The 254,478-nt window shown below is 48.3% G+C and overlaps 2 protein-coding genes, 1 long non-coding RNA gene and 3 other non-coding genes across 25 annotated transcripts; all 6 read left to right on the top strand.

Annotated features, from left to right (window-relative positions):
- Positions 1–11,046: 11,046 nt before the first annotated feature.
- On the top strand, positions 11,047–135,277 carry PUM1 (pumilio RNA binding family member 1). 20 transcript variants are annotated; one of them, XM_036025654.1, is made up of 22 exons: positions 11,047–11,167; positions 15,464–15,837; positions 42,053–42,121; positions 59,588–59,693; positions 60,664–60,842; positions 70,998–71,164; positions 73,186–73,456; positions 84,880–84,973; positions 86,291–86,407; positions 93,027–93,178; positions 98,123–98,261; positions 99,548–99,691; positions 100,567–100,863; positions 101,945–102,181; positions 115,302–115,569; positions 117,159–117,288; positions 118,700–118,834; positions 121,462–121,599; positions 124,306–124,431; positions 125,989–126,110; positions 130,004–130,196; positions 133,435–135,277. In XM_036025654.1, the coding sequence occupies exons 2-22, from the start codon at positions 15,475–15,477 to the stop codon at positions 133,564–133,566; spliced, it is 3,579 nt and encodes a 1,192-aa protein (XP_035881547.1). In that variant the 5' UTR covers positions 11,047–11,167; positions 15,464–15,474; the 3' UTR covers positions 133,567–135,277. The 20 variants fall into 20 exon arrangements, with proteins under 20 accessions (XP_035881547.1, XP_035881549.1, XP_028368595.1 ...); XM_036025656.1 differs by having other exon boundaries at positions 59,585–59,693; positions 86,306–86,407; positions 118,700–118,828; XM_028512794.2 differs by having other exon boundaries at positions 59,585–59,693; positions 86,306–86,407.
- LOC118500554 lies at positions 37,718–41,487 on the top strand. Its single transcript, XR_004903120.1, has 2 exons — positions 37,718–37,760; positions 40,956–41,487. It is a non-coding gene; the product is annotated as an uncharacterized LOC118500554 (long non-coding RNA).
- Positions 98,373–98,450, top strand: LOC114498290. The gene has a single exon (XR_003684726.1). It is a non-coding gene; the product is annotated as a small nucleolar RNA SNORD103/SNORD85 (small nucleolar RNA).
- Positions 119,664–119,734, top strand: LOC114498289. Its single transcript, XR_003684725.1, has one exon. It is a non-coding gene; the product is annotated as a small nucleolar RNA SNORD103/SNORD85 (small nucleolar RNA).
- On the top strand, positions 131,034–131,104 carry LOC114498288. The gene has a single exon (XR_003684724.1). It is a non-coding gene; the product is annotated as a small nucleolar RNA SNORD103/SNORD85 (small nucleolar RNA).
- Positions 135,278–145,855: 10,578 nt separating the features above from the next.
- Positions 145,856–182,264, top strand: SDC3 (syndecan 3). The gene is made up of 5 exons (XM_028513291.2): positions 145,856–146,102; positions 173,295–173,412; positions 174,867–175,480; positions 177,470–177,761; positions 178,555–182,264. The coding sequence occupies exons 1-5, from the start codon at positions 145,965–145,967 to the stop codon at positions 178,719–178,721; spliced, it is 1,329 nt and encodes a 442-aa protein (XP_028369092.1). The 5' UTR covers positions 145,856–145,964; the 3' UTR covers positions 178,722–182,264.
- The last annotated feature ends 72,214 nt before the right edge of the window (positions 182,265–254,478 follow it).

Below are 254,478 nucleotides of genomic sequence, written 5' to 3'. Positions count from 1 at the left end.
TCCAGGAAGCTCAGAGAGTCCCAAAGAATTTGGACCCAAGGAAGTACACACCAAAGCACATCATAATTACATTACCCAAGATTAAATATTAGGGGAGAATCTTAAAAGCAGCAAGAGAAAAGGAGACACTTACCTACAAAGGGGTTCCCATAAGACTATCAGCTGATTTCTCAAAAGAAACCTTGCAGGCAAGAAGGGGTTGGAAAGAAGTGCTAAGTCATGAAAGGCAAGGACCTACAACCTAGATTACTCTCTCCAACAAAACTGTCATTTAGAATAGAAGGACAGATAAAGTACTTCCCAGATAAGGTCAAGTTAAAGGAGTTCATCATCACCAAGCCCTTATTATATGATATGTTAAAGGGACTTATCTAAGAAAAAGAAATGATCAAAAATATGAATGGCAAAATGACAACAAACTCAAAACTATCAACAACCGAACCTAAAAAAACACAAACATACAAACTAAGGAAACAACTAGAACAGGAACAGAATCACAGAAATGGAGATCACATAGAGGGTTATCAGCAGGGAAAGGGAGCAGGGAGAATGGGGGGAAAAGTACAGGGAATAAGAAGCATAAGTGGTAGGTACAGAATAGACAGGTGAAGGTTAAGAATAGTACAGGAAATGGAGAAGACAAAGAACTTATATGTATGACCCATGGACATGAAATAAGGGAATAGGGGGAATGCTGGTGGGAGGGGAGAGTGTAGAGTGGAAGGGAATATAGGGGAGAAAAAATGGGACAACTGTAATAGCATAATCAATAAAATATATTTTAAAAATTTTTAAAAAGATAAAAACATCATTGGGGATAAAAAAGATCACCATATAATGATAAATGTTTCAGTTCACCAAGAAGATACAATAATTCTAAACATACACGTTCCTAATAAAATAACACAAACAAGCCCTGGCTGGCATAGCTCAGTGGATTGAGCGCAGGCTGTGAACCAAAGCATCACAGGATCAATTCCCAGCCAGGGCACATGCCCGGATTACAGGCCACGGTCCCCAGCAACTGCACATTGATGTTCTCTCTCTCTCTCTCTCTCTCCCTTCCCTCTCTAAAAATAAATAAATAAAAATCTTAAAAAGAAAAAATAAAATAAGGTGATGTGAATTCAAAAAAAAACACAAACAAAATCAACATTAATAGAATTATATGGACAAGTTGTTAAATACACTTTTATATGAGAGTATTTCTTTTTTTTTAGATTTTATTTATTTATTTTCAGAGAGAGGGGAAGGGAGGGAGAAAGTGAGGGCAATGAACATCAACTGGTTGCCTCTTGCACGCCCTGAACTGGGGACCTGCACATGTGCTCTGACTAGGAATCAAACCGGTGAACTTTTGGTTTGCAGGACAATGCTCAATCCACTGAGCTCCACCAGCCAGGGTAGATTCAATAGATTTTTTAATCAAAATCAGACTATATTGGATTGACAAATTGATTCTGAAAAATATATGTAAGAATAGAAAAACAAAAATAGCCACAACTAAATTTTCGTTTTAAAATGATCAATGTGAACTTTCTGCATTGAAAAGATTTTAAGAATCTTACCTGTTCTTGGTCTTTTATTCTTACTATTGCACTCGATATTATAAAACTACCATATACTTGTCACTCGGCTTCGACAGTTATCAATTCCTGTAGCATCTTGTTTCATTTACACCCTCTGCTGCTTCCCCCAGTCCCGATTATTTTGAATCAGATCCCAGACATTACCTCATTTTATCCTAAATAGGGAACTCACTCTAAATGTTTTGACAACATAGCTACAAGAGGAATCTTTTAGCTCTCCAGTTAGGTTGTTCATATGTTCCAACAAAATCAAAAAGTGGAAGTTAGATTGTGTTTCCCTTAAATCTATTTTCAAATAGGCTTCCAATCTCGCCAGTTAAATAATTCAATTAAAACTTAGAAATAAATGCAAAAAACCCCTCATGGAGTTAGTTATCCTTTCTTTTTAAACTTTCCAGAAAAAAAGGGTTAACTCAGATAAATACATCAGGCAAATGGACTGTAGGACTGATACATCTCAGACATGATGTGTTGAATTTCAGCCTCGGATTTTGCTAAATGCTTATCATCATCATGGGAAGTTTTGGTCCATGATGAATTTAAACTTCTGTATATGTTCAATTTTGTTACATGCTGATTATTATTTTTTAGAAAGATAACACATTTCATACTCCAGATGTAATTTGTCACACAAAGTGAGGCTTTCCCCAGGACCTGTCTATAGGAGGTAGTCAGGGATGTGCCAGTAACATGGTGCTAGGCGCTCCGTTGAATTAAAGGGAGAAAGTTTCACCCACTTCTGTCACAGCAACTTTATGCCTGCAGTGCCTACAACGATAGCAGTGATCAGACACTCTGAAAACAGGAGCCACATTTTAATGGTGACGTCAGTTATATTCTTCCAAGATGATGAAATTAGCAGTGGGACCACTGATGAGGTTGAAGTTTAGAGAAAGGTTTCATCCAAACCTGTGATCACATGGAGAAATAATCCACTTTAATTTTATCAACTGAATAGACTTATAAAAGCCTACATATTAGCAAAGAGATTCCTAAATCATTCCTAAACATTTCGATTCCCATATGTTATTATGTTAATTTTTAAAAGACTTTATTTATTTATTTTTAGAGAGAGGGGGAGGGAGAGAGAGAGGGAGAGAAACATCAGTGTGTGATTGCCTGTCACACACTGCATTCGGGGACCCAGCCTGCCACCCAGGCCTGTGCCCTGCCTGGGAATGGAACCAGCAACCCTTTGGTTTGCAGACTGGAGCTCAATCCACTGAGCCACACTAGCCAGGACCTTATTACATTCATTTGAAAAGGCAAATATCATTTTAAAAGGCAAATACTTGAGTAATTTTTCATTTTTCATTGTTTCCTCATAGTATTGTAATGCGTTCTAGAAAATATACCTTCCATGTCACAAGTGGAGTCACTGCGTGTGTCCACTGAATAATAGTATTTATCTACATATTTATTTGGCTATGAGAAGATATTTTGTCTAGTGACCTTCCATAATTTTTAAAATTTTTTATTTATTTATTTTCTGAGAGAGAGGAAGGGAAGGAGAAAGAGAGGGAGGCAAACACCAACGTGTGAAAGAAACATCAGTCGACTACCTCTTGCACATCCCCCGTGGGGGACCTGGCGGCACCCCAGGCCTGTGTCCTGACTGGGAATCGAGCCACTGACCTATCAGTGTGCAGGATGATACCCAACCCCCTGACCCACACCAATCAGGGCTCCATAATTTTTAAAAACGTTCTGCAAGATCATGTAATTGACCATGGGCATCTCCACAGAGTGTAAGAACTGACAAATTTTTTGCAGTTTTGACTTCTATTATTAATTCCTTATTATTAATTTTATTATTATTTTTATCTTATTTCCTTAGCTTCCATAGGAGCCATATAGTTTTCCTTTGGACTTGCTCTGGAAGTTTTTCTAGCTTCTTGAGTTGGATGCTTGGCCTGTTCATTTTGAACAATTTTATCTTCTAAGAAATATTAAAAATAAAGTATATTTTAAATGATATGTTTCACAAAAAAACAAAAAAGAAAATAATAAAATGATATGTTTCCCTCTAAATACTGTTTTTGGTTTTACCCCACAAATTTTGACACATAGTGTTTTCCTTATTATTCATTTACAAGTATTTCCTGTATACTTTTTATTGCGGTGGTTACTTAAAAATGTAATTTTGTTTCCAAGTGTATAAAATTTGTAGTTTTCAACAACAAAAAGCAAAGTTTTTAATTTCTTATCTCATGGTTAAGGAGCATGGTCTATATCAGAGGTGGCAAACTCAAGACCCACAGGTCACTCCGGCCCTCCACCTTGTTTTATCCGGCCCGGCACCTTGCTTCTACCCGGTGGCAGTGCCCAGCTCTCACTTAACTGTTTAGGAGTAATTACATTTATACAGTCCTAAAGTTGAATACGGTCCTTTGAAGGCAACTGCAATGGCTGATGTGGCCCCTGATGAAAATGAGTTTGACATCTCTGGTCTATATGATTTTGATATTTTGGAACTTGTTGAGACTTTTTATAGTATTATGTTATGTCCTATTTTTGAAAATACCCTACCCTTGTTTAAAAAGTCTATGTTGTTTGGGAATAGAATTCTACATATAGCCAGTATGTTTAGCTCATTAATTGTCTCATTCAGATTTTTGATATTTCTACTTATCTTTTGTTTACTTGATCTGGGTATTTTGAAATAAGTTATGTTAAAAATCTCCCATCTTGATTTACTATTTCTTCCTGCAGTTTTAGTTACACTAGTATATTTTAAAGATTTTTATTTATTTATTTTTAGAGAGGGAAGGGAGGGAGAAAGAGAGAGAGATAGAGAAACATCAATGTGCAGTTGCTGGGGGCCGTGGCCTGCAACCCAGGCATGTGCCCTGGCTGGGAATCGAACCTGCGACACTTTGGTTCGCAGCCCGAGCTCAATCCACTGAGCTACGCCAGCCAGGGCTATAAATGCTTTTTAAAAAATTTTTTTGTTGGGCCCTAGCTGGTGTAACTCAGTGGATTGAGCATGGTCTGCAAAGCAAAAGATTGCTGGTTCGATTCCCAGTTAGGGCACATGCCTACACTGCAGGCCAGGTCCCCAGTGCATGGATTATTGGAGGCAACCATATATTGATGTTTCTCTCCCTCTCTTTCTCCTTCTCTTCCCCTCTCTCTAAAAATAAATAAATAAAATCTTAAAAAAATTTTTTGAGGGTAATTGCCTTCACCTTAAACCCATATTCATGTTTATTTAATTCCTATCAATTTCTAAAATCTTGCTGTACTTTGTACCAGTACCCCCAAGAAGCTAGTACTTTTGCATCTTTCCCACATGCCCTTGGATTCCTCTACCATGAAATCATTTATGGTCATGTTGTCTAGAATTTTAGTTCTGAGATTTTATTAGTAAACTTTCTAATTCTCTTTAGCATTAGCTTTTCTTCTTCTCCCTTCCTTCTTTCCTTTCTCTTACCAATACCGTACTTTATTTCCTCCGTTTCTTGGCATGAGTTGAATTTGCTCCAGCTCTGTTTTCATTGCGGCTTTTGCAATGCCCCGATTTGACCCCATGTTTCTTTCTTTTTTATTTAGATTTTATTTATTTCTTTAGAGGGAGAGGAAGAAGAAAGAAAGGGAGAGAAACACCAATGTGTGGTTGCCTCTCACATGTCCCTCACTGTGGGACCTAGCCTGTAACCCAGGCATGAGCCCTGATTGGGAATCAAACCGGCAACCCCTTGGTTAGCAGGCCGGCAACTCAATCCCCTGAGCCACACTGGCAGAGGCCCCATGTTTCTTGAGAATAGTGAAAAACAGTTACTGCCTCCTCCACCCTCACCTATACACCAGCCTTAATTTTCCTGAGGTTTTTCGTTTATACTGCATAGTATTTTCTTGAATCTGTGGTTTTATTTTTTCATCAGTTTTGGTAAATTAGCCCTTTCATGTCAAGCATTTCTTCCGCCCCACTCTTTCGTCTTGTCATCCCGTTTTCCAGCTCTGTACCAGTAGTTAAACTGTGTTATTCTGTCCTCTGTAACTCTTACCTTTTTTCTCTTTTCTGTTATTTTTGTCTTTTTATATTTCATTCATTTATATTTACTCCCAGCTTCTAAGTTTACTAATTCTATCTTCAGCAGCATTTAAGCTGCTGTTAAACCCAATCCACTGGGTTGTTAATTTCTATTCTATTTTTCAGTTATAGAATTTCCACCTGGTATACTTTCCATTTTGTATACTTCTTACTTTTCTGCCAAAACTATCAATCTTCTATTCAGCTTCTTGAACATAACAAATGGTTTATTATCAAGATAACTCGTCTTCTAGTATGTATGATTACTTTTGCGGGCTGAATATTGTGTTTGGATAATTGCTCACAGTAATAATTTGAAGTCTAGGGTGAGGATATCATTAACCAGAGCAAAGTCACTTTGTTTTTTTGATAGGTACCTGGGGCCAATAACATTCTGAGGTCACCTTAATACAATTTTAGGCTTTGAGATAGTTTGAAGCTGAATTTTGAATAACCTTTTTTATTTACGTTTATTTTTAGAGCGAGGGAGTGGGAGGGAGAAAGAGAGGGAGAGAAACATCGATGTGAGAGAGAAACATCAATGCATTGCCTCCCTTAGGCATCCCAGCCAGGGGCCAAACCTGCAACCTAGGCACGTGCCCTGACTGACCAGCAATCAAACCAGAGATCTCTTGGTCTGTGGGGACAACACCAAACCAAGCCACACAGGCTGGGGCTGAATAACCTTTATTTTTTATTTCTTTTAGTCTTACTCAAAGATATGTTTTATTGATTCTAGAGAGTAAGGACAAGAGTGAGGGAGGTGGGGAGAGAGAGAGAGGGAAGGAGAGAGAGAATGAGAGAGAGATATATAAATTTCTGCACCCCCTCCCCACCCCGGAATGGGGATGGGGATGTGTCCTAACTGGGATGGAACCTATAACGTTTTTGGTGCAGGAGATGACCAGCCACTCGCCCAGGGTGCACTGCGCCTCAGGAAATGCCCCCTCTGGAAGAGTAGTCCTAAGTGAGGGGCTAACCCCTCAATTGCTTTCCTTCCCCAGATTCTAGCTCAGTCATTCTTCACTAATTTGTCAACTTTCCAATGATGTTTCTAGTTTTACCAGCTTTCCTCAGTGGGCAAATGGTCACAATTACCTAGCGACCAACTCTGGAGGCCCGAATGCTCCCTCACTCCCACCTTGCTATGGGAAACAAAACGAAACACTCTACTAAACAAGACTCGCTAAGAAACAAAACGACAATGAAAATGTTAACAATGTAAGCATTACCGAAAAACAAAAACAGTAAAGGAAAGTGCCACCCAGGAGAGATTCTATAAATGTGCAAAAACAGTGTAACACAGTTGAAAAAGCAATACAAACGCACACTGATAACAGAGTATCTTTCCAGATAGTTGGGAGTATTCCAACTTTGAGAATGTTTATATCCATTCTGCCACATTATGAGCAACTACTAGCCAGTAGCAGTTGACTGTAAGAAAGAATGTAGGACTGTGGAATGGAACAGCATCTATTCACTCTGGGATTGGTTCTCAGCTGTCGGTATGGCCAGGTTGGTGGCTCACCAGTGAGACCACAGTTTGAGAACTACTACTGAAGGAAGTGGTAACATTTGAAATTCTCAAAATAAGGCTTTCTTGAAGGTCCTTCACTAAATTTTTCTGTCTTGAGATCTCTGTCTTTCTCTGATTAGGTTACAGCGGGATGAACTGGTTTTCTATTTACAGTGAAAACACCCATCTCATATCCACCCTAATTCCCACTCCCGTTTGTATGGCTATGGGTTTAAGCAGGTGAATTGTGAAGATTCCCAAGTTTTAGGGGTGATTTCAATCTCAGCAAATAGCCTTAGATAACATTTTTTGATAAATGCTGCTAATTCTGTTCCTCAGTTTATGTTCCTCAACTTCCCTAAGCCTCAGTTTTTTCTCTTTTGTTTTCTTTTCTCACACAAGAACTTTTTTTAAAATAAGATTTTATTTGGAGAAAGGGAGGGAGAAGGAGAGGGAGAGAAACATCAGTCTGTGGTTGCCTCTCATGTGCCCCCAGTTGGGGACCTGGCCTGCAACCCAGGCTTGTGCTCTGACTGGGGTACAGAACCAGCGACCCTTTGATTTATAGGCTGGTGCTCAATTCACTGAGCCACACCAGCCAGGGCCAGAACTCCACCCCCAACCCCCGGTTGCTTTTAGAGAGAGAGAAAGGGAGAGAGGAAGGGAGAGAGAGAGAAATATCATTGATGTGAGAGAAAAGTATTAACTGGTTGCATTCCCACATGTGCCTGTGACTGGACCAGGGATCAAACACTCAATCTAGGTTTGTGCCCTGACAGGGAATGGAACCCTCAACTGAGTCACTCGGCTGAGTCACACTGGCCAGGGCAGTTTTCTCATTTTTAAACTAGACTAATGATGTCCATGTCACAGGTATTTGGGGAGGACACACTTATTGATTTTAGAGAGAGGGGAAGGGAGGAAGAAAGAGGGAGAGAAACATCAATAAGAACCTGTAACCCAGGCTTATGTCCTTACCAGGAATTGAACCCGTGACCTTCCAATTTATGGGACAACACTCCAACCAGGTGAGCCACACTGGCCAGGGGTGGAAGTGATGCTCTTATAGGGTTATTTTGGGAGACCAGGGATGGATAATTAGTATTCCATTGGGATTACAGCATTTGACTGGGGAGGGGCCTGATTAGGGAGTGGTACTACACAGCTGTGACTAAACTGATATTAGACCCTTTACACCCTAGTAATGAAAGTTAAAGCTTAAGACTAAGGACTTGGTCATGGATCTCAGAATGAAATCATGGAGTGCAGCTCCTGGTAAGACTCTGGAAATGTAATTTTCTCATATCTGCTATGTTTCCTCTGCTTACATGTTACCCCATTACAGCTACTCAGCACTTTCCAGGGTTCTCACTGCATGTGGCTAAATGCTTTATCTGCATTATTTCATTTAGTGCTATTATATTATTAATCTCATGTTACATGGTGAAAAATGGAGGTTTATGTTATTTCTGGTCTGGTTTAAGAGATGGATCTATGAATACAACATATTTCTTATAGGGCTGTTAAATTTGAGAGTTGACACTCTAAATGGCTGTTGAATTCATTCATTTAACAAATATTTAATAAGCAATGACTGTATGTCCTGCACTATGTTGGTATTTGGGTTTTCAGAAATGAATATTAAGACTGTAACTACAATAAAACATCTACATTTCCTGAGAGCTAATTTTGTGTCAAGCACTTTATATCTGTTAGTTCGTTTAACCATTTGTAACCACCCTGTAAGAAGAGTGTTAATATCCTCATTATGCAGATGAGGAGTTGACATTCTGGGACTTGCCCACGGGCACACCACCAGGGAGTAGCAGAGCTCAGGATCTTTGTTCCAAGTCTTGTTTTTGTTTTCACCCAGAAATAAAAATCTCACTATTTGCCTTGGCAGGTGTGGCTCAGTGGATTGAGCCCCTGCCTGTAAACCAAGAGCTGCTGGTTCAATTCCCAGTCAGGGCACATGCCTGGGTCGCGGGCCAGGTCCCCAGGAAATGGTGCCTGAGAGGCAACCACATATTAATGTTTCTCTGCCTCTTTCTCCCTCCCTCCCCCTCTTTGTAAAAAAATAAATAAAATGTTTTAAAAAAATCTCACTATTTGATTTTTTAATAAAAACTATTAAAAATAAATATATATGTAAACAATTTAATCAATATGAGTGCTAATTTTCTTGTGAAACTTGCTAAAACAGGGTGTTAATAATCACTTAAATTTTTACCAGTGTATTTAATAGATGAAAATATTCTATTTCAAAGTTGCATTTCTTTTATTATTGCATTTCTGTTTTATATTTTTATGAGATATATTGCATGTATCAAAAACTTCACTCATTTAAAGTGCACGGTTCAGTAGTTTTTAGTATATTCACAGAGTTGTATAACCAGCATTACAATCTAATTTTAAGATTTTTTCCAACACCCAACCCTCCCCCCCCCAAAAAAACCCACCTTTTTCCCACTAGCAGTCCTCCTCCATCTCACCTGTCAGCCCCAGGTTAGTTATTACTTGTGTTTATTGGCCACTAGTGATTTTTATGTCTCTTTAGGATCACTCTTTTTTAATTGATTAGGAAGTTCTGTACTTATCATGAAGATTCACTATTTGTCTACCATGTATTGAAATATTTTAAAGCTATTTTCTCATTTGCTCTTTGCCACTGGTATTTCTTACTGTAAAGATGTTTACATTTCTTTTAATTTTTAAAAAATATTTTATTTGTTTTTAGACAGAGGTTGGAGGGGAGAGAGGAAGAGAGGGAGAGAAACATCAATGTGTGATTGCTTCTCCCAAGCACCCTACTGGGGACCTGTCCCATTACCCAGGCATGTGCCCTGATTGGGAATTGAACCAGAGACCCTTTGGTTTGTAGGCCGATGCTTAATCCATTGAGCTACACCAGCCAGGGCTAAATTTCTTTTAATTTTTAAAACGACTTAATTGATTTTGATTTATTGTAAACATTTTTCCTCCTCCAATTATAAAGCTTTCTCCCATACATCTTTTTTTTTTTTTTTTCTGGTCTATTAGAGTATTGTGGTTTGCCTAAGCTTTTAATCCAGCATGGATTTAGTTTGCCAGAGAATAACTATATTTAATCAAATAATACTGATTGGAAAAATCACTTTTATCAAATGGCCAAATTTCTATTCATTTTTGAAACTGGGCAGAATGACATCACTGATTGAATCCTCACAAACAGGGTCAGCCTTAGGTTTTTGGTTTAAGGTTCTGCTATTGTCTTGAAATTCTTAACTGTTTTGGGTAAGGGACCCCGCACTTTCATTTTGCCCTAGACCCTGCAAATTATGCAGAGAGGATCTGCTTACAAGTCCCAGGCACTGTACTGAGCTCTTTACGTATATTATTTCACTTAATCCTCATGGCAATTTTAGGTAGCTGTTTTCATTTTACTCTTCATTTTGCAAATGGGGCCATGGAGACAGGAAGATTAAAAAAGCAACAGAACCAAAAAGCTGCAGCGAAGGGTTTTGATCCCAGCACCTGTCACGCCAGAACCTCGCGAATAAGCGTCCATTTACGCTGCAGCCTGTTGCAATGTGGAGGTAAAAGGGAGGGCGAGGGAGCAGGAGGTGCCGTGTCTAGACTCCCTTAGTTCACTGTGTGGATCATTTCTGTCCTGACCCCGCGTGCCCAGCTCCGTGTGGTGCGCTCCGGTGCGGGCCCCCGGGATTTTGCCTTCTATCCGCGGCTGCGCGCTCGCCTAGCAGGCGGGCACTCGCGTGAGCTGCGGTCGTATTGCCTGCGAGTTCCCCAAGTTCACACAGGCCTCGGGTTGGCATGGCAACCAGGCAACCTGTTCCAGAGCCGCCTGCCTGCTCCGCACATGCCGCCGCCACCACCGCCGGAGCCGGGGCCAGAGCATATCCCATGATGCTCCGCGCCAGCCCAGTCCCCAGTGGGCCGCCATGTTGTTGGAGTGAAAGGTAAGGGGGAGCGAGAGCGCTGGAGAGAGAAGATCGGGGGGCTGAAATCCATCCGCATCCTACCGCTCCGCCCGTGAGTATCCGCACCCCGCCGGCCCCAAACGTTGCTCCGGACCCCCAGCGAGCGGAATGTCCCATTGTATTGGTGTTTGAGAGCGGTTGGGGGGTGAGAAGGGCTTTAGAAAAGCCGCCGGGGCCCTGGCTGAGGCTTCTCACTCGATATTCCTTGTACATGTTTTGGAGTCAGCAGCAAGGCCCCTATTGTTATCAAAGGAGGGATGGGGTGGGGAGCGGGATCGAAACCAGGAAAATGCCGGGGGTTTACGTCCGGGCCCAGGGCACAGGGTTCCCTCTACATTTCTGCTCGGCCTCTTTGGAACCCCCAAAGATTGATGTTGCCATTGCGGTTGCTTTTTTGACGGGTTTGTGAAGCCCCGAGTCTTCTGTGTGGCCATGAAGTGTAATTTCGTGCCACCCTGGGTTTCTTCGACTTCTTGAGCTTCCGTGGCAGCGCCGAAGCAGGAGGAACAATAAATAGCTTTAGAAGCAGCCATGGTCCTTGTATACGGGCGAGACCCACCATGGGGGAACTTTTCGAGCCGTGAATGTGGAGAAGTGGCGATTAGGAAGTTTCAGATCGTTTTTTTAGGCTCCTGGGTGCTTGTGGCCTTTTGTTTTCGCGAGAGCTGGTGTTTTTGGTGGGTTCTTCCTCTTTGAGCCTCCCTGTGTTGGTGCGTGCCTGTCTTAACTCAAAGAGGGGTCCACCCCTCGGTAGTAGGAAAACAGATACACAGTCCGAGATAGTTTTAGTCCTCACAAACGTTCTTGGTAAACAGAGATCATTTATTGTACTTGTCACTACCACTCCCACGTCGAACGAGGAATCTGCTCCTGTAACTTTTTTCTCCCGTCTATAACCCCCCCCCCCAACCCCCCCCCCCCCACACACACCCATTATCAGGGAAGGTTTATCTTCATCGTAACTTGAAGAATTGTTACTTTTAATTGTTCAGTTACGAAGGCACTGTTTTTAGTTGTCGATAGCTATTCGTTCACTTCATACTCGTTCTGGGATTAAGAAGGGTAGTTTGTGAGACTTTTGGGGGGTTCTTTTTAAAAATCATTTACTTTGGAAGCAATAGGTTTGTGCCTTTAGCTCTTTGTTTATTTTGTGAAAGCACAAAAACTCGCCAAGACAAACCTCCGAGATATGTGGCTCTTGATGCAGTTTTAGTAAGCAAAATATTAAACATTTGATCCATTGCTAATTTTATCTTTATAAAACACACTTGGGGGCTGTTGATTGTGGATCTTTGGGAAATCCTGGAATCTGAACTTTGAGTTAGTATTTTGCCTTAGTCACAATTGAATTCATTTTGTCCAAGGCCACACAGTTGTTTGAAGTTTAATTTGGATTTGAAGTGAACTGTTTTAAAATAAATTTATGACCATAGTTTTTTTTTTTCTCAGTGTGGTAAAAATAAGCACTACTAGATTTCAAAATACTAAGCATTTTTGTAGGAAAAAGGTGAGCCGTGGAGAGAGATTAAATTGTGTTCCTTTGTTTGAAATAAAATCGAGGAGTGTTATTAAAACCTTTGATGTAAACAGTTTGGAACTGTGGAAGAGCAACTAGAACCAGCCCTTAATTCTAGTTGTTTAAAATACTTATTTTTATAATGTTCCCCTTTGTAAAAACATTTCAAATGCTACACACAACTTTTTAGTAGGCTTTGAGGGTTTTCTAAAAGGTATCAGCAGTGTAAACGTTTTCTAATATTTAAGTGGCTGATTTAAAGTTTTGTGCTGTAGTTGCCAAGATATTAATTACAAAACTACCCAAGGCATATGTTAATTGCTTAGGTATTTGCTACTCTTACACTGTCCCTTCTGCCAGGTTTTCTCTTGTTTGGGAAACTGCCTTGCCTTGGTAGGTAAAGCAGGAAGTCTCGGGGGCATACAGATAGCTCTACAAAAGCCAATTGTTTTGTTTGAACATTTTTATAGGAATCTCTCCTGCCATTCCTTGTGGTAATGGAGTTGTGTTCAGTGTGTTTCAGTGGTAAACACCCTTTTCATATGGAAATGCTTGGTTAGATGAGTGTGATGGCAAATCTTTTATTTCAGAAAAGCTTGCATTTGATGTTTTAGGAATCCTCTCAGGGACTGGAGTGCCATTGCCTTCACTGATGGTAACTGAATTCTGGGGTCTCAGCATAGTGACTTTAGCTTACCGAAACTTTTACATCTACTTTATTTTGATTAAAAAACAAACTTGTGGGGCATAGAGGAAGGATCCCCGCCCCCCCCCCCCCCCCCCCATTTTCTAGATGAGGAACCAGGCTCAAAGAGGTTGCTGGTTTAATGGCAAAACTTGGGATTTGGGATTCTTTGCTTGCTCTGGACAAAGACTGTTAGATTGATACTTCTTTGTGGAAGAAAACAGAACTGGCTACTGTGGGTAATAAGAGTGCAGTTGAATTCTTTTGAAAAATCAAACTGAAGGCATTATAGGATGGTTAGCACTTTGCAAAGACCTATGGTAAACACAGCAGTGACTTAATGATTTTGGCACTTAACCATGAATATAGTTCAATTCATGAAAGCAGAAGCTGAAGTCTAGAAAACTAAAGCCCCCTGGTAAGGTTCTGATGGATTGGAATTGCTAACCAATCAGGCATTTCCAAGTTAGGCTTTGAACAAATTACAAATTTCATTTTGTCTTTTTACTTCTGACTTCAAAACATGAATTAGTTGTGAGAAGCAGATGCATCTTTATCAGGTGGTTTCGTTATTCAATGAAGAAATAAATTTCTCATAAATCTTGTGAGTCTTTTTGAAATGTCACAGTTTGGCTAGAGAGAAGGCATTTGTAGCAGGTTGATTAGCCTTGAAACTAAACTGGCGTCTGTGGACACATGCATTCCAGTTGGTCACTGATTAATTACTTTGTAGCAATTTTTTAGCACCTACAGGGTGACAAGTGTTACATCTTATATATACATGTAGTTTTTGATTTTAAGAAACTTAAGTAGTAAAGTTTCATAATAACATTTTGGAAATTCTTTGTTGAACCTTCTAGAGAAGAAAGTAGCAGATGTAGGTTAGAGAATCGTATTTATGTTGACTTACTGGACTGTAGCATAGGGTTGATAGAGGTAGACTTGGTGCAAACAGGTTTAGGTTTGAATCCCTTCTCTGCAACTCACTAGCTGAATGGTCTTGGGCATATCACATAACTTTTCTGTTCCTTTGTGTTTTCATCTGTAAAGTAGGGACGGTTAGATAATGTCTGCTATATATTTGCTGCACAATTATTGTGTTGAGGTTTCTTTTTTAACAGTGAGACTCTCTTCCCTAGCAAAGTGTTTGTATCTTACTTGGTCTCATCCTCTTAGCTTCGCAAGCCAGCGCTCAATCCACTGAGTCACGCCAGCCAGGATGAGATTTTATTTATTTATTTTTAGAGGGAGGGGAGGTGAGGAAGGAGGAGAGAGAAACATCAGTGTGTGGTTGCTTCTTGTGCGCCCCCTACTGGGGACCTGGCCAGCAACCCAGGCATGTGCCCTGACTGGGAATCAAACCTGCGATCCTTTGGTTTGAAGGCAGGCACTCAGGCCACTGAGCCACACCAGCCAGGGCTCATCCTCTTAATAGGAGGCAAAGTACTGATGGAATAATGATGTGATTGCAATTATAATTGTAAATTATTGGTAAAAATTTCGAATCTTTGCCCCCCGCCCCAATCAGGAGCAGCTGAAGACAAGTTTCAGGCTAAGAACATTCTGTTGCTCTTGTTTGTCATGGGGCCTTACTGTTTCTTCGAGGAGCACCCTATGAATGTGTTGAATATTTTAAAGGGTCCTGTCAAGTTTTACACAATCTGAGTTGTTGCTAATTATGTGTGGGGTTTGGATTTTTGTTTGGTTTATTGCCTTATGTCTGCTTCGGCTATAGCAATAAAGTGATATTTTGTAAAGCTCTTGTTCATTTTAAAAGTATTTGCCACATTTAGCTTAAGGTGTAAATAACTTGGGTAGAGCCACTGATTGAAGTCTAATCCTGTGCTATTACCTTTGATAACAACATGTTTCTCTGAAGTTGCTGTACTGAGGCCTGATCTCCATACATTGTCTGGTACCTGCCACCAACTACGTTTGTTTCCACACACACCCTCAACTACTTAAAAATGGAGGTTTTAGTTTAGAAAGTTGTGTTATATATGAGTATTTAAAAATATGTAGCTGCTTGGTATAAGCTAGTTGTAGATAGCAGTACAAAAGATATGGAACTCACTTTTATCTTGGTGTCTGTCAAGTAATGTTTAAAAAATGCAAATTTTAACCATTTGTAACCTGTTTGTCCTTAGGTGTTGGTGGAATGAGCGTTGCATGTGTCTTGAAGAGAAAAGCAGTGCTTTGGCAGGACTCTTTCAGCCCCCACCTGAAACATCACCCTCAAGAACCAGCTAATCCCAACATGCCTGTTGTTTTGACATCTGGAACAGGGTCGCAAGCGCAGCCACAACCAGCTGCAAATCAGGCTCTTGCAGCTGGGACACACTCCAGCCCTGTCCCAGGATCCATAGGAGTTGCAGGCCGTTCCCAGGACGACGCTATGGTGGACTACTTCTTTCAGAGGCAGCATGGTGAGCAGCTTGGGGGAGGAGGAAGTGGTGGAGGCGGCTATAATAATAGCAAACATCGATGGCCAACTGGGGATAACATTCATGCAGAACATCAGGTAAAAAAAAGTTCACTCTTTCAGCTTTGAAACTCTTTTTTAATCGCTGTCCATATAGGATGTCTGCTTTTTTAGTGAATGTCTTCAAAAGCTTAAATTGCTAATTTCAATTAGTCTAAATTAAATTGTCATTTGTTTTAAAGGGTGATTGTTTTAACATTGTCAGCATTTTGGGGCTAAATAGTAAATGACCAGTTCATTTTAAAAAGGACTTGAGATTGTTTTAATGTGCGCATTGCATTTCTGGGCATGCTTTTTTAAACAAAGAATACTTTTGTCTTGACATATTCTTTTAGGAAGTCTTTGGGTTGTTTAAAGGCCAAATACATATTTTAGAGCCTTTCCTGTTGGGTGTGGGTGACTTTTATTTTTAAGATGTTAATAGTTGAAAGTAGTAGGAAATTGATAACAAATCAGCTGTTCAAGTGAAATTTATTTGAAATGGAACTGATACATATCTAAAGTTTTGTGTCAGAGGAGTGGATGTGGCTTTTAGGTTTTAACCATCTTATCCTCTTGTTCTACAGACTTTTTTCATTCGATTGATTTTAACATGCTTTTACTAATCTAGAACCATAGCTGGGAATATGGCATATTTTACTGAGAAGAGTTGAGCCTGATCTTGTGTTTCCTAATTTCCTGACAGTGATGAAAAAATTAGAATGTTTTAACCAGGCTATTCTTTGAAATTGGGCATAGGTTGAATTTGCAAAGGTTCATTTTAATTGCCACTACCTGACTACTGACTAGCAAAAGAACCGACATCTCTAGTGCTTCTGCTCTGCTTCTGAAACAAGTTAGGCATGAGCATACTTGCGGATCTGAGTTCTCAGTTGTGCTTCCCTTGTCCTGTCAACAGAAATTTATTGAGCACATTGATCATAGGTCTTGGTTACCGGAATAGTCATCAATATCAGTGCTGCTTCATAAGTACCTACTATGTGTAGGTGAGGGATACTGACAAGTATGAGGTATAGGGGAGTTCTTGTGAAGCTTAGGGCACTTTTTATCTATTATGTGCCTACTAAGGCATTTGTTTCTGATTTGCTTGGAGTGTTGTAGGAGGGGATCAGATGTTATTTATGTTAGTATCCCAGTTCCTAGAATTTGGCATGTAATAGAGCCTCAGAAGAAATTTATTGAACGTATGAGTCCTTAATCCTTTGGCTTTAAAATAAAGTTGGGGTAAAAGGACATTGTCATGAAGATATAGGCCTTGAATGCCAGGCTAAGATTTATTTCAGTAGGCAGTAGGGTTTTTGAGTGAGTATGTACAGGGTGGCTTTTAGTGGTGTTTTGGGAAGACTGAGTTGGCAGTAAGGGATTAGAGTGCATAAGGGCTGAGATTAATTGGATGACAACTCTAATAGTTTGGTGTGACCACTGGAAAAGGAGGTATGGACAGGACTCTAAGGTCCTTGGGAAAGTGAAGTAATACAGGAAGATGAATACAGAGGGAGATATGGTTTGGGGACAAGGTAATTAAATTTAGTAGTATACATATTGAGCTTGAGATTTAGGCAGCTGTACAGGTAGAGACAGACAGACCCCCCCCCCCCACCCCATAGGAGGTGCTAAATTAGGGTCATCACAACACAGTTCTGTAGGGTGGACACATGGCATAATGAACAACACTTTAGGGAACTGAGGGTAGCCGCTATGCTGCAGATGTTGGTCACCCACAAATTATCTCTCCTGCAGTCATTATAGTGTATTATAATTTATTGGTTTTTTAAAAAAAGATTTTATGTATTAATTTTTAGAGAGAGGGGAAAGGAGGGAGGAAGGGGGAGAAACACCCATGTGCAGGAGATACATCTCATCTTACCTTTCGTACACCCCCAGCTGGGGACCTGTCCTGCAACACAGGCCTGCACCCTGACTGGGAATTGAACCAGTGACCTTTCAGTTTGCAGACCAGTCAGTGCTCAGTCCACTGAGCCACACCAGCCAGGGCTGTAATTTATTGGCTTTGGTATTGATCTCAGCTCCTGAGTATTAAAACTGAACTGTTCTAGGGCACAGACTCTTATATTTTTCATGCCTCCTTCCCAGGAGGTGTCTGACATTTTTGTATTGATTGAATGAGGGAAGACCACACAAGTTCTTGAGATTTGCACCAGGTAAAGGTATTGGAACTTAGAGCTCAGCTGTCCTGCTGGGAAACACATGGCAACAGGTAGGGGCTGCTTAGACAAACAGCAGTGCTGAGTGTAGTGTAGTTGAAGAGTGGAGGGGCATATCTGTAGTGTCTCTAGGTGGAGATACTGATTGGAGTAAGAGGGTTTCTCTGTCCCGTGGGAGTACAAAAGAGATTGAGAATCACTGATGATAGATAAATTTACTGAGCACTTATGTCCTAGGCACTGGCTATATATTTTCTATACTTAATCCTCAGTCCCATGAGGGGGGAATAATACCCTTTTTTGAGAGATGAGAAAATGGAAACATAGTTACTAGGTAAACCTGGTTTTGAAATGAGGTCTCTGATTCCAGTGCCCATGCTTTCTGTATGCTTTTGCCTCCCTAGGAGTATTTCTAGCCTTAACAACTAAACCAAACAAAACCGTTTCAACAAAGGAACACATTCTAAGTAACATATTCAAATAATTATTTTCCTTGAATTTTAGAGTAACAAACTTGATAATAAGTTCTGTAATTGCAAGGGCCCTCCCTTTTTTTCCCCACAAGAGCAGTAATGCTGAAGTCTATTTTTTCCCAGTTTTATTTTTATTACATGTGTATTCTAAGTAGTAATTGTGAGACACTTATCTTCTATCTCTATTGAGACAAAATGACTCAACGTAAAGTGATTTTACTGCCACCACATTCTGCAATACCCCTGGGCCATTCCTGTTTGGTGTACCTGTTTCCCTTGTCTCTTTAAAAAAGCCTTTTGGCCCTGGCTGGTATGGCACAGTGGGTTGAGTGCTGGCCTGGTAACCAAAAGGTTGCTGGTTTGATTCCCCAGTCAGGGCACATGCTTGGGTTGTGGGCCAGGCTTCTGGTTGGGGGTGTGCGAAAGGCAACTGATTGATTTTTTTCTCTCACACATTGATGTTTTTTTTTTCTTTCCTTCTCTTTCTCCCTTCCTCTCTCTCTAAAAATAAATAAATAAACTCTTAAAAACAATAAAATTAAAAAAGCCTTTTGGCATAATCAAACAGAATTTAAGATCAGATTGTCAGAATACTTTTACCAGTGAGCTGGCAAAGTAAAGAATGTCATAGGCTGTGATGCCAACCAGCAGTGTTGGGGGAAGTGCACTATTATGCCAGGTTATGTACTTTCATTTCTCTCAGTATAACTCTGATTTATTAGCATTCAGTTTTTTACCCTAAAGCATTTTTAACCTTTTGGAGTTAGGATTTTCCTGCTTGATGTAGAAATCCCTTAGTGTCTCAGTTTTCCCCTCCTTTATTAGTGAGCTCTTTAAGCTGTGCCAAAATATATATATGACTGAATTCTTAATATTTAAGTTTTTTTTCTAAGTTTGAAACTTGACAGATGAGTAGCATAGGGGCCATTAAATGAATTTAACATTAACAGCTTGAGAACATGTGTTGAGGTAATATGCAGTACACTGAAATATTTAAAATTAGATGAAATTTAGAAACGATAAAGTAATATTTTGAGGCGAGGAAGGATGTTTAAATTTGTTTATTTTAAAAAGTTGTAACATTCACAAACTCGACTTTCTGTATTTGTTTTTTTCCCCACATTAAGATTACAAACATTAAGTATCATATTTTTATATATTCACTTTTTTTCATTGATTGCTTTGTAGAGACAGAACATTGCTTTGTTGTTCCACCCATCCATGCATTCATTGGTTGTTTCTTGTAGGTGCCCTGAACGGGGATTGAACCATCAACCTTGGTATATTGGGATGATGCTCTGAACAACTGAGCTGACTGCCCAGGACTATCACTTGTTTTAATACAAAAAAGTGTTTGTAGTTGGTATACTTGAAAACTTAAAAACCCCCATTTTGGGGCCAAATTGAGGTCTTTGGAGTTGAGGGAAAGAAGTCCCATTGGAAAAATAATGTATTTATTTTTGTCTTTAAATTTACCCACAGTAACTAAATAAGACTATGCAGATCAAGATATAGAACACTAGCCCTGACTGGTGTGGCTCAGTTGTTTGGGCATTGTCTTGCAAAGTGAACCTGCTCTATGCCCTGTAAGGGCACACCCCTGGTTTGCTGGCAGGCCCACTGTTGGGCAGGTATGAAAGGCAACCGATCTGTGTTTCTCTCCCTCTCGTTCTCCCTTCTTTACCCTCTTTGCAAAAATAAATAAAATCTTTTAAAAAGTTATAGAATACTAGATAATACACCTTCTTAACTAAGTGAATAGTTACAATGTTATATACAAATAATTTACGAATTGCCCTGGCTGGGTAGCTCAGTTGGTTGGAGCATCATCCCAATACTTCAAGGTTGTGGATTTGATCCCTAGTCGAGACACAAAAATCAACCAAGGAATGCATAAATAAGTGGAGCAACAAATTGAGGTTTCTCTCTCTCTCTTTCCTTTCTTCTCCTTATTTCTCCCCTAACTCTTCTCTGCCCTCTTCCCTTCTCTCTCTAAAATCAATACATAAAATATTTTAAAAATTACATATTTATTTACCAGATTTTTTATAACTTTTTTCCCTGAATAGTATTAAAGTTTGCAAGGTCAAGCCTTTGACTTGTTATGATAGTTTTATTCTCTTATTGTGAAATCTGTTTTCTCTGTAAACTTATATGAGATAAAGTGGGTGATGAAATTGGGAAAACATTTTAAGATTGATCAGATCAGTTGAACTATGATCTCTGCTGGATTTTAAGGGCCAGAAATAGGTAGAAACTTAACTTTGGGAGAAAGAAAATTTATAGGATGACTCTACAGAGCTTTCTCACTTCTGCTTGTAGTGTGGGTGCTATAGGACGTATTAGTATCCACAGTGAATTGGCAGCTGGTGGGAGACAATTCTTTATAGCCAGGCAAAATTCTCTGGATGAATCTTTCCTTTGGTTCCATTTGTATCCCCTTTTTCTTCCACTTGGTGTTGCCATCTTCAAGTGGTATTATGAACCCATCTTTGACATGTCCATCCTTCTTACTCTCCAATGACTGTGAGAGAACCCTTACACTTGTAATTCATAAATACTGTGTAAACTGGGAGGGAGCTCGAGTGTTCTCCATACTGGGAGTTTTGGCATTCCCTGGAGATCCTTTTATGTTCTTCCTGATGAATGACTGTTAGACCAGGAGTCTCTTGGCTTTCTGGGCAGATTGCTAAAAACCCCCAGTACTGGGCCAGTGGCATTGTTTTAGTTAACATCATGTGATAAGGCTGAGTGATTCATGCTCTCATATTTTGTTTTCTTTTACATCTGTACTCTTAGAGCCTTTAAACAAATTGTATATGGTGTCAACAGACTTAACACCAAATGCTCCAAGCACCAAGAGCATAATGGTGTCATGGGACCATCCGTAGGCCTTCTTGAACTGCAGCTTTTCCTGTGTTAAGATTTTGGTTCCAGTGTTGAAAGTATTCACTCGGATGCTGTATGGTACTTGATTGTATGTGCCTACTAGATGATAACTTGCAGAGGTTTAGGATATATTTTTGTTTGTTTCAAAGGTTTTTGGTGTGGAATTAGGGGAAAAATTATGGGATTGGTAGTACTGAGATGTAACAGTGGGAAAATAAGGGTATGTCAGGAAAATAATGGGGGTAAATATAGAATTTAGAAATATAACTAGAGTGGTAGTTTACAGAATTTTCTCTGGGTATCCGTGTGGCCAAAGAAAAGAGGGAACTGGGATGAATCATGAGATTTTTAGTAAGAAAAACAGTAGTTACTTAGGAAAAGCTATGTTTCAGATTTCAGTTATGGATATGGTCAAAGTGCTTTGTAAACTGTAAAGTCACATGGTAGTGTTTTCCATCACACCTCTCTCTACTGGCAGAAGAGATACATCATCTGTGCATGTGTCCATTTTCTCAGAGGCAACAACATTTACCAAATACTTTCTACAGGGCGAGCCTGGTACAGAATTATGCTTCTGGGTATTGTAGAAAGAACACTTAACGTTTAGAAGCTGTCTGTTCACTCTTGGGACGTGGGTTAACACCCTCAAAGGAATGTGGGACTGAGAACACAATGCCTAGGGAGTTGGGGGTAGTGTTGGTAATAGTATTTTTTGCTGCTGTTGTTGAGGGATTCCTTACCCCCTCTTCCCTAGTTTTACACTTAGTTTCTTTATCTTCTGGGTATAGTAAGGAGCCAATATGGGAGTGTGGCTTCAGCCTAGAGGAATGCTGGCATTTTGCTCCCTGCTTTGAATATTGGGAGATGTGGTGGTCAGTGATTGGCAGTAGAAGAGTTAAACATTTTGTGAATTTGATTTAAGAACTTGCGCTTGAAGGGTGTACGGTGGTGATAAAGCCTGCAGTTGAAGAGTTATTGGACCTTCTCCAGAGAAATGTTATTCATATTTTTTCATGTAATATTTTTGAGAACTGTTGATTTTAAAGTGTCTTATTAATGGTTCCAGAAGACTTAGCAGACATGGGTTAGTGTATTTATTACCTTTAATAAGTGCTCTTTTATGGTTAAAGTACCTTTTAAAAATTATTTATTTATTTTTAGACAAGAGGACAAGGGAGAGAGAGAGGGAAAGAAACATCAATGTGTGGTTGCTTCTCGATTGCCCCCCACTGGGGACCTGGCCTGCAACCCAGCCATGTGCCCCAACAGGGAATTGAACCAGCGACCCTTTGGTTCGAAGACGGGCACTCAATCCACTGACCCACACCAGCCAGCGTTCTTTTCTTTTCATTTTTAATTTTTTTAGAGAGAAGGTAAGTGGGACAGAAAGAGAGGGAGAGAAACATCCATGGGAAAGAGAAACATCGACTGGTTGTCTTCCATATGCACCCTGACTGGGGACCAAACCTGCAACCCAGACATGTGCCCTGACCGGGAATCAAACCAGGGTCATTTCAGTTCGCGGGACAACACTCATCTGAGTCACGTGAGAAGAGCTAAAATGCCTTTCTTAATGTATTTACAAATCTTATCAGGAAAACTTTTAAGTTTGTGGAAATTGGGGGCCCTAAAGATTTTTAGAATAACTACATTATTGATATATAATTCCCACATTTAAGATATATAATTCAATGGTTTTTAGTAAATTACAAAAGTTGTGCAGTCATCACCACAGTCAGTATAGAACATTTTCCTTATTCCTCAAACCTGTACCTAGTAGCAGTTGCTCTTCAGCCCTAGGCAACCACCAGTCTGTTTTCTGTGTCTATGGGTATGTCTTCTTCTGGACATGTTATACAAATGAAAACATACAATATGTGGCTCTTTTGGCTGGCTTCTTTCACTTAGTAAGTTTTAAATGTTCGTTCATGTTTTAGTATGTATCAGTACCTCATTTCTTTTTATTGCTGAATAACAGTTCATTATATAGATATACACCACATTTTATTTATCCATTTATCAGTGGATGGACCTTTGGGTGGTTTCAACTTTTTTTTGGCTGTTACAAGCATGTGAACATTTGTGGACAAGTGTTTGTTTACCTAAAGATTTTAAAGATTTAGAGAGAGGGTGAGGGAGGGAGAAAGGAGAGAAACATCAATGTGTGGTTGCCTCTTGTGTGCCCGTAGTTGGGGACCTGGCCTGCAACCCAGGCATGTGCCCTGACTGGGAATTGAACTGGTGACCCATTGGTTTGCAGGCTGGCACTCAATCCACTGAGCAGTACCAGCCAGGGCAGCGCACCTAAAGATTTTTAAAGGTGCTTATGCCTCTAATGTAGAGATACAAAAATAACAGATCTCTTCAGTGGTGCTAGTGCTTTTTAGAAATAGAGGTAGGGAGGGTTACTTTATCTACAACTTTACACCATGAATTTGGGTTTTTAAAAGTGACAAGTTTTACTGGGCTAATGTACCTTTCTTCTCCATCTATGATGAAAGAGGTTTTGTTTTTTGTTTTTTTTCCTTTTCAGATTAATAGCATAAATGTTTACAGCCATGGAAAGAGGAATGTTTAAATTATAGAGAACAGGTGTTTTCAGGGAGCTGTATGTTTAGATATCATAAATGTACAGTCAGTTGATCTGATAATGACAAATAATTTTTCTGTATTAAAGAATGTTCTCTAAGGACTTTAACAAGGGAACAGTTCATTAACCTAATTCTAGTTATTGTATGTATTTAAAAGCACCATACCTGCTGTTAATTAAAAAAAAGTCCTTTAATTTGTGAAGAATTATTGAATCAAATTGTTCTTTTTCCCCCAATTGTTAAAATTAGGAAGACACTACTTATATGGGTCAGAAGCCTAGCAAAATGCAAAATGATGAAATTATATATTGTTCTTTCTCTGGAGAAACTTAGTTTCATGAAGAGGGGAAGAAATTGTAAAGTTAGTTGTTTTAAAATGAGAATTTCAGTGAGGGTCTATATTGAAATGGGTGCTGAGATGGAGCTGTTGAGAGGAATTTTATATTGCAGTTCCTTCATTTATTAATATTCTTTATAAAATAGCTTTAAGCTCTATGTATTTATTAAGAGTGATGATGTACCTGAAAAAGGGACTAGGAGGAAATATAACAAAATACTCCTTTTGTTTATGTGGATATGAAGATTACAGTTAATTTGGTTTCTTGTACATTTTGAATTTTCCAAATTTCAAACTCTGACTTTTTTTTTTTGGTTAAAAAAGAAAAAAAAAAGACCTTACACCTCCTATTAAGAGCTGGTTGACTACATTGAATGAAAGTGAATAGACTGATACATTTTCAGTGAAATTTTGGTGTTGGAAAAGATCTTGGAAATCATTTAACTTTTTTTCCAGTGCCATGATCTCCTTTACACTAATGATCTGTTTTACTAAAAAAATTTTTTGCCCTGGCTGGTGTGGTTCAAGTAGATTGAGTGCCCACCTGCTCGATTCCCAGTCAGGGCACATGCCTGGGTTGTGGGCCAGGTCCCCAGTTTGGGGAGGATGAGAGGCAGCTGATCGATGTCTCTCTCACACATTGTTTCTCTCCCTCTCTTCCCCTCTCTCTAAAAGTAAATAAATCTTAAAATTAATAGTAATAAAAGTAATTTAGCCCTGACCTGTGTGGCCCAGTTGGTTGGATGTCACCCCACAAGAGGAAAGGTCTCTGGTTCCAGCCCTGGTTAGGACACATCCAGGCAGCCTGTTTCTCTCACACATGCTTCTCTCCTGCTCTTTCCTTGTCTCTAAGGAGAAGGAAATCTTTGAAAAAATTTTTAGTGTTGAACAGAAGTTTCTGGGATAGGTTGAGTATTTCTGTGAGATCTAGGTGTAATTTTATTTTAGTATTGAATACTTCCTTAATGTATCTAGAAGTAATAATGACACGTACTCTGTAAGTTGTGTGCTAGAACTGTTCTAGTCTTTTTACATAGGATTTGGACCCCCAGTAACTCTGTGTTGATTTAAACTTTTTTTTTTTTTAGGTTTATTTGTTTTTAGAGAGGGGAAGGGCAGGAGAAAGAGAGGGAGAGAAACATCAGTGTGTGTGGTTGCCTCTCACATGCCTTCCACTGGGGACCTGGCCTGCAACCCAGGCATGTGCCCTGACTGGGAATGGAACCGGTTACCCTTTGGTTCACAGGCTGGTGCTCCATCCACTGAGCCACGCCAGCCAGGGCTGTGTTGATTTTTTTTCATTTCCATTTTATGGGTGAGGAACTGTAGGGTCAGAAAAATGAGGTACTGTGTTTTAAGCTCTCATAGATGATATATGCTGAAGGTGATCAGCTCATGATCTTTCTACCAGACCTGTTTGGAGACATGTAGTCGACTTTTCCCAAAATACACACATAGGCTTCTTTTATACATCACACATTTTAAGCCCTACCTGCTGCTCATATATTATGATTTAGGGACACCAGTAGAATTGAGTTTGCATGTGTAATTATAGGAGCCCAGTACTTGATTCATATAGGTGCTCAGTGAATGGCATGATGCTTTCTGAAATGGAACTCATTGCTTTCCTGCATTCCCTATATTCTGTTTCTGTGTATGGCATCTCCATTACAGGCATCCTAGGGATCTTAGATTCCTACCTCCTGCCTTCAGTAGTTCCAGGGTTATATTCATTTTGCCTTATTTGATAGGCTCATATTTCTTGGTGGAACATTTACAGTTGTCTTCTGACTGGTTTTCTGTAACCTCCCCCACCCCACCTTTTCCTCCTCCTGCCTATTCTATGCTGCTGCCAATTTGATATTTTTGAAGATAAATCTGTTTATGTCTCACCCTTGCCTAAATTTCGTTTTTTGCTTTTTAATTGCTTTTAGCAATTAACTTCTGAGCTCCTCAGCATGGCATGTTGGCCCTTTGTGTTTTGAAGTAGCTTACCTTTCCAGTCTGTACTAGCACTTCACTTCAGCTGTACTGAAGTATTTGTAACTTTCTGAACACATGTGCTACTTTTATAATTTGTTCAGTTCCTCAAATAGTGGCTGTACTGTTTTTATTTATGTAGTTTTCTCTTCTTGGAAACTCCTTCCCTCCTCATCCACCTAGCCACTCCCTCATCTTTTAAACTTCAACTAAAAATATCTTCATCTCTGATAAACATTCCCCTTAAACTCCCCCTTTTCATGATGGTTGGGTGTCCTCTTTTGGTGCCACCATCATGTTTAGTACACATCTAATTGTGTTCAGCTCTGTGTATTGGAGTTGAATGTTTACTTTTCCTTTCACCATTGGGTGGTAGGAAGCTGTTTCAGTAATGAGATTCTTGGACTTAAGTCCAGACTTACTGAATGAAAATCTCCAGTGATGAGATGCAGTTCATGTATTTTTTAGAAAGCACTCCCTGTGTACCTTGGTTAAGACCCACTGTGATGGTTTCAGTCTTGTGTCTCTAGCACCTGGCAAATGTACCTCATAAATGATGGATGAATACATTATGCCATCAGGACATATTGAAGAGACTTATTGAGTGGAGTGTTTTATTTTGAAGACTTATTAAGATGTCATTTTGAATTGATAAGGTATAAGGTGGATCAGAATGTAGGGTTTTAGAATACTGAGAGGCTTTTGGGCCTGAAAGGAAGGAGGAGCCCAGTAAGCATTTTTGAAGGGGTGCATAAAAATTTAAAAATTTTTTTAAAGATTTTATTTACTTTTAGAGAAAGGGGGAGGGAGGGGGAAAGAGAGGGAGCAAAATATCAATATGTGAGAGATGCATGGATCTGTTGTCTCTTGCATGGCCCCAGCTGGGGGCCTGGCCCACAACCCAAACCTGTGCCCTGACTGGGAATTGAACCTGTGACCTTTCAGTTCACAAGCCAGTGCTCTATCCACTGAGCCACACCAGCCAGGGCTGCATTAACTTTTTAAAGTAATTGCCATCCCCTGGCCTGTAAACTAAAGTAATTGCTATTAGCCTCCCCCTGCCCCCACTTTTTTTTTTTTTTGGTTTCATGAAACCCTATCAGAGATAGGCAAACAAGGGCTGTAGGAACAAGGTTTACTTTCTTGAATTTGTAAAACATTGAAACTTTGTTTGTGTTCCCAGTCACATCATATATTGGGAAACAGTGCCATATCTGTTTCAACTTCTCAAGGTTCATTCCTGTTCTCAAGTAAATTTTTTGAATTTATTGGGGTTAATAAAATTATAGGTTTCAGGTGTACAGTTCTATAATACATTTTTTTGTATATTGCATTGTGTGTTTACCACCCTAAGTCCAGTCTCCTTCCATTACTATTTACCCCCCATATTCTGTTCTGCCTCCCCCCACCTAGCAGTGAGGTTTATCAACGAGAATAGTTCAAGAAGGTAGCATTCTTATGAAGATAGAATGAAAGGCGTAGTTTACCTCTATTGTCAGTGGTTAACCACTGTTCAGACTAGTGACTTATTTTTCTCATTAGAAGCTTTTAAGAGATTATATTTGGGTTTAAGGTTTCTACGCTCACTATTAAAATGCAACATTTTTGTTCTATATTATTATTGTGGATTTTGTTCTATAGTGGAATTTTAAAAACATCTCTATTGAGATATATAATTCACATACCATACAGCTCACCCATTTAAAATGTACTGTTCATTGTTTTTTTTTTTTTTTAGTATATTCACAGAATTACGCAACCATCACAACATATCAAATTTTAGAATGTTTTCATCACTCCCAGAAGAAGCCCTGTACTCATTACCAGCCATTCACTACTTTGCCCATTCCCCCAGGCCTTGGCAACCACTGATCTACTTTCTGTCTACAATGGAAAAACAATTTTTGATAGTACATGATCTAAAAAATTTCAGTAATCTTGTTTTTCAGAGTTAACTACTTTAAACAGTTTCATGTATTTCCTTCCAGATTTTCTGTGTATATATAATTTTTTAATTTTAATTTCTTTCTTTTTTTTTTTTTAAAGATTTTATTTATTTATTTTTAGGGAGGGAAGGGAGGGAGAGAGAGAGAGAGACAGACAGAGAGAGAGAGAGACAGACAGAGAGAGAAACATCAATGTGCGGTTGCTGGGGGTTATGGCCTGCAACCCAGGAATGTACCCTGGCTGGGAATCGAACCTGGGACACTTTGGTTCCCAGCCCGCGCTCCATCCACTGAGCTACGCCAGCCAGGCATTAATTTTAATTTCTTAATTTATTCATTGTAGAGAGAGGAAGGGAGAGAGTAACATCAATTTGTTGTTCTACTTAAGCATTCATTGATTGATTATTGTACGTCCCTGATGGATGGAATTGAACCCACAATATTGGCATATTAGGACCACACTCTAACCAACTGAGCTACCCAGTCAGGCTGTGCATGTATATACAATAAATACAGATTCGTGAATGTGTTGTAGTTTCAAACTAAGTGGGTTCATCCTCCCTCTGTGCACTGTATGGTAGTCTCTTCCCTCATTGTGGCCACCCTTTCAGGTCAGTAAATACCTCTGTATCCTTCTTAAGGGCCATTGTGCATTAGGAATACAATAATTTATTTTGAGTGATTTATCCCAAAGTGATGGGCTTTTAGGTTGTTTTTGTCAGCTTTTGACATTCAACAGTCCTGTAGTAAACAATATTATAGTTATATTTTTGTACCCTAGAATAATTCTTTAGAAGTAAAATATTTACAAGGTGAAATTGACAGATCAAACAAAGAATTTATTTAAAAATTTGATACATATTTCCACATTGTTCTGCAGCTAGATTGGACCTATTTAAAGTTCCACCATTTTCTGAGTATTCTTTATCCATTTTTTTCTGTTGGTGTATACCAGGTCTGCCCAGAAGGTATCCAGCCATTTATTGAAGACAGAGACCGATTGAAAAATACATTTATTGAAGAAGATTTAAGATAGAAACATTGTATGTAGGACAGTGATGACTTAATCCCCTTAAAAGTAGGGTCCTTGGGACCTTACACAGTTCTCCCAGTTGCCATCAGCTGCCCTGTCTTGTTTTCCTTAATCTCATTGATGGTCTGGAATCTCTTTCCTTTCAAAGGCAATATTAGTTTTGGGTAAAGTCAGAAGTCTCAGGGTGCCAAATCTGGGTTGTAGGGCAGCTGAATCACCTGAGTGATTTGATGTTTCACCAAAAAACTGCACAAGATGTGAGCAGGCGCATTGTCATGATGAAGCTGCCAATCACCAGTTGCCCATAGCTGCAGCCTTCTGAATCATCAAATAATTTCCATGGATAAATGTTCAAGCTTACCGTAAAATTTGATGCAGATTTGTTGCTGCACTCATTTAGTCATTTTGAATACAACAGCCACACAGTACACATACTTAGTCAAGGGTGTCTACTGCCCCCACTGACTAGTACAGTGAAGTCATTATTGCTCATGCATGTGCATTTCCAGTTTACTTGCCTTGGCTGCCAGGTTACATGAAGTTGTACAAACTGTTCTTCGTTATATTAGTGGTGGTTGGACTTTTTCTGGGCAGACCTCATATATTATTTTCCTAGGTTAATATAATTGATTTTAAATGTCTTTTAACTTTGTTTACTCCGTCTTTTGCAGTTCAGAGTTTAAAATGTATGTAATTGTGTTGGTTTTTTGCTTTTGACTTCTTTATGTTCAGAAGTCATCCTTCACCCAAGCTCCTGTTTCTTGTAATATTTTTATAGTTCTATTTTTATATTTTCATTTTTAATTCATTTGGAGTATATTTCTATGTATCATATATGTAAGAAGTTATAATGTAATTTTACTTTTCTCAAGTGGGTAACTAGTGATCCTAGTACCATTTATTGATTTGAAAAGACATCCTTTATAATAAATTAAGCCTTATGTATGTGGATCTGTTTTGACTCATTTGTTTTATTGTTGTGCTTATTCTTACTGTAGGGCTAGAATTTTAAAAAGTATCTTTATTAAAGTGTAATTGACTTAATGCATGCATTTTGACATTAAAATATTCTTTTGTGGTAACATTGCTAAAATCAAGATAATAATCCCCATTTCTCCAAAAGTTTAATCGGCTCCCCCCCACCCCTGTTTTTTTAAGAGAGAGGAAGGGAGAAAGAGAGGGAGAGGAACATCAATGTGTTGTTGCCTCTGGAGCGCCCCCTACTGGGGACCTGGCCTGCAACTCAGGCATGTGCCCTGACTGGGAATCGAACCAGCGACCCTTTTGTTCAAGGGCCGGGGCACTCAATCCACTGAGCCACACCAGGCAGGGCTCTTTTTAATTTCCCCCAGCAGCAAGTGCTGGTCTGCTTCCCTCCTAGGTCTAGACTTTTAATTATTGTATTTTAATGGCATTTGGAATATTAAAAGAATTGTTAGAGGAAAACAAGCATGCCCTACTGCCCAAGGTTTCGACTTGCAGTTGCATTTGCTTGAATGTTCCTCTTTCAGGTAAGTGTAAAAGTTGCTCCCTCACCTTGCATTTTTAAAATGTTACCTTCTCAGTGAGGCCTTCCATGAACATTATTTAAATTGAAGTTTTGGCTCTGGCTGGTGTGGCTGAGTGGATTGAGTGCTGTCCTGTGAACTGAGAGTTTACTGCTTTGATTCCTGGTCAGGGCACATGCCTGGGTTGTGAGCCAGGTCCCTAGTTGGTGGTGTGTGAGAGGCAACCAATCTATGTTATCTCTTGCACATAGATATTTCTCTTTCTCCCTTCTCTCTAAAATAAGTAAATAAAATCTTAAGAGAAGCTGCAGTTTTGTCCCGATTCCCTGCTTAATTTTCTCAATAGCTTTTATCAACATTTTGTACTATTCTCTACTTTCCAAAATGTTTGCAGTGAGAATTTATTGTTTTTAGAATTCAAAATTACTTAAAAGCCATTGTTTATTATTTCCAAAAATTTTATTGATTGATTGATTGACTGATTGATTGAGAGGGGAAGGGAGGGAGAAAAAGAGGGAGAGAACCTGCAACCCAGACGTGTGCCCGGACTGGGAATAGAACTCATGACCTTTTTTTTTTTTTTTTTTTTTTTCAAAAGAGAACGATACAGCCAACTGAACCACTTGGTCCAGGGCTGGCTTACAACTCTGTACTGCCTTGTGGGTTTTAATTTCTCCATGAATTTTGTGTATATATATATCTGTATTTATTCTCTCCTTCAATAGGTAAATCAGTTTCAGAAATCTCTCTTACGTTTCCAGGGTGAAATTTCCGTTCCCTGGTTAAGTGGTTTTCTCCCTCTAGTTTCATGATTTATTTTCTTCAATCATCCTTGAATTAATAGAGAAGAATCCTAGCGTTTTGGCCACAGATGGGCTATGTGGGTTGTTGGTTTAGCTTCAGATAATACAGCTGGCTGGCAGGGTAATATGCATGGCTCCTCCACTTCAGGGTTTCTAGCAGGTTTTTATCTAGTGCAGGTTTGTTTGATCTAGAAGAATCTTTAGTCTTTTTTGCCTGCGCAGTTGGAGTACCCAAACATTTTGATTCTGACATTGGTTAACAGTCAGACTCTGGAGTTAGTCTGTCTGCCTGTGTAACTTTGGATAAGTTATTTAATCTTTCTCTGCTTTAGTTTCCTCCACTATAAAAATGGGATGGAGAGGAGAAAGAGGATAATTTGGAATTTTTTCATAGTTTGAGAAGTAAGTAATGCACATTGCTATCCAGGACGTAGTCATTAAGTACTTGTTAGATGTAACAATTATAATGTATGGCATAGAAGGCTCATTCTATTTCTCCTCTTTTTCACAGTGCTGTCCTTATGGAAACCGCTTCTAGATATACCATAACTAGCCTTTTTATTTACTGTTGGATATCTTACCCTACCCCCACTTCTTATTGTTAAAAATGATTATGCAGTGAGCACCTTTGCTTATAAAGCTTATTTTTATTTTGATATTTAAGATGTTTCTAGAAGAGGATTATTGGTTTGAAAGGTATTAATATTTTGAAACTTAATATATGTCGAATTTATTTTCAGCTGATTTTTATTGTAGGCATTATAGATAATGTAGAAACTAAAAACTTTTTAAGTTAACATTTTAGTATATTACCTTCCAGTCTTATTTTGTGTATGTCACTATGTGGAAATATATACATATGTTTTTATATATACAGGTTTGTAGTCTTCTTTAGAATCCTTAAACATATATATTTTCCTCTGTTTAGAAATTGAAAAAAGTTTTAAATAGCTGCATAAAATTTTATAAATGAATATATGCTGTATTTAATAATTTCTGTTACATTTAAACTTTTTCCACCTTGTCCTTTATAATGACAAGTTGAAGATCTTTTGTTAACAAATCTTTGACAATATTTCTGATTATTTGCTTAGGCTAAATTCGTAGAAGTGGAATTAACTGGGTCAAAGGGCATGAACACTTATAAAACTTGGTGCATGTTGACATTCCTTATTGAAAAGATTGGAAAAGGATGACTAAGTGTTATTCTAAGCAGGATAAGAACCATTTCAAAGAAGCTGTCTCTAGAAGTTCCATTTCTGCTATTTTATCATTCCTAAGACTAAGGGTAATTTTTTTTTACATTATGAATATTTATATGTAATGCCTGTCATGCTTTTAATACTATGGGGATTACTTTTATGGAGATAAAGACAAAAACCATGCCACTATTGATAAAAGTACATTTTTACTATATGAGGAGAGAGCAGTAAGGCATGTATACATCGTCTTTGAACTTTAACCTGCATTTCTCCAACTTCTGGTCTGTCAAAAAGGGAGAGCAAATTAGTCTTTTTGTATCTGCCACCTCCCCTTGCCTTGCCCCAGTCCACACCCCAATCCACAGATACCACACTGTAGACATGCCTTGTGGCTGATAGTTTTTCCTCCGAACTTATTTTTCAGAATTGTCATCTTCACTTGTGGTCTGAGTTGTACATCTATTAAAAAATATTCACTGTCTTATTTGTAGAAAATTTATATCCGTGGCTGTGGAGGCACATGATTTGTTTTCTTTCACAAACTATTCTTGTGGTAGAAAGTCTTATAAAGCTGTTCTGCCTACTATTACATGTGAACACAAGATGACAAGTGAATCTCAACAAATTTAATATTAGCAAAACTGTGGAAAAGCCCGTTCTGTGCTTTTATTTGTGGACGAATATTTGTTACTTTCACATTACTTACATAGATTCTTACACTGCTGATTTGTTCCTGGTTCCATTGATGACAAATAACATTAAATTTCATTTCATTTTTTGAAAATAGCCTGATATTTTCAGATTTACCATACCAGATTTAAGAACTTTTGGATGACCATTTTTTATTTCCCCCCTTTTTCTATAGGTCATCTGTTGAGATTGGTATTTCAGAATGATACTTTTTCCTACTAATGAAGACTGTTTGATGTGTTCTTCATGTGCAAATAACCATTTTTAAAAATATAAATATGATCTTCTATATAGTTGTATAGGAGTCTCATGTTTTTGGAATTAGTGCTTTTGGAAGTCAAGTCAAGAACATTCAGCTAGATGGCTATTATGTAGTAGTTTTGAGGCAAGCAGAGATAAGATTTATCATTAGCTTGAGTTTCACACCATATATTTGGTTCTTTCCTGTCAATTAAAAGTTTCTCTTTCTAGTTAAAATGGCCTTGTTCTCATTATTGATTTTAGTTTGACCTTGATTGGTGAAATTAAGGGGAAAAAACTGTCAGAACCAGCAATGGTGAGATTTTTGTATTTAAAGGTCACTAGGTTTAGGTTACATAGGTTTATTAACTTATTTTGAAAATATGTTCGACTTTCTAAATTGTTTCTTTTATGTTTCAGAAGTGCTGAGATTTTTACATGAAGTGTATATATTCTGCTAGTCTGGTAGCAAAATTGATGATTTAATTATGGTTTATTACTTGGGTTTGTTAGCCATCCTAGCAGAATGCCATCCACACATTAGATAATCTGTAACTTTCATATTTACATATTTAATTGCTAAGTGCAGTAGCAGTTATTTTTTAAATAAGGGAATTTATTTAGAAAGTCACAGAGGTAGAAGTGAGCTGTAGAACAAAATGACTCAGGAGACAAATGACAGAAGCAAAAGAAGAGCCCTTGGAGGTTAGGAGAGAGAAGGTAAAAGGTAAAGGTAACGGACCTGGGGTGGAGGGGAAAGGAGGGACACCCCCCCACCTCTCCCCCACCGGGGGAAATGCACATGGCAGCAGCAATTCTAATGGTTAAGTAAAAAATTGGAAGCGTAGCCTGATTCTGACTGCTGTGGTGACTTCATCCCTCCCTGCCCCTTTCATGGAGTAGGGTATGAGGATAGCCTAGTGATCTGGAATGACAGCTGTTTAACCCAGGTGTGGTGGTGGAGGTTTTATGCTTGCCTGTGATGAGAACAGAGAAGTAGTAAAGGGTATATATATAGACCTGAATTTGAATTCCACTTCTGGTCTTTATCAGCTATATATATATGAATTTGGACAAATCACTTCTTTGAACCTTGGTTTTCCCATTATAAAATGGAATAATGACAGTTTTATAGGAAAATGCCTTGAAACTCAGCAAATGCTGGTATTTAGTGTTGTTATTAACAGAGAATGGAAGAGTCATAGATTAGATGATGTAGTAGAGTTTGTAGCCACTTAAGCCAGAAGAGAAGCTTTTTGTTCTTTTCCTTCCAGTAGTCAAGAAGAATGATGATTTATTTACGTTTTAATTGAGCTGTGTAATAACTTTTCCCTTTTCTTACAAAAGGGGATAAGAACCATCTGCATTTTCAGATCCTTAAGACTATGAAAGAGGCCATGATAAAGCATATAAAGAATTAATAGGGCCCTGGCTGGTGTAGCTCAGTGGATTGAGCACAGGCCTTTGAACCAAAACATTGATAGTTCGATTCCCAGTCAGGGCACATGCCTGCCTGGGCTGTGGGCCAGGTCCCCAGTATGGGGGTGTACAAGAAGCAACCACTCATTGATGTTTTTCTCCCTCTCTTTCTCCTTCCCTTCCCGACTCTCTAAAAAGTAAATAAAATCTAAAAAAAATGGACTTAATAAAAAAAAGACTTTAATAGGATGGGGCCTGGCATGAAGTAAGTCTCAGTGATTTTTGTTGTTATTGTTTATATTACAAATGTAGTGAAGCAGAAGATGCAGTGGTACAGGCTTATTAGGTCTTTTCCCCCTTAATGATTAAATTCAAATTAGGTTAATTGTCATATTGCATTTCATCTTCTCATTGCTCATGTTTCTTTTACTTTTGCCTGGCTTTTTCTCAGTGGTATCTCCTTCCCGTAATGGTTCTTGGCACCAACGCTTCTGCTTATATTGTTCTGAATCTATGTTTGTGAAATGGAGCCGTCATGATCTAGGCTTGCCTGTGCACAAAATCCCCTGGAGAACAAAGAAAGGTAGTTGTGAAGGAGAAAAGCACCTGACAACTTAGATTCAGTGGTTGAGGAAATAAATACTCTAGTAAAGGCAGCTTTAGTCTCAAGGTATAGAAATTTACTCTAGTTAGCAAAAATTCAGGGCATTAAATTGAAGACCAGGGATTCTGTCTGCAGCCCAGCGCACTGGGAGGCTTTCTGTTTCTATAGTCTCTTGTCTGCTTTTTTCAGTGTGTTCTTTCTCTTCTCTGTGTCCATCGTCGTCTTTCACGGGGGGTCATACTTGACCCAAAATGACAGCCGCAACTGCCAAGTCTTTGGGAAGTTTCACTTTATTTTTCCATTGCTATCTGGCTCAAATAAGAGAGAAATCTGATTTGGTCAGTTTATCTTTTTTTTTTTTTTACCACATAGTAGGGGAATACTTTTGGTATAGTTGTTTGTATCCAGAGGCTGTGGGAATCACGAAGTTTCCCTTTTTTTAAGGCAGGGGTCTTGAAACTTGTCTGTTATAGAAAATACTTTTTAAAATGTTGAGTTGTTGAATTTTATGTTTTCAAGTGTAGTATATAGCTCTGAGTTAATTCTTTTAAAATATAAACTTTCAGTGTTATTTAATAAGTACCAGTTCAGTGACACCCTTGAGTCCGAGTTTGGTTCTTCTGCATAAGCAACAGAGAACTGGTTTAACTGGCTCACCCAAGGGAACATTCATTGTAAAGACACAGTGAGCAGTTCCAGGACAGGAATCCAAGGACAGGGATGCTCACAAAGAAAGACCGAGCAGGAACTGAACTGGAGTGCTGCTCAAACTTTGTCTTTTTTAGATCTTTTATCCCAGGACGGTCTACCATGGTATCTGCTTAATTTTGTTGAGGTTTAATGTTCAATAATATCTGCTTGAAAAACCGATAAATTATAATTCAGTAAAGTATTTGGATCGTTAACTTCTTTACATTTTTTAAAGATTTTATTTATTTATTTTTAGAGAGAAGGGGAGGGAGAGAGAAAGAGAAGGTTCCCTGTAACACACCCAATTGGGAACAGGGCCCACAACCCCAGGCATGTGCTCTGATCGAGAATCAAACTGATAACCTTTAGCTTTGCAGCATGATGCTCATCCAATTGAGCCACACCAGTCAGGGCTGAATTATTAACTTCTTACATTTGGATTCCTTTGTGCCTAACTCTGAGTTTCAGTTCTTTTTCTTTGACTGTAATGTTGGCTGACAAAAAGAGAAACACAAATCTAAATACAGAGGTAGGAGGAGAATCAGGAGACCATAATGGTATGGAAGTCACAGAATGAAGGGATTTTAGGTGACATTACTGAGATTCTTTTTAGCAAAATGAGAACTGAAAGAACATAGGCTTGAGCTACTGATGATTTTTTTAAGTTTCGGAATGGATGAGAATAAACAATGGAGGTTTCTCTGAATTGATTATTTAGCTGGGAATTGAGAAAAATGGATGTACTTTGAAATGCTAACTCGTAGTAAATAAGTTAGATATTCACACATCTAGGTACTTCTAATATATTGATTACGAAAATGCCAAAATAGAGCCTCCTGCTGCCCCCAATCCTCTCCCCGCCAGGAGTAAGCAAAGCACGCCCTGTACTAATTGGGGGTAGGGAAATAAGGGATGAATGTGTGGGGGAGGCATTTCGGTAGCCTAAAGAGAATCATCTCTGGGGTGGATACAGTTGAGTAAGTGCCTACTAAATTGGACATTTTGTTTCATGTAATCATTATATCAAACTCATAAAAGTAGCCCGATATCTCAACTTTACATATGTGAAAACTGAAGTATGTATCATTCATTGATGATTTTTAAAATATTTAATTTATTTATTTTTAGAGAGGTGAAGGGAGGGAGAGAGAAAGGGAGAGAAGCAGCAATGTGTGGTTGCCTCTTGCATATCCCATACTGGGGACCTGGCCCGCAACCCAGGCATGTGCCCTGACTGGGAATTGAACCTGCCACCCTTTGGTTCACAGGCCAGCACTCTATCTACTGAGCCACACAAGTCAGGGCTTTTTGGTGATTTTTTTTTTTTTAAGATTTTATTTATTTATTTTTAGAGAGGGGAAGGGAGGGAGAAAGAGAGAGAGAGAAACATCAGTGTGTGGTTGACTGTCGCGTGAACTCCACTGGGACGTGGCCTGCAACCCAGGCATGTGCCCCGACTGGGAATCGAACCTGTGATGCTTTGGTTCGCAGCCCGTGCTCAATCCACTGAGCTACGCCAGCGAGGGCTGGTGATTCTTTTTTTAAAAAAATATTTTATTTACCACATTTTGCCATGTATAATGTACACTTTTTTGCCCAAATTTTTGAGGGAAAAATACAGATGTGCATTATTTGTGGTTCATACCTGAAATACCTTATATCTGTTCTTGTGTTTTGTAATTATTTGCTACATAAAATTTCTTGTACCATAATAATTTCAAAAATAAATGCTAAAATTCCTTTGTAATACAAAAAGAAGTATCTGAACATAATTAATAAAAATTGAATTAAAAAGTTAAAATGAAAGATTTTTATCCTTAAAGTTTGGGCTAAAAACATGGGTGCACATTATACATGAGGGCACATCATACACAGCAAAATACAGTATTTTTAGAGAGAGGGAAAGGGAAGGAGATAGAAAAGGAGAGAAACACGGATGTGTGAGAAATAATTCAACTCGTTGCCTCTTGCATGCCCCCAGCTGGGGATCTGGCCCACAACCCAGGTATATGCCTTGACTGAGAATCAAACTGGTGACCCTTTGGATGGGTGTTCAATCCACTGAGCCACACCAGCCAGGGCTCATAGGTGATTCTGATAAGTGTATATGGGACATTGGGTATGGTAGGTAAGTAGGACTTCTCTAGGTATAATGGGTAGGGTAGGCACTTTAGAATATGATTCTTAAAATAAAGGTTTGTGATGTTTTCGCCTAATGTTTTCTTTTCCAAACGTGATGTATTGTTCTGGGCTTATCTTTCAATTTTATAATTTCCTATATGGTAAAGCACCAACCTAATTTGCCGAATTATGGTTCTCATTAGGAAGAATCCCTGTTACAAGGCTAACAAAAGAGATTTCTGGGATCTGGGAAATGGAAGGGAAACTCAGAAGCACAGGTCATGTCTGTGGAGGGTATTATTGGGTGGGACGAAGAGAAGAATATTGAGGTAGGCCAGGCACTGAAGTGGTAATCTTGCTCTGACTCTTTAAGAAAAGGAGTGCGGGTGCCTTTGTGGGGAGGGGCAGCAGCAGAGAAAGTCCTAGATGGGCATGAGAAAGTTACATTCCTGGCAAGTAGCTCAAAGAGAAAAATAAGTAATTTTGTGAAACTGAGAGAGATAAGATTAGTTAGTGCAAGGGAATCTAAGAGACATTTAGCAAAATTGATAGAAATAGTAAGTAGTACTAGAAATTAACATTGACTGGCCACTCAAATTGAATTTTAGAGAAAGGGGAGTTTAAGTACAAGAACTTGAAAATATTATTGTCTTGATGGGAGCATTTACTCTGATTATAATTTACAGCCAGCTTTTCTCCTTTATAATAGAAAAGGCTTTGTATTACCTGCCTGTAATATTTCTTACATTTTTATGTCTTCATTCTTTGATTTCTCTTGATGTCCGAGCATCTTCTGATGATTGTTTTTATTTTTTAGGAAGAACTTTGTCTGGAGAGTCTGCCTGGTATTGATGACCATGCCAGGTGTATCTCTCATTTTAAATAATAACTTCCTTACTAGTTAAAAGCAGTTTTGTGGGAATGATTTGTGTGTGTGTGTGTGTGTGTGTGTGTGTGTGTGTGTGTGTGTAGTCAGCTATGGATAAAATGGCTTAAAATAGAGTTTCTGGACTAGCAAAAACTTCAGAAAGCGAGGCTGCTTTCTCAAAAGTCCTCTACAGCAGGTAGGAGGGTAGCACAAAAGGTAGGTGAGGCAGAGAGGGAGATACTGTGAACAGAGGGAGGGCTGGAGGTGGAGAGAGAGCTGAAGAGAGTGAGAGGAGACCTGAGAGTGAGCTAGTGAGCAAGTAAGTGATGAGAGAGAATGGTGGGTGGGAAGATAGAACAGTGGAAATTGCTACAAGGGGAGGATGGACATATTTTGAAGGTAGAGGGAAGATACAGTGGAAAGCAAAGACAGGGCCGAAGGAGCATGCTCATCTGAGCTTGCAGCAGAAACGGGCAGTTTTATCTGGGGGTGGAAACTTGCTCTGGCCACCCAGGCAGCTTGGTGATGTAGAAAGGATCTTGCTCTTTAAATTGGAAGACCTGGATTTAGATCCTAGCAATGCCATTTAAGTCCTAATTCCTGCTTAACAGTGGTTAGGTAAATCATTTCTCTGAGGCTGTTTTCTAATCTTTTAAATGGGTAATGTCACTTAAGTTTTGATGATTACGTATAAAAATACATATTGCCTTCTCTGTCTTTGCTTACTCCTCCTACATTTTCCTTGGGAGATATTACATAGAATTGCCAATGTTCTTGGTTAAAACTATTTGTAGATTTTTTGGAAGAAATACCTAGCTTTAGTTAAATTTATGATTAGGTTCCACAGAAAGAGGCAAGATACAGTGCTTTATGCATTTGATTTACATATTTGTAAATATTACTTCTGACCCGAAGGCTCAGAATGATTTCATCTAACACATGTGGAGTTTCCAGCTAGCACCCTGTCCTCATCCTCACACACCCCTTTTTTTTGCTGCATATCGTTTAGGAACTTACTCAGTGTGTTTACCTAAATAAACACTTTACATTGTGGTCATAACTTATTTTTCAAGGTGTTTTCAAACTTTTACCACAATAACAAGCTTTGTCTCTGTTCTCATGGCTGAATTTTAGAGTCATTTTGAATTTTATAAACTTATACTTTTAGCAAGCATCCTGAAGCTGTTTTATGTTAGTGACACAATGTGTCATTTGTAGCGTAGTATGAGCTCTGAGTTTTTAAAATAATGTGATTTAAAACAGTGCAACTGTATTTTTGTATCATGTCAGTTCAGTTACATTAAGATTATTGAGTTATATACAAGTAGTATATTAATAAACCCTTAAATTGGTTCCCCGAGCTGCACTGTGGTTCATGCTTTCTATACTCTTTCCTCTCCCTGCCTGGCCCTAGCTTGACCTTCTTTGCATTTGCCCATTGCTAATAGTTGTATACCTGTGTTGGGGGGTAGTACTGATCAGATGAGAGGGTTCAAGAGAGTCCTGCTTCAGGCAATCAGCAGTCTTTCTCAGGAGGCGTAATAGCCTTCCCGTTTTTTAAAATTGATTTTTAGAGAGATAAGGACAGAGATAGATAGATTTGTTGTTTCACTTATTTATGCATTTATTGGTTGTTTCTTGTATGTGTCCTGACCGGGGATCGGACCTGCAAACTTGGTGTATTGAGATGTCGCTCTAACCAACTGAGCTACTCAGACAGGCTGAGAATAACCTTCCTCTTTAATAAACAAGGGACCGTACTCTAACCTAAGGCAGCAGAGGTGGCTTGCTGCTCATATCTGAGAGGAGCAGCAGACCACTGGACCACAAAGTGTTTTTGAATTTTGTTTGTTTTGAATAATATATTTCATATTTCAGCCCTGATCTGAATATTACCTTGTAGTAGTGATGGTGGGATGAGTTAATTTGAAGTCTGGAAAGATTGTTATGACGTGGGTAATAATTTAATGACAGGTAAAATTTGAAGGAATTGTGATAATGTGCTATTTTTGTCGTCCCCCCCCCATTTTGAAATTCTAGCAGTCTCCCCAAGATCTTCCAATATGGAGAAATGTTGGGGCATTCTATTATAAAATTTGCAGCACCTTTCCTTTCCCTGAGGTTTAAAAAAAAAATAGTGGATTGGCCCTGGCCAGGTAGCTCAGTTGGTTAGAACATCATCCTAGTATGCTAAAGTTGTGAGTTCAACCCCCAGTCAGTGCACATACAAGAATTAACCAGTGAATGCATAAATAAGTTGAACAAAAAATCAATGTTTCTCTCTCTTTCTCTCACCCCCACCCTGCCTCTGACTCAGCAACCAGGTTTAGGTTACATAGTCATTTTCATGTGAAATTGCCATTCAATATGTTGGTTTTTACTTATTAAATTAAAATGTATGAAAAATAGCTAACATAATTTTCATATGGTGTAATTTGATTTTTCTTTTTTTTGGATTATGTGCTTTTCATGTTTTGAAAAAAAATAAGGGAATGGGAGGGGAGAAGGCAGGGGTGTTTGCTGAACCCTGATGGTTAAAGGTAAGTGAACATTTAATCTCAATCACTTGAAAATTGTTAATGTGTTTGTCAATATCTGAAAGTCAACGTAGAAAAGCTTCTCAATTGTGTTTAATATGTATATAAAATTCGAGATGCTAACTTGAAACTTTCCCCTCCTCTATTCTGAACAATAGGTACGTTCTATGGATGAACTGAATCATGATTTTCAAGCACTTGCTCTGGAGGGAAGAGCGATGGGAGAGGTAAGTGAACTGGTGTGTCAGAACAGTAGGCTTGTTTTTAAGGGAAGGTTGGAGCTGTCTTTCATCAGATGTGTCTGAATCTAGTCTCCAGAAGTATGTGCTTGCTTTTTTCCTTGTTGCCATTCCTCATGATAGGAATAAAATGTTGCAGAATTTTGTCAAAACGATCTCATTATAAGAATGGTAACCTTAGCTTAAAGTCTTGAAAACAAAGCAATCAAAATATGAGCACAAATTATTGAATGTTAACCAGTCAGTTGTAAATTGAGGTGTTACAGTTTTACAAAATAGTTTAATTTTATATGCATCAATGTCCTTACCTTTGCTTCATATTCTAGTTGCTTGTGGAAAGGAGACTTAGATTGGTTGCTAATCAGAATATGTTGATAACCTGTTTATAGAGTAGTGCTATTTTTGAGGAAGTTGTTTGTGAAGAGGACGTTGTTAGGTTTCTGATAAAATAATTCTGGAAGTAGAGGCCTGAGCCAGTCATCCCTTATTTACATAGAATTCAGACCCAAGAATTTTGGTTTGTAGTGTTTAAAATTTGGAAAAAAGTTTGCTCTCATCCATTACACTTGAATAGGGAAGATTGCTATAATTCTAAAAGAAAGGGGAATATAGATAAAATACAGTTAACTTCTGGTGACTCGAGTTGTTGACAATAAGAATGTATTGGTGATAAGGTAGAACATACAATTTGAATTGCTAAAGATGTTACAGATTCATAAACCGGGGGCATTGACTTGTGATTCTGTTATTCTAGAGAGTTACCTTAGGTTTTTTTCTTTTATTTTTTTGTTTATCTAATATTTAAAATTTCCCACATCTATTTTAATGTTTTCAATGAAGGGATAATAGCTATATTCTGGATTCTTTTAGTACCAGTCATTAAATATGTTTGTTCCTTGATTTAGCCAGTATTCTGTGATCCAGGCACTGTGCTAGGTTCTGAGGATTCAAAATTACCATAATCTCTTCCCTGATTTATAAGAAATATTCGTAGACTTACCTCGAGGCTAGATATTAAATAGTTAAACTCTTTTGGTCCTGAGATTCTTGCTTCCTTTGTTATAAGATTTGTTTCCAACTTTTCTGAATCCTTTTGTGGTCAGAGTTCAGTGTCCTGTTATCTTAGGTTCATGGGTTTTTGGTCTATTCCTATTTTTTCCCCTAGAGCTTTAAGAGAAGAGAAACAAGTTACTGTGTTTCCTGTGCCTGCCTAATCACTGAAACAGTGCACATCAATAAACCTGTGTGGTTACTAGGTACAAGGTTTTATAAAGTAACTTCAGAGCAATGTTTGAATAGAAAGTTAACAGATGTGTCTAATACATATAGCTGGAGAAACCCCATTTATTTTCCACTTCTGTGATTCTAACCTGGTCCACTCTACCAAAAATATAACCCCAGGTTTTTAAAATTAATGACACAAAATAAAAACAGTGCCTTGTTACTGTTTTGTAATCAGGACTTCATAGTCTGTAACAGATTGTGAACAGAATTGACTACAAAGTGAGTTTTATTTAAATGTCAGTAAACTATTTAAAAAAAATTTTTTTTGCTCCCAAAATGTTTTTTTCTTCAAGGTCTCCAAAGTTCATCTTCACTTTTGTTAGAGTTGCCATTTTTTTTTTAAGATTTTATTTATTTGTTTTTAGAGAGAGGGGAAAGGAGGGAGGAGAAGAAGAGAAACAGCAATGTGTGGTTGCCTCTTGCACGCCCCCTACTGGGGACCTGGCAGGCAACCCAGGCATGTGCCCTGAGTGGGAATTGAATCAGTGATCCTTTGGTTCGCAGGCCAGCACTCAATCCACTGAGCCATACCAGCCAGGGCTAGAAATGCCATTTTTTGATAATATATAAAGAACTCCTCAGACCTGTATGTAAACATAGTAAGTAACTAAACAAAGTACTTTCTATCCAAAAGTACAACAGTAATACAGTATCATGCTTCCTTTCATAATTATTTATTCACCAAGTAATTAAAACTACTATTTGTTGACCATTTATGAGGCAGATGCTAAGGGGTTTGCATGCATTATTTCATCAGTAACCCTATCAGGACAGTGCTATTATGCAGAAAAGTAAGGCGGCCAATAGAAATGAATTAATTTGCAGAGGATCACATACCTAGTAAATGGTATAGCAGGGATTCTGACCCGGCTTCCTCTCTAAACCATGTGCCCATAGAATACACTAAGCCAGTACTTTAAAACTGACAGTAAAAATCTCTTTGTAGTAAGCTTTATGAAAATTGATTTTGGGGAGGATTAAAAAATGCTTAACACATCTATCATAATACAAATACTTAACTGGAGTTATGTTTTTGAAAGCATAACCATTTTCCGTGCACAAAGGGGACAAAATGTATGGGGGGAAGTTTCCGTACTCAAGGAACTTTCTTCCCTTAGCTGAGGAAGCAGATGCAGAAACAGCGCACCATTTTTTGTGTGTGTGGTCTGAGTTTAGGAAAGGGAGTGATCAGTAGCCACAGGACTAGTTTGTGATTACTTGAATGGAGGGAGGTGCAAGGCTTGGGAGTCATCTAGTGTAGTTAGGGTTTGTATAGGTGCACTTTGGGGGAGTGTTGGTTCGTTTGTTTTTTCCTAGTGATAAAAGGGAGATTGGCATATAAGAGAAATGAAAATAAACTTTTATAGTAAAAATTTAAAAATGCACAACTTCTAGTTAAACTTCATTAAATTTCCCTTCCTTGAAGCAGTAACAGATTTCTGGGAGGGATGTGTATAAACATAGCCTTCACCCATATAAACACTAGGGGTTCAGGTAAACTGTGTGGGCTTTTAAGCCAGGCATAGTATATTTTTGCTGCAGTTATTTTATTTGTATTTGTATGTTGGGGCGAAGAAGGAAGGGACACCTCATTAGAGTAAACAATACCTATGTTTGAGAATGTATGGATCTTTAGAATTCAAAGAGAATTGGCCACACTAAAAGTAATTGATCTCTAGTAACACTCAGGCTGCCTGGCTCTTACTACACTTTCTCATCGCCACTACTAAACTGCTGGTGTTACTTTGCAAGATTTATTGACTGTCTTAGTAGAAATCTTGCAAAAGAAATGGCTTCTTAAAAACATCACCTTCAAACCTCGCTTGTTGTCTGAAGTACAATTCTTAGCTGAGGACTCAAGAGTATAAGTGCTTTACTTGTCCCCTTTTCTAGAAAGTCAACATAAGAAGGAAGATAGGAAAATGCCTCAGAGTTTGGGCCACAAATTATTTTCAAGTATTTCATCCACTGCTTTCATTCAACTTAGAGTTCAAGTTCTGGAAAATTTAAAGGCACATATTTGAGCAGCTTCTTTATTTACATATGAAAAGATTAGTCTGGTAGTTGAGTATTCAAGAATGTATCTTCGTGGTACTGAGGAAGGCTCACTGACCTTGGGTTTCTGAGCTCTGTTTCTACATTGATTTGGTGTGTGATCTTGCACGACTTAATTGCTCCCCCTGTAGGAGGGCCACTTTGTTATTGTTCACATCCTAAAACGGGTGGGTTTCCAAAAGAGGAGAGGGGTGCTAATTGGAAAGTACTTTGAGAGCCTTTGACAGAAAAGGCACTTTATTCTTCATAATTGGTTTTCTAACTTTTAAAAGACAAACTTTTTTTTTCTTTTCAAAATTATGTAATGTTTTACATGTGGCAAATTCGACAACTTTCAGGAAAATTAAGATAGTAGTAATTATTCCTGGAGTAAATTAATGCATTTAGATGTGTTCCTTCATCTTTGCCTTAGACAACTGAAGCACAGAGAAACTTACCCTTGGTAATAGATTAGTTTGTATACCTGAGGAAGGAAATATGGAAAGTGCTTCTTTCTGTATGTGGAGTAATGGTGAATCCTAACATGCTCCCAGAAAGTGGAATATGGTGAGATACATTTAAAATATAGCTTCATGCTCTCACCAGACATTTCATGGGAATTCTATCCATAAATGTGAGACAGCAGAATGGCTTGTAGAGGGAGGAATGTGATAGTGGTTTGGAGAGCTGGTAACCCTAAGGAAGGTGTAACGGGGTGAGAGAGAGAGCTCTCACTGGACCAGAACTTTGAAGCCACAGCTTCCAGTCTGGGCTCAGACATTCATCTTGTTTTGACCATGCTTTTTCCATTTGTAAGACAAAGCAGGACTAGATAGTTTGCTAGGATCCTTTCAAGTCAAAGATTCTTAGATTTTTGCCCATAATTTTATCTTTAGAAATATAGAAAGTGGAGGTAGTTCTGCTTTTGCTAGGACATTGCATTGGGTATCTAAAAGATGCCTTTTTAGGTGACTTTGCCCTCAGGTTCCATAACTTTCCATTGGGTTCTCTAATGAAAAGTTCTGCAGTGCCTAAGACATTGAAGAGTCTATCCGTTAGGGCTTATGCGTTGGTAATTCTGAAATCAAGGCAAGGGGGAGCCTAATGTGGATGTCAAGTCTGTTAAAATTTTCTCCCCCACATCTTTCCATCATAGAATTGGAGGCTTCAGGGTAGCTGAAAGTAATTCTAAGGATCCACAGCCCTGTCTCACACTGACAATTCCTTGCAATTACAGTCTCATGAGAGGAACTAAGTTGACTCCAAAATGGAATTTTGGGAAGGAGATATATTGTCTGCCAGCAAGATCATGCAACATTTGTTGCAGAAGGAAGGAAAGATGAATAATTGCCTTGAAGTATATTAATATGAAAATATCTGACCAAGCAGTGTAACAAATTCCTTTTGTTCCAGTATGTAGCTTTTGAGTACTAATAGGAATGGTAAAAGCCGCCTAGTGCCATGACTTTGTATTAATACCATTTGGTTGTTGGGCATTTTTTACCTCATGCTATTAAAATGAAATGTTTACTTTAGAGAAAACATAGTAAGGCAGGCCAAGTGACCTGGAGGAATTTGATCCTAGTTAATAACTTTCCTGTATTAGATTAATGACTGTGTGTTAGGATTGAAGTGATCTCTTTATGAGTCTTATTTGGGAAAGTTCTTGGGATCTCGTAACAGTTTTGGGATTGGGATTGGGTACTTTGAAGAACAAGATAAAATGAAGTTGTGGATGCAAATGACATTTGGAACCTGCTTCCCAATTCTGTCCTGTCACTTTGAGACCTGTGTGGAACCCCACTCATTCCAATATCTGTCTCTGCTCTACTGAGTAGACTAGACAGCCCTACCACCGTATATGTTGAGCTGTCTTGGAATGTTTGGATGCAGTAAAACATGCTCCTTTGAAGCAGGATATAACTGATCCACATACTGCTTACTCTGTCTTCATTTAATTTCTCCCTTTTGATCCTCCTTTGGCTAAAATGTTTTCATTCTTTTCATCCCCATAACTATGCTTTATGTGAAGGCAATCCAATTAAATAAACTACAATAAAACATTAACACTTACTTTCAAGACACTTTGGCATTGAATCCATTTACCTATGTGAATCTCCCAACAAGTTTTTATGAGATATTAGTACCATTTTTTAAAAGATTTTATACAGAGGGGAAGGAGGGAGAAAGAGAGGGAGAGAAACATCTACGTGTGGTTGCCTCTCATGTGCCTTGCACCAGGATACTTGGCCGCAGTCCAGGTATGTGCCCTGACTGGGAACTGAACCTGCAACTCTTTGGTTTGCAGGCTGGTGCTCAATTCACACCAGCCAGGTCTAGTACCATTGTTTTTTTCACATGAGGAAAATGAGTCCAAAGGTCAAGTGACTCCAGCTAAGGACAAGTGTCAAGATGTTGGATTGACTTTAAATTTTATTTGATTAGGCTCAAAAATGTTGTGTTGGCCAAAAAGTTTGTTTTTTCCCCGTAAGATGGCTCCAGTAGCACTTAGTTGTCTGTAACTTCATTTGAGACAGTTTTGTTAGATTTGTTAGACAGTTGTCACATCAGCGTGCATTTAAAAAAAAAATCAAAATTGGTGAATTTTCGTGTAGCCATTTTAATATTAAAGATGGAAGATATGCATCATTTTCTGGCATATTATGCTTTATTATTACAAGAAAGGTTAAAACATGACTGAAACATGAGAAAGATTTGTGCAGTGTATGGAGAAGGGGCTGTGACTGAGAGAACATGTCAAAAGTGATTTGTCAAGTTTTGTGGAGGTTTCATGCTTGATGATACTCCATGGTCAGACCAGCTGAAGTTTATAGTGATCAAATCAAAACATATTGAGAACAATCACCGTTATCCCACATGGTAGATAGCCAACATACTTAAAATATCCCAATCAATAAAATCATTGATGAAAATGAAAAATGTGTCTTTTATTTTATGGGAAAAAAATATGGACTTTTTGGCCAACCCAATAATAAGAGCTGCAGTATATTGAGCATATGTAGTTTCCAGGTATTGTGCTAATGACTTTATATACATTGCAACCTTCACAGTGGTCCTTCAATATTACGATGCCTTTTATAGATGAGGCAGAAAGGAATTAGAAGGGTTAACATAATCAGGAGCCTGATGTCTGAACCCAGATCTCTGTCTAAATCCCAAATTGTTTTGTTCATGTATGCATGTCTAGAGTCTACCCATTATTCAGAATCCAGCCTTAATTATCACCTCTAGTATAAAAGCTCTCGATCTCACCAGTCAGAAGCTATGGAGGCAAATTCAAGTAGCAAGTTTTTTGTATCATTCTGATAGCCCTAATTTATTTTGTATATGGTGATTTGTGTAAATGCTTTCTATTTGTTTGTACTTAAATTTGTTGAGGTCAGGGGCTGTAGCTTATAATGTACTTTGTAAACAGTGGCTGCCTAATATTATTTTTTTTGAATGAACCTTATACCAGTAAATAACTTTTTCTAAGCATGGATTCCTCTTTATCTTCTCTTTTACTTTAGAATTACTTTGATGTCAAATTTGATTTAATATCAAATATACTTTGATATCAAAGTATATAAAATTACTTTGATATAGAATCAAATTACTTTGATATTGTCTCCCCTCAAGGGACCACAGTTCAAGTCAGTAAATATTTATTGTCTATATTCCCTGTTCAGAATACTTTCTTGCCCTCAAGGTTATGGGGGTGTGGAGGGGAGGATGAAGAGGAACAGGCAAAACTGAAAAGCATTTATTCAGCCTTCTTGGCAACTTTTTATAGTTCTGAATTATTAGATAATTACTTTTGTTTATATAATTGTAACCATATCAGTAGGACAATTTCTCTGGGTCGTTTGCTGAAGCATGGAAATGTCCAAATACACACACACAACCAGACATAATGGTATTTAGAAAACCAAAATTACTTTTGTTACATTTCTTATTGAATCATGTATTAAACTATGTTGTATATAATTCTTACATGCTGATTTTTACTGATGAGAAATCAGAACACCAAAGTTTAATTCATAGTCTCTTGGTTAATTAATGCATTCTGTGGTTCTCATAACAAAGCACATAGAAGAAGTAGATTATTTTCTCTATTGCTCTTCCCTGTATAGAGTAGCCATGTCTATGACCTATTCATCTGCTGGAATGCATGAGGAGGGGGAGTTGTCCGTATCTGGCATACTGAGATTCTTGTCAATTTAATAATTAAAAATATTCGGAGGCTGACTGGGTTTGTGGATGGGTTTGAATATTTGGTCCTATTTTGAGGCAAAGGACCTTTTTCTCCTCTCAGTTGAGCTGTTTGCTTCTTTGGGGATATATCATGAAGCAATCTAGATGTTTTCATAGTTTTATTGCTGACCTTTACAGATCCCTAAGTAATCTGTAGGGTTATCTATAGTACCTGAGGGGCTCTCAGGTACTATAACAAGAATCATTTATATAATTGTTAAAGTCTAGATGTAGTATAGCATCTAGATAACAAGTCTAGATGTGTTTTTTTAAAATAGATTAAACCATATAGTCTGCACATGTATGAAAACAAATGACCTCATTTATTTATAGGTAACTTGCAGAGGTGATATAGTCCTCTGTTTCTTTACATGCTTTTACCTGTACCCTGTAGAAAAAGCCTGGGCCACTCTAGGCATTTCTTCATGTTTTTGAATATGTTTTCCTAATAGTCTATTGAGTTTTATGAAGACAGTATAAGAAGGTTTCTTTTGGCTCTGTCCAGTAACTTGAAGGGGGAAGGTATAAAGAAAACTTTAAGTGGATTCAGTAGAGAAGAAAGGATTACTGTGGAGCTTGCCCCAGGTTAATTTATCACAAAATCACATGGAGATTTACGTCCTAACAGTAACTTTGAATTTTTTTTGAAGAGCATGCTCTATGAAAGTAATGGCCTGTGTCTTTTGTGTGTTTCTTTTCAAGGACGAAGTTGTTAACAATGATTGTGTTTTTGGTGAGGTACAGAATGGTGGGAAACCCCTGTGCTTCTTTGAAGAGATTGCATTTTCACAGTAATCATCAATTGAAGAACTGTATGCAGTTCTATCTAATTTGTGGTTGTCCTAAAATTTGAGAGCTACCAAATTTTTCTTACCTCTGCCTTTTTTTTTTTTTTTGGTCTTTTACTGTTTCCCAGCAACCCACAGTGGATGTTCAAGAAAACCTTAAAACTTTACTGTTGGACTTGTAAACTTAAACTTGCAACATCATATTCTTATATATTTGTGTCCTGTTTCCATCTAGCCTTTTCGCTCAGTTCACTCTACAGAATAGATTCCTGATTAAAAGAAATTCAGTGGTAGAGTGGCTTATGTATACTTAGTGACTTCATTCTTGATCGTCTTAATGGGCTATGAATCTTCACTTTTGAAATTCCATAGCTTTATTTTTTAATGCTTTGAAAACAGAGAGGCATCTAAGGTATGGTTTGCACCTTCCTTGCCCCTATTTTTATAGGTTCCTTCTCTTACTGTTGTTTGCCTGGGTTATTGTAGAGATCTGTGCTTAGCTTCTCAGCATCCATGTGCTTCCCTTTGCCCCATTTTATGGAAGACTGTCAGATAAAATTTTTAAAGTTAGTTTTTATGATGTTATTCTTGGTATTACAGCCCAACTCCTTAAAGCCTCACTGGCGACTGAACTAGTTGTGCTTTTACACCCTTTCCTTTCTTATTCCTCTCCTCTGTCAATAATAAGCTTTTTTTTTTTTTTTTTTTTTTTTATTGGCAGACACCTGCCCCACTTGCTTTTCATCTCTAACATTGCTCTTTGTGGAAAGGCCTTTTCACTGTGTTCTTCCTCCCCACCTGCCTTGTAAGGCGCTCTTTGACCAGTCCTGTCCAGGTTATTGTTTCTTCATTTGTAGTGGTTGTGAAGTTTAATAGCTGTACCACACTGTTAGTGTGTTTATCTTAAAATGCTTCCTGAATATATCAGTTTGATTCTTGGGAGGTTTTTGTTTGCCATCTTTTCTTTCAGGGCAAAGAAATCTTTTACCCCTTTTATTATTCCAGTAGTGGCTAAATGCAGGTTGTTCAAGTAATAACTTCTTACATCAGTAAGTACTTGAGATGTTGAAACTTCCAGATTTGTTCAGTAGACAGAAAAGTGGTATTGGTCTTCCATATGTGGGAGAGGTGGTCAGTCAGATTGCTGCATATTGTCCAGGCTTAAATGATTCCCGTGACTTCACCCTTATTGGTGGGAATGTTATTAAAGGACCATAGATACAATGATTAACAGTGCTTCTGGAAAGTAGTTAATAACTTTGCAAAATATTTTAAAAATCTGTTAATTTTATATACTGCATATTTATAATTATACAAAAGTGAAACTTTTTTTAGAATACATTAGATTTCAACCAAAAGAGATATTTAGTTAAGAGCCTGCTAATATGGCCATTGGTTTTCAGTAGTAACCATCTTGCTACATAAGCTAAAGATTTTAAGAAGAAATTACTAGATGTCAGGTTGTGGTGCTGCCTCATAGAGAAATGGGGATAAACTGTAGCAAATATGTATTCCTAGAAGTTTTTTTGTGATTTGAATGAAATGAATAGCACAAAAATGTTCTAATATTTAAAAATCATCTTGCCCTGACCTGCGTCGCTCAGTTGGGTTGGGTGTTGTCCTGCAAAGCAAAAGGTCACCCTTTTGATTCCTGGTCAGGGCACTGCCTGGGTTGCAGGCCAGTCCCCAGTTGGGGGCGTGTGTGAGAGGCAGCTGATCAATGTTTCTTTCACACATTAATATTTCTCTTCCTTTCTTTCTCCATCCCTTCCCCTCTCTCTAAAATATAAATAAATAAAATCTTAAAATAAAAATAATCTTTACATGTGTGTATTGAGTAACTGATTTTAAAAAAAGGCAGGATAGATCCTTAATTAGTAGATACTATATAAATGGAAGTGAGAATTTAGATCATACTCCTAACACACCATCTTTATGATTAAATTATTGACATTTTTGAACATTCCTTATTTAAGCTATAGTTTTCAAAGTGGATTGGAAGTTACCTGCTTGCTTTAAAATGTTTGAACCATGTTATGAGCTCTTTCCTTAATATTGCCACAGACTTTTGTTACTTTAAACTTAACGATGAAGTGAAATGTCTCTGCTTAAGAGAAGATGCCTTATTTATTTGTAGTGAATTTTGTACCACCATAGTATCAATTTTTACTTATTAGAAAATCAATTCTAAATCATAATAAAAGTATATTTGGTAGCCCTGGCTGATGGCCCAGTTGGTTGATGGGTCGTCTGGTTAGACGAAGGCTTGCAGGTTTGGTCTCTGGTCTGGCCATCCATGGCAGCCAGTTGATGTCTCTCTCTTGCATCGATGTTTCTCTCTCTTTCCCTTCGTCTCTCTTTAAAAATGTACATTTTAATTTTACTTGAACTCTACTTGAATACTTTTTTAAAGATTGCATTTATTTCTTTTTAGAGAACGGGGAAGGGAAGGAGAAAGAGAGGGAGAGAAACATCAGTGTGTGGTTGCTTCTCACATGTCCCCCACTGGGGACCTGGTCCGCAACCCAGGCATGTGCCCTGACTGGAATAGAACCTGTGACCTTTTGGTTTGCAGGTCAGCACTCGATCCACTGAGCCACACCAGCCAGGGCCCTTCCTCTCTCTTTAAAAGCAACATATGTCCTCAGGCGTGGATTTAAAAAAAAGTATAGTTGTAACAAGTCACCCATAATCCCCCAACACCAACAAGTACCTATTTCAGTTTATATTTTTCTTTCCAATCTTGATCCAAAAGGGAAGAGGAGAAGCAGTCTTTACATGAACATTTTACTTTTAAAGTTTACTGTTATTTAATAAATATTACGTATAGCCATGGCGGGTATTTTGGGTGAGCTTACATTGTTGGTAGTACTCAATAGCTACCTTATTGAACATTTAATTTGCTCCCAATGTTTTCATTCTTATATGTTGAATATAGAATTTTTCTTTAGATTTCTTTTTTTAATCATTGAGATAAATTCTTGGGAATGAACATGACTTGATGTATACATACTTTCTGATATAAAAAGAATTGTCTAAAAGAATTGTAACAGTGAATGGATATACCTTTTCTTTAAGCCTTGTAAAAGATACTGATTTACACTTTTATATTTAAAGTGTCTCCTGTTAAAAGCATTAGCAATAATTTACATGAGTGTAGTTCATAGTCTTTGTGAAAGCACCTCACACCCTGTCTCAATTGACTTCATGACAACCGTCTGGTGTGGAGGGCTAGGTAAATCCTAAGGGCATTGAGATTTTGAGAAGGGATTTTTGAAAATTTTTGCACATCAGAGCTCTGACTAGAACATGTGACTATCAGCACTAACTGGTAATACTATTTGTTTCAGTTAGGCCTGAGTGTCCTTTTTCTGAGTTAATGTCAGATTCTTTTAATGTAATGAGATACTTATTACTAAGCTGTTTAAAAAATGGGGGAGGGGGCTATATCTTACCACCTAGTTAAAATATCAGGTATTTGATTTGAGCATTGGCTACATGGCAATGAAACAAAGTTTGTGTCGGGAGTTTGCATCACCAGATAACATGATCAAACCTGATCATACCTGCAAGACTGTAGCATTCCTGCGAATAGTACTCCTTAAGAAGCCACATGCCTGCTCTGAGAGACAGCTCTATGCAGGCTATGTTCAGTATATAAGCAGCGATCTAATACTTGATTCCTGGGCAGTACAGAGAACTGGTTGGAGTGTGCGTCTAGTGTCGAGACCATCAGAAAACTTCACTGATATTTCCCTATGCAATATTAGTGCTGATGTGGTCAAACAAGCCCAGCCCTTAATAAAACATCCTGCCTCCTAGTTTTTGCAAAACTGTGGTCATGGTTCTTCTTATGGAGCTTTGTTAGGGCTCTTAATTTTATGGGATTTGCCCTGAAGAGGGCTGGGTGATGCTGTGCTCACATCTGCTAGCTGGGCACTCGGGAGTATTTCATTGATTAGTCAATAGTTTTGTTAGTGTTATTTAACAACAAAGAATTAGCAGCTAATTCTTTGAGTGGTGAATGTTCCTGTAACAGTTTGGTTTGTAGGTGAAAAAACGGAGGCAAAGAAGGGTTAAATCCACACAGTTGGTATTTAAAAACAGTTTTTTTAAATGATTTCACAGTGCTTGTGTGCTTTACCACTATACTATATCTGTAAATAAGCCTAGAGGTTCTTGACATTTTCAGCCCTTTGTTTACTATTTCCACCTCTGTTTAAAGGGCTCTTGGGGAGGGGTTAATGTAATGATTGATTGTGCAAGTGTGGCTTTGTGCATTGTCTGTTTGTTGGATGATAAAATAAAAAAGATGTTTCCAGGCAAAATTTAGAGGTTTCCCAAGTGGATAACAGTATTCATAAACCAGAGCTTGATTTGTTTTGTTCTCCAGAAGCCTCATAAATAGCTTACTTGATTTTTTTCTTTAAGTGTTCTCTTTTACAAACCTATAATTCAAGCTGGTGTGTGTGTGTGTGTGTGTGTGTGTTTCTCTCAAAGATTTGTGCATAGACACCATTAGAGGGGTAATCAGGAATCCCATTTAATGAGGTACTGCAAGGAAGAGTACAGGTCTGTTGTGTTGCTGGGGAGGATGTGGGAGGATGTAGGTTCTCTCAGGTCCTGGTTCTTAGTTTCATAGGTCTTGAAACAGGGACTTTGATCATGGATTCAGAGATGATTGGATTATGAAATTAACCCACACTAACCAGAACCACAAGAGACTAATGTAAAAAAAATCATAATGCATTTTACTAATTTATAAGGAGAAATAATAACTCTCAAGTGGACAGGATAATTGCATCCAGTGATCAGCATGCTTGGCTAGAGGAGGAAGCCAAGTTCTTACTCAAAGGTTGCTTGGTAAGCAGAACCTGAGCCAGGGAAGTTACTTGGATGTTTTTAGGCTAATGTAGTCAAGCTTCTCTCTAGCCTGGTGCATTGCTTTTTGTAAGGATAGACTTGTTTGTGCATCATATGCACGAACATGCCAACTGGATAATACTGCCTACATCTGGCTCCCTGGGTCTCCTTTGCTTTTGTTGGACCAATTCCTAGTTCCTGTTATCTTCCTTCAGGATTGTCAAATATTTTAATCCTCTCATTGCCTAGTTTTTTTTTTGTTTTGTTTTTAAAGTGAATTCTGTAAACCTCTGCTGCAATCGGTTCTCTTTGGTCCTATCAAAGAACAGCATTTATTTCCAAGTTCTTGATCGGGTAAGCGTGCTGCAACTATCTTTTCATTCAGTAGGTGCACTTCAGTTTTTGTGACTGAATTTAGATGTGGTGTAAGTGAAGGTTTGGCAACTGCTGGCATGTATGCCAGTGGGCTGGTGAACCCCAGGGTGTTTTAGCCAGTGCTGCAGAGGACATTACCTCCAGGTCAGTTGGTGTTGGATTTGAAGCAACAGTTGGGTACTCAACATCACTTTGTTTTATAATTCAGTAGATTTTATACTGTAACTTATTTTAATATGATCAGATTAGAACAGTAATGTATTTCAGTTGTCTCTCGAATATGTGATTGCTACTAATTCTCAGTAATCCTAACATGTCTGAGTTGATTTGATACAGAATTTTAAAAAACAAGTCATCTTTAAATACGAGCTATAAGACAGAGTAGGGGATAACATAAAATGAAGTGGACATAATTTTTTCCAAATTCAAAAGTGCTTGCATTTTAGATATTAGAAATGAAACAAGAAGTGCTTCTTGAACTCAAACTCAAAAAAGTTTTTTGAATCTAAGAAAACTCCCCCATATATTCACAACTATATCAGTTACTTGTTGCTATATAACAAGTTACCCCAACATTTAGTGGCTTAAAACAACACAGTTTAAGCCCCACAGTTTCTAGAGGTCAAGAACCCAGTCATGGCTTTGCAGTAACCTGTATTTTTCAGGGTCCTTCGAAAGCTGCAGTTGAGATTTCAGCTGGGGCTGCAGCCTTTTCAGAGTTCAGCAGGGGAAGGGTCTGTCTGCCTCCAAGTGTACTCAAAGTGGTTGGTTGATGTCAGGATTAAGTTCCTCACAAGCTGTTGAACTGAGGGCCTCTATTCCTAATGAATTGATGTCCGGTGACTTCTCATGGTTTCACAACACAGCGGCTAGCTCTATCCAAAGAAAGCAGACGAGAGATGAGAGCAAGAGGCTGAGAGAGAGAGGAGTAGAAGACGAAAGTCCTTTTTTAAAAAAACATAATCTTGAGAGTGCTCACTGTTGCCTTATGTTATTCCTTAGAAGGAAGTCACTAGGTCTAGCCCACAATCAGGGAAGGGATTACTAAGGGCATGAGTACCAGAGGAGCCATTTCACATGCTTCTCACCACACAGCTGAGGAGTGGAGATGGGTATGTTTTAGAGAGAAGAAAGGAATACTAGGTTCTGTGTAAGATCCAGAGACTCTGAAGAAGTCTACTAAGTTTGCTTCTGTCTTTGCTCAAGTACTTGGGTGCAATGCTTTCCTTTCCTCCCCATTTGCAGGGCACCCGTGCAACCCATGGTTTCTACCTGTTTTCTCCCAGAATCCGCATGCTGCCACCGCTCTCTCCTACCACCTTTTTCTTTATCTCTTACAGACTTGCCTTTCAGCCCCTGCTGTTTTCATTGATAATAGTTAATTGGTCTTCTTGCTGCTACTTTGCCAAAGCATATTGAGTTCTAGTGCTTTTGGGGCTGTTCCTAGCATCTGTTTAGGATTTATATGTATACCGATTGTTGATGGTGGGAGATAAGGCCTCTCTTGGTATCTGACCGGGGTCTGGAGGTTTTTGGCATGTGTTCATTTCCTTTGAGACTAGTTGCATTTATTACTACTTTGAAATAGAATCTTCAGTTTTTACCACCTTTCCACATGTTGTATTTTTGTTTACTTTTGAGAGAATTTGTCCTATGTACAGCCTTGCTTATATGTTCAGCTGCTTTTGCTGGCTTTGTGTGTTATGATAGCCTGGCAAGCTATAGGGAAAGACAGCAGGATTTCAAGAAATCATTTTGGAAGCCTTGAATTCAGGGACTGTGCCTTCACTTAGCAACTTGACTAATTATGGACAGATTATATGTATTTTTTGCACATGGAGGCTGGTACTTATAGATGCTTTTCCTTAAGCTTGAAGTTTGTGTGGAGATTGATGCACACTATAATGAATATTTTTGATTACCTTAGCTCTCTTTCCACTGTTGCATGGAGAATAAAATTAACCAACAAGTGAGACGTCCTTTTGCTGCCATTCTTTCTTCTGGTACACTGAAGAGAAGCAGACGCAGACTCGTGTTTGCTCACACTCCCTACAAAATGTAGGAGAAAAAAATCGAAATATTAGCTGAAAAGGGGACAACTGGTAGGGAAATAAATTGTTTGTAATCTTGTGAGAAGGCATTTTGAAACTGAAAGGAGAAGTTGTTTAAAAACAAGAATTCTTGAATTGTGCTCAAGTAGCTCACATTAATTTTCAGTATCCCTTCTGTGATGCACAGCAATTTTGCCTGCCGTGATGCCATTGAATACATATTTTGAGAAACTACTATGTGGCAGGCATTGTGCTAGGCACTTGTAATCACCACACCAGCTTGAAAAATATTTCCTTCATTAGTACAAAGAGAACGCGGCCCAGGACAGTTCAGTGATTATTGCTAGGACACATGGCAGTTGTCTGGCCCAGGGTTTCCTTACCCCGCTACTTAGCTGTGGGCTGGGCTCTTCTTCCTGATTGTTTCTTCCCGGCCTTCTCAAATCTTCTCAAGTTAGCAGACCGGTTATCTCCTTGTTTCCCTCAGAGAAGGAACTAGGAATTGACTGCTTATAACAACTCATCTTCAAGTAAACCTATGCCCCTGTGTAACTAAGTGCTAGACCGTGATCTGCGTTCTGTCATGGTCTTGTTGGATTAGAAAATAGGGCCTGAAGAGGAAGGGGTGTGGGAAGCTGCTTCGATCCAGGGAGCAGCCCATGTCTGTCAGATAGATTTATAGAGCTGGAGTAAAATTATGCTGAGAAACCTAAAATTTAGGTTTGGAAAGTTGAAACTCATTTTGGTGAGGGCAGTGTTGCATTATTCCTCCATTATCATTGGGTGATGGGTTTTATATTGGGAAAGGTAAACAGCGTTGTCGAGGAGAGCAGATGGTCTGTGCTTCCTCTGAGAAAGCCAGCTCTCCAGGTGTGCTCTTTTATGTTCAAAAGCAGTGATTAAGTACTGTCTCAGACACCTGAGTTTCTTGTCTGACTAGTAGCAGCTGAAATGAAAACATAATTAGAGGAAATAAAGAGGGACATTTCAGTAAGTAAAGCTGATGACAAGAGAATGAAGAGTGATGGCCTTCTAATGGAATTTTATTTTGTAACTCCGGTCACGAATGCTTTGATCTTGTACAAAACTATACTGTGTTTTGCTTGAAGGGTATTTTGCACTTCTTTGGGTGAACCTAGTTTAAAGTTCTCATATTGGTTTAGGGCCATGATGCCTGCATTGCTATGAAGCATAGAATGTTTTGTGAAGTCACTTTAATGGCATTACTAAGCACTGTTAAAATTAATTGAGGTTAGAAGATTTTATTTCTTTTTTTTTTCCTGGTGATGAAAGTGTTTTGGTTAACAGAATCTCTGTATATAAAGGAGGTAGATTTTGCCTTCAGCATTCCGGAGGTGGGGTCTGAGTTCATGCTCAAGCTTGAGTAACTTTGTATGGTCATTACACATGTAGGCAGAAAGGTTTTAGTAGTTGTAAGTACTTTTTTCAGTAAGAGACTTCTTAATAAGCAGTTAGCTAATAGATCTACTGTTAGCACCCCCCCACCCACCCCAATCTTGGCATAGGTTAAGTGAATAATTCTAGAAATTTCAGCAGCGCCTCTGTTGTGATGGGTTGATCTGTGCAGGCACCACCACCCCCTTGCCTTAGGTTTCTGTGACTTTTTGCCAAATGTACAATAATGCTCTGACCACAACCTGTGTAGGCAGAACACTCTGGTTAAAGATTTTCAGGGCACGTGAGCTCACATCTTCAGTACCCTTGTCTAAAAGAAAGTGTTGACTGCTGTACTTTCATCCTTTATGAATTCTTTAAAAGCATCTATTATTTTTAATTTGCAGCAGCTCTTGCCAGGTAAAAAGTTTTGGGAAACAGATGAATCCAGCAAAGATGGACCAAAAGGAATATTCCTGGGTGATCAATGGCGAGACAGTGCCTGGGGAACATCAGGTAATCTAGATCTAGCATCTGTACTGTGATTTATGCCTGTCTTAGAGCTCCTTTCCTCAGCAGTTGGCAAGCCATGAATTTTATATCAGTGACATAAGCATGTCAAGCAATGTCCTGTCCTGTAATGTAATTGCCATGAAGGAGCTATATGCTGTAATTTATTAAAAAATAATTAACACAAAATCAAATCTTCAGTATTTTATTGAAGTGCTAGTCTCAGGGGAATGGTCTTATTTGAAATGACCATAATTTCAGCTATAACTTCTTGTTCTGTACTGCTGTCAGCATACTGGGAAGTAGAAAATCCATGCCTGCCATTTGAAGTCATGTTTCTTTTTCCTCCCCTTGCACCTGTGTAATGTGTATGAGATGATCTATCTATGAATGTGTTTGGGGCCAAATTAAGACACTGGGCACGGATGTTCTTCTGACAGACTAGCCTTGAAAAGGGATGGGGAGAACTGGTAGAAGCAGACACACTGACAACAGGAGGAAGTGACAGATCATAGGTAGGAAGGAGACGGAAAACCCAGAAGCTGATGTGCTGTTACAGCACAATGTAAGAATGGACCTAAAATAACAGCAAGTCATCAGAAAAGATCGAATTATGTTGTTTTTAAAAAGGGCAGTAAAACCATATTTTGTTTTAGTAGTAACACCAATAAAATATATTAAAAAGAAATTCTGCTACTTGAAAAAGGGGTAAACATTAATTTATCACTTTAGCTAGATAAACCAGTTATGTGAACTGCTGAATTGCTCTGCTGTCCTGGATATATGAGGGGTGTGTTCTGTTTTCTTTAGCTATTTAGAATATTATACTTAGGGAAAAGCCCAATAGGAGGTTTTGGTTCAACCAACCATGGCAGGTTTCCTGATTCCCCGCCATTGGTTTATCCATGAGACATCACTCACAATTTGTTTTGAGCCTCTGGCTGCACTGTATCATGCTTGTGTATCTTTTTTGTAGATCATTCAGTTTCCCAGCCAATCATGGTGCAGAGAAGACCTGGTCAGAGTTTCCATGTGAACAGTGAGGTCAATTCTGTGCTGTCCCCGCGGTCGGAGAGCGGGGGCCTAGGCGTTAGCATGGTGGAGTATGTGTTGAGCTCATCCCCGGGCGACTCCTGTCTGAGGAAAGGAGGATTTGTAAGTCGGCTCGAGGAGCTTGTTCCTGTCTCTCTCTCTCTCTCTCTAATCCCCTGAAACAAAACACACCTGTTCAGCTTCCTCAGACACTCACAGTGCTGATAACAGAGTATTGTGAAACGCTTACTGAAATTAGTGGATGTAAACCGAACTTTTAAAAATAGAGAAATTTTGGGGGGACATATTGATAGTAATGTGAGGTAAGAACTGAAATCTGGGTCTCAGTCCATTGGTCTACGAGAAAACACCATTTTTAGTTTAAAACAAGAGGTAAACATTGTAGGAATTAAAAATAAAGCTGAAACTGGGGTGTTAGTGAACAGATTGGAGAACAGTGATTTGTACGCACCCAGGAATCCTTACAAGGGATCAGCCATACAGGGTCACTCTTGTTTTGCTAGCTAGGCTTACATTATGGAATGACCTCGGACCTGTTTTGAACAGCTTTGTTTCTCACATGCAGCATGTCAGAAAATTAGAAATTCTGTGCCTGTACTTTTTTTCAAATTCATTACCATTGATTTCTCTGATGCCATATTTTAGCCAAAGCAGTTTCTATCTATGTCTGCAGCCTCTTCCCTTTTCAGTCTAAGCAGTCCTCCTCAAGCATCTTTGATAGCCTTTCTCAAAACCAGTCCTTTCTCATGTCCTTGACTTTCTAGATCTTAATACATAAATATTTGAGTCTTTTTCATTTAGTACTCTGACTGGTTTTATATTCAAGTCACAGGTAGGAAGGCCATGAGGGGCACCCTGAATCTCTCTTCCCTTTTTTTTCCTTCCCCAACTCAGTTTGTTTTGTACCTTTTCAAAGCTCTTCCTCCCCTAAGTCTTTTTGGGCTAATACTACTTGTTGGCAGTCATTTAAGAGACCCCCTTCCCCATCTTACTAATTTTTCCTCCATAACTTTCTTTATCTTAGAGCATTTGTTGTTAGTATTTTTATTGGCATATATCTGTTGCTAGGTGTCAGAGTCTTGGTCCTATTTTCCCCATTCTACTTGAAACTTCTTTAAAGTAATGGTAGTTCATTTTTGATGCAGCTTCAATATGTCAGTGGATATTAAGTGAAAGATTTGTTGGCTTGAAGAGAATAGGCCCACGTGGAGTTAGCTTTATTTTAGGCATGTCTTTAAATTGATGCTTCCACTGACATAGACTCTTGACATACGTGGAGCTTTTAATCATACAGAAAAAAAAAACAACAGAAAAAATGAAGTGAAATGAATTTATTTAAGAGGCTGGTTTGGATTTCTCCCTGTTCCACACCTAGAAATTTGGTGTGAGGAGTTTAGTCAGAAGAGGATCTTTTATAACAACCCAAAGGAAGATCAAGGAATTAAACTGAGGCTTTTGTCTTAGTCTTAAATACTAGCCATTTCATCACTGACCTGATTGTTTTGGATCTTTTGACCCTGTAAAGTCTAAGTCAGGTTTGTGGCTGGTGGATTCAGGTAGGAAAAAACACTTTATTTGAACCTTCCAAAGAGGCTGCTTGGGAAAAACAAGGTCTGTGCTTTGGATGTGGAGAATGGGATCAGGCAAAAATGATCATTTGCCCATTGTCCTATAGGAAGAATGGTGTTACTGCATCTCCAGCTTACCTCTTTTTGGTTTTCGTACTATCTCATGAGCATGGATTCCTCATAGGAAGTGTTGCCTTCAGATTTCTGTCAATAACCTTTAGTTATTTACTATAGGAGAAAAGTTAGTATCATATATAGGTAAGCGGTTAGTGTGGTGAACTGGAATCTGTATGACTCCTGCCATGAATTCTCTGTTATGTGTCAGTTTCTAACTCTTGTGTATTACCTAAGGGTTGTGTGCCTGGGTTACTGTGAAATTTACAGGAGGCAGAAAAATAATTGAAATAAGGAGAAAGATAAAATGCTGGGATTGAATTATTATTTTTGTTTTTCTCTTTTTAAAATATATTTTAATTCAAGCTTTTTATTTATTGATTTGAGAGAGAGAGATACCATTTTTTTGGTCTCACTTATTTATGCATTCATTGGTTGATTCTTGTGTGTGTGCCCTGACTGGGGATTGAACCCACAACTTTGGCATATTGACACAATGCTCCAACCACTACACTACCCTGCCAGGGCCATTTTTCTCTTTTTGAACAATTGTTTAATTAATCTTATGACAAAGCTATATCTTTTGCATTGTGTCTTGTATTTGTATTTATAAAGACAACGTCCATCCTTAGTTGTTTTGGGAGACTGGTGAATTTTAGCTGTTTACAGTATTGTCACCAGAGGTTAAGACCTCAGGACAGAGGTCGGGAAATTGAACACTGACAATCAAAATTTACTGAGCTTCTGAGGTTTGCATTAAGATAAATGAAAATTCTGCACAGCTGTGTTCCAGCTTCTCAGAAGGATGGTTGTGGGTAATGAAATATTCCATATTTTGACGTGGATGCCATCTTAAGGGTGATATGGGGAAGGACTGATCAATGACATCACTCTGTCACATTAGCATATTCGATATTGGTGGATGGATGCTTGAGGATCAGTGAACTACTTTGTCGCTTTGTGGTTCTATCGTGCTGATCTTACACCTAACCTGGCTTTGCTGTGTCTGTTGGTTAGGATGACATCTGACCAAAGCTCTGGTCATGGAAACCTGAACCACTTTTTCTTGTCATGATATGCATGCATCTTATTGGGAAAGGTGGTCTTTAAAAAAAAATCTAGTCTGGTCTTTCTTTCAAAGTGTTGTGTTTGAAGGCCAATGAGCTTCTTGGTACTAAAGGGTGGGTGATTGGTGATTTTTGGGTCAGAGCACTCAGATGGTTTTACTTTTTGGGTGGCTGTACCAGCGTTACCTCCAGTAAGCCATGGAAAAGCCTTGTCTTAATCCCCTGAGAGCACAAACCATCATTTCTGATGACATAATGAATGTGGACCTCAAAACAAGTACTAAGGGATCATTCTCAGATACTGACAACAGATAATCCAGACTCTGATTAACTTTTCAGTTAAAGAAGGTTCGGTTTAAAATCAAAGTAATCTCATTATAAAGTGGTTTTCCACTTTCAGTAAGGTTTTTTTCTGGCTATAGTGGAATGAAAGTATTTAACTCTGTCTAGCTTACTAAAGTTCATTTTGATTGTAGAAATGGATTCAATTTAGTAATTTTGGCTTCTGTGATTAGAGTACTTTCAGGCTGACAATTTAGAATTCAACAGCAGTATTTTGTTCTTAGCATGCACTGTAAATTTTTTGGTAGTATTTCACATAGGAAACAAAAGGTTCAAGATAGCAATTTTCAGAATAGGAAACGTCAGAATACCAGTTAAGTCGGGGCTGTCTTTTATTTTCATTTGATTTTATTTATTTTTGTATCTTTTATTCCTAGAATAAGACACCCACCCACCCCCCAAAAAGCATGGCTCAGAATGCTTACAAAATCACATGTAACTGTGGTATTTTGAAGCCACTGGGTGGAATTGCTATAAGGACCCTGTTATTGAAAAAAAAGTATTTTTGAGTGCCAGTTGATCTTCAAATAGATTGAAGCCTAAGCCAGTCAGAACTTTCTGTCTTTCATAATTTCTACCTTTCTGGTTCATGGTACGCCCTGAAATGAGAAAGACCACTGTAAACTTCAATTAGGGTGAAGACCACTCTAATCTCAGAAGAAAGACTTAGAAAAAACATTGTGGAAGGGCCTCTCTGCTTGTTTGTGCAGACTGACTGCTGTCCGCCCTAGAGAATGCACGTGTACTCACAGCAGCTCGTTTGGGTCATAAAACTTGATGACTTGCTTTTCTGGTCTTTACTGCATGTATGTATGTATTTATCTAAGAGATTTTATTTATTTTTAAAGAGGGGGAAGAGAGGGAGAGAGACATCGGTGTGTGGTTGCTTCTCGCATGTTCCCTGCAGGGGGCCTGGCCCACAACCTAGGCATGTGCCCCGACTGTGAATTGAACCTGGGATCCTTTGGTTCGCAGGCCTGTGCTCAGTCCACTGAGCTATACCAGCTGGGCTTTACTGCATTTATTTTAAGTAACCAGTGCTACTTTAATTTATTTTGTTTAAAAACCTTATGTAGTATAATGCAAATAAAAACTGGGTTTAAGTCTCAACTGGATCTTAATTTCCTCATCTGCAAAATGGGGATAATTAAAATACCAAAGTCTTAAAAGTAGATAATTATATGAAAATGCTTAGTAAACCTTATAAAAATCTTGTTCCTCAAAGTCTATGGGCCAATAGCATCATCATCACCTGGAAACTTACTAGAAATACAGAATCTTAGGCCCTGTTCCAGACCTATTGAATCAAGCCTGCATTTTGACAAGACCCTTAGGTGATTTTGCATGCATATGAAGGTCTGTTAAATATTACTATAAGACATATTTTCCTTGGAAGTTTAAATTACCAGGAAGCTGTGGATCAAATACAGACATTTTTTTTTTTTTACAGGGTGGAGTTCTTTTAGAATTGAGCTTCTATTGAACAAGAAGTCTACATGCTATACTTTGCAGTGTCAAGTTTTTAGACACTGACTAGATAAAAAGTAAAAATAAAAACTTTCAGAAAACCTATTTTTGGTTTTGATTTCTGTAATAATGAATACCATACTACACATTTAAGATTTTTTTTTTTCTTCTGGATCTGGTGGTTACACAACAGATGGAAATACTCTTAGCTTTCTGCACACCAGCAATTTGATCATACATGCAGTATGCAGTGCCCAGTATATTTTGTGTTCCACTCTTTCTGAAGTGCATACCTCCTTGCTTTGTTCATTTTAAAGTTGGGATGCATCTTTCAGATGACAGCGTGTCATAGTTTAATTGCCAGTGTTTCATTTTTAGCAGCACATAAAATGATTGTGTGCCTTACAAATTGATGGTGTCTCGGGTTTGATGAAGTATAGTTGGCGGTGGCTTGATTCTCTACACATATCTCAGAAAAAATCAGTGGGACAAAGAATCTAATGATTAGAGCCATAGCAGTTCCTTTTCAGCAGGGAAACATGAGATGTCTAGCAATTTTGAAGCTTTGGGGGTGTAGAGGTGAGGGTGGGTGTGTCTTTAAAAAGGCAGTGGTAAAAAATTGAAATTGGGTAGAGTACTGCTAAGAATTTTTTTAAAAAAGAATGGCTCTTTTATAAGTTGCCTTATTTAATCATTGAAATAACGCTTTGAGGTAACTGTTAAATTTATAGATGAGAAAAATGAGGCTTGGAAGGGAAGTGATGGTGCCTGGATTCAACTTTGTTACAATTTCAGTTCTTAACTATATTGCTTTCTATTATGTCAGACTGGCTTGTTTATTAGTTGACTTCCTCACATTAGATTATATGTCAACTGAAAAGAGTAATTCATGTGGCTAGTAATTTCAAACTTTTACTCCTTTTAAATTTTTTAAAAGTATTGTATTTATTTACTTTTAGAGAGAAGGGAAAGGAGGAAGAGAGGGAGAGACATCGATGTGTAAGAGAAACATTGATTGGGTGCTTCTCACACTCCCGTCTACGAACCTGGCCTGTAAGCCAGGCATGTGCTTTGACTGGGAATCGAACTGGCAACCTTTTGGTTTGCAGGTTGGTGCCAGATTCACTGAGCCACACCAGCCAGGGCCATTTTTTAATAATGCAAAAAGTATATATATTTTTTATTACCAGTGGAGCTATAAACTGCTGAGCTTTAAAGGAAATTGATGTTTCAGTTTTTTTGGCATTTTGTAAAAAACAATATATGCAGGAGAAACCACTTGTTTAGTTAATGTTAGGGTTTCTGGACTCAGTATGTCAAGCAGGTATGTTAAATAGTCCTTTTTAAAACAGAGGAGAGGAGCCCTCGCTGGTGTGGCTCAGTGGATTAAGTGCCGACCTAGAAACCAAGGGATCACCAGTGGTTCAATTCCTGATCTCAGGGTACCTGCCTGGGTTGTAGGCTGGGTCTACAGTGGGGGGTGTGCGAGAGGCAACCACACGTTGATGTTTCTCTCCCTCTTTTTCTCCCTCCCTTCCTGTGTCTCTAAAATAAATAGATAAAATCTTAAAAAAAAAGTTACTAATTTCATTAAATGTAAGTTGTGCCATATGGAGCTTTATGATAAAATCACTTGCAACTTATTGCAAGTTAAATTCTCATTTCTCTGACTTCACTCAGAAATAATAGATATTCCCTGAAATTTTCCTCCTGGTAATATGAGTCTTTTGAGAAAGCTGAGTCATAAGTGGTTGTTCTGTGATCTCTGCAATATATGGTTCTTCTATCTGTCTGCTTTTCTCTCAGTTCCTTAATATCTAGCAATGGGACATGCCTCTGCCTCTGTAGATCTGGGGTCTCACAGAACCCTTCCTGGCCCCACTCTTGAGATTTTGATTGGGCTTGGCCACTTAGGTTTTGAGCACGCACTGAAGCCTGTATTTGAGTACTACAGGTTTGGGTGAACGTTGAAATCCACAATAAAAAGATGCTATTAATCCTTTTTTGTTTTTTCTTTCATTTAGCTAATAGACTTTTCCAGTACTATTATGTACTAGGTAGTGTATGACAGAAAAGCAAAATGTAAACTCTGCTTTTATGATGTTTATATTGGACTTAATTACAGTGGTTTACAATTGTGACTGCTTATTGGAGTTAACGGAGAACTCTTTATAACATTTGTGGGGAGTTGTACAGGCCAATTAAGTCAGAATCTCTGGGAGTGAGCCCAGATACACTCATAAATTTTAAAAAGATTGTGATATCCAAACTAATCATAGAGCCATTGCATTGTGAAAATGACAGTGTCCCTGGTAGGGTCAGATCGACAGTGTACAGTTATGTTAAAGTTAAACCACGTAATTGGGGCATTTCAGATTTTAATCTTAATATCACAGATAACGTCACATAAGAAATTCTCTCCTAGCGTATAGCTTTTACTAACATATTACTTTTGTATAAAATGATTTATACTTTACAAAGCTTTTTTGCACATGTATTATTTCATAGATGTTTGTAAGTACTGTGTTTTAAACAGAATTACTGTTTTAGAGATGAGAACACGATAAGGCTCAGGTTTACTAACCTGTTCAAAGTCCTGGGACCAGTGAGTGTAGGTAATTAAAAAAGAATGTAGATTCTGTGCAGCCTGAGTTAGTACTTTCTTAAATACCAGGTAGTTATGAATATCTTATCTTAAATATTAAAACAATTTTTAAAATTCCATAAAATGTAGCAGTCTATTTATATCCCCTATTCTCTTTCTAGGGCCTTTACATTTCTGAGAGATCATTTTTATGATTTTGAATCCTGTGTTCTTTTAATAATTTAGACTTTTTATTCTTGGTACCATTCAGAAATCAGACTTTATGTCAACTGTTTTTATTTCGGGCTGTTGTTGATATACTGAACTTTTTTCTTTAAGCTTATGTTGAACCCATGTATAGGAAAGTGTGTAACTCATAAGTGTTCATGAATTTTTACAAAATGAATACACCCATACATCTACAATCAAGAAATAGAAGACTCCCTGGGGATTCCTCCCCTTTCAAATAGAAAGAACCTGCTATTCTGGTGAGCCATTAATAACCTACTCATAGTAAACCAGGTAGCTGTATTTTATTTGAATGGACTATATAGGTGAAAAACAGCCCAACCCCAGGGCTACCTCTGAAAACCTAGCCTTTAGCTATATAATTGAGAATGTAAATATCATGGCCAAGATTTCAGGCTACAGCAGTCTGCTTCCAGACTGGTGGAGTAGCTTCTGCTTCTCAGCAAGCCCTTGCTAAGGGTCACTGAGGAAAGAAAACATAGAGCATTGACTTGGTGAGTGAGCCTCCCTGTGGCCGGATTTCTTGCTTGCTGCTAAAACTTCCTACTCCTTCCTTATCCCCTTGTCTTCCCATTTTGGCCCAGAGACCTTGTGAACTCCTTGTGAGAAGTTGAAGCCAAGCTGATGCTCCTAAGCCAGTTTCTTGATTTGTAGATTTGTGGAAGGTGACTTAGGTATGTTAGTTGGGTGATCCTTTTAATGCTGTATTGCTGACAGCGATCATGTCTAACTCATGTGGTTATTTGTATGTGGTTCTTTGTTATCTAGACCATATCTCCACCTCTGGGATTCTTATCTAAAGACAGTGGGAGGACCCTTCTTTTAGCAGTTAAGTTTTGTAGGAAATTTTTTTGGTCATACAATTTTCTTTGTCATAGTTTTTAAACTTCTGCCAGGCACTGTATCGAGTGCTGGGGATATGAAAATGAAACAGCTTTTGTCAGTTTTATCTTTGCAGGAAGAGGGAGCTATTGTCTTTGGACATTTTGAAATAACTTTCTGTCTCCAGAAACCTGTCTCATTTTCATCTCTGCTTTGAGATCTCACTGTAGTGCTTAATTAGCTGTCACTCACTCCTTTTGAACCACCAACAATCTTATATTTTGAAGATTCTGCTGTGAAAGTCACATCTCAGTGGCCGCCAAGACTGATTTATCATCTTGATGCCACATCAAATTAAGTTCTATATCCTAAGTTCCTTCTTGTATATATCCCTTGGTTCATATTAGCCACAACATCTTCCTTTTTGTGTGTTGCATTTGAACAGAGAATGATTTTGAAAGTACAACAATCTCTGAACTGAGTTGGAAGGTCTACTGATATGCTTAGGCATATCAAGCTACATGAGCCCCCTTTTCTAGCCAGAGACCTTTGAGAACTACTCCGAGGGCATCTGTTTATTCTGCATTTGTAGGCCTACCCGTTCACAACCGTCTGCTGCTCCAGCCTCCATCATCGATTCCTCCCCAGGGGAATTGGGTTGTGGTGACTGGAAATGCTGTGCAGCAGCTCTCCTCTTCCTCTGATTTGATTTCGCCTTTGACTAGGAACTTTAATTTGGTCTAGGTGTATTTGTTTCTGCCTTGAGCCACAAGTCAGAGGTGGGGGACAAATGAGGTTGCCTTTGTCTCCTTTTGCAAAAACGGTAGTTACCCTTTGGTAAGATTGTGCCAAGCTCTCTGTACCGTGCCAAGCACGTCAAGTCACCACAGTAAATCTTCTTTTCCTTTTGGAAATCAGGGTCTTAACTTAGGATGCTGGTAAGAGGAGACAGATTTAATTTCCTCAGAAAACAGGACATCAGCATGCTTGGTATCATATCAGTTCTTTTTTTTTTTTTTTTTTAAAGATTTTATTTATTTATTTTTAGACAGAGGAAGGGGAAGAGGAAGAGAGTTAGAAAAACATCAATGTGTGATTGCCTATTGTGTGCCTCCTACTGGGGACCTGGCTCGCAGGCATGTGCTCTGACTGGGAATTGAACCGGCAACCCTTTGGTTCAGGCTGGCACTCAGTCCACTGAACCACACCAGCCAGGGCCACATCAGTTCTTTGACCTCCAGTCTTTAATTATTCACAGTTTGAACCTCTTCAGAAATAAATTCTGCTGCATTAGTGATTCAGTGTAACATGTTCCATATAGTCTTAAGATAATCTAATATGGAACAAGCAGATAGATAAACACTGGTAAAAAAATTTCATAGCTAGATTTAACATGTTTTGAGGGATTAAAAATTAAAGTTAAGGATTATTGGTGAAGATGCTATAGGCTGTGAGATGGGGTAGAGCTGGTGGCAGGGGTGGTAGTGCAAATTGGCAAGGCATTTATCTCAGGATGAGAGTAATTGAATTGGAATGATGTCGAACCACACTTAGCTTGATATTTGGAAGTAAGGGAGGAGTTTACATAGGCAATGGTGACACAGGAGGGCTTGTTTGTTTGTTTGTGGGGTTTTTTTATAGACTTAACATTTTTCTAGTTATACTTTTAGCTACCATATCTGGAGCTTCTTAGGAGTTGCACCATTACATAGAGTTAGACTTAGAGTAGAGAAGTGGGACCAAGAGACACAAAGTTTTGGCTGGGCTTTGGGTAGAAAGAAAGAAAAAAAATGGGATGGTGGGGCATTGGGCATGGTAAGACTGTCCTAAACCCTATAACTTAAATGTATGTCTGTCTCCCTCATTTGGCAAGACTTTCTGCAGTGTTCCTGCCGCTGTGTTGTCTGTTAATTAGATTGTAATGTCTTAAAAGGGCACAGACACTATCCTTTTCTAATTAGAATCTAGTATAGTCTGGTGTCCACAGTGGTTGCCCACTATCATTAGTTGATGATTAGTGAAGCTGAAGCTATTTTTTAAACAGGGCCCAAGGGATGCAGACAGTGATGAAAACGACAAAAGTGAAAAGAAGAACAAGGGTACGTTTGATGGAGATAAGCTAGGAGATTTGAAGGAGGAGGGTGATGTGATGGACAAGACCAATGGTTTACCAGTGCAGAATGGGATTGACGCAGACGTCAAAGATTTTAGGTTTGTATGTTTTACACTTCTGGTTTTTGAATGGGGGCTATGGGTTTTTGTTTTGATTCAGTTTTATTTTGATTTCAATTTTCTTTTTCCCTCCTTATGTGTCCTTTTTAAGAATTGAGCCTAGAGTAGGCCATACCACAAAGATTATAAATTAACTGGTAAGGCTGAATTTTCTAAGAACTGTCGATGCCTGGTGCTTTGCCAAAACAACAGATTTTTGTACAGGGTTGTCTAATTTGCAGATTGATTCCATAAAGAGCATTTCATGATTCTCAAATATCACAAACACCTGGAATGGGTGCCTTGGGACTTTTCCCAAGTTTCTCCCAAATCACTGTCTTGGGAGAAACCATGGTTACTAATGGCAGTTTGTCATGTGTCTGTGGCATGTTAGAATAAATGGGAAAACAGTTGAGAACTAATTTGAGACTCATAAACTCCCTGAGACTCAAGCTCCCTTTGAGGTAGGTGGGCCAGGTATCATTTTCCTTATTTTTAAAAGCCAGAGATGCAGCTTAAATGACTTTTCTTAAACATATCCTTTCCATGGTTGCACCTCATTCCATTTCTGGTCATGTTTAATTTGCCGGTTTTAACCTGTAATTTAACATACACTGTATAAACTGGTATTGTATATTTGTCTTCCACATTTGGCAAATAGCCTTCATTTAAGTAGGTAACCTTTAGCAATGATCTATAATTTAAAAAAATCTAAAAATCCTGTCAGTGATGTACAGATAGAGATTTAATTTTGAATCATTTTAATTTAGTCTAAAGCTAATATGTGTACATCTGACCACACAGATATATCTTACCCTAATATCTACCAATATCAAAATATGATACATTTTGGATCATTGTTTGTAGAACAATGTTCAGTTGCTTAATATTTCTAATCTAGTTTTTGTATTTTGTTAGTGTAAAGGATTAAAGTCTTTCAAAGAAATTTGAGGCACAGAGATACAGAGAGTTACCTAAGGCCTTTCAGGGGAGTTTGGGCAGCCTCTCGAGCCTGTGTGTCAGGCAGCCTGTAGCGGCATTCTGTGGCATTTGACTTCGGGGCCGGTGGTGGTGGTGGTGGTGGTGGTGGTGGTGGTGGTGGTGGTGGTGGCGGTAGGGCTGGTGTGTGTCCAGAAACACAACATTAGCTTAAATTTGTATCAGCTGTAGGATTTCTTTTAGAGATGAAATGTATATAATGTAGTCACAGGTTATACTCCTCTGACTAGATTATAATACTGTTCTGTATCAGTCTGATTTGGACTCAGTCCTGCAATCCTTTCGCAGAGGGTGGCAGTGCTCATGTATACCCGTGTCCCAGGACATGTACCGATAGTGCCCCTTTTTGCTCGTAGGAGTGTCCTGGCTTGGATGATAAATTATATCCTCATATTATTTTTAATTCTTAGAGTTATCTCCTTAGCAGGGATATATCCTAGATAATGAATTTATTTTGTAGTATTCTGTAATGGTCTACTTCTTCTGATTTCTTAGAAGGGGAGAAGGGGAGACAGTTTTAGCATTGCCTAATATATCTAGATAACAGAAGAAATTTTTTTACCTGTATAAAAATTTTTTTTTTTTTAAATAGAATTATTCTCAGATGTGGAACTTCCCCCTTAGAAACTACTTTCCATTGTTTCTATGTTTAACAAGGTGTTGATTTTGAGGGCATATTTTATTATCTGCATTTTGGGGTCTCTGTTTTCATGGATGTCATAGATAGTGATTTTGGTAGTTTCATCCAGTGTTCCTCAGATCTGAGTCCCTTGGTTAAAGGGACTGTAAATTAATAGCAGTACATGTAAATTTAAGGGGTGGGTTGTGGGAAGGCAAATAATAGAAGAGTCATTTTATAGGATATAACATGGAAACACCTTAAATGGTCTTGGTTGTTTTGCAGAAAATAGTTTTAAGTATTATTGATAATAACCTGTGTCACGGACGTTGTCCTTAAACTTGGCTTGCTATAGTGTCCCCGCTCAAAATAAGGTTTAATGCCCTTTACTTTCTCTGTTTAGCCGTACCCCTGGTAATTGCCAGAACTCTGCTAATGAAGTGGATCTTCTGGGTTCAAACCAGAATGGTTCTGAGGGCTTAGCCCAGCTGACCAGCACCAATGGTGCCAAGCCTGTGGAGGATTTCTCCAACATGGAGTCCCAGAGTGTCCCCTTGGACCCCATGGAACATGTGGGCATGGAGCCTCTTCAGTTTGATTATTCAGGCACGCAGGTACCTGTGGACTCAGCAGCAGCAACTGTGGGACTTTTTGACTACAATTCTCAACAACAGGTACTGTGTGTGTCTCTGTCGCTCTCTCTGCTCTCCCTCTAGCCAGCACATTCTTTAAGTAACTAAGAATGGTGGGAGTGGGAGGAGGGTGGCTTATATTAGGCTATTGAAGCCATCCTTCCTTAGCTCAGCAATGATGGGGGTTTACAAAGCCTCTGTATCTTCCCCTCAAGAAGCTGATTCTCACGCTGAAGTTGTTGGCAAGAGAACCACCTTCCTTTACAAGTATTTCCTTTGGCTCCTATCTCGCCCCAGGGCCTGGAGAGTGGGTGAAGTGATGTTACCTCTTGTGACACAATCCTCTAGGATGCTAACTTAATCTCTCTGAAGAGTAATGTGATTGTGATGCTATTGGTTTGTTTTGCTTTCAAAATAGTAAAAACTCTGTTATTTACCATTCTCAGGAGTCCAGTGCGAGGTCGTCTTATTAGTAATGTCTTTTAATTGAGTTACTACCTTTTGAAAACTAGTACCTTTCAGAAGAGTTAGAATTTAATTAGGGGAAAACTACACACAAATCAACAGAAAATCTGCAGTGAAATTACTTGGCTGTTTTATTCATAAAACCCTGGAAAATACTGCATGTGTGCCTTCTGGTTTTGAAGGCATTGTGTCACTAACTCTAGGGTTTACTGATTCTTCGTTTTTATTTTTTTAAATGAAAATTAGTTGTCTGAATTATTAAAAGGGGGGTGGTAACTTCCCAGTCTTGTTAAGTATGACAGGTTCTCCCTTGTGGCTGGAAGGTGTGTGATGGGCCTTGAATTTCTGGTACACCTTAATTTTGGACTGGAACATAAATATAAATGTCTAGGTTTTAAAGGTTAACATCGTATGTTGAAGTTCACAAATTCTTTATCAATGGGGAAATTGGCTTTGGGTCTTTGGAGATCAGTTATACCGTACTATTCCTTTAGTTGTCATAAATAGTTGATTTTTAATGAGTTTTGATTGATAGATGATTGGAAATAGGTTAACCATATAAAGTCTACAAAATGAGATCACTTTAAGGGATTTTCTGATGTGCATTTGCTCTTTGTTCATATCAGATGAATACATTAGTTTTAACTTCAAACATTTTTTTAAAAGGGTAAAATGAATGTATACATTATTTTTTCTGTAGTTCTCTATAGATATGCCCTCTTCTTTGTAAGAATCGACTTTCTGTGTTTTTTCTTGTCTTTATAAGAAATAGTGTTTCATGATTTTGCCCTTTATCACAGTGAATCTTCAAAACAGCAGTTTTGCATGAAGCCAGAAATTATTTCAGGTGCTGAAGACATACTAGACTTCAAAATACCGTGTGCCACACCAGTGCACATAGGTACATGATATTTTTGTGTAGAATTCACCTTGTACAGCTTAGGGAATTAATTTGGCAATTTCTTTATCTAAATTGAGGTTCATGAGTATAGGTTAGTCAGATCCTTTAAACTAGTTAATATCAAGAAGTTTTATCTGGACATCTGCAATAATGTTAACAATAAAAATTAAAAATAATAAAACATTTTTTTCTGCCAAAATTTTTTTGTATGTATTCTTTTACTCTGTTTTTTGGTCCGAATTTCTGCAGCAACCATTAGAACTATGGATGATTTTCGTTCTTAGCTTCCATTCTGAATGGAACCTTTTGCTTGTTATTTAAGGAAGTATTTGTGTCCAATTTCTTATGAATGAAAATCTGATTCTCTTTAATTTAGTTGTTCTTTACTTCATACTCAGAGTTGGGATTCTCTTTTGATTTGTCGATCTCTGGTTTCAAAATTTAACTGTTTTTTGGGAGGCTGGATAATTATTGATCTTGAACAACAGAAACCCACTTTTGCACACCCACACATAGTTTAGCGCAATCACATTAAACACAACACCTACTCACATTTATAAAATCCAGGGTGCCTTCACCAAGAGTCCCATGTCAACAATTTTTGAAAGTGAATATTCATTATTTTGAAAGTTAATTGTTGTTGGGTTCTGGCTTTCCATCCATGTCTTGGTTGCTACAACATAGGGGTGTTGGTGGACAGAGATACCACCAAGGTGTGACATGGTCCTTGTTGTTTATCCCATGGGCTCCTAGTTCTTGCTTTTCTTAGTCGATTGCTTTACACGTTCTTATACTAGGCACCCTAATAGCACACATGGGAACCATTGGCTCAAAATTCCTGAGTACCTTCAAGACCTTTTAACCTCTTATAGGCTACTACATAAAAGCCAGTAGTGTTAAGAAGGAAGGATCATTTTTCTATTGTAAATTGATGTATGTTCTTATATTTTATCCCTCCAGTCTTTACCCTTTTGCTTTTCACCACATTTTATTTCCCTTTCCATTTCTACTAATTTACATTGTTCTCATTCTTCAAGCTCCAGTGCTGTTACCTTTCTTGGTCTCCAAATCAATAAGTTGTCACGTCTGTTTCCTTTGAATTCTGTAGTGCTTTGTATTTTGCTTAAGAAAAAATGTCACCATGTTCTGCCTTGTGTTTTGATTGCTTGTCTAATAGCCCTTCCTAGATGGTAAGCTCCTTGAAGGTAAGGCTGGAGTCTCGTCCTCTCTGTGTCCTCTGCTTTGCTTTAGCAGACCGAGTTTTCAGGGAACCTTTTCTCTCATAATATCTCAGAACTGCCCCCTCGTGATTAATAAGCTTCCCAGAACTAAAATTTGAAACTAACCTTCTATGAGGGCTGGAGGCCACTCTTTGAGGCCCAGCATATATTCTAATACATGAGTCCTTTAAACCTGGCCCACTGGCTTGTGCCTCAGATATAGATAACTAGCCTGTATAATATCCAGGAAATCTACCACTTGGATATTACCTCCCTATTGCTATGTGATCAAAAGCCATGGTTCTCTCATCAGAAAAATGAACATAATTCTTTTGATACCAAACTTTGTGGGTAACTGCAGGGAAATCCCAGATCTTTGGACTGTAGATTATAAACTTCTATTCACATTTTTTGTTCTCAGTTCTAGCCAAGTCTATCTTTCATGAGTGGAATGGGCTCCCCTTATTCCACAGCTCTCAGTTTAGTTACTTTGACCCATTTGGTCATTTAGATACTGCAAGGAAGTACTCGATGACAAGTAATAAGATCATTCATGCCCATGTCCTAGGAACCTTAGACAAGGGAGTACATACTCTGTTCTCTGGGGAAGGAAGGACTTAAGAAAGAGGTGAATCTTGAGCTGTACCTTGCAAGACCTGTTTATATCAGGAAAAGAATAAAATTCAGGTGGAGGAAATGGTAAAACTAAAGGCTTCAAATTAGAAATTAGCAGGTACATGTTCAGTAGATATTTAGAGCAGTCACCCTATGTGGTATTTGAGGTTGAAAAAAAGTGAGGTTGCAGAGATAGTGTTGCGTATCTTACTGACTTTGTTGTGCTGCTTTATAGGCAGTGATGGGACAATTCAAAGAAGGAACAACTTAATTACTGTGGTTTAGTTCTTTTGTGCTGTTAGTTTACTAGCAGTTTTAGACATTCTTTTACCCGTATTAATCAGTTAACGGCTGAGTGTTGTGTCCTTCCAGGAACCTTAGGTTCTGCCCACAGTGAACAGAGCTGGTTGTTCATTGTAAGGCTACTGTACATGAAACAGTTGAGGGACTAAGTGTTAAATTGGTGGGTCGGGAATGCTATCAGACCAGGGGAGGGCTTGATGAGGACCTAGGTTGCATAGATGTAGCTTGAAAGACAGGTGGAGTATATATTGCTGCAGTTAAGAGAGCAGATGTGTGGAGATGGAAATGACCATGGCATGGATATGGGCTGACAAGAGTGGAAGGTGTTGGGTTGGCCAAAGAGTTTGTTTAGTTTTTTCTGTACAGTGGCTCTAGTAGTGCTTAGTTGTCTTTAACATCATTCGAAACAACTTTGTTAGATTGTATTATGATAGCTGTTACACCAGCGTGCATTTTTTAAAAAGCATCAAAATTGGTGAATTTTTGTGCAGCCATTTTAATATTGAAGATGGAAGAAGATACACCACATTTTTGGCATATTATACTTTATTATTTCAAGAAAGGTAACTCACTGAAAAATTTGTGCAGTGTATGGAGAAGGTGCTGTGACTGATTGAATGTGTCACAAATAGTTTGCAAAGTTTCTTGGTACTGTTGACATTCTGGCCAAGTAATTCTTTGCTCTGGGGCTGTCTTATGCACTGGGAGATGTTTAGTAGCATTCCTGGCTTCTACCCATTAGAAGCCAATATGCAGGAGTTAGCCAACATACTCAAAATATCCAAATCAATCAAGTTATGGGTGAAAAGGAAAACTGTGTCTTTTATGTTGTGGAAACTACTGAACAGACTAGTATAGTGAAGTGCATGCATGGGCTTTGAGTCAGAGCTGGTTCAAACTCCCAACTCTGCATTTAAACTGTGTGATCTCAGACAAGACAGCTCGCTGAGCCCCAAATTCCTAACCTGTAAAATCATCACTCAGTAACTCACAAAACAGAAGCACTCAGTATAAGGTCTGGCAAATAGTTAATAAGGGTTCAGTAAATATTAATGTTAGTTAGCAAAGATCATTCTGTTACAGAAAAAACTACACAGGCTTTCTGGCCAGCACAATATGTGTGGAAGGGGAAAAGGAGACACAGGTACCTATCTGGTCACAGAGGCCTTCCGAGCCAGCCCTACGTCCCAGACAGTGTTAATGATTGTGAGCTTTGGACCAGATACCTAGTGTGACACACATCTTTTTGAACATTCTGTCCTTTTACCGTGGCTTTCTTAAATGGGTATCTAAACCTATTTGTTTTTAGTCTTGAGCTATTTGCTACAGTTTGTATGGAGCTTTATTTGTGATTTTTTTGAGGGGGTCTGTCTTATTTACTTTAAATCAGTGTTTTGATTTAGTGGGGTAAGTTGGTTTCAAAACTGTTAATAGTAGCTTATATTGAGATATATAAGTAATATAGAACAGTCTCAAAATACAGAAAAGGTGATTTTCATGTAGTTCATTACAAACTTAATGGTACTTGTCTAGTCACTGTTAATCTTAAACTTAACTTGTCTATGTTTATTTAGAGTAGGGATTCCTTTTTTGTACTGTGAACCCCTTGGCAGTTATGTGAGATCTGTGGACTGGATTCTCAGAATAATGTTTTAAAATGTAGAGTGTAAGTAGGGTTACAGAGGAAATCTTTAATGAAAAATTTAATGATGTATGTGCCTTATCATATGATTCATGAAATAGAGTTAGGTGGACTCGCTATCTTAAGGAGCATAAACAAGATTTTCAGATGTCTTAACAGTTACAAGTAACATGAACGTGATTTATCACAGATGACAATGTGGTTTGTTGCTTATAATCATAATTGAAGGACACACTAAATTTTGTTAAAATAAAGATAATTTTACCTATCTCAAGTACCAAGATTTGGGGTTAAAAGCCTTAATTCAGGGTAGTTTGAAATGCTTATTTATATTTCTGGAACATTCTCCCTTTTTGCTCACATTTCCCCCCATATTTTCTTCTCCTCAATTCTGGAAAACATAGTGAACAGTTCGTAGTGTTTAGCACCATTTTGTGTTATGGTGCTTGAGCAATGCGTTTTTTACTTTCTTATTTTTTAAAAGTGTTTATTGATGAGAGAGGAGAGAGAGAGAGAGAAACATTACTTTGTTGTTTCACTTATTTATGCATTCGTTGGTTGATTCTTGTATATGCTCTGACCAGGGATCGAACCTGCAACCTTGGTGTAACAGGATGACATTCTAACCAACTGAGTTACCTGGCCAGGGCCTTTTTTTTTTTTTTTTTTTTTTTTTACGTTGATAAAAAGCTATATACCTATTATATTTCCAAAATATATTTTCAAAAATTATTACTAGGTTTCATTAAATTATAATCCTGGATAGCAGAAACCAAAGCCAGGATTATGTCATTATAGAGTAATCACATTAATTGTTGATATTCTTTATTTAGAATTCAGTTAATCTAAAAATAGCCTAATATAGCATGTTTTACAAAATTGCATACTAATGTACTAAAACTCTTACCTGTTAAGCATGAATTTTAACAGACAAAAATACTCTGAAAGTCATAATTGAAATATACTGTATTTATTTCTTCACGACCCTAGTCAGATGGGAGAAGAAATTGGCATGCACTGCTTTTAAAACTGTGGTAATGATTAAATTCTCATTCTTATGAGGCCAATTGTGTGCATAGTTTTAATATAGGAATTTAATATTCTTGGCTTGTTTTTCAGTTTACAAGCGAGAGAATTACTCTATTAGTGTTGTGTATAATCACTGTTAAAATGCTCACATTAGCTACCAGTTTGGTTGATTGAAGCTTACCTTTACTGTTATTTGACTTCGTTGAAATTTTATGTGATCTTTCTCAAAAGATATACTAATTTACTTGAAAGAAGGATATGGCTTCCTCCCCCCTTATTTAGACATTGTTTATTATGGAATGAAATTCTTCTTCATCTGTTAAAGAAATATAAAGAAGTTTCTTTTTAAAAAATTCAGCAGCATGGTTTGTATGTACCTGTTAAACCAGAAATCATTATAATCACTAGTTGGTCATTTAACCCGGTTAAGTGCTAAACAGGTCAAATAACCTGGTCAAGAGTGGGTTTTGACCCAGAAGCTTTTAAAGCAGACTTCTACAGATTTCATGTTCTGAGGACAGGCTCCAATATATCCTTTCATTAAAAACTTATGGTCCCACCATTGATGTAATACTGTATTTTGTCACGTATTAATGTGCACCTTTTTGCCCAAATTTTTGAGGGAAAAATGAGGGTGCACATTATACATGGGTAGTACCTGAATTACCTTGTATCTGTTCTTATGTTTTGTAATTGTTACGTAAAATTTCTTGTACCATAACACGCTCGGAAATAAATGCTGAAACTCTTTTATAATACAAAAAAACTAAGTATCTAAAATAAACAAACAAATAAATAATTGAATTAAAACAAAAGATACTTTTCTGAAAGTTTGGGCCAAAAACATGGGTGCGTATTATACATGGGAGTGCATGTATACATGTGCACAGTGAAATACGGTACTTCGGTGTTTCAAAGGGCTTTTCTCTATGAATCCTGACAACAGCTCCATGAAATAGGGCAGCTATTTTATTTTCATAGGTAAGAAAATTAAGACATCGTGAAGCTAAAAGACTTATTGAAGGTCATGTAGTGTAAGTTATGCAAGTGTATGTTTTGGTTTCTAGCTCCAGGCTGTTTCTTTCGGACCTGGTACTAGAAACACAAAGACTTTCGATATGTGGAGTCGTTTCACCTTCAAATTCAGCTGCATTCATAGTCTTTTTTCTGCATGGAGATACTGTAAAACAGTACTTTTCAACAACAACAAAAAATGTTTTTCCTCCATGTTATCTTTGTGACCTGCGGAGAACAATTGGTGCTCATGACCTCAGTGGGATTTTGACTTTGACATTGGCTCTGAGAGTCTTACCCTCTGTTTTCCCCATTCCTGGGCTTCCTTTGTTGGGGGAGAAGCTGTAAGAGGTAATCACAGAATCATTGTGTCTGTGTGGGGGTGCTCATCACACACAAAAGACTATTGTATGTTCTTCACATGCGTTAATGTTAATACAACAACTTTATGAGTTATTCATATTTTTATTGTCTCTATTAGAGGAGGAGAGCAAGGCTGAGAGAGATTAGTTTGCACAAAGTCACATAGAAAGTTAGTGGTGGAGCTGAGATATGAATCTAGGCTTTCTGGCCCCAGGCTCTGCTCCTATGCCTTATCTATTGTGGATGTAGCCTTAAACTGGTGAAAAAGCCAGGGCTGGCAGTATATTTTATTGATGGCAGGGGCCTAGGGAGATAGTCTTTTACATTTGCCAACTCCATATGTAAATACTATTCCATATTCTGAAAACTCAACAATTATTGATAATAGTAGTAATAGCTATATTTTATACGATGCCAGCTATATGTCGGTCACTATGTTGTGTGTTTTCGAGTGCTCAGATTTTTTTTTCCTGGAATAAAACCCTGACAAGGGTCTCTTGTAAGGTCATACAGTGGTAGAGAAGGAAGTCAAACCAGCTTGCTTGTGTAGTTCCCAAATCTTGAAATAGCTGATGTATTTTTCTCTGCATTCTCTTGAACAGCGTATGAATTCTACCCAAATAAATTATAATCAATAGTGGCACATTTATCATTATACCAACCTTAAATTAAACATTTTCTCCAAATCTCACGGTATTGTGTTTCTCAGTTATGACTAGCACACTTTGTGAAAATCATGAAAATGTTTACAGAGTTCTGTGCTTTGCCCAGCAGATGGCATTTGTGTGAGTTTTTCAGGAAGCTTTGGAATCCATCGCTTGCCAATTACCTAATTTTGTTTTGATTACCCTGTATTTCCAGTTAATATTAGACAATTTACATAAAGAGAACACCAGAATTACTGTAATCTGTAATCAGATCTGCCTGCTGTAGATGCATAATTTACTTTTGTTAATTGTTTACTACGAAACACACTAAAAAAATAATTCCTTCTCTGGTCACCATAATCATCTGAAATATATTAATCAACCCTCAAATACAGGATATATGGGAATTCTTGTAGGGCCTGTGTTTTTTAAGTGAAAAGTAATGCTTCCTTACTCTCAAAGTATGGTAACATGGTGGGTAGAACCACTAACTCATGTTATGTGGAATTATTACTTTCATGGTATTCACACACTGTATTTACAGATACAGTACACACATACATATGTGTGTGTGCATATGAGTTACATGTAATGTTAAAAACATATGAATTGAGAAGTCATATGAAATGGCATTGGGGTATGGTTTTTGGCTAATAAATCAAGAAAACCGCCCCAGCTGGGTGTTCAGTGGATTGAGCGCCAGCCTGCGAATCAAAGGGTTGCTGGTTCTATTCCTAGTTAATGGAATATGCCTGGGTTGTGGGGCCAGGTCCCCAGTAAGGGGTGCGTGAGAGGCAACCACACACTGATGTTTCTCTTTCTCCCTCCCCTCCCTGCTGTCTAAAAAAATAAGTAAAATCTTTTTTACAAAAGAGATGTCCTCAAGATATATATTCTGCATGGACCATTTCTATTTCCTATGTCACAGTGTCTAGCTAATAATGTGCTCAAAAAAATGTTTGCTGAATGAATCGAATTACTTTGTTTACAGCAGGGTGGAGGAAAGAGGTTAGCCATGAACAATGTCTCAGATGGTAAATATTTCAAAATGTTTTAGGCTAGGAAAATTCCGGAGTCCCACTGAATAGACAGTATTTAGTGGAACTATGAGGTATTTTTATAGCCTTCAAAAAATTAAAAAATCAACTTCCCACAATTTTACTTTCTGCCTCCTGGCTGCCCCTCTTGGGTAGACTGCTTCCTGTTGGTGGGAGTTCTATGAGACTGTCCTTCAGATAAAACAGAAATATGACACCAACCTGGCAAAAATCCAAGATCACAGTGACCGCATGGTACTGACTGGCTCCATTCCTGGGGACGAACAATTGTTTTAGTATGTTTGTTGATACACTCCAGTATTTCTTCTGAAGACTCAGGATTTAATCAATGTCTGTAAAGTAGTGTTATCTTTTTACCAGCATCATAAATGAAATATTTCTTCTTTAACCTTTGAAAAACAGCCAAAGTATTTTTGAAATCTCTACATGGTCATTATTATTACTATATTTTGAGACCCTCACTAGAAGATATGTTCGTAGATTTTAAGGGGGGTGGGGAGAAAGAGACATTGATGTGAGAGGGAAACATCAGTCCGCTGTCACGGTAGTGTATGCCCCAACTGGGGATCGAACCTGTAACCTTTTTTTCTTTTTAAATGTTGCCTCATTGCTTTACTTTTAGAAGCCTTTTTAAAGATTTTATTTATTTATTTTTAGAGAGAGGGGAGAAGAGGGAGAAAGAGAAGGAGAGAAACTATGATCTATTGCCTCTTGCATGTGCCCCAACTGGGGCCCAGGCCTGCAACCCAGGCATGTGCCCTGACCCGCAGTCGAACTGTTGACCTCATGCTTTGCAGGATGACACCCAAACAAATGAGCCACAAAACTGTCAGGACTAACCTGCAGCCTTTTGGTGTATAGGGTGACTTTCCTACCAACTGAGCACCTGACCATGGCTCTGCATGGCTATTTTTGACATTCGTATTATAAAAGCAAAGACTAACTTTTACTCTGGGATTTAGAAAGATAAATATAGAGAAAGAGAGGTAAGAGGGGAAGTTGGTGAGTATGTTCAAAATTCACCCTTGTTTTTATTTAAAATCAGGCTACTCATATATTTGAGGCATAAAAGATAGCTAAATCATAGGATCAGGTCTTTCCATTGAAAGTTAAGTTGGTGGAATGTCATTATCTCCTAATGTCTGAAATAATCAGATCTCTACGAGAACTTCTGTGATTCATGCTCCATGGGGTCTCATATATCATCCTGATGTCTGCTGAGCTGTTGAAAAACACTTTATAAAAAGCAGGTAGATTGAACGTGCTTTCTAGGGAGGTCCCTTCAGTAAGTGCTCTCACTCCAATCCCAGCAAACAAAGGTGTCTTCAGAATGGCTGCAAAGGAGGCTTGTTAGGCACTCGAATCAGATCACCGGCATCCCCTGTCTTTGTACCAGTACTATTCATGCTGAAGTGTGTGAACATTTGATTTATTGTTATATCCCTAGTTCCTTCCACAGTGCCTAGTAGTCTATAAATATTTTTGGAATGAATGAGTAAATGATTGACTTTGTATTAAGACTCTTTGAATTCCTTTCCTTTTTGTGGGAACTAAGAAGTGTGTTAGGTCTGAGCTCATAATCCACGTTTTGTTAGTAGCAGCTGTTCCTACATATAAAGAATAGGTATCCCGGAAATTCAGGAGCTCCCAAAAGTGGGGCAGTTGTTCAGTTTACTCATTATTGTAAGCCATTAGTTGAAGAAGGTATCCAATATCAGTTCCCTGGGAAGAGGCAGCCAGAGGACAAAATAAATAGTTTTCATTTTGCTTTCCAAAATATGAGTAGGTGACGTTTAACTCTGAGTTTGTGTGGGGGTCTGAAAAGAACTGAAGGGAGACGACAGCACTAAGGGCAGTGTGGGAGTTACGTCGCAGTGTCCCTGTTTTATTTTTGTGTGCCTTGGCTCGGGCAGCCCCTCAGACCTGTTGACAAGCAGTAGGGCACTTGCGTGCGTGCATGTGGTTCAGGGACATATGATCTGTAATGTCAGCACGTGGGGACTGGACACATCAAACTGAGGTAAAGAAGGAGGGAACAGAAATACAAAGCATTGCAATACCATGTGAAAGGAGGAGAGCGTGAGAACATTTTTGTTTCAAGTATCATGCCTTAATGGGGCGTATAGAAATTTTTATTCAGAGAGATTTTTAAACAATTCATGAAATAGTCACCTTGTCTAACGTCACCTTGTCTTTTTCTGACCTCAGCTGTTCCAAAGACCCAATGCGCTTGCTGTCCAGCAGTTGACAGCTGCCCAGCAGCAGCAGTACGCGCTGGCAGCTGCCCATCAGCCTCACATCGGTAAGTCCTTACGCCTGCTGCTCCTTCTTTTTCAGTGTGGCCACCATTTTAGGGTCCAGGGTTCAGACAAATCCCTCAGAGTGAATGGCTTAGTCCTCTCGTCCAGCTGTCTCGAGCTGCATTCTTTATTTTTGGCACACCTTTCAGACCTCAGCTGATGAGATTTCTTAATGTTTAGCTATTCGTGGCCTACCTCGGCTCTTTTGAATTTAAAGTGTTTACTGTTGTGGTGACTAGCATCAACTCTGTTGGTAAGATTGGATGAAATCTATTCAATAACAATAGTTTTGTCCATATTGGGGCTGTATAGACTGTGAATAGTATCAACCTCTTATTAAGCAGTAGTACTTACAAATCCATTTTCCTAGTGGCATTTATTTTAAAAGCATTCCATGTAATTACTTGTTTTTAAAGTAGCTTTGCCTTTTTTCTATAGCAGTTGATTTGCCGTGCATATTTTTGTCTAACTGCCTAGGCCAGGGGCGTCAAACTCATTTTCACTGGGGGCCATGCCAGCCTCACGGTTGCCTTCAAAGGGCCAAATGTAATTTCAGCTCCTTAACAGTTAAGCAGTAGTTACATTTATACAGTCCTAAAATTATTTTGGCCTTTGAAGGCAACCAGGAGGCTGATAGGGCCCCCGGTGGAAATGAGTTTGACACTCCTGGCCTAGATGCTCTCCACCCACGACCTTTTTAAGGTCTCTGAAACTAAGTGCTATGTTACAAGAACAAGTAGAAGTTTTGTTTTTTTTCTAATGTGTTAAAATGATATGATTGAGTAGAAAGGAGATTGCCAATCACGGATTGTGGTGTGCTGCGGGAGGAAAGACTGGCTTCCAACCCAGATGTGTGAAGGCCAGGCACAGAGAGGCTTCTGTCTGGGTTTGGGATTTTATACTTGTAGATAGTTTTCTTTACAAATACTCATATATTTTATTTCAGAAAAACTGGAAAATTGTTATAAATGGAAATAAGTCCTTCCTTTCATCCTATTATAGTGTCTTTTTAATTCCTTGTTTTAGCTTGTTATAATTTTAATTCTCTTTTAGAAATTGTGCTGAATTTAAAACTGCAAACAGTTTTAATTGTAATGTTTTAGCAAAGGTAAAAAATAGACAGAAGATAATTGTCATCATAATCTTTAGTATACAGCTTATTTATTTTAAAATGTTTTTCTTTAGTTTCAACCTACCCTATCTTCTTTTTTTTTTTCTCTTTCTCTTTTTTCCCCTCACTTACAGCCTGGAATGAATAGTCAAACTGAGTAGGTATTTGGTAGGGCTGCAGTTTTAGTCAAGTTTGTTTTTACTGACAGGTATGTTTTCAGCAGGTTTAGCTCCTGCGGCATTTGTCCCCAATCCATACATCATCAGCGCTGCTCCCCCAGGGACGGATCCCTACACAGCTGGATTGGCTGCGGCAGCGACGCTAGGTGAGACGCTCTGCTGCATGCTGGGTGTTCTCACCCGCTCAGTGTCGTTTGTACGGGGCCTGTGTTCTTTGTACTCTTTCACAAATCTATGTCTCCAATGGGGATTTTTCCTGACTTCTGGTGCCATCTACCTGCCAGCTGGGTAGCTCTGCTCAGCTGTAATTTTGGACTTGAATATGTCTAAAGGCAAACTGAAGGCAAAGTAAATCAGCCACCCCCTATACAGGTGTTTTTGATCCATGAAGCCACCACCACCAGTTGCTTATATAAATTTTGGGAATTTCTCCACTCGCCCATGTCTTTCTATTATCTGTAGTCTATCAAAGTTCAGGTCCTTATATGCTTTACCTAGACATTTGCAGTTGTTCTACATATTCCAAAGTTCCTTATATCTTCCCCCTCCTCTGCCTCCAAAAATTGTTCACGAAAACTATCTGAAGCACAAACCTTATTATCCCTTTGCTCTTCTGTTTAAACCCTTCATTGCTTTCTGTCTTACGTACCCTAATGTTGCATACAGTGGTTATCAAACATGGCTGATCATTGTAACCTACTTGGGTGGTGGTGATGGATGGTTCTTTGGAATCCATATTGTTAATGAGGTGACCAAGTTGGGCTAGTATTAGCTCACAACATACATTCTAGCAGTGCTACACTGATTTGAGCTTATTGTAAATACCATGGTGGGTTAGGTCTCTGTGTCTTTGGATACTGAGGTCTCCCGAGTAAACTCTTCCTACTCTGTACCTGGAAGCTCCTTTAGCTGGCATTGCCACTTCTAAAAAACCTTCCACTGCTAACCCTTTCCTATTTTTTTCTCTCTTACTTACTATTTTGTATATATTTGCTTGTGGATATATACATGGGTGTTTTCTCTGCCTTGACACTAAACTCTTTCAAAGGCAGGCACTTGGATTATTTTACTCTGGCATAGTTGCTGCTGTCATAGCGGGGTCATAAACGTGTGGTAGATTGGATTCAGCATTCGGCTAAACGAAATGTCTTCCAGAGTATTCTTTGGGAACATATCCAAATCATACTATTAATCATGACTAAATATTATTTTAAGATTTCACTTATTGTAGAGCATGTGATTTGTCATTATGACCTCAAATGCAGTATAGAAGTTCACATTATTTAGAATTGTTCACATTTTAGCATGAGATGTAGTGGAAACGTGTAGTGTAGTTCCCCTGCTGACCCTCGGCCTTTGGGGGAGAAATAGAAACCTCTTCCTAAAGAATGATCTTTGCAAACTACCATCAATATTTATTGAACCCTTATTAACTATTTGCCAGGCCTTATGCTTAGTGATTTTGTTGTGTGAATTGCTACGTGATAATTATGTAGGTTAGGGATTTGCGGCTCAGAGAGTTGTCTTGTTTGAGATCACATAATTTAAATGTAGAGTTGGGGGTTTGAACCACCTCTGACTCAAAGCTCATGTACGCACTTCACCATACTATTGGGTTGGCCAAAAAAGTCTGTTGAGTGTGTTCCGTAAAATAAAAGACACAGTTTTCCTTTTCACCCATAACTTGATTGATTTGGAAGTTTTGAGTATGTCGGCTATCCCCCTCTATCTACTTCTAATTGATACAGGCCAGGGGTGCTGCTAAACATCTCCCCGTGCACAAGACAGCCTCACAGCAAAGAATTACTTGGCCAGAATGTTAGTCATACCAAGCAACTTCTCAAGCCACTTCTTTCACATTCAGTCAGTCACAGCACCTTCTCCATACACTACACAAACCTTTTTTTGTGTTTCAGTTGTGTTTTCATCTTTCTGGAAATAACAAAGCATTATACTTGGAAAATGTGGCATATCTTCTTCCTCTTCAGTATTAAAATGGCTGTACAAAAATTCTCCAATTCTGATGTTTTTGTTTTTTTTTAATGCATGCTGATATGACAGCTGTCGTAATACAATCTAACAAAATTGCTTCGAATGAAGTTAAAGACAACTAAACACTACTAGAGCCACAGTACGGAAAAAGTCTAAACGAACTTTTTGGCCAACCTAAAATATATCTGTTATCTTAAATTCTCTTTCCTGTACTTTCCTCTACTAACTTACTATATGTTATTTGAAACAGAGAAATTGTCTAAGTTTCTTAGACAATTAGACATGCTGTTCTCAAGATCACAGTTTGGTGTTAAGAATCTTGCTTTTTGTGCTCATTAGCTGAACCAAACTGAGAATGACTCAAGTGCTTTCATACAGAGCTGGACTGTTAAATACCTAAACTGTGAAACTGCATATTCTTATGGAGTGTTAATCATGCAGGAATTGAAACAAGCACCCTGATGAGTCAATCTCAAGTAATGATGTACCTGGGATATTTTCCTAAATGCATTCATGGGCCATAAGAGCAGGGCAAGTAGGAGGAATGTCAGTTAAAGAAAACATAGAGGATAGTTTAAATGCTTATGCTTATGCTTAAATGCTTATGGTAACAACAATCTGTGCCCAATAGCAGTTTGCTTTGTTGGCTTTTGGGGGGCCCTTGGGAATATCATTGCAGGTTGCAACCTCACCTTTCAAGGTAGATGTGGCAACACCCTAACACCTGTTACACCCATTTTGCATGTGAGGAAACTAAGGCACAGGTAGGGTCTTTATAGTGTTTCTTCTTTCATTCTTTTCTTCAAGTGCCCAAAACCACTTTTCTTTATAAACCAGATGAGTTTGGGAGCCAGTCACTCTCTTTATCTTGGAGGTATAGCTTTTGATAAAAACCGTTTTGACCCATTTGTTTTTTATAATAATATAACTCAGCTATAACATAGCTTTTGTAGGCAGATGTGGTATTTCACAGTGGGGCACCATTATAAACAGTGCTTTATAAACAGTGCTTCTTGTTCTTGGCCAAGCCCACCAACCAGTACAGAAAATGCCGAATTAGAAATGTCAGGACAACATAATTTGACTTGCGTCATATGTTTTGGAAGCTTAACGTGAAACAGAAAACATGTACCAATTTATTATGCTTATTAATGAAGTATGTATTGCTATAGGGTTAATGTCAGAATAGCTATCTTTGACACAGCTCTTTGGAACTCTGTTGTAAGGTGTGGTTATTAATCAAGTTGTAAATATTTTAAACTCTGTTCTTTAAGAAAGTTCTAATTGGAGATGTGTTTCAGCAGATTTGAGGATCTGGCTTTGAGTCTTTGTCTTGGTTGGCCAGGTAGGCAGCCTTGATATTTCTTGCTACCTGCTTTAGAAAATTCTGTGGTTTAGCCCTGGCTGGTGTGGCTCAGTGGATTCAGTGCTGGCTTGTGAACCAAAGGGCCGTCGGTTCCATTCCCAGTCTAGGGCACATGGGTTGCTAGTCTGGGTTGCAGCCAGGTCCTCAGTAGGGGGCATGCGAGGGGCGACCACACATTGATATTTCTCTCCCTCTCTTTCTCCCTCCCTTCTCCTCTCTAAAAATAAATAAATATTTTTTTAAAAAGAAGAAAATTCAGTGGTTTAGATTTTTCCCACATCCAGGTTGCTGCCTGCATAGCTCACTTAGACAACAGAGTAGTCTATTGCCTACTCTGGGGCAAAGACTGCGGCTGCAGCAGTTGTGAAAGAAGGTGGACTGATCATTTAGTTTAAAGCAGAAAGCCTAGTTGTATCTAGGATACTGAGCAGGTCTGTAAGAAGTTAAGGTGTTTTATATATATATATATTTTTTAAATATATTTTATTGATTATACTATTACAGTTGTCCCATTTTCCCCCCTTCACTCCCCTCCCACCTGCACATTCCCTCCCTTTAGTGCATGTCCATGGGTCATACACATAAGTTCTTTGGCTTCTACATTTCCTATACTATTCTTACTCTCCTCCATTCTATTTTTCTACCTACCACCTATGCTACTTATTCTCTGTACCTTTTCCCCCTCTCTCTTCCTCCCCTGTTGATAGCCCTCCATGTGATCTCCATTTCTGTGTTTCTGTTACTGCTCTAGTTATTTGCTTAGATTGTTTTTGTTTTTGTTTTAGGTATGGTTGTTAATAACCATGAGTTTCCTGTCATTTTACTGTTCATATTTTTATCTTCTTTTTCTTAGATTAAATCCCTTTAATATTTCAGATAATAAGGACTTGGTGATGATGAACTCCTTTAACTTGACCTTATCTGAGAAGCACTTTACCTGCCTTTCCAATCTAAATGAAAGCTTTGCTGGATAGAGCCATCTTGGATGTAGGTCCTTGCCTTTCATGACTTGGAATACTTCTTTCCAGCCCCTTCTTAGCTGTAAGGTTTCTTTTGAGAAATCAGTTAATAGTCTTATGGGAACTCCTTTGTAGGTAACTGTCTCCTTCTCTTGCTGCTTCTAGGATTCTCTCCTTGGCTAATGTAATTATGATGTGCCTTGGCGTGTTCCTCCTTGGGTTCAACTTCTTTGGAACTCTGAGCTTCTTGGACTTCCTGGAAGTCTGTTTCCTTTGCCAGAATGGGGAAGTTCTCCTTTATTATTTGTTCAAAAAGTTTTCCATTTGTTGCTCTTCCTCTTCTCCTATTGGTACCCCTATAATTTGGATGTTGGAACACTTAAAGTTGTGGAGGTTCCTAAGCCTCTCCTCATTTTTTTGAATTCTTGTTTCTGCATTCTTTTCTGGTTGGATGCTTCTTTCTTCCTTCTGGTCCACTCTATTGTTATGAGTCCCAGTTTCCTTCCCATCACTATTGGTTCCCTGTACATTTTCCTTTATTTCACTTAGTGTAGCCTTCATTTTTCTTCATCTAATTTGTGACCAAATTCAGCCAATTCTGTGAGCATCCTGATTATACCAGTGTTTTGAACTATGCATCTGGTAGGTTGGCTATCTCTTCATCGCTTAGTTGTATTTGTTCTGGAGCTTTTGATCTGTTCTTCCATTTGGGCCTCCCCCCCCCCCCCCACGTGCCTGTTACGTAATGAGGGGCGGGGCCTTAGGTGTTCACCTGGGCGGGGCAAACCACTCGCTGCTTTGTGATGCTTTGTGATGCTTTGTGTGGGGGAGGGGTCCGAGTTGGAACATTGGCACTTGCTCTGCTCTCTGCCGGATTTCAGTCACTTCCCCCGATACCCACAGTTAAACTGGGCCCTTCTGGTGCTGATTCCTGGGTGGGTGGGTTTGTGTCCATTCTAGGACCCTGTGAGTCTCTCCAACGAACTCTCCTGTGAGGCTGGGAGTTTCTCCCACTGCTGCTTCAACCGCCCTTCCCCCAGCCCAGGTGTTTTCACTCAGTGGTTTGAGGCTTTATTTCCCCACGTGGGGCCCTGGGTTGCGCGGTCCGTCCCTCTTCCCATTTGTCTCTCCTGGTTTATTTGCGTGCAAAGTGGGACCGATCAGTCTGCAATCTGCCGCCTAGCCAGTCCACCCACTACTGCCTTGCTGGCTAGCTGCAGCCTTGCGCTCCCTGCTCCACAATCCGCCACCTCACTGGGTCTGCCAGCCGCCGCATTTCTGCGAGTCCTCTCTGCCCAGCTGCCTGTCTCCACCCCTCCTACTGTCTGGATGGATGTGTCTTCTTTAACTTCTTGGTTGTCAGACTTCCATACAGTTTGGTTTTCCGTCAGTTCTGGTTGTTTCTTGTTTCTAAATTGTTGTTGTCCTTCTTTTGGTTGTGCGAGGAGGCACAGTATGTCTACTTATGCCTCCATCTTGGTCGGAAGTCTTATTTTTTGTTTTATTTGTTTTCAACTTTGACTTAAATTTAAGATTTCATATATCGATGCCTGACTGTAGTTGTGTTGAGTGCCTTTTGTGACATTTGAAAAATAGAAATAGGAAAACTAAGCCTCTTAGAAACTGAGCAGTGGAGGTTCAGTGGAGTATCTGTCTGGGTTTGTTCTCAGAAGACTGGTGGGTTTTCGTGCTTCTGGACTTAATGAAGCACCAGGCTCTCTGTTCATATTTATCATCTGTGCCATCTTTACCAGTGAAAACGGGGTACAACCTAATTTTTTGTTCTTTTCCATCACTTTATACATACAGATTCTACACTCATTTTCCTTCTGACAACAAACTCTTTTTGTATCTTTCCTATATCCTTTCTTTCTTGGGGAAAAGCATGCCTTTGCCTTCTTCCTGACCAAGGCCAGTTCCTCCATGTATTCTTTTTTTTTTTTTTTTTTTTAAATTTTATTTTATTTACTTATAGAGAGGAGGAGGGAGGGAGGAAAACAGTAATATATGAGAGATACATGATCTCTTTTGCCTCTCATACACCCCCTAACTGGGGACCTGGCCCACAACCCAGGCCTGTGCCCTGACTGGGAAATGAACTGGTGACCTTTGAGTTCCCAGGCCAGCCATGCCTCTACATATTCTTAAACCCACCCCTTCCTGCTTCTGTGAGTTAGGCACCATTTTGATATATCCAGTGTTTCCTGCTTCGTTAGGTTCTTCCTCTAGGGCTGGAATACATTTCTGACTTTAGAAGACTTTGGTGTAGGGATCATGTATACTATTTTTTATTAAAAAAAAAAAAAAAGAATGATTAGCTAGAATTAATCAACATATTTTTAAATTAGTATTTTACAGTAGGATCTGCTGAGTCAGATGTAGGCTTTGGAAAACCAGACATGAGTCTTACTAATCTAAACGTTTCTCCCTTTCTCTTGCTGTTTTTAGGCCCGGCTGTGGTCCCTCACCAGTACTATGGAGTCACTCCCTGGGGAGTCTACCCTGCCAGTCTGTTTCAGCAGCAAGCTGCTGCGGCTGCTGCAGCCACAAATTCTGCTAATCAGCAGACTACCCCCCAGGCTCAGCAAGGGCAGCAGCAGGTAAATGTTAACAAAATTGACCCCATGTGAGTGTGAACTTTAGTTGTATATAATTAGAAGGAAATGTTGGTCCAACTAGAGAAACACTGAGAACGGGTGAGTTCTGTCTCGTGTCTGTATGAGTTCGGGCTCAGACTTAGCTATGCTTATTAATGCCATTTATGAATCAGGTTCTTGGTCACTGTAACTAGTTGAAATAATATTATACAGTTTACATGTGAGGAAATTGCTTAGAGAATTGTCCAGTTAAGGGTACATGATTAGCAAGTGGCAAAGTTAGTATTACACTGATAGTAAATTTTCTTTTTGCAATATTGCAGTTAACTGCTAAGCACCATTCTCATATCACTTCTGTCTCTCTTACAAGTAGCTTGCTACCAGAGGGGAGGTACCAGTTCTTAAGACTGCTAAGTTATAACATCTGCTAGGTTGGATATAGATCTTAAACCTGTTATGTCTGTTTTAATTTATTGTATTAACTTTTAAATTGAGTTGTAAAAGAATAATTAAATGCAAAACTGAGTATGTTTTATATTATTTTACTTTTCCTCACCTGAGGACATGCTTAGAGGAGCAGAAAGGGAGAAAGAGTGAAAAACGTTGATTGGTTGCCTCTCACAAGGTCTCTACTGGCAGGGAATCTGCAACCCAGGCCTGTGCTCTGTGTGGGAATTGAATCTGGGACCTTTTAGTTTACAGGATGACACTCGACCCAACTGAGCCACATTGACCAGGCCTGTCTTTTTATTTTAAAGAGGCCGTTTTCTCCTGTTTACTAGAATAACACCTATTGCTGAATATTGTGAACTGGAAGGAAACTTAAAACTGCGACACATTTTTTGGTCCTGGCTGGCATAGCTCAGTGGATTGAGTGCAGGCTGCGAACCGAAGTGTTGCAGGTTGGATTCCCAGCCAGGGTACATTCCTGGGTTGCAGGCCATAACCCCCAGCAACCACACATTGATGTGTGTCTGTCTATCTCTCTCTCCCTCTCTCTCCCTCTCTCTCCCTCCTCCCCTCTCTCTATCTCCCTCCCTTCTCTCTCTAAAAATAAATAAATAAATAAACTAAAAAAAAACACACTTTTTTAATGTAAGAAGAAACCAATATTAATGCTTGGTATCTGTCATTTTAGCATTACTTAATGAATTTTTTATAAAATTGGGAATATTCTGTTCACATGGTTTTGCATCCTGCTTTTACAGTTTCCCATGTTATTAACATTTATTGATTACATTTAAATCCATCAAAGAATATCCCTTACTTTCTTTTGACCAATCCATTATTATTTGATATTTAACTTAGCAATATTTTGGTGTTTTAAATACCACTAATAAATATCCTTTGTACAAGTCCTTTGTGGATTATTACCATGGACTAAATTCCTGGATGTGGATTTTTTTTCCAAACAAATTAAATGGGTGTTTAGGCTTTTGATATGTATTGTCAAATTAAAGCTGTTTTTTGAGGTAAAACATCATGCTCATATATATTTATATGACATAATCCAAACAAAAATCCTTTGTTTTTTATCATTCTGAAAGAGGGATATGTTTAATTTTTTAGATTGCACAAAATTATAGGAAAAACACTGGTTTTGAATTTCTAGCTAGTTTATCTTGGGCGAGTGTTTCTGTAGTAAGATAAATTTTAGGAAGCTAATGTCTGATTTTCTTTGCAGTAGATAAAATTTTACTACCAAGTATGTAAGGGAATTCGGCAGAGAATTGGTGACAGAAAGGGTGATTCCTAATAGTTAATTTCTTCATAGCTTCTCTTTGTAGATCATTTGTATTTATTTGCATGATGATCTTTGTGTTTAAATGGCTGCCAAATCCTGTGGGTTTGAAAGACTGAAGTAATTGCAGTGTTTTAAAATTAGCTCCAATAGAGTGAGCAACAAAGATAGTAGTAAATACTTCTTATTGAAAACTTTCTCTTTAAAGTTCACTTCATACAGTGTTCTTTCTTTACTTACTTTGATTCTATAGGTTATATGACTCTCCATCATAATTAGGAATGAAGAAATGGAATATGTGTGCCTTAGGATCACACAAATACTAAGTTGTTAAGATTTAAACACAAGCCTGTAATCTCACAGTTTGTGCTGTTTTCTGACCATATTGTGTTGTCTGGAGTTACGCAAAACTGTGATCTGGTGTTTGTTCTGGCACTGACTGATTGCAGCTAGGGCAAACTGCATAACTTCTCTGAGTATAGATTCCTTAGCTATAAAATGGGCACGATGATCATTTGCATTTCAGAGTTTTCTGTCATCTACAATTACAGATCCTACTATGAAAAAGATACGAGCATTAATTTTTAATAAGCAGCTGTATTTTAGTCCCCATGTTATTTTTCCCAGTTTTCATTTTGTTTGTTTTCAGAAAATAACGATTTTTCTTGGTGAACTCTTTTGTCGTAGTCATTGAAATGAGAGGTTCTTTTTTAAACTTTGCTTTTGCCCTTTCTGGGCTGCATGTTTAATGGGAAGCACTTGTCGTGTTCTAAGCACACCGCTCCAAATCTAGTTGCTAGAACTCAACAAAGTCTCTTCAGGTCCATCCATTACACTTAGTTCTGATTTCTTTCTTATCCATTTGGAGGTTCCTCTGACATCTGATAAAAATATTTTTTTTCTATTTTAAACTATTCTAAAGAAAAGAAAAATCCTGGGTATTGGAAGACAAGTACAGGTAGCATTTTGCGAGAAAAGAGTTTAGAGTGGTTTCTGAACTTTCTGAATTAGGGGAGATGGCAGATGCCAATTCTACCGAGCATGGTGAACTATAGTTGAATAAGGATGAATAAGGATGAACTAAGGATGAATAATTATTAATTCAAATACCCCATGGAATATCTGCTTTCTTATTAAATATTGTTAAATTTCAAACACTGTTTAAATCAGTGCCTTTGAAATAGTAACAGCTTTTGTATCATGAAAATAGGTAGTAAATTAACTCCTTAGTGTTTTACAAGTAGATTTTTCAGACATTCTTAAATTATTTTACTAGGTGCTGAAATATTGTGAAATTTTATGTATTTGTTTTAATAAAACCCAGACTTGTTACCAATTGATGAAATTAAAATATGTTAATATTGGCAGCTGGCTTAAGAACTTTGATTTATCATCAAAGTACTGCATCGATTTCTAGAGAGTGTACCATACTGAAACCTGTTGCTTCTCATTAAAATAGGATTCAGTAGTCGGGACCACCTTTTTCTTCAGGCACCTTGTCTACTCTCCTGGCCCCTGACCTTTTGTATAGTTCCTAACTGCACATAAACCTAGTTTATTATGCCCAATGAAAATGATGCTTGCGTTGGTGTTTTCTAGTTCTCCACTAGTTTTGAATTGTTAGCATTTGCCGTATCTCTGTACATGCTGTTTACTTTTCCCAAAGTGAGGCTTCTGGGTTATTGGTTGGGCAGCATCTAAGTTTTGGCCCAAGCACTCACCTTGCCTAATATTTTTATAATAGTTAGCTGTTGGTTACTGATTAGCTCCTGTGTACTAGATATGTGCCTTGCAGGCATTAATTCATATATTTTCAACACATCTGCAAGGTAAGCTGTTACTCTTACTATATTTACAGATAAAGAAATAGGAAACTTTGGGTAAATTAAATGTCATCGCATTTCTTCTTGCCATTGTAGACAGTATTGTTCAACTTATGCTCGTTTAATTGATATATGCTCGTAAATATTTAATTGATTCCTAGTGTTGTCTCAAATTTTTTTTTACCAAATGGTACCAGGGGTAATCTGTACCCAGGCTCTTGATCACGTGTCTGACTGATAAAAATAGAAGAGTGATAATGAAAGTGATCTGATAAGTACTTTGCCTTTGAAAACATTGCAGAATGTATATAAACTTTGGTAATTTTAGCTTTTGTCTGTGGGTTTTGCATTTTTACTTGCTATAGTATGTATATTCCTCAGAGTGTTCAGAATAAGAATGATTACTAGCATCTTGATCTCTGTTTCATTAATAAAAAAGTAAATATTACAGTGGCAGAACTGGTGTTCTGCACCGAAGTGTCAGTGTTTTGACTAATATTCATCTCCATTTACATAGCTGTGTGTTTGTGGAATTTATGAGAGGAGAAATAGAAGTAGGTCAGGAGCCTCCTAAATTCAACCTGGTGAGCTCATTTGGGCTTTGATGAATGGGAATAGTGTTGGAGGGTAGAGAAGATGTTCTCTTATTCCATAAAGAAAATATATCAATAGCTTCCTTTGTGTGAGTGTTTTTTGTCACCGATATTTTAACTTAATTTTGAGGGTAAATTACTCATTTTATCTAAATCCTCCACCCTTCAACTTCATCATACTCTTTCTTATTCACTCACCTTTTTGTCAGAGCCAATGGCATTATATTAGAGTTACTATTTATTGTCTGTCTTATTTACAGAATAAAAGCTCCAAGATGGCAGGGTTTTGTTTTTCTCATTTTTTACACTACTCCTAGTACCTGACAGATGGTAGGCATTAAAAGCATTTGATTAATGAATGAATCATCACTTTTAATATGCTTTTGGCTGCTTTATAAAGGTAATATGTTTAAACTAAGAACAGCAGAATGAATTTCAATATATGAAATGTTACTTGAATTTTTATCCTAACAGCCATGACATATGATAAATGCCAGTATAGGAAAAATGTTTTTACAACCACCAGTTCTTAAAAGTTGACTCAACACAGACAACAACAGTATGGTGGTTGCCAGAGGAGGGTTTGGGGGGCTAGTAAAAGGTTAAAGGGGTTAAATATGTGGTGATGGAAGATTTGACTTTGGGTGGTACACAATGCCATATAAGATGATGTATCATAGAATTGTACACTTGAAACCTATATAATTTTATTAACCAGTGAACCCAATGTAAGCACGTGGTGGATTATAACTAATGAGAAGAAAGTAGTTGATTTATTTCTGTCTCCCAGGTTCTCCGTGGAGGAGCCAGCCAGCGTCCTTTGACCCCCAATCAGAATCAGCAGGGACAGCAAACAGATCCGCTAGTGGCAGCTGCAGCAGTGAATTCCGCCCTTGCTTTTGGACAAGGACTGGCTGCAGGCATGCCAGGTGAGGCTGCATTGTTGTTCCTACACTGTTCAGAAGAAAAGTTGGCTTATTGTGAGAGATTCAGGGAACGTGCAGTACTTTTAGCTTGCTTAGGCCTCTCATGATTTGGGGACTGGCAAGGATGACATATACTTGCCCTCACTTAGACTACAGTTCGTTGATGAGAGCACCTAATTGTTCTGAGCCAGTCTGTCTTAATATAAGGGAGATACACACATCTCCACACATTGCTTCGAGTATGCTGTTTTCGTTGGTGATGATTTATTTCCTCCTTCAGGATTAGGGACAGATTACTCCAAGACTTTAGTCTCTACACTGATGATTTTAAATAGCATTATTACGAAGAAATTCCTAGTATTTCTTGATAGTGTCTTCCTTACATTTCTAGTATCTCTTCCAGACCAGTAGTAGAGGTGTTTTGTGCCTATCTACGTGTGACTGAGATATATATATATCTTGAATATGTATTATTTTGGCTTACTGTCACCTGGGCCTATTCTCTGCATGCACTGGGTATAGTTTGAGGTTCTTCCTTCGAAACCGGTCTTTATAAGACTTCAGCATAAATTTATGTGTCCTTACTGACTATGGAGTGTAGCCAAATCAGCTGATTCATTTATGAATTTAGTGAATACATTTAACTTAATTGTTTTGTTAGTTACTAAGCATTTATGTTTTATTGAGAAGTCACCTGTAATTTCCCATGTGAGCCAGTAGGATTTGGAGATTTCCATCTCATGTGGCATTAAAAGATCCTGTTAATTGAAGCCTGTCTAGGTTTTTCTTGCGGCATATTTATGCTTAGATTAGTATGTAGTGTGGAAGTACTCTGATTTTTGTCATCATTTGCCCCCTCTGTTATTTGTGTAATCAAGAAAACATTACAAATTGTCAGTGGGTGATTGCTGGTGATAACCTGCATTAGCCCTGTGAATAGTATACATATTCTCTCTCGTGCCAAATTTCCTTCGTAACACCTAGTGCATGATAAATAGCACTCGTCTTACTGTATCATATATCATGCTAGATCTTTCCCATTCATTGTTTAACTTAATCTTCACAAGAACTTCATGAGGGCAGGTATTATTATTATCCTCATTTTATAGATGAGGAGATGGATAACCAGAGATTCCGGGTCATACAGCTATGTAAGTGTTGATGCCAGCATATGCATCTAAAGCTGTCTGTCCCAGAAAAGAGTTTGTGACTATTTATAATAGGCTGGTGCCCAGGAGACACTTGATAGTTTTATATATACTTACAGTGTGTTGGCTTGTTATTCCTAGGTTACCCAGTCTTGGCTCCTGCTGCTTACTATGACCAAACCGGAGCCCTTGTGGTGAACACAGGAGCGAGAAATGGTCTTGGAGCTCCTGTACGACTTGTTGCTCCCGCCCCAGTCATCATTAGTTCCTCGGCTGCACAAGCAGGTGAGCTTCTGTCAGCGATCTAAAAGGGTGATGGATGACACTCTTAAACTGCGTGGAAATGCACTTTATTTGACAGTTCTCACTATAACACTTCTTCCCTGTAATACTTCAGAGAGAATCAGAAGCAGAAAATGACGTTGGTAGATTCTGATTTTGTTGATGGCATGTACCAGTTGGTTTGCAGCAAGGACCCATTCCACTGCAAACATAGGAGGTTATATTACTTACATAAAACAGTGCCCTTGCAGAAGTTCAAGCCTAATTTCACAGAAATCCATGTCATTATTGAAGATAATGTAGATTCTTTGGTTTTTGTTTTTGGTTGTTTTTACAGGGACGGGGTGGGGAGAGTGGGAGAAGAGGAGAGAGACGTGACAGAGCAATACATTTTGGTTAGCAGTGGTAATAGGTTTTATTTTAGGCTGCATATAATTAGGAACAATGGAACATCTAGAATAGAGCAACAAGCTTGTCTTCGGAGTTTGAGGGACTTTAGTATATGGTTGACACTGGTTCTAGAAAAATGTCTTTAACATAGATATTTGTGAAACATGAGATTTTGGGAAGTACATATTACATTTAAAATGGATATATTTGATATTCATACCTGTTTTAAACTACAGACTCTTTAAAAGCTACCAACATAGTGAACTTGCTCCAGTGGTTTTTTGACTTCAGATTGAAAGTAGAAATAGAAAATAAAAGCTTTAAATGAAGGTATCAAAGACACATCTGTGTAGTTCTTTACAAGGTTTGTGTCACTGTGAATAGATACAGCAGAATTAAAAGATTTTTCAAATAAGGATAATAATAATGTAGTTTGGAAATTTGGCCAATCCCTTTTAAAGCTCAATGATTTGCTTTCTTCCTTGTAGCTGTCGCAGCAGCCGCAGCTTCAGCAAATGGAGCGGCCGGTGGTCTTGCTGGAACAACAAACGGACCATTTCGCCCTTTAGGCAGCCAGCAGCCTCAGCCCCAGCCCCAGCAGCAGCCCAGTAACAACCTGGCATCCAGCTCTTTCTATGGCAACAACTCTCTGAGCAGCAATTCCCAGAGCAGCTCCCTCTTCTCCCAGGGCTCTGCCCAGCCTGCCAACACGTCCTTGGGATTTGGAAGTAGCAGTTCTCTCGGCGCCACCCTGGGATCAGCCCTTGGAGGGTTTGGAACAGCAGGTAGAAATCAGACTGATGTGCTGTTACAACTGAATTTTAATTATTTTTACAATCTCTATGGAACACTGACAGTGCATGGAACCGTGGACACATACCACAGGCAGATCTGGACTGAGCCCCGTGGGAATCCAGCCGTCCCACATACCTCTGAGATGATGGACTATTAAAATCAAGATACACAGTTGGGGCCTATTTCAGGTTTACACATGTGTTGCTACTTATTTGTATCTCAAAAGTCAGTTTGTTACAGGGATTAGAGAAGCAGGGGAGATTTTTGCAGGCGTTGGGGAGAACATGGAGGGGAGCATAGAAGCGTGGATGTTAGAAACAGGGAGGACAGCTTACCAAAGATCACAGGGTAGTGGACTCCACAATCTCCAGGCCTTAAAGAGTCATAAGTTCTCTGCAGTCTCTTGAGAAGAGTTAAGGTGGATATTATGGAAAAGTGGGAGGAAGGAAATTAGACCAAGATATTTTTAACATTTTGATGGGAGAAAAAACCCTGGAAAGTAGTAAGGTAAACAATGGGACAACTACAGTGTTTGTAAAACAGTGTGATGTCAGAAGGGAAGGGTGTGTTTGAGAGAGGGTACCTTACATTGGAATTGGGGTCTAGTCCTAACTCTTGATCGAACAACCTATTGGGAAAACAGGCTTTCATGTGTGTCTCGTGTATGGGGCAACACCCCATTTACACATCTGTTTTCTGTACTCCATTTTTCTACTAGAACCTTTGGGTTGATGCAAGGCATTCTTTTTAGCCCATTTTCTTTCACCTTTTCCATAGCTGATGTGGCCGTCAGAGCTTTTCAGCCCACCCCCACCCCATAATATATGACACAAAAGGAAGGTAAATTCTGCATATGTGTAATGGTTTGAACAAACGTTTCATGTTAACCTGAGCCATGTCCTCTTTATTACCTTACCTGCCCCCAGAACTGCCACATGAACAGTTAGGCTGTCTCTGCTGACAAACTTGCAGTGGTAAGGAGTCTGGATCAGAGTGTTAGGAACAGGTCACTGGGCTTGTTCGTCAAAGAACAGGCCTGTTCTTATCTGCATTGTTTTAATTCCATTTTAGTTGCAAACTCCAACACTGGCAGTGGCTCCCGCCGTGACTCCCTGACTGGCAGCAGTGACCTTTATAAGAGGACATCGAGCAGCTTGACCCCCATTGGACACAGTTTTTATAACGGCCTTAGCTTTTCCTCCTCTCCTGGACCCGTGGGCATGCCTCTCCCTAGTCAGGGACCAGGACATTCACAGACACCACCTCCTTCCCTCTCTTCACATGGATCCTCTTCGAGCTTAAACCTGGGTAAGAACCATTACTACCACCACCTTGAACTCTAGAAATCTCTTGCCACTGATGCCATTAGATGTACTTTGCATAAGCAAAGGACAGTCCCTTTATCCTGGAAGTGTCCTGGGTGTTCTGTGCCTTCCTTGAGTACCTCACGTTATTTAGGCTGTTCCTAGATAGCGAGGAGTTTGGGGTTTATTAAAGTTTGGGTGCCTCCCTTGTATATTCACTTCAGCTGTAGTACGAACATCTTGTTCTTTGGCTACATGTGAGACTCTTTCATTATAAACACAGTACAGATCCAGTTTAAGTAGAGCTGGAAAACACACATACAGAAAAGAATGTATTCAACTATTATTTTCACTGAAATATTACCATGATTATTATTTTGCCGTATTTTTCAGACCTCCCCCCATGTATATATACATTTAATAGTGTACTTTTCACATAAAGCAATTTACTTTAAAAAGTCTGCCAGATCCTTAAAAATATATTTGTATATGTATTTTTTAAACTATATAACATGCTAATGAGTATAGGTGTGCATTTCCCAATTGTATGTTATGTATGGGACTTAAAAATGTTACCACCTAGATCCTAGAAAGTGAGGAGGATAAAGAGGCTCCTTAAACAATAAGCTGTAAGAATGTAAAAACACTTGTTTCACTTTAAGCGGCAAATTTCTAAATCCTTGAAGGGATAGGAGATGATATACACATTCCCCCCTCGTGCTCCCCCCCCCACCCCCCCAGTTATTGGGTTTTGAAGTACTGATTTATTTCTTAGATGGCATAGAATTAGAATGACTGTGTAATTTACTATGCAGCCCAGAGCACTTTTCAGAGTGAATCGGGGGTGCTGTTAATTATTATGCTGTGGTGACAGGCCTAGATCTGGACTGCTCTGGGAGAACGATCATGCATGGCCACTTTGTCTAGAAGATTGTGGGTTTTTTTTTTCCTTAATCGTCTATTTATTTATTTTTTAAATTAAGACTTGATTTTTTTAGAGTACTTTTAGGTTCTTAGCAAAATTGAGGGGAAAGTATAGAGATTTCCCTTGTACCCTCTGCCCCACAGGTACATAGTCCTCCCCAAAATCAATACCCCGCACCAGAGTGGTACACTGATTTGTTACAATTGATGAACCTACATTCATGCATCATTATTACCATCCAGTCTGTAGTTTACATGGACTTTTTTCACTTGTTAACCAGCACGATTAAAAGTGGCTTTATGGGCTCAGAAATGAGGACTGACTATAAATGAATGTAATATGCTTTCATTTGGAAAGACAAAGGCTTTGAAATGATGATTTATAAAAATAAAAAAGGCTTGAAGGGGATAGAATAATATAGTTATTATTCTGAAACTAATCATGCTCTCTCTGAGTTTGAGAGAGGATTTGGGGGAAACATATGTTTATAAGTACATACATACATTTGTGTGTGTGTGTGTATCCTGAGATTTCATGTGGTAAGAACTGTATAGTTGTAGACCTCATTGTCTCAGGTTATATATGGGCATTATTTTAGAAAAGTTGCAGGGCCCTTCTAGATTGCTGAGTCCACATCAGATAGCTAGGGGAATGGAGTGTGTTGCATAAGTGTTCTCTAGTGACAGAATGCGTGGCTCTGGAGACTGAGGGTTAATGCAGGATCATAAGGAACAGATGAAAGTACCAGTTTAACATGTAGATAGTAGGAACTAACATTGATTGAGTAGTTCTTTACCTGATAATGTTAATGGTTTTGGGTGCTGTTATATAACTCTGGAAGGTACAATATTATGTCTGCAATACAGAAGTGAGGAAACTGACCTGAATATCTTGCCTAGCTCTTCTCATATCTGAACAGATTTAGTGTCAAACCTTTTTGACTCTGAAACAGCTATTATCAGTGTATATCAGGTCACACGATGCATCCAGGATATCTTTTACACCAGTTGTGTTAACAGATGCAGCGATCTTGCCTTTTAATTCCTTGGTTTAAATATTTTGACTTTGTCAGCTCTTAACTGAGTACTAAATAAACTGAATCTGTAAGATCAGGTCTTGCAGGTCAGATGGTCTCTGTAATGAATATTTAACTCTGCTCTTGAAAACAAAACATTATTTGCAAAAATAGGTGGCAGGCCGGATTTGTCCTGTGGGCTGTAGCTTGTTAACCTCTGAACTGTAAAAGCTGTGGCTCTTGGCGCTGGAAAATGGGGCTGGAGACAGTACTCGCATGCAGGGTGCCTTTCCTCCTTCCTGTGTATTAGCAGTGTGATGAAGCACTTCCTTATTCTTAATTCACATTCCCCCACTGAAGCAGGAAAACCTATTGGTGTGAGTTATTTTCTTTTCTTAATGACTCTTGCTTTCTGCCTAGTTTTATTTTTAACATATCTTCCCCTTTAAAAAATTTACCTTGTTGAGCCAATTTAGTCTATGTATTTGTATTGGACTCACATTGCTGCATGTACAACAAAATCATACATGTCATTCTTGAGGAACTTTGTTTCTTGACTGGTTAGAGCTTTGCTCAGCTTAGTCTCCTTTAGAAAAGAATTCTTGTATGCTTTATTCTTAAATAAAGGTGTGATACTTGGTTTCTAGGAGTATCCATACAAGGGGCCTACAGACATTTTGGCACAAGAAAGTTAAGTTTTTAGTAAGTGTATGTGGGCCATACCTAACATAGCTTCTACTATTAATACTATTTCACTGCTGCCACCAGCCATCAGTTCTTGGATCACCAACAACAACACTAAACATGTATTCATTACATTAAATACTCAAGTGACTGTTGACACAGGGGAGCGTAAACCCAGCATGGTTTCACAGCTTCCATGACACCACCCAGCTAGTAAATGTTTGGGTGCACATTGCAGTCTGTGTCTGTTATCCAGTGTGGGTCTCTGTTCCGTGGGGTCATTTTCACACTTCCCCCGCCCAGTAGTCAGATGGGTGTGAGGATATTCTAGGGAAAATCATTGACCCGCTTAGTTTTCTGTCATTATTTATTCAGCAATTAACTTGTTGAGTACCTGCTTACCACTCTTCAGTGCTTTTTCCATTACCCATTATTTAAATACCAAACTTTAAATAAAGACAACTTTGAGTTATATCTTACTATAAAACTATATCACAAAACTCATTTCCAACGTATAATTCAGAGATTTTGGGTAGCTTTTTGAATTGTGCAGCCATCATCATAAATCAGTTTTAGAATATTTTCATCCCCTCAGTAAGATTCCTCGTGACCATTTATAGTTAGTCCCCATTCGCACCAGTGATCTACCTCTTGTTTTTAAATTTGTCTTTTCTGGACATTTCATATAAATAGAACCATACAGTTATGTGATCTCTTTTGTTTTGCATCTGTCCCCTCTCATGTTTTTGAGATTTCATCCTTGATGTAATGTGTATCAGTAGTTTGTTTATTTTATTGCTGAATTGTCTTCAGTTTCACGGTATACCACATTTTGTCTAACCACTTTCAGTTGAAGGAATTTTGTTGGTTATGGTTTTTGGCTATTAGAAATTATGCTGCTATGAACATCTGTATGCAAGTCTTTCTGTGGATTCATGGTTTCGTTTTTTGAGTAGGATTGCTGAATTGTATGTTGTTTTTATGTTAAACTTCATGAGAAACTGCCAGACTGTTTTCCAACTTAGTGTACCATTCTACATTCCCACAAGCAGTGTGCGAGGCTTTCTGTGGTTTTTAATTTCCATTTCCTTAATGACTGATGATGTTGAACATCTTTTCATGTGCTTATTAATCACTCATATATCTTTGGTGAAACGTTTGCTCCTGTTTTTTGCCCATTTTTTGATTCAGGTAGTTTGTCTTTTTATTATTGAATTGTAGGAGTCCTTTATATATTCTGGATACAAGTCCTTCACCAGATACATGTTTTGTATATGTCGTCTTCCAGTCTTTTGCTTGTCTTTTCATTTTTTAAATGTTTTTGGGAGTGCAATGATTTTTTATTTAATGAGGTCCAGTTTATCATGCTTTCTGGTATAAAAATTTTGGGCTAGCTTAAGGTCTTAAAGGTTTTCTTATATGTTTTGTTCTAAAGGGTTTAGTTTTTTAGTTCTTACATTTATGTATGTGATTTTTTTTTTTTTTTTTTAGTTAAATGAGTTATTGTGTGAGGTGATGGTTCATCTTTTTGCATGCATCATTTTCCCCCAGTCAAGTTTTGAAATGTTCAGTGTACAGGTCTTAACATGTCTTTTGTTCAATTTGTTCACATATATATGGCTATTGTGAGTGGAATTATATTCTAGTTTTATTATTGGATTGTTTCTTGCTTGTTTATAGGACTACAGTTGATTTTTGTATGTTGATCTTGTATTCTGCAAATTTGCTGTACTTATTTATTAGTTCTAATAGTTTTGGGTGATTCCTTAGGATTTTCTATATATAGGATCATGTCACCTGTGAATAAAGACAGTTTTTCAATCTTGATGCCTTTTATTTCTTTTTCTCGCCTGATTTCACTGTCTAGAACCTCCAGTACTGCGTTACATAGAGTAGGTGAGAGCTGCGTCCTTGACTTGTTCCTGATCTTGGGAATACAGGGTCCCTCTTTTACTTCTAAGTGTGATCTCTGTAGGTTTTTCATAGGTATTTTGTATTAGGTTCAGTTCCCTTCTATTCTGAGTTTAAAAGTTATGTCATTGGAGGTGTTTTGGATTTTGTTAAATGCTTTTTCTATGCTTAGTGTATGATCGTGTGGTTTTTATTCTCTGAATATGGTATGTTACATTAATTGCTTTTTGGATGTTAATCCAATTGTGCATTTTAGGGCTAAATCCCACTTGTTCATGATTTGATTTGTGAATGTTTTGGTTGAGGATTTTTGCATCTATATTCATGAAGGATATCTTTGTTATTTTATCTTTCACTTGTGATACTGACCTTATAACATAGGTTGGAGGAGGTTTTGTTTTCTTGAAGATTTTGTGAAGTGTATTTTTTCAAACATTTGATATATTTCAACAGTGAAGCCATCCTAGATTGGGTGTTTACTAGTGAAAAGATTTTAAGTTTTGAGTTAAATTTACATTGTATACATCCATATTTTTCATTTCTTATCCGTGATTTGTGACTCTCTAGGAATTAATTGGTCTTCTTCATCTAAATTGGCGAGTTTGTTGACATGGGGTAATTTTTTAAATGTGAAATCTTTCTCCCACTTTGTCAGTCTTTCCCTTCCATCTTTCCCATACATAACTATGCACATATGCATATACATGTTTAGTAATACAAATAAAATTTTTATGACCCCAAGCAAGGCAGATGTTGTGAATATTTATTTCACTTTGCTTAATATGTTATATTTCTGGCCCAGCTGGGTGGCTCAGTTGACTGGAGCATTGTTCCTACAACAAAGAGGTTGTGAGTTCGATTGCCTGCCAGGGCACATACCTAGGTTGCGGGTTTGATCTCCAGTTGGGGCATGTACGGGAGGCAGTTGATTGTTGTGTCTCTCCCTCTCTCTCTCTTCCTCTGTAGGGAACCGCTTCGCATGGCGTGGAATTATAGTTCAGCCTCCACATGGAAAACCAGTGGGGAGCAAGTGGCACGCAGGACCACACCCATGGAGAGGTTTTCCTGTGGGGAATCAGGCCTGCATTGTACCTAGACTGCTATGAGACTTGCTTTTGCTAAAACTCCCTCACCCTGGATTGAGGCAGCAAGGACTTGCTGCAGCTTCCTAAAGTCTGTGCTAAACCTGCCAAGTATGTCCAGTGCAACACTCTTTCCTTTGTTATCTGTAAAAGGTAGTCCCCTGCAGTGAACCTGTACATAGTAAATGAGAACTACCCTCCATGTAATGTACCCAGAAAAGCAGTAAAAGCCTGTCCAGGCAGACACTGAGCTCTCTGGCCCTCTCACCTGCTCTGTCTCAGAGAGTGGTGATGCCGTCCCTTTTTCTCCACAGGACTTCCGTTGTCCGTGTGTATTTGTTCACGAGCAGCCACAACATACATGGATCCTGCCAGCCAGGATCTGCCACATTCGTTCCTCCCTCTCTCTCTAAAAGCAATAAACATAGCCTTACGTGAAAATTTTTTAAAGTTTTTTAAATATTATATTTTTCATTTAAAAGTATTTTTTAAAAATTATTACTGTTAATTAGTAATGTTAACTAGGTCTGTAATCCTTGTTGGTGGTTTGTATGTGGGATAAATGAAGCTGTGAAGCTCTCACCTATACCTACAGTATGCATCTCTAATAAACCCCACCTCTTACCTCTACAAAAAAAAAGAGTAAGGGGTGTAGATATGAGTGTCCCGAGTCTGATTCTTAATGGTTTCATGTCCTGCCTACTCATAGTGTTCTCCATCCTTCATTCTTCTCCTTCCCGTTCCCTGAAATGCTTCTTCAGGCTCTGGTTTTCTCCTTATTTTTAGATTGTATAATTTTTAAACTCTAAGATTCAAAAAGTAGCAGATAAATTTTATTATGTAGATAGTGACAACACCCAGCGTTTTCATGTGCCCTGGGAGAAAAGTATTGTGCTTGTTAATTGCCACAGTGTTGCAATACAGCAAAAAAAAAAAAAAAAAAAAAAAGTTCACAATCTGTCCAGGGCAAAGAATACAAGCATTTTGTTTTATCATGGTGATAGATTTCCGGTCCTTTTTTTAAAATTGTGTTTAAAGATCTTACTTATTTTACAGAAGGGAAGGAAGGGAGGAAGAGAGAGAAACATCACTGTATGGTTGCCTGTTATGTGCTCCCCTACTGGGGACCTGGCCCATAACCCAAGCATGTGCCCTAGACTGGGGTTCTAACCAGCGACCCTTTGGCTTGCAGGCTGGCACTCAATCCACTGAGTCACACCAGCCAGGGCATATATCCTGTTGTCTTAAAATGTATTCTTCCTGTCTTTTGAATTCAAGGTTATAAGTGCCCTTAATCCTTTAAGAAAAGGAAAGTTCACACACCAAATGGTTTGTCTCTGTTCCTGCAGTAGACGTGTTCCTTAAGTTGTACTAATTTCAGGTTGCTTACTAGTCTTGATATGCCTTTAGGTACTTCTCCATTCAAAATAGAAATGAATTATTTCCTGATTTCTCACTTGGTTCTCTGAAAGTTACTTGTCATATGTAAAATTAACCATGTGAAAATGAACTTAATTTGGTCTCAGTAGTATGTTCTAAAGACAGTTAACTTTAGGCTTATTTTAATTTACGGCTACCTGGCTATGTATTAGGGAGGGGACTGAGGAGAACATTGTGGTAAAGAGTGTTGCCTCTGCTTGCACTGAGTACTGAGCCAGATGTTAGTAGCCTTGGGGCATTTTCGAAGAAGACATAGCTTTGCCCATTAGGCACCTATTAGAACTGCAAGTACAAAAAACAAATGAACCAGAAGCATTCCACAGAGCCAGGTGGCATGGCTATTGGCAAAAAACAAAACAAAACAAAACAAAACAAAACAAAACCTCCTTCATAGACTTGTATAAAAAAGCTGGAGTATGTACATATAACATTTAGCATGTTATATTTTTGGCACCATCCGCCCATTTACTTGAAATCTGTACGTGTCCTTATTTGTGTGGCAGGTCCCTTGTAGACAAGCACTTAGGTCGGGTGTGTTTTATGGTCTGCTTTGACCATCTCTTGTCTGTCAGTCGGCACATGTAGACCACTGACATTCCAATGATTGATACGATTGGATTAAGGCCTGCCATATGTGTCGCCATTTTCTCTTTGTTGCCTTTTTCTTTGTTCCTGTTTTTGTCTTTCACACTTCTGTCTTTCGTGGTTTGAATTGAGCATTTATTTGATTCTCTTTTCTCTCCTTTCTTAACATATTAGTTATACTTTATTTTTAAAACTTTCTTTGTGGTTGCCCTAGAGTTTGCATTATACGTGTACAACTAATTCAGGTGTACTTTTTTTTTTTTTAAAGATTTTATTTATTTTTAGAAGAGAAGGGAGGGAGGAAGGAGAGAGAGAGCGAGAGAGATGTCAATGTGTGTTTGCTGGGGGCCGTGGCCTGCAATCCAGGCATGTACCCTAACTGGGAATCGAACCTGGGATGCTTTGGTTCTCAGCCCACGCTCAATCCACTGAGCTACGCCAGCCAGGTCAGGTTTACTTTCAAATAAGACAGTAGGTACCACTTGGTGTGTAGTACAAATGCCTTATATTAAGGAAATAATCCTAATTTCTCCATTTCATGTACATATAAGCATATGTATATAATAACATAAGCATATATAATTGAATATATTGTTGCTATTATTTTGAAGCCTTGTCAGATCCATTCAAAATAAGAGAAGTAAAAGTTTCTGTTTTTATTATATTGTTTCATCGATGTTCTTCCTTTCTTTATATGGATCATAGTTTCTGACCCGTATTATTTTCCTTCTCTCTAAAGAACTTCTTTTAAAACTTCTTGTAGGACAGGTCTAGCGGCAACACATTTCTTCGATTTTTGTTCTTCTGAAAAGCATTTCTTCACCTTTGAAGGAAAATTTTTCAGGGTATAGAATTCTAGGTTGGTAGGATTTTTTTCTCTCAGCACTTTAAATATTTGAGTCCTCTCTCTTTTTACTTGCATTTTTTCTGAGAAGTGGGATGTAATTCTTTTCTTTGTTCCTCTTCAGGTAGGGTTCCCAAACCCCCATCCCCAGTGGCTTGTTTTAGGACTTTTTCTATATCTTTGATTTGCTGTAGTTTGAAGAAGATGCACCTGACTGTAGTTTTCTGGAATCTGTCCTGCCTGGTGACCCTGGGCTGCCTGGGTCTGGGGTCTGGAGTCTGACGGGAGTTTGGAGAGAGTCTCAGTCACCGTTGCGTTGGGCACTTCTGTTGCTTTTTCCTTCCTCCTCCCTCTGCCATCTCTGTCATGCGTACGTTCTACCTTTTGTAGTTGTCTCACGGTCCTCGGATATTAAGTACTTTTTTAGTGTTTGTTCTCTTCCGTTTTTTAGTTTTTGAGGATTTTATTGATATGTCCTCCATCTCCGAGATCCTTTTATCATCTGTGTCTAGTCTGACAATAAGCCCATCAAAAGCATTCTTCATTTGGTTACAGTTGTTTTGTTCTTAATTTCTAGCATTTTTTTTTTGGTTCTTGTTATGAATTTCCATCTCTCTAACATTGCTTGTCTATTCTTACATACTGTCTACTTTATTAGAGTCTTGAGCATATTAATCATAGTTGTTTTAAATTCCAGGTATGATAATTCCAACATCCTTGCCATGTGTATTTATGATGATTGCTCTTTATCTTCAAATTGTGTTTCCTGTCTTTTGGCTATCCATGCTTGCCTGCCTGCCTCCCTCCCCCCCTCTCTCCCCCCTCCCCTCCCCTCCTTCCAATAGCCAGGCCTGATACACTGGTTAAAAGGAAATGCTGTAAATAGGCTTTTAGTAATGTGGTGGTGAGGTGTCAGGACAGTCCTGTGATCCATATCTCATTCATTTACTGAGCCTGTGCCTCTTGACTGTCAACTTCACGAGTGTTTCCTAGTATCTCTCCCCGACCCCTCTTTGATGGGACAGGATGGTTTGAGTAGGCTGGAGTTACATGGTTGCCTTTCCCCGGCCAGTTAGACTCTGATTAACTAGTTTCCCTAGAGAGCTTTGTTAATTAAGGACAGAGTGCTCTGGCATATTTCAATATTCTTTTCCCTTCACTGCTGGAAGCCTGAGGAAAATGTTCTCTGATATTTATTGTGGCTCACATCTCCCCCTTCCCTGTGCACCTGGGTCCCCTGGAATTCTAACTCGCCGAGTTCTCGGTACTGAGCCTCTAGCGATCTGTCCATCACAGGGCAGGTTTTCCTGTTTGGTGCTGGTTCTGTCGGTGGTTTCTGTCCCTGTTCCTGTTCTGATAAGCTGTGGTAGGACATGTAGTTCCCTGCTGTCTCCAGTCTTGGGGGCAGTATTTTGCTTTGTGTCCTGCCTTCTTTTGTGGATCCAATACGAATGCTGATTTTTCAGTATATTTAGCTTTGTACTTGATGTTAGGATGGAGTGGTGACTTCTCTGCACCTTACATGTGGAACTGGAAGCCTGCATATACTAATTGAAACAAAACATTTAAGCCCTAGTCCTGGCTGGCGTAGCTCAAGTGGATTGAGTGCGGGCTGGGAACCAAAGTGTCCCAGGTTCGATTCCCAGCCAGGGTACATGCCTGGGTTGCAGGCCATAACTCCCAGCAACCGCACATTGATGTTTCTCTCTCTCTCTCTCTATCTCCCTCCCTTCCCTCTCTAAAAATAAATAAATAAAATCTTAAAAAAAAAACATTTAAGCCCTTAGTTTCTGTGGAATGTTGTCATGGAACATAGCTTTGAAACCCACCGCTGTCAAATAATGTGGGAAACCTTACGAGACCACTAAGAGGCTCCATTTGAGGCCCTGTGTGAAATGTTCCTTTTAAAACAGGGATTGCAAATTCAAATACTTTTAGGGACCAAGACCATGTAGATGTATAAACCAAACCATAGTAAACAGGAAAACACATTTCTGTATATTCCCCAACTAAAGGAGATACTTACTGATGGCCTGCTATTTTCCAGGTACCTTTTCATAAACAATCAGGATACTACAATTTTATTTTATTATTTTATTTTATTTTATTTATTAAATTTATTTTATTTTGTATTATGTTTTAAAATTTTATTTATTTATTTTTAGGTAGAGGGGAAGGGTGGGAGAAAGGGAGAGAAACATCAATGTGTGGTTGCCTCTTACGTGGTCCCCACTGGCCCACAACCTAGGCATGTGCCCTGACTGGGAATCAAACCGGCGACCCTTTGGTTCACACCCTGTGCTCAATCCACTGAATTACACCAGCCAGGAGGAAAGTACAATTTTAAGCAAAAGTCTACTTGAAGCATTGGTTTAATGTTTAGTTGGCTCAAGCAAATATGCCTGTGAACTGTGAGTTTGCCATTTATGATGTAGTGTCTGGGAAAGTTTCTTTTCCAGATTTGTTTACTTTCTCAATAATAAAAGCTGTGTGTGTGTTATGTGTACCTGTGTATGTTGTCTGACATCCAAGGAGATCAGAGCCCCAAATCAAAACCTGAGGACAAATGTATGAATCTGTATTGAGGGTTTCCCCACGATGCACTCCAGTTAGTGCGCCCAGTGTCTGGGATCGGTCTGTATTTGGTCACAGTAACAGAACCGTGCCACGTGTGGTGTAAACACTGTGTGTCCATTGGTTATGTGAGTGCGGAGGGAGGGCAGTGTTCAGGGTTGGTCCCTGTCATTCCACAAAGGATCTGGCTGCCTTGCATTTGTAAGGATGTGTGTTGGGCCTTTCAGAGGTGTGATTCCCTTTCTCTGTTGATTTGTCGCTCTTCCCTAAGTGCCCTTGTTAGTGACCAGGTTCTTAAAATGCCTTGAAATTATTTTCAAGATGTTGTGTGCTCATGCTATTCCTCCTTCTTAAGCATGTTCCTTGCTATTTTCATCCTCTCCCAGTGCCTGTGACCTACTTGATTACCATCTCTTTGCCCATTTTCCCCCAATCCCAAGTCAGGGAAGAAAGAATAGTTTCTGAAATAGAATAAAGAGCAGACATATGGTCACTGTTCTTTTTTCTTATAAATCCATTCTCTCCCTTTTCTCAAAAAGAAACTTTTCCATTTGGACTAGAGAAATATTGTGGAATTTGACAAGAATGACAGTGTCCTTAGAGTAAAGAAACTTGATAATAGCTGGGTCTGGAGACGACCCGCGTAGTCAGTCACACGGGCGCTGGCTGTGGAGTCGAGTCCGGTGGCAGCCCTGGCCGTGGCCGTTCGTGTCTTTGGATGAGTGTCACACCTCTGTGGGCCTTAGTTTTCTGTTGCAAAAAATGTCAGAATTTAATAGAAAGTGTGTATAAAACACTTCTATTATAGAGCCTGGCTAAGGACAAATGCTAAGTAAACATTTTACAAATTTTAAAAAAGAGCCCTTTCCTATTGGTTTCCTTACTTTAATTGAGACCTAGACCTTTGAAGCTGAGCCCTAGAATTCTACAGAGAAACCTAAGCTGGGTATATGTAGGTAGTGACCATTCATTAAAACTCATGAAGAAGCTCACCCTAAGTGACTTTTCTCGTGGATCCTGAGTTGTTATTCATCTACACACTCCTTTTGGTTTATGTGTATTTCTTACCTACTTTGCTTTTTTGTTTAAAAGGAGTGGGGGTGGGACAAAAAAGCCTTCACATTCGTTTTATAGTACAATTTAAAGTTTAAAAAAATCCACCATTGTAAAAAAATATAAGACTTTTGGGAATATATACTCATTATAATTTATTGCTCTGCTTTACGTTTTCATAAGCGTTTCTGTCTTATCTCTATTTTACCTGTCTAGGAAATCACAATTATTGTTCCCTTGTCATCAGTCACAGCAGCAATATCAGTGGCATGAAAATTGTTGCTATTACAGTCATTTCAGGCTCTGTCTCAACAGGTGTTAACAGCTGCCCATTCTTGATGAAGAACTTGAAAACCTTCCATTTCAAAGCACGTCTTTTTTTCCCTAACCCTTATTTGTAAATCCTTGGCCTGGGGTGCGTTAGTGATTTTAAGACTTCTGTTTAGTGACAATCCATTCCTTCAGAGTTTTGGGGGGGGACCCCCTTTATAAAGCAGGCAAACCTGGGAACCCTGGTTGCTGTTTTTTATTTATTTTTAAATTTTTTTTTTATTTAAGGGAGAGTTTCAGATGGGAATGGGGATTATTCCCTAATGGCAGGATTCTCCCCAGAGCTCAGGGTGGAAAACCACCAAAGTGAAGTCTCCGTGCATTCATTCTGTGTTTTCTCATTCCTGGTGCTCAGGTGCTGGATCACACGGCAGGCAGTTTACTCATTATTTTACCTACTAATGGCTACACTAACTGTTGCTCCCGTTTTGCTAGCAGTATCCTATCAGTGGTTAAAAGCATTCCCCTGATGATGTTTGTGCAAAAGTTTCTTTCCAGCTTGCTGAGTTGCCATTATGGAAGTCGTGGCACTAATAAAATTGCATTTCAATACAAAAGCAATAGAACTGAAAAGGAATCAGAACTAGGTGCAGGCTTTCATGTGTGGGATGCTGTTTCCTCCACTCTTGAACAGAGTTCTTTAAGAATGAGTCTTGAGTTCTCCCGTTCTGTAACCAACAGGAGGACTCACCAACGGCAGTGGAAGATACATCTCTGCTGCTCCTGGTGCTGAAGCCAAGTACCGCAGTGCGAGCAGTGCCTCCAGCCTCTTCAGCCCCAGCAGCACCCTTTTCTCTTCCTCCCGTTTGCGATATGGAATGTCTGATGTCATGCCTTCTGGCAGGAGCAGGCTTTTGGAAGACTTTCGAAATAATCGGTACCCCAATTTACAACTGCGGGAAATTGCTGGGCATATAATGGAATTTTCCCAAGACCAGCATGGGTCCAGGTGAGGACTTGGTTTTGGTAGTTAAGGTAACTAAAATCTTAATACCTTAAATTCCATGCCTCAGATAAGGTATGTGCTAAAGTAAATTGCCATAAAATAATTAAAACAGTTTGCTTCTTAATATACTTCCCATTATTTCAGAGAAATGTGGATTATGAGGGTCACCAGATACACAAGTGATAAAAGAGTCATTTAGAAATTGGAGTCAAATGATTAATTAAAACCAACTTTTTTTTTTTTTTTTTTTTTTTTTTAAGAAATCTTTTTACCTTTCTGGAAGATTAGCCTGTTTTCGAGTTCATGAGACCCTCACTGCATGGCTACAATTTAAGAAACAGAAATGCTAAGATACAGACACATATCTGCACGTGTTTGCTACTTTAATCCCTATCAACAAGTATTCGGATATAAGTTTGTATCTGCTGCTCCAGGAATAAGACAACTCCACCATGTGTCTTTGTTGTTTCATCCTGTAGCAGTGAGAGTCTCTTTCCTGTTTGTCCGCTTTCCTCTTTCTCTCTGTGCCCACTGGCACAGCTGCTGAAGAACCTTTCTCATGGAGTTCTGCCAGCTTGTTGTTCAGCAAGGATTTCTCGTGTTTGGATCCTATAGAACAGATTGAGAGACAACATGACTTGTTTTTTTAATTCTCACCTGAGGACATACTTATTGATTATAGAGAGAGAGGAAGGGAGGAAGAGAGGGGAAGGGTTCCTTTTCGGTTGCCTCCCGTGCACGCCCTTACTGGGGATCGAACCTGGCCCTTCAGTCTATGGGACAGTGCTCCAACCAACTGAGCCACACCAGCCAGGGCAACATTCTAGTGGTCATCTGAACCAAAAAAGGTGAACTGAGTAGCTACTGCTTCATTTATAACAACTGTTCCACATCCTAAATGACACTTGCTTCATATGAATATGAGGTAAAGAATATCATAAGGACCACAAGCTTTGAGCCTTTTAATGTGGGAGAGGTTTCTAAAGTAAAAAGTCAGGCGGAATTCTTGTGTTATGCCCACCTTCACCCCTCCTCTCTTTTCATGCCCCCCTCAAACCCACATACACATTTTGTGTCCTATAACGAAATATACTAAGACTTAAGCTACTTTTTTTATTTTGAAGATTTTATTATTTATTATTTTTAGAGAGTGGGAGAGCGAGGGAGAAAGAGGGAGAGGAGCATCATTCAGTTGTGTCTCACACGCCCCCAACTGGAAACCTGGCCCACAACCCTAGTATGTGTCCTGACTAGGAAACAAACCAGCGACCTTTCAGTTCACAGTCTGATGCTCAGTCCACTGAGCCACACCAGGCAGGGCTGAATCTTTTAAAAGGTCAGTTGACTTAGGATATACTTCACACCACAAACATCTTTTCCTTCTTAGAGATTCTTAAATTAAGTGAGCTCAAGGGATTCATTTAAAAAATACTGTTGTATGTTTGCAAACCCACATGCACCTGTGCCTGTGAGTGTACATTTAAATACATACATAGTTTCAGAAATCATATAGTATATAAGTTGAGCTAATTCTTATTTATTTCCAAGTCTTCCTAAAATGCTGTGATTGCCCTTTTTACTTTGTACTTCAGATTCATTCAGCTGAAACTGGAGCGTGCCACACCAGCTGAACGCCAGCTTGTCTTCAATGAAATCCTCCAGGCCGCTTACCAGCTGATGGTGGATGTGTTTGGAAATTACGTCATTCAGAAGTTCTTTGAAGTAAGCCTTTGTTCTCTCTTTCATTTGACTTCAGAGAATTTCCAGAGCATTTTGATTTTCATTAGCTGTTTTTAGAATTACAGTCCCATTCTGGTCCTCAAAATGAAGGGTGTGTGGTCTTTTTAAAGAGTTTTTTTCTTTTTTCTTTTTTCTTTTTTTTTTGGCAATGTCTGTTCCTTATATGTGAGATGTAATTGACATAATATTGTGTAGATTTTTAAGGTATACAGTGTATTGATTTAATATACTTATGTGTTGCAAAAGGATGCCAACTGCAGTGTTAGCGAACACCTTCATCGTGTCACATAATTTGCCTTTGTGTGCGTGTGTGTGTGGTGAGAACATTTAAGTTCTACTTACTTAGCAACTTTTAAATATATAATATAGTATTACTTGCTCTGATCTTCATGTTGTCCACTAGATTCCCAGAACTTATTCATCTTACAGCTGGAAGTATAGCTTCTGAATGTTTTCCAATTCGTTTGCAGCTGTGTTGCATGTAAATGTGCAAGCAGATGATGCCCGTTTATTTTAGAAATGTGTTTAGAGAACCATTGTCCCCATTTGATCCAGTATGTGACAATAGTTTCACTAAACATGTCATTTTTGGGGAAAATAATTCTTGTAAGATAATTTTAGCACAATAAAGTGTTCTGGAAAATAAATTTTTTTAGGATTACTAGAGAATTATGTTTGAACAAGAACGCTAGTGTTTTTCATCATAAACTGTAATCATGAGGATCACTCAGTATTTCTTCGGTCATCCTTCGGCCTTGGTGCCTTCATTTCCTTCATTAATGCGTTGTCCTTGGGAAGGATTAATGAGATTGTTGGATGAGTGTCTGTTCATTACTAAACTACACTGTCAGGAAGGTGGGGATTCTTGGCTTACCGCTAGAGCCTTGGTGCCTTGGGATCCACAAACCCGAGCTATAAATCCAGAAAGGAGTGAAGCATTAAGGTGAAGAGTTCAGTATAGAGGGAAAGTGCTAAAACTATACCGTACCTGCCACAAAACAAATTTGTCAAGTTCTTATGTCTTTTTGTTTTATTTTATTTTATTTATTTATTTTTAGAGAGGGGGGGAGGGAGGGAGAAAGAGGGAGACGCATATCAACGTGTGGTTGCCTCTCACATGGCCACTGCTGGGGACCTGGCCTGAAACCCAGGCACATGCCCTGACTGGGAATCAAACCAGTGACCCTTTGGTTTGCAGGCTGGTTGGGTGCTCAGTCCACTGAGCCACAGCAGCCAGGGCTGAAGCAAAGGTTTTTATAAACAAAAGGTATAATAATAGGTGACTGACTTAAAAGGGGTATGCCAATGGTTGATGCAGAATAATGAATGAATGCTTTGCTTTCTCTGGTTTCTTCTATCTAAGTAATGGTGTTCACCCACACATTATGTCTAGTTTGGCAGCCTTGAACAGCAGCTGGCTTTGGCAGAACGGATTCGAGGTCATGTCCTGTCATTGGCACTGCAGATGTATGGCTGCCGTGTTATCCAGAAAGCTCTTGAATTTATTCCCTCAGACCAGCAGGTACTTGTAAGTTTCCCCTTTAACTTTTCTCTTGGTGTTTGATGTTTCTCCATGGTACATGTAGTGAACCTTGTAAATTGTCAGCTTTTACTTTTCTTTTACAGTTTTTCTCAGTGCTTGTGGCTGCCTTTCTGTGCATGGCAAGCATGAACTGTGCAATTTGTAAATTTACAGTAGATAAGTGTCTTGTTAAGACCATGGGTTTCAAACACTTTTTTCTCTTTGACAACGTAGGCTTTAGTAGTTGCAGTTTTACAGGTGGGCTTTTTGTTTGGCAAGAGTTGAAAGATATAAGATACTCGTAAGTTGTCATTTTCTTCAGCCTGAACTGACCATTCCAACAAAGCAAGCATTAATCCAGTCCACCTTCCATTTTCCTTCACTTGCTCACTCTCATTCATTCACCCACCACCATTTACTGAATGAGTGCCTGTCCGCCAGCCAACCACAGCGTGGGGGCAAGAGCACTGGAAAGCAGTGGTGAGAGCATGTGCCCTGAGTCTTCGAGGGAGGCTTTGCAGGAGGAGAAGTCCAGGCTAAAGAGGAGTCAGACAGGAGAACAGGGAGAGGAGTCTGCAGGGTTGGGTGCTGTGTGTGGGAGCTGACCCTGGAGGTGCCTGCCGTGGCCCACGGCTTCAGGAGCAGCCACGACACAGGTCCCACCAGCTTCACCCAGCCCCACAGAGACCACGGGGCCCAGGAAGCCTAATAAACTCCCAGGCAGGTGCGCTGCAGCTTTGTTTGTGCTGTGAGCCTTGGGGTGCTTGTGATGTAGACCCTCGGCCTCTGGGCCCCGGCCTCACTCAGCCCTTGACAGTGGAGGGGATGGCCTTGTTCTGGCAATGATGAGCCACTTGCCCTCACTGAGAACCAAGTTCGGTAATGAGAATCTAGTTCTGAGCCAGACGAGGCACCTGCCACGTGCAGTTCAAAGCAGAACCAAGCAGAACACGGCATCGGTGTTGGTGATGGCGGCCGAGGGCTGGGGGAGTCCAGAGTCCTTGTGTTGTGAGAACCGGAGGTGTGCGGTCTGGGAGGCTGGGGAGGCGCAGGGAAGGTGGGAGCCTATTTTCTGATTGGATGACGACAGTGTAGTTTTCACCTGCACCCCCTCCCCCAGCTGCTGTTCTCTCTCCCCTGTGTTTCTGTATGTCTTTTCCTCATCTGGTTTTCTGACATCTTGTTCTGGGCCTAAACTTCTCCTCCTGCTGTGGATGATTTACTGTTTTCTAGATACAAATTTATTATTTTGTTGAAATGAACTCATCTCTAGTGGTTTCTTTGGACTTAAGAAAATATTTAGGGAAGCCTCTTCCCCTTCATCTCCATTATAGGTGTTCCTTGCCTTTATGTAGGCATCGTTCTCTACTCACCCCACACTTACATTTCCAGAATAAATTTTTTTTCTGACATTTGATTAATTGCTTTAGGAAACTTTCCCGAGTTTATTGCCCCTTGCTTGTTTGTCCCTGGCATTGTAATCTTGATTTTTAAAAATTGGAGCATCTCTTAGATGCTTTGGCATATTCAACATCTTCAGAATTTGACTTTGCATTCATAAATGTCACCATTTTATACTGGCTTGTCATCTTCCACCATAAAAATGGAGTCAGTACAGTGGGACTGATATATAGAGATTGGGTACAGCAGGGAAATTGGGTAGCGAGTCCCAAGTTCCTAGACATGGGTGGTGCAGGTATTCAGCTTCAGGAGAACTGAGGGAAGACATTTCAGGGAAGGGGTCTGGTCCAAAGTCTCATCTCGTTTTCTATGCCCTGTTCATTCCCACTCATGCCCTGCACACACACACCCCTCAGCATTCGTCCTCTGTGTGTTCCCTGGGTCTGGGCGCTTGTCAGTAAGTAACTGTGAGTACTGTTCTTGCTGACATCACAGTCACTGTGCCCTGGTGGAAGCATCATGTTGGAAACATCACAGACCTGAGCTAGAGTTCTGATTTGGTCAGTGTCTGTAGTTTTCCCATACATTACTGAATACTTTTCAGGTTCCGTTCCTTTATAGATTTCTGTATGGTTTCTTTATACATTTGGCAGGTGGCTTACTGACACGCACTGCCTGGCCACACACCGGAGCCATGTTGGACTCTTGGCAGTCTCTGTCTGGGATTTTAAGAAGTCATTTAATTTGTCTGTCTTGGTTCCCATATCTGTAACACTCAGTCCATAGGATTGTTATGAGGGTTCATTAAGTCACAGCAGTTAAAAGTATGCCTAGCCTAGAGTGACCTCTAGGTTAACAACTGTTAATAATGATGTGCACCTTACAGGGTTGTCTTAATAGAAACATGTTGAATTGCATGTGAAATTCTCTGATAAGTTGTAGTTAAATATAGGCTCCATTCTGTTTGAAGATGTCTACATTTTTAATCTCCCAGGGGTCTTTTGCAAGTTAGAATAGTTTTTAGAAGACTGGTTGCTGTTACAGGAAGTTTGCTAATGTGGGTGAAGTCTGTTCATCACTCACTGCCATAGTGCCACAGTTGAGTTGTCTCCCTTCGTTACCGTGGGTCTCCTTCCTGCTCAGTGCTTTTGTGTTTGGTAAGGAGAACATTGATTGTCCAGGTGTGTGCTCACTGTGATTCTGGTGGTGCTTTCTTTCCTTGTCCCCAATAGAATGAGATGGTTCGGGAGCTAGATGGCCACGTCCTGAAGTGTGTGAAAGACCAGAATGGCAATCACGTGGTTCAGAAATGCATTGAATGTGTGCAGCCTCAGTCTTTGCAGTTTATCATCGATGCGTTTAAGGGACAGGTAAGTGACTTAGGAAAGAAATAAGGGAAACAAATTGTCGTGTGTTTCCATTGTGAGCAGAGAGGAGGGCAGGGTTTGTGGGGAGTCCTCAAGAGCTGCAGTAAAGAGCAGCTCTGTTCAGTGGCGGCAGACACCTGGCTCTGCGCACCCAAGGTGGTTCCTCCCTCAGCTGCCCGTGGGTCTCATCTGCACTGTGCAGACATCTGCTCCTGCTGGGACGAGTTAGTCCTCGGAGTGGTTATGGTTAAATCTCGTATTTGAAGAATAAAGTTTTTCCTTTGGTTAAGTACTGTTTATCTTGGTATTTAAAAAATTTAACCACATTTTAAAATTCAAGTAATTTACAGAACTAATCTTGCAGGTTATACATGAATGTGTTTAAAATAACAAGGTGTTTCTTGCTTGATTTTTTTTTTTCTTTGTGGGGCGGGTAGGGTGGTGATCAGGTTGATTTGAACTCTGCTAAGTGGTGGCACAGCTATAAATAGCTTTTATTTATTTATTTTCATTTAGCTGTGTGTCATAAGAACCTGTATGTTCCTAGTATCAGCTTCTGAGCACAATTTTCTTATGCCACGGTTTTTCTAGAGTTGCCCTTTAATTCACTGTTGTCATTAACTCCTCATACCCCTCTTAAGCTAGGTGGGACAAGAGAGTAAAATACATCTTGGGTGATCAAATTTTTTTCAAAAAAGGGAAATAACAAGTATATTTTTCAGGTGTAGTTATGTGTACTGCTAAGCCTAGATTGAAATGGGACTTTAGAGTTTTTTAGGTTTGGGGATTGTTCGAATATGGCAGGGGAATGTAAATTACAGACATTAACCCAGGGAGTTCTTGGTGTTTTCTGAGTTAGTGGGGGCGGAGATCTTTTTACTTCAAAATTAAGATCTTATATTTTTCAAAATATGTAACTGAGAAAGTGAAAGCATTAAATGACTAAATGGGAGAGAATATTTTCAAGATGAAACTGCCAAAGAGTTGGTTAGCAGAATATATAAAGAATCCCTGTAATCAAAGAGAACTATATAAATTAATGTGAAAATAGGCCAAAAGCTTGGATATGTAGAAGAAACAAATTGCTTGTGGACATATGAAAAAATAACTCCACTTTAACAATCAGGAATATTATGCAAAATAGAGCCACAAATGGCAGGCCACTTCCTACCCACTGGTTGCTATGTATTTATTGGCAGGAGTGTGAGGTGTGATCCACCGCTCCTGGGAATAGATATTAGCACAGCCATTTGGGAAAATAATGTTGTATCTTCTTTCAGGGTCAGCACTTTTATTTTCTGAGACTTAGCACTCCTGGCCGAGTTGTATACCTCGTGAAACATTTGCAGATGTACATCACTGGATGTATTTAGACATGTTCAAAGCAGCATTATCCTCCTGGTGGGAAAAAAAAAAACAAATTATCTATGTGTCCATTAGCTGAGAATTGAACAAAAAATTCTAAAATAAAAACCTTGTGTACTTACTCAACATTATACTGTACAGCTAGCTATACAGAGTAAACTTCAGAGGCCTACTGTATTATAAGCAAATATTCGAAACATAAAATTGATGAAATAAGTTGTTCCAGACTGTGTGTTAGCATTTCTGTAGTTACAATCGAGCAGAACCACGCAGTACGCTGTGTGAGGATATAGTTACACACGTGAAGCTACAACATAAAACCATACACGAGGCAAGTGGTGCAGCGACTGACACTTTCAAACATCTAATAAGTGTTAGCTGTTGTCATATTTTTACAATTATTGTCATCTTTAAGGTTTTATTTATTTATTTATTCATTCATTTTTAGAGAGGAAGAAGGAGGGGGGAAGAGAGGGAGTGACATTGTTTGTTGTGGGAGAGAAACGTCAGTGGGCCGCCTCTCCCGACACATCCCAAGCAGGGTTCCCGCAGTGCCGGCTGGTGCCCTGACTGGGCGTCAGGCTGGCGACCTTTCGCTTTGCAGGGCAACACCGAGCCCACTGAGCCAGACCAGTCGGGGCGTATTGTCATTATTCTCAGTAACAGACCTGAGTGGCAAGCTGGCCCAGGTCATTTGGCCAGGAAGGGCAGAGTGGGGATCAGGTGGTTTGGACTTGAAGCCTGCGTCTTATCTCCCGCCAGACCCAGCAAAAGAGCTTTTCTTACATAGTGCCAGAAAACACCCCAGTTCAACTCAGAATGCTACTTTGTGATTATGGGAAAGCACTCAGGATTGGATCCCATCCCTTTTCTGTCCTCGCACCCCACCCCCACCCTGTCCTTTCACACGGACTCCTAAACCAAGTGTATTTTTCATGACCTCACTCATCCTCTTTCTTTCTAGGCTCCTTGGAAAAGTCTTTTTCAGCTCTAAATTTATGTATATCTCAGAATTTCTAGAGTAGTTAAGAGAAGGGCTTACAAACACATGTGCATACACACTTCACTATTTATCCATAGAGAGAACTTAATGTCATATTTATAATTTGAGATTTTGAGTCATACTAGAAAATAATCCCCTGGCTCTGTCATTTACTATCTGTGTGACTGCTGGCACGTTATGTAAACTTACAGGAACTTCAGTTTTCTCATCTGTATGTAGAGAATAACCAGGACTGTCTGTCAAGGTCATTGTGAAGATTAGTGGGATAATGTATATTCACAGTCTGAAGCATTAGAACTGACAGCTGTTATTTTTGGCTTTCTTACTTATGTTTGGCCTAGGTATTTGCTTTGTCCACGCATCCTTACGGCTGCCGAGTGATTCAGAGGATCCTGGAGCACTGCCTCCCTGACCAGACACTCCCTATTTTAGAGGAGCTTCACCAGCACACAGAGCAGCTTGTACAGGTAGTGGAGTTGCCAGTAGAGTAACTGCAAACACCTGTGGGCTCGTGCAGGCCCAGAGCTTGTGTGTTTTCTCAGCACAGGTATCCATTCCAGCAGAGGGTGACGTTAGTGTGTTTAAAATGCCCACTGAAGCTTTTGGGCAACTGTTCCTTTACACCGGCCTGGTTCGTGTTTTGTGAATGTGGGTAACGACTAGAGCCTGGCCTCGGAGCAGAGAGATACGCCCGCCAGAGCTCTGCTGTGGGCCGGCCAGCTGTGGCACTGGTGGCAGGCCATTTAACCTCTCTGGTCTCAGTTGTATCATTTCAAATTAACTAAGTGGATTGCTTGATTTTCTTTCTAGCTCTGATGCTTTCTTTTGCATCTACCACTACAAATTTCTCCCACATCATACTGTTTGACCACTTTTGCCTATGGTATGTTATACTGAAACAATTTTCTTAAAGCCAGAATTTATATCTATTTAAAATGCCCAAAGGCCCAAAGATGTCCTGAAGTAATTTTTTGTTGTTGTTAGCATTTGTTTTTTTGTTTTGGCATGAAGTGTGATATTATAAATGTATTAAATATTCATTGTAGAAGAATTCAAAAATGTAGGAATTAGCAATAAAACAAAAGAGATGGTCATAATCCTACCATCCAGAAGCAAACATACTTGTCATTGGCACTTTTAAAAAATATTACTTGTATGCTCTTAATTTTTTACATCTTACCAAAAAGTACTTTTGCCTCTGGAACTCCTTACACACATTTATTTTCTCAAAGTGTCTTCTTTCACTTTAGATGAATGAGGCTATCCATTATGTGCTTGTAGTGTTTATTTAATCAAGCATTGTCTGTTTTATTAGACATAAACTTTGTTTCCAGTTTTTGTTGTAGACAGGCACAGTGACTGTATATTTCTGTTTGAGAGAAAAGCATTTCTTTATTCCCACCTACCTTTGCTTTTTTGTTCGTTTTGTGTGTGTGTGTGTGTTTGTGCGCGCGCACGCGCAATATTTTATGAAGAACCCAACTAGGCCCTTGGGAGATTACACACACACACACACACACACACACACACATATTTGCCTAGTAGTAATGTGTTCATGTTTTGTAATCATAGGAGAAATTATCATTACCTATTCTATTTTGAAAGTTCTTACGTGTTCATTAGTATTCAAGTAAGCCATCATAGTGTTACAGGAAAATAGGAGTTGATTAAGTATAAGGCTTTAGGTAACTCCCTGAACTCTTTTTTTAAAAAAAGTGTGTATTTTTATTGTATAAACGTACCATAGTGTCCCCCACCCCCCACTGGATTTACTGGAGTGATACTAGTTAACAACGTTCTGTAGGTGTCTGGCGCACACTTCTGCAGCTCTGAGTGGTTGTGTGGTCACCGCCCCAGTCAAGTCCCGCTCATCACCATTTGTCTCCCCCCGCCCCCCACCAATCCTCCCTGCCCCCCGTCAGCACAGTGTTGTGTATGTCCATGAGCTTTTTCATTTTTTTGAGGCCCCCCCAAATGAACTCATTTTTACATAAATTTTATGTCTTCTTTTGTTTCTTAAACAGGATCAGTATGGAAATTATGTAATCCAACATGTGTTGGAGCATGGTCGTCCTGAGGATAAAAGTAAAATCGTAGCGGAAATTCGAGGCAATGTACTTGTATTGAGCCAGCACAAATTTGCAAGGTATGAGCTTTGAATTACACGGGCTGTTTTCCAGAGGAGAGGATTAAATAGTATTTTAGGTTTAAAGAGAAAGAAAGAATTTTCATTTTTAAAAAATATTTATTTTTCTTAAAGTATACATAGTTTAAAAAGTTAAATAGTTCTGCTACAAAGCATAAAACATAAGAAATCCCTTAGTGGGCCCCTCATTTCCCTCATTCCCCTGATCACTGTGACTTGGTCGGAGCACTGTCCCATAACTGAAAGGTCGCCAGTTCAATTCCCAGTCAGGAAGCCTGCCCGAGTTGTGGGCCAGGCCCTGGTTGGGACATGTGCAGGAGGCAGCTGATCCGTGTTTCTTGTGTCAATGTTCCACTCCAGCCCCCCGAGTGAGAATAAAATAAATTTTTAAATAGAAAATATAAGTTTTATACTTTGATAAACTGAACATTTCATTAACTTGTGTAGAATTACGAAATGTTCTTTACTCAGTTTCCTCTTGGACACATGAATTAAGACAGTGTATCATATATATGTGTATGTATATACATATATATATATATATATATATATATATATGTGCCTTCATAGTCTTCAAATCTCTTTTTCATTCTTCCTGTTTTACCAGCTTAAGCATGAAGTGCACTAGTCTTTCTCAGGTTGTGAAGGATGTTTTAGGGAACTTATAAGGTGCATAAGTTGGAGAAGAAAGGGATGGCCCTCCGATGGCCTAGTGGTTTGGCTTTCTAATAGACACTGTATAACCTACCATACACATAACGTAATACTTTATATTTTTCTTTCTTTTTCATAAGGGTTTTTATTTTTATTGTTTATTTGAGAGAGCAGGGAAGGTTGGGGGTGAAACATTGATGTATGAGAGAAACATTGACCAGTTGCATCTTATCCTCAACTGGGGACCTGGCCCGCACCCCAGGCATGGGCTGTGACTGGGAGTTGAACCAGTGACCTTTTGGTTCACAGGCTGATGCTCAATCCACTGAGCCACACCAACCTGGGCTATATTTATATTTCTCTTCTCTGATTTTTAGGGCAAATTGCAGGGCTGTGTGACTCATAATCTTGATATTTTTAAATGGTTTATTTTTTGTTTGTAAAATCTTTAAACATTACAGCATGGAAAATGAGAAAAGAAATAAAGGCGCCCATAGATCCAGAGTCCTGGTGGCCTGATTGTGTCAGGGGTTATCTTGTAGGCCTTTTGTTGTTCCCGCACCCCACCCCACCCCACCCCGACCAGGGAAATGGGTGTCTGAGTCTCTCAGGTCTCTCCTTTGGGTCACTGTCCAGTGTACTTTTTGTTCATTGTATTTGATGTCTCACCCTTGGATATAGTGTAAGTGTTACTGTTACAAAGATCTGTGGTCAGGTGATGACTGAGCAGCTACTGTAGGCCCTGCTCTTCCACAGATAACAGCACATTGTGGACAAAATGCCAGAGAACACCCTGAAGGAATTAAGGAGTGGCCAAGAACAGATAAATCGGAGGGCGAGAGGGGGACTATTGATATTTGGAAGGAGGTGATTGCACCGGGAAATGCCCCTCCCTCCCCTTAAAATTTTTTTTTATTGTATTAAGATGTAATTGACATATAACTGCAACAAAATGTGTTGGTCTGATACATTTACATATTGCGCTGTGATAACTACAATTGTGTTAGCTAACACCTTTATGTCAGTCATGTGATTATCTTTTTATTGTGTTGAGAACCATTATGATTTAGTCTCTTAGCCTCTTCTGAATTTTTATAATATAGTATTGTTGACTATAATCAGGACATTTTCTATTTTTAATGGCTTTTAGCCTATAGACTATTCCCAGGCTGCTCCAAGCTGGGCTCCTATGTTGGGGTAGGAAATCTCCAGTATTCCCAGAAGGCAGGGTTTGGGGAAATTACAGCAGTAGACGTGGCAGAATGACAGGGAAGAAATCCTGGAAAGGAGGAGAACTATGGGGGTGGGGGTCCTGTATTTTAAACTCCCCAAATGTCTGGTTGAGTCCTCAGTCACAGTTGCATGGGACACACTCCAGGCAGCCCAACCAGAGCTAAAGAAATGCACCAGGGTTTCACCTGCTGCCTCCTGCGTGGGAGTAGCTCACAGCTTGAGCTCAGTCAGCTTAACACCATTAAAGAAAGTGGGTGTGGGAGCAGTATTCTTTGGAGGAACATAAAAGAACTCAGTGTCTATAGTATATCATTTTCTGTGTCTAGATAACAGGAAAATGTGACCTGTACTCAACAAAAAAAGAGCAAGAAGAAAACGGAAAAAAAAAAAACCCCACCCAGATGTTGGAGTTAGCAGAAGAGGATTATAAAGTAGCTATTTTAATTATACTCAAGGTTGTAAAAGGGAAATATGCTAGAAATGAATTAAAATATAGCGAATGTTAGTAGGGAATTAGAAGCTTTATTGTAAGAGAAAAAAAATTAAATATATCATCTAAAATAAAATTTACTATATGGCGTTAAGAGTAAATTAGAGTCCTGTCTGGTGTGGTTCAGTGGATTCAGTGCTGACCTGCAAACCTAAAGGTCACCAGTTCGATCCCAGTCAGGGCACATGCCTGGGTTGCAGGCCAGATCCCCAGTAGGGGGTGTGCAAGAGGCATCCGATCAATATATCTTTCACATTGAAGTTTCTCTCCTCTTTCTCCCTTCCCCTCTCTTTAAAAATAAATAAATAAAATTTTCATCAATATTCACTTTCCTAACTTAAAAAATAGAGAAAACAGAAAAAGCAACCATTAAAATTGAAAACAGATCAGTAGGAATAAACCAAAAAAATAGATTAGCAACTTCCTGACATTTTTGGTGGCAACTCAGAGTACACAGTAAATTTTTATTGACCTTACAGTACAGGCGCGTGCGCGCACATGCCACCAAACCTGTGTTGTCCATGGTTCTGGTACTCAGCTATTCTGTTTCAGTTCTTAAAATGAAGCTGGTCACAAATCACTAAGTTGATTTTATTCCCACTCAGGGACTAGAAACCACAGTTTCAGAAATAATAGAATGAACCTTAAAGACAGAAACCATATTGATCGTGTGTTACAGTGGAATCCTGTGGCCAATTGGGATTCCGTGGTGACAGCTGATCCGCCTGCCGGCTTGCTTTCTTGACAGACAGTGCTGGGGACCGAGTCCTCCACCCAGAAGAATGAGTGTCCTGCCCCTGATCCATTTAGCAGAAAGTTGTGTTCAAATCCTTACCCCTTTGTAGAGAAAGTGGGTCTGGAGTAGATGAAGACACACCCAACCAAGCAGTCGTGAAAAGTGTGGGTTTTTTTTCCAGAACATTCGTGGCTGGCTTTGTGCTCCCTGAACCAGGCTGCCTTCTCTGCAGAGGGAGCGGCCAGTGGCCGTGAGGTGCATTCCCACAGTGCCACGCGTTCAGCTCATGCCGGACCTGCACAGTGCTGCAGAAGGAAGGCGGGGGGAAGTTTTTCTGTATTTTCAATTATCACTGTATCCAGTGGTAGAGGCTATTATATTAAATTAGTTTCGATAGCGTAGTGCACCGGATTTGATATATTCTTTCACTCAATGTGTCTGTAGAACTTGGCATCAGGGATGTTGATGTGAGACTTGTTCCTGGTCTCAGTAAGCACACAGAAGGGAAGACAGGTTTTGATTTATGTTGAAATGATGCTCATTTACCAGTTTGGCTGTTAACCAGTGTTGTGAACCTTGTGTTTAAATCCCTTCACTTTACCTGGGTGTGGTTTACTTTGGAAGCCACAGATGGCAAAGGTGGAGGGTCTCAGAACCAGTCAATGACACTCTTTCAAAAATGTTAAGATCTCTTGCTGCTGATCCTGAGGTCAGGGCAGAGGTCAGACAAGCACCGGGTCCCTGTTTCTGAGAGTTGTCCCTGGATGTGTCTCCTTGCAGCAACGTCGTGGAGAAGTGTGTCACTCATGCCTCCCGCACGGAGCGTGCTGTGCTCATCGATGAAGTGTGCACCATGAACGATGGTCCCCACAGTGCCTTATACACCATGATGAAGGACCAGTACGCCAACTACGTGGTCCAGAAGATGATCGATGTGGCAGAGCCAGCCCAGCGGAAGATAGTCATGCATAAGGTAGGCCAGGCTGGGCGGGGCTCAGAGAGAGAGTGTGAGGCCTTGGGTCCTTCATGTTTCTGAATGCAGAGGAGGGGCGGGCATCTCGCCTTTTTTTTTTTTTTTTTTTTTCTTTTCCAGAATTTGTCACTGGATTGTGCCTCATACTGTGCTCCTCTTTCCTTTATCTGGAGTGGCCACTGCCCCATGTTTGCCACCCCTCCTTTATCAAAAACTCAGTCCTTGGGGGAGATTTCCGTCCCTTATCTTCAGGCCATGCTTTTATCCACTTTCTCCTAGGAGACAAGCTTCTCAGTCCAACAAATCAGCCTGCTTGCCTTACTCCCTTTTCTCCTTATTCACCCCACCACCATTTACCGAATGAGTGCCTGGGCTGGCACATGGGCCTGATAGCCACTCCGGGCCAGACGCCAGCACAGAGATGACAGACTCATCCCTGCCGGCCGACCACAGCGTGGGGGCAAGGGCGGTGGATAGCAGTGGTGAGAGCATGTGCCCTGAGTCTTCGAGGGAGGCTTTGCAGGAGGAGAAGTCCAGGCTAAAGAGGAGTCAGACAGGAGAACAGGGAGAGGAGTCTGCAGGGTTGGGTGCTGTGTGTGGGAGCTGACCCTGGAGGTGCCTGCCGTGGCCCACGGCTTCAGGAGCAGCCACGACACAGGTCCCACCAGCTTCACCCAGCCCCACAGAGACCACGGGGCCCAGGAAGCCTAATAAACTCCCAGGCAGGTGCGCTGCAGCTTTGTTTGTGCTGTGAGCCTTGGGGTGCTTGTGATGTAGACCCTCGGCCTCTGGGCCCCGGCCTCACTCAGCCCTTGACAGTGGAGGGGATGGCCTTGTTCTGGCAATGATGAGCCACTTGCCCTCACTGAGAACCAAGTTCGGTAATGAGAATCTAGTTCTGAGCCAGACGAGGCACCTGCCACGTGCAGTTCAAAGCAGAACCAAGCAGAACACGGCATCGGTGTTGGCGATGGCGGCCGAGGGCTGGGGGAGTCCAGAGTCCTTGTGTTGTGAGAACCGGAGGTGTGCGGTCTGGGAGGCTGGGGAGGCGCAGGGAAGGTGGGGGGGCCTGCAGAAGTTTGGGGCATGTCTGCTCACTCCCCCGGCACTCACTCATTAAGCACACGGGCTCTGCAGCAGCCCCTCTCACCAGGGCTGCTGTGCTGGCGAGTGCGACGGGATGAGGCACAGATAGTTACAGTGGTGCTGGGGACATATTGAGAGCCCTGTGAGAGTGGTAGCAAGGTGCCTCTTCTAATGTGGGGGTACAGAGAAGGGAACCTAGTGTGTGAAGGTCTGGAAGCAGGAGATAAGACAGTGTGTTTGAAGTAGTAGAGCAGGTTCATTGTGGCGGGACTGTGGTGCCAAAATCACACTTACATTTCAAATCCTTGTCCTGGCCCTGGACGGCGTGGCTCAGTGGACCGAGCGCTGGCCTGTGCACCGAAGGGCTGACCGCATTTCCGGTCACCTGCCGGGGCTGTGGGCCAGGTCCCCCGTGGGGCCTGTGAGAGGCATCCGATCACTGCTTCTCACACTGATGCTTCTCTCTCTCTCTCTTTCTCCCTTCTCCTGTCTCTAAAAATAAGTGAACAGTCTTTTTAAAAAATGCCCCGACTGGTGAGGAACATGGAGAATGGGAGGCAGATGCGGCCGTGAGGAGGCTGTGGGGGGCCGCTAAGGTTGCAGGGCTGAGCCCTGGGGTGGAAGAGAAGTGGGCAGGCAGGGCGGGGCTTGGCGGCTGGTTGGTTGAGGGAGTCGGTCCTAAGAGTCCAGCGAGCTGAGAGTTGTCCGCCCCTCCCCTGCCAGGCCGTGCTCTTCTGAGCAAGAGGAAGGACTGCGAGTGGAGCAGGTGACTACTCTGCACCTCCCTTCACATAAGTAAAAAGTGAAGCTCCCCGCTACAACCTGTGCGTGCACTCACAGTGGTTAGTGCTGCTGTGCCACAGGGGAGAGGTGTGAGGGTTAAGCGCCCGGACCCCTCAGCCGGCCAGTCCCAGAGAGCGCTGCAGAGGGCCAGCGGCCGGCTTTCATGCGCCGACAGAGGCACCAGCCGTGTGCACAGTCCCCACTGCAGCCCGAGTGAAAGTGCAGCCGCATCATGTTCCTTTTCACCGATGAGTGCCGGGGGGTTAGGCAGGCGTCTGGGTCACCCAGCTCAGAACCCACGCCAACAGCTATTACTAATAATCCCTTGTCCTCAGAGGCTTCTAGGTGAGAAGGTCACAGCTGATGCGAGTCTGGGGCTTCCAGAGCTGCCCGGACCCCTCCCTGCTGTGCGGACACAGTGAAGGAGATGAGTGGGCCCCCCCCCCCCCGCCCCCGAGCACTCAGCCGGGAGAGCTCGTCAGGGAGTCTGAGGGCGCAGGTTCCAGTGTGTGGGAGTCACGGTTCTCACCCGTGGGTGCGGTGTGGTGGCTAGTGAAGCAAGTGGTTGTGAACACACGTGTTACGCCCTGCAGCTGACATACACAGAAAGCTCCGTGAGCTCACAGGAGGGGAGAGGTGGTCTGGTTACCTGGGACACGCGGGGCTTCTCCATGTGGATCTGCCCAGGGAGGGGAGGACAGGACGGAGGGGAGTGCTGGCGGCGCGGAGCCAAGTGGGCTCGGAGGGGCCGGTGAGGCCGGTGCAGCAGGGTGAGCTCGGCAGCGACGGAGGTGGTTTGCTCCAGTTCCTGTGCTGCCCCTTACTAGCCGTTTAACTCTGGGTGGGTGATTTCACCACTGTGCCTGCATCTTTTTCATCAGTGAAATGGAGACAATCACACCTCTCTTGGGAGGCTTAAATTAACCAGCCTGGCTCCTGTGAGTCATTTTTATTGTCATTAGTAGCTTTCTGTGATCCTCTGTGAACTGGAGGATGGGGTCAGGTGGTGAGTTAGGCTCCGCGGTGCCCTGGAATAACCCCCTCTCGGGAGACCCAGGGCAGGAGGCACTGCCTGCCTGTCCCAGGGAGGCTCTGTGCAGGTGGGGTGGGCGTGGGATCATCGGGGTGTGCTTCCTCCAGACTGTCGTGGGAGTGGTCCACAGCTGTCCCACCTCCACTCCGGAGTCCTCACACCCCAAGTGAGCGCGCAGGGTAGCAGCCGCTCTCCTCTTGTGGCCGGTCAGTGCAGCTCTAGGTTGCTGGAGGCCGTGCATTCCTGCAGGCACCGCGGTGCCCGGGAGGAGTTGGGCGCCCGCCCGCCCGCCACTGTTTTCAGACCAGAGTGACACAGCCTGTGCTTCCTCCGCAGATCCGGCCCCACATCGCGACCCTGCGCAAGTACACCTACGGCAAGCACATTCTGGCCAAGCTGGAGAAGTACTACATGAAGAACGGCGTCGACCTAGGGCCCATCTGCGGCCCCCCTAATGGTATCATCTGAGGCAGCGCCACCCTGTCCCCTCATTCCCACTGACCTCACTAGCCCACTGGTGAATCCAGCCAGCAACCAGAAACGCTCTAGTGCAGAATCTGACATGGCTAAATGGTTGCGCCAGGATTACCTTCTCCAAAAAAAAAAAAAAAAAAAAAAAAGGAATCAAATCCACAAGTGGAAAAGCCTTTGTAAATTTAATTTTATTACACATAACATGTACTAATTATTTTTTTTAATTGACTAATTGCCCTGTTGTTTTACTGGTGTATAGGATACTTGTACATAGGTAACCAATGTACATGGGAGGCCACATATTTTGTTCAACGTTGTATCTATATTCCACACGTGCAGACTTTTCAGGGCGGTTGGTTTAACAAAAAAAGTTTAAAATAAAAGAAAAAAGGTTTTTAACTCATTTGCCTTGCTGGCAAGTTTTGCAAATAGCTCTTCCCCACCTCCTCATTTTAGTAAAAAACAAAAATAAACCAAAAAAAAACAAACCTGAGAAGTTTGAATTTTAGTTAAATGACCCCCAACTGGCATTTAACACTGTTTATAAAAATATATATATATATAAAATGAAAATTGTTTCAGAGTTGCTAAAGCTTCATTTTATTACATTAAGTTTATGAAACTTCTAAAAATTGCCTTTGTTGGAGACTGTTGCGCTGAGGAAGACGGAGGCGCCTGCTCCGGGACGCGGAGGCGGGAGCCCCGGGGTCTCTCAAGGCCGGGCAGGTGCGCTCGTTTACTGCCTGTTGGATTTTTGCTGTTAACGTCGAAAGGCAAAATCTTGATTATTTAGCATGAGAAAAAATCCAACTCTGCTTTTGGTCTTGCTTCTATAAATATATAGTGTATACTTGGTGTAGACTTTGCATATATACAAATTTGTAGTATTTTCTTGTTTTGATGTCTAATCTGTATCTATAATGTACCCTAGTAGTCGAACATACTTTTGATTGTACAATTGTACATTTGTATACCTGTAATGTAAATGTGGAGAAGTTTGAATCAGCATAAACACGTTTTTTGGTAAGAAAAGAGAATTAGCCAGCCCTGTGCATTCAGTGTATATTCACACCTTTTATGGTCGTAGATTATAGTGTTGTATATTGTAAATTGTAATTTCAACCAGAAGTAAATTTTTTCTTTTGAAGGAATAAATGTTCTTTATACAGCCTAGTTATATGTTTAAAAAAAATAGCTTGGTTTTATTTGTCACCTAGTCAGACTGTAGCAAGATCCTTTCTAAATGTTATTCAAGATGATTCAGTTCACAGTAGTGTTTTTTTTTAATCCTAAAAAGTAATGTTTTGCTTATTTTGTGACAGTCGAAAGGACGTGCAAAGTTCAGCCCCTGCCCTCGCCTTCCTCACAATCAGAGCCCCTCTCACCTTGTAAAGTGTGAATCACCCTTCCTTTTTGTACAGAAGATGAACTGTATTTTGCATTTTGTCTACTTGTAAGTGAATGTAACATACTGTCAAATCTCCTTGTTTGAATATAGAATTGCAACACTACACGGTGTACATTTCCGGAGCCTCGTGTATATTTCCAATGGACTTTTTTGCGAGCACACTTGTAACCATATGTGTATAATTAACAAACCTGTGTATGCTTATGCCTGGGCGACTATTTTTTGTAACTCTTGTGTAGATTGTCTCTAAACAATGTGTGATCTTTATTTTGAAAAATACAGAACTTTGGAATCTGAGTCTGTGTGTTGCCTCTCCCCCACCCCCACCCAGGGCTGCCCTTTCTTTGCGCCTCTTTCTTTTTTGCTTGTTTTGTTTTTTGTGAGGGGGAAGGCGGTGGAGAGGATTGGAATGGAGAGAATTGGAATAGGGACGATGTGTCAAACTGGTTCTTGAGCCCAATTTTGACCCAAAGAGGTTGGTTTTAGCCTGCCCAATGCTTTCAAAACCAAGATACTCCACGTTAATCCAATGTCCAACCTCTACTGAAGAATGAGGACACTCCTCCCTGGGCCCGGAGTCTGCACGCCAGCTGCGAGGAGCATCGGGAAGAGCCTGAGCCCTGTGGCTCGCCCCCTTCCTCTCCAGATGGCCCCTGCCTCTTCGGACCCTGGCCGTGCTTGCGAGCCAGGGGTCTGGACTAGAGTGCGGTCAGCGACAGACGTCACCAGCTGAGTTAAGCGTTGGGGTACCTGATTTTCCCAAGGCGGGGTTGTAGGTAAGGCATCTGGATGGCTGCCCAGTCTTCCCGGACCCCCCAGCACCCCCTCCAGTTCCCCCTCCCGAGCCCCTTTCCTCTCTAGGCTGCTCCTGTCCTCACCCTGCCCGCTGTGCCCATGTCCTAGCTTGCTCATCTTATCCTCTGCCTGGGGAGGAGGCCCTAGGTCATGAAGGTCACTGTCACACCTGTGGATGCCCACCTTCCCTTTACGGCCTTTTCCCCAGAAGCTGCTTGGGGAACCACTGCCACTAGAACATCGGCCTGTGTTGGCAACTACAGGGTCAGGGAGGCCAGACAGGAGCCACGCGACCTCACACCTGGACGTGGAACCTCAGGGTGGTCGCTGGAGAGAACTTTGCATGGCCCCCTCCCAAGGGTAAGGGATGGTGACTAGCAGGCCCTGGGGTCCCTGGAATAAAGAAAGAGGGAGCTGAGGCATGCAGGTTGCGAGTTCAGAACCTGATTTTGCTTCGGGGGCTGTAATCGGGTCCTGCTGAAGTCGCGGTGGCGCTGCCAGAGGTCGTGTTGGGCGGGCATCAAGAACCGTGGATGGCTCTGGAGTGACTAGGTGCAACTGTGGGTCCCTCCACTCTGTGTCCTTGGGTGTGTCTTCATCTTGAATCAAATTCCTTGCTGGAAGTGCATTGAAGGTGAAAATAACATGCGAAATGGTTCTCACATCATGTCAGGGCGAGTTTTGGCTACCAGGTAATGGTTTCACTGGACCCTTGTGGAGGCAGCCCAAGGGCAGGGTAGGCCCTGGGCAAGTGGGGGGGGGCGTGGCTTGGGCCTCTCTCCCATCTGCCCACTGCCGGTGCCCTGGAGCGAGGCGCGCAGCCACCCCTCCCCCCCCATCCCACCTGCTTGCCTCCCGTCCAAGCGGGGCTGGTTGTTAATAAAAGTCGAGTGGTGCCTGGCGCATAGTAGGCACTCACATGTTGGTTTTCTGTTTACACTTCATTACGGTTTTTATCTCCTTAGTTCTCTTAGCATTTGATGAAATGTTTGGTTTTGTGGTCTTCATTTGGTTTTTAGTGGTAGCAAAGCAAGGTGCTCGGTTAGAAATACTACCATCCCCTCAACCCCTCTTACTTCCAGCCTGTGTGGCTTTTCAGTCAGACAAATACAGGGTTTAATTTCAACCGCCTCTTACTGCCTGGGTCATCGTCCTTCTGAGCCCAGGTTCCCTTCTCTGCGACCTGAGGGAAATAAACTAGTACCTGCGTCAGAGTTTGGTACCTGGCACATGGGCATACCAAGTGGGTGAATGGTATTGATCATCTTACCTTTAGTGTCGCCCGCCCAGCGACTCTGCACAGGTTTGGTGAGCAAAATCCTTGCCTGTCGTGTAAAGAAATGTACATACAGTCACGTATCCTGAACTGACTGTTCAGGCATCTGAAGAGATGGTTCCCACCTGGTCTTCCGTTACGACAGTCCTGGAAGAAGTGGGGTTGCTGATCCCCACCTCACAGGCACGAAAACAGGTCCCAGGTTCTGATGCAAGTCTTCAGGTCGGACCACTTAGCATACACCCCTCCCCCCACAGGACTGAGTTCACGGAGCGGGCTGGACTCGCTCAGCGTCCACTTCCTCATCGGCCTGGACACCACTGCCCACTGCCGCCAAGGCTGCCCAAGGATGGGATGCTCTCTCTGGGCTGCCACCACCTAGACAACAGCTTCTTGGTGTCCCTACAGTTTATATAACAATGCTCCACCCGGGCACGGTGCTTTACAGAGCGCGTTCACATTGAAGTTGGAAGCGCGTGGGGCACTGGAGAGCAAAGCATTCATTTGAAAGGAGAAAAACCTGTGGCTTCATGTAGTTACCAGCTGCAGCCACACGAGGGTGCTGCCGCCTAAAGAAAGCAGCAGACGGAGCGATGCCTGTGGGCTCCAGGTGCTGAGGTCTGGGCTGGAATGGCTTTCCTAGAGACCAGAGGTCTGGCACCTGCCTTAACACTAAGCTTCCCACCCTCTTCCTCCACAGCAGCCCCAGGACATAGGGCTGGTCCCTCTGGCTTGCAATGGCAGGGGATGGTCATGCATCGGGTTTATGGGCCTTACACTCACTGTCACCTCTGGCAAATCACTGACTTCTCCGTTTCCCCACCTGTCACCTGGAGGGGTAGCCCAGCGCTCTGCCCCTCACAGGGGTGGTATGAGGTCAGGTGGCTGGGGCTGAGGAGGACAGTCCCAGGCCTCCGTTAATGTGACCTGAGTCCCTGGTGCCTCCTTCTGGGGCCTCATCCTTAGCTTACGCACCAAGCTTTCATCCAACTAAAACCACCGAGTCTTCACGACGCAGCTGCCTAGCTCCAAACCCCAGCTCCTCTGGCCCTATGTGACCTTCATAAGTCGTTTGCCCTCTTATTCCTCCTTTCCTCATCTGGAAAACAGGGATAACAATAGTCCCACTTCACAGGGGACGTGTGAAGCACTTGGCACGAGGCAGGGTGTGCAGCCAGAAATAGGGGTGTTGTTGTTATTGTTGTTGTTATTGCCTCCCAGTTCCCCCTGCTCTGTTGGGGTCCGGAGAATTTTCACTAGGGCGACTCGTTAATTTATCCTGCAAACTGGGGCACTTTTAAATACGAAAGTGGATGCACTAAATCATTACCACATGTGGTGTCCGCGCTCCTAGGGAGCCCTGCCTCCTGTGTCCTCTCCCTGCGCGCGTACGATAGGATAGGGCTGCCCGGGAGCACCCGGATGTCGTGAGATGGTTGGAGTGTGACTCCCGAGGCTGGGCCGCGCCAGGCACTGGCTCCGGCTCGCTCGGTCTGGGACCCCTTGGTCACTTTCCAGGATGCAACAGGGTGAGGTCCATGGGAGGAGGAGCTGAGGGCTCCTGCTGGTAGCCGGTACTGACTCACCAGTCGTACTTGCCAGCTCAGAAACAGAGATTCCTCCACCTTCCCAGCCCTCAGTGACTGCTACCCTGCTGAAACCCCGACCCCAGCCTCATGGAGATGTGCCCCCGCTGCCCACCGGAACCCCACCCCTACCCCACCCCGGCTCAGCTGTTGCCCAGCTCCTGGCCCGCAGAAGTTGGGTGGAATACTCAGTGTTTGCTGTTGTAGGCTACCGTGTTGGGGGGGCGGGGTTCGTTGTGCAATAATAGATGACAAATGCACCGCTTGAAACCTTGGAGAGCCTAGCCTGTCCCCAGGCAAATCAGAAGGCCTGGTTCTTACTTTTGTCTGTGAGGCACGTGTTGCTCCAGCCTGTGCTGACCCTGGAGAGCCAGGTCCTGCCCCTGCCCCTCGCCAGGACCGGGGGGAGCTCTGGGTGTTCCTCAGGGCCCAGGGTGGGGGCAGGTCTCCGGTGGGGCTGGCCCAGGGGCTCCCCAGAGAGCACAGCCATTCTGTCCCAGAGGGGGCTGGGCCCCTGTCCGTCTCAGTGGAGAGCGCAGAGACCTGCCCACCTCGGGCCTGGAGTGTCCCTAAGCAGAGAACGGCTGGCGTTACCGGCCGGCGGGGCTGCAGCTGTGGGCTCCTCTCCCTGAGCCGGGCACCATCCTGTGCTGCCCTCCTCCAACCCTGGGAAGGGACGGCCACTCATGCTAACTTCAGGGGAGGAGCGTGGCTCCAGGTCGCAGTCTAACGTGGCGGGTGTGGGATCTGACCTCCGAGTCCCCCTGGCCTCTCCGCAGAGCTCATGATAGCAGAGTCCCTCCCCGTGTCCCCTTCAGCTGCCCGTCCCAGGGCCGCCTGCACAGAGCTGGGAATTCCGCCCCCTTACAGGTGAGGAGGCTGAGGCCCAGGGCAGTGACGGCTCAGGGCCACCCAGAGGGTGAGGGACAGAGGAAGGGCCTGTCCTGGGTGAATCCCGCTCATCTCCTGCTCTGGGGGGCCAGCCCCCGGGGGCCCTAGGTCTGGCCCACTGAGGGGCTCAGTCCCTGGAGGGTGGGGGTTGAATGCAAGTCTCTACAAATCTCTCAGACCCCCCCAAATCAGTCCCACGTGACACACGCAGTGTACCCAGCCGTGACCGCTGTGCTCCCTCAGGCTCCCTGGCCTCGGGGACAGGGGACCCCGGACTCCTCAGTCCTCCTCACCCGGGCTCCACATCCCCTCCCGAACCCCCTTCATTGCTTGTCGCCAGCCGGGCTGCTCTAGCCCCAGTGCGAGGTGAGAAAGAAAAAATATTTTTAGAGAGGAACTTTTTTCTTCCAGGAAAGTGACTCCAAATGTGCAATTTTTCCCCAGGAGCGGGGGCCGGGGAGTGTGAGTGGGACGGCTTCTGGAGCTGGAAGGCAGCGCCCCCTCCCTCTCCTCTCCTCCACCACCATCCTGCCCTCACCCCCCTTCCTCCACCGCCGCACCCCTGCACCCTCCCTGCCTCTCCCTGCCCACCCCCCACAGCCATTTCCTAGCCCTGGGACCGGGAATGCGCCAGACTCAAGGGAAGGCTGGAATGAGGGCCTTGGGTGCGGGTGGGTCTTCCCCTGAGTTTTTCCAAACACTGGAGACTTTGGTCTAGAAGAAGGGGCGGGTGAGAGAACGCCCCGGGCACGAGGGAAGTAGCCCGAGCTCTGCCCTTTGCCCTTTGAGACCTTGGGCCGGCCTCCTCCCCTTTTGGGGCCTCAGTCTTCTTACTGATGAAATGGGCAGATGGAGGGGTGGAGTGTGCAGAGCAACGCAAGGCCCCACGTGCTGTCCACTCGAGGTTCTAGTGAACAGGCCCCTCACCTGTAGGCTGACGTCCAGCTGGAGGCCCCTCCTGGGGGGACTCAGCCTCGGGGTGACCTCTTCATAGCATCCCCTCTCCAAAGCCTGCCTGCCATGGCTCATTGGGGATGTCAGCACCCCCCCTGCTTCTTGCTAGACTCGCTGTGTGACATTGGACCCCTCAGGGAGGTGCTAACCCACCCCTTCCCCTTCCTCCTGCCCCCCACCCCGGGGACTCGTGGAGGGCACCACACGACGGAACAGCACTCCCGGCTGTGGGCCGCTGCTCGGAGGCGCGTCACAGCACAGTTAATGACGATTAAGCTTCAGGGCCGGTCACCTGCGTGGCCCCGCTGCCCCATGCAAGCCCTTGCTCCTGGCTTCACCTCTGTGGTCCCTCAAAGTGTGTACCTTCAGGGCTCCGCAGAGCGGGGGCCCCTCCTGTGTCCATGCACACCCATCTGGAGGTGCTGAGCCCTCCCCCCCTCTGCCCTGGCCCCCTCCCTCGCTGCCGGCCAGCACCTGGGCCAGACCTGCCCCTCTCACCCCCCGCTGCCCTGAGGGGCTTCTTTGCAAACCTCCAGCTCACAAGCCCAGGAGAGGCCTGGGTCCAACTTCTGACCCCAAGCCCAGCAGCGCAGTGCCCAGGGGATGTCACCCACCCTCATTTCAAAAGGACCAGCACACAGGGAGGCTGGGGCAAGCTGGAGGCTTGACCCTGGGAGACCCTGCCGTGGATGGGCAGGGGCCTCCCCACAGACGGAGGCCAAGCCTTGGTCCTCCTCGGGCCCCGGGGAGGCCCCCAGACCACCCCGGCCTCCTGGGGCAGCCCACATCTCCCCCCACCCCGTGGCCTCCGTGGGCTCCAGAGCAGCAGCCCGCTTGCCGGAGTCCCGCTTCCGTTCCTGAGTTGCGGGGTCACTGACCTCAGGACGGGCGGTCACTCGGACTTTCTCAGACGAACTCTGGCTCTGTTCTGAATCCTGGGTGACACCAGACGCGGTGATGGGGAAGGCGGGCGGCGGGAGCAGGGCAGCCGTGGGGGCGGCCCTGGGGGCCAAGGCTTGTGACTGTCTCCTGCCAGAGGGCCGGTTAGGACCAGAGTCCCCCTGTGCCTGCAGGGGGTGGCACAGCAAGGCAGTGTGACCAGGGCGAGTCACCCAGCTTCTCAGAGCCCCATCCCGCTCCCAGCTGCAAAATCGGATGAAGCAAAGAGCACAGGTGTGCATTGCTTTCTCCATGTGCCGGGCTCAAAGGGCGCCCGGGCATCGGCCCATTGGGTCCTCCGGGCAACGGCCCTGGGAGGCAGGTGAGTCGGTTGTTTCCAAGTTACAGGACGGCGGTGGGGACAAAGGAGAGCCTTGCCGGCCAGTGGCAGAATGGCGCCTGGCCGAGAGAGAGCCCTCAGCAGACTCCGGCTCTCGCTGCATGGCCACCTTGAGCTCCCAAGAGCCCGTCTGCGGGGCCAAACCTCTGGGGGCAGGGGAGTCAGGTAGCAAGCACTGGGCCCCCGCTGTGGGCCAGGCCTGGAGATGCAGCTCCTAGTGAAAGTGTCGAGTGTGGAGCTCAGAGACGCTGGCCAAGGCCTCCCGCCTGGTCAAAGCCGGGGGCGAGGAGTGGGGGTAGGGGGGGTGGGGGGATAGGGGGGTGGTCCTGCCAGGAGCAGAGGGAGGCCCGCCTCGCTGGGAGGTGGGGGCATGGCTTCCGGGCACGTCTGTCGAGGGCGGCCTGGGCGCAGGCTCCGCTGAGTGTGCCCGTGGGTTGGCTGTGTCCAGGGCACAGTGTGAACCCCTCACTGGCTCTAATCCACCATCACATGCTCCCTGACACCCCCCCCCCCACCCCCCAGGCCTGGCCTCAGGGAGTTGCTGTGAGAGTCTGGGTCGGGGGTTCCGCCCTCACTCACCTGCGTGACTGTGGGCACGTCTCCTAGGGGACCTCTGTGTGCCTGGGCTGGGAGTGTCCCTTGGGGCGACGTCCGGGTGCACTTCTCAGAGCAGCGCCTGCTGTGGGGTCCGCTGCGCTCGGGTCCTGCAGCCACTGCACTGCACACGGGCCCCGAGTCTCCCCTGTCGGGGAGGCAGACAGTGGAGGCGAAAAGCAGCAGCGTGGGGCCTTGCTGGTGCGACTCAGCCGGTTGGAGCCTCGTCCTACATACCAGGAATTTGGGGGTTTGATTCCTGGTCAGGGCATATATCTAAGTTGTGGGTTCGGTCCTCGGGTGGGTGTGTATGGGAGGCAGCTCATTGATGAGTTTTTTTCTCTCTCTCCCTCTCTCTAAACATATCTAGAAAAACCCACACATTAAAAAAAATTAAACAGTAAAAACAGCAGGGTGGTGCATGCATGGATGGGACTTGTCCAGGGTTTGGGGCAGGGAGGCTCCCCGAAGTGTCAAGCAGGTTGGGGCCGCTGTGCTGGCAGGGGGGCATGCCTGCATGGGGGGTGACTGCGGGTGAGGTGAGGCCCTGAGGCGCTGGCTCGGATGCACAGGTGGCCACGGGGAGGGTGCCCGTATGGAGGCATTGGGTGCTGGAGTGCGGGTGAACGCAAGCGTCTGTGAGCCCCAAAGAGAGCGAGGGAGTGAGGGGCAGAGGGAGACTCAGGGACCCAGATGGGCCTGGACTCTGGCTGTGACCAGTCTCTTTGAGGAACAGCAGGTGGCGCTCCTGGCCTGCCCAGCCCGAAGGCTCCACATCACCGCCTCTCAGGCTGTCAGGGAAGAGTGAGGGCTGCCCCCCAGAAGTCCCAGGACTGGCAGGAACCCCTAAAGAAAGATGGGCGATGCTCCCTGCTCCCCTGGGCCATGGAGACCATCCTAATGGCCTCCCTGAGAGTGAGCGAGTCCTCCGAGCCGTGCGTACCTCTCGAAACAGGGCTTACTAGCTTGCAGGGTGGCCACCGCCATTGGAGGCCAGCGGACGCTCCTGCACCCAGTGGACATCCGGCCCTGACTCTGCCCTCTGGGAGCTCCTCAGAGCCAGTCCCTTCCCTGGGCTGGTGGCAGCCCCCCACCCACCGGGAGGTGATGATCCCTGCATCCAGGTCCCTTACTTTAGAAGCCTCAGCCCGGCCACCTGCACTGAGCCCCCAGGACAGTGGCAGGGAAGGGCACCTGGCACGGAGCTGGCACACACGGGCACTCAGCTGGTACTTGGAGAATGAGTGAATGAATGGACCCCGTGTGCTCACTATTCCCATATTATGGTTGGGGAACCGCGGCTCAGAGAGGCGACGGTACTCCTCCACTGTCACACAGATCAGAACCGGCAGAGCCTGGGTTTGAACCCAGGCACCCAACTCTGCACCAGAGCTCCCCGGCTCCAAGCTCTACCGCCTCCACTAGAGGTGGCTCCCCACACACTGGGCCTCAGCCTGGGCCCCGTCAGCCCCTCTCCACCCCTGGGGCGGAATTCCTAAAGGGATTTAGCAATGGGACCTCGGACTAGACCTCAGAATTCCTAGGGAATTTTTAAAAGATTTTATTTATTTACTTTTAGAGAGGGGAAGGGAGGGAGAAAGAGAGGGAGAGAAACATTGGTTGCCTCTTGCACACACCCCCTTCCTCCCCTCCCCGGATCTGGCCGGCAACCCAGGCACCGGCCCTGACAGGGAATCAAAAGGGCAGCCTCTCGGTTCGCAGGCCTGCGCTCAGTCCGCTCAGTCCGCTGAGCCACACCAGCCAGGGCAGAATTCCTAGGGAATTCTAAGCCTCCGAGTTGGAAAGTTTCCGTCCCTTCCGCTCCAGGAGCTCTGCCAAAGGGTCATTGGCTGGGACTGACATGGCCTTTGGGGACGTGGCTCTCACCCCCCTCGGGGAGCACCTTCCAGGTCAGCCTCACTTCATGCTGAGCCGATGTCTGCCCTCTGGGCCTCCTTCTGAGCCGAGGCCCCGGAGGACAGGTCCAGGTTCCCTGACCACCGCAGGCGGTGGCCAGCGCCTCCGAGCGCACCCCCACACTCGCTCATCCTGGTTCCAGTGCAGTTGTCCTCGGGGGAACCGTTCCAGATTCCACTCGGTTTAGTTCCTATTTTCTGACTTGCAGGCCCCTCCCCGGGGGCCGGGAAGCAGGGGCTGGGAGCAGAGGCGTCCAGGCTGCTGTCTTTGGCAAACAACCTCCCCGTTGGGGCCTCAGTTTCCCCTCCAGCGAGCGCAGATACCAATCTCACCTCCGTCCTGGGGTCGAGGAGGGGATGGAACGAGATGGCCCACGTGAAGCGCCTGCAGCCCCACCTGGTATACAGCTGGGGCTTAATGTTCACCCCTTCTCCTCCCAAAACGCCTGGGTGGGGTGAGCTCAGGTGAATGGGAAACACATTCATTGACTCAACAGATGTGTGTGGAGCACCCACTAGTGCCAGCCTCGGTTCCAGGACCAGGGGCACAGCAGCAAACCTGACCACGCCCACGCCCGCCCTCCCGGGCTCTGCGCTGGTTAGTGGTGCGAGACTCAAGCAAAAGAGCAAAGTGCACAGCACGGCAGATGGGAGTAAGGGCGTGGAGACAACTGCGCGATATCACGCAGGGTGCAAAGACCCCCTCAGGAGCATGCTTCTTACACCACCCGCCCCAGAGGGGTGGGGTCTCCACCCCCCTCCCCCCCCAGGAACCTGGGTCTCAGAGGTAGGGCCCGCTTGCCGGAGGTCACGCAGCTCGCGGGGAAGCAGCACCGCTCCCGCTCTGCCCTGCTTTTCCTCCTTCCTCTGCAGATGCAGCGACAGGGCCCAGAAATCAACACCCCCGCGGGTGGACAGGGGGGACCGAGGCCCAGAGAGGGCCGCATTTAATCCGAGGTCACCCAGCCCATCCTTGTCCTGGGGACATCAGTGTCCAGGGGGCTGGGATGACCTGGGTGTAGAGTGGGTGGTGGGCCCTGGAAGAGCCATGTGAACGGGGCGCTTGGGGGGAGGCGGCTAGTGGTCACACAAATGCGACCCGTTTACTCAGACCCTCAGAGGAGCCAGGCCCCGCATCCCGCATTCCCACACGGGGTGCTTCCCCTCCCTCACGACGGCCCGAGGAGACGGGTTCCGAGGGATCCCCATTCTCCAGACCGAGGCTCAGCGACACAAGGTCCTCGTCCTAGATTGCACAGCGGCCGGGTGAGCGCCGCACGCGGTCCCGCTGACCCCTACTGCGGCGGCGACTGCCTGTGCCAGGGCGCGGGGAGCGCGGGGGACCCCGGCGCACGGGCTCTGGGCGGGGAGCTGGGGCGCTGGCTGAGGTGGGCGCTGGGCGCACAGGGGGCAGGGGGCGCGAGGGGCGGGGATCGCCGGGCGGGGGGCGCGCTCGGCCCCGCCCCGCCCCTCCTCCCGCCCCGCCCGTGCTGGGGGCGGCCCGGCGGCGGCGCACGCTTCCTGCGGGCGCGGCGGCTGTGGGCGCGGAGCCGCGAGGCGGAGCCGGGCCGCCGAGCCGGGAGCCCCGAGCGAGCCGCGCATCGGTCCAGCAGCCGGGCCGCGCCGCCGCCGAGCAGCCGCCCCGCGCGCCGCGCCTCGGGAACAAAGGCGCCCGCCGCTCGCCGCTGCCGCCATGAAGCCCGGGCCACCGCGCCGGGCCGGGGCCGCCCACGGGGCAGGCGCAGGGACCGGGGCCGCGGCCGGGCCCGGGGCCCGCGGGCTGCTGCTGCCGCCTCTGCTGCTGCTGCTGCTGGCTGGGCGCGCCGCGGGGGTGAGTGACGCGCGCCGGGACCCCCTCGCCGTACCCCGGTCCCCTCCCCCACCGCGTCCCTCGCCCCTCCCGTGGGCGCACCCCACCCCCCGCTCCGGGGTGGCATCGGTGGGGGAAGGCCAGCCCCGCCGCCGGTCGCCTTCGAGGGGGCTCGGTCCCCTTCCTTTTGGCGCACTCCACAGAGGCCGGGCGGGAACTGGCGCTGCCCCCCTCCCCAGTGGCTCTGGGAATCCGCCTCCCCGCGGTCCCCTGCCCTGGGTGAGGGGCGCGGGGAGGGCCTGACGGCGGGCTGGGGGTCGCTGGGCGCGTGTCCAGGGCTGGGTGTGTCTTGGGTCTGGAGTAAACGTGGATTTTGCTCGTGGGTGTGCCCAGAAAGCGGCCACTTTTAGGGCATCGGGTCTGTTTCCCCTCCTGGGGGAGGGTGTGTGCATTTGGTTCCTCCCAGGGTCGCTTTGATGAGGGCCGTGGGGGCCCGAGAAGGGGAGGGGTGGAGGGGGACTTGTGTGAAGGTGACCTGAGGGGCTGCGTGAGGGTGACCGTGTGTGTGGGTGTCCACCCCGGTGAGGGTGCCGGGACCTGTGGGGTGTGCATGGGTGAAAGGGACGGGCGAGCGCCACCATGCCCTACCTGTGCGTTTGGTCGTGAGAGCGTGACCCATTGTGGTGGTACCAGAGACTGGGCTGGGTGGCCGCTGGCCATGTCCGCGTGTGCCTGCAGGGGAGTGTGCGGGTGGGGAGACCTCTGTGCCGGGCGTGTGCTGGGACCCAGGGGCTGTGTGGATGTGTGTGCGTGTGTGTGTGTGTGTGTGCAGGTGCTTGGGGCAGGTACCCCTGAGGGGGCCCAGTGTGTGCAGGCAGAGGTGGGTGCATGTGTGTGAGGTGACTCCCGAGTGTCCCTCAGAGTGACTGCAGCGGCATCTGCCCCAGCTCCAACCGAGGGAGCAGGAGGAGGAGGAGGGCGTGGGGAGGCAGGGCCTGCTCTCCGCTTTGAGGGACTCAGGCCCCCAGTGAGCTCCCCAGGGGCCACAGGCCTGGGGCCCAGACTGGGAACGAGACGGGGGTTTCTAGGCCCAGTCTTTTCGGTTCCTTCCAGGACCTGTGCTGCCCCCTGTTCCTCAGGCCGAAATGGACCCAGGCCTGTCAGGGACCCCCCCACCCAGAGCCCACCCTGCCCCCGCGGGTCCCCTTGGCCCGCAGTCAGCCAGGCTCTGCAGCGGGAAGAGGACAGGCAGGGGCTCAGGCTGCTTCTCGGGCAGACGGTCTGCTCGCCGGCCCGGCCCTGTGAGCTGGGGGAGGGGGGTGCTGAATGCCACGAAGTACCCGCTCAGGAGCTGGGTGTTCCAGCCCACTCCCCCCCCCCCCAGGTGGGTGAGGAGAGGAGGTCCCTGGGAGGGACAGGACCCAGCCCACCCTAGCAGCTGGGGCACTCTCTCTGCTACCCTTCTGGAAGACCAGCTCTGAAATCAGAGTGCTAGAAATCTCCCAGCTTTGGGTTCCAATCCTGCCGCCGCCACCGGCCCGTGGTGCGTGACCTTTGAGAAACCGTCTCACACCGCTCAGAGCCTCTGTCTTCCCCGTCTGTGGAACGGGCCCCTAATGCCCCCCTCAGGGATCAACCGAGAGGATGTGTGCGCTGCTCCTCAGGAGGCGCCGGAAAATGTTTGGTGTATCGATGGGTGTTCACAGGGGCTCCCGACAAAATGCTTTAGACTTGGGGGCCCCGCAGGAATCTCAGGCTGTGTGATCTCGACAAGTTACATCCCTCCCTGAACAACTGGTCCTCATTCAAAGAGCAACACTGATAATTCATTGCCCGGCAGGTGGTGGGAGGGATTGGTTTGAGAGCACAGTGGGGGACAGGCCCTGGCACACAGTAGGGCCTCTGTGAGGCAGGGTGACCCTGGATGTGAGGGCAAGGGGGAGGGAGGGTGTGATTCAGACCCTGTGCTGGGTGGCAGATGAGGCAAAGCCCGGGGCCCCAGCCTGGGGCTGCTGACTCGGAGGAGAGGGGTGAGGCCCCAGAGGAGGGTGGGGAGTCTATTTCCAGGCCTCACACCTTCCTGGGGTGGGGCTGTACCGGGAGGGCCTCACCTTACTTGGCCTGGGAGGCAGACGGTGCGGGGGTGGTGCCCAGGGGCCAGGGGTGCCACACCAGAGCCGGAGGGCAATGGCTGCAGGAGCAGGATGGGTCCAAGAGTGGCCTCCGTGGTGGGGTCCGCTAAGGAGACCACTGGGATGGGAAGTGGCTGGCTCAGGGCAGGGGAGGGACAAGGTGGCCCCTTGGTCTGCCTGCCAGCTTGAAAGAGAGTGTGTGTGTGTGTGTGTGTGTGTGTGTTGGGGGGTAGGTTGGGGGGAGCTTCCAGAGAGACCTCAGTGCGGATAACAGGTCTCATTCATGCTGCAGATGGTGAGTTGGGGTGTGTGTGTGTGTGTGTGTGTGTGTGTGTCTCCTGGCATCTGCCTTGTGGAGTCTTCTCTTCTGAGAACCCAGGTGACTGTAACTCTAAGGGACATCTGCCTGTAGGGCCACCTCAGCTGCTGTAGTTAAGTCACCATCCAGAAAGGCTTGGAGTGTGGGGATCCTGGAAATTCAAGCTTGGAAACATGTTTCTGTATAATAGAAGCTCAGGGCCGGGTGCTCCTTAGTCTTGTTTGAATGCCCCCAGTGATGGGAGTTCACTACTTTGTGGCTGTGTGACCTTGTGAAATTTACTTAACCTCTCTGTGCCTTTGTTTCCACCTCTGTACAATGGGGGGACAATACTAGAATGAAAGGGTAACCCCCTTTCATTCTATGTGAAGCTCTTAACACAATACCTGGCACTTAGCAAGCACTCAACAAATGTTAATTTCTTGTTCTTTACAGAGTTGCCATTCTGTGGCTGGGAAGGTGGTAGGGGTGGGGAGGGACAAGGTGAGGGACTGTGGGGAGAGGATATCAATCAGGGAATTCTTTTGAAGTCCCACCCTCATGCGGGTGGTTCCTGCTCCTTCCCCACCCCCACCCTCTCTATCACTCAGGGGGTCCCCACTCCTCTCCCCTCCAGCTACTCCAGTTGACTCTGAATGCCTTGTTATCAGGGCAAAATTGTTCTCTGTAAAAATGCAAAGTTGGGGACCCTTGGGCTGTCCCAGGCCAGGGCCTGACACAGGGGCACCCCAGGGATCTGCTGCCTGTTAGCCTCTGAAGTAGCAGTGGCTCTGGGGACAGACACCTGCTGTGTGGCTTTGGGGAAGGGATTTCTCTGTCTGTGACGTGGGGACAGTAGCAGGCCAGCCGCGCAGAGACGCTGTGATGCGATGGTGAGCTCCTCCTCGCGGAGGCTGAGCCCAGCCTGCCTGGCAGTCGGCCCTGGGGGGCTGGGGCCCCTCCAGGAGGGGGCCTGGAGAGGTCGTGGTGGGGGGCATCTGGAGGAGGGGGTTTGAGCTGAGCCACGCCGGTGGCCACCATGTGACCTGAGCCAGCTGAAGCTTGCCCTGACCCTTGGCTTTTCTTCCTATCTGTCGGCTGAGGATGGCTACTTGACTTAGGGGACTGTCCTGGAGGTCACAGCAGCCCCCTGGTGCGGTGGGAACCGGGTGCCTCTGCCCCGCCCCCAGCTGCGGGCCCACTGTGTTTCCCTCCCTGCGGGGTGGGGTCTGGTGTGGGGCTGCGCTCTGCTGGAGGAAAAGGGTTTGGCCTTTTGAAAACAAATGGGCCCTTCCATCTCATGGGTGGGGGGGCACAGGGCCCTGGGGGGTCCTCCCCCTCCCCTGCACTGCTGGCAACACTAGGGCGGGGGGCCTCTGGTCTCGGGCTCTGGAAGATGCTAGAGCAGCAGTGGGGTGGGTGCGAGGGGCACCCTGCAGGGCGGGAGGAGGACACGACAGAGCTGCCCCAGGAGCCAGGCCTCTCACAGGCCTCCCTCCTGTGGCTCCCGCTGGAGCTGGGGCCTGCCCCCCACACTGCTGGGGGCAGAGGGGCTGGTCACTCCAGGAGGGGCCGAAGTAGGGCTCCTGGCGGCTGGAGCCAACTGAGGCGGGGTGGGGGGGTATGGGGGCTGAGGGCTTCATCTGGGAGGCGGCCTCCACACCTCTGAGGGCTTAGTAATAGAACCAGCGTTTGTTCAATCCTCAAGGTGCTCTTTGGAGGTAGGAATTATTGGAACCCTGGTTTTACAAAGGAGGAAACTGAGGCATCCTCTCTGGGTAAATGAGTTCCTCAAGGTCACACACAGCTGGGAAGTGGCAGCGCTGGACTGAGCTGGGGCCTGGCTGGCCAGTGGGACTGGGCGGCCGCCCTGATTTCATCCCCTCTTGCTGTGTGATCTTGGGCAACTTGCTTCACCTCTCTGGGGCCTTCCTGCCTCCCAGATTACGCCCGTGTTACTGCTGCTCCACGGGGGCCTGTTCCTTGCCAGGCTCTGGGCCAGGTGTGCCCCTATCTCTTCTCACTCATCTCTCGCCCTGGCCTTGGAGGTGGGTGGCGCTGGGTGGGGGGAGGGGCTCGTTCCTCCACCACCTCACAGGGTGAGCTCCTGTGAACGTCATTGGGTTAGATCCAGCAGAGCTTTCTCTGTGAACTGTAGAGCAAGGTCAACAAAATTGGGGTCGGGGTAGGGCCCGAGCCCAGGCCTGGAATCACGGCATGGGCAGGGGGAAATGCTCAGACCCTCACATTGGGAGGGCTCTGAGAAGCCGCATTCCTCCTGGACATGCCCTGGATGTCCCCAGAGTCGGTGCCCGGGCCCGCCCCTGATCCCCGCTGGTCATGGGGGGCTCAGCTCTACACCCCTGCCACCCGTTCTTGCGCGCTGGCCCCGCTGCTGCTATGGTTCCCTCCGGCCTGAGCAGCCGAGGCTCAGAGAAGAGGGGTGAGCTGGAAGCCACGCAGCCGTCAGGAGCAGAGTGAGGACGCCTTCCCGATAGGCCGCGAGCTCTCCGGGCGCCCGAGGCTGCCCTGTGCTTGGCTGAGCCTCCGTGGCCAGCACTGGGTCTGGTCCAGAACTGGGTGGTTTGAATGAGCGAGCGAGTGAGTGAATGAAGGGAGGAAGCCAGGAATGTGAGCTCCGTGTTCTCTCCTGAGGACGTGGGTCGGGGGACAGGGTGAGGCTGGCAGTGTCCCGCAGGGTCCAAGGCATGTGCCTGTGGGCTGGGAGGGGCCCGGCACAGCACGGGCCGAGCCCAGGGTCCAGGTGCCGAGACTCCGCCGCCCCGTCTGGGTGGGTCAGAGGCGCTGTGGGCCGCGGCTCTGGGCTCCAGCCCAGCCGCTTGGAGCCCTGTGATTTTGTGTCTGGGGGGACAGGGCGGCTGGAGCCAGAAACGTCCCGAGGCCCAGCCCCTCGCTCCCACCCACCGCGACCCCCATTCCAGCAGGGATTAGGGTCTGGGCTGGGCCTCGACCACCTGGCTTAGTTCGCTGTCCCCTCTCACGGTCCACCACATCCTGGGGACAGCAGGCCAGGGCCCGGTAAATATTTGTTGACGGGCGCCACCCCTCACCCCCTTGCCTTGGCTCCTAGCCTTCCAAGATTCCAGGAGGCCGCGCAGCCTTCGCTTCCGGCCCTCTCCCTCCAGAGCAGGCCCTGGCCAGAGGGGCGGCCGCTCCCCTCCCCCACTGACCAGGCCTATTCTCAGCGCCAAACAGGAAGCCATGATTACAGGGGGAGTCTGAGCAGCAGTGGCTGAGGGCCCAGCTGGGGATGGGGGTGGGGGCAGCCCGGACAAATGCTCTGGGCCCTTCCCTACTTGGCTGCTGAGGGTGGAGGGCACAGCTGGCCTTTTATACCAGGTGGAGCGGGTCCTACAGCATCCTTCCCCAGCTGGGCCCTGGTGCTGTCTGCTTCGGGTTCTCTAAACCTGAGGGAGTAGAAGGAGCCAGGACCTTAGAGCCAACCAGACCAGGGCTGAAATCCTGGTTCTACCATTTTCTTGCTGTGTGATCTTGCCAGCTTTACTTAACCTCTCTGAGCATGAGTCTCCTCTTCTTTTTTTTTTTTTAGGTTTTTTTTTAACAGTGTTTTTCTTTTTATTTTTTTTTTTAAGATTTTATTTATTTTTAGGGAGGGAAGGGAAGGAGAGAGGGGGAGAGAGAGAGAGACATCAATGTGCGGTTGCTGGGGGTTATGGCCTGCAACCCAGGAATGTACCCTGGCTGGGAATTGAACCTGGGACACTTTGGTTCCCAGCCCAAGCTCAATCCACTGAGCTATGCCAGCCAGGGCGAGTCTCCTCTTCTTTAAAATGAGCAAAGAACCTCTGCTGCAGAGTTGTTCGGGAAGGAGCAGCAGGAATGATCGAGGGCCTAGGAGGCGAGGGCTGCTCCTGCGAGTGCCCCTGTCTTCCGTTTACCTGCTTCAGCCTTGCTGCTCTCCTGTTCCTTCCTTGCTGTCACCTGAGCACTTGCTTTTCAGGGTGGGGGGGTGGTTTCCCATGGAGAGTGTGGGAACCAGGTCTGAACGATCTCGAGGACCCAGAGCCTGGGTTGGGAGCCTCGCTCCGAGGGAGGACGCGGGCCCAGACACCAACGGGAGCAGGTGGGTTTGGGGCAGGTGAGAGGAGGCACTTTCCAGGGTCTCGTGGCCTGAGTTCATGGGGAACTTGGTTCTCTGGAGCTGTGAGGGGCCTGCAGGTCCAGTGTGGAGGCAGAGGGCTGGACCAGACCCGGCGACTCTTTAGGTCCTTCCAGTCCCCGATCCCCAGAGAGACCTTGCTGTTTGTGGCATCAGCTCAGCACACGGCAACACGGAGTTCTTTCCATTTTCCTCCCAGCTGGGAGCTCCTTGGCTCTGTTCCGCTCCTCACACCTGCCCTGGCTCTGAGCAGGGGACTGTCACGTTTGCACAGGAGCTCAGAGGCGGGAGGTGGTCAGCCCCACAGCCCCCCGCCCCCACAGCCCAAGGCCCAGGGATGCCCGGGTCTCGTCCAAGGGCTGGGCCTGGCCCTCCAGCCTTAGGTGGTCTCACTGAGCCTTCCAGCCACTCGGGGGCTGATGGCGTTCCCCTCACTCAGGAGAGGGCTCGGAGATGGACGCTGCCTGCCGGAGCTCCCAGGCCGGTCCCGGTGGAGTGGCGTTCCGTCGCCCCTGCGCCCAGTCTGGACTCCACTCTGCGCCCTTGGGATCACGCCCCCCGCAGGGCCAGAGTTTTCTGAGGTGCGGGTGGGGCTGGGGTGAAAACACTGACTGGGGCCTGCATCCTGCTCCCGGGACAGGCCACGGGCTGGCTTTACCTGGGGTCGGCCTCGGCCCCTCTCCGTACCCCCTGCACTGCCAGCCAGCACCCCCTGCCCCCTCCTGCCCCACCCCCTTCCCAGCCCTGCTCACCAGCCCAGACTTTAATAAGGGTAATTTAGAACCAATCACCAGCGGGATGTGGAAAATCTAATTGCAGCAAACTGATTGCCAATTCGGCCGTGGGCATCAGAGTGGCTCATTAGGCCAGTCCCCCTCCTTGGGCCAGGGTTTGAGGTGGGCACTATGGGAGCTGACCAGGCAGGGCGCTGGGGGAGTGGGGGGCTGTGATACTGGGAGCAGGGGGAGGGTAGTCTTGCTTCCTGGGGTGCCTGGCGGAACCCATAACTTGCCTCCCTCTCCAGGGCCCTGCCCTCACTCGCCCACCAAATTCACAGCCACCTCCTCGGGGCCAGGCTGCGGCCGACGGTGGGGTGGGAGCGTCTGCGGCTGACTCCTCCCTGGTTTCTACCCTGGAGATGCTCTGTGTGTTGGGGAAACCGGCGCAGAGAGTGACGACGATGACATGATGACGGCCACCACTCCGAGCGTGCATGCTGCCCACCAGGCACCGTTCTGAGTGCTTGACATGCTCTGTGTCAGTTCTCACCCATGAGGTGGGCGTTGTTACCCCATTTTACAGATGGGGACCCCGAGGCCAGTGAGGCTAAGCCCCGTGACCAGAGTGAGGCAGTGAGCGAGCCGCTGCAGCCTGCGCTTCCCTGGGTCCGCGGAGTCCGGGGCCCGTGGCTGTGTGTGCGCATGCGCGGGGGCCTGGCTTTGGCTCGACTGGTGCGTCCACTCGGCGAGGACCTGCGGCGCGCTGGGCCTGTGCGGGGGGCTGTGGGTGTGCCGCTTGTTGTGTGTGTGTCCTGCGTCTTGTCCGCGAGCCTTTCTTGAGTCGGGGGTGTGCTTGTGGTGGTTGTGTTGTGTCCGAGTGGGGTTTCGGGGGGCGGGGGGGCACGGAGGAGCGGCTGCGGGGGAAGCCCTGTGTCCCCCTCCGAGTTGGGTCTGACCCCAGCGCTGCCCGTGGGCAGGGTGAGCTGGGACACGCGACTCCTCGGCACAGCCTTGGTCCCCTGTGCCCGGCGCCCAGTGAGTAAGCCTCCTCGCTGGGCTGTGGTGAGGGGCAGGGCCGGGGGAGGTTCGGCTAGTGAATCAGTTGGCAGCCAGTTACAAGGAAGCTGCTGCTGGGTAAATGCATTTTGTTTATTTTCATTGTTTTACTTTCCCTAAGACTTTACGTCTCAGGTCAATCTGTTGGTCCAGTGACCACAGCCAGCTCTCTTCCTCCCCTGGGAGCCTCTGCTTCTGCATCCGTAAAGTGGGGACACTGGGCTGGGTGACGCAGAGGCCTCCCAGGCTTCCGTCGGACGAGCCGTCAGAGAGACCCAAGGCCCCAGAGGGCAGGGCCCGCTCTGAGGCGGCCCACCGCGGGAGGGAGGGCAGCCTGCTGGGGGAGGGGGGGAATGGGACGCTGTTTCCTTCTCCAGGCCTGTCTGTGGTCCCTCTTGGGCTGGGGACGGTGTCCCTCTGCTTGCCCATCACACTGACCACTGCCTCTCTCCCAGCCTCGGGAGGGGATCAATCAAATTCAGGCCAGCTGGGGGCGGGGCGTCTGGTGTCCTGGACATCGGGGGAGCCCTGAGGAGGGGAATCCAGTGCCCATGCCCTTACCCCTACTCTGCTGCTGACCTGCCAGTCACTGTAGCCACCGTTTGCTGATGTCCCCTCTGTGTCTGGCCCATGCTGCGCACTGGGAGCCTGTGGGGCTTGACCAGGTTCCTGACCTTAGGAAGCTCCCAGTTAGGCGAGGGAGCCAGCACATGAGAGGAGCTGAGGACATGAGTCGGGAACGAGAGGTTCCAGAAAATCAGGGAGGGCTTCATGCAGGAGGTGTCCTTTGAGCCGGGCCTTAAAGGATGGCAGCACCTGGGTAGGCAGAGGGACCAGCGTGGACAAAGGCTCAGAGGTGGGAATGGTCACGATATATTAGGGAACTGAAGTGTGGTTAGAAGTAGCAATTCCCAACTGGGAGAAGGTCGTAAGTGGAGGTGGGGGCATGTCTCCCTTTGGGGTGAAGGAGCCATTGCTATTGAGGCCACTATTTCAAATGCAAGTATATTGTTTCTTGCATTTGACAGACATTTGCTGGGCACCTGGCACTGTGCCATGGGGTATTCCAGGGCTGAATGGTCGAACCCCACAGGGCCTCGGCATGCAAGACCCCAGTGGCTTACAAGATGGGCTTTGAGTCCCAACCAAAGCTCCAGGCTCCATCCTGCAGGCGGAGGGTGTTGGTCTGTAAAATGAGTGCAGCCCTGCTGCTCTGAGGGGCTGGCACAGGAGGCCGACGAGAGCGTGGGCGGAACAGCGTTGATGCTGAATTATGCTGTGTGAGTGCCTACAGGACACTTCGCCAAATGTCTTACATATAAAAACTCAACCCTTGCAGCAACCTTAGGAAGGAGGGAGGCACCATTATTATCTTGATTTTACAAAAAAAGGACATCAAAGCCCAGAGTGGTTAAGCAACTTGTCCGAGGTCACAGAGCTGGTAAGTGGCGCACTCACTAGGATCTGACCTGCAGCAGTTCGTCCGAGAGTCTGGTCTGGGGCACAGGCACTGCTCCGTGCTGCCTCGTGGGCTGCAAACTGTGAAGTGTGGTGCCCCGAGAGGATGAATTTAAGACCAACCAGGCCTTGAGAGGTGCCTGAGCCTGTGTGGCTGCTGTGGGGAGGAGCTGGGGGCTTTTGGCTTCTACCTGGGTCTGTTCTCTGTTGTGTGTTTTCTGTCCTGGTTGGGCCATGGGCTGAGGACGTCCCAATATGGCTGAGGAGGGCAGCCCAGGTTGGGAAAGGATCAGAGGATTGAAGACAATTTCAGCTGGAAGGACAGTTGGAAATGCTTTTGTCTAACTTGTTCATTGTCCTGAAGGGAAAACTGAGGCCAAAGGAATAATCTCTAGTCTTCGTGAGGATCTTCTGAGATCTGGTAGTTTAGCCTTATTTTATATACGGGGAAGTTGAGGCTCAGAGAGGTATGATGGCTTGCCCAAAGTAGAACAGCAAATCTGGGACTAAGAACTTTGTCTCTTGACTCCTGGGTAGGGCACCATCCCTTGTATGGTATTTCTTCTCTTTACCTGTCTCAGTTCTGCCCAGACTGCAGGCCTGGCTGCTCTCATGCCCAAGACTCGATGCAAAATTGGTTCTCACCAGTTCATTTACTGTACTTCTCCAGCCTCGTCCCTTTGCCCTGGACAGCCCTCGCTGCTTCCCCCCAAGACCCCTGGGTACACAGTGCAATGCTGTCTCATTTGCCTTCGCGCCTAGCCATGTGCTGCTCACTCTCCATGGCTTGTTTCCTTCTCCTGTGTTCTCCTGCTTATGCTCCGAAACCCAGTCGAGATGCCCCTCCTCCGGGGATCCTTTACCGACCTCTCCTCGTGCGCAGTGGGCCCTTCTTCAGCCCCTTCTCTCCTGCCTCCCTCTCCTAGGTGCTAAGGCAGCCCGTCCCTTCTCCATGTCGGGTTCTGTGCCAAGCCTGAACTTGCTTACATTGCTCCGTAGTGCCTGGTTCCCCACAGGGTTACATCTTTATCTCCTTGGAGCCTCGCTTGGATACATTGTTGCAGCAGCTACTCCCCCAATTACATCATCTCCCAGTTTAGCCCTCGCACATGTTACTTTGTTTCATTTTTCCCAATTCTGACATTGCTACATTGTATCTTTTTGCATTCACACTTTCGCACATCTTCAATCTTTTTGACTTCTGGTTCTCCCCAGTTGTCACACCTTAGCCTTTCTCCCCCGCCCCCTGCTGCTGCCGTCCCCAAGCTTATATAAGAGGAGACTGGAGGCTGGCAACAGGGAGCTGTGGGCTCGAGGGACGCAGCCTTCCTGCCTCCTTTAGCTGAGGGTGGACAGGGCCCTTTTGGACCCCACCTTTCTGGAAGGTGGGCGTACCATGAGATTCTGGGGGCTCAGGTTTGGGTACAAGAGAGCTTCTCCCTCTGCCCTCTACCCACCGCCCCGCTGCAGTCCTTCCTGGCCCCTCTCCTCTGTCCCCTCCCTCCCCACCCTCTTTCCCTCTTTGTCCTCCTCCTGCTCTGGTCCCCAGAGGCCTCTGCCTCACTTGCTCTCTGGCTGGTTGGAACCTCTCGTCTCCCTGGCTGCACTCGGTGGCGCCAGGCCCTGAGGAGTCTTGGGGGACGGGGGCCTGGAGGGCTGAGGAGGTGGTCTAGGTTGGGGCTGGAGGACCTCTTCTTTACTCCGGGCCCAGAACCCCTCATTCCCTTCGTCCCTCCTCCAGAAGTGTAGTTGTGCGGGCAACCAGTCCCTCCCCTGGCTGTTCCCAGGAGGACACTGAGCCCGAGGGCGGAGCGTGGCTGTCCAGGCTCCCCCAGTGGTGCGAGGCAGAGCAGCTCCCCCGGGGCTGCGGCCCCCAGGTGGCCTCTGGGAGCTGAGCCCTGGGGGGGCCGATTCCTGCTCTCATATGAGGTAGTGGGGCTGGCAGGCTTTTGGGGACAATTTCAGATCCAGACAGAGGGGTCAAGTCTCTGTGTAGGGGGAGTGGTCTCTGAGGCTGTGGCTGAGCCCAGGGCATCCATCCCCTTTCCCATGTGGAGCCAGGGCCGTGCTCGCACCTAGGTCTGGGCCCAAACCTGGATGCGCACGTGTGTGACGAGAGCCGCTGACTGCGCTGAGGAGTGCGGGCCCGGGCCGTGCAGGAAGGACCTCGGGGGCTCACTCCTCGGTCTTCGCTGTCTCAGTGACTCGGGATGAGGCCAGGCCAGGGGCATCCAGGAGTCCCCCAGATCGCTGCCTCTTCCTTTCTCAGCTGTGGGGGGCTTGCCCCCAACAGGTGGGTGGCCATGGATGTTAGTAGCCCCTGGGAGAATGTGGAGGAAGTTGGGGGACATTCTCCCTACCTCAGGGGAGTCGAGGCACATGTAGGAATGCTCACACCTGCCAACCCGTTTGTATACCTGGAGGAACACGCGGACCTGAGTACACACCTTTGCCTGTGCACACATGTGGAGACTCAGAGACAGAGCCCATGTACTCGCCTGGACACACGCAGACCCACACAGGCATCCTCGCCCACCTGACGACCCGCTGGTGTACATGCACGGGTGTACCTGCACGTGTGCCCGGACACACCGCTGGATGTGCCTGCGTGTACACACCCACACCCCACACACGTTGCTGGGGCTCCAAGCTACTGGGAGAGTGTCCGTCCTTAATCCCAGCTCTTAATCCTAAAGTCTAGGGAGCCAAGGCCAGAGGGGCAGCTGGTCATCTGCCTCCTTAGCAGTGATTAAGGGGGGCGGGTGCAGAGGGCCCCTGAGCTTCGTCTTCTGCCTGACCTCCAGGCACATGGCCGATTTCAAGCTGGGGTTCCCTCAGAGATTCCGTTCTTGTAGTTTGCCAGACCCTGGGTGCTGACATGCCGGGGAGGGGGGGTGGTTGTGTGGCCCTGAGGACCGTGACCCAGTCAGAGGAGCCCGGGGAGGTGGTCCCTTCTTTAACTCCCTGCCTGGTGCAGACCCCGCGTCAGAGTCTTCAGCACGAGGCGTCCCGGGGACGCTGATCTCTGGGACCCAGTTTCTGGCCAGAGCACTTCTGGACCAAGTGGAAGGTTGAGGCCCAACCAGGAGACGCCGAACTGGGGGCCTTGAGCAGGGAGGGGGGGTTGCTGGGACAAGGTTGGGGTGAGAAGCCCCCAGGAGGAGGTGAGGCCTGGGCTGGGTGTGGAAGGCGTCAGTGCACGGGTGTTTGGAGACGCACACGGACTGCAGGCGTGTCTCTGCGGAGCGGCCGTGACAAGTTGTGGAAGGAGGGTGGTCTGGGTATCAGCCCCGCTGAGCTCTGACCACGACCTCCGCCTGTCCGCTGGGTGGCCTTGGGCGGCCCAGTGCCCTGTGCCCGCGCTGTAAAGCCGGATGGTGACGGTGTTCTGCAGGGCCATCACCAGCACGGGGGCTCCCCTGGCAGTGAGAGGCCTCTGTCACCACAGGGGTGACAGTCACCACTCCTGTCCTTGTCCTGGGGTTTGGGGAAGAAGACTGGGGGCCGGTACCAGCTCCTTGCTGGTGTCCAGCTTTGAGCCCTGCTTTTCCAGTCCAGGTTCTTCCCCCACGAGCCCTGCTTGCTCCAGTTCCTGGGCTGGGTTATTTGGGGCTCGTTCACCCAGACCTCCCTGGGGCCCTGTGCTGGCCTGGGCCCAGCCCTGGTGGGCCCCCTGCAGGGATGGGGGGTGGCTGGTGTGATGGGGGGGCCTGATGGGAGGAGGAGCCCAGGGCTGCAGCCCCTGAGCCTGCTCACGGAGGGCCAGGTGATGGGTGGGCCGGGGCCTGAAGGACGGTTGGGTCAGGGGAGCCGCGTGTAAGGGGCATGAGAGGAGAGGAGGGCGTGCCTCGCCCCTGGGTTGCAGGGCACAGGGTCCAGGAAACTCAGGGTCCCCACCCACCCCCTGTGGGTGCTTGGACTCCTCTCTCTGGGCCCAGTGAGGGGGCTCTCCCGAAAGGCAGGGGGCTGAGGGTGTGCTGGACCCACAGAAGGCTGCAGGGTGATGTCAGGGCAGCGGCGCTGGGACTCTGGGGTCTTCTGTGGCTCCCTCCACCTCACAGCCGGGGCTGAGCGCCTGGGGGGCTCCTGTGGAGTTCTCGGCTTCCTCTCCTCAGGACCCTGTGTGGCCCGGGCCCTGAAGTCTGCTCTGTGAGGCCACCTCTTCCCCTCTTAGTGACTAGACAGGGGACCAGGGCCAGAGCCGGGGACCAGGTCGGGGAAGGTTGCCGAGGCAACAGACTGGTGGCGGGAGACAGGGGCACAGGCCTCCCACCTGAGTTCGTCCTGGTTGGGGTTTGAGCACCTGCCAGGCGGAGGCCGGGCCCAGCCCTCGGGACAGAGGGGCCCCTGAGCTGAGAGCCAGAGAGCGGAAACCAGCTGCGGGCTCGGCGGCTGCCAGCTGTGCCGGGTGGAGGGGGTGGAGGCCGGCGCCCAGCAGCCAGGCGGCGGCAGGGCAGGGGATGAGGGGCGGGCCCCAGAGACGTGTCTGTCTGTCCTCAGTGCTGCCCTAGACAGCCACGGGGGGGGGGGCAGGGGGGGCAGACAGACTTGTCTTCAGACTCAGACGGGCTCCCCTGCTGGGGCCCTGCCACCATCCTGCTCCCTTTCCTGGCAGGGACACACCCCCACACGTCCACCTAAGGGCAGCCAGGCACCACCAGCCACGTGGACGGAGGGCCTGGCGGGGGCATTTCGGGACTGCTGGGAGCTGGGGCTGGGGCACTGGGTGGAGGGGTGGCGGTGGCGGCCATCCTTAGCTCTGAGTCGTGCCCTTTTCCTGGGTCTCTCGGGGCCAAGCCCGCCCTCTCCCGGTGGCCCCACCTGACAGAGTGGCCTTTGACAGCCGCAGAGGGGCCGCTGCTCTGCGGGCCACCCCCACCGCGTTCTGTGGAGTCTGCGTCCGCCCTCGCAGGTGGGGGCTGGGGGGGCTGCGCCTGGGGCTTGGCTGGGGGGACTCAGAGGGGAGAGGAGGTGAGCAGGGTCAAGTCTCACCTCCATTCCGGCTGAGCATTGGAGTCTGGGCTCTGCTCTGTGACCCCCGGCAGGTTTCTTGCCCTCTCTGAATTCCAGGCTCACATTCCTTTTTTTTTTTTTTTTTAAACAAAAGCTCTGTTGAAATTTAACTCACGTACCATACAATTCAGTCACCTCAAGCATATAATCCAGTGGCTTTTAGAATATTTACAGAGCCGTGCCACCGCCACCCATTTTCGACATTTTTATCTCCTGTCTCTAACGTTTTTCCCGTACCTAACGGCAGTCACCCCGCCTTCTCCCCGCCCCACGCCCCAGCCACGGCGGTGACCCGCTTCCTTTCTGTCTGCACGGGTTTGCCTCTGTCGGCCTTCCATATCGTGTCGCTGGAGCCATACTGTACGGGGTCCTCTGCGGCTGGCTTCTCTCACCTGGTGTGATGCGCCCGGGTCCATCCGTGTGGCAGCACGGACCGGCACGTCACCCCTTTTTGTTGGATAGCAGTGCTTTGTGCAGACATGCCACCTTCTGTTTACCCACCCGTGGGTGCCCGCGAGGGCTGACTGACTGACTGCGCTTTCTGGCTGTCGTGAATAATGCTGCTATTTTTAAAAGCGTGCGGACATATGTTTTCGGCTCCCTTGCATAGACACCCCGGGAGTGGAATTGCTGGATCATACGGTGACTCTGTGTTTGAGCTTTTGAGGAACCGCCAGGCTGCGTTCCAGGGCGGCTGCGGCACCTTCCACTCGCGCCAGTGGCGGTGGGCGAGGCTCTGATCCCTCCGCAGCCTCAGCAGCACCTGCTGTCTTCCGACCCCGTGACCACGTGCACTCTTGCGGCCGTCCGGCCGTCCGTCCATCCCTCAGGTGTCTGTGGGCTGTCTGTGTTTGACCAGGCCCCGCGGGCCTCCCGGGGCCCAGGAGACGACGGGGAGAGCTGGGGCACCTGCTTGTCCCCACCTTCCCTGGCCCCACCCGAGCGTCCCAGAGTGTCATCTTGGGCTAGGGTGGCCCCGGAGGCAAGCATGGCCTCAGGCCGGCCTCTGGGGGCTCTGCCAGGCCCTCCCCCGTGTTTTCCCCTCTGATTCCGGGCGCTGCGCTAGGTTTCCCACCTGGGCAGTGGCGGCGGCGGTGGCCCCGGAGGCCCACGGCTCCCTGCTTGAGTCTGGCTCGTTCCGCCCCTGGAAGTGGGGCAGCTCGGAAGGCAGTGGGACAGCTCCGGGCGCGGGGCGGGGAGTCCCATCTCCACCCGTGTGAGTCCGTGCTGGTTGTAAACAACCCGGCAGCAGGGAAGGTGAGGGGAGCACAGCCCCACCGCCCGGCGGCTGGCCTGGAGACACGCGTGCACACAGATGGGGGTGTTGCGGGAGTGGGCGTGTGTGCTGTGTGACCTCAGGGCACTGCTGGCGTGTGCCTGGGGGGGTTTCGGGGAGGAGGGCAGAGCCTGATGTCCCAGCACAGCCGGGAGGGGAGGGCCGGGTCTGTCGTGGGCTGACCCCAGCACGGCCTGTTCAGTTTCCCGGAGGAGGGGCGGGGGTCAGCCTAGTGGAGCCCCGGGGCAGGCGAGGTCCCTGGAGCCCCCTCCCCTGTCTCCAGGTGGCCCCCAGGATCCTTCCGCCCTTTGGGCTGGCCCTCCCTCGGGTCCTGTGGCACACGCACCAGGGCTTCTATCTGCTCTCAGCCCCTTCCCCACCACCAGGCCCCACACCCTCCTGCCTTGCCCCCCCCCATCCTGACTCTCCAACTGGGGTCTCTGAGACCTCCAGCAAGCTGCCTGGCCCCTCTGTCTGTGGAGTGCGGAGGCCCGTTGCACCTGGCTGCATCAGTGGGGGGCCGGGCGCTTAGTAGGTGCTCAGTCAGTACCACTTTCCTCCCAGCCCAGGCCTGGTGGTAAAGTGGCTGGAATTGTAGGCTCTCCCGGGAGCCTGCTAATCTGCATGTTTTGTGTATAATTTGCATAGTTGTTTTGTGAAAAAACTATGTTGGGATCTGTCTCGATTTCTCCTCCCTCCTCCAGCTCAGTTGGAGTCCTTCCTGTTTGGATTTTGGAGGGACCTTTGTTTCACCTCCAGACTTTATACGTGGGGAAACCGAGGCCAGGGGCCAGGGCCCTGCCCAGAATCACACAGAGACTGGGGGCAGGCAGTGGGTGGTGTGGCGCCACGGGGGGTGCACCCACTCAGTGGTCACTGAACGAATACTGCCGGGGGCTGACTTTGTCCCAGGAGTGTTCTGGGCCCTGGGGACACAGGAGCGACCTTGGCAGTCACCACCCCCAGGAGCTGTTGGAGGGGAGGCAGACTTTAGACAAGGAAATACACGGGCGAGCCACAGGCAGTGGGCAGCTGTGAGACAGCCCTGGCGTTGACAGTGACAGGGAGCGGAGAGGTCCCCTGGGTGCGTTTGCTGGTCAGGCAGCAAGGTGAACTTCAAGTAGAGAGACTGTGTCACATCCGAGCGCCTACTAACTGCGGTTACTGCCTGGCACGTCACAGCTGGTGTCTGTCTCCCCGTGATGGGGATCGTTACCCCCGCTTTGTAGGAGGGCAGTGGGGGCCCGGTGAGGTGAGGGACTTGGCTGGGCTCTCCGGAAGCGAGGACTGGAACACCTCCTCCCCCACACATGGTTGTTTTTGGAGGCTTATAGGCCCCAGGAGTGGGCGGGCCCTTGCCTGCCTGCTGGGGGTGGTTGCTGAGCCCGGGGGCTCAGTCCCGGTCACCTGTGGGCATGTCATGGAGTGGTGAGTGGGGCTGCTCACCTGAGCCGGGCCACCTGTTATGGGGGCAGGAAATGCCCTCCATTTCTGCTCACTTCCAGACATTCGGTCAGTCTGTCTGTCTGTCTGTCTGTGTGCAGGGCCCTGGTGCAGGGGAAGGGAGGGTTATGTGGGCTCTGACACTTGCCTTGCAGGGGGAGGAGCTCCTGCTGGGGGTGCTGGTGAGGGCTGGAGTGGGCGTGCACCGCAGTACAAAGAGCGAGGTCCTGAGGGTTCGCCTGATCCTGGGGTCAAATTTGGCTCCATTGCTGTGTGACTTTGGGGCGGTTGCTTGACCTCTCTGAACTTTGGTTTGCCCATCTGTGCAGTGGGGGTGACAACCCCTCATGGGCGAGGTGTGTGGAGGGGCGCAAGGCAGCGTGCACACTGAAGAGGAGCCGGGCGCACAGCGAGTGTCCCCTTGTGCTGGCTGTTGACCGCTCTTCGTGGTCAGGGATGCAACGCTCCAGGCCTCCTCCGGGAAAGAGCCCCGAGAAGCGAGTGTCATGTCACAACCTGGGAGCCTGCACTCAGGGCTCAGGAATTCACCGAGCACAGGATCCGGTGTCTGCAAGGCCGGGGTTCAAATCCCACTGTGCCCCCACTGGTGGCTTCACTGTGTCTTCATCTCTAGGCGAGGACAGCAGTGCTTGCCTCCCAGGGGCGTGGGTGGGTTCAGTGGGACGTGGTAGAAGGGGCCCATCTAAGTGACAGGAGCATGGCTGGCGTCCCCTCTTCCCCCGGCAAATGACAACACGGTGGAGGTCAAGTCCCCAAGAAGGGACTCCTACTTCAGAGCAGGCAGGGGGTCGGTGCATGGGGGCCTCGCAGGGCAGGTGCCGTTTGAGCTGCCCAGGCACGCACCCTGCTGATTGTGGACCGCGAGCCTGGGGTTGTGCCTGACACAGAGTGGTGCCCCACCGCAGTCGTTTGTGCTGGCTGACCCGTCGGGGATGCGCTGGCCGGGCAGAGGCAGGGAAGGGTGTTCCAGGAGGCAGGAACAGCACGTGGAGAGCCTGGGGGCCCCAGAGTTCCCAGACCCGGGGAGGGTTTACTAGGGGAGGAGCGTGGTGGGGTGAACCGCTGGTCAAGAGTTGGACCAAACCTCAGTGGGTGGTCCTGCTCTCAGGCCTGAGCTTGGGGACAGGAACAAATGAGCAATGTGGCTGGGAACTGATGGAGCAGGGAGGGGGAGGGGTCCCAGCCCTGGGCTGAGGAAGGGGCTGGTCTTCCCAGGCATGCGTCGGCACCCTCTGGCTGAGGACAGGTGACTGTGTGAGCAGCACCAGAGTGACCAGCTGGCATAGACCGGGACCGGCAGGGACGGCGGGGCGGGAACTGGGTGGACAGGACACTGGTAGCAGGCGGGGGAGGCGTGTGGGGCCTGTGGGGCCTGGGGGGACTGGGTGCAACGGGGCTGCCCGGGGTGCGGAGGGGAGGCCCCGCACGTGGCCCCTGGCCCTGCCAGCTCCCTCGGGGGCTCTTGTATCGCTTCCCTGTCTGCGGGTTCCTGTGTTTGCTCCTGAGTCCCGTCAGGAGCGGTCCCAGCCGGGTCCCGGCAGAACGCAGGGAGCGCTGCAGGCCGGAGGGCGGTGGACACGGGCACTCGGAGAGAATGCGCTGTCCCTGCAAGAAAAGGACTCTGAGTCGTTGTGGAAAACACACGGGCCTGAGGAAAAAAAGAAAACCGCCCGTAATCCCGTGGCCCACAGAGAGCCTCTGGGCACCTTCAGCAGAATCCCGCGTTTAGAAATGCACCCTCATGGTCAGTTCCCTGAGCATGAGCGAGCAAGGCCTTTATGTGTGTTTTGCAACCTGTTTTTTAAACTCGACGATGATGGTACTGATGGCCATGATAGTACTAACACGAATCGATCAACTCATGAACACGGGGGCACTCGGGGTCTACCGCAGTGAGCCCCACAAGGGGGTGTGACCTTCTTTGTTCACCAGGAAGCCCAGGAGAGAGTTGGGCACCTGCCCAAGGCTGCCCAGGTGTGAGAGACAGAGCCGTCTCGACTTGCAACCCTCTGGACGGCACTGCCCCATCAGTGTGGGTGTGTTCCCACGCCCTTAAGCGTCCTTTGACACAGATGGAAAATGAAAGCCCTCCGTTGTGCGTTTGTGCCTTTTCAAGCCTGACCCAAGGGTGTGCACCGGTGAAAAGCCGGTGACCGCACTGCGTGGGGTTCCGTGTCGGGGCGGTGCCCTAGCGTGTCTGACTAGTCCCCTGCTGTTGGGGGTGGAGGTTATTTCCACTTTTTCTCGCTTATAAATAACGTTGCCCTGGATCTCTTTGGCCCATGGCTGAATTTTTAGATGCCCCGAGTGTCAGAATGAGAAAGGCCCTTAGAGAATCAGGCTCCGCTGTTCGTTTTACAGATGGGGTGACGGAAGTGTGCAGAAGGGAGAAGGGGTTGTCTGGGCCCCAGAGGCCGTGGCCTCCTGAGCTGGGACATCGGTGTGGCCAGGGCAGGCGTGGAGGAGGGCAGTGCCCCTCGGCAGAGGGGTGTTCTGAGAGGATGGTGAGAGCACAGGGGTGGGTAGTGGAGAGTGGGAGGGGACAGGCTGGAGCTGATGGTGGAGCTGGGGTGTGGGCTGGGGGGGCTCCGCTCCAGGTGTCCACTGCAGAGCAGTTGGCTGAGATGAGATGGGCCCAAAGGGGCACTTCCTGTCCTCAGAGCTGCGCTGTGGGGGGAGGGGGTGTGAGGGTGGGGGGGCGGCAGGCAGTGGTGTTAGCAACAGTGTGCGTCTGGGCTTTGCCTGCCTCTTTTTGGTGGGATGTCGAGTTCAACCTGGGCCCACCTGGCCCCTCTTGCCATGCTGCACTGCCCCCAGGCCCTTCAGCTCTCTGGGACCTGGGTTCTGTGGCCCCCTCCCCGAAGATGCAGGCTTTGTGCCCCTCACCCCCTCGGGCAGCAAGTGGATGCGGTGGGCACTGGATCCCCAGTCCCGGCAGCTTCGGACGGGCTCTGGCAGAGCCCCGGCTCCCCCTCTGCTGGCCCAGGCCCTCCGTTGTGTCGTTGTGTGGCTCCCGGGGCCGTCCCGCCGCCCAGCGCCTGGCCCGGGCCCACATTCCTGCGGCGGCGCTCTGGGTCTCCGGGCTGGAGCCGCTGAGCGTGAGGGGCACCGAGTTCTCACAGGACTGAGGGCCTCTGGGGACGGGGACTGGCGGGGGTGAGGCCTGAAGGGACCAGGGGGGGGGGGGGGCTCTACTTGGACCCCCTGCCTCCGCCTCCAGGAGCTAGTCATTAAGTCTCGTGTCCTTGAGCGGACCCTTTTGCCTCTCCGAGTGCTACTTGGTGTGGTGGCTCCCCACCAGCGGCCCCTCTGATCAGGGGGTGGGATAGAGCAAGTCCTTTCCCTCTCTGGGCCTCAGTCTCCCCATCTGTAAGAAGGGAGACGTGAGCTCGGTGACCACTCAGGCGCAAAGGATCAGCCCTGAGTGAACCCTGCGGGGGGAACCGTGGCGTGGCGATGCCAGCGGCGACTGTTGAGCGCCGCCCGCGTGCCGACGTGCTCTCGGTGCCTCGTCTCACTCGGTTCTACAGCAGCTCCATGGAGTGTGAGTTATTATTGTCCCCATTTAACCAAATACAGGCTCAGAGAGGCTGAGCGACTTGCTCGGAGTCACTCAGCAAGCAAGCAGAGCTGACCTTGAAGCCAAGACGGTCTGACTCTAACGCTGGGATCCCAGGCCCTGCTCACGCTGTGTCTAGTCACCACAGGAGCAGGGCCCGAGTCTGGCTAGTGCCGGGGAGGAAGCTCGGGCAGAATTAATTACACTCGGTTTTATTCTAAGCTTTTGCAACTCGATTAGCACTGCCCAGGGGTGTCGGGCTCCTGGCCTCCTGCCAGCTGACCTAATTTGTGTGTCTCTGTCTGTGTCTGAAACCCGCCCTTTCTCTCTCCTCATCCAACCTCTCCCCTGCTGGGTGGCCTTGGCAAAGCCCCTTAACCTCTCTGGGCATTGTAGTCTTGTCTGCAGCGTGGGCATGGTCACCCTGACCCTGCTGCCCTCACGAGGACAGCGAGACGCACAAGAGATAAAGTCTCCGGAAGTGATGGCGGCAGAAGCATCACTGTGTGACGAGCAGTCACCACGGCTGCATCCATTGCTTGGTCCCAGGTGTCAGGTCCTGTGAGCTGCTCGTTCTCATGGCCTTGCTCGAGCCTCGTGGCAATTCCACAAGCAACATCCCATGGTGCTCACCCCCATTTTACAGATGAGATGACAGAGATGCCCAAGATTCGGGGGCGTGCCCAGGCAGGGAGGTGCTGATTCATTCTGGCTTAGCCTCTGGGCCATCCCGTTTTCTCTGGGGAGGCTCAGGATCGGGGGAGACAGGTGGTAGAGGCTGGGCATGGGAGACCCCAGACCTCTGGTCTCGTCAAAGGGCTGAGGGCAGAGGGAGGAGCCCTGGCTTTTTCCTTGGCCGTGTCCCCGCACTTAGTGAGCGGCCGGGAAGCGAGGAGGCTTACCTGACACCTGGCTGCTCTGGGTGCCTCACCTGAGACTGTGGAGAGGTAGGTGGTGATTGGGGAGACCCTCTGATCTCTGCAGGAGCCTGAGGTGCCTCTTAGAGATGAAGCTGTGTGGGTCAGCCGATGAGGAATGGGGGTGCTACGAGGGGAAACGGAAGGGCCACAGCTGTCCATTGGGACGAGTGCCCTGTGTGTGTGCTTGCGTGTACCCAGGAGGGCAGTGTGCCTGGGGGTGTGCATGGTGCACAAGTGTGGAGGGAATGGGGGGATGCAGGTGTCAGGGGCTTGTCGGGGGGCGTGTGAGAGCATGTGGCATGTGTGCTCAGGCATGTGGACACTGGGCGTGTGGTGTGGCTCTGGGTAGTTCTGTGCTCAGCACATGCCGGGGGTGAGTGGGGCTGCGGGTCACGGTGCAGGAGCCTCGGATGAGCAGCGTGTCGGGGGTGGCCCTGGGCAAGGGTTCCAGATGAGAACCTGTGTTCGTGTCTCAGTTCTAAACTCCTGCCTCAGTGCCTGCATCTGGGAAATGGGGATCATAAACCCCTGGGGGGACGTGGGGACTGAAGGAGGCAGTGCAGGTGGTGTGCGTCAGGGCCTGGGCCAGGCCCTCAGAGGTGGGTGGGCAGAGGTCGCCCCGCTCGTGGCTCCGCTGGGGATGTCAGACCCTCGCTGGCTGCTCAGTTGGGTGTCTGCCCCTGGGACCGGCGAGGTGGGGAAGCAGAGCCTCGGGGGCTTCTGTGGTGGGCACGCTGTCCCACCTGCGCCCTGGGCCTGCGCATGGTGGCTGGGTGGGGGTGCAAACAGGGGCAGTGGCATTCACAAGCTGTGAGCCTCGTGTCAGAGCCCCCACCGTGGGGATGTGTCCCTGCCCCCGCCGTGGGGACATGTGTGGTGATGTGCTTGGACATGGGGAGGGGTCGGTGTGTGCCCTGGGGAGGGCGTGTGCCACTCTTGTGCTGATGAGATTTTTCTGAAGTTTGGGGCACCTGTGGGTGTGGTAGGTGAGGAGCAGGGTGCATTTGTGTGTGTGTGTGTGTGTGTGTGTGTACACATGTAGCTGGGGGTATAGGAAATGGGTGAGCCTGAGGTCATGTGTGCCGGGCTCTCTTGTAGTAAGCTAAGGTGGACACACAGGTTGGGTCTGTAAATGTTGCTCACAGTTGTGTGTATTTGCTGGGGTGTGTGTGCATAGTGTGTTTCGTAGGGTGTGGCTGTGTGCGCTGGGAATGTGTGATGTGTGCGTGAGGGTGTTGCTGGATTATTAGCTGCAGTGTGTGTGCATGTGTGCTTATCAGGCACAGTGGGGTGTAAGTCTACCTGGAGGGGTGCAGTGAGGGTCAGGGAGAGGCCAAAGGGTCCCGGGGCATTCCGATTCACTTCTCCTTTAAAGGAATGGCATGGATAATTATGCTAATTATGCATGGATTATGCAAATGGGAGGTCATTTGGGGGTCAAAGGCTGTTTGTCACCCTCCTCTTCTGGCATTTTGTGACTTTTGAGGCTTTCCCTGCTGCCTCCCAGGCTCAGTTCCCCACCCCCCATTTCTTCCCTCTCTCAGCCCCCCTGGGAGCTCCCACCACCAGCAGCACCCTGCTGTGTTCCTGGGAGGGCCTCACCACTGAACCCCCTTTGAGCCCCTGTTCCCCAGCTGGCCCAGGGAGGGGTAGAGCTGACACTCAGCCAGCTTGGGGCAGGTGCTGGGCAAGATGGCATTCTGCACCCCACCTCCCAGCCCCACAGATCTCAGCGGTTCCCAGCATGCAGCTTCCTGGGGCGAGCTCAGGGTGTCCAGCTCAGGGTGGGGGGCTATTTATTGGCCACCCCTCCCCCCACCCTGTCTGGGGGCTGCTGCTTTTCAGAAAGAATGATCTCTTGGATTCAGGGCCCCTTCCCCAGCTTTGTCTGATATGCGCTCGAGGCTATATTAAGATGTGAGAGAGTTCTCTCCCTCCACCTCCCACTCTCGCCTTCTCCTTCTGTCGCCGTGAGCCCTCCCTCGCCCATGCCCCTCTGCCCCCGGCTGTTCTCTGTCCCTGTCTCCTCGTCCCGCGTCTCTGCCCTCCTCCCTCCCTGTCATCCTCTCTGTTCCTCCACAATCTCTCCCTCGCCTGCTCCCCCATCTCTGTGGGGAGCTGGAGCTCCTGGTCCTTGGCATGAAGGAGATGGTCGTCATGGTAACGGTTGTCATGTCAATGGCTACTGAGCGGGGATGAATAGTATCTAGGTGAGAGCTACCTGAGCGCAGGCTGACGGGTTCACAGGAGGCTCCATGCTTGTCTGTGAGCCTCAGCGTTACGCAGCACGTGCCCAGCGTGCCCGCCCCACGCACGTGCCTGTGTGCGCCCAGAGGCACGCCGACACGCGGCACCTTTGGTGGCTGCCTTAGGTGAGTGTGTGTCAGGGCGTGTCTGCGTATGCACACCCTCTCTGTGTCTCTGGGTGTGTCCATTCAAGGGCCTGTGTGGTTTCGGGGTGGGGGTGGTCTTCGGGTTTTTCTGCTGGCCTTCCTGGGAGCAGGGCGAGAGGGGCTGCTGTATGGCCCTCGTCACTGAGGAGTCACGAGGACTCCCTGTTTCGGCCCCCACGTTCACCCCAGTTTGGAAGTCCCCGGGGAACACGGACTTCTCAGGGCCTCTCCCCCCAGCTCCAGGTTTCCCTGGCCCACCTGGAGGGATGGAGAGACCGTGAGGGCGGCCCCGCCCGGGAGTGGAGCCTGAGCCTGGGTCCCTGCCCCGTCCCCACCCTGCTGGGTGGCCCTGGGTCCGAGCTGCAGTCTCTGGCTTCGGGGGTGGTTTGCCTCAGTGTAAATGTGCACAGTGTCTCAGGGACTCCGGCTTAGCTGGCCCAGCCGCGGATGCTGTCCGCGTGGGCGACCCCCTGGCTTCCTCACCTCAGGTGCTGGGGTGGTTTTCCTGGGCAGTGGGAGTGGAGGTGGGAGCTGGGGAAAGCTGGACGGTGGCTGCCCCGGGCTTGTGGAATGTTTAAACCGGAGGAAGACCCGGCAATTAGTCACGGGAGCAATTACACTAATTGTTCCACTCCATGAGTCACTGGTAGCAAGTAAATACTGATTAATTCATTACTTTGAGACTGTGTGTGTGTGTGTGTGTGTGTTAACAAGGGCGGATGGGGGAGGGGACTCCCCTGGCCCCCTGCCCTGGCCTCCTGCCCTGACTGGCCTGCGTAGGGCTTTGGAGCAGGTGGTCGAGGCTGGGGGCAGGACGCCAGCACTGGGATCCTCTCTCCAGCTCTGTCTCCGGGCTCCGGAGGGGGCCCATCTGGGGCGGGGCGTGAGAGGCTGAGCACCGAACACAGTGCCGATCCAGCCCCTCTCCTGCTCACGCACCTTCCGTGGCTTCCACGTCCCTCCCACCATGCACACGTTCAGTCCTGCACATGCTCAGTCTGACCCCTCGCTAAAGTCGGCAGTGGGACACCGAGAGCCTCCAATGGGCTTGTCCCGCTGCCGCTGCTGTCCCTGCCCCACCCCGTCACGCCTCCCAGCTGCAACTCCCTTCCCAGATACTTCCTGCTGAACACCTACTGTGTGCCAGACACTGTCCTGCCTCCCTCGAGGCGCAGTTCAGTGGGGCGAGCACAGCCCCCACAGCAGTGCCTACGCGAGCAGACACAGCTCGCAGCGGTGCCAGACGCGGATTCAGAAGCACAGGTGCTCTGGCAGATCAGCGAGGGAGGGCTTCTCAGATGAAGGGACCAGGCGGCAGGGGCTGGTTGGCATGGAGTCGGAGGGTGAAGGGCTGGGGAAGGAGACGGTTCTGGGTGGAGGGCACGGCGTGCGCACAAGAGGCGGGAGAGACCAGGCCTGTTCCAGGAACAGAGGGGCCGGGGTGGCAGGACTGCAGTGACGGAACAGGTGCAGAGGGACCCTGGGGGAGGCTGGAGGGCGGGCAGGGCCGGCTCCGGGAGCCCGGGCTGCTCTTCCCCACCTCGGAGCCGGAGCCGTCGTGTATTCTCTCCCCCTTGCCTTCTCTCTCCATTCCAGCTGTTAAGACTCAAGGGCTAATCTTTAGATCTGAGCTCCTGGAGCCAGCCTCGTGGCCTTCCTCCTGAAAGCTCTCAAGGGGCAGGGGCTGTGGCTGGGCTCAGTCTGGCATCAGGGTCAAGGTGTGGCTGGAGGTGGGGCCGAGCTGGACCCTCCCAGGGGCTTCATACTCCTGCCCCGGATGCCCTTGGTGTGGGCTCTCGGCCCAGGGGTGCAGTTAGGAGGCACCGTCCAGGCCCCGGAAGCCCAGCTCCCTGTCTTCCCAGGTTCTGGCAATGGGAAGGGTCTCGCGCCTGGTGAGCTGGGTCCTGGGAGGAGGCCCTCTCAGCCCTCCTGACCCCTGGGGACCCTTGAGGCAGCGTCAGGCCCTGAGCTGACTCTGTCGTTGAGATCCTTGGGGGCTGGGGGAGATTATGGTGGGCGGTCTGACGTCTTGTTTTGGGGAGGACCCAGGACCTGCATCCCCCTCTCTCCCTGTGTCCCCCTTTATCCGAGGAAATTCCCTCCTGGAGCCCCTAACTGCCGCCCCCCCCCCCCCCACCACCGAGTCACGTCTGTCTGATGGGACTAACTGTCCTGCCTGTGGGGTTTCGAGGTGTAAGACTCTGGGTCCCAAGCTGAGCCTGGATCTCATCATATTACATGCTCTCTGGTGGCCTGGGGCCGGTGGGCCCAGTTCTGTGCTCTGTGGAAGAGGGTCTGGGCTGCTGGCCACACTGAGAGTAACACCAGCCTGTGCAGAGCACCTGCTGCACACGAGTGTGCTCGCAGCACAGCACACGCATCACACACTACCTGGTAAGGCAGGTGTCGTCTGCTATGAATAATGAGGAAACTGAGGCACGGAGAGACTGAGTAACTTGCGCCAGGTCACACGTTCAGTAAGTGATGGAGCCAGGGCGCAAATCCAGCTTTCTGGCTCCAAACCTGGTTCTGCCGCCCAGCGGTTCCGACCGGGCAGTGACTGCGGTCCTCAGTGGTGGTGGCCGTCAGCAAGCTGGGCTTCTGCCCTGACTCCGGGTGGGCAGGAAGTGGGGAGTGGGCCCCCCTTGGCTCTGCCCGCCTGTAGGCCACACCTGAAGCCGTCCCTTTGTTGTCATGGCCATGAGTGTGTCCGTGGTCCCTCGGGGCGTGTCCAGGCTGCCAGCCTCAGGGTGCTGAGCCTGTGCCTGCCGCTGCCCTCCCCAGACTCAGCGCTGGCGCAGTGAGAACTTCGAGAGGCCCGTGGACCTCGAGGGCTCCGGGGACGATGACTCCTTCCCCGACGATGAGCTGGACGACCTGTACTCGGGGTCCGGCTCGGGCTGTAAGTACTTCCTCTTGCTCTTCCATGAGTGTGTGTGTGTGGTGCTGGCCACACCAGCCCGCCTCCAGGCCCCCCCGCAAGGCTGTGATTTCAGGCAACAGAAACCGTGCAGGCTCACCTCAGTGGTGGCCCCGGGGGAGGGGAAGTCAGGCAGGGGTAGTTCATGGACCTGGAGCCCGAGAAGGGCCAATTGTCCTGGTGGGGGGGGGACGACTAGGGCCTTAAGGCCTCCAAGCCCAGGACTCCCCTCGGCTCTGTCTCTGTACGCTTGGGTCTCTGTGCAGACCCGGGCCTGCACTGTGGGGACACAGACGTCCCTCAGTAACCCAGTCTGCAGTACTGTTCCAGCCGCTTGGAGGAACTTAGCCCGGCAGGCAGATCCTCGGTGGAGACCGTTTGTTGGCTCAGCCCCTTTGGGCCAATCGGCTGTGGCCAGGGCGGGTTAGGGCACTGACGGAAAAGGGTGGTGGGGGTCCGAGGCTGGCACTGGGAATGGGCAGTGGGTTGTGTGAGTTCAAGTCCCAATTTTATTGCCTAGTAGCTGTACCACCTTTAGCCGCCTTCCCTCTCAGAGTCTCTGTGTTCTCATCTGTAAGTGTGATAAGTGCACCTTCTTCTCAGAGTCTCGGGAAGGCTTCAGTGTAAACCGTCAGGCCCCGGCACAGGGAGGGAGCTCGAAGCAGGGCTGCGTGCTGAGGCTGGAGCCCGTGAGAGGACCGGGCAGGTCCGACGGGACAGGAGGAGGCCTGTGTGCCGCAGAGCTGGCCGCTCGCAGCCCCTTGCCTCTGGTCTTCCCACGTTAGCCCACGTTTAAAAGCCTTTTCGAGCTCGTTTTCATTAAATTCACCTCTGATGGCCGTGTCTCTGCTCCCAAACCCTCCTGGCTTCACTGCACGTCTCGGCTGGGTTCGGGCCCACTAGGAGCGGATGCAGCTTCTCCTTTTCTGTCTCATTTCCTCCCAAGTGCCCTCACTTGACCCGGTGTGGGTCCCCCAGATTGCTCAAGCACTCCTTGATGGGAAGGTCTTCTACCTCTTGCCCTCTGTGCCTCAGGGACCCCTTCCTGTACTCACTGCCTCTGCCCAGAATGCCCTTCCCCTCCCTGCTCCCCCAACCCTCTAGTGCGATCTGTGGTCAGTAGGCCCTTAGTTATCACCGCCTGGATTCAACCAGTTAGAGGCCCCAGGCTGGGTGGGCTTCCTGGAGGAGGTGGCTCCCTAAAGGAATTGTTGGCTGGGCAGAGAGGAGTTGGGGAACATTCACCAGCCACCGGCCAGCTGGTAACCTTTGGCCAGGCTGCGCCTTCCTCCTTTCCCTCATCTCGTCCTGGGAAAGCTGTGCAGAGCAAGGATTGGGAGCCCCTCATCCTGGTGGCCATCGCTTCCCGGGGATCCTCGTGTTCACGCCCCACCGTTGCCCAGATCTCTAGCTCTCTCCTCTCCCCTGCCCCTCAGACTTTGAGCAGGAGTCAGGCATTGAGACGGCCATGCGGTTCAGCCCAGATGTGGCCCTGGCAGTGTCCACCACAGCTGCCGTGCTGCCTACCGTGGACGTCCAGCCCATGGGCACCCCATTCGAAGAGCTCCCCTCTGAGCATCCCACCCCAGAACCAGCGACTAGCCTCCCAGGGGTGACAGAGGTCCCAGAAGAGCCCAGCCAGAGAGCCACCACCATCTCCACTCCCATGGCCACCACGGCTGCCACAACCACAGGAGCCCCAAGTGTGGCCTTGGTGCCAGCCACAGCGGCCACCGCCACTCCCAGCATCCCCGCGGCACCCTCTTCCACGGCCACCACCTCTGTCATAAGGACCACCGGTGTACGGAGGCTTCTTCCTCTTCCACTGACCACGGCAGCCATGGCCCGGGCCACCACCCCAGAGGTGCCCTCCCCTCCCACCACGGTGGCTGTCTTGGACACAGAGGCCCCGACACCCAGGCTCGTCAGTACCGCTACCTCCAGGCCGAGGGCCCTCCCCAGGCCAGCCACCACCCAGGAGCCTGACATCCCTGAGAAGAGCACCCTGCCCCTGGGGACCACTGCCCCTGGACCGACGGAGGTGGCTCAGGTAAGCGGGCTGGGAGATGGCAGGAAGTGAGGGCAGAGGAGGGTGGGTCCGGGTCTGGGGCAGAGGTGGGGACTGGGAGGTTCTGGGGATGAGCCGGTCAGGGACAGGGGTGGCGGAGAGGTGTGGGGCTGGAGGCCGAGGCTGGGTAAGTCGCTGGGTGAGGATGGGGGTTGAGATGGATGGGGATGGAAGAGAGACCAGGCTGGGTCTTGGGATGCTGGGAATGAACTGGGTGATGTGTGGGTGGGGCGGGGCCGGGGCCTGTGAGTTCCGGTTAAACAGCAAAGACTTGGGAGCCAGGAAGTCTGGTGGGAGTTCTGCCATCGCCACTGTTTAGCCACGTGACTTCGGGGAGTCACCAATGTTTTTTGTTTTGTTTTGTTTTGTTTTGTTTTGTTTTGTTTAGAGAGGGAAGGGCAGGAGAAAGAGAGAGAGAAACATCAATGTGCGGTTGCTGAGGGCTGTGGCCTGCAACCTAGGCATGTAACCCTGACTGGGAATCGAACCTGCGACACTTTGGTTCGTAGCCCGTGCTCAATCCACTGAGCCATGCCAGCCAGGCGTCACCAATGTTTTCTATACCTTCTATACCTCTGTTTCTTCATTTGTGAAAAGAAGATGGGAATGCAGATTAGAGTGTTGAGAGAATTAAGTCCCCTGACGTATCCAAAGTGCTTAGCAATAAATAGGACAGAAATCAAAAGTTTGGGGATTGTTATCTTAATCATTATTTTATTACTGTTAGTCTGAGAGGAATGCTAGTAGCTGGGTGGCAGGTTCAGTGCTGTGCGCTGTACCTGTGCCAGCTCCTCTCTCCTCTCGCCCACCCCCCGGGGTGGCGCGGTGATCCTCCTCCTACAGGCGGGGCCCCTTCCCCGGGCTTTGCCGCCAGCAGCGGCAGAGTCAGGGTGGGGGCCTGGCAGCTGGCTCCAGAGGCCCGGGCGTGTGGGGTGGGGGGTGCAGTGAGGGGCTGAAGGGAGGCGGATGGGGATGTGGGCATGCTGGGATGGATGGGACAAGGCGGTGGGGCAGTAGCTGGACCTAGCTGGGCACGCTGGGCAAGGCAGGTCCCTGGTGACGCTGACAGGGGCACGAAGCCCTTTGCAGCCAGCCGCACAAAGGAGGGCCGCAGGCCCTGGAGCTGCCTTCGGGGCGGCGTCAGCCCCTCTCACTCCCCAGCCAGCCCCAGCAGAGCAGGCACCGTTCCTCTGAGCGGCCAGGCAGCCTGGTGCTTCGCAGGCGCTCGGCTGAGCAGGAAGAGGAGCCGGTGATGAGACCGAGGCCGGGTTGCTGGCAGAGCCTCTGCCCTCGGCCTCTCAGCCCTGACACCAGGTCCACCGTCCCCATGCCCACCCTCTGCACGCCTGTCCTGACCCCAGCTCTGGTCCTGCCCCCCACATGGTGGAAGCCCACACCGTCCTGGGGCTGGTTCCCTGGACATCTGCCCCCAAGGGTCATCGTACGTTGTAGTTGTGCCCTTGGACTGACCTCCAGGCTAAGGGACTCCCCTGCGCCCCAGGCATGTATGTGGACTGCAGACCAGATCTGAGTATGTAAGAGCTGACCTAGCAGTGCCCTCACAGAAAGGAATCTTCCATGGCAGTGGGAGGGAGAAGTGATGGAGATGGGGTGGGGACAGTGTGTGGCCAGATGAGAACAGAGACAGCATAACACGTGGCTAGAAACACAGATGCTGGAGTCGGGTAGATATGGATTTTAATTCTACTTCTATCACTTACTAGCTGTGTGTCCTTGGGCAAGTCATTTAACCTCTCTGAGCCTGTTTTTTTTCGTTTTGTATATTGGACGTTATAATAACTCCTTCACAGAGATGTTGTGAAGGTAAAATGCTCATATGTACTTAGCACAGTGCCTTGCACATAGTGAGTGCTTGGTAAGCATTAGCCCCCAGGCATAGTGTGTGTGGGGTGGGGGCGGTGCCCTGTGGTCAGGGGCCTGGGGCCTGGGCTCATGCCATCCTCCCCACAGACCCCGACTCCAGAGTCCTTCCTGACCACAATCCGGGACGAGCCAGAGGTACCAGTGAGTGGGGGGCCCAGCGGGGACTTTGAGCTGCCGGAGGAAGAGACCACGCAGCCAGACACCGCCAATGAGGTGGTGGCAGTGGGTGGGGCTGCGGCTAAGCCGTCGCCTCCACCCGGGACGCTGCCCAAGGGTGCTCGCCCAGGCCCTGGCCTCCTGGACAATGCCATCGAGTCGGGCAGTTCGGCGGCTCAGCTGCCACAGAAGAGCATCCTGGAGCGGAAGGAGGTGCTTGTAGGTGAGGCTTGGGCCCAGGAGGAGCTCTGGGTGGGCAGCGGGTCCGGCCTCAGTTTGCCCTGGAGGAGCTCAGGGTGTGAGTTTCTGGGGAGCCTCGTTTTCCGGAACACCCCCTCTGGTGTGTCCCCAGACCCTTGCTCATCCCAGAGCCTGACGTGCATTTCCTATTATCGCCAGTGCTTTCCTCAGCACCTCTGACCCCTCTTCAGACTCTGCCCTTGACCCCTGCTTTCTTGGGCCTTGCTGGTTGATCCATTCCGGACCTTGCCCCTGGTTCCTAATTTCTGAGTCCTTTCTCTGGCCCGATCGGTCCACCCTTGAGCCCAGGCACTGCGGACCTGCCCTGGCTGAGTCCCCTGCAGAGTCTGGCTCCCCACCTGGGGTGGCCACGGGCGGGCCCTCCACCTCCCGAGGCTCCTCTCTCATCATCTGTGGAGCGGAGTTAACCGCCGTGCATGAGTCAGTTCTCTGCACGTCTGTTCACAAGTTCACTCCCCTGGTCGGGGTGGGTTGCAGCTTCGCTGGCAGAGGCTTGCTTTCCCGATGGCATGTAAACCAGCTGGACAGGGACCGCAGCACCACCCCTTGAACTGCGTGAGGCTTCCATGGGCTAGAGTGCGTGAGGCCACTGGAGCTGACCAGGCTGCAGCGGGGGGCTGTAAATGGCAGCCATCTGAGTCAACTCCAGCTCCAGTTTCCCAGCCCCCACCCCCAGGGCCCTGCCCCCTCTCCCCAGGCCTCCCCCTCCCCAAACCCCTCCCCTGAGCCGTGACCTCTGCCCTCTTCCTCCGCAGCCGTGATAGTGGGCGGGGTGGTGGGCGCCCTCTTCGCCGCCTTCCTGGTCACCCTGCTCATCTACCGCATGAAGAAGAAGGACGAGGGCAGCTACACGCTGGAGGAGCCCAAGCAGGCGAGCGTCACGTACCAGAAGCCCGACAAGCAGGAGGAGTTCTACGCCTAGCGGAGCCTCGGTGCCTCCCAGAGCCTCAGCGTCGCCCCTCCACCCGGTCCCTGGCCCATCCCACCAGCCCTGGCCTGGGGCGCAGGCCCGGGAGGGAGCCTGGCCCCAGCTCCCCTCTGCCCAGCCTCCCGAGGTCTGCCCAGACGGCCAGCCGCACACGGATCTTCCCCGAGGCACAGCGGGCACTGCCGTCTGCCCCGGACTGTGCCCTTACGAGCTCATCTCTTGTCCTCCGCCAGCCTGGGGCTTCCGGACCTCGTGTCAGATGCGTGGGAGGAGGAAGCTCCTGAGTGGCTGGGGGAGGGAAGGGTGGGGCTGGAGATGGGCTTGCACGCCAGCCGGGCCCCCCGGGCTGGCTGAGGTCTTCTTCTAAGGGCAGAGGGGCACTCAGGCTGGTTCCCAGGATGAGCATTTATAAGCTCAGCCTTGAAATCGAGACACTGCCACCTCTTGCTTCTGGCCCAGGCCCCTCTCCCCGGGTGAGAGTGTGTCCCCTTGCCTCCTGGCATGACCGGGGCTATGGGGTCGCTCTCCCCTCACCCGGCCCATCGCACCTGCACCTGAAGGTTCCACCTCTTTCCCATCTGTCCCTGAGGCCTTGGCTTCCCAAGAGTGTCCTGGTGGCCACCGGTGAGGAGCGCTGGCCGGGCTGCTCGGACCTCCCTCTTGCGAGTCGCGTGGACTCCGCACAGACACCGTCCCCGACAAGGTCACGCATATTGTCATGCCCAAAGACAAAAGTGTGAAATGGCAGAATCACGGGCAGCCCTGACCACCCTGCCAGTCCAGACACGTCACAGATGTCTCCCAAAGGTGTCTCTCATGCGTTTCTCACGCACCCTCAAACGCTCATAACAATGTAAGTCAGTCATGAGCCGTTGTCACCCAGTGGCGACGGCGTGGTCTGCTTCCCCCACCGTCTCCCCCTCCCACGTGCGCACACAGTCTGGCCCCGCGTTCCCTGGCTTTCAGGCTCTGTGGGGGGGGGGGGGACCAAGCCGGTACAGTCAGCCCATATTGGGTCCCCTGAGTTGCCCTGTCACGCTCAGCCCCTCACCATAGCGTCCCCACCACCAACCACATGGCCACTGACCCGCGTGTCAGACAGGACCCCACGTGGATGCACAGTCCCGCCCCACAGGGCCCTTGCTCACCCTGGAGGAGACAGGTGGGCACCCGTCTTCCCCATTCAGTGTGGTGTGGGAGAGCGCTGCCTCCAGCAGCGAGCACCCCTCCCCCACACCTGCCTCGCCTCTCTGCAGCCCGAGGGGTTGGTTTGGGGCCAGCCCCCCACTAGCAGGGAGCCTTGCCGAGGAAGGCAGGCTGGTTCCCGGAATTTGGCCTCGGGCTGGGGAGGGGGCTTGGATTTCCCAGGACCAAAGGCCCCAGGTGGGGAGGGAGCCTGTGCTCCGGCCCCTGGTCTCCCGCTCCGCCCCCTGCTCTGAGCTAGGGGCCGACTCTGCCTCCCAGGACACAAGTCTCCAAAGTGCCTGTGAGGGTGGGCCCTGCCGCCCGGGCCCTCTGCACCCTCTCCCCTCGGCCTTGCCAGGCCCACCTCAGCCCCACCCTGGGGTCCTCCCTGGGCCTTCCCCGTGGACACCTTGCCCGTTTACTTGGCCAAACACCCTGGTGGTTCTGGCTGTGGCTGGAAGCAGCCCACCCAGACGGCACCACCAGGCCGAGGGCTGAGAGCAGGTGGGGGCAGGGGCGCCACAGGCCCCCAGCCTGCCCCCACCTTCTTTACCCTTGTAAGCGAGGCTACTTCTGTGGCTGTTTTAAATGTGGGGTCGGAAATCTCCTTTGGGGAGGGTGCACTCAGCAGGGGCGCTTAGAGCCCTGAGGTGTGGTCTGCTCAGTAGCTGGCTGGTGCTCACGCTCCCACCCCTCACCTCCAACCCAGATTAAAGCCAGGAACCTAGGTTTTATTTCTGTTCCCTTTTCAAGATGCACTGGTAACAGACTTGCTGGGTGAGGGGTGGGGGTGCCTGAGGCAGTGAGGGCCAAGTTCCAGGGCCTTCCTTCCAGCCTGGGGCTCCATCTCAGACTCCCAAGCCCCTCGCAGCAGGGCCTGGAGGACTGTGAGGAACCCAGCTGGTCCCGGCCTTTGGAGGGGGGACAGGGATGGGGAGAGGCATCCTGGGCCCACAAAACCGTTGGGGGTGGGCTGGCCTCAGTCACCTCCGGAGCTGAAGGGCTGGGGTGGAGGGGATGGAGAACACGGAAGTCCCGGCAGCTCTGGTGAGAAGGCCTGGGCAGGCCAAGGCTGAGAAACCAGAGAGGACCCGGGCGCCACCGGGAAGCCCAGAGGTGCTGGGACCGTGGTGGGCCCGTGGTGGGGGGTGGGGTCCAGCACAGGAGGCACGACTCGGGTTTCGGCTGGCTGGAGTGGCCTGCGTGGGTCCGGCCTGGCTTCCAACTTGGGGCTTTGCCTCCTGGCACCGGCCTCTTCTCTGTGTCCTTAGCCTTTGATGGAAGAGGCCAAGGCCCTCATTCACGGAGCCCTGGACCCAAGACAAATGTCCAGGCTTTATGCTTATGAAGTGTAACAGTCCAGCCAGCCCCCATTGGGCAAGGCAATCCAAGAGAGAGGTCGGTTCGAAGGATGAGCTGGAGCTCTCCTAGGTGCAATGTAGGTGCAGGGCCTGCCCGAATAGATCCCCAGGTGCCCCCGTGCTCCTGGGGTTGGGCAGCGGGGTCTGGTGGGCCCTGGCATTTCCTGGAAGCGTGGCCGATGCCAAAGGAGAGGGTGTCCGTGTGGGCTGAGAGCCTCTCTAGGACCTAGGCTGCCAGGGAGCACAAAGGCGGGCTGGGAGTCGCAGGTTGGGCCCACGCCCAGTTGTGATTTCTAGAGCCAGGCCCTGTCTCCCCAGGGGGCCGGAAGGGGTACCTTTCTGAGAGGCTGGGCCTGGCAGATCTGTGGGCAGTGGCCCGGGGTGCTCAGGCTGGGACCCCCTGGGGTTGGCAAGCCACCTGTCCAAAAAGCCCCGGGCTCGGGGAGCAAGCCCGTCTCAGTCTCTGACAGCCACCGCCCCGGACTGGCTTCCCCAGGCCCCGGCCTGTAAATAGAAGCTCACAACTGTACAGATTTGCAGAGATGCTGAGACCAGACCCTGGCAGTGCTGTCTAAGGGCTGTCGGCCCTGGCACCCCCTGGGTTCCCGCCCGGCAGCTCGGTGCGCCTGGCCCCGGTGTGGCGAATGCATGTAAATACTTTTTGTAGGCAGTGTGGCTCCAGAGAGCCCCCTGAAGACAGTGTCCCCTCCTGTGCGTCCTTTCTCCTGTACAGAGCCCCCCGAGAACCTGCCCTGGCCCCTCTCCCCATAACCTGTTTATTAACCACGCCTGTCCTGAGTTCATGGCCAAAACTTTACGTGGAGGGAAAAGACTGGAAAATGACCAAGGCACCTGCTGGGGGTGCTCATCTGTCCCAGAAGGAACTGTTGGGGTTTTTTGTTTGTTTCACTTTGTTTTTTGTTTATTTGTTTTTTTAACACTTCCCGTGCTGTGCCCATTTATAAGAGGAAATAAAATTAAGCTGAAATGATGTACTGTAGCCAGAGTGTGAGCTAAATACAGAGGTCATGGAGGGAGAGGTGCCCACAGTCCCCCCTGGAGCTTGGCCACCTTGGGCTTTAACAGGAATCCAGAATCAAGCAAGGAGAACGGACCAGCAGCCCCTTGTGGGGACCATTATGGTAAACCCGCCATTGTGAGCCTGTCTGGGAAGCCCCGGAGGCAGGCTGGGGTGGGGCTGGGGAGGGGGGGCTGTGGGGGCTGTGGGGGCGCTGGTGGCCCTGTGGTCTACCCCCAGGGGGAGGACTGGTTTCAGGCCACACAGTGAATCTTGGGACCACAGGATATTGGAGTCTGGCCGGTGAGTGGGATGGCTCTGGGATCTGACCGGCCTGGTTTTAGGCCCTGGAGACAATTCCTCGCCCTGACTATGGAGAAGCTACTTGGCCTCTCTGGGCCTCAGCTTTCCTACCTGTAAAGTGGGACGGTAATGAACAACATCCCCTAGATGGAGGGTAGTAAGGGTTACAGGAGGAAGGACATGCAGCGCAGGGCTGGGCACGGCCAGCCTCGGCTCACGGGGTCTTGGGTGATGGCGGGGACAGGGTTCTGTGCCCGCAACCACAGACCGACTCCTGGGATCGCAGGGACGGGCAGCCGGGAGCCCTTCCGAGCCAGCCCTGGGCCCCTTGGGATAAGTCCCTTCCCCAGGGGCTCTGTGGGCTGTCCCTGCCCTGCGTGCACTCCTCTTGTGGCAGGGACTTGATGTGCCTGGGGACCAGTGGGTCGCTCTTCCCGATGGGAAGTCTTTTCGTGTTGTCTCCCTCCTGGGTTTCCCTCCCTCGGTCCTCCTCCTCTGGGTGCGCGTGGGGCTCGGAGCCATTGCCATGGGCCAGCCCTTCAGCCTGAGTGTCTCCATCACAGACTCCCCTCCTCTGAGGGCGGCCTCTCCTGTCCCACAAGTACTTTTTCTAGAAATTTAGCCTGGAAATGGGGCACTCACACAGGGTCCCGATGGTTCTGTGGTGGGTCGGGGTCTAAGGCCCCTGGGTTTGGTACAAGATCCTCCCCCTCCCCCTTTCCCTCCCTCCACCTTCTTGAGTGCCCACCCAGTGTCAGGCCCTGTGCTTGGGGCTGGATGACGAGAAGTCACCAAGAGAGCCCAGTGCCTGCCCTCGGAGCACTCACAGTCGGTCGGAGAGGTGGCAATAGCCAGAGCGTCATGGCTATGTGGTGAGCTGGTCAGCCACTGCCTTCAGCCCCTCACTGCCGGGCAGTTCAGGGATGGAGCGCTGAGGTCTGGGGCCTCCCAGTAGGACTCCAGGCAACCTGCCCCCCAAGAGTCACAGTGTGCACAGCTGGAAACTGGGGTGAAGGGGCCAGCTCTGCCACCTTGGGGGCCTCATGGAGGACTGGGCCCTCCTTAGGAACCTGCTGTGATGTGAGGGGTGGGCTTGCTGCCATTCAGGTCCCGCTTCTCAACATGACCCCTCATCCAAGAAGCTTTTGGAAGGTAGTTCCACCCTCCTCTGAGTTCCTGGGAAGAGCGTGCTCTTGGAGTCCGGTGGACCCAGCTGTGTGAGCTTGGGCTCCACGTCCCACCTTTCTGAGCCTCAGTTCCCTCACATGCCAACGTGGGCAATAAGGTGGATATTCGGGGGCTGTCGTGAGGATTAAATGAGATAATATGTTGTAGCAACCAGTGATGCTTGGCCTGTGTAACAGCCAACAGTTGAACTGAAATCCCCCTCTTTGCAGCGTCTGTCTTTCCTCAGACAAACCCGTGTTCAAATCCCAGCTCTGCCACCAACTGGCTCCACGACTGCAGGTGAATCATCGCAACTCCCGGTGCTCAGTCCCTGCACCTGTAAGACGGGAACAATAGTGGCGCCTGCCTCACACGCACAGTGCTTCGAACGGTGCCGGGCCTCGAGTAGGAACTGTGTCACTTCGGGCCATTATCATGGGGGTGGTGCTACCATTGTCACCATTATTTGCAGGGCCTGGCATTGTCCACGTTGAGTGAGTAAATAACACTGGGTCTGAGCAGACATAAAAGTATGGTGTCAGCCCTGGTAGGAACTCTGACTTAGGCTTGCTTGAGCTGAGGCTGGGCCTGGAAACCGTGCATTTGGGCTGCAGGGCTGGGCTGGGCACTGCTGCCAGGGAGAGCATTTCCCTCTGGACCCCTGGGCCCGAGGGATGAGCAGCAAAACAGAGGGAGAAGGAGGAAGAATAGCTGATTGTTTCCTGTAGAGGTCACAGCCGCCTGCCGGAGCTGTCCCGAGAACAGAGCAGAGCGTGCTCAGCCTCCGGGGACCGCCCACTCTCTCCGCCGGCCTGTGGTGGGGGGTGGGGCAGACCACGGGTCCAGGTTGACCCCCACCAGAGCTGTGTGCCTTGTTCAAGGGCAGCAAGGACGGAGGCAGGGCCGCAAAAGCCGTGTGGTGAGGCGCCCACTGTGCCAGGCGCCCCTGGGGGCTCTTCTCATGTTAGAGTTTCCTTTTAGCCTCATGCAGACTTGGGTTTTTCGAAAGCGAAGAAACCAAGGCTCAGAGAGCAGAGATGTGAGGCCGTGAAGCTGTGAAATGGGAGCAGTGGGATTCGAACCTGGGTCTTTGCCTGAAGTCAAAGTTCTTTTAGTTCCATCATGCCATTTCCTCCCTCTACTGTTAGCAAGCTGTGTGAGCGTGGGCAGGTTCCTAAGCTTCTCTGGACCTCACTTACACCATCAGAAAACAGCAGCAACAGGGCGCTGACAGGCTGAAAAGGTGTATCCACACAGGACCTCTGTGGGTACCTTCCACATCAGTGTGCATTCCCAGGCACCGTGTCATTTAGTCCTCGGAGAGAATGATCCCCCCGTTTCACAGACAAAAACACGGACCCTGTGTGCAAACTCCACCTGATGGACACTTCCATAGGACGGACAGCCCCGTTTCTTCAAGTAGTAAATTGCGAGGAAGCGAAAAAAGAGAAATGGAGAGGGACTTTACAGATACGCTTAAAAGGCACATCAGCTAATCAGTGTGCTAATTATGGGAGAAGCGGAAACTTAATGTTGAGTGCATATTTCTGACAAAGGGACCATTGTTAATGTTTCTGAGCTGTCATAAAGGCCCTGAAGGCACAGCCTTTAAAAAGGGTCCTTATCTTTGTACCAACTGCAGTCTTTGCGGATGAAGCGACAGCGTGTCTGGGGTTGGCTTACAAATGGCCCCGGAGGAGTGGGTGGGAGAACAAGAAATAAGGTGGGAGTTGAGCTCATCATTGCAGAAGCTGAGTAATGGGCACGTAAGGATTCGTTACATTATTCTCTCCACCGAAGTTAAATTTTAAATTCACCACATTAAAATGTTAAAAAACAAAAACAGCCCTGGCTGGTGTAGCTCATTGGATTGAGCACGGGCCTGTGAAGCAAAGCATCACTGGTTCGATTCCCAGTCAGGGCACATGCCTGGGTTGCAGGCCCGGTCCCCTCTGGGGGACACATGAGAGGCAACCACACACTGATGTTTCTCTCCCTCTCTTTCCCTTACTGTATCTTGAAAAAAAAATAAATTAATAAAATAATTTTTTTAAAAAAGCAATCTCTTTTTTCAGTTAAAAACAAAAACAAAAACAAAAAACTACAAAGGAAATTGATCCCCAGAGGGGCACGGGGATGCCAGGAGCCGCCCTCCAGTAGACGCAGAGCTGGGGTTTCTGACTCCAAGCCTGGTCCCCTGCCCCCACACCACCCCCGCCGTGGCCTCCTGCAATGTCGTCTTTTCCCCGGCTTCATGTCAGCCCCTTCCAGACGGCCAGCTCTCTCACGCAGCCCACCCCCAGTTGCAAACACGGACTCTCCTGGGCGGCTCTGAAGGAGGAATGCGTGTGAAATGGTGCGCAGGGACATGGCACCAGCTGCTGTCCGCCCCAGAGGCGTTCGTCTCCTGCCAGAGGGAGTGCCAGACACGGCCCCGCCCCCGCAGGCTGCAGGTCACAGCTCCCAGGGCACATCCCAGGGACTTCTTGGTCCTGCTTACTGTTCGCAGCAGAACTGGGAGGTGGGATGGTGGGGGGTGCCTCTTCTGACTTTGTAGGACATGGGATTCGGTCATTTCCCCCCATTTTCAAGCCTCTGGCCAAGTCCAGACCTTTATCGTACCTTGCTGGAGATACTGAAGTAGACTTCCAGCCTCCAGAACCACTGTGCTAGGTGAGAAAGTAAATTTCCTGTTTAAGCCAGTAAACCCAGTTGTATTTGGTTATGAGAATCCAAGCTGACTGATGCACTTAAGTTTTACAAAACCCATGAGAGGTAGTAGGCACTCTTGTTACTCTTGTTGTTTACAGATGGGGAAACTGAGGCATAGAGATTCTGAGGAGACTGAAGGTTTGAGCGAGAAAACTGTACAGTTGCAAGATGGAGGCGTGGGTAGGTACACTGTGCCTCCTCACACAACAAAAAGAAGGACAACAACAAATTTAAAAACAAAATACAACCAGAACTGCCATAAAATTGAACTGTATGGAAGTCCAACAGCCAAGGAGCTAAAGAAGAAACATTCACTCAGACTGGCAGGAGGAGTGGAGACGGGCAGCCGGGGCAGAGAGGACTTGTGGCAAGGCGGCAGACAGGGTGGTCCCACGATTGCATAAACTGGGAGGAACAACTGGGGAGCAAGACAGACCTCACAACTCAGGGTTCCAGCACAGGAAACTAAAGCCTCAAAACCTCCGAGTGTAAAAACCTATGGGGGTTGCTTTGGCAGGTGAAACTCCCAGCCTTGTGGGAGAGTTCATTGGAGAGACCCACAGGGTCTTAAAATGTACACAAACCCACCCACCCAGGAATCAGCACCAGAAGGGCCCAATTTGCTTGTGGGTAGCGGGGGAAGTGACTGAGAGCTGGGGAGAGCTGAGCAAGCAGCATTGTTCTCTCTCGGGCTCTTTCCCCCACATACAGGGCCACAACACAGGCACGTGGGTTGCCCCACCTTGGAGAATACCTGTGTCTCTGCCCCTTACTCCATAACAGGCAAGTAGAAAGAAAAAAATGTAGCCCAAATGAAAGAACAGATCAAAGCTCCCAAAATAGAACTAAATGATAAAGAGACAGCCAACCTATCAGATGCAGAATTCAAAACACTGGTGATCAGGATGCTCACAGAAATGGTTCAATATGGTCGCAAAACAGGAAAAAATGAAGACTATGCAAAGTGAAATAAAGCAAAATATAGAGGGCACCAACAGTGAAAGGAAGGAAACTGGGACTCAGACCAACAATTTGGAGCAGAAGGAAGAAATAAACATTCAGCCAGAACGGAATGTAGAAACAAGAATTCAAAAAAAATGAGGAGAGGCTTAGGAACCTCTGGGACAACTTTAAATGTTCCAACATCCAAATCATAGGGGTGCCAGAAGGAGAAGAGGAAGAGCAAGAAATCGAAAGCTTGTCTGAAAACATAATGAAGGAGAACTTCCCCAGTCTGGCAAAGGAAATAGACTTCCAGGAAGTCCAGGAAGCTCAGAGAGTCCCAAAGAAGTTGGACCCTAGGGAGCACACACCAAGGCACATCATAATTAAATTACCCAAGATTATTATTATTATTTACATATTTATTTATTTTTAGACAGAGGGGAAGGGGGAGAAAGAGAGGGAGAGAAGCATCAGCGTGTGGTTGCCTCTCACACGCCCTCTGCTGCGGGCCTGGCCTTCAGCCCAGGCCTGTGCCCTGGCTGGGAATCGAACGGACGATGCTTTGGTTTGCAGGCTGGCACTCAGTCCGCTGAGTCACACCAGCCAGGGCTTATTCTAGTTTCTTAATCACCCGCCCAATATTGATAGATGCCTACTGAGTGCTAGCCACTGCGCTAGGTGCCAGGGATATGGAACGAAAAGACGCACAGTCCTGGCCCTCAGGGGACACGCAGGCTGGGGTGGGGAGACAGACCTGGCGTCAGGTCCCCGGGACACCACCACTCATGACGCGGGAGGCTCGCGGCTGAGCCTCGCAGCCGCGCCAGCTCCATCAGGGGCTGTTTTAGTTCATCCTGCTCCCACAACCACTGGCACGTGGTCTCCATAACAATGATCTCTCCTCCCAGAGACAAGGCAGACAGATTTCTAGAGTGAAAAACCGACATAAAAAGCACAGCCCTGACTTTATTTTTAGGTTTCTAAGTAAATCCGAAGCTGTGAGATGTATTAACTGGCATGGTGGGTAACCAGCCCCAGTTCCTAGAAGGCCCCTGCACTTCTGGTAACCGCCTCCGCTGTCTCACCGCCCAGCCATGGCTGCGTGGAGCTGACTTCTGCCCGGAGGAGGGGCGCACCGAAGTCAGAGCTCCGTGGCGCCAGGCCATACAGGTGTGGAGTACAGCGAGAGAGCAACGAACTTCAGGGCTTCCAGGAAGAGGACATGTTTAACTTGAGTTTTGGAAGGTATGTAGGAGTTCTTTGTGGGAAAAAAAAAAAAAGAAGAAAGGCGTTCCTTAAACAAGGGGGAAAGAGTGAGAAAAGCACCGCAGGATGGGGAGGGGGGGAAGTCAGGTGGGGCAGGAGTGTTGGGGTCCCCGGGGCTGGCGAGCGCAGGGGAGTGCCCGGGCCTTTGCATGGCAGCCTGAGGGTTCAGTATCAGCAGCGAGGGGGCGGAGCTTTTCCGAGAGGGGTGTGGTCAGACGTGTGGTTTGTAAACTCGGCTCCGGTAGCCTGCAGGGAGGGAGGCGAGAGCCTGTGGCAGGGCAATGGATTTCCCAGACTGGGAGTACCTTGGGGGCAGGGACAGTCAAGTCGTTCCCTCTCCGGTGTCTCCCCTAGCATCTCGCAGGGGCGGGGCATGCAGCCAGTGGTATTCAAGAAAAGCCTGCTGTGTGACATTCATGCATGCCTCAGGACACGTGTGCACGCATGTGGACTTCAGGAGCACCCCAAGCAGGCCTCTCCCTCCCCCACCGGACTGTCCATGGTATAGGGAACGCTGAGGCTGCAAACCCGTGGGCTTCCTGGCGGCAGCTTGGTGTGTGCCCGTGTTTATAGAATGGGCGGGGGAGGGGACACAGCGTTTGTTTGGGGATCGAGGCAGGGTCCCAGCTGCTGGGGCTTCAGAAGGGCTGCCCAGGCGCTTGCGATGTTCGGAAGGCAGGCTTTCTCTCCACCTGGGCAAGCCTCACTGCGTGGGTCTGAAGCAGGGAAGGAAGCCAGACAGAGAGAGTGGCCCCACAGTGGGGAGTGGTTTTGAATGTCATGGCTGAGGGACAAGATCTATAGAAAGAGAGTGACGAGGTCACATTTGTGCTCCGGAAAGATCACTCCGAGGGCAGCAGGGAGGATGGACTGGAGAGGAAGAGAGACTCTGGACTCCAAGTCCCACATTAGTACCCAATGGCCTGCGACAGGGCTGTTGGGGAAGGAGGACACAGAGAGGGTGAGTGAGAGTCACCAGGCAGGTCTTCCTGGAGGAGGCGGGGCTTGAGCTGGTCCTTGACTCACAGAGGGAGAGGGTTTGCCAATCAGGGCAACAGCACAAGCAAAGGAAGAGAGGTTCGAATGAGCAGAGGCTAAGGACAAGCGACAATGCCTGCCTCTCTGTGCCCTGTCCTACACACCTCCTTGCTGGGGCCCCTCTGGGAAGGAGGGGCCTGCTCTGGGACGGAACTCAGCTGCATGCCTGGGTGTCCCTGGCTGTGGCTGAGGGACGGGTGGGCTGGGTGCCGCCTGGAAAGGTCCTTCCATTGTGTGTGAGGCCAGGCTGGGGCTGCGGAGGCGGGTCCATGAGCCCTTTGTTTGCAAGTCACCCACAAGCACTCCGATATGGCCGTGGGCTCGGGGCTCTGTCGTGCGGACAGGTTGTTCTGCCTCGGCCTCCTGACGTCACAGCTGAGGGCAGGGTGGGGTCTGGGGGTAGACGCTGGTGGCCTTCGAGGCTGACTGAGGGCTGAAAAATTGCCTTTTGCCCTTGAAGCTCAACAAATCCTCACTCCATGAAAACCTTCAACAACATGATCCACAAGCTGATGGATGGAACCTTCCAGCACCCGAGAATCCCAGAATAATGTAATCTTTTTAGGATCATGAAATCTTTCATAACAGACCCTGTGGAAATCATAGGATCCTATAGGATAGCAGAATCTTGAAAATCATACATTTTAATGCCCTCCTTTTGAGGTGTGGCGAAGAGAACATGAAATATCCCATGGTAAGCACACAGAACAGTCCTGGAATGTTGTAAAAGCTCCCCAAGTGTCAGTTGGTGTCTCTGTTTTGAGGAAACTCAGGCCCAGAGAGGCAATGTGACTTGCCCAGGGACACACAGCTGGGAAGCACAGAGGAGCCTCGGCCTGGCCTGGAGGGAACCCCAGGTGGGCGGAGGCCCTCAGATGCTGAACCCCCTGTGGCTAAACCAGTTGGTTCTGGGTCTGAAACTTCCCAGCAAGGGGCTCATTGGTGGGGGTGGGGGTGGGGGCAGGAGGTATGGAAGAGCTGCCCAGGACCCCGGGCCTTGGAGCCAGCCCTGGCTCTCCGCATCAATCCCTGTGTGATCTGGGGCAAGTCATTTACTCTCTTTGGGCTGCAGCTTCTCCATCGTTAAGAGAATAGTATTTCCCTCCCTGCTGCCCTTCCAGGGAGGGCGTGGCGGGCTCTGCCGTCAGACAGCCCCGGGAGCTCAGGTCGTGGTTGTGACCTCCTAGGCAAATGCTACCACCTCTCTGAGCCCACTGTCCCCTCAGCGCCCTGGGGAGGATGAGGACCCAGCCGCCCTCCCAGGTTGCATGCTGTGCAGGCTTCCTACTTGCAGGTCCCAACCCGGCGGCTGCTCGATGGGCCGGTGGTTCTGGGCAAGTCTTGTGACCAGCAGGCACCTCGTTTTCCGCAGCTGCAAACTGCAAACAGACAGCACAGGAACACCAGTTCGGGTAAAGAGGTGAATACAAGTGCAGCGCTTAGACCGGCGCCTGGCGGGTGGGAAGGGCTGAACGAGTGCTTATCACGGCTACAGCGCAAGGCTCCGTGGTTGTGACCAATTGTTATTCCTGGTCAGCGAAGAGCTGGGAGAGTGCTGCCCAGTTGTGTGTGTGGGTGTAAGTGTGTGAGTATGAGCGTGCGCACGTACGTGCCTGTGTGTGGGTGATGGTGCTTATTAAAAGCAGAGCCTGCCGCCCCAGAGTTGAGCTGTGTGCCGGGAATAGCTGCGGCTCCCAGCGGCCTCTCTGGGGACTGGAGTGTAATGAGTGTTTACGGACCCCCTGCCAGGCAGAGGAGAGCGGCGCGGAGGAGCCAGCTTCCAGCCAGGCAGCGCCCAGGAGCCCAGTGTTATTATATTAACAAGCATCAGGGTGATGATTACCCTTAACGAGATTATTCACCAGGCAGCCTTCCCCCTCCCTGGCCTTGTGCTTACGTGCTTACGGCAGGCAGGCAGGCAGGCAGACTGGCGTTCTCCTCTGTCCTTGGTCTCTGTCCTGGGGAAAGGGGAGAGGATCCCCTGGGGGCTGAGCCCACCACACCCTTGTCTCACTACCTCTCTCCGAGCCCCCAGGTTGGCACCCCACTTTGCAAACGGGAAAACTGAGGCTCAGTGAGGGCGGACTGGCGTCCTCTCACACCCCTCTGAGCCCGGACACGTGTTTTCATGGCTTCTCAGTACTGCCAGCAAACGTTTGCAGTAGAGTGGGCCCTGGACCGGCGCTGCTGTGCATGGATTCACTCTTTCAGCCTCACAACGACCCCACCAGGAAGGTGCTGTTGTGACCCGCCCTGCAGTGGGGAAGCTGAGCACAGAGGAGTGAGTGACTGACCGTCCATGTCGTGTCTTCTGCCCCCTCTCCTCCCACAGCCTGGATGGAGGTGTGGTTCCCAGATGCCACTTCTCCCCATGGCAGGCTGAGCTGAGGGTTCTGTGGCTGGGGGCTTGTAGAGTTTCCTGCTTGTCCCTTGTCCTCCACTGGCCCCTCAGGCAGGCCCACCTCTGGGCTCAGGCTCTTGGTGCCACCAGCCATGCAAGGCTGAGGCTGCCACCTACCTACACACTGATGCCACAGACGTTATTCCCACCCTCGTTGGCCCCAAACACTGACCCCTGTGGATACACTCCGAGAGGTCGGGTTTACTCCCTTTAACCGCCCTGGCCAGCTCCTCTGTGTCCAGCACTGTGCCAGGCCCTGGGGACACGTGATGAGAGAGACGGGCCGTTCTCATGACGTTTTTAGTCTCTGGACAAATCAGTGCAGGGTACATGATTTACTTCCGGGGGGACTAAGCACCCCAAAGGGCAGGAGAGAGGCCTGTGGGATGTGGAACGGGCCCACTACTGCAGGGGGGGGCTGCCCTTGACTTGGGGCTGCAGTGCTGTTGGAGCGGAGGGTGCGTCAGGAAGGACCTCTCCCAGGAAGTGACGTTTAAGAGGAGGCGCGGAGGCTGAGCGGGAGCTGGACAGTCACGGGGGCGCGAGAACATTTCCGGCAAAGTGACCTCTGCGGCAGCGAGACCCCCTTCGAGCCCTCGTCTGCCTGATCGGCCCAGCACCCAGCGTGCGAGTGCCTCCCAGGTTCAATCATCACTCGGTCCATAATCATTTATCAATTAAACGTTTCTGATTTGGATAGTCGCTTTCTCATTCATGCTTTATTCCCTCATTCTAAAGCCCCTGATGCCTGTCCCATTTCAGGCTTGGTGTTGGACTGGGGGACACAGAGTTGAATCAGTTGTTGTTTCTGCCCTGAGTCGCTCCCAAGCTAGCGTGGGTGGTGGACCTTACATACAATGCCATGTGATCCGTGGACGCTGGGACCCCTAATCCAGGCTGGGGCCAAGGTGGTCAGGGAGCTTCCCACAATGAAAGGTAGAAAAGGAGGGCCGGCAAAGGTGTGCAGCATGCACAGAGGTATGAAGACCCAGCACAAAGCTGGCTGTGAAGGGCCCTGAATGCCAGGCTGTCACCTAATATCCACTCTCCCACAGTAGGGAGACATGGCTGCTTGAAAGAAAGACTACATTTCCCAGCCTCCCTTGCATCTGGTGGGGCCACGTGATTAATATGGCCAATAGGATAGGAGCAGAAGTAGTGTAGGCAGTTTCAGCGTTATTTCCTTAAAGAGTAGTGGTGTGCCTTCTCCTCTACGTTTTACTCTTCCTACTGCCTGGAAGGTGAACAGGTCCCATCTTGGAACATGTGAACAAGGACAATGGCCCAGGAATTATCGAGCAGCAAGAGGGAAACAGCCTGTGTCCCTGATACCACGGAACAGCAGCCACTGGATGGTTTATGTGTGAAATGTGAGGGACAAATAAACTTCCCTCTAGTTTTAGTCAGTGTGGTTTGAGGTCTCTGCCTTAGGAATGAAGCCTGCACACTAGCTAACAGCTGGGCATAGAGAGATGGTAGAGGTCTGGGGTAGCGGAGGGACCTTGTCAGACCTGTGTTTGGGAAGGTGTGTCTGGTAGCCGAGTGCAGGGCCGGGTGGGAGGGAGAGAGACAGAGGCAGGAGGACCAGTGAGGTGGTGGGTGTCTCGGGCTGGGGCAGCGATCGCCTGGCTGGGCCCAGAGCAGGCCTGCTCTGCAGGTCCCTGCTGACAGAGGGCAGGCCTGGAAATCAGCCGCGTGGAGTCTGGCCTTCGTGGGCTGCCCTGCAGCCCTGGGACAGCTGCTCTGGGGAGGGTCGCCAATGCAGGCCTGAGGGCGGGGGGTGGGGGGGCAGAGGGCTTGGGCAGGAGTAAGAGGTGGGTGGGGAGTGTCTACTGGGAGAGGGTGCCTGGGTAGGAGATGGTGGTGGGGCAAGGACAGATGGGAGAAAGGCTTGGGGTGGGGGGTGCTGTGCCAGTCAGGTCTCTTCCAGTTGCAGGAAGCAGAGACCCAACCAGAGCCGGGACTTCACTAGCTCTCAGCTCAGGGAGGGCACAGCTGGCTTGGAGACTTGAACAAAGGCGTCGGGGCCATCAACCCCTCCACGCCGCCTCTCTCTGTTGAGCTCAGTCTCTCCCATTCCAGACAGCCTTTCTCCATGCTGGGGGCTGGAGGTGGACACAGCCCCAGGCAGCTTGGGGTCACATCCTTTCAGCTCCCCTGAGAACCCGTTTCTTCCGGCAGCCACACGTAAGTCCCAGGGGAAGACCTGGCTGGGGTCGCCCGCCCACCCCTGGCCAGTCACTGTGGTCAGGGGGCTGGGTGCTATGTTCGCCAGGCCTGGATCCCTTGTGCAGCCTGGGGCCGAGGGGCTGGCGTCCTGGGGCTGTACCACCCACAGGGAGGAGGGGAGAGGCAATTCCCCTAAGGGAGGAAGCATTTTTCTGTCACCTGGAGGCTAGGGGCAGCGTTTCTGGGTGGACAACGGCAGTCGAGAGCAACTGCAGGTGCGGAGAGGGGGCACATGGGGGGATTTGACACAATGACTGGGGGCGGGGACGGAGGGGCTGACAGGATGTTTGAGATAACAATCTTCCTGTGCCTTTCCCCCAGTGGTGAGAGGTGAGCACAGGAGAAATGCACCCTCAGGCTCCCTTTTCCTGTCTCTGGGCTCCCGTGACGTCCAGAATTGTTGGGAAGAGCACCTCGAACCCGGGCCGGGGAGCACCAATGGGCTGAGAAATGCCAGGCTACCCTTTCCAGAGCACACTCTGCCGCTTCCTCTCGGAAGCCCTTCTTGGCCTCTCCCTGGCCTGGCCTGGCGGAGCTGGTGGCCCCTCCCTGGGCCCCGGGTTCCTGCTGTCGGCCTCTGTCTGCGCCCGGCTCACCTATTGCTCCAGCGAGCGACCCACATATCTTTAGGCTGTGAGCCTTTTGAAAGGCTCTGCCCCACGTTTCGGTCCTGCCAGCTCTTGGGTGTCTGCATGTGTCTCTGTATATGTCTCCGCATGAAGATATGTTTGTGTGTGTGTGCATGCGTGTGTGTGGTTATAAGTGTGTGTCTATGCATGTATGTTCACCTGTATATGTAAGACTGGAAGTGTTGCATGTTGTGTGGAGATTCAATAGGTAGCTTTTGACACACTGCGACTGTGTGTGCAGGATGGTCTGGGGGCCACTCCCCTCTGGGGCCTGGTGACCTGCAGGTATGTGTCAGGATGGGCGGGGTAGGACCAAATGGCAGCTGGACTACAATCCATCATGGCGGCCGAAACAAACATGGCATCTGAACTACAACCTGGAAGAGACGGCTGACGTCAAACCAGGGCACGAGGGGAACCACCAATAATATGCTGCCGCTTTGTTCAGAGGGGACCAATCCCCAGCCCCCACGAAGAGGGCCGACTCAAATAACCCCACCCAGGGCGCCCCGCCCCCCCCCCCAACCTGCCCGCAGTATTCCCTGCGGGGCTGGGCTTTTCTTGGCCTCCGCTGTGCGGACAGGGAGGGGGGAGAGGGAAATGTCACCCAGGTGCACAAACCCCAATAAATCTCTATGCTGCCTAATTTTGTGGCTGATTAGCATTTATTCCTCGGCAGAGTCTAAGAAAACCTTTCATTGTGCACACAAACACACACACAGACCCGCACAGAGGAATAGATACACGCAGACACAGACACACAGTTGCACACACATCCATAGATATACACAAACAGACACGATAGTTACATGCGCTCGCACACACCCAGAGGCCTGTCTGGAGCCCTTCAGCGGCCCTGCCTGGGGCTACCCCTGCACGGGCTACCCTCCGGAAGGAAGCCGAGAGCCCCGCCTGGGGCAGGCTGGCTGGAATGGGTTCCCGGGGCTTCCCCTCCCCAGACGGGGATGTTTTCCTGTGCCCAAGCGGTGGCTGGCAGCCAACCCCATCCTGTGTCTTCCATTTCCACCCATGCGGCCACGCCTCTGACAGCAGGACAGCAGGTCAGCCCCGCAGGGCAATGGTTCTGGAAAATGCAGAGGCAATGGGGCCTTGGAAGAGGACTTCTCACCCAGCTGTCTTCCTTTTCAGGAAACACACCTCGAGCACCACCAGCTTCTGGTACAGCATCCTAGAACCACTGTGACCTGTATTTATATTATTTTCTCTGAAGGGTCAGAGTTCCAACTCAGGCCGTGGGGCATACCCACAGAGGCGGAGGAGGGGCTCATTATTTATTAGGTGGATCTGGATGTCCTACAAGAGGTTTATTCACCGCTGCGTCCTCAGTTTAGCTCAGTGCCCGGCACATAGTAGATGCTCAATAAGTATATGTGGAATGAATTAAGGAAGGAGGCTATTATTAGCTCCATCTTATAGACTGGAAGTTGAAGTTCAGAGGGGCAATTTGGCCAAGGTTGCACAGCAACCGAGAAGCAGAGACAGGGTTTGAACCCAGAAACTGCCCGAGTATCAAGGCCCTGCTTGTCCCGCAGTACATGCAGGTTTACTCCAACTGAGCCGAGTGGACTCTGAGCTCGTGGCCTGGGGCCCTGGCGTCCTCCATGCACATTTTCACCGCTGGTTCCCAGTCAGCCTCCTTGTCCGGACAATGGGTCTGACAAGGTATCAGGTGTGAAGGCAGAAAATTGATTCATAAGTAATGTAACTATTTTAAAAAAATCAGCATCCTGGATTTATGTTTTGAGCCCTCATTTCAATGTGTGTAGCAAAAATGTATACTCAGTAATTTGGGGCCTCTTACCTGGGGGTTGCATCTGGGTTGGGGAGAGAGGGCAGGGCAGGAGCTGGGGCTGGGACCCGCCCTCTGGGCTGTCATCACCACACCCGGGCTCCACTGAGGTGCTCTCCCTCCTGCCTGGCCTCTGGGACCAGCCTTTGAATGTCACAGCTACGCTGCCCCTGTGCCCATCCCTGAGCCGTTCGGCTCTGACTCTCTCTTGTCCCCTTCTGGGTGCAGAAGGACTGTCCTGGCCCTGGGTATGTGCCTCACCTCCAGCTCCAGCACGGACTTAGCAAGTCTTTTAACCTGAGGTTTTCTTCTCTGTAAAGTAGAGATAATAAAGCACCTGCTTCCTAGGGTTGCTTATCAGGGTGAACATGTCAGTCCACACAGGATGCTCAAAACAGCACCTGGCACGTCGTAACTGCTCAGTAAATGTCATTTTAGCTATTTCTGTTACCTGTCCCATCCCTGGTGGGGGAGCATGGCTCAGGGCAGAAATGGGGGCAGGGCCCCTTGTCTCAGGTCACCTCCACGCCTGCCCCTTCTCCTGACTTCTGAAGACTGACAGGTTGGGGACTGTCCTGGTGCCGGGGCAGCGCGTGTGTGTGTGTATGTGTGTGTATGTGTGTGTGTGTGTTTGGGGAGTGGTTTGTGCACACACAGGGGTGGAGGGGCCACATGCTGGGAACATCGGCCCACGTGCCCTTCCTCTGCAGCTGGCTGGTGATGGCTCTTTTTCTGGGAGTGGCCTCCTGGCTCTCTCTGCTACCCTGCCCAGGCTGCACTGCTGGAGGGAGGGTCTCTCCAGTACTAGCCCGAGCCTGTTCTGTACCCTCCTGGGTGCCCGAGCACCCACCAGATCCTACCCTGATGCCTTCGTTTGGCCTTCAGGGTTGTCCACCATGACCACCAGGCCCAAACTGACCTCCTGCTGTTCATTGCTCAGTGTCCCTCCTGTGGCTCCGCTTGCTACGTCCTTCCAGACCCCACACCTTTGCTCATGCTGGCTCCCCACATGGACAGTCCTGTCCTCCAGCTGCACTGGTTAAAAGGCAGCCTCTTTTCAGGGGCCAGCTGCGTGGCTGGCCTTGGGCCCAAGGGGGCATCTGCAGCCAGGGCCGGGCTGGCTCAGCAGTGGAAGGGACAAGAACAGGGGTCCAGCAGGCCCCCTCCCTCCAGGAAGATGCTTAGGGAAACTTGCATCGGAGCTAAGAGGAGGACAAGGCCAGCAGATAGGTTGGCCAACAGGCTGCCGGTGGGGCCTGGGCACAGGCCTGCTGTCTGGGAAGTAGGAGAGCTGTACAGGTATGTGAGTTCGACTCAGTGGGTTCGAGTCCAGCCTTTTCTAGCTGGCGACCTCAGGCAAGTTGCTTAACCTCTCTGGACCTTTTTACTTCCTTTGGAAGAGAGGGGTAGGAGTAGCTGCTGCTCAGGGGACTGTCAGGAGGACAGAGTGCTGTGGGACTCGTCTCCTGTGTAGACTGTGCCGGGCACAGAGTGAGTGCCCAGTACACGTGGGCTCTGATTATGAGTGCGGCCTCTGGGGGTTTGACGGGCACAAGTCAGGGGGCCAGACCCACGGGTGCTGGGCACCAGGCAGACAGGCAGGGCTGCGGCTGGGTGCTGGGGTAGAGACGCGAAGTGAGAACAGGAGCGCATGCTACGTGAGGTCAGTCAGTGAGTCAGGGTCGGGCCTTTTGTACGAACTGCTACACGTCCCCACAACCCAGGAATGTGAGCATGAGCTCACGGCCCTTGTCGTGGATTGTGCACCGCCCCCCTGCAAAGACATGTTCAAGCCCTAACCCCGCTAACTGTGAATGTGACCATGTTTAGAAATAAGGTCTTTGCAGAGGTAGTCATGTCCCAGTGAGGCCGTGATAGACGAGGGCAGGCCCGAACCCAAGGCCCGGAGTCCTTAGGGAAAGCGGGAAGTTTGGACGCACACACACAGGGGAAGGGGGCCCTGGCGGGGTGGGGGCCGGGACTGGAGTGAAGCTGCCGCAGCCACGAGGCAGCCCGGAGTGCCCGGCAGCGCTGGCACCCACCAGTGGCCCGGGGAGAGGTGTGAAATGGGTTCTCCTCCTGAGCCCCCAAGAAGGAACCAGCCCTCTGACACCTTGATTTCAGATCGGAGCCTCCAGAACTGTACTAGAGAAAGCAGCTGCCACTTTAAGTTCCCGAGTTTGCAGTACTTTGTTTGCAGCAGCCCCAGGACACTGATGCGGCCCATTGCACAGATGAAGAAATGGGCACTCTCAGAGGTTAGGTCACTAGGCCAAGGCCAGTGCTTGAACCTGGGGCGCTTTGCTCCCTAGCCCCTGCCCCTAGCCAGTGGCAAGCCTGTTTTGCACTCACGTGTGCCCAGGCTCCACAGCATGGGCCTCTGTGTGTCCAGAGACCGGGAGCAGCTGGATGTGTGCGTGCTGAAGTCAATGGGGTCCAGTGGGAGACCCCGGGCTTTGTGCCCTGGGGAACTGGCCTGGGGGGTGGCAGTGGCCGGAGAGTCACATCATAGGGTGTCAGGCACTGTTCAGTCAGGGTCTATGCTCTTGCAGTGTCCAGGGGGCGTCCATCTGGTGCTCAGGACTGTGGATGGAGCCGGGCCTGTTTTTAGAAAATTCAGACTCTAATGCCAGCCTGACTCCCTAGCAGCCCCATGACCTTGGCCAAGTGACCTCTGCTCCCTCTGCCACAGTTTCCTCATCTGGAAGATCGGCCAGAGACTCTGGCGGGTGGGTAGGGCAGAACTGGAGACAAAGGGCCTTTGTTGCTGGTCCTGGGGCCGGACTGACGCAGGGAAGGCTGCCCTGGGACAGTTTAGGACAGGGTGACCTTGGATTCCCTCTGGGAAACAGGAAGTCCATGCCGCCCAGGTCACCGCCCTAGCCACAGGAAACCAGCCGACCCCCCCACCCCCCCCCAACCCGGACTGTGTCCCAGCCCAGGAAGGGATTTGCTGTTTTGTCAACAGCCCGGCCAGCTTCTGAGAGCAATGCTCAGAGCTACTGGGGGGTGGGGGGAGGGGGGCAAGTCAGCGTTTGCTCCCTCATTATGTAGAACCGCTGCTGAGGCCCAAGGGGAAGGGACGGGCCCCAGGTCGCACAGTGCCCAGAGAGGGGCCCAGGGAGAGCTCCCCACCTGTGACTGTCAGCAGCAGCAGCGGCAGCAGCAGCGGGAGTGGCAACAGCGGCAACAGTAACAGGCATCGGTCTCTCTGCCTTTGTGTCAGGCTCACCTGCGTACCTTACACGTAACAGCTTCTTCAGCCCTCGCAATGCTTTGGGGTAGACACCACGATTACCCCATTTTACAGATGAAGAAACTGAGGCACAGCGTTGTCAGCTGTGCTGCCCCAGGTCCCACAGCTGGTGGGGAGTGAGTCTGGCCCAGTTTCTCCTGTTTTGAAATGGGGAAACTGGGGCCGGAGTGGCGAAGGGAGCTCCAGGCCTCCTGTGGCTGGCGCGGTGAGCTGTCTCCTGTCCTCTTCTTCGTCTTTTCTCCCAAGAGTCCTTGGAAGCTCTCTCCAAGGACTCTTTCTCTCTCCCACACCCAGGCAGCCCGTGGCACAGATCAAAGACTCTTCCTTCATGGTGGCAGTGTGCCCAGATCAAAGAACCAAAACTATTTTTCCTACTCTCTCTAGTATATTGAGGTGCCACATGACATGTTCTGGCCCAGGGAATCTAAGCGGATTCCCTGTGTGTGTGGGGGGGGGCGGGGGGAGGGAATTCCAGGAGAGTCTTTAAAGAGAGATCATCCAACTGGTATGGGCTTTTAGCTTTTTACCCGTCCCTTTCTTTCTGCCCAGAGTACAGACCAGATGCCGGAGCGGGAGCATCCGTTTTGTAATCTTGAGGCCATAAGTCTGAGGCTGAAGCCACATGCTGAGGACAGCTGAGCTGAGAGAGGGAAGGGGCACAGTGACATCGGTGTCCCTTTCTCGGCCTGGGTCTGCCTTCTCCTGGACTTCTCGTTCGATGAGAACAAAAACATCTGTCTTTGATTTAAGCCCCAGTTCAGTTTCTTTTTTCCTTTTAATTTTGCTACTTGCAGCTACTCTCATCTTACTTGTGTCTACATTCTCTGAGTCTTAAATTCTAATCAAGCTGCTTTTGGAAGGACAGTGAGGAAATACCTAGTTCAGTGATTTTCAAATTCTGTGTTGCATCTGTGCTTTGGGGGCTCTGCAAAACCACTGAACATCTTCTATGTAAATATGAATATTTCCTGGCTGGCGTAGCTCAGTGGATTGAGCGTGGGCTGCAAGCCAAAGGGTTGCAGGTTCAATTCCCAGTCAGGGCACATGCCTAGGTTGCGGGCCAGATCCCTAGTGGGGGCCACACAAGAGGCAACCACACATTGATGTTTCTCTCGCTTTCTCCCTCCCTTCCCCTGTTTAAAAATAAATCCATAAAATCTTTAAAAAATAAAAAATAAAATAAAAATAAAAAATAGAATCTTTAAAAAAAGGAAAAAATATGAATATTTATGGGAGAGCCCCATCTCTTTGCTTAAAAGGACCAACACTGTTTCTCCACAGCTCAAATCTGTCGAAAAGCCACCCTCTTGCCAAACTTTTTTACATAAAGGCGGGAAAACAGACAACGGGCAGGAGTGGGAGTAAAGGGGCCCCACAGCACCTTGCATGGAGGGGGCGGCTGGCAGGGAGGGACGATTCCCTCCCAAGTGGCAACTGTCCCCACTTACTGCAAACGAGCCTCTTGCACCTGGAGAGACGAATGCGCTGTGACTGCGAAGGAAAACGGGGCAGTGATGTCACCCACGGGAGCAGTGTGATGTGACATGAGGAGTCCCCGCCAATGCGTTCTAGACGGACCCTGGGCCGGGGACGGGATGCGTGGGTGAGTGAGACAGACGCGGCCTCTGCTGCAACAAGTGGCGGAAAAATGTTCAGGCACAGGACGCCCAGGAGATGAAAGTCTCCGGCAGCCCCTTCCCCCATGGAGTCGTCTGGTGGGAAGGATCTTTGGCGGAGCCTCGGGACCTGGTTCCCTGGGCCTGCCCTGCCCTGGCCTTGCTGTGTGGCCTGAGGCAGCGCCTGCCCTCTCTGGTCTCCGGGGGTCAGAGGGAAGCTCTTTCCAAGGACTCTTTCTCTCTCCCACACCCAGGCAGCCCGTGGCACAGGAATGATCCCATTTTTTAGTGCACCTGTGTGTTTCTTAACCGCTTTCATGTGTCTCTTTTCCTTTCAGCCAGCGGCACCCAGGGTCTTCGAGAGGAATAGGATCAGGGGTCGGGAATACAAAAGGGAAGGCTTGATGTTCAGCTTTTGACTGAATGGGATCCTGCAGTCCTCAGACAGATAATGGCCTTGAAAGCCAGGCTTTGTTGAGAGGGGGAAGGCTTTCTAAGTCCTCTTTGCACATCAAGAGCCCAGCCTGGCTGCCTCTGAGATCACAAGAGGAACGTGATCTCAGAGGGCGGGGGAGATGAAGAGAGGGAAGCTCCTGCCAGGTGGGGAGAGGAAGTGGGGGTCTGCCATGGCGGGGATTCTGCTGAGGCGGGACCAGGGTGAGGATGCGGCCTGGGTCCCAAGGACAGACCCGGGAGCCTGCCCTCCTGGGCATCAGCCTACAGTGGGGATGAGGCCAGACCACAGATACTAGGCCCTCAGTGTTGATGGTCCACTTACCAATGTGGGGAAGTAGGTGAGATGGGGAGGCACGACATTGGTGGGAGGGGGCTGACCTAGCATTGCTGGTCCCCTAGAGCCTGTGCGGGGTGACTGGGAGGTCCAGTATTCCAGCTCCCAGGATCAAGAGGCCCCTGTGACCAGTGACAGTGGGGGAACCCCTGGGCCACTGCAGTGGAGGTGGGGCCAGTCCCATCACCAGCGGGGACAGGGTGGACTGTGGCCAGTGCCTGGAGAAACAGGAAGAGACACCTTGCATGGTGCCAGTGTGGACCAGGTGAGCCACACACAGATGTGGAGACCTCACCCCTGCTCCCAGGAAGCGTGGCCAGCTTCCTCCACCTGCATCGCTCTTGGCTGCCATGTTTGGAGGGGAAGAGGAGTAGGGGAAGCCCTGAGCATTCACCCCAAGGCAACCGAACTCCAGAGACACCATATGACACTGGAGGGGGACAAGGTCATGTTTAATTGGTGATGAACTTGCTAGTTAACAGTCCTTCTCCCCACCACCCCCACCGTGAGCAGGACAGGCGTTGGAGTGTAAGACGAGCCCATTTGTGAGAAGTGTAAGGAGGCTGCGTGCGCTTTCCTCTGAGTATCCAGGTGAGTGCGTGCAGTTTGCAGCTGTGGATACCCAGAGAAGGGCCCGCCCATCTCTGGTTTGTCCTCCCCCCTTCGGTCAGCTTTCGTTTTGCCAGTCAGGTGGGGAGAGGCTGGCGGCGGGCAGGCGGCCCACGGGCGATAACTTCCCAGTCCTTGAGCAAGTGCTCTCACACGTGCTGTCTTATTTGATGGTCTCAAGGACGACCGCCCCCATTCGAGGCATCTGAAGCTCCGAGAGGTTCAACAACCTGCCTAAGGTCACACAGCGAATGGATAGCAGAGCCGGGGTCTGAACTTGAGTCTTCAGCCTGGGGCCATGCGCTTGTCACTTGCGCAGGCTTTATGGGAAGCACCACGGCCATGTGATTGACAACGGTGGTTACAAGGCCATGATCTACTTGGGGACCTCCGGCATGTGACGGGGGACCTCACGGTCATCAGTCAGGGGCCGTCGGGGAGCTACTTGCGGGCTTCCCGGCGTGTCCCGGCAGGGGCTCCAAGCCATCACTCTTCTTCCTCTGCGTTAGGGGCCCGGATGAGGAGCTTCCAACGCACCTGGCAAAGTGACGTGCAGGAGACTCATGCGTCTTGCTCCAATTAAGATGTTGGAAGAGAAGAGAGTCTAATTGTCCCACAATTACCTTTATTTATCAAACTCAGAATGAAGAGTGATTATGAAGTGTCTTGGGAGAGCTTCATGGAGGTGGGGTGGTCTGGGCCGCAGGCACATCCACGCCGCTGCAGGACAGAAGGCCCTCCCCTGGGGGCATCTGGGAAGAGGCTTTTAGGGCCCGTGGAGGAGCAGGTGAGGTCTGGCCCCTGCCTTGTTTCTGGCTTGCAGGGGGCTTCGAGTCTGTCTTGTCCTTCTCCTGGGTCCCAGCTTCTCCCTGTGGAAAGTGGGGAAGGCTCTCTGCCCTGCCCATTTCCCAGGGAAGGAAGGAAACTGGAGACTCGTCAGGAGGCTCCTACTGTATACTTGACGCTGTGTCCAGCCTCCTCACACATGCTGTGAAATCCCTTTCGTATCTCATGAGGTCACCTCCCCCCAGCAAACCCTCCTTGGAGCCCCCAGGTTGGGTTGGGTGACTCTCTTTAGGCCTCCATTCCCCAGACTTCGCTGGGGTCTTCGCTGTCCTGGGGGTGGAGTGGTCCATCTCTTTGCTTGGATGCTGAACTCTGCAAAAGGCCAAGATAATTTTTGACTTGTGTTGGCATTCCTAGCGCCTGGGATAGATCTCCAGTAGCTTCCCCATAAGTGTTTTTTAAATCAACGACTAACAGATAAACAATTTAGGCTCAGGGGTGTCAGTAAGTTGCCCAAGGACACATAGTTAATAATTCTCAGAGCCAGAAATCAGCATCTTGAGGGGGCCCTCAATCAGAGGGTGAGGGACAGGGTGAGGAGGGAGAGGTGAGCCTCGGAGACGAGCCTGTGCAAAGGTGTGGGGGCGAAGGGGGGCTCAGCTCTGCGGGGTGACGTGTCTCCGTCCAAGAGGGCACTGGGAGCTGCAGAATGGGAGGCTGCACCCCTGGGCTGGCCCGCCTCAGCCTGCTGAGTGGGCTGTCCGCCGTCAGCTCTGACCCTGCAGGCTCCCGAGGCTCCTGGGTCACCGGCACATCCTGCCAGATCCTGTGGCATGAGAAGGAAGGAAGCAATCTTGGTTTGCTGGGTTTCCTCTGGTCTCTCCATAACCCCTGTGCTGGCTCGAGGAGCAATGCCTAGAGACAGCCTTGCACAGCGGGGTGGCTGGGGAGTGGGGGGCATAGGCTGCTCTTTTCGCTGGGGGCTCCTTTGCATCCTTGTGTCAGCTGCTGCTTGGCCATAGTCGGAGCGTGCCCGGCCGTGGCTGAGCTGGTTGCAAGAACCCAGGCGGGCTTGGCACTTGTTGAGGACTTACTGGGGGGTACAGAGGGTGCTGGGCACTTCTACATGACCTCCCCACTCAGCGTAGCCCTCAGGTGGCACTGTTACCCCCATTTTGTAGCTGAGAAGGTTGATGCTCAGTGGGTTAGGAGGCCGGCCTGTGGACAGACAGCTCTTTAGAAGCAGGGCCAGGATTTGGACCCAGGACTGTCTGGGCCCACCGTGCCAGGCTGCCTTCCAAACTCACCTGAGTTCCTTAGCCAGACATCCGTCTGGCATGGTGAGGCCCTGCACAGAAGGGTCCGGCGGGCACACGCCTCTCCAGCCAGGAGACAGGTACTGTAGGCAGCTGTTGGCCCTGACAGGTGGGCCCAGGGCACATGAAACAGGGAGCAGGAATGAGGGCCTGGAGGAAAGTGTTGGAAAAGTTCCAGCTCCGACCTCGAGTGTCTTGGAGTGAGTGTTCTTTAGAGCGAGACAGTACTACTGGAACGGTCACTTACATTTTAATATACATACATATTCATAATTCACCTACCTAACCATCCACCTCCCCGTCCGTCCAACCATCCAACCGTCCATCCCTCCATCCCTCCATCTGCCCACCCATCTGTTTGTCTGTCTGTTCACCCACCCATTCATCTACCCCCATTCCCATCAACATTTTCCATCCACCTACTGATCCATATGTCCATCCATCCAATTACTGTCTACCCGCTCTCAGTCTGTCCATCCATTCATCCACCCATCCACTCACCTGGCTACACACATTGGATGATTCAGTGGTTCAGTGAGACTGTTCAAGGACCCAGGCTCCTTCTGTATCTTTGGTTCGTGGTGCTCAGAGTGTCAGGCTTTTGTTCTTTGTCCTCCTCCTCGTGGCTGCAGCATCTCTGAAGCATCTCATCCCCCCACACCAGAGTGGAAAGGCCAGAGGAGAGAACACCCCCTGTTTGCGTTCCTGTAACGAGGTGAACTTTCCTGACGGGTCCCCAGCAGACTTCCTCTCACGTCTCCTGGGTCAGAGTTACATCACATGGCTATTCCCAAACCACTTTCTGGCAAGGGAAAGTGGCCATGATGGCCTCAAACTAGACAAGAGGAGGCTCCAGTCTCCTCCTAAGCTGTAGAAGTCTTGAATAAAATTGGGATTCATTTAGCAAGGAAGAAGGAAAGGGAAGAGGGAGGTGGCTGATGAGTAGGCAAATGTGTCAGCCACTCCATCCATCTTTCCCTTTCACTCCCCATCCACACGGCAATTCATCCATCTGTACGCCCCTCGTTTATCCATCCATGCGTCCACTCATCTATCAAACACTTATTGATGCCCACTGCGAGCCAGACCCTGTGCTTCCTGTCTGGTGGGAGCTCGCAAGAAAAAAACCTCATTAGGGAGAAATATGGAGTTTCCCATAATACCTCTGATAACTGCTTTATTTAGTCACAGTAAGAATAATATCTGAAGATCGTGCTGTGCATTGCAGTTTGCAAAGATCTCCCAGGACCACTCCTTCATTCCACACACGTTTATCGAGCATCTGCCGCATGCCAGGGCCAGCTTTTTAGTTTTACAAAGTGCTTTTTCTTACATTTGTCAGAAAGAGCCCTCCCAAGGCAGAGACCAAGCTACAGGCATGGAGCATCATCTCCAGAGCCTTCCTCAGGGCCAAGGGCGGGGAGTCCTCTAGGAAGGTTTTTGTGTGTGTGTAGGGGCTCCTCCTGGGGTTAAGGAAGAAAGGGTTTTCCAGAGACAGGGCCAGGCCTTTCTAGAACCACAGACTGAGCATTTTTCAGAGCTGGTGATGGGTGTTGTTCACAGCTAGTGTGGGGTCTCACAGTCCACAGGCAGGGGGTTTTCTAGGCGTCGAAGGATAGAATTGCACTTTGCTCAGCACAAAGTGGGCATCGCCTCTTGACCCAGGGGCTCGGGGTTTGGGTTTTCTCCGAGAAGCCGGGAGGAGTCCTGGCCAGCCCTGCAGGGCCTGCGGGGTGGGTGGAGGTGGGTCCGTCTCTGAGGCAGGCACCTCCGGCGGCGTCAGACCCACTCCTCTCCCCCGCCCTCCATCCCCAGCGCACCGACTGGTCTGGGCAACATCCGAGCACCTCCAGACTCACCCCAATATTCCTTCAAAACACGTCACCCCTGTTCCTTCCCCAAGGACCCTCTCTGCTCTGGTGGAGGGGCCAGACTGTGTGAATAACAACCATTTCCATTCATGAGTCAGCTGGCAGATGGGCACCCCAGATTTTGGAGGCAGGATTCCCCACAGCCATGGCAGACCTTCGGATAAAACTATTTTCTGACATTGCATTTTCTAGAGTCTTGGGCAGAGTGGTTGTTCATGGTCCTGTAGCTTAGGATGAAGTGCCATCCGGAGCAGCAATGGAGTGAGTTCTAGGGTCAAGATCAATGTCTCCCAGAGTGTGCCCCGAGGTGTCTTCCTGTGTCCAGGAAGGAGTATTTTGCAGATGCAAGCACGGAGCATTTTCCAGGCCTAAGACGGAGGGTTTTGCAGAGCTACGGACAGACATTTTCCCAGACTTGGGAATAGAATTTTCCAGAGCTGGGGATTGAGAATTTTCTTAAGCAAGAAAGAGCCCCCCCCCCTCCCAACCACCTCCGCTTCCCTATTCACAGTCATGGAGTTTTCCAGAGGTGGCAAAAAAAGAGAAAAAGTTCAGATGGAGGACGGAGGAGCATTCTCAGCTCAGGGTGGGGAACGGCATCTCCTCCAGATGCAAAGGGTGTCTGGGCTGCTCAGTGTTTCAGGGTCTGCACAGCCACCCTGAGATCCCACTGAACCCCGCTCTCGGCTGCAGCTCCCAGACAGAGGGGGGCAAAACTCATCACATCTCAGCCACGCAGCTCAACTTGGAAATGGCTCACTCTCCCCAGCTGATCCAGTTCTAGACCCTCAAGGTCAGAGTGAAAGCTCCTTGTGTCATCTTACCACAGGGGAAATGAACATCCAAAAGCAAGGACCTCAGAGCCTCTTGTCAGCTGGAGTGTCGGCCTTGTCTCCTTTCATTGCTGTGTCGGCCACTTCTCGGCAGCTCGCCCTCATGCCCTAAATACACACGAGCGAATAGACCTAGATGTCGGAACAAAGAAAGGCGCCAGCGTCGCCAGAGCCAGGTTAGGGAGTAAACAACCAGAAGTGCCAGAACAATCAGGCTGCATGGAACTCCGACAACCAAGAAACTGAAGAAAAAGTCAACCAGAGCAACCAGACCGCAGGTGCACCAAGGAGACAAAGAAACACGGCCCAAATGAAAGAACAGAGCAAAACTCCAGAAAGAGAGCTAAGCGACGAGGAGATAGCCAACTTATCTGATGGAGATGTTAAAGCCCTGCCAATCAAAATGCTCACAGAACTGATTCAGCTTGGTCGAAAAATGAAAAAAACAAAAAAACAAATAAAAGATACCCAAAATGAAATAAAGCAAAATATTCAGGGAACCAACACTGACAAGAAGGAAACCAGGACTCAAAGCAATGATTTGGAACAAAAGGAAGAAATAAACATCCAACTGGAACAGAATGAAGAAACAAGAATTCAAAAAAGTGAAGAGAGACTTAGGAACCTCTGGGACAACCCGGAATGTTCCAGGGTTCAAATCATAAGGGTGCCAGAAGGAGAAGAACAACAGCAAGAAATTGAAAACTTATTTGAATAAATAATGGAGGAAAACTTCCCAATCTGGCAAAGGAAATAGACTTCCAGGAAGTCCAGGAAGCCCAGAGAATCCCAAAGAAGTTGGACCCAAGAAGAAACACACCAAGGCACATAATAATTACATTAGCCAAGATTAAAGATAAGGAGAGAATCTTAGAAGCAGCAAGAGAAAAGGAGACAGTTACCTACAAAGGAGTTCCCATAAGACTGTCAGCTGATTTCTCAAAAGAAATCTTACAGGCAAGAAGGGGCTGGAAAGAAGTATTTGAAGTCATAAAAGCAAGGAGCTGCATCCAAGATGACTCTATCCAGCAAAGCTATCATTTACAACGGAAGGGCAGATAAAGTGCTTCTCAGATAAGGTCAAGTTAAAGGAGTTCATCATCACCAAGCCCTTCTTATATGAAATGTTAAAGGGGCTTATCTAAGAAAAAAGATAAAAAAAATAAACAATAAAATGACAACAAACTCACAGCTATCAACAAATGAACCTAAAAGAAAAGAAAAGAAAAACAACAAAAACAGAAACTAAACAAACAACTAGAACAGGAACAGAATCAGAGAAATGGACATCATGTGGAGGGGTTTTGGTGGTGAAGGGGAAGGGAGGAATAGGCGGGGAAAGGTACAGGGAAGGAGAAGCATAATTGGTAGGTATAAAATAGATGGGGAGAGATAAAAAATGGTATAGGAAACAGAGAACTCAAAAAAAGCCTTATATGTGTAACCCATGGGCATGAACTAAGGGGTAGAATACTGGAGGGTTGGGGGTACAGGACGGAGGGGGGATAAAGGGGGAAAATTGGGAAAACTGTAATAGCATAATCAATCAAATATACTTTAAAAAAAAAGAACCAAGTTAGGGTCCCTGGGCAGCTACTTATCCCATCTGTGCTTCAGCTTCCTTATTGCACAAATGACAACAATGTAGCGCATCCTGTGCCTGAGGCTCCCATGTGGTCCATGGGAAGCAGGAGCCTTCTGATAAATGTAAGACACAATGAGGGCTGTGAGGAGAAGCGGCACTGGCCTGTCTGGGGGTCGATACTCCTTAATGGGGTGCCCTGGGAGACCCCACTTCCTCCTCTGACCCTCCAGTTCCTGCACTGTAAAACTCAAGGGTTAAAAGAGATGATGAGAGTTAATATCCACACCAACCCTGACACGTATTAACATTCTATGAGCTGAACCTTGGCCTTTAGAGCGCTGCCCCAGAGCCCATCCTCCGGGCAGGGAGAGCCGAACCGTTTCTCAGTGCCAGTGACGACATCCATCAACATCTTGTCGGAGGGCGAGGTGAGGCTCGCGTGGCATAAATACGGTGACCTAGGGACGGAGGACACCTCCTAGCTAATCAATCCTCTTCCCTTGGGATTTTCTGGGCACCTATACGGTGCAAAGATGAAAAGCAGACGGGAAGTCAAAGCGTCCCAGGGACGAGGGAGCAGTAAAGGCTGCCTTCTCTGTCCGAGAAGGGCTCCCTGCCGAGAGGGCCGTGCAGTGCCCCTCATCACACCGGATCTGCCCTGAAGATGCGTTGCAAAGCGCCGCTCTGGAGACCGACCGCACGGTTTCCCCCGCCCGTCCAGACTCCCAGCCGCTGCGCGCGACCGTCTTGAAACACTGGTAACCATGCATACGACAACCTTTCAGGGAATTCCGCTTAGAATAAAACATTTTAAATGGAAATCAATAAAAATTATTATTTACTACTTTTTATTATTTTCCTTTGACTTGATGTTTTTTATGTCGTTATTTTTAAATCAGCCATCCCTGTAACTCTGCAAGAACAAGCAGTGGCCAGGTCTGCGCATGGATACGTACCACGTGGGACGCGAACGGGGTCCCCCTTCCGCACCGCGATGGTCCCCGCGGCGTTGTCAGCAACCAGCGAGGGGCAGGTGGCCTGGGTCTGGGCTGGGAGTGCCCCCGGGTGTCTGGCAAGAAGCAAGGACAATGTCTGGAAAATAATCAGGCAAGAAATCTGATCCCCACAGGAGAACAGTGGAGATTCACCTGCCGCTCACGCTGCAGCCCCCCACTTGGACTTGCGTGCGTCCTCAGGAGCTTCCAGCAGTGAGCACATGCGTGTTAATTGCCGAATACATTCTACGTGTTTAGTGTGCTTGGGGCACTCGTTTTTTTGTTTTTTGTTTTTTTTGGTAAGCCACGCAGATATGAGAATTCAACTGGTGAGTGATAATTACAATTACTTAAATTTCAATCAATATTTAATTTATTAAAGTTATGGATCTTAGAACCCAGCTCTTTCTTCAGCATTTACTTCCAACGTATGGATCTTGATATTTTATTCATGAACTTAGTAAATTTTACATAAAAGCAAGATCACATTTACTTGTTCATTGATTCATAGTCACTTAACTTATAAATTTGATAGATTAAATCCCCATAAACTTTTAACACCGTTTACACATTTAATTAAGCACATTCCTTCAGATATTTCAAACTACAATTACAAATTCAATTTATCTGATTCAAACACTTCAAATGCCTGACAAGGGAGATTTGCAAATATGACAGACAAATTATTCTTAAGCGCTTAAACACCTTCTGTAAATCTAATCACACATAAAAGTAATATTTAGATGTTACTTCAATGTGGTAAAAAACACAAGCAGAACAATATAAAAACAAAACAATGATTATAAAATTTCTTACTGCAACTGTAAATACAACTTACATACAAAAGTATCAATATTATCGTTCATTTCTTTAACATCTTGTTATGTTAAAAGAAATATGTGAGGGCCAACCTATAAATTTCTCATCCTTATCAGGATAAAGCCTCTGGGTGGTGTAGTAGCTCAGTGGATTGAATGCAGTCTATGAACCAAAGTGTCATTGGTTCGATTCCCAGTCAGGGTGCCAGGTCCCCAGTGGGGGATGAGAGAGGCAACCACATTTGATGTTTCTCTCCCTCTCTTTCTCCCTCTCTTCCCCTCTCTCTAAAAGTAAATAAATAAAAATAAAATCTTAAAAAAAGATGAAGCCTATTACTATCTTGCATGAGAGCTAAGGTTCTCGGCAGGAACTCAGGTCCATGACATGGGAGGAGGGACTTTGTTCAGTTGAATCCTGAGTGTTGGGCCACAGGCCACCAATCAAAGATGCTCGAGACCAGCAGAGGCCCAGTCACGGAAGGGCTTTCCGGCATCTGGCGGTGGGGTCTGTTGGCTGCACCATGGGTGCTTTTCAAGCTCTTGCCTTTTGGCTGGAACTTAACCAATAATATGTTTCAATTTCTTGCATCTAAGGTCCTTTTCTGGAAATGACCAGTCTCTTAAACTCATGAGGGGGATTCCAGGCCACTAAATGGTATTTCATTTCCACAAAACAGCTCAATTGTGTAATTTCTCTCTCTTTTTTTTAGATTTTCCCTTTTATTTATTCCCATTTCCTCCCCTTATGACCCCCTCCCCGCTGCAGTCCCCACATTGTTGTCCACATGCGTGATGCCTTACATTAAAACCCAGTCTGCTTGTCTCCTGCCCACTTTTCTGCAAGGCTGTCTTTTTCTCATTCATTTGCAGGAGTTCTGTATGAATTCTGCACGTGAGTTCTTTGCCTGATGTGTCTGTTGCAAACATCTCCTTCCCCTCAGCTGAGGTCAAGGGTCGGGGTCTTTGCCCTGAAGTCCTCTACTCGACTGCAGACTCCAGGTCTCCTCTCAAGTGTCCAGCGGGCTCGTGGAGCTATGTGACATCATGGATCTCTCACTTCCGGACTCTCCAGCTTCCCACTGCACCCCTTCTGCTGGAGCTGTTGCCAAATGAGGACTTGGCTTCATTCTCCATGCTGGTGCCTAACCCCATTTTTGAACCCTTTTTCATATTGCGAAAGAGAAATGACATATAGAAAAGTACATAAAACTAAATGCATGATTTAACAAATAAATGCCCATATAACTACCATCCAGGCCAAGAAATACATGACCAGCCCTCAAAAGTTTCTTAGAGATAAAGAAATCTACTTATCTGTCTACCTACCTGCCGACTCCCTCCTGCCCCCCCACACAGCTGACCCTTGAGAAATGCAGAATTGAACTACATGGGTCCACTTACACACATTCTCTCAATGAAAACTGTAAATGTATTTTCTTATGATTTTCTTATGCCATTTTATTTCCCCTAGCTTACTTTATTAAAACATGTGTTAACCGACCATTTATGTTATCAGCAGGGTTTCCAGCCCACAGCAGGCTGTTAGGAGTTCAGTTCTGAAGGGTGGGCAGCCGTACACAGATCTTCGGCTGTGCAGGGAGGGCAGCTCCCCTCACCTCCCCGTTGTTCAAGGGTCAGCTGTATTAGACATATTTCAGGTTTGCCTGTATTTGAACTTTGTATTGATGCAGTCGCACTGAACGCCTTGTTTTGTATCTTTACTCTTCCCTTCAACACGATAACGCGAGTCCTGTTGTTGTCTGTGACTGTTCATGCATTTTAATCGGTGCGTATTATTCCACTATAAGGCATATGCCGCATTCCACTCTGATGGGTATTTGGGTTGTTTCCAAGTTTCAGCTGTTACGAGCAGTGCTTTTGTGCTTCTAAAAATATTCTTATACATTTTTATGATACGCAAATGCATGCATTTAAAGTCTATATCTAGAGCTATAATTGCCGGCCACAGGGTATCTATCTATTTCCAACTTTCCCCCCAAAAGCTCAATTCCTTTCTAAAGTGGTTATAACGTATTTTTTTTCTTAAGTCAGTATCGGCGAGCCCTATTTTTCTGGGGATTTGTCCACTTCACCTAACATTTCAAATACGCTGGGCTGAGAATTTTCACCACGTTCTTTTCCACGTCTGTAGTGCCTGCGGCGATTCCCCTCCCCCTCTTATTTTGTGTATTGTTTGCTTGTGCCTGCTCTGTGTTCGCCTGGGTCAATGACCTCAGGGCAAAGTGGCTTCCACGAGCACTTTTTCCTCAGGGTCCTTATATTTCTTTCCAACATGGTCATTTCCTATTATCTTGTCAGCCTTCGCTGCTTTGAAGAAGAGGCTTTTACATCTTTATCAAGCATCTTCATTTTTTCCGATGGGAGTGCTAGTCCTCTGTTTCTGGAAGTCCGCGGTCATTCAAGAGTCCTCACTCTGATGGCCGACAGGCAGCACCTCCATCCGCGAGCGCCACCAGCTCTGCTCCTAAAACAGACCCGGCACCGCCCACGCTCTCTAGCTGTCACCCGGTGATACAGTGTTTCACAAGTGCTGTCTTAGCCCAGCTCTGAGATCCTGGCTAGAAACTCTCAACTCCCATTCGTGGGCCCTTTGCTGCCGCTGTCCACCCCGACCTCTCTCCTGTCGGATTCTCAGACTCCTGGGGGACAGCACGCCTGACCACCAGAGAACTTGAAGCCAAACGTCTGAGATGACCCCTTCTTTTCGAATCCACAGAATTGTTCAAATACGCTGTTCACAGGCATCCTGGAACCCACGAACCCCGCCCTGCTTGCCACACGTGAGCTGCCACCTCGTTCCAGCTGGCCGCTCCTTTCTCCTGGCGCAGCCCCCCGCGTGGCCTGCGTGGCGGCCTTCTCTGGTTCCGAGCTGAGTAACAAACGGTTCTGCGTTTCATCCATCTGGGGTCAGTGCGCATTGTTCTGCTTTCATCAAACCTAACAGACGGTAAAACAATAACTCCGCCCCGTCAGGCTTCAAGTCTCCGTCACCTCCAGCCTGGACCCTCGCACAGCGCCCGACTCTCTCCGTGTTCTGTTTTCCTGCTTCCCGTCTGGGACGCTCTTACCACTGAACTCAGACCGAAACCCAGACACCTCCCTGTGGGTTGAGAGGCCCTGTGTGGCTCTGCCCCTGCCAACCTCTCTGACACCCTCCACTCGCCGGTGTATCACGTGCTGGCCACACTGGCCTCCTTCTCCTCCTTGACCAGGTACCTCCTCTCCTGCTAGAGTCTTTACATTTTGGAAGTTTTTGGAGAGCTCATTCCAGGCCTTCCTGTGGCTTCTTCTTTCCCTCATTCAGGTCCTGACTCCAGTTTCCCAAAAGAAGGCTGTGGCTCAAGCTAGGCACAGCACTGTTTCCTCCGATCCACAGTCAAGAGCTGTACATGGAACCTCTTGAAGATGGAGCACCATCCGTTTCTTGGGCATAAAGCACAAACAACATCTCTTCCAGGGCTGAGGGACCCAGCCCTTCCTCTGCCCCCACGGAAGAGGCCACGGGGCCTGGCAGCCTCCACAGACATGACGTCATATTTGTCCCTGGGGCTGTTTCGGAGTTCTCACCATTCTGGCCCTTCTGCCAAGACACCCTGAACCTATTACCATGTTAAGACCCACAAGCCCATGCAGAGACCTCAGTAAGACTTCCTCTCCTGTATTCCATTCCGAGAGCCCTCTCCTCAGAGAATATGGGCATGGCGTCTTGTCCGAAAGTATGCCCAGGTCTCTAAATCAGCCTCCCTGCTGGTCCTGTTCTACACCCACAGAGCAAGGTGGGCGTGGAAAAACAAATGGGCAGGAGATTGGGGACCTCTTTTGGTTTTGTCGGGTAGAGGGGATGATCTCCTTTCAGCAAGGACGTTGGCAACTCTCTCTGATGCTCCCAACCAACCATGTGGTCCTGCAGCCAACATACCGTCATGCCAAGAACGTGGACATTGGAATCTGGTGGACCTTGGTTCGATCTAGTAAGGCTGTGGAGTCTCAGGCGAGTCAGTGCCCACCTTGCAGGCTGTCATCTAAAGTAGTGAGGTACGTGAGGGTCCCAGGTGTGCCCCGGGCTGGAGGGTCTCCTAGCTGGTGTTCAACTGTGGGTCAGACCAGAGTTAGAAAAGTACAGTGAGTTGGAGGTTGAGGCACCGAAAAAATCTCCAGGTTCTGCCATGCAGCTCAACTGTGTGGCTCTGGCGATCGCTTCCCTTTCCTGGCCCTCAGGCCCTCCTCTGTGAGACCAAAGGCCGAATAAGAGGATTCCAAGGGCACCACCAGTTCTGACAACCTTGACTGTAAGACCGGATTCTCTTGACATTTAAGGAGCTGCCAGGTCACTTACCTTTGTTCCTTGGCAGAGGACATCTGTAACCATTGTGTTAGGGATTTAGGTGAGGCTTTGATGGTATTAACACGGTGTTATGACAAAATTCAGGATTCTTGTCTGACCATCATACTTGTGTTTTCCCCAGGGGAGTGTATGGCAGTGTGTGTGATGAATGGGACGTCAAGGCACCCCTTTGTGAAGAGCTGAGCAAGCGCCCCACATCCCAGTGCAGAGCTGTGTCATGTTAGAGCCTTGGCTGGGCCTTTCCCTCCTTCTGTCACACTCAGTAATAATAATGCCATCATGATAGCTGATTCATTGGTAGTTACTATGTGCCAGCAACAGACGTTATTTAATTCTCAATAACAGCCCTATGATTGTATTATAATGACCCCGCTAACTAGAAAATAGGCCCATCAGCCTTCGGGAACCTGAGCCAACAGACAGGCAAGTTTCCTCCCTGCTTGGGGGTGAGGGGTGGGAGACACGCAGTAGGGCCGGGACCAGCCTCAGCGTCTGGGTGATGACTACAGCGTGGCTATAGGAGAGGAGAGAGAGGTGCATGGAGGATGTGAAAAGTGGGTGGGGGCTGGGGCAGGTCATGGGGGGGACTTGCAGGGTCTACATCAGCTCTGTGGACTTGTGCTCGGCAGAGACTGTGTGCCCAGTGTTGGGAATACTTGTCTGTGTGTGGGGGTGGGGGGGGTGGGGGGCAGGCACAGAAAGAGACAGACACCTTTTCTTTTTCTTTTTTTTTAAAAGATTTTATTTTTATTTATTTTTAGAGAGGGAAGGGAGGGAGAAAGAGAGAGAGAAACATCAATGTGTGGTTGCTGGGGGCCATGGCCTGCAACCCAGGCATGTGCCCTGACTGGGAATCGAACCTGCGACACTTTGGTTCGCAGCCCGTGCTCAATCCACTGAGGACAGACACCTTTTCAATGTGGCATAACTCTCCAAACACAAGTACAGAAGATGTCAATGCCGCATGGAAGGGGGCGTGGCGGTCCTGTCTGGTGGCTAGGAAAACACTCCCAGCCTCCCAGGTAAGGCAGTGATGGTCACTCAGCCACCAGACCCGGGGCTCCACGTCCTCTGTACTCCTTTCTGGATTTGGTTTCTCCCACCTCCACCTTAGGGTCTTAGCCCCTCCCACCCCAACCCTCACCAGTCCCTGCACTGAGGGGACTCCACGCCCTTCCAGGCCATCCTCCACAGAGCACAAACCTAATCATAGCCTCCTCCCCTGAAGTCCCTCCAGATGACTGGGAGTTTGGCCCAAGATGCTATGGCATGACTTTCAAGCTCTTGGGGGCCTTGTTCCCGTTTCCCCTTTCAGCCTCACCCTGAACTCATCCTCCTTTTCAACCCTCCCTCTCCCCCACTATCTGATTTCCTGCCATAGTGTCCCAAGTCCTCCTTGCTGTCTCTCACCTGCCCATCTTTGCGCAGGTTGTCCCTCTACCTTCCCCACCCTCCATCATCTGGCTAATTCCTCCAGGTCCTGGCTGGGCATTTGTCTCTCCCAGAAGCCCTCCTGACTGGCAGGTGCAGCAGGGACCCTCCCTGTGTTCCCACAGGCCCTGCTGCACTGCTTGCTTGCTCGGAGTGGGCGTTCTGTGAGGGAGGGATGGAGGTGTACTTATCGCCGTATCTGCAGAACCCAGGCAAGCGCCGGGTGGTGGACGGTGCTCACCGCTGTCTGCAGGGTGAATGGATGGGTATTTCATTTCCTGGACAGGGATCTAGGCTGTGGCAGGGGAGTGAATGGGCACCTTTGGAGGAGTTGGGTCCTCGGGCTGCGGGAGCTTGGCTTTCCCTCTGGGGCCTGAGCAGGAATCCCTGGGGCCGAATAAGGGTCTCTGGGTCCCGCCGTAGGCTGAACCGTGGTTGCCACTGAGCCTGCTCCTCCCATTCTTGCCTAGCTCCAGCCTGAGCTGTCATAGCAACAGCCCGCCCCGGTGGCTGGACCAACCAATGGCAGCGGGATCTGGTGAGGTAATGCTCAGGTCTTGCAGCTCATTGGCTCCTCTTTGGCTCACGTCCCGGCCGGGTCTGGGGGTAGGAGACCCGCTGCGCTGCGGAGGAAAGGGTGTGGGGGAGCTCTGGGACCGTCCTCTCTGGGTCGGGTCCGTTAGGCCCTCGGCGCCCCGCGCCCCGCTCTGTCTTGGCCCCTCTCCCTCGGCCCTGGGTGTGCCTGTGCGTCTGCGCCTGCCTTTCTCATCTCTCTCTGCGCTCCGTTCCTGTCTCCGCTTGTCTCGGTCCCACTCTCCGGGCTGGTCTCCCCTAGGGTCTCCACCGCGCCTTCTCCACCCGTCGCCCCTGCTCTGAGGTCGCTCTGTCCCTGAGTGCGTTTCCCAGTCTCCTTGCACCTCTGCTTCCCTGTCCGTCTCTCCCTCCAGTCTTGCGGACCTGCGCCTTCTCCAAACAAGGGTGCAGTGAGAGCTCCTTGACTCGCAGCCAGAAGGTGACTCAGTGTTCCAAACCGCAAGGCCGGCCTCGCCAGTTCGGGGGCACCTTCTGCCCGAGTTGCTGGAAAGCTCTGGCACTGGGCTCCGTTCCTGAGGCCGCGGTGAGCCTGGGCCGGCCTGTTCCTGACGCGCCTCACCAGACTTCTGTTCTGGTTGGCGTGTCACCCAGCCGGGGGAAAGGCGGGATGTTCTGTGCTTTGGGGCAAGGAAAGACATAGAGAACGGACTTGGGAAAGAGTAGGCATGCCCTTGGGTAATCACAGCAGAGAGGTTTAGGTTAGAAAACGGGAGGGACTCCCAGAAACAACAACGAACGTTTAGGCACGGGGATGAGTTAGTGACGCAGGTGGTCGGACTCCGGCTCCACCCTCCTGTCTCTGGATCCGTCTATCAGCACAGCATATTGGTGCCTCTCGGTGCCAGACAGACTCTTTGCTGGCATTGGCTCAGTCCCCTAGGCCCCAGGAGTCACAGCACAGTCAGGGAGGTGGACACACAAATCCTGGGTTACGATGGGATATCTGAGGAGGGCAGAACTCACTCTGCCAGGTGGGTGCAGGGCTCGGGCAGGGAAGCTTCATGGAGGAAGTGACCTTTGAGCTAGTGTGGCCGGGAGAATGGCCGATAGCTTATTTGGATCAACCCGGGTGGTGCAAAAAGGCAAGAGACCCGTCTGGATAGGTCCCTGAGGGGTAGAGGGTCCAGGAATGTGGACGCCTGCATGGGGAGTTTGCACCTGATCCCAGGGGTGATGGGGAGCCACGCAAAGGACCTGTGCAAGGGAGGGGCGTGACCAGATACGGTTTCCCACAACCACCCTGGCAGCTGGGCTGCCGTCTGTTTTGCTCCCTGCTGAGCCCCAGCACACAGCGCTGGCATTTGTGGGGGAAGGCGCAGACTGGGGGGCAGCAGTGGTTCTGACAGGTGGGGGTGAGAGGATGAGGCTGGCATCTGTGTGGTGGTGGAGGGCTGGGAATGTGGGTGGGTTGGGGAGGTGGGCGGGCCATACAGTGGCTCACTGGGGGCTGTGGTGGTGGTGATGGGAGGGCGGTGCCCAGGGTAACGCTTGTGCTTCTGGCTTGAGAGCTGAGGATGGGGTCAGGGAGAGGACACGCAGGCAGGGGCGGATGTCAAGGGGAAGGTGGTTCATTTGGAGTAGGGTCCACAGAGACTGAGGTGCTTGTGAAATGTGTGGGTGGGGCTGTCTGTGGGCAAGGTCGTGCTGGGCTGACCACACAAAGGTGCCTATGAGGTCGCATAAGAACTGGGACATTTTTAAAAAAGATTTATTTATTTTTAGGGAGAGGGGAAGGAAGGGAGAAAGAGAGGGAGAGAAACATCAATGTGTGGTTGTCTCTCACACGCCCCCTACTGGGGACCTGGTCTACAACCCAGGCATGTGCCCTGACTAGGAATTGAACTGGCAACCCTTTTCTTCACAGTCTGGCACTCAGACCACTGAGCCACACCAGCCGGGCCAGAACTGTGACATTTAAGGGCACGTTTTTCAGGTGAGGGTGTCCTTTAGAACCTCAGGGGGACTTAGGTAGGGGCCAGGAGTCCTGGGTTTTGATTTGGACTCTGACACGGGCCTGCTGCAGGACCTTGGGCAAGTCACTCTTTCTCTCTGGGCTGCAGCCCCTGATCTGTCAGCAGAGCCTCTCAGAGGTGGAGAGAGGCCTGGGCCTCTTATTCAGGCTTCTGGATGTGGTTTGAAAACAACAATGTGCCAAAACCAGAATAATGAAAGTGGCAGTTATTGATGTGTTCGTGTGCACAAATTAATATTTTGAACAAAGATAGAGGGATTGCATGCACGATTTCATCTGGAGATGAAAGTCTAGGTCAGAGCCATGCCGGGGAGTTAGACGGCTGGTGACGGCCCTCCAGGTTGTCGGGAGCAGTGGCTCCTTTGGGTAGGAAAGGTGCCTGGCTGGGAGGCAGGCAGGGGCTGGGTCCAGCAAGGCCTAGGTCTGAGCGGGAGCTGCTTGCTTGCCCTAAGCCTGGACGTCCACACTCCTCCCCCAGATCCCGCCTGTCTGTAGCTCCGAGTCCCTTCTCCCGCAGCTCAGAGACCCTGCTGGTTCCCAGCCTGCGGGTTTCCACAGGAGGAAAGCCTGCTGTTGGGGCCCTGCACAGCCGCCTCCCTCTCCTCGCTCATTCCTCAGGTCCTCACATCTGAAGGCATGAGATGGAGACCCGCCCTGGCTTTGCCTTTAACTCACCCTTGGGCAGGTCCCTTCCTCTCAGGGTCTCAGGGTCTCAGAGTCTCAGCATCCCTGGGTCCTTAGGCTGTAGCTTGGCGACTGGTACAAGGTATGGACTGAATAATTTTGCTTTAATTGATTACATTGTATAGCAGTTCATTTGACTGGAGCATGGGTTCGGGGAAGGGTGCACAGGTTGCTCAGGACATCGAGGCCATCAGAATATGGAATGTGTGCAAATGTGCCTTGGAAAAGGTAAGGCAGCAGACACTCCCAAGCCTGCACCATCCCACTGCTTTTGGCCAAGGGCCCCGAAAGGCTTCCAGAACAAAAAGTAGACACAAAAGGAGATTCCCCTTCCCCTAACCCCTCACTGAAAATATCTTTATTTCATAAGAATTCATCATGAATATGTTCTCCTTAGTCCAGTGGCCAGGACTATGGATGGAAAAGGGCCACACACCAAACCCGATGAGCTCAGGGGCGGCCTGCGTGGTGGCAGCCACACCGTCCCAGCGACCTACAGTAACACAGGAGGGTCGGAGCAGAAAGTGCGGGCTAAAAGGCGTCAGGGCAGGTGGTCACATCCAAGGCCTGTAGCTTTCTTGACAAAGTTCAGTCTTTCCCTTACGTGAGCCTGTCTGTGGGCCTTTCGGATCTAAGATGACATACCCTTGGAATGTCAGAGGAGCCTCCTTTGCCCATACTCCCGAGGGAACAGCCACCACGCTGGAGGCCTCGGAGCCCCTCACTGCTGCCTCGCTGTCCCACCGGCTCCGTGCGGCAGCTGGGAGCTGTCCTGCACCCACCGACGTAAAATAAGTCTGAGTCTCTCCGTTTCGCTTTCTATGTGATCCTAGAGATTCCCCGACTTGGTTTTTCCTTCTGCTCCCTTAACCTGTCAATGACGGACTCTCGTAACCTAACCCTCCACCCCTTGTTTCCCTCCTACTCTAATGTGTGAAATAGGCTGCAAAACTGCCATCCTCTGAAACATTTCCTTGATCTGTTGAAATTTTGCTTCCTGACAATTGTCGTCGGTTTGGCTCAAACTCGTAAAGGTTCTCCATGCGTTTGGGCATTTGTGACGTCAGCGAGAGTGAGGACCCTGAGGCGGGCAGCCTGTTTCGGGTCCTGCTCTGCCCCTCCCTGGCCGTTTGAGCCTCAACAAGTTATCTGATGTCCTAGGGGTCAGTTAGACTCAAATAGAAGTTACAAGCGATCCTATTGCCCACCTCATGGGGTTGTTGTGAGGGTTTAACGAACGATTTGATGTAAAGTACTTAGGACAGTGCCTGGCCTGTGTGAGTGCCCCGGGTTCAAACCTCAGCTCCGTCACTTACCTCTGAGGCCACAGGCAAGCCCTTCTGCTCCCCGGGCCTCAGTTTTCCCTCCTTAAATGGGAAGCCCGTGACAGAATGTACAGCTCTCTACAGGCCTAAGGGGTTATATCCCCGTCGAAGGGAGCGGTCATTAACAATCAGACCCTGCGCGTGCCCAGCCCCAGATGGGCTCCCCACGCTGGACGCCTGGGCCAGACTCATTTCCAGCCCTTTTACAACCAGACTGCTCCTGGTGGGCGGTGGAGAGCAGAAGAGCATCTGCTGGCGTGACCCTCCTGGTCCCCCTCTGCCCCTCGCTGACTCCTTGGAGCTGCGGGGCGAGTCTGGCCGGAGGCACAGAGTGTGCTAGCTCCATTTCCCCTGGACCTCTCTGTGTCTGCCCGCGGAGGGGCTGGCTCTGGTTGGTTCTCCGATGCCGGTGGCCGCAGTGGGCTGGCTTTGCCTCTCCGAGGAGGCTTCATCTGTCACATCAGGCCACTTCCTGGGCTCCCCATCTGTCTTGAGCGTAAGCCAGGTTCCTCTTGAGAACCCGCAGGAGTTTCGCTGCCCAGGCCTGGGCCCCTCTGGCCTCACCCAACCTTACTCCACCTTTTCCCTTTCCTCTCACTTCACTCCAGTTACATCAGCCATGCTGATGCTGGCTCCCCGGCCACTCTCCCGCCCCAGGGCCCTTGCACACATGGTTCCCTCAACTTGAAATGTTATCCCCCCAGGTGGACGCGTGGCCTGACGACTTCAGGTCGTACGTAATGCAAGTACCACCTACTTGGCTTTTTAGAATCGGAATGCCTCCCACACCCCTCCGTACTCCACATTCCCCTGTCCCGGCTTTATTTTCCTCCTCAATACTTACAGCTAACACATACTTATTCATCTTGTGTATTCTATCTTCCCCACCAGAATGACCACTCCATGCAGCCAAGGGAGACAGGCTGGGAGGGGGCGTTCCATGGGAGAGGATAGTGTGAGCAAAGGCACAGAGGCGTGAAATAGGGTGCCACGTTCAGGTGGTTTATGGCCGGCCCGTTGAACAGGGAGATGACCTCCCCTTCTCCCTGCCCCCACGCCCATCCTGGCTCAGAAAGCCTGATTGTCCCCACTCTCCTCTGCCCCCTCCAGTTAGGCTCCTGGGATATGGACAAGAAAGGAGCTTGTCTTTCCTGGCTCTGCTGGAGTCCTGCCGCTGAGGTTTGGTTACCATAGTGATGGGCTCCATGGAAACTCACAGCGGCCTTTTCCAGGATGGGCCTGGACTCCAGCCCACCTGCTGATGCGTTGTCTCCACGGCCTCAGCATCCTGAGGAGATGCCCTGGTGTCGCTGTGCACCTAAGCCCCCACCCTTCCACCTTGATGGAGACGGGAGAGTTCCCAAGGTCAGAGAGGTGGTAATTCCAGCACGCAGGGTGCCTCAGGTGGGTCAGGATCCCACATTAAACTCAAGATACAGAGACCAAAATTCCCTTGTATTAGGCAAACTGGGGGCAAGGCTTTATGTGGCCACTGCTTGATGTCTGGCCTGTCTGCTCCGGAATCCTGGTCCGTCTACCCAAAGAGCTTATTCTCCTCCTCCTCTCTCTCTCCCTGGCCCTGCTGCCCTTTGAGCTCTGGTCCATTCATTCTGCCCTCTCCACGCCATGGCCCCACGTGCACCCTGTTTTGGGGAATGGGCACCCTGTTGACAGGCTGCTGTCGGACACACAGGGAGGGGACCCCAGCCTCACGCCATCGGCCAGCTGGACTCGGGCAAGTCACTTCCTCTTTCTAAGCCTTGGATTCCGTGTTTCCGAATACGTGCTTCCCAAGGCTGGCTATTCATCCGAGAAACGTGGTGAAAAATATCTGCCTCTATTGAGCACTTATTTATCGTGCTTTTAATGCGTGCACTTTGCTGAGAAGCACACTTGTCATCTCACAAACTCCTTGCGGCCACTGGATGAGACAGGGTCCCCTGTTGACAGTGACGATGCCGGCCTGTCCCAGGTCACGTGGTGGCCGTGCGGCAGCACAGGAAGAGAGCGCGGGCACACCTGACACTGAGGTGGCGCTCTTCACCGCTCTGTTATTTGGCTGGTTGATTTTTATTAAGCACCTGCTGTGGGATGACCTGGTTTCTGCCCTATGAGCCTCTACGAGGAGAGATGGGAGAAAGGGGGGAAATAGATATAATACTCATTGTTGTAAATAGTGTGCTGAGCCGGAGTGTGAAGGGGGCACGTTCTTTAGGGAGGGCGAGTGGTCAGAGAAGACTCCCCCGAGTGAGCGGCACAGAGGGTGAGAGGCGTGAAGAGAGAAGAGCCAGCATGAGAGGGAGAGGAGACCCAGGCCAGGGCGCAGGGTGGACAACGGCCAGAGGTGGAAGTGGGTTCGGTGTGTCCTTGAGGCCGGAAGAGGTCAGAGGAGCTTGGAGGTCATGGCTGAGGGGGAGGCAGGCCCAGGACGAGCGGGAGAGGCGGGCAGGAGCCAGATCCCGCAGAGCCTCGTAGTCTGGGACGCACAGTGTGGTTTATTCTGAGGGTGGCGGAGACCGCTGGAAGGTTCTCAGCAGATTCTGGTGAGTTGGCCTGATTCATGGAAGGAGCCACACTGTGCTTGGGACAGGCAACCTGGGGGCTGAGACCCTCTGGGTGCAGCGCCACGGTGAAGAGGGAGCAGAGAAGAGGAGGGTGGAGAGGAGGAGGAGCCGAGTGGAGGAAGCAGGACCTCAGAGACGTGGAAGAAGCAAGCTGCGGCCCAGAGGTGGAGCGGAGAGACAGCTGGGTGGTTCTGGCAGCTTCTCTGTTCCCACTCCTGGTCCTGAGCAGGGCCCTTGGCATCCTGGAGATGGTCAGGGGCCATAATTTAGTCCAGCTGCCTGCCGGGCAGCCACACGTCCCGGAGGAGGGCGGCATGGACGTGTGCATGCGTGTGTGTTGGCAGGCGCATGTGTGACCTTAGCGGCTGGGACAGCACGGGCCTGGGAGGCCTGACCTCGAGACATGAAGGAGCTGTGGGCAGGGAGCAGCGGCTGCTCCGAGCCTTGGGGTCTCACCTGGAAAAGGGTGATAATAACATGTGAAAATGCTCTGCCAGCTCCTAGGTTCTGCCCCAGTGTGAGGAATGGTTAGTGCTGCCCAGGCTACAGGACTCGGAGTGAGGCCTGACCCTGGACTTGTTGAGGGAGAGAAAACAAGGGAGAAAGAAAGAGAAAGAGAGACAGAGTCGCAGGAGAGAGAGAGAGAGAGAGAGAGAGAGAGAGAGAGAGAGAGAGACGGCAAGGAGACAGAGTGGGACAGGGGCAAGAACGACAGATGACAGAGACATGGCAGAGAGAGATGCATAAAGCGACAGAGAAAGGAAGAAACAGGTAGCTAGACGGATGCATGACACATCGATTGCTTGATTGATAGGCAGATAGGTAGATGGATTTGGTAGAGGAGTGAGGGGAAGAGACAGCCAGAGAGACAGAGACTCAGAGGGAGACAAAGAGAGACCAAGACGAGACCGAGGGCGAGAGAGAGGGCGAGAGCGAGCGAGGTGGCGGCCGACCCCCGAACAGTACCAGACAGTGGGTGTGGGCGGTAAAACTAGGAGTGATCTTGACTTCCATATTTTAGCTCATATTACTTTCTGATTTTTCTCTATCTATACTTAAATAATTATGTTTTTAAAGGCATGGTTTCAAGATGTAAATTGGATTTTTTAAAAAAACTTTCTGCAATTTGGAAATATCTATGAGAAGCTTTACAATTTGCATACAAATTGACCCAGAAATTTCACTTCTTACAATTTACTCAAGGAAATAATCAGGGATGTGCCAGCGATTTAATTACAAGGATAATTTTGAAGTTTATAATAACAACAACAACAACAAAATCTCGCCCCAAAACGAAACCCCTCAAATGCAAACCAAAAAAGCCTCCCCCTTACATGTACCAAAACAGGAGAACAAGTGAATGGAAGATGCCCATTCGCAGGGTGGACTTCCGTGGAGCCTTTGAAACAACACTGCAGAAGGTCACTCCTTGACGTGGACATTTGTGGCATGTTGTCCTGCAAATAAAAAAAACACGTTTTCAAAAGGCACCACATAGCTCCCTTCTGTTAGAGAAAAAGATAGGCTTGTACCTGGAATTTTCATCTCCCAGGAGCTAGCCGGGGTGTGCAACCATCAAAACACTTGAAGCCATTTAAAATCTCGCCCAGGCACCAGGAATTCTCGCAAAGAGGAGATGCCCGCTGCCTCTGGCTCCCTCCGCGGAGGGAGCGGGGCGCAGCTGTTCACGGTTCACCGCACTCTAATCCAGCGTGACTCTGACCGTCATAATTAAATCGCACCTCGTCCGTGTCAATTCACACGGATTTATCTCACTGCCTTATTTATTTATTTATTTTTGCAAATCTTCCCACAGAGGCTCCGGCCAGATGTGACCCGTTCAGAACAGAAGACTTTCTCACAGTTTTACAGGCTGTCACAGTTTCATTCCCTCGACAGTTGCAAATAGAGGTCTGTCCTATCTTTTTAGATGTTACCTCCTGGGGTTCAGTTAATTGCAACCGGGAGAACAATGTAACAGGTGTATGAGGAAGGCCTGCCCCAGGTGGAGGTGGCTAAGAGGAAGGCTGTAAACCCTGAGAGTCGGTCTCTTTGGTTTTTCGATTAAAAATGTTTAATCATCACAACACCTTACAGAAATTCGGGGTTTTATTCGTCTCATCTCATTTCAAAAAGCATTTCAGGTGGCTGGTCAAATTACATGCCGATATCATAGGGTAAAAGCAATTGAGGTCATCAGGGTGAGGAAGAGCTCATGATAGGAAAATGAGACAAGAAGAGTAATGCTAGCCAACCGAGCATGTGCCTCCAGATGTTGGATATTTGCCAGGCTGGGACGCCAGTGTCGCCCAGGGGCCTGTTTTCAGCCTTGGCTGTGATTTAACATAGAGCGAAACGTAAAGAAATATAAACCTGTGGCATAAACTCTCACCTTGCTCCTAAGCCCAACTTTTATCAGTTTTTTGGCAAACACATCTTGACTTTTCTTTTAAATCTCAGGAAAAGAGTTCCTTTCTCTCATTCCCACTATTGCCAGTACAGAACTGGGGACCTGCCCACACGCCACTCGGAGGCACCCCAGGTTTCCCTCTTGCGTCTTGTGTACAGCGAGACCCAAGGAAGAGAAAGCCTTCAGTCCTCAAGCTCAAGGGCATATATCTTCCTGGGCAAAAGGAATTAGTGTTGGTTTAAGGGAAGACTTTGAACTTCCCTTCTCCAGCACTTGCCAGTGTTGTAACATTTCATGTTCTCGGTCCAACCACAGGAAGGCACCTCTGGTCCTCATCCAGGCACACACAGTCTGCACTCAGCTGTGGCGATGATTTTACTCCAAGTGAGATGTTACCTTAGCAACCAGCTTACCAACTCACTCAATTAACCTGCTTCCTCTCTGTAATCAATACTCATTAGCAGGGAATCGCTCCTTTGCTCTGTCTTGCAGTTTTAACCATCCATTCAGGCCGACCTATTTTTAGAGGTAACACTCTTTTCTCCCTCTGAGCGTGGAAACCCCTTTGAGGGGTTCCCACAGGACCCCTCTCCCTGGGGCCTGGGAGGCTGTCATCCTAACTCAGCTGCGCCTGACAAGCACCAGCCGGTGATTTCGCTGGTGATGGCAGTGGAGCCTCCACGGTGGCTTTTGGCATTCCAGGGAGCCCCCGGGGCCTTGCCCACAGGGGGACTGGCAGGAGAGAGGAAGGCACAGCCACTTAGAATCAGAGAGAGGCTGCCACTCACCCGGGAGGCTCCAGGGGGAAACGCTGTGACGTGGTGGTGGGTGCAGACTGACAGGGTTTCGGGTCAGAGAGAAGAAATCATTACCAAGACCCTAGACCGTCTGCACCGCCTCCTGCGCTGCTACTGCGGCTGGGCGAGGGGTGGTCGTGGCGTGAAGTCGTATTAGGCACAGGGAGAGAGTTCTGGATGGCTTCCTTCGCTGCACAGAGCCCGGTGGGGCGGGGAGAGGGGGACAATGGACGCTGGAATGCATCGGCCCTGTTTCCCGCCACGCTGCTCTGCAGGGGACCTGGAGTGGATGGCTGTCCTGAGAGCAGGGGTGCGGGTGGGTGTGCGGGGGCCGGCCAGAGAGGAGAGCGGACTCGTTCTCACACGGTGCGGGGAACGGACTCCCGAGCCCTGGCACCCAGGAGCAGAGGCTGAGCAGCACGGTGTGCGCGGACCTCGGCGAGGTCTGCTGTGGGCACGTGCCCTGTGAGTGTGCTGGGGGCCGAGGGCGGGGGGAGGGGAGGATGCAGGGAAAGCGGCGGGTTCTACCCCGCCCCCTCCCCGGCCCCGTGACGATGACAGGGACAGCATTGCTGGCCGGCAGGCAGGTGACCCACGAGTGAAAAACGTTTAACTAATGCATGAAAAGCATTGTTCTAGGCATGAGATACAGGCACCGGACGAAGAGGCGAAGGCCCTGCTCTCGAGGGGCTCACAGGCCTGGCAGCAGGGAACAGCCCGGGAAACTCTCGAGGAGCGCTCCAGGCGCGCAGGCGGCTGTGAAGGAACCGAGCCAGGGAGACCCCGGGAGGGTGGCGCCTCCAGATGGTGGGGTGGGGGGGGGGTGGCCTCTCCGAGGGGCTGGCGTTGGGGCTGACAGCCGGGGGATGAGGGGCCAGCTGGTGAGGAGCCAGGAAAGGGCGTCCCAGAAGGAGGAAGTGCCACGACCTGTCCCCAAGCTCCAGAGCCACCCCCCCCCTTCCTTCTTTCTTTCCGCAGCCATCCCACCAGAAACATTCTCTGCTGGGGGGGGGGGGGGGGCCTTCCCACCCGCCCCCAGCCCCTCCCAGGGCCTGTGGCTTCTGATAGAGATCCTGATAAGTTTCCAACCCTTAAAAAACACTCAACTTTGTTGGTAATAATAATAAAAAAATGCCAGCACCACTCCATGATACCATTTTTTATCTTGGACATTTGGGAGATTAAAAAAAAAAAGAACTGGCGAGAATCCAGTGAAAATGGTGTCTCCTTTTGTCGTAGGTGGGACTACAAAATGGCAACCCTTTGGAAGGCAGCTTGGAGATATTGATCAAAAGTTGTAATAATGTTCAGACTTCTGGAACTGGTCATCGTATCTGAGGATCCGTCTTGGGAAAGAATGTAAATTGTAGCAAAGGTTTGTGCACAAAGATGTTCGTTTGAGTGTTATTTACCGGCAAAAACGAGAGAAAGGGCGGCTGTGATGGATCTACCCTGGCACCTGGGGTGGCCGAGAGAGCGGTGGTCTTTGCAGTCAGGCGAGTTGTGGTTCAAATCCGCACTCTTCCGGTTGCTGCCTCGTGCCCTGGACCAGTGTTTCAGCCTCACTGGGCCTCATATTCCTCATTGGTAGAACGAGGATATCATTTATCTCCTTTTTTTTTCATGAGCAGAAAAGAGCCATTTCTATGAGTATTTTTAATAGAGGAAAAAAAGGATAGCTCATTAACTCTCTTTGATTCTCACTGAGGACAATTAGGTTTAAAATGAAGTCAGGGCTCAATAAAAGGCAGCCGCCTGCCCTGGTTGGCATAGCTCGGTGGATTGAGTGTGGGCTGCAAACCAAAGTGTCGCAGGTTCGATTCCCAGTCAGGGCACATTCCTGGGTTGCAGGCCATGACCCCCAGCAACCACACATTGATGTTTCTCTCTTTCTCTTTCTCCCTCCTTTCCCTCTCTAAAAATAAATAAATAAAAAAAATCTTAAAAAAAAAAGGCAGCCGCCCCCCTCAGCATGGAGAAATTTCCGGAAAGTGGGCACTCACCACTCAATCGTGCATGACCCTGGGGCCTCGGGTTGCTGGACCGTCGCGTGGAGCTGCGAGCAGCACCTGTCCCCGTGTTCTGGGGAAGGTGGCGTGAGCGTTGTCAGCAGCGGCTACTGGTGGCTCGGCACAGGCGTGAGCCGTTATTTCCATTCATCTCATTACTGAGGGGCGTCCTTCTAGAAGCATTGATAGTGCACCAAGCCTCCAGGGCAGGGCTGAGTCTTCAGGCCCCCGGGCCGGGCCAGCAGGGGTGGCTCCTGCTCAGCTGTCTGCAAGGCTGGGAGGGAGGGAAGGATGAGGACAGGTCCCAGGGGATCGATGTTTGGGCAGGAAGGAAGGAAAAAGGGCCAGGCCCCACGGCCTGAGGGGAGGCAAGGGTTCCCTTCCCTGTGTGCCAGGCAAGTCACTAATGAAACTCCGGGAGACCCTTTGGTGGGATCCGGGTCTCCCCCTCCTGCACCCTGCGGATTTCGGGCCTGGCCTTTCAATGACCCATAAACCAGCCTCACTCTCAACCCGCAGCCGGGCCTGGGGCCAGCCTGCCCGAGCTCTAGTCCCTGCACAGCCTCTTACTAGCTGTGTGATTTGGGGGAAATCACTTAAGCTATGGGTGCCTCAGTTTGCCCCCTGCAGATTGGGGGGAAATCGTAGTACCTGCTTTGTTGTGAAATTAAACGAGGAACAAGTAAAGGACTTAGAACTGGCACACGGCAAGTGTTCTCGGAACATGGGAGGTGGTTACGTGGACGGGCCCTGGATGCACTTAGAGTGCTTTAGGGGCGAGAATTGTTTTGAGAGTGATTTGGGGGAAGGCAGTCTGGTGCTGAGAAAGCCATAGTTTGAGCCCCTGCTCCGTCACTTACTACATATGTGAGCTCAGGCAAATCCTTTTGGCTGCTTGGAGCCTCCGTTTCCTCACCTGTAACTTGGGGGCGTGTCCATCTTCCACGACTGCTATGCAGATCAGTAATAAAACATCAGCTCCCACATGGGGAGCCCCGCAGGGTGTTACCTGCTCTATGCCAGACTTAAACTCACAATGACCCCACTTGCAACCTGCTCTGGGTCCGCAGCCAGGAACCTGGGCAGCCAGGCTGGTGGTGAAGTCTCTCTGGTTCTACGTGGCTTTCCCAGCAGAGGAGGTAATTACCTGTCAGTGTGTTTTGTCAGCTACCGAGCTGGCAGGTCTGGGGCAGGTGGAGGAGTGCCTGAGCCAACCTCTGGAGTGAGGCAGTGTGGGCTGCGGGTATGACCTTGACCGAGGGCAGGTCAGACCCGAGTTCTCTCTGCTTGGCCCCTTCTTGCTTGCATGGCCTTGCAGGGTCACTCGGCACTGAACCCCGATGCCTTCACCCGTAGGGTGGGCATTACCGGGCTCCCTACTTCACGGGGCGGCCGTGAGGCCCGTCTCACAGGTGTGCTCACTAAACCGTAGCGTGTGTGAGGGCTTGTCGGTGCTTGTGTGTTCAATCAGCTGCCCACTATTGGCCGATGCCTGCAGTGTGTTGGGTCCTGGAATTTGGACACAACCCCCCCTCAGGGGGTCCCCAGGCTTGTAAGGGAGCAAACGTGGAAACCATAAATTTCAAATGTCAGTCCAGTGCTCTGAGTGGCAGGTCGGAAGAGGGAGCCACACCTGATGGTAGGGGACGGTGGGGGCAGGAAAGGTGTCACAAACCAGGGGACAGGATGTCCTAGCTGCGGCCCCTGGAGAAACAGGAGTCTGTCAGAAAGACAAGAGGACAAGGTGAGGATGCTTCTGGCAGGACCACCTTGAGACCACCGGGTGCCCGGCACTTGACAGGATTTATTTAATAATCTACAGGATAGCCCATTGTCTCAGGTAGGCCCTGTGATGATCCCCATTTGGGGCACAGAGAGGTTAAGGAAGTGGCCTCAGGTCACACAGCCATTAAAAGGCTGGGCTGGGATTTGAAGCAGGCTGGCGGGTTCCAGCATTCACTCCCCCAACTACGTCCCCTCCCTGCCTCCCTGGGTGCTCAGTCCTGAACCCTGGCCCTTCGTTCCCAGGGTTGTGCATCCCACCCCTCTGTGCCCGACCCATTCCTGCTCCGTGCCTGGGTCCTTTCTCCCCAGGCGGCTGAAGGTGCAGCTACAATGGAACACCTTGGCTGCCAGGGTGTGGGGGAGGGAAACTATTTCTCAGAACGCCAACAAGCACCCCCCAACCCCCAGCCTCTGCTCTGGTCCTGGCTGACTGGGGTCATGGTCACCCCCATTGCCAAGCTCCCCCCCTCTTCTGACAGAGGCCTTGGAGGCTTAGAGTCTGAACACTGCTCTGCCGTCCCCAACCCTCCCCCTCCCCCTCACTCCCTCTGGCCCACCACAGGTGCTGCCCGTCCTGCCCCTGTGCCATCCTCCCAGACCTGCTACCTGGATCATTTTTCTCAAACACAGTCGGATCTTGTTTCTCTCCTGCCCCCTGTTGCCCTGGGAGAGGGCCCAGTCCCCCAGACAGACCAAAAAGGTGGTTCATCATCACTTCCCTCTCTGGTTCCGTGTCCCCCACGCTTCCATCGGCACAGCTAGCTCTTCACAGAGCATCTCTTTGTGCCTCCGAGAGCCTCTGAGCTTCTGTAACTGCCGTTCCCTGTGCTGGGCATGCCCTTCCTCTCCCCTCTTTATGGTGTGAATCCTACTTACCCTACGATGGCCCCTTCCCTGATTTCCCCAGGCAGGGCTGTGTCCTTCCAGCATCTCATTCAGCTTAGTATTAGCAGTGGTCCCACTGTGTGACAACTATTTGATTAGCTGCTCCTTCCTCCCGTCAGACTTTGAAAGCTTCTTAGTCATATCCCAATAGCGGCCACCACTGAGCTCTTACTATGCGTCTAAGGCTTTGCCTGCACGACTGACTGTTCTCCCAACAACCCTGGAGGCTGGTGCCCCATTCATCCCTGTTTCATGGACGGTTAAGTGGAAGTGCAGACAGCTGCAGTGACTTGCCCCAGGTCGCACGGCACAGAAGTGACATAGTGGGTCTCTCTGCAGAGTAAGCATCCTAACCAGCCCTCTCTGCGGGCCCCACCTCCCCAGCAGAGCCCAGCGTGGATCAGTGGCCGAATGAATGAATGGATGGATAGATGGATGAGAGGTCTTCCATGGCTAGGTCTCTAGATTAGCACTGGAAGGTTCAAGGGAAGGGAACTAGCATGGAGGGAGCCCCTGAGTGTGCCAGAAGCACCCCCAACCCCCAGCAGCCCTGGGGCCCTGATCACATCTCATTTTACGGACAAGGAAACGGCTGAGGCTTCGTGCTGTTAAAGGACGTCCCCGAGCGCAGAGAGAGAGTCGGCGGTGGCCAGAATCTCTGTGATTCAGAGCCCAGTTTAGGACAGGGGTCTGGGGCCCGGGTGCTTCTGGAGAGAGGAGAGGGCCTCCTTTCGGTCCCATCAAAGCTCCCCTCCTTGGATGAGAATCCCAGAAAACTAAACTGAAGCCAGGGCTTGGGGCCATGGCCTGACTCTGGTTTCAGGGGGCCTGGAGGTGGGGCTCAGCACACTTTCAGGATGAGGGCTCAGCTGAGGCTTGGCCAGGAGAGGCTGGAGGATGGGAGAAGGCAAGTTTAGGTAATGGGGAAGAGCTATGGGAAACGGGCAGCCCTGGGTTCGAATCCTGCCTCTGTTTCCTGTCAGCTGTGTGATGTTGGGCAATCATTGAACTCTCGGAATCTCCCTCTCCTTACCCGGAAAGTGGGGGTAGTCTGCCTCATATTGGCTTTGGGTGAGTGTCACAAGTGTTACATCTGAAGTGGTTGGCACAGAGTAGTAGCTTCACCAGTGGGGTCAGAATTGGTCTCTCTGGAATGTGGGTTGGGTCGAAAGCCAGGATAGAATTAATGGGAACTTGGACCAGGGCTGCCCATCTGCTCCCAGCCTGTCTGAGCCTGTCTGCTTTGTGGGGCCACCCAGACCCTGCTGGGGGCTCAGGTGGGGTGAGCTGACAGCTGGCGTTCTGGCAACAGCAGAATGGAGGGTGAAGCAGTCTTGAGTTCTAATCCTGCTTCCTTCACTTATTTGCTGGGTGACCTTGGGCAGCTGACTTGCCCGCTTTCAGCCTCAGTTTCTCCATCTGTAACACGAGGGGATTGTTACCTTCCCCTACGGAGCTCTGTAAGGATTTACACGGTCACTACACCAGGCACAAGCATCCACCCAGCCTTCCAGACCTCAGTAAGTGTTTTATTTAAAAAAAAAATGACTTCCTCCCCAGGGGTTTTCCACCTCATGTTATTTGTTTTTGGAAAACGATAAGGGCTGCTTGTAGCTGGCTTTCTTCCCTCTGTCCCTCCCCCGACCAGGTCAGTCCCCGGCTAGGGCCAGATCGGCAGTGGGCACCGAGGGTCCAGATAAGGCCGCTCCGGAGAGGTGGTGCCCAGAGGGGTGGGGACAGGCCTGGCGCTGCAACTGTGTGACGTTCCACAAAACCGGAGTGGGCCTGGTACCAGCAGGAACTCAATGTTTTCAGGGTCCTGCCAGGGCCCCAGCGCCTCTGTCTCCCGTAAACGAGGTGTGTGCTCCCCCTGCTGGCCTTTCTTCTCACTGCACCTTCGACTAGGGAGACTCCCCAGCCACTGGATCTGAGACCCAAATGTCCATAAAAGGTGGAGTGTCTAAACTGGGAGGACCCTCAGAGCTCATCCACCCGTGCCTCGCCGAGGGAGGCGGGAGGCCCTGCGTGGGGCAGGGAGCCTGCACAGAGCAAGAATTCCGGGCCCCGAACCCAATAGTAGGTTCTGTCAACACCTGGAGTGGGGAGGAGCTTAAGGAGGGCCCTGGCAGTGAGCTCCAGCTTGGGGGAGGGGGCGTGGCGGGGTGATCTCAGAGAGCAGAGGGGGTTTCAGATTCTCAACCCCTCACCCCCTCTGGCTGGGTCGGTCATGGGATTTCCTGTTTTGTCTTGAAGCAACGTCACTGTAACCCGATAGCCACGGAATGGGAACTCGGGAGGGGTGTGTGTGTGTGTGTGTGTGTGTTCGTCAGCAGGTGCCCTGGGCTGGTGACTTCATGGCGCTGGGACTCTGGTCTTTCTTTAAATCAGTTTGAATCCCCCCCTCACCCCAACCCCCGTCCCCAGGAACTGCCACTGCTGTCTGGGCCTTGGTCCTCCAGCATGAGAGGGTGGCAGTGTGGTGAGGGGACGTGAGAGCAGGGAAGGGTCTTGCCTTCAGAGCGAGGGAGGGAGAGAGAGGCTGGAGTGGGGGGAGGCAGGCCTTGTAGCAGATCAGCGGTGGGGCGTGCAGGACAGATGGGGGCTGTCTGGCCTGGGTGAGGGGCGGTACCCCTCAGTGATATGAGGAGTGGGGGCGGGGGGAACCTGCGCAGCCACCTGGTGTCTGGAAGCCCGTTACCTGTGGACAGCACTGTTTGCTCCTGACCGTCTCTTGCCCCTGGGCTGCCGCGTACATGTGAGTGTGTGTGTGCACATGGTATCTCTGCAGGTGTACATGCTGCGCATGTTCCTGCCCATGGGCCGGAAGCTTGGTGCTGCTGGAGATGGGGCCTCGGGAGCCTCTTTGCCCCAGGGAGAGGCCTGCCCGGGCTGGGAAGTGACCCCGTGGTCCCCACTCTGATCACACCGAGGCCAGGGGATGCGTTCTTTCCCCCTGACAGGCTGGGCGGAGAATGAGAGTCCCAGGCCTGCCCCCAGCCACCCCGGCAGGGGTGCCTCGGGCAAGTCTGCCTCCCTCTGAACCTCCTCATCCTCACCTGACAAGTGGGGACCGTGAGCGTGGCTCGCAGGTGTTCAGGGAGGATGAAATGAGGCATTGTCCCCTCCTGGGCCTCCATTTCCTCCCCTGTCGGGTGGGGCTAAGCAGAGCGACACCCAGCTGCCTGGGGAATCAGTGAGGCCGTGTGCCCGCGTCACACTTGCCAGGAGTTCCTGATGATCCAATGGCTGTGAATGCGCACCAGGTGCTACTCTGAGATCCCTGCCTGCCTGATCCATTTTGCCCTCACAATCACCCCAAGAGAGGGATGATTGGTATCCCGTTTTACAGAGGAAGAAAAAACTGAGGCACAGAGAAGCTGGTCACGTGCCCAGGGATGACGACCTGTCTCTCCAGGAAGGGCTGTTGGGTCAGCAGCTTTGGGGCCCCAGCCAGTCTCTCGGCATCTCACCGGTGCTCAGAGCACTGGGAGTCTGGTCACTGGGTCCTCCTTCCCGGTCTGCCACCGGCTTGCTGTGTGGCCCTGGGTGGGTGTCTGTCCCCTCTATAGCCTCATTGCCCCACATGCATGGTGAGGGCCCTGGACCAGCTCAGGGGCACAAGCTCCAGGGCCCCCGGGGCTGTGCAGGGAACCGGGGGCGGCCGGGCAGCGGCAGCTGCTCAGACTGGTGGTCACGAGGCAGAATGCAGGCCCAGGATTGCCAAGTGTTTGAACTTTTCGAGAGAAGCAGAAAATTTGGATTTTGATGTGAAATCTGATTTTTAAATGTTGGCAACAATTTAAAAAGAAAGACACTGCTGGACCAAACAAAGCCTGTTTGTGGGCTGCTTTGGGGCTCGTGGGCATCATTTTGTGATCCCTGGGCTACCCGATATCTGGGGGCCTGTTTCCATCCTGGGGCCCTTGGTAAAAGTGACTCACACTGTTGAGTGCTTGCTGTGTCCGGGGCTGTGTGGTGTCATTTAACTCCTCTCCACCCGCCACCCCAGGACTCTGACTGTGTCATATTATCCTATCAGGTAATGTTATCATCTTCATTTGATAGGTGGGCAACTGAGGTCCAGAGAGGTTAAGTAACTCGTCCAGGGTCACACAGCAGGGCAGGGGGACAAAGCAGGGTTCTGCTGCTCCAAAGCTCACTTATGGCAGGCAACCCTGCCACAATGACCCCAGTACCCTCTGTCCAGCCTCCTGCTGGGGTTCCTCCATCCTGGCCTCCTGGGGCTTCACTCACCCAATAGTTGACCCACGGCTAGTCTGGCACAGTCTTGGCCCAGAAGAAGGGCAAGCCAGGCAGGAGGCTCCTCCTCCCCAGGACCCTGGCTGCAGCCTGTGCTAAGGACCTGCTGGCTTGAGAAGTCTGCCAAAGCTGCGCCAAGGCCATGACCCCTCCAACAGCCCAGCCACAGGTGTGAGGGTGTCTCCTCCCTTTGGAAGCCCTGGCGGGGAGCTGGCTAGTCCCTGTGTGAGCAGAGCAGCTGTCGACTTTCCGTATTTCTCCAGCAACTGCTGCTGCAAACCCCTGGTGCACAGAGACTGTGTGTGAAGGTGCTCAGGTGTGTGTGCTCAGGTGGGCACGTGGCTCCATGTGGGTTGCTGGGTGAGAGGGTGCCTTTGCACATCCATCTGTGTCTCAGCCCAGGGAGGCACATCTGCAGGAGGGCTGCAGTGTCCACTGTGGGGGTGGGTGGCTATCTGTGGGCACTGTCACCTGGGCAGGTGCTGCCTGAGCACATGGGTAGGCACATGTGTTCATGCATGTGCCCACACATGTGTCAGCCATTTGGGGAAACATATATAAACAACTGTGTGACCATCACTTGGATCCAGGGGTTCCTCGTGTCGCTTCCCAGTTGATTACCCCACATTCCAGGTGACCGTTTCTAGCCTCTGTCACAGGCATCAGGACTTGAGTTTCCCTTGAGTTTTGCCCTTGATCCTCTTCTAGGTCTGTGAATTCAACCAGTAATAGCAGCAGGAAGGATTGTGGTCTGATACTTGGAAGAACTTCCAGGTTGACTTCCCTGGAATCTGGGACTCAGGCCCTTGGGGAAGCTACTTGAATGTATGCCATTTCTGATGGTGAAGTCGGTACACAATAATTAGAGCAACTACCATTTATTGAGTATTTATAGGTGCTTTAGATAAATGATTCTCTTTAACTGCTACACAGCCCTTTGAAGTGATATGATCGCCCCCATTTTGTGGATGAAGATACCAAGACTTGGAGACAGGCACTGAAATCCCCGAGCTCACAGAGCTGGTAAAGAGCAGAGCAGGATTTGAATCCAAGTCCCTGTCTCCAAAGTGTTGCTTTTCTTCCCGCCTCCCCAGGCCACCTGTTCAGACCATCAGTGACCTTGTGCTGGGGCTGGGACCTCAGTCCAGTGGGCACTGTCCTTGGGATGCCCTCTGTACCTCAAGGGCTCTGTCTGGCCTGGAGCTGGGTGTCCCCTGCTTCCCAGGCGTCCCCAGCCATCGGACACGAGGGCGGGCTGAGCTGGACAGGCCTTTGCATGCCGTGTTGCTGGGTGTGGGCCCTTATTTGGGAGGGATCTGCCCAGGGTCACACAGTGACCCTGTGGCACTTGTGAGTGCGGACTCTGCTGACTCTTGGTCGGGCACTGGTGGAAAGAGCAGCCTGGTCCCTCTCGGGGACATGTGGGGTGGGGGGCCTGCTTTTCAAAGTGGCGGAGCTCAGGGTCCAGAGAGGGGGTTCCTGCTTAACTTAACCACACCTGCCCGGCAAGGCCTCGGCTTCCCCCAGCTCCACCGGTAACCCACGGGCTTTGAGGGGACTCTCATCACACCTGTGCACCCGCAAACCCCTGTTGCGCCTGCTGCCACCCAAGTGGGCGGCGTGCGGTGCCATGAACCAGGGTGAGCTTTGGAGCCTTTCGGGGAACTTGGGGGCAAATCCTGGCTCTGCCACCTATTTGCTGTTTATCTTGGGCAAGTCGCTTTGCCTCTCTCTGTCTGTGAAATGGGGACAATCGGGGGACCTACTCCCTGAGAAGGCTGTGAGGGTTAATGGTAATAACTGTGCTCGTGGCCCTGCCAGACTTGGAGGGTTCCCCACGTGCCGGTGCTCTTACCCATTTAATCTTCCCAGCGGCACTGCGGGACAGGTACTGCCAATGCCCCCATTCCGCAGAAGAGCAAACCTAGGCTCAGAGGCCATTGTGGTTTACTCCAGGCCTCCCACCAGTAAGTGGTCATGTCTGGGTTCTCGCCCAGGCCTCTCTGACTCCAGAGCCCAGAACGCTTCAGCCGGGAGGGTTATTCAATGTATCCGACACCGGCCTGGCCGGGCCCCTTGCCACCAGAGTAGATGCCTGCCATGAAGAAGCGACTGTGTGTTTCCCTGGCTCCACCTTACGCAGTTCACACCTGATGCATTGGGCGGGATCGATGCAGGAGGCGATGCTACGGATGCCAGGCAGCCGGAAGACCTGCGGTTTCTCCCTCTTCTTTGGCGGTGGGGGAGAAGAGCCGGCTTGGTGAACCGGGGCACCTGGGCTTACATCCCTGCCCCGTCCTCGACTTGCCAAGTGGCCTTTGGGAAAACATTTCCAGAGTCATAGGTGGGCAAGGACCGAACCTGCTGGGAGACGGCACTGAGCACCCGTCAGGCCCATCCTTCCAGGGCCCGTAGCTCGGCCGCCGTGCACCATCTCACTCAGTCAGGGGACGGTGTGTCAGCGTTCTAACAGAACAGCGTAAACTACATCGTGCGTGTTTGCTGTGTGCAGCTCGGCCGTCCTCACGGTGCTCAGTCTGGTGAGTGGTGAGAGGTGAGCCGCCCGGCGAGACCAGCGCCCCCGTCGCTGTGACAGGCCCGTCCCTGCTCCGAGCTTCCTCCTCGCCAGGGCCACCAGCCCTGGCTCCACTGCCACCCGCAGGCAAGCACGGGTCAGTTCCCTGCGCTCGAGGGCACTCAGCCTCATCTAGAAGTTCATACGGACGAAAGCGTGCAGTGCGTGGACGTTGTGTCCAGCTTCCTTCCTTCCACACGGTCTTCTCCAGATTGTATCCCTTCTCTGTATTGTATCCCTTCTCCGTGTTGTCCTGTGTTCCTTGTCATTGTGGAGTGGTACTCTGTTGTGTGGCTACGCCTCTGCTGGTTTGCCATGCACCTTTGGGTGGACATGTGGGTCACTTCCCGTTTGTGACTATTATGAGTAAAGCTGCTAGGAAAACTGACGTGCAAGTCTTTGCATGGACGTATATTCTCGTTTCTGTTGGGTGAAGGCTTGGCGGTAGAAGGGCTGGGTCACGAGGGGCCTTTCCTCAGGGGCAGGCGCCGTACCGCCGACATCCCTGCCAGCCGGTGGGAGAGTCCCGGTTGCTCTGTGTCCTCACTGACACTTAGTGTGGTCGGGCTCTTTGTTTTAGCTATTCTGCTGGGTGGCACTCCAGGTGGTCCCTGCGGACAGTTGGGACCACGAGCGGTTTCTGGGGGCCTGCGGTGTGCTGGGAAGGGCTGAGCTGCACAGCGACGAGGGTGACTGTTGGGCCACTAGGGGAGGGGGTGGGGAGTGGGTGCCGATCCGTTTTATGAGGCGGCAGAGGGCAGACCTGGGGCCAGTCAGAGGGATCCACAGGGAGTCAGGTTTTGTTTCAAGTTCCAGAGAGAACTTTCTGTGTCAGAGCCTTCCAGCCCTGGGACGGATTTCCTGGTGGAGCGGTGAGGCCACCGTTGCTGGGAGCGGCCAAGCCGTGGAGAGGCTGGTCGAGGTGTGTGGACAAGGCCTTCAGCCTCAGGAGGGGCTGGACCAGCTCTCCGATGGGCTTCCTCCTGCCTGTGGCCCTGAGGCCCAGAAGGGACGAAGCCCCACAGGTACCATTCACCTCGGCACCTCGCCGGCTCGGACACCCCACCTTCTCCCACACGAGCCCCACGTCTTGGGTGGGTTCTCCTCTTCTCAGGTGTGTGGGTGAGTCCTCTGTGTGAACACACCTGCGCTGTCCTCTGCCCCCATCAGTCATCGCAGCCACTGCTGCCTTCAGCTTCTCTGTGGGACCCTGTCCGACCAGGTCCTGCCTTCCCCGGCCTCCAGATTCTCTGGCCCCGGTCACTGCAGGAGCTCACTGTGTGGGGTGAACCAGGGGAGGAATGCTTCTCGAGGGCGGGGCCCCCCAGCAGGCTGCCTGCGCCGACTCACAGGACACCACCCTCTGTGCACACCCCGCCGCCTCCTCCCGGGCTGGTGACGGGGCTGCAGTGGGTCCAGGGACCAGCGGGCAGGATGTGTGCAGCACCAACACGCCCTCCATCCACCCCGGGCCCTGCTGCTGCGTCTCCCCTGCCGCCCCACCCTCTGTTCTCTGAGGAAGGGTTTCTCCTTTGGGTCCTGACAGTGCTTCCGGCTTCCACGGGGCGCCTGCCACCCGGGTCTGATGCGTGTCTGAATACCAGTGCTCTGGTCCCGCCACCGTCGCATGGCCTGGTGGTGGCTGTGTGTGACTGGACGCGGAGTGTCGCTCAGCCTCATGCACCAGGTGTGTCCGGTCCCAGCTCGGGCCAGCCAGGCCCTCCGCTACCCACTAGAAGTAATCAAAGGCATGCTGCTTCACGAAAAAGGCTTTCTTTTGGATGCGGTTCACCCCACTTGATTTGCATGTTAAAAATCATGCACTTTGGGAAGCATTGCTGTAGAAGGAATTTTTCTGTATGTGTTGACCAGCCTTGAAGGTGGCCCCCCATGATCTGTTCTTCTGGTGCTGGCACTCTTGTGTGTCCCCAGACACTGCAGCAGGGCTGGTCTGTGTGACCAGTCAGATGGGGAAGAACTGACGGGTGTCACTTCTGGGGTTGGTTCCGCTTCGCTCTGCAGCTCTGGGCTCATGGTCACGTGCCCGGGCCAGCTGTCCCGGCACGAGCAGCCCAGTGGAGAGGCCCGTGTGTGGCCTCCAGCCAGTGGACACGGGGGATCAGTGGGCAATCCGAAAGTGGGTCCTCCAGCCAAAGATCCCGTCACGTTGTAGAAGACGGACACCCGGGCAGACATCTTGACTTGGACCTCATGAGAGACCCCGAGCCAGAACCACCCAGCTAAGCTGCCCCTGCCCCTGCCCCGCTGAGGCTGTGAGACACAAAGGCTGCTTCAAACCACTGCACGTGGGGCAGGCGTTGGTCACGCAGCAAGAAATGCCGGGCACATGCTGCCTGAGAACCCGGCAGGTTTTCTGCAGCCGCGCTCTGCAGCTGGCAGTTGAATTCTGGGAAATTCCCATGATGCTTAAAGTAACCCCCCTTCTGATTGGGGCTTCCTTAAGTTTCTGCTTTTTCCAGTCAAGTCATCTGAAGTCAATGATCTCTGGAGGCAACATCTTTGAACGGACAGAGAACACTTTGTTGAGTGGACCCTGGTTTGCTTGGCCACTCTCTGGGGCTCGGGCATCGAGGTTGTTTCCATTCTCTGTGATGAGCAAGGCCATGATGAGCATCTTCAGCACCTGGAACTCTTTCCGCATCTCCAGCGACACCTGCGAGAGGCCTTCCTGGGAGTGGGGTGAGGGGCCGAAGGATCTGGACCTCTTCAAGCAGTAAGATAGTGTCCTGTAGGAGTTTCCAGAGAGACGGCGCTGACATGCCTGCCAGCAGCAGACAGAAGCTCTCCCCGCGCCCGGCTCCCTGGCATTAGGTGTCTCTCTCTCACTTGGGGTCGCGTCCTCCCCGTTTATCGGAGCAGCAGGCCGGGCCCCAGCCTCACACCGGGGAAAGGGGAGCGTGTCACCCTCTCGGCAGCCGTGCCGTGCGAGCTCCTCTGGGGTCTAAGCAAGTCAAGAGAGATCTGTGTCACTTCTTTTATTTAGAATGAAGTGGATTCTAAACACCACTTAAAAATACATTAATAATGGTGTTGGTGTATTATTCATCTTGAAGAAGTGACAGGTGTTTTCCTCAGCAAAATCTGGAGTGGGAAGTGGGTTAGGGAGTCGGAAGATGGATTAGCTTCTGTCAAGGGGCTCATTGCTTTTGTCTAGATGACCTCTTCACTTGCCCCCCGCCCCAGCTCCCGCTGTCCCCAACCCGGCCCTGTCTGCCCTCCACGCTGATGCCTGGTTCATTTTGCTGCTGACGTGGCTCGGGGACGTGGGCTGGATGCTGGGCGTGGAGGCGGGTGCTGGGGTTCTGGTCTGGGTTCTCTCACTGAGTTCCAGGGGGTGGCGGATGTCTGCTGCTGTTACCCCCTTTTCTTGGGTCGGCACTCTGATTATCCTTTGGGATCCCGCCTGGCCTCTTTCTCAGTCCTGGGGTGTCCTGTGGGGCTGACACTGATCCCTACCGCACCTCCTCTCCAGGGGGAGGCATAGTATACCCAGGCCTGGCTATTGAGAGTTCTGCGGACCTCGGGCCCGGTGACTGGTTTAAGGGTGGCATGTGTCCCACGCGGAGCCAGACATTGTTTGAGGCCTGGATCCAACTGGACCTGAAGTTTACCCTTCAGTATTCTAGTTATGTGAGTCAAACCCTCCTCCTCCTCCTTGTCTTTCTTCTTCTTCAACTCCACACGAATTGGCTGCTTATTTGTAAACAAAAGAGTTGGGCCCGATACATAATGTGACTTTGAAGAAGTCCTTACCCTAGTGGCCAGAGTTGCCCCATCTGGAGAGTGAGAGTTGAGGTCCTTCTAGCCTGGGAGGGCCAGGCGCCCCCCTAGGTTGTGGGGGCTCCCACATGGGGGGGGGTGATGGCAGACGGGCTGGTTCACATGGAACCTCAGTCGCCGTGCAGCCTCGTCAGGGGGACCCTCCGTGAGCTTGCTGTCCCCAAGCCTCTGCAGGGCCACCCCGGAACCAGGGTAGTGGCAGAACAGCCCCCCCCCCCCCAGGGTAGAAGGCCCAGGGGTGCGCTGGGGCTCCGTGGTGTGCAGCTCTGTGACCGGCAGTGAGATGTGCCGCCCTGCCCTGCTTGGGGTTCCTCGGTGGCTCCCACGCCTTTGGGATTCAGCCCTGTTCCCCCAGCCGGCAGACGGCCAGGCTCCACATAGAGCTGAATAAACACTGAATGAGTGAGTGAATGAATGAGCATAGGCCTGTGAGGACCAGGATCTCACCCAGCCACCCTGCACACCTCCGCTCACTGCCTCTGGGAACCGCCATGTCTTTCTGTCTCAGTCGTGCACCTGCCGCTTCCTCTGCCTGGCGCCTCTTCCCGCCACCGCCTGGCAAACTCGCCTTGCCCTTCGACGACACTCAGCTCATTCACTCACTGATTCAGCAGGTATTTCTGGAGCCCTCCTAGGTGCAGGCTCCATTCTAGGTGCTGGCATCGACTCAGACAGGTGAAGGTCATGTTCTCATGGAGCCTATTCCTGGGAGGGGGCCGGGAGTAGATAGAGAGGATGTCAGAGGGTGACAAATACCACAGAGAAGGTCATCAGGGGGAGGCGGGGAGTCCTGGTGGGGACGTGGTTGTGTCTGCTTCATAGAGGGCGGCCAGGGCAGGTTCCTCTGGCCCCATGACATTTCAGCTGAGACCTGAAGGAGGGAGAGAAGGGGGTGAACGGCGGGAAGGGTAGTCCAGGTGAGGGAACAGCAAGTGCAAAGGCCCTGTGTGGGGAGTGACCCTGGAAAGTTGGAGAAACGGGGAGGAGACCCCTGTGCTGGAGCGAGGGGTGAAGGATTGGGGTGGAGGTCAGAGGGCAGCAGCGGAGGGCTGTGCAGGACCATGTGGGCCACTCACTGGCCTTGTCCTTGCACGTGGGTGAGGGGCACGGGGGCAGAAGCAGGGAGAGTGGTTGGAAGGCTCTGGCACATGCAGGGGGATGGCAGTGGGAGCGATGCAAAGGCTCAGCTTCTGCCTCTGTCGTGAGGGTGGAAGGGGCAGGATCTGCCAGGTGGGATGCTGGGCACAGGAGGGTGAGGATGAGCAGGGACATAAGTGGACATGCACCAGCAGGAGGGGGGCAGGTGGGGGTAGGGTGGCCTGGAGCTAGGGCTGAGCTTGTTGACTTTGAGATGCCTGTTGTTCAGCCACGTGGACTCCTAGGGACAGGGTGTACACAGGAATTAGGAATTCTGGGGCATCGTCAGCAGAAAGAAGCTGGTTAAAACCAGAGCCGGTGTGGGGTTGGTTACTCAGGGAGGGAGCGGGGGTGCAGGAGACAACCCCCACCTCTGGAGGAGTGGCCAGAAGGCAGGAGAAAGACCAGAGAGAGGCTGCCCCCGAAGTCGGGAGGAGACGCCCTTTGCCCCTGTGTCCATGCCTCTGGCTGGTCCCGTGAACCGAGGACATGGCCGTGGGGCCCAGCAGCAGGCAGGTGGTTGGTGACTTGGAGCAGTGGAGACAAAATCTAGTTCGAGCAGGCTCCAGAGGGACAGGGACAGGGGCAGGGGGGACTAGAGACGTGTCAGAGATGGGTTGGGGGTCAGCCGCAGGGGTCTTGAGCAAAGCCTGCGTGAGAGGAGGGAACTAGGGATGAGGACAGGGTGGCGGAGGAGAGTTCTGCCCGCCAGGCAGGGCGGGCGGAGGGAGCAGCTGAGCCGAGTCTCCCAGGGAGGCGGGGCGGGCCTGGAGATCAAGCAGTAGGCAGCGCGGAGGAGGAGGGAGCCCCAGGCGGCAGGCAGCGGGGGCAGAGCTCCGTGGGGCTGGGGAGCAGCTGGCTGGCATTTAGTCGGGAGGGTGATGGGAAGCTACGAGGGCTTTGAGCACTTTATTTATTTATTTTTAAACCGCTCTCTGGCTCCAAAGGAGGAACTTTAGGAGCCTTTGATTCTGACCCCCCTGCAGAGTGCCTTCCTGCTGCCCCCTTATCTAGGGCCCCTGCCTGTCTGCCCAGTGGGTCCTGGCCTCTGGCCCCCGCCGCCTCTGATCTCTTCGGGCTGCGTGCCTGGGCCCCGCTGGGCCACCCGGGCCGCAGAAGCTGGGGGCCAGCAGGCGCGTCCTGGGCAGAGCAGGGCCGCTCTGGCCGTGTGAGGGCCCTTTGTCCCGCGGGCGGCGCTGCAGTTTGATCTGGCCCCAGCGGGGCCGGAACTGGCCTCTGACACCCACTAGACAAAGGGTCCCTGTGAGAGGCCAGGAAGTGAGGAGTCGGGGTTTACCCACCCAGGTTTGCGTGGGACCGTCGCAGGGCCAGGGATCTCAGAGCCCCAGGCTCCCCAGACCTTCCTAATGATGACGTGGTTGATGTTGTTATTGGTTGGAGAGCACTTTCCTCCTGTATCCCATCGCTCAGCTCTGAGCCACCCCCGGCCCTGCTCCCTGCCTCTCACCCTGCAGGGGACCCGTCCGGGGTCTCGCCACCCGGGAGTGACTGAGATGAGTGTCACAGTGGTGACAGAACTCACCGTGTGCCCGATAAAACCTGTTGGAGCATTTTGTATGTATACACTCAGTTAATCCTCACAACCCTGTGAAGGCGAGACTATTATCATCCCCATTTTACGGAGGAGCAAATGAAGGCGCAGCAGGGGTAAGTTCATGGGTATAGGGCAGGTCTGGGGCTTGGCTGTAGGCAGTGCCTGACTTGGTGGGCCCGGGCAAGAGCACAACTTGTAACCCCTGTATCTTACAGAGGCCCTGGGTTGGGGGCCGTGTTCAAGCCATATAGCCAGCTTCCCATGGAGCCAGGGCCAGAGCCCAGGGCCGTGACCTGGAACACAGGGGCCTGGGTTCGGATTCCAGCTCCTTGGTGTTGCTCGTGTGACCTCGGACAAGTCCCTCACTTCATCTGGGGCAATACCCCCCGATTTGTGCTGACTAAAGGCTGTGAGAGATGTGTGTGCTCACCAGTGCCCGGTGCGGGGCAGGGCCTCATGGTGTGAGGGAAGGCCCTGCTCTCAGGGGCCCTGGCCGGCCACAGCTTAGGGGCCTCGGGCATGTTCCACAGCCCGTACACCTCCACAGCAGCCTCGGGAGCAGTCAGTCCCTCGAGGTGAGTCAGCACTGGCCCAGTCACCTGGGAGCTGTGCAGGGACCCTGAGTCCCACTCTGGAGATTTTGAGCCAAGCTCCTTCGAGCCTTTATGCCCAAAGGAGTGACTTCCAGGTAGTAGGATGGGACAGGTATCAGAGGAGAGCCTTGGGAAGCTGGACCGGATGGGCGGGGGTCGTTCCCACGGTCTCCGTGTGTGCAGCCAGCCCTGGCTGAGAAGGAGCTCCCTTACCAGGTGGGCCTGCTCGTCCAGTCTGCTGAGCTTTGCACGTAGCCTCTGGGGAGGGGGGTCGAAGGTCTGGGGGCTCAGGGAGCTGCTGATCTGTCGGGAGTCGCCGTTCAGTTTTCCCCAGTTAAACCTCATTTCCAAATGTCTCTTCCTGAGGACAGGAGGTCTTGCCTCTGTTTCTGCTCACTGCCCTTTCTCTCCTTCCCTAGTAACAGCTGGCAGTTGTGTGCAGGTGGAGGCGCTCAGTGTCCTGTCTAAACCTCCCAATAGCCCTATCGCTGGGCCCATATCAAAGATGAGGAAACAGACCTCCAGGTCATACAGCTGCTCATCTGCAGGCTCAGAATTTAAGCATGAACTCTTAACCGCTACTCAGAGCTGCTCTGTATCACACAGGAACAGAGGCCCAGGTAGGCTGCAACCAACAGGTAACTTAACACGTTGAAAGGATGAGGGGTTTATCATTCTTACACAATGAGAACAGACTCACTGGTGCAGCTGGTAATGCTGTCAGAGGACAGGCTCCCTCCACTCTACTGTCCCTGACTTGTGTAGTTTTTGCCCTCACTGTTCCAAAGGGGCAGCCACAGCTCCAGCACTCACATTTGCATTCCAGTCATAAAAACAGTGGAAAGACCAAAGGTCTTCACCTTGAGAGGCTTTGTTTTTTGGCTTGGGAAGTGCATCCTTTCCAGCAGACTCTTACCCAGATCTCCTTGGCCAGAACACACCTCTGGCTACTCTGGCTGGAAGGTAGGAAAATGAGACAGCCTTCAAGTCTGGAGCTTCAGAAGGCAAGGGGGGAGTGGCTGAGAAAGTTGTGTGTGTGGCAGTGGTGGGGGGCAGCCCACATTCCTGCCTGGCCTCTTGTGGTCAGGTCTCTTCATGTATAAAATGTTCCCTGCAGAGGTTGTCTAGCCAGGGGACTCAAGGGAGTGAAGGGACCTTTTAGGGGCCTTTGCCACCCGGGTCTGGGCAGTGACAGGAAGCTTAGGGAGCTTGCATGCCATGATAACTTGTCTCTGGGCCTCATTTTCCTTATCTGTACAATGCGGACGTAAACCCGCCTGCCCGGCAGGGTGGCCTGGAAGGTTAGCGACAGCAGACACACAGTGCCTGGGCCGCGGTGACCGAGGTGTGGAAAGTGGCCTGTGCCCAAAGCGTGCTGGTGGCAACTCGCTGTCCTTGTGCCGGCTTCGGTTCCCCACATGGAAAGCAGGAATGAGCTAATCATGTCTGTGTGGGGAGACTGATATGAGGATTAAATGAATGGACACACCGGGTCCTTTGGTGCCTGTCTCTGTCCCTGATTTCCCAGACGTATTGGGGCAGATTCCTAGAAGGGCGAGGCCCTTTGGAAGTTCTTGTTCCACAGTGGGGAGGTGCTGTTTTCAGCAGTGATTTGAAGACGGTGGTGGGGCCAGGAGCTGGTAGAGGGGAGGGAGCTACAGAGGCCCCTGGAGCTCCCCAATCCCCCCTCTGTTCCCCCAAAGGCACCTGGCCCCAGCAGGTCTGCATGGGGCAGGCCGGTAGTGGCATGTGGGTGTGGGCATGCAGGCAAGATTTCACTATGAGTCCAGGTGACTTTGAGAGTGTGTTTATTAAAGCTGGGGACAGTGAGACAAGGGCAGAAAAAGCAACAGGAGAGCCCAGGTGGGGCTGCTTTGGGTCCCCAGAAACATTATGGGGCGGAAGTGAGCTGAGGCCAGGCTGCTGCCAGCTCACTGGAGAGTCAGAGAAAAGGGGGCCTTGGGGACAGGGTCAGGGGCTTAGCCCAGGACAAACTGCCACTGCCTGTTGTTCCCCTGGCTGCAAGTCCCATGGGGTCCCTTAGAGGTTAGGAGGTGAACGCCTGTGGGGGAAGGAGAGGGGGAAGGGAAAGGCAAAAATGCAGGCTGCCTCTGGGAGGGAGGCAGGGAGAAGGAGGGCTGGGTCCTTTGTCTTGAGGGTTTTTAAGTGCTGGCAGTTTAGGGGAGGTCTTAGGGAGGATCTCAAGGGAATATTCATCAGATCTCCAGGTGTGCCCTTTCAGGGTCGTGGTCTCCACTGATTGGTCAGCGCCAGGGCAAGGGGGTCATACATTGTTGCAGCCTGTCCTGGCATCACCTGTCTGGTGTTGCTGCTTTTCTGGGCCTGGAGCTGAAATACAGCTGAGGCCTGGATGCTTTCCTCTGGAGGAAAGTTCAGGGGGCCTCAACCAAATGACCAGCCATGTGAAGGGTCGGGGGGTCTAAACTGCATGACCAACAGTATGCTGGGGGTGGGGAGGGGACCCTGGGGCCAGGTCCAGCCCCAGTTCTGCCTGTGGCTGGACACTCAGGGCTTTCTGCTCTTGACCTTCCGTACCTGGCTGCAGATTGCTCAGCCAGTTTGTTCGGCTGTCTCGGTTTCTTCATTCCACTCGCTGAAGAATTTTGCTAGTTCCTTACTCTCCTGCCTTACTTCCTCTCAGGTCCTGCTGCCCACGGAGACGGCCCGAGGGACCCATCAGCTCGTCCGTCCTCTGCAGGCCTGGAATGGGCTGACCCCGGTGCCCTCCCCGCCGCAGCCGCACCAGCGGTTCTGCCGGGCTTTGAGCCAGCGACCAGAGTGGCCTGGCTGCCTGGCTCGTCACACCACTGTCTCCAGATAAGCCCTGTGGAGGAGCTCAGGACGCTCACCGGGACCCCACCTTGGGGCCTTGACCTGCTCAGGAGGGACACAGTTTCTGCCTCTTCATGCCTCAGTTTCCTTGTGACTCAGCATCCTGGGAGAACAGAGGATGGTGGGAGTGCCAGAGCCCCACCCCCCACAGTTCCGTTTTGTCTGGGTCTCTGGCCTCTGTCTGGGCTGGGCTCTCTGAGGGCCCTGAGAGAAGCAGGTGTGGATGTGCTGGGGACTCCAGTCGTGGGATGTGGGATTCAAGTCTGTCTGCCCTACCTGCCATGTGACCACGGGTGGGTGCCTTCCCCTCTCCTGGCTGCTCATCACTGTAAAATGGTCCCCATTCTAGGCCTCTTCAAACTAGGACATCTCCGTGACTTTGAATTCATGATTCTGGGTGTCCCCCACCCGGAGGGAGCTTTCAACAGATCAGGAGCCCCCAGGCCAGGAAGGTGCCCCAGGACAGTGGTCCTCCCTCTGTCGGGAGAAGACACGCTGGGTTCATTTGTGTGTGCAGTGCGCCCTCTGGTGGCTATTCTGGAACACAGCTCGTCCAGGCCCCGGTCTCCCAGTCCTCTCTGCAGGGTGGGGGTTGGCCTGGCCAGGAGGAACTAGGAAAAGCAGCTTTCTTCCCCCTCCAGGCATGGATAGAAATGAGATTGCTCTAGTTTCTGGGAAACTTTTGGGCCCCCAAATGTAACCCTGATACCAACATTCCCACCTCCGAGAAATCAAGGTTCTAGCTGGGCTGTTTTTCTCTTGTTTCTGGGGAGGTGAGGGGCGTTTGTCTCCGTGAGGTGGGTGGTTCGTCCCCACGCTGGGGATGAGGGGACTGAGCTCAGGGCCGCAGGACCCGTTTGCTGCTGGCCTCAGACCTGCCCTGTCCTGGGACGTCCTGGGGGCTCTGGGCTCCCAGGCTGGACTCATGCCGTTCCCTCTGCACAGTTACTGTTCTTTTTTTTTTTCTTCTTTTTTTGAGGAATGTCCATCCTTTTGGCCTCAACTCCAGTGACATTTTATTTATTTTTTATGGTAAAATATACACAGCATGCAGTTTACACGCAAAGCCTGTCAAGTGTCCAGTCCAGTGGCGTCAGGTGCAGTCAGCTGTCACCACCACCAGGCCCCCCTCCGGCTCTTCCGTCTCCCTGAACTAGGACTTCGTACCCATGAACCGCCCCCGCCCAACACCTGGCAGCCGCTGTTGACTTCCGGCCCCCGCGCTGAGTTTGACTTCGCCGGGTGCCGCATGGGAGCAGAGTCGTACAGTCTCTGTCCGTTTGTGACTGATGTGCTGCACTTAGCAGAACGTCTGTGAGGCTCATCCAGGGGGCGGCACGTCTGGACAATGCCTGCCTCGAAGCCTTTGAAAAGCGGAGCACTGTTCCCGGGTGTGCGTCTACCCCGACTCGTTTGGCCGGTCATCTGTGGGCGGGCCCTCGGGCTGCTCCCGCCTTCCGGCTGCCGCGGACATACGTGTAGGGACGTCTATGAGAACCCTTGCTTTCCATTCCTTTGCAGACACACCCAGAACTCGATTGCTGGATTGTATGGTGATTCCACGCTTGATTTTTTCAGGGATTCCCATACCATTTTGTACTGTGGCTGCACTGTTTTACATTTCTATCAGCAGTGCTCAGGGTTCTAATTTCTCCATGTCCTTGCCAAATCCTGTTATTTTCTCTGTCTTCCTCTCTCTCTATTTCTGCCTCGTATAGGAGCCATCCGAGAGGGTGTGAAGTGGAATCTCATTGAAGTGGTTTGATTTACATTTCCCTAATGATTAGTAATGTTAAGCATCCTTTTGTGTACTTATTGCTCTTCATTTTTAAAGTAGAGTTTATTTTCTCCAACCAGCAGCTTAAGCATCATCTAAGAACTTGTTAGAAATGCAAATTCTCAGACCCCTTCAAGGGTCTGCTGAATCGGGAACTCGGGCTGGGGCCCAGCAACCTGGTTGCTAACACTAACGCTCTGGGTAATTCTGGTGCATAAGTTTGAGAACCACTGGTCTGGGTGTTGTGCCAGGCACTTCACAGCATTATTGCATTTATTTCATCATCATCATCATCATCATCATCATCATCCCCATTTGGCAGGTAAGAAGACGGAGGTTCAGAGAAGTGGAGTCCCTCACCTAAGTCATACAGAGTAGGAGGAACTCGAAGCTCCTAAATGCCTATGTGGTGCCTTCCCTGGGATTTACCAGCAGCCTGGGTTGGGGTTCCCTGCATGGCCTGAAGGGGGAGCCCTTGACCCAGGACCCAGAGTCGAGGTTTGGAGGAGTGGGAAGGACAAAGCTCAGGAGCCCCTGAGAGCTGGGCGGGACCCTCAGGGGTCACCCCTCATCAGTCCCATGCTGCTTACCTGACCCTTATATCTCCCACTGGGACCTCAGCCCCTGACTGCAAAGAACCCTGAGGCAGGGACTCAGGGCAGGCAACGTGGTTGAAGTTTGAGAGGTCCCATCAACAAGCTGTGCGACGACCTTGGGCGTGGTGTTCAGCCAGGCTGAGCCTCAGTTTCCCCATCTCTAACACGGGGCTTACCACCCTGGCCTGGAGGACTCACGGAGAACCTGAAAGGCCCTGCAAGTGTGAGGCATTCTGGCTGCCTGGAGGGCTTCGATGAGTGACCCTGTACTGGGGGGAACGGAAAAGCAAACCTTTAGCTGGTGCTCTCGACGTGACATTTTATTTTGTGTCTGCATAATAAAGTGTGGAGTGGGGTCCCCGTGTTGAAAGTGAGGGAAGTGGGCTCAGAGGGAGCAAGTGAGTGGCTCTAAGCCCACACGGCCAGGAAAGGGCAGAGCTGGAATTCAAACTCAGGTTCTCTCTCGTCTTCCAGGCAGCTGTCCCCGCCGGGGGCTGCCGCCCTGTCTCCCGCGGTCTTCAGACCCTGGAGACCAGGCTGTCCGCCTTTGGCTGTGCACAGGCTAGCTGGGCCCCCACAGGAAGATCACTCCATGCTCTGGGCTAAATGTTTGTGCAACCCCCCACCACGCCCTCAAGTTCATATGTTGAAAACTAACCCCCAAGGTGGTAGTGTTTGTAGGTGGGGACTTTGGGAAGTGATTAAGTGATGAGGACAGGTGCCCTTCTGGGATTAGTGCCCTTAGGAACGGGCCCCAGAGAGCCCCCTTGCTCTCCTGCTTGTGAGGGCATGCGTGAAGACAGCCCTCACCAGACACTGGGTCTTGGACTCCCAGCCTCCAGGCCTGTGAGAAATAAATCTCCATTGTTTGCCAGCCACCCCGGCTATGGTGTTTTGTTAAAGCAGCCCAAGTGGACTGAGACACCCCCTCCTCCAGCCTCCATTTTCTTGTTTGCACAGAAGAGAGAGTAAACCTCGGATCGCTCAGGATTTTCACAGTCTGGGAGGTCCAAGGGTATGGCTGGTCTCAGGGATGGAAAGAATGGAGTGGCCTTCTCTGTCTGCCGGCCGCTCTGTCAGCGTCTGTGGGCCTCCTGGTTTCTCAGTCCACCTCTGGCTCCCTCTTGGCTCTGCCTGTCTCTAGGTGGTGGCCTCACTGTTTCCTGCTGCCCACGGGCTTCCTTGATGTGCTGGGTGAGGACAGGAGGGCGGGGCCGCAGGCAGCATTGGGCTCTGTCTTTCCAGCTTAGCCATGCCAGGGAGACAGAGTGTCTCCACCACCGTGCAAATATAAAATCCCAGGGAAAAAGTCTGATTGGCTGGGCTTGTCTATTCCTGGACCAATTACTGGGACAAACTGAATATAAGACATTCCAGTTGGCCAGCTCTAGGTCACATGTCTACCCTTATGGTTGTGGCGAGGGGTCCTGTGATTCACAGCCTCACCAGAACCACTCGGGGCCGGGTGGCATCAAGGCAATCAGTTAACAGCTAGCACACCATACCAGCACTGTTCTAAGCACTTTAAATGCACAGATTCATTGGACTCTCACACCAACGACCCCGATTTACAGGGAAAGGAACTGAGGTAGAGAGGGACGCAGCTGGTGAGTGGTGCAGCTGGGATTTAAACTGAGTCTGGGTCCGGAGCTCAGGCTCTCCGCTCACCTGCAGAACCGCTCTAACGGCACAGAGTCGTCCAAAGCAGAGGGAGGGGCTGTTCGGCAGATGAAAGCCATTCACGTCTGTTCTACCACCCTGGGGCCCTTGGATGCCGAAGTCGGTACCCAGCCACGGACGTGGCATGCAGTGGGCCTTTCGGGCTGGCGGTTCTCCTTCCCTTTCTTTGGGAAATCAGGGCAGACCAGCCTCATCCCCAAGGAACCGGGTCGGTGTGCCCAGCTGAAAGGGCCGTGTGGCTGTAGCCCCAGGCTGTGCGGCTTTGAAGGAGCACTGTTCCCTGCCATTGGGTCCCTCCCTCCGCAGCCCCATTGCCCCTGGGAGATGGGGTCTCTCTCCATGTGCAGGGAGCCCCAGATGGGGGCCAGGGGTCAGGGTACCGTTTGGAGCGTGAGGGCTCTGGGCCCCCCGGGGCATCGGGCCCCCTCCTAGCATCTCACGCCTCCCCTCTGTGTTGTCCTTGGATCCTGCAGGCCGTGGGCTCACCAGGGGCCGGGTGGGCCTCTGCCGGGTACACAAACACCAGTCTGCCGTCCCGTGGCCTTGTGAACAAGGGGAGCCCTCAGCAGAACTCGATAAGGTTTCCAAAAACAAGACTGGGCCCCTGGCATGCCGCATTCCTCCCTTCTGCCGGCAGCTGCTAATTTATGCTAATCAGATGCATGAAAACCCCAAGTCCCTGGGTGGGTCCAAGGGGACAGGGAGGATCCAGCTGGCTGAGCAGAGGATGAAGTGGACCTGTGTTCCCCTGGCCGCCTGGTCCCTGCCCTTACCTGAGCCCCCAAGTGGTCCCAGGTCTCCTGAACCCCACTCCCGTCTGGCCAGAGAGGCCTTGATACCGTGGACCCCAGGGAAGGTCACAGGGATGAGGCCTCCAGGACCAGGTCTCTGACAGGATAGGAGGCCAGGAGGGGTTAGCAGCTCAGTAGAAATGGAAGCAGTTGGTGACAGCCGTGGTGTCAGGCAACCTGGCATCGAGCTCCTGGACTGGCTATTTAATCCTGAGTGACCTCGAGCACCTTGCTGATCTTCTGTACCTCAGTCCCGTCACTGGTAAAATGGGGAGGACACCAGTGCTTCCTGCAGGGCTGCGGGGGCATTAGACGAGATGCTGTACCAGGTTGGGAGGAGCTCAGTGGCGTTGACCATGACCGTCAGCCAACCCTAGGGCAGATTCATCTGTCTGCCTCTGAAGTCCGGGCTCTCCAGAGGCCTAGGCACCTTCTCCCCGAGGAGTTGGGGGACAAGGAAGTCCCCAAGGCCCGTACCCTGTCCATCCTTGTATTACATGCCCAAGTGCAGGGTGGTGGTGGTCCCTGGGGCTGGCTCTTGGCCCCTGCGGCCCCTCAGTGGGGGGCCTCAGGCGGTGGAAAGGCCTGGCCATTTGGCATCAGGGACGAGGGCTCCAGCTCCTGCTGTAGCCCTTCCCCATCGTGTGGCCCAAGGGTGGCCTTCCGACTGTGAGGTGAATCTGTACTCTGGGTGCTCCGTGGTCCGGAGAGTGGTGCATGGGGCACTGTGTGCCCACCTCTCTGCCTTTGCCTGTGCTGTTTCCACCACCGG

This window comes from Phyllostomus discolor, chromosome 5 (assembly GCF_004126475.2).
Source record: "Phyllostomus discolor isolate MPI-MPIP mPhyDis1 chromosome 5, mPhyDis1.pri.v3, whole genome shotgun sequence".
NCBI lineage: Eukaryota > Metazoa > Chordata > Mammalia > Chiroptera > Phyllostomidae > Phyllostomus > Phyllostomus discolor.
The sequence above is the reverse complement of the archived record's forward strand: the minus strand, read 5'-3'. Positions and strand labels throughout refer to the sequence as shown.

Coding starts and splice junctions, on each gene's coding strand:
- PUM1 (XM_028512792.2), top strand. CDS start 15,475: ATGAGCGTTGCATGTGTCTTGAAGAGAAAAGCAGTGCTTTGGCAGGAC. Junction 60,843..70,997: donor GTCTGAGGAAAGGAGGATTT/GTAAGTCGGCTC, acceptor TTTTTTAAACAG/GGCCCAAGGGATGCAGACAG. Junction 121,600..124,305: donor TCGATGCGTTTAAGGGACAG/GTAAGTGACTTA, acceptor TGTTTGGCCTAG/GTATTTGCTTTGTCCACGCA.
- SDC3 (XM_028513291.2), top strand. CDS start 145,965: ATGAAGCCCGGGCCACCGCGCCGGGCCGGGGCCGCCCACGGGGCAGGC. Junction 175,481..177,469: donor GACCGACGGAGGTGGCTCAG/GTAAGCGGGCTG, acceptor TCCTCCCCACAG/ACCCCGACTCCAGAGTCCTT. Junction 177,762..178,554: donor GCGGAAGGAGGTGCTTGTAG/GTGAGGCTTGGG, acceptor CTTCCTCCGCAG/CCGTGATAGTGGGCGGGGTG.